The 288,358-nt window shown below is 42.5% G+C and overlaps 3 protein-coding genes, 3 long non-coding RNA genes and 1 pseudogene across 12 annotated transcripts; 4 read left to right on the forward strand and 3 right to left on the reverse strand.

Annotated features, from left to right (window-relative positions):
• Positions 1-12,289: 12,289 nt before the first annotated feature.
• LOC147828674 (uncharacterized) lies at positions 12,290-23,628 on the reverse strand. The gene is made up of 2 exons (XR_015450493.1): positions 23,408-23,628; positions 12,290-13,905 (listed from the first exon to the last, which is right to left on the reverse strand). It is a non-coding gene; the product is annotated as an uncharacterized LOC147828674 (long non-coding RNA).
• Positions 23,629-49,529: 25,901 nt separating this feature from the next.
• On the forward strand, positions 49,530-100,695 carry LOC106010372 (uncharacterized). 2 transcript variants are annotated; one of them, XR_002386633.2, is made up of 6 exons: positions 49,530-49,710; positions 67,938-68,167; positions 79,349-84,025; positions 95,665-95,775; positions 98,061-98,148; positions 100,377-100,695. It is a non-coding gene; the product is annotated as an uncharacterized LOC106010372 (long non-coding RNA). The 2 variants fall into 2 exon arrangements; XR_015450494.1 differs by lacking the exon at positions 79,349-84,025 and having other exon boundaries at positions 49,575-49,710.
• On the reverse strand, positions 76,317-77,239 carry LOC101725950 (actin-related protein 2/3 complex subunit 2 pseudogene; annotated as a pseudogene).
• An 8,569-nt stretch (positions 100,696-109,264) lies between the features above and the next one.
• Positions 109,265-205,120, forward strand: Smg1 (SMG1 nonsense mediated mRNA decay associated PI3K related kinase). Of its 5 annotated transcripts, XM_013076386.3 has the most exons (64): positions 109,265-109,404; positions 130,098-130,155; positions 133,831-133,991; positions 134,494-134,649; positions 136,820-136,956; positions 137,479-137,537; positions 138,561-138,774; positions 142,357-142,482; positions 142,948-143,020; positions 144,092-144,189; positions 145,714-145,887; positions 147,823-148,047; positions 149,607-149,708; positions 150,523-150,792; positions 152,587-152,717; positions 152,843-153,004; positions 153,325-153,443; positions 153,927-154,014; positions 154,103-154,204; positions 154,677-154,817; positions 155,430-155,629; positions 156,001-156,197; positions 156,365-156,529; positions 157,880-158,034; positions 160,358-160,500; positions 160,652-160,853; positions 162,518-162,627; positions 163,463-163,610; positions 163,860-164,019; positions 164,734-164,854; positions 167,543-167,791; positions 168,271-168,555; positions 170,029-170,173; positions 170,526-170,664; positions 171,959-172,189; positions 172,303-172,480; positions 173,021-173,182; positions 173,700-173,917; positions 174,307-174,461; positions 176,369-176,591; positions 179,224-179,470; positions 179,834-180,063; positions 182,215-182,463; positions 182,963-183,101; positions 183,184-183,293; positions 183,419-183,637; positions 184,333-184,523; positions 185,206-185,378; positions 185,557-185,836; positions 186,258-186,530; positions 186,760-186,994; positions 187,342-187,568; positions 189,993-190,143; positions 190,244-190,433; positions 190,590-191,059; positions 192,843-192,980; positions 194,614-194,766; positions 195,745-195,924; positions 196,649-196,876; positions 197,672-197,883; positions 198,036-198,142; positions 199,110-199,289; positions 199,465-199,571; positions 200,551-205,120. In XM_013076386.3, exons 2-64 carry the CDS (start codon positions 130,142-130,144, stop codon positions 200,626-200,628), a joined length of 10,905 nt encoding a protein of 3,634 aa, XP_012931840.1. In that variant the 5' UTR covers positions 109,265-109,404; positions 130,098-130,141; the 3' UTR covers positions 200,629-205,120. The 5 variants fall into 5 exon arrangements, with proteins under 5 accessions (XP_012931840.1, XP_004855854.1, XP_021092886.1 ...); XM_004855797.4 differs by lacking the exon at positions 130,098-130,155 and having other exon boundaries at positions 109,268-109,404; XM_021237227.2 differs by lacking the exon at positions 130,098-130,155 and having other exon boundaries at positions 109,268-109,404; positions 199,113-199,289.
• A 2,243-nt stretch (positions 205,121-207,363) lies between these two features.
• Arl6ip1 (ARL6 interacting reticulophagy regulator 1) lies at positions 207,364-217,794 on the forward strand. The gene is made up of 6 exons (XM_004855796.4): positions 207,364-207,621; positions 210,020-210,153; positions 210,564-210,683; positions 212,983-213,100; positions 214,030-214,114; positions 216,117-217,794. Exons 1-6 carry the CDS (start codon positions 207,586-207,588, stop codon positions 216,233-216,235), a joined length of 612 nt encoding a protein of 203 aa, XP_004855853.1. The 5' UTR covers positions 207,364-207,585; the 3' UTR covers positions 216,236-217,794.
• LOC147828675 (uncharacterized) lies at positions 217,034-222,640 on the reverse strand. The gene is made up of 2 exons (XR_015450495.1): positions 222,499-222,640; positions 217,034-222,004 (listed from the first exon to the last, which is right to left on the reverse strand). It is a non-coding gene; the product is annotated as an uncharacterized LOC147828675 (long non-coding RNA).
• Rps15a (ribosomal protein S15a) lies at positions 222,629-227,435 on the forward strand. 2 transcript variants are annotated; one of them, XM_004855795.3, is made up of 5 exons: positions 222,635-222,728; positions 223,859-223,996; positions 224,545-224,624; positions 226,390-226,475; positions 227,306-227,435. In XM_004855795.3, exons 2-5 carry the CDS (start codon positions 223,864-223,866, stop codon positions 227,397-227,399), a joined length of 393 nt encoding a protein of 130 aa, XP_004855852.1. In that variant the 5' UTR covers positions 222,635-222,728; positions 223,859-223,863; the 3' UTR covers positions 227,400-227,435. The 2 variants fall into 2 exon arrangements, with proteins under 2 accessions (XP_021092884.1, XP_004855852.1); XM_021237225.2 differs by lacking the exon at positions 226,390-226,475 and having other exon boundaries at positions 222,629-222,728.
• Positions 227,436-288,358: the final 60,923 nt, after the last annotated feature.

Genomic DNA, 288,358 nt, shown 5'->3' on the forward strand with positions numbered 1-288,358 from the left:
ACCTCCATGCCTCTTTTCATCTTGCAAAACTGAATCTTTGTGCCCATGAAATTCTTCACTTTCTCTTCCCCAACCACTGGCAACCACTATCCTACTGTAAGTGGCTCTGTAAAACAGAACTCCAGACTTCTTCCTGCTGAGCACATAGCAACATCACCACCCCCCTTCAGCCTAAAAGAAGTGACAGGATGTGGGGATGCCGGCCCCAGGAGGCCATGAGCCTGGTTTGTTTTCCTCAAGAGAAAAGAGGATGAGCTGTAGATGGCTGGAAGTGACAAAGCAAGTATAATGACCTGTATTCTCTCTCTCTGCTCCCCTCCCCTCTGGTCTTCACTACAAAAGACCCTTGCCCACCTGTACCCAGTGAGATGGTGATTTGAGGCAAATGGGCCTCTCTGTCTCCTCAGAGGCAGCTCTGAATAAATCTTGTTTTCTTTTTGCCCAAATATACAGCCTTCTTTGATTTTGGTTGGCAGTGAGGAAACAAACCTGAGCATATGAGCCTGAGTGGCCGATAAGACTACTTTCTGTCGCTATAATTTTGACTATTCTTGGTATCTCATATAAGTGGAATCATACAGTGTTTGTCTTTTTGAACCTGGCTCATTTATAGCTATCCATGGTTATCATTTGCGTGGAATATCTTTTTCCATCCTTTTAGAACAGTTCGAAACAAGGGACCTGAGAAAGTCACTCCCTTCCATGCATTTAATTCTAAACAGCACCCTAAGACCATTCCTCCTTCCATTGTCTTAAGAGAGGTAAAAAAAAAAATCACAGAACAATAACTCAGGAGATCTCTGATGCTCTAGGCAAGAGCACAAGCTTGCCAGGACTCCTAATGTGACCCTTACCCTAGTCACTTTCACCCTACTCCAATCTTAGTACAATAAACATGTACTACATGGGATGTGTGTAATTAAGATCAGGGTGAATTCTGGGAGAAGCCTGTGTGTTGAGAGCCCCTGAGATGGCCCAGCACCCTAGTAGACCATTCCTGGCAATCACACCTGCAGATCCAGAGAGAGGCACCCGGGCTGAGGTGCATCGCTTTTGCATTCTGATAGCCTGATTTATCGCAACAACTGATTTTCCTATCTGTGCCACATCTTTTATCAGCATGAACTTGCCCTGAGCACCACTTCTCATGATCTCTAATAAATGTAGCTGCTGGCCACTTACTACTGAGTGTACACTTTGCAATTCATTGCTTGTTGTACACAAGAGCCTGGATTATACTTGCCCATCTTGTGGGAATGTTACAGGGCAGCTCCTTCTAGAAACTGGCTCACCAAATAAATGCTACCAGGTTTGCGGTGCTCAGGTCTCATTCTGGAGTTGGAATCTAGATTCTTCTTGTCTCAAACAAAGAATTAAATGAAACACTCCCCCCGCAAAAAAAACCAAAACAGTAATAAAGTTAACTTGAAAAAGTAAAAGTGAAGAGAGAAACTGGATCTGCAGAGCCAGCTTGGGCTGAATCAAAGAGGAAAAAGCAAGGTAAAACTGCACCATGGAGGACATAGGTTGGGCTACCATGAGGAAAGCCACGATGGCAAGTTCTTCATGGTGTCTGTCCAAATCTAGAGGAAATGCACGAGAACTTTTACATCTGGGTCCTGAGAGGTCATGCTGGGATCCCACGCCTCAGGCTGACATCAGTTCTAGGCCATCCTATTGAAAACCTGCTTGAGTTCTCTCAAGAAGTCTACATATAGGGCTTTGGGAACTCTTTTGTATGTGTTCTGGGATCTCGTGATTAACAGGGTATGCCTGCTTTCCCAGCCAGCTTTGCCGTGCCCTAATCTCCTGCCTCAGTAACACTCTCACTTTCATCTACTTATGTATGTTTCTAGATCTAAAGTAGGTATCTTGTAGATGGCATATAGTTGGATCATGTTTTTATTTTTTATTTATTTTACTTTTTCAGTACTGGAAATCAAACTCAGGATCTTGTGCTTGCCAGACAGGCGTGGCAGCACTGAGCTACATCCCCAGTCCCAGGGGTTGTTTTTAAAATTCATTCTGCCAATCTCTTTTGATTGGAACATCTAATAAACTTATATTTAAAGCAACTACTAAAAAACTGTTGTCATTTTGTTATTTATTTTCTATATACCTTGTGACTTTTTTGTCCCTCATTTTCTGCCTTACTCTTTTCCTTTATGTTTACTTGTTTTTCTACAGTGAAATGTTTTAGTACTGGGGATTGATTCCCCCCACACACACCAAGGATCCCACTCAGGACCTTGCACTTGCAAGGCAGGCCTGAGCTAAATTCCCAGCCCTACGGTGAAATGCTTTAATTCCTGTGTGTGTGTGTGTGTGTATGTACACATTCTATACTATAAAATGTATAGATGCATTTTTTTCTTTTAGGTTACCACAGAGATTACATTTAATGTCCTAATGTTATAATACTCCAATTTGAATTTATACCAGCTTAACTTCAATAACATAAAAATCTGCTGCTATATAGCTCCATCCCCAATGTCTTCCAGTATTTGATATTATAAATCTGCATATTTATATGGTATGTGTCCAAAAACACGAGCTAATAAATTCTTATGCATTAATCTCTTCAACAATGTAGAAAACAAAATATTTTATAACTGCCATATGTTTACTTCTACTGAAGTCCTTATTTCTTCATACAACTTCAAGCTACTGTTTAGTGTCCTTTCATTGCAAATGCTGGCTTCCTGTTCATATGTCTTGGAGGACAAGTCTAGTAGTGATGAACTCCCTCAGATTTTGTATATCTGAGACTGTCTTAATTTCTCTTTCACATTTTCCCCTGTGCTGAGGATGAAACCCAGTCTCTCATGCATGCTAGGAAAGTGATCTGCCACTGAGCCACATCCTCAGCCCTCTCATTTATTTTTGAAGGACAGTTTTACCAGATATAGGATTCTTTGAGTGACAGGTCTTTTCTTTCAGTACTTGATGTCCTCTGGCATCCAGTTTCTGATAACAAAGCTGCCGACAATCTTATTGAGGATCATTTGCGTGCGATGAGTCCTCTCCCCACCTACATCTCTCTGTCTCCCTCTCCAGGACTGTCTCTTTGCCCTTGGTTTTGACAGTTTGATTATGATATATCTCGGTGTGGATCTCTTTAAGTTCATCCTATTGTTGCCAATCAGCCTAGGGTTCTTTTGCTTGATTCAGATGGAAATTGAGAATTGGCAAAGTGCAGCTCTGCTAGCAGTTCTGATGACACCAGATGACACTGGATAATGCTGGACACCAACAATTGACGGTCTGGTGCCAGGTTATGCCATAAGTTGACAGTATTGGGTGCTGGTCTCTGCACTGGTGTCATCAATGCATTGTTTCTCCATTGGCTGCTGGTCTCTAGAGCACTTCAGTGCTAACAGCCCCTAGTGTGTACTGCTTTTACTTTTGAATCAACTACTCTGTCCTCACTACTCAGGATAAGAATCCTGAGCAGATTTGAGGGATTTTTGGAGCCCACCCTACTGAAGAAATAAAAGTGAGCAGGTTTAACTGGGCCACCAAAGTAAGTCTTTAACAGGGCTTGTGCTGCGGCACAGGGGGGTCAGTACAGTGGAGGGAATTCTCCTAGACTAACCCAAGAGGAGATGGGGGTGCTGCTTATGTCGCAGTGGCAGGCTGGTGATTGCTGCAGGGCTCTGGGGCAGCCTCAGCTTGTCATGGTGGTGATCCAGTGAGGGGGCAGGGCTGAGTCCAGGGAATCTTCCGGAAGGTTAGCTGTGGGGGTTGGGGGTGTTAAGATGGGCCAAGATCCGTTCCCTCCTTGATCTTAGGGATACCGAGATGCCCCTTTGGTTCTTCTGAAAGGCAACCACAGCGTTTGAAATGGGCGGGGATTTAGCTCAGTGGTTCCACCACCTGCCTCGCAAATGCAAGGTCTGGGGTTTGATCCCCTGTACAAATATATATATATATGTATGTATATATATTTATAGCATTTGAAGTGGCGGGAGAAGAGGGGCACCATGCTAGTAATTGAGAGGTGGTGCACCATGTTGGAGTGGAGTGGAGGAGAGTGGCCGCTAGATAGCCAGGGAGGACACGTTGTCCCAGCCCACTGCAGGGCAAGGGGGAGCGAAGGGGAGGGGCCTGGGGGACAGCCCCTGGCCCAGCCACAATCCCCTCCGGCCGTTTGGGGTGGAATGGAAGAGTCAGGCACTTCCGGCCTGTCTCCTATTAGAGTTTGATGAGCTTTTTGGATGTTTTATTCATATCTGTCATCAAATTTGAATCATGTTTGTCCATTATTTCTTTTAGAAATCTCCCTTCTTTTGGGACTCCGCGACACTTATGTTAGTACCCTGGATGGTGTCCGACAAGTCCGTAGGCTCTCTTCACCTTTCTTCAGGCTTTTTCCCCCTGGTTCTCATACTCAGTAATTTCAATTGTACTATTTTGGGTTTACTGATTCTTTCTTTTGCTTGCTCAAATATGCCTTCAAACCCTTCTTGCGAGTGTTTTTATTTTAGACAGTACCCTTTTCAGTCTCAGAATCTCTTTTGAGTTCATTTTTAGGGTTCATATCTTTGTGTTGATTTTCCATTTTATTCAGGTTGTTTCCTTGACTTTCTCCCCATCTTCTTTAATTTCTTGAACGTCTTTGAGACTGTTGTTTTAAAGTCTTTGTCTAATAGATCTGGCATAAGTTCTTTCAGGATGGTTTCTGTTGCTTTTTTTTAACTTTGAATGGGCCGTATTTTCTATTTTTTATATGTCTTGTAGGGTTTTGTTGTTTTTGAAAATGGCATTTGAATTTAATGATGTAGTAACTATGAAAATTAGATTCTCCTCCTTCCCAGGGTTTGTTGGCTTTTATTTTTGTTTTTTGGTTGATGTAGGCTTTGTCTGTGCTAGTGATCAGCCTGAGATGTAAACTTAAGGTCTTCTTGTGTCTTTTAAAAGACATTGATGGGTCAGGGATTTAGCTTAGTGGTTTCGCCACCTGCTGCTCAAGCACAAGGACCCGAGTTCGATCCCTGGTACCAAAAAAAGACAATGAGTCCCCTGGTTATGATGATAACTTTCTAAATTCCCCTAGTATATGTGGTTGCTTCTTTTCTTTAATGTGGCTGCATTTGAATGTCCTAAACTTGAGTGTATAGCTCCCAAAATTGGGCGGGGGGTGAAGGAGGAGGACAAATTTTAAAGGGGTGTTGGCCCTGTACGTTCCTTGTCAGCTGCTTGAGACAAAAGAATGGTAGCTGCCTCCATGCTTACAAGCAGCCCTCATCAACCAGCACACAGATCCCCAGTGTTTTGCAAACAAGGTCCTTTTTGCCACCTTGATTCCCATGAACTGCCTGAAAGCTGCTACAGAGACAAGTACACAGTTGCCTGCCATGGGGCAGGGAGCTGAGGAGCTACTACCTTGCTACTAGTTGGAATTAACCACAATTTACCACCCAAACCTTCCCCTGAAGTTGCAGTCCTTCAGATAGATTCCAGATTTCCCCCAATGATTACCTCAGATGGATTCTGTCAGTGCAATTATTGTCTAGATTGGTAGACAGATTCCTGGTCTGTCCTACTCCACCATCTTCCCAAAATCCTCCTCTAGTTGTTTTGCAAATGGTTATAAGCCACTAAATTTATTTCCCAGCTCACTAATAAATTGCAATCCACAGTTTGAAAAAAAATCTCTGCACTAAGCTACGCTAAGTGTGCAGCGCTTAAACATACACTGAGCAACCACTCTGGGCCAGTTGCTACAAGTGACTGGAAATCTCAAGAGAAAGGAAGAATGGCCCATGGCTTCAGGAATTTCACATGCTAGGACACAGGTGTGGAAGACAGAGAGAAGGAGATGACGCATACTATTTAAGCGTGTACAGTACGCCACGCTAAGGGGTCAGGGCATGTCTCAGCGATAGAGCACATGCTTAACACGCACAAGGCTGTAGGTTCAAGTCCCAGCACCCGAAACCATACAGAACTATTTGCAGGGTATTTACATACCCGATACCACTGGCCATTGCTCCTCCAATCCTGATATGCATATGAATCATCCGGGAGGCATCTACACAGTGCAGATGCTTGTTCAATAAGTCTGGAGCAGGGCCTGAGACTCTGCATTTCTAACAAGCTCCACAATGAGCTTATTTGCTGCTATCTAAGGACCATTCTTGAGCAGCCAGGAGTTAGTTATTTTTAAAAGGTTTATTGAGTTATTCTTATTTACCAGGTACCATGCTCAGTGCTCAGAATGCAAATGTGATTGTGAAGCCACCACTTGAATGCAGAGCTCTCTGATTTCAAAATTCATGCTTCTATCCAAGGAAGCGGGAGCAACTATTCCTAAGATGCAGAGACAGAATTGGTAGTGGTGGGGCTGGGAGGGAGGGTGTGGGTCATGTCAGGGCCAGCATCCAGGAACTGGCTGGGGGACTTGTAGGTGATTTCAAGGCCTGTGAAGCTGCCATAGAGGATGCAGGTTGATGCAGACTGGCTAGTGCTCAGGGCAAGCTGATGCTGGTACCTCTGGTTCCTTACAGCTGAGACGCCTCTGACTCACACAGCAAGTCCCATGAGGCAGCACTTCCCCAGTATTCCTGGACTATTCACTCTGCAGCTTCCAAATAAGTCTTTACGGGCAGCCTTGCCAAATCGCACCGTGGGTCCAACCCACCAAAGGCCTCCATCACCTGTGATCTGTCAGTCTCAGATACTTGCCCCTCTGCAAGACACTCAGCTTAACAATCAAAGCCACTGTGGCTCTGAAATGCTCAAATATTTATTCCAGGCACTCTTTGCAATTTGTTTTGTATGATTTCTAAAGCTGGAGAGTCTCCAACCACAGGAATGAGTTGGCAAGACCATTGCTAACTGCGAAGAGACTCACCGCCCTTTAACAGACACAAATGAACACCAGCCGCCTCCCATTTCCTGTGGTAGGTGCTGGGAGCAGGGAGAGTCCAGATCATAAAATGGGCCCAAGGGTCTCATCAGGGCTGGGGGCTGCCTCTCTGCTCAAAAGGGTCTCAGAGAAAATCCAAATGGCCAGTAATGGTATGAAATATTCTCTGACTCTGTGGTAAGATAAAGAAGACCAAGCCATCAGAAATATGCCATGATTCACTCTTCAGACAGAAAGGAAGGTAAAAGAAAACAAACATTCAGTGTGGGAGATGCGAAATGGGTGCGCTCATACACTTATGGGGGAAGCTGATTTCTGTAGCTTCTTGGAAGGCGATTGGACAGTTTCTATCTGAGTGTGTTCAATGGCTCCTGACCTGGCTATTTTGTATCCAAGAGTCTACCAGTAAAGAAGATTCCGTGGAGGATTTGTGCAGTCTGTGATCTGAGGACCTGTGCTTTGAGATCCCTGGCAATTCGTGAAGGAATGGAGAGTTCAAAGCTAGCCCACCTGAGCAACTTAGCAAGACCTCATCTCAAAAAGAGGGTATGGGTTAGCAGTAGAGTGCTTGCCTAGCCATGCAAAGCATTGTGTTTGAGCCCCAGCAGGAGAAAGAAAGGGAGGGAGGGAAGCAGGAAGGGCGGACAGATGGAAGAGAGGAAGGAAGGAAAGAGGGAAGGCCGTTACCATGTAGGAATGTTGTAAAGGTGAGGGGGAACGCACGTGCAGATTCTACCATACCCCTAGCTTTCCATTAATGGTAGCTATTATTATTATTATTGACAAATTTAAGAATTCTAGGATTCTAGAAATTACAAAGCAGATGGCTTCATTGGAGAAATGACAGGCAGCCTCCTTGGGGACTGCTATGAGTCACAGCACTGCCAGAGCAGCCCTCTCACCGGCAGGGACTGAGGTGGTGCTCTCTTGGCCAGTGGGCTGGGGTGCCACCCCCCCCTTATGTCACGCCGGTAACCCCCATCGGAGGAGCTCCCCAGGGTTCGTAAGTAACTTGTGCTTAATAAATTGAGCAGAAACCCAAAATGACTGCTCTTTTTGTCTTGGGCTAAGTTGAGAAGAGGCATGGGGAGCAGGAAGGAAGATAGGACCAGGAGGAGACAATGAAAGGCAGATACTCTATTCTGTGCATACGCTGAGCTGTTATAATAAGAGAGCCTAAATAAATATGATGGCTTCAATTTTTAAAAATTTGCTTCTAGCTTTTGTGAGTTCTTAGGTGAGCTGTCCCTGATGTTGGGGTAACGGGGATCCGCACAGTCACGTAGGGGTGAAATTTCCTTCCAATTTGTTTCATATAACAGAAGATGTCCCGCCCTGCCTACCTTTTTCCTGGAGAAGACACAAAGCAACAAACCTTCTTAGTGAGAGATGCTAAAGTTCGCACATCTCACTTCTGGTCCTATTCCCTTGGCAAGAATTCAGTTACATGACTGCATTTCACTGCAAGGGGTCTGGGAAACACACTGTCACGATTGCCTCTGTGCTCAGGAAGAGTCCACTCTTACCGAGAACAGGTAGGGGAGGTGGTGAGTAGCTCTTCAGATCACCCAGTATTACCTCATGTTCCACGGTGAGTATTCGGAAACCAGGGCCCAGAGAGCTGAGAGCACTTGCTCTAGAGCACACAGCTCGATCAAGGAAGCGCTGCTTAGACCAGGTTCCCTGCCTCAGAGACCAAGATGGGGACCAAAAGGGGCGGTGGAGCCACCCACACTCAACAGCTCCTCTGTGCAGCAGCTCACACTAGCTCTGCCCTGTTCGTCTCTTCCACCTGACTGGGAGCTCCAGGAAGGAGGGGTAATTCTGTTCTTTCCCCACCCCAGTGCAATGGTTGGTGCTCCATGGACGTTGTCGATGAGTAACTGCACACACACAAGAGAAGATACCCAGGGATGAACTTGATATTGCAAATGAAGAAGCTGTGGTTGACTTGTTAGGAAAATGACTTCTGTAGCCCCCTTTCCACCAAATCAGAGTGGGACGACCTCTCCAGTGGCCCCCCCGGCACGTCGCTAGACCCCCCTCTCATCACAGTGCTCTGCCGTGGTCTCTTGATGCAGCAGCCAGCCCACCAGGGTGTGGCTTGAGCACAGGGGGGCTGCTTTATTAACCAGAGGCACTGCAAGGGTGGGGTGGCCAGACTTGGAAAACTCCCCACTTGGGGTCCAAGCCTGGCTTTGCCCTTAACCAGCTCTGTGGCCTTGAGCAAGCTACTCAGTCTCCCTGAAGAGCAGCTGTGTTAATCAGCTTTCCATTACTGTGACAAAATGCCTGAGATAATCAACTTAAAATGATGAGAAATTTGGGAGAGAGAGAGAGAGAGAGAGAGAGAGAGAGAGAGAGAGACTTGTAAGCATTCCAGACAACGGCAGCCAACACAGTCTCCTGTTGTTCTCCACCCACAAAAGCAGTGACCCATGTCATGTGCCAGGCTTCTCCAGAAGCCCCCCAATTTCCCACTGTGTATTCCAAGGTTTCCAAGGCCAGAAAGTCCAGAGGGTCTTTTCCCAAGAGCCAGGACTCACTCAGGAGTCTGGCCACGGAGCCCATGGAGCATACTGGTCCCGGCACTTCTGAACCTGGATCCTTCTGCACCTGGACCTCTGCCCCTCCCATCAGAGCCCCTGCCAACTTGGATCCCTTGCCCATCTCTGGGGCCATGGCCCTCTCTTTCCCTGAGGACTGCTCAGCTGAGCTGATGGATCTGCCCTGGGTGTCCAGGAAGAGCCCGAACCCAACCCAGGGTCCTCCCACAAAGCCTCCTCCACAGTGGGCAAGAGGGAAAAGGACGAAACGCAGCAGGAGAGCTAGATGAAGCAAGGCAAAAAGGTTCTTGGCTTCCACATCGACCTGGTCCTCCCCAGCCCAGACCCATTGACCCCAGACTTTCTAGAACACCTCCCTGTTCCAGAGGCAATGAAAGTCACACTCCCAGGGAACTCATTTTAGTCCCTCCCAACCAATAAACACCTGGCTGCGTGTCTGAGTCCTGTATCCAGGCTCTGTTGCACAGGTTGTGCATTTTACCTCATCATCTAAAGGGGCATGGTTCACATTACAAATGATGTAGATGTGTGTGTGTAGTGTGACAGTTTCCAGAAGGTGGCAGTAAAGTGACTTGAAGAAGGGGAGCCTTTTCCTAATTTAAATGACATCAAAAGAGCTGGTGGGAGTGTGAAGAGACAACCCACAATGTGGGAAAAAATCTTCACCTGCTCTTCCTCAGACAAAGGTCTACTATCTCAAATCTATAAAGAACTTAAAAAGATCAGACCTCCCAAATTTAAAGACCCAATCCAAAAGTGGGCATCTGAAATGAACAGACATTTCTCACATAAAGAAGTTGAAATGGCAAATAAATACATGAAAAAATGTTCAACATCACTGGTCATTCGAGAGATGCAAATGAAAACAACGCTGAGATTCCACTTCACTCCAGAAAGAATGGCTGCTATCATGAAATCAATCAATAACAAATGCTGGCGGGGCTGTGGGGAAAGAGGAACCCTGCTCCACTGCTGGTGGGAGTGCAGACTGGTGCAAGCACTGTGGAAATCAGTATGGAGATACCTCAAAGAACTAGGACTGGAAGTCCCATTTGACCCAGCTATTCCCCTCCTGGGGATCTTCCCCAAAGAATTAAAAGAATCATACCACAGTGATATATGTGTGCCCATGTTCATAGCAGCACAGTTTGTAATAGCTAAAGCTTGGAGGCAGCCCAAATGCCCATCAACTGGAGACTGGATAAAGAAAATGTGTTTTTAAAAATAAAATGGAGTACTGCTCAGCCATCAAAAATGAGAAATTAGAGACATTTATAGCTAAATGGATGCACATTGAGGTGATACTCTTAAGTGAAATAAATAGGACACACATGTGTAAATACCGAATGGTTTCTCTAGTGTGAGAAACTGAAAGTGTAAATAAGGACTAAATGTATAATAGGTAATGTGAAATAGGAAGAAAAGGGGCAAAGGGGAAGGGGAAGTGGGAGGGGAAGGGGAAAGGAAAGAAGGGCATGGAATTAATATGAGAAAATGAAAAAATGGAAACAAAGTCTTTGTAAATAGGGAGGGATGGAGGGGTTGAAGGGAGGCCAGGGGAATGGGGAAAAAATAAGAACCAAGATGCATCATGTAAAGGTACAAGTTCCCAATGAGAAATGTAAATGTGTTGTACATCTAAAACATACCAATAAAAGAATTTAAAAAAAAAAAGAGCTGGTAGGGGCCGGGGATTTAGCTCAGTGGTTTCACCGCCTGCTGTGCAAGCTCAAGGACCTGAGTTCGATCCCCAGTACAAAAAAAAAGTTTTTTTAATGAAAAGAGCTGAGGATGTAGCTCAGTGAGAAAGCCCTGGGTTCAATCCCCAGTACTGAAAAATAAAAGTAGCCACCTACTGCTTTATCTCCACAAAGCAACACATGGGCCCCATCCAGAAAATGTTCCTTTGTCCTACTCTAACCTTAGCGCTTAAATGGAAGCTATTCTTTCTGATCTACTGTTTGGTCCCCATTGGGTGGCCTGGGGTGTCACCTGACCTAAACTAAGCCAATCAGGAGGATCTGCTGGACTTTTCAATTGGGGATGGGAGGAGTACTCCGCAGCTGATAGATGTGGTTTGAAAGGAAGGCATAGGAACTTTGATGGGAAGTTCATCTGTTGTGAGGAAGGTGGTGGCCTGGAAAATGAAGCTGCCAGGAGAAAGAAGTTGAAAGGAGAGAGAGAGGAAGGTGGGAAAAGGGGAGAGAACTACCGGGTAACATTTGAGTCCCTAAGATCCGGGTCTCTGATACCCAGAGACACCTTGCCTTCCACCTCCTTGTGGGGCAGTGGGAACCTGTCTCTCCACACCTGAGTACTTAATCACATTATGGAAAAACCTTCAATAGCACCCCATGGCCTGCCTGATAAAAACAAGTTGTTTCAAGTGGGTGATCTCTGGAATCTGAATTCAACCGCCCCCTTTAGCTTGCTCAGTTGGTCCCCTGGCTGGCCCTTGACCATGTCACTCACTGGCCAACATTTGTGCCTTTATTCCTGCCCTTCTTTGGGCAAAATAACTCTCTCCCCATGGCTTCCTCTAGGTGTCCCCATCCTAGGAGCACTCACTCTCCCTTTGTCCAGCGCAGATCCTGGCTTCCTCTAAGGAATCTCTTTCCCTCATGGACACAGATCTTGTGTTGTCCTCTTCAGTTACACCATCCAAGTGAGACCTGCTGGACGCTTGTCCCTGGGCCCAAGTATCTTGAGTACAGGGATACACCGTGACCAAAAACAAAATGGTTTGAACTCACAGGCTCTTGATTAGTTCTGCCCAAAAACTACTTGGATTTCTCCCCATCGCTACCTTTTAAAAAGTAATTCTAAAAAATAAATAAAAAATAAAAAGTAATTATTCACCCTTCTTTTTACTTTTCCAACAAATTCCTTCTTTTCTAGAGTTAGGTGGAATGCTGCAGCTGAAGCACCATGCTAAGCATGGTCATGCATGGTTGTAAACCCAGCACTCTGGAGGCTGAGGCAGGAGGATCAATGCAAGTTCAAGGCCAGCCTGGGCTACATAATGAGTTCAAGGTTGGTCTGAACTACATAGCAAGATCCTGTCTCAAAAAACAAAAACGAAACCCTAACTGACATGACACATGTCAAAATCCTACCCAATCTCTAGGACCCAATTCAAACACCTCCTAAGTGTAATATCTCCCTTCAGAACTGAATTCAACAATAATTCTCTCTTCTTTCTCACCTTCTCTCCCTCTTTCTCATCCTCCCTGCTTAACTCCTTCCTCAGTCAGCCACAAATCCTGCCTTTGGAAGGTGAGGTGGAAACTTCCAGGTGCCTATGAAATATCTCCACATATTCCCTGCAAAAGAACTCAGAGTATGATGGGAGAGGTGCTATGCCTGGCTTCAAACTACCTTTCCCAGACTCCCTTTCAGAGATAATTCTGGCCAATGAGTCAGAAGTGGAAGTTGTTGATCAGAGATTCTAGAAAGGCTCCTATCTACCAACCTTGACGCCTGCCACCAGGCTTTCTCCATGTGAGAGACAAATTCTTTCATTTTCCATTCAGACAGTGGTCACTATCAGCTGTCATCTCATTTCATTTTATTTCATTCTATTCTATTCTGTATGGGGGATTGAACCCAGGACCTCAGCATGCTAGGCAAGCACTCTACCACTGAGCTAGTCTCATTTCAGTGTACCTAGAAACCCAAACAGTTATCTGCATGAGAAAACAGGTTTATGCACAGCAGAGGTAGAATTTGAATTCAGGTCCACTTGGCCTCCAAGTTAGTATTCATAAATACCACCCTCTTCTACTTGTGAGGAGGAGAGAAATGAATTCTTAACTAGGATCTAGTAGAGAAAGCTAATTGCCTCCCAATAGCTAATTCCCCTTTTTCTATGAGAGTACTTGTGAGTCAGGAGCAACTTTTACTTCAAAGGGACATTAGGTAGTGTCTAAAGGTGTTTTGGTTATTGCAGCTTAGAGAGTGGATGCTACTGGCATCTGATGGTAAAGGCCAGGGATGCTGTTAAACATCCTACCATGAGCGGGGACCCTCCTCCCCTACAAACAGACATACAACAAAGAATTGTCTTGCCCAAAATGCCAAGCATGCCAAGGTTAAGAAACACTCTTCCAAAGGAATCCACTTCCAGTTTTTATCTGGGCTCACTCCTGCCTAGAATAAAGCCAGATATTACTCCATTTGGCCAGATGATGAAGGTCTGGCTAGTAGAATGTGAGCCACTTCTGTATTGGGCCCTTGAAGGAGGTTTGTTCTCCTTTCCTCTTCTCCCGGTGGACACAGTTGTGTGCCATCTTGGAACTTGCTGATGGGAACAGCATTTCTGGGGTTGGCAAAGTAAGAAGCTGGAAAGCGCCTTCACCACTGATGACGGAGCTGCAAAGCTGGCAGTGTTCATACCAGAGAGAAATCAGATCTCATGTTGTTAGTGCCATTATTACTCTGAGCTTTCTTTTTGGCAATCAGACAGACCTTCAAGATAACACAGTAGAAAAAAATTTAATTAATTAATTAAATTTAAAAAAAAAAGATAACACAGTGGAATGATCTCCCTCTTTCTGCTGCATTTTTCTTCTGCCATGTTTTGAAAATATCCCCTGGAAAAGCTTTGTTTTGGCAGGAGATCCTAAAAGACAGGAAAGCATTTTCTAATTGCAATGTCATTATAGCCCCAGGGCATTTACTTTGCTAGCAGCTGCTACAAGTCCTTTCCATCAGAGTATGTTCCCTCATCGAATTTCCAGACTTTGACTCAGCTCCATTAGTCTTTGCTCACAGCACCTCGAATGGTCTCTTTATGCACAAAAACAATGTCCTGGATTCAGAACAGGTGCACAGTCTTGGAATTTTAATCTGTTATCCTGGGGAGAATAGAATGAAGGACTAGGTGCCCAGCCTCGGGTGACGGGTTTGCCATCCCGGCTGATGCTCCTTTGCTCTCTCATCAAGCAGCAGTGGGGCGCTGTGGCCGATCACCTGGATGTCATCACCATCTCCACTGAGTCATCCACACCGTTTCTGGCGCATGGCACATGGCACATGTTTGGGACATAGCTGTGTACTTTCCGAGGTACAGTGGAAAAAACATGGGCCCGGATATTAAGATATCTGGCTTCTTAGCCCCAAACCTGCCTTTAATTAGCTGTGTGAAGCCTTTAGTTTTCAAGTGACAACATTTAAACTGGCTTCTGCAGAACAGTAAGAAATGTGTTGGCTCGTGTAACTGACATCCAAACATCAAAGACTGGTTGGATTCAGGGACTGGCTTAGCCATGTTTCCACCTTCTGTGAGCCTGATGCTTTAACACCTGGCCTATGTGCATAAGCTGAGCGCTCCTTGTTCTACTCCACCTGACAATATGCCTGAGACCTGGGTCTCCTTGCCTCAGCCTTTGGCCTCCCTTGTCAGCTCCTCCCCCTCCCCTCCCCCCTCCCCCTCTCCCTCCTCCTCCTCCTCCCAGGCTGTGCTTTTCAAATATGCCTCAATCAACCCAGAGTCTAACCCTAACCACCACCCATACTGGATTCTTACCCTAGGGGTCATGACAGACAGACCTGCCACGGCCACCCCAGGGCAAGTGTCAGACCACCAGGGACAGCCCCTAGACACCAGACTCCACTGAAATATTTCAAACTAGGCAATCCTAAGCCTGCTCACCCTGACTCTTCCATTCCCTTCCTGCTGAAACTACACTAAAGGCTCCTCCCCATAGTGTTTCCCTCCTCTGCTCCCAGACAGACCCTGGTGCTCTCTGAGGGAACCCCTGGGGTGTGCTGTGTACTCTTGGGATCTGTGAGTAGAACCAGCTGTCTTTTCAATGGCAGTCACATCTCGATCCTCTGGCCTTGCCACGCCTAAATCATCATGAGACCTATAGACTCCAATCATCACATCAGGAGCAGTCTGTCTCCATCTCTGAGCCCTGCACTCTGCGATGCTGGCTTTAGTCCCAGACAAGTCTTCCCTGTGACCTGCCTGGCAGAGGTCCACTGGCAGCCTCACAGCAAATCTTCAGAGTCCACCTGTGAGAGGATGGCTTCTCTTTCTAACAGTGGCCTTCAGCTTGATTTCTATTGGCCTAGCTTGAATGACAGCCCATCCTAGAACCAATTGCTGGGGCTAGAAAAATGTAATAGGTCAGGTGTGGTGGGACATGCCTATAATCCTAGCACTCAGGAGGCTAAGGCAGGAGGACTGCTGCAAGTTCCAGGCCAGCCTGGGCTACAAAGTCAGTTCACGTTTAGCCTGAACTCTGCAGCAGGACCTTATTTTAAGAAAAAACAAAGCACTTGATGAGAGTAATACAGGCTACTTGCCAATCCCTGGAGTTTGGGAGTGGGAGCTATTAATCCAGGCCACGTGGACCAAAAGTGTGGGAAGGCTGCCTCTTGAAAGAAAAGGAGATGTTGGATAGAAGAAAACCATTGACAAGGTTGTGGTGCCAAGAGTGTGAGAGGTGATCCCAGGAAGCACTGGCGGGACATGGGGAAGTGGACAAGGAGGGAAAGTAGCTGGAGCAGGGCACATTTGTGGGGCAGCTGGGACCCAGCCAGTTGGGAACTTTGGGAGACTGTGGTGACTTGTCTGAGGGTGAGGGAGCTGTGGTATTATGATTGAGCTCCCATCTGTCAGTGCCTGAAGCTGCTTTCTAGGGTACAAAGTCTCAAGCATTCCCAGCTGCCTCGTGAGCTCATTTATCTAGCTCCTGGGGCTAGAGAAGGCCTTAGGCAGAAAATCACAGGGTCCGTGAGCTGTGATCCATTCTATACAGAACGGTGAAACCCAGGTTCTGCTGCTCACCACTTGAAAGCCAATACTCAGGAGGCTAGAGTGGGTGGGAGGGAAGTCGGACCTATTCAGGGGGCAGCCCTGAGAAGATGGAAGGTGTTAGAGTTGAGATCTGTTATCTCCCCTCAAAGCCTAATTTGTTCAGAGGTGGGGCTTTTGGAAGGGATCATGGGATGTTGTGCTGCCTGGTGGCCTCATCCACAGCCGGCTCAGAGGCTGAGGGTGCTGTTGGAAAGCAGGACCTGGTGGGAAAGGTGGGTTACAGAGGGTGTGACCTGGAAGAGGGCGTCTCCCTCCGCGGCTGCCTCTTCCTTTCTCTGCTTCCTGGCCACCATGGCGTGAGCAGCTTTCTTTTACACCAGGCCCTGTCATGGTGCCATTTCTGCATGTGACACTACTGACCATAGCCTGAAACTTCTGAAACTCGGAGCCAAAATAAATTCCCCCTTTAAGTTGTGTGGGTCAAGTATGATTATTTTGGGGGGTTTTCGGTGATGCAAGGTAACTGGGTGGCTGATAATCATATATGACACATTTGAAGTTAAAGGATCAAATAAATGACCAAGAAAGTAAAACATAGATCTTATTTATAATCTTTCATTTGAGAACACTAGATGTCCGGACAGCTTGAAAATATGGACTCTAGGACATCTGAAATTTCAAAAATACCCTCCTCCTCTTCTTGGTGAATGTACGTGCACATACCAATATTGAATTTCAGGCAAATGACATTTTAGCAGACCACTGTGAGTTTTTCAATTGTGCCAGAATCACTCAGTGCACTGTTTATCATCTTAACCATTTTTCAAATGTTCAGTGGTGTTCAGTAGTGTCCAGTTCCTCTGGACAGTAACCAGCGAGTGTGGAGCGTCCCCTTCATTTGACAGATAAACAACCCAGAGCCACACCTCCAGTCATCTCCCTTATTGAGCTTTTACAGACAGGATCACCAACCCTTTCTAATCACCCCACAGCCCGGTACTAGCCAACTGGTAGCGCTAAGGCGCAGCACCTGCTGAGAGTATTGAAACCAGCTACCCTAAGCTGCTGGCCGGTTTCTCCCATTCCTCCCAGTGGAAGCCACAGTGAAGACTTGTACTTGTGTTTCCCCTCTGCCCTCTGACCCTCGACCCACCACGTGACCCTGCGTCATCGAGTGCCCCCTCCTCTGCGGAACTGTGAGTATCAAACTGTGACACCACAGGCCTTACCGTACCAGAATGATAAAACATGTATTTTAGAACAAGGGCTGAATATTTTGTAAAATGTCCCTGAATTTGGGTTTGTCTGCAGGTTTTTCATAATTAGACGAAGGTCAAGGGTCTCAGAGAAGAATGCTCGGGAGAAGCCGTTTTCTAAGCAGAGCACACCAGATACAGCTGCTTCTGGGAATAAGTTGCAAACAGCTCATTTTGATGTTGATCTAGCTCTGCTTTTTCCCAACACCCTACTGTGGGGAGGATTCTTGCCAACGTTTATGTATTAGTTTCCTGTGCTACGTGATACATTACCATGAAGGCCAGTGACTTAAAATCAGCATAACATGATCATCTCCCAGGTTCTGTGGGTCCCAAGTCCAGACACAGCTCAGCTGAGTCACCTACTCAGCGTCTCACCTGGCTGACACGGGGGGGGGCAGCGGGGACCGTGGGCTCCTCTGAGGCTCAGCGCCCTCTTCCAAGCTTTACTGGTGATTGACAGGCCCTGTTCCCATGGCTACAGAATCGCGGCCCTCAATACCCATGGCTGCCACGGGTCCCTGACATACTCCCACCCCATGGGAATTTGCTTCCTCTAGGCTAACTGTGGAGCACGCTTGATGCATTGATTTCCTCTGCCTCTGGTGCACACCTGTAATCCCAGCACTTGGAAGGCAGAGGTAGGAGGATCATAAGCTCAAGGCCAGCCTGAACTCTATAGCAAGACCCTGGCTCGAAAATTTAAAAAAACAAACCTAAATGAAAACAATAGCAACAAAGCTGTGAGCTAAATAAACCTCTTTTCCCTAAAGCACCCAAGCCCAGGCATCTTGTTATAACAACACAAAATGGACAAAGACAGGATCTGAGCTGGTCAGGGTGAGCGCTGAGCTCCTCTCTGTCCTGGGCCTCCAGCCCCTCTGGCTTCCAACTTAACCCGCAAAGCCCTTCTGCTACTTAGTTTTATATTTTTGAATCCTTTTGGAAAATCTGCCGTTCACAAGTCGATCTTGAACTTTTCAAAGCCATTTTCCATCCTTCGTATTACTTTCTCCCACTACCAACCCCAAGAGGCCCCAAGGATAAATAGGGTCCTCAAGGCCACAAGAAACAGCAATCACCACGTACTGGGGACTTTCTGTGTCAGAATCTGTACTAAGCACTTTACATAAATAGTCTTTATCTTTTAAAAAAAGTTATTATTTTTTTTGTTTGTCTTTTGAGACAGAGTCTCACTATGTAGTCCACGCTGACCTTGAACTCACTCTGTAGCCCAGGCTATTAAACTCATGGGGATCCTCCTGCCTCAGCCTCCCAAGTGCTGGGATTACAGACATGAGCCACCACAGCCAGCTAGTCTTACCTAATTCTCACTGCAACCTAACCAGGTTGATTATATTACTATCCTCATTTTTTTAAACAATTAAGTTTCATTTTTTATTTATTTTATTTATTTTCTGGTACCAGGGATTGAACTCAGGACTTGGCACTTGCAAGACAGGCGTGGTGCCACTGAGCTAAATCCCCAACCACTATCCTCATTTTATAGGAGGATGGAGCCACAGAGAGGTTAAGTAACTTGTCTGTGGTCACACAGCTAGTGAGTGACAGACCCAGGACAGACCTCAGGTCCATCCAAAATCTCAACCCCATACTCTTTAACCTCTAACGTACACATTTCTCCCGCTTTTTTTTTAGCCATCCATGTTCTAGATGCCTTTGCTCAGTTGATTTATTTAGAGCTTAACTCACTGAATATTCCCTGAAAAGTTTCTTGCCAAGTTGTAGCAAACAGGAACAGCCTCAGATGGTGGCAACAATGGAGCGGAAGGACGGCACTGTGCTGTATGATTTCTTGCTTCCTCTCGCCCTCTGTCCTTCCCTTTGAGGCTCCCCCCCTCCCACCCTATCGTCCTGCAGCTCCGCCACGGCCCTCCACACCCACACACGGCACTCTCTCCACCCTCTACTTGGGGTTTCAATGTGCTGTCCCCAGCTCTGCACGCTGCACTTGGTCATTTAGCGACGTCCACCTGGGAATCCAATTTCCCTTATTCCCGGGATCACACATCGCTCCTTGGACCCAGGTCTCGGATTCTCTTCCTGTCACCTAGCACTGTGGTGCCGGGACCCCTGGGCAGAGATCCTACTCAGGACTGCACAGCCCTGAGGCCCCGCTTCGCATGAGACCCTCCCCCTACTGGAGATCAGGCCCATTCCTTCACTTTCTGTGCTTAAGCCGTCAGCTTGAGCTCGGCCCCTGCACAGAGCCATGAAAGATGTGGGGGGAGGCTGTGGTCTCAGGTGGGTGAGAAGCCAGATGTAGACACCACGGTCTCCTTGTTTGCGACGATCCTGGACTGGGTGCAGCTCGGTGTAGAGCACTTGCCCAGCCTGCACAGGGCCCTGGGTTCCAGGCCCAGCACTGAAAACCAGCGAACAAAAAGCTGTTGCCAGGACTGGGGATTTAGCTCAGTGGTTTCGCCGCCTGCTGCGCAAGGCAAGGGCAAGGACCTGAGTTCGATCCCCGGTACCAAAAAAAAAAAGAAAGCTGCTGCCATCTTCTCCTTCTTTCTTACTTTCCCACCCGACCCTCCTGCTAGCCAGTCACACTTCACTACCCTGAAAAGGCCAGAGTTCAGGGCCCTACTGCACCTACTCTAAAAAGAAAACACTTCCGATGCTCCGTTTCATTAAAAAGGGCAACATAGCTGGCAACATTAAACTGTTACTTCACATGTGCTGGCTTCTCTCTCTGGCACCATTGAATTTAATTTTGCTCAGAGACTGGGAAAAACCCTTAAAATCCCTCCCTCTCTGGTCCTCCAATTATATTTTAAATGAGGAGGATAAAAGGAATGCACATACCATTTAGGAATGGCTTTCAGGAACTGACATTAAAAGGAAATTGTAGGGTAAAGCTATGTCTACTTTCTATCTGTTTAGTGAAAATCTGGATAGAATAATCTTTCTACCTGGGCATGCTTGTTTGTTATGACAGATTCAACTGTGGAGATGAGGTGACATTAACATGAATAGTAGAAATATATCCTGTGCAATGCTCTCACTGTGCTCATCAACAGAAAGATGGTCCCATAGGAAGCTTAAAACAGGTGTGTGCATCAGCTTCCCACCACTGTGACAAATACCTGAGATGATCAACTCACAAAGGGAAAAGAGTTATTTGGGCTTATGGTTTTGGACGGTCCAGTCCATTGCTTGCTGGCCCCACTGCTCTTGGGCCTGTGGTGAGGCAGGATGAAGCACAGTTCTCACTGCATGGCCAGGGTGCCAAAGAGAGAAAGAGAAGGGGTCTCGATAACCCCTCCAAGGGCCCACCCCCAGTGACCTGAGGACCTCCCACCAGGCCCTACCTTGACAACCTTCCACCACCTCTTAGTAACACCACTGGCATATTTATTCACATCCAAAATCGGAAAATTCTCATCAAATTCCACATTTCTGACTTGCCTTGAAAATTGAGAAGACTGTTTGACTTGGGGACTTAATTCCCTTACAAAAAACAGTAGGCTGGCAGCCAGATGTGGTAGCACACACTTGTATCCCAGCTACTCGAGAGGTGAGACAGGAGGACCACAAAGTCAAGGTCAGCCTGGGAAACTTACACCCTGCCTCAAAATTTAAAGATAGGAATGGCTGGGGATGTAGCTCAGTGGTAGGGTGCTTGCCTAGCATGCATGAAGCCTTGAGTTCAATCCCTAGTACTGAAAGAAAGAAAACAAACAACAGTAAACCAGAGCTGGCTGACAGCCACCATCCCCCTTTAAGCAGCGAATAGTCATCCCTCCACAGCTTCCAGTTCTGTGTCTGACTACACACCTGGATGCACCAAGCACGGATTGAAAATATTCAGGAAAGAAATTGGATCTGAACCAAACCGATCATTCCTTAAATCATACAGTGCAGCAGCTATTTATACCACATTTACATTGTATTGGGTATTCCACCTAATCTAGAAATGATTTAAAGGATGCAGGAGATGTGTAGAGGCATTTTTCATAAAGGACTGAGCACCCCTGGATTTTGGTGTGGTGACAGAGGACTGGGCCCATCCCTCTCCACCATGGAGGGACAGCCACATCTTGGGGGTCCTACCTAGACTTTGAGTTTGTGTCTTCCAGTCCCTGATACCCCTGAAGTACATGTACTCATAACACACTGACACCGTAAGTGTTTTCCACACCAACAACTACTCTTCCGAGTCTGACACCACCTGGGCATCTGCCCCTAGCACCCCAGAGTGAACATCAGATCCTGTGGGTGTAGGAGCTCAGCCCTACAAGATGCCCCCACTTAAGATGCCAAGCCCCGGTATCCAGTGCTCAGGGTACCCACATTCTATGTCACTTTGCTGCAAAGCTGGAGGTTTCCACAGCTTCCCCATTTCTGGTTTGATAATTTACTAAAATGACTCACAGAAGCCAGGAACATTCTTTGCTTATTATCACCAGTTTGTTATAAAGGGTGACCCTCCTCCCTCAGCCTCCTAAATGTTGAGATTACAGGCATTTGCCACCATGCTTACCCCGCATCCTGAAGTTACCTAGGAGCCCCCGGCCACCAATCATCGGCATTCCAAAGCCAGCCTTATTCCTCCAGAGATCGCAAGACTTTTAGAAACTGTATGCCAAGAACAAAGACTAAAGATCTATTTCTTATGTCGCATGTCTGCATCCAGGGTGCCCATTAAAAGTTTTCTTTCATTAATTATGCCTTATCAGAAATAGAGCTACAACGGCCAATTAACCCGCTTTATGTCAATTTTTTCTTGAGCTCGGTCAAGTTCGGTGTCTGGATATCATGGGTACCAATAGAAACCCACTAAATGATTGAGTAACTGAATATAAAGAATGCGTGTAGCACCAGGTGGTGTTCAGCCTGGGGAAAAGGGCACCGGGTCTGTAAATAACCAAAGAGATATTAGGGCTACAGAAGAACTAGGTGTATTTTGGATTGAGCCAAAAGTCAAAACTAGACCTGTAGTGTGGAATTTATTCAAAAGCAAATTTTCATTTAGATTAAGCAGAACTGCAAACAGTGTAAGTCGTGCCTGGCTGGAAAGGGCAGGCTGCCGAGGCAGAGGAGGACGCCCTGTCGCCACAGGCAGAGTAGAGCGGACGCCGGGCAGGGCCGGGAACTCCTCCACGGAGCGTGCGCCGAACGGCCGGAACCTGGGCCCTGCGCAGGCTGGGCCTCCATCGGTCTGGGCTGGGGCCGTAAATCCTGCATTTCTAACAGCTCTTGGGGAATTCCTGTGCCGCTGGTCCACAGACCACACTGAGTAGCTGAGCGCTACCGCCCCTCTGGGCCTCACTACGAATCTACCGTCAATGTCTGTGACCTCCAAGCCGACAGGGGCCGTTACAGTAATAACTACTTTCAAAAGTAACTACATTACTTGTTAAAGTCATAACTACAGGGCCGGGGATTTTGCTCAGTGGTTCCGCCGCCTGCCTCGCAAGCACAAGGTCCCAAGTTTGATCCCTGGTACCAATAAATAAATAAATAATAACTACAGGTGCTGGCGTGCACCTGTAATCCCAGTTTATTCAGGAGGCTGAGTTGCCCGGGGATGTAGCTCAGTGGCCCCTCACCTGCTTGACAAGTGCAAGGTCCTGAGTTCGATTCCCGATACCAGTAAAAAAGAAGTTGAGGGAGAAGGACCAAAACTTCAAAGCCAGCCTGAGCAACTTAGTGAGACCCGTGTCAAAATGTAACTCTAAAAGGGGTCAGTGGTACAGTGCTTGCCTAGCACGCACAAGGGCCTGGGTTTCATCCCCAGCCAGCCCTGGGGATACACACACACACACACACACATATACAGGTCTATGAAGTCACATTATCTGAGTCACACTAACTGAATATCTACCCTGGACAAAGCACTGAGGATTTAGAGGTCATTAAGGCAAAGCCCCCACCTCCGACCCACGCCTCATTGTTAAAATCGCTCCATGAAAATACTTACGCAGGCATCACAAGGGGCAAGTGGAAGCACAGAAACAGTGCAAGCGCCGTGGTTTACATTGGAAACTACAGTGAGTCCTAATTATACCCTGCGCTTTTTGTAGGGCCTGGAAAAAAATCCAGGAATGCTGCTCGGTTCACTGCAGCTGTTGGCCCAGCCCCACTCCGCATGTCACGTGTCTGCCTCCAGACCGGCTGTGAGGCTGTCAGACTGTCCCAGGGGGAAGCCCATCTGCACAATCCAGCCTGGCTGTCAACTACAGGCGGGAGATCCAGTCTCCAGCCTGGAGAATCTTGACACGGCACTGGTGAAATTCAAACAATATGGAAATCCACAACTCTGAGGCAGCAGCTGTGGACAGTGCCTTTCTTCCTCCCCGGCTTTTTCCTAGGTATATACTAACATATGGCATAAATCCTTTTACATCAGTGTGATCATATGGAACAATGTTTCTTAACTTGCTTTTATTCCCCCACCCATCAGCACAGGCGAGATTCCGAGTCTGTAATAGAAATCGGCCTCTATTTTCCTCCAAGGGCGACCACAGTAGACATCACAGACATGTCCCATGATGGATGGACCAGGTCCTGTGGATAGACCTCTGCATTGCTTCCATGTGCACTGTTACAAGGTCTATCAGTCAGGGTGGGCGAGGTTAGGCTGCTGTAATGAATACTTCCGAACTCGGCAACTGAAAACAAGGACAGTTTATTTCTTGCTGGTGACACATTTCCACTGTTAATCATCAGGGACCTTACCAGGTGTCATCCTCCTGCAAGGAAGAGGCTGACAGAGCAGCCGTTATCTGCTGTTTGCAGGACAGGGTGGCGTGGAGGGAAAAGAGGGTGACAAGTGTCACAGTCTTGTTCTGTGTGGAAATGTGCATTGTCAGTGTAATACACAAGCTCGGCTTCCAGATACCTTGTTCCTTCAGCTGTCTGCTGAGAAAGCCAGAAGCTAGGGAAGCCCTGCAGCAATGAGACAGCCCTGCCCAGGTCCCAGTGCCTTTCTCCAGGGGGCGGCTGGCTCCAGGCGGGGTCAGGAGGCACACATGATGATCGAGAAGCTGGAAGCATCTTTAGTGCCAGAAAGTAAGAAAATGCACACACATACACACAAAACCCACAACGTGGGGCGTGTCAAAGGGTCACAGGCACCAAGCAAAAGACCCCAGTGGGCAAAATGAGAATAATTTAAGCTTTAAAAAAATAATATTGGATTATAACCCAAAGTGAAAAAGGACATGAGTCCATTGTGATACAAATAAATGATGTAATAGGTAAATAAGTGGGGCTGGGGATTTAGCTCAGTGGCATGGTGCCTGCCTTGCAACTACAAGGTCCTGAGTTTGATCCCTGGTACTGGGAAAAAAAAAAAAAAAGTAAATAAGTACACAAAGCTGAGTGTGGTGGTACATGTCTATGATCCCAGCATTCTCGGAGGCCGAGGCAGGAGGATTTCAAGTTCGAGCCCAGCTTGGTCAACTGAGCAACTTGGTGAGACCCTGTCTCAAAATTAAAAGTGCTGGGGATGCAGCTCAGTGTGAAGGCTCTGGGTTCAACTCCTAGTACTGCAAAAATAAATAAATTTTTAAAATCTCCCTGGGCTAGAGATGTACTTCAATGGTAAAGCACTTGCTTAGCATGTTCAAGGTCCTAGGATTGATCCCCAGAACCAGGATATAAATAAATAAACAAGATAAGAGCCGAGCATGACAGTGTGTGCCAGTATTCCCAACTATTCAGGAGGCTGAGCCAGGAGGATCTGAGCCCAGGGGTTCTGGGCCCAGGTCAGCCACATAATAAGACTAGGTCTCAAAATAAATTTTAAAAATAGATAAAAAGAATAAATCAATCACCTGTGCAAAGTAATCCCAAACAATTTATGTGGCTCCCTAGCCCATAATGAGGAGGAGCATGTGGCCTGCCCCATTACTTAGGTGCAGGCTGCACCCATGACTTCTGTCCAAGGAGTGTGGTCTGCAGAGGAAGGGGGCACGGGTCTACACAGCAGAAACCTGGTTACCAGGGCCACAGCCAGGCGGGCAAGGTCCACAGCAGCAGTGCTGAGTCACCTTGCCAGGTACTTGATCACGTTCATTAAAAAGTCAGTGTGGCTAACTGATTCAGCTTGCCAAACTTGTACGTACATAAATCCCAAATTTATAATAAACCCAGTGTTAGTAGCAGTATGATTTTTTTTTTTTTTTTGTAGTACTGGGGCACTGAGCTACATCTCCAGCCTTTTTTTTTTGAGACAAGGTCTCCCTAGATCACTAAATTTCTCGGGCTGGGCTCAAGCATGCGATCCTCCTTCCTCAGCCTCCCAGAGTGCTGGGGTCACAGGTGTGCATCACCACACCTAACTTTAAACTGGCTTTAATCACTCTGAGCTTCAGTTTCCTTAAATAATAACATTTATTCTTCAGGAGAATTATATAAAATAGGGCCTGTGGCGTACTTAATGTGGGTCTGGCACACAGCAACACTCAATAAACACGCGCCTTCCTGCATGTTAGAGTCAATCTTGGCACCCGTTGTTATACCATTACCTTCTCTCCTGTTGTCGTGTGGCGATAAGTAAGAATTACCAGGTGAGAGCCGGGGATTTAGCTCAGTGGTTTTGTCACTGCTGCGCAAGTGCAAGGACCCGAGTTTGATCCCCAGTACCAAAAAAAAAAAAAAAAAGAATTACCAGGTGAGAGCTGGAAAAGGCTCATGGGAGGGAGAATACTGGCCACCCCAAAAATGTCCACCTCCCCATGCCCCCAAAATCTGTGAGAATGTGTTCCTTCCTTCAAAGGAACATTGAAATCTCGATTAAGTTACAGGTCTTGATATGAGGGGATTATCCTGGGTTATTGATCTAACCACAGGAGCCCTTAACCACAGAAGAGGGAGGCTGAAAAGTGGATCAGAGCAGCCGGATACACCTGCTGCCGGGACTTGGGGTGTGCACCTGTAATCCCAGCACTCTGGGAGGCTGAGGCAGGAGAATCCCAAGTTCCAGCCCAGCCTGGGCAACTTCATAATTTAGCAAGACCTTGTGTCAAGAAAAGAAAAATCAGAAAGAGCTGGGGGTGTAGCTCAGTGCAAGAGCCCCGGGTTCAATCTCCTGTAATGCAAAACAGAAGGAAAGAACGTGCTGTTGCTGGCTTCGCCCATGCAGGCAGACACGGAGGACTGAGGTGCTGACAGCCGGCAAGAACACAGGTACTCTGGCCCAGGACTGCAAAGGCCAAGCTCTGGGAGTGGCTCTGATGGGCAGGAGCCCAGACCCCCACCAACCAACCCCAAGCCTCAGTGGGAACACAGCCCGGCCCCACCAGGCCCAGCCAGACCCCTTTTGGACTCCTGACCTACAGATCTGTCAGATAATAAATGTATGAGGTTTTTTTCTTTTTTTGTAAAAACACATAACATAAAATTGCCAACTTAACCTTTTTATTACTATTATTATTTTAAAATACAAGACAGCGTCCTGCTATGTTGCCCAGGCTGGCCTTGAACTCATGAGCTCAAGCGATCTTCCTGCCTCAGTCTCCCTCGTGCCTGCTGAGTTCTTAGATCTGAACGCACCTGTACAATGGCCACCCGGACCAAGGTGAGGATCTCTCCCCAGACCCCCTCAAGCCCTGGAGAACGTGTCAAAAGCCACCTTTTGACTCCTCGGTTTTCATAAGGAGGAACCGAGGCGGGTGTAGACAGGTGCAGGCAACACTTCCGTATTTTTATTTTGTAAGCACTCGCCCGTCCCAGGGTGTTAAAAAGCGAGTTTCAAAGAAGGGGATCGGTCCTCTTTCTAGGGAAATCAGCTTCTTCGTGTTGCCATTTCCAAGTGAGTTTTAAAAGGATCCCAAGAGGGATTTAATGGGCTGTAAACAGAGATCGTTCCATAAATGCGTGGGATTGTTCGTAAAAACAATGTTTAAAAAATGTAAGCCCACCCAAGATCTGGATGCAGCTCAGGGAGGAAACTGAATTCTCCAGGAGGCCTGGCCTCTTGCGCCACCTGCTGGGCAGTTGTGGGAACCGCATCACCTTGCAAAGCCCGGTTTAGACATTGGTTCATTTCTGCAACAAACGCATGTTAAACACATAGCGGGTAGCAGGCGTGGTGGTGCACAGCTGTGATCCCTGCACGCTGGGAGGCCGAGGCATGAGGATAACAATTCAAGCCCAACCTGGAAAACGTAGTGATTTAGCGAAATCTTGTCTCAAAATTAAAAATACGAAAAAGGGTTGGGGATGTAGCCCAGTAGAAAGGCCTTGGGTTCAATTTCCAATACCAATAAATTAAATAAATAGCATGTGCTGGACACCATTTTATTTCCATAGGTTCGGGATCTGGTAGAGGATATAGACTTTTGTCCACATGGAATCAGTGTAAAATTACAAGGGCAATACATTCAACATCAGAGCCAGGTGTGGTGGCACACACCTGTGATCCCAGCACTCAGGAGACTGGGGCAGGAGGATCGCTGCAAGTTAGAAGCCAACCTGAGCCACAAAGTGAGACTCTACCTCAAAAAAATAAAAGCAAATAAAATAAAATCAATTCAACAGTGATAGGTCGTTCCCCAACCTACCTGTTCATCAGATTCCCTGTAATAATCTTGTTAGAATAACCTTTACCAAAAACCTAATCCCAAAGATTTGTGTCCATAAGCCTGTCCCAGGATGCAGGGAATCTATTTTCTATGAACACCCAATAAGACTATCAATGCCTGGGCCAATATGAACCCAGTAGACTGGTTTTGGGAGGGGTAGATGTACAGAGAAGTTTGAAAGTTGAATTGGGTTTTAAATGCACTAAAGGGAAAAATCTGAGCAAAACCAAGAGGTCCGATCAACAAAACCAGGGAGTGGAATCATTAGGGTGGCAGGGAAGTTATAATGGAAGAAAGCTTTGGAGGGGAGAGAGAGCGAGACAGAGGTGGAGGGGTAAGTCAGAGAAACAGGATATACAGACTTGAATTATCACACTGATCCCCATATACACATACCATTATTATGTGTTGACTTAAAATATTTTTAAAATAATGAATAAGAAAATAAATGGGGCCGGGGATTTGGCTTAGTGGTTTCGACGCCTGCTGCGCAAGCACAAGGACCCGAGTTTGATCCCCAGTACCAAAACAATAATAATAATAATAATAATAATAATAATAAATAAAATAAAAAAAATAAATGAAGGGCCAGGGATTTAGCTCAGTGGCACCGTGACTGCCTTGCGAGCACGGGTCCTGAGTTTGATCCCTGGTACCAGGAAAAAAAAAAGTAAATAAATGAAAAAATGTACAAGGGAGGGAAAAAACCCCACATCTTCAAAAGTTCAGTCCCTTACACCAGGCTCCTCTACTCACCCTGTGCTACTGTAAGTCCCTGCATCGTATATATCACTAGTGTTCAAAAGATCAAAATAGTAACCATGACACCCTGAAACATATGACCATGATACTGAGTGAGCTCCAGGATACGTGTTCTGGAATTTCTCTACCAGGCTGTATATATGATGATTGCTTAATTTTTTTTAATTCATTGCAGTAAAAGATGCATTGCCCTTAATTCACCTCAGAAGACTTCCCCTCCCTTTGAACACACTTATCCCACTGTTCTTGCCATCTTCTGAAGCAGCTCTGGAAGTCCTCTTTCCCAAGTGCCTTGAGTTGCATGGTTGTGACTCCCTCGATGTCCTGAATTGATTCAAAACAGGTACCTCTCATGGGGAGGAGCAGGGGCAGATCTAGTGAAAAGGTGGGTGATTTTTTACCAGCCTGCCTTTTCATGGGATGGTGCTCAGCAGCAGCATGCACGGTATTTTTGGTCACATACAGACACTCAGGAAAGAGGACTTCCAGAGCTGCTTCAGAAAATGGCAAGAACAGTGGGATAGGGCCGGGGATTTAGCTCAGAGGTTTCGCCGCCTGCTGCGCAAGCACGAGGACCTGAGTTCGATCCCCGGTACCAAAAACAAAGTACGATGGGATGAATGTGTTGGATTCAGTGGGGAGTATTTGGGAGGGGATTAATGGCAATGTGACATTCACTATAATACAATTTTAAAATTTAAATGTTCAAGGCCAGGAGTTTAGCTCAGTGGCACCGCGCCTGCCTCACAAGCGCAAGGTCCCAAGTTCAATCCCCAGTACCAAAAAAACCAAAAATTTAAACATTCACCATGTATTTCAGTTACACCTCCTACATACCAGTCTAGAAAGTTCTCCCAAAGACTACTAGACTGGAAGTTCCACCAGGGCAGGAACCCACCTGCCATTTTCACCTCCATCTGCCACATGTTATGCTATGGACAAGGCCCAGGGAATGGCTGAGTGACCACTGAGCTTACCTAGATGTATCCCACGGTCAGTGCGCACCACTGTACTTCCTGATACAAGACTAGCACCAGAGAGGGTCTGAGTCAAACCATGGCGCTGAAATTTTCTGACCACAGTGATCGGTCCAAGGTATGATCATGTGACTCAAAATGAACCAATCACTATCCTCCCCTGGCCTTTTGGAAACTCAGGCTGGGAGACATTTGTTAAGTGCCTCTTTTGAGGGACTTACCCACTGCAGGTTTCCTTCCAGCTCCTGAAATCCACAAAGGTATAAAAGTAAATTCATTTTGAATTTCTCACTGGACAACAATTACTTGTTAAGAACGTATTATACCCTGAAGAACATGCATTAAACTTTTCACAAACTTGCAAGATAGGCAATAGTTTTTGTTTCCTTTTTTTTTTGGTACTGGGAATCGAACTCAGGGCCTCACACTTGCCAGACAGATACTGCACCGCTAAGCTACATCCCCAGCCCATTGGTTTCCATTTTTCAAAGGAGGAAAGATTTTCCAGAAGTCACAGTTGCCCAAGGTTAGACAGTCAATTTGCCCAAATTAGGAGTCATGTGTAAATTTCGTTGACTTCCGATTCTGAAGTTTAATGAATAGCTACACTGATTCTCATCTACATGATCATGCTCTGCCCACAACCTCAGTTCATCACAGCATCTTTGAAAACGCCATTTTTAATGGCTGCATGACTTTTTTCATCTGGTGGAAGCAGCACAATTTAAGTTATTCCCAACTGCAGAATGTGCAGGCTGCTCGCAGTGTTTGCCATTAGAAGTGGCACTTCGTTCTGAATCTGAGTCAGAAAACTATGGTTTGTGTGTCTCCCTACCACCTGTTTTTGTAAATAAAGTTTTATTGGAACACAGCCACTTGCTCCCCTTGCAAATTCTCTGGGACGGCTTTGAAGGCAGAGCTGAGCAGTTGTGACAGGGATTATGCATCCCACAAAGCCACAGATACTGACAACCTGGCTCCATACAGAAAAGCTTCGCCGACCTCTGTCCTGAATTCTCGTCTCCATGGCTGACTCTACCCTTAGGAGAGCACACAGAGAGAATCCAGCCAAGCTGCTTTCCAGAAGTAGCTGCCAAACAACGTTGTCACCAGCAGCCTGTTGGAAGGGTCTTTTCACCGGGGGCTTTTCCTGTGCCTGGGGATACAGCAGTGACCAGAACACATGGATCATGGTCCTCGTGGGGCATGGCACCTACCATTGGTGAGGGATTGCAACAAACGACCTGACAGGTAAATGTGAGGTGTGTATTCGAATTATATGGTGACATTGAAATTATTAAAAATTTATTACAGGGCCGGGGATTTAGCACAAGATCCTGAGTTCGATCCCCGGTACCAAAAAAAGTTATTACATTAAAAGACATCTTTTTTTTTTTGCTTTTTAAAATTTTTTAAGCAAAACATTTATTGGTGCCTTTTAGATACACATAATGATGAGGTTCACCCTGGGAATTTGTACCTGTACATGGTATAGCTTACTGCTTTGTTCCCCAGTCCCCTCCCCTCCCTTTGGCCTCTCTTCCCCTCCTTATTTACAAAAGCTTTATCTCCATTTTCCCCTTCTATTCTCTTTTTTTCTTGTCCCTTCTTTCCATTCCCCCTCCCTTGTTCGCCTTCTCATTTGAACATTTTCTTCCCGTTAGTCCTTGTTTCCACTCTCTGTTTCTCACACCACAGAAACAATGCCGTATTTACACATGTGTGTCCAATTCATTTCACTTAAGGAAATGGTCTCAAGGTTCATCCACTTAGCTAAAAATGTCTCAAGCTTAGCCTTCTTTATGGCAGAGTAGTACTCCATTGTATAACAAAAAAACCACATCTTCTTTATCCATTCATCAGTTGGTGGACATTTGGGCAGTTTCCAAGATTTAGCTATTACAAACTGTGCTGCTATAAACATGGGTGGGTATATATTGCTTTGGCATGATCCTTTTAATTCTTTCAGGAAGATAGCAGCAATGGGAATCGCTGGGTCAAATGGAACCTCTAGTTTTAGTTTTTTGAGGAATCTCCATACTGATTTCCACAGTGGTTGCACCAGTCTACACTCCCACTAGCAGTGGAGCAGGGTTCCTCTTTCCCCACAGCCCCACCAGCATCTGTTGTTGGTTGATTTCTTGATAACAGCCATTCTTTCTGGAGTGAGATCTGGAGTGGAATCTCAGCATTGTTTTAATTTGTATCTCTTGAATGACCAATGATGTTGAACATTTTTTCATACATTTATTTCCTGTTTCTATTTCTTCATCTGAGAAGTGTCTGTTCATTTCAGATGACCATTTTTGGATTGGGTCTTTAAATTGAAGTGTTCTGATTTTTTTTTTTTTAGTTCTTTATATATTCTAGATATTAGTCCTTTGTGGAGGAACAGCTGGCAAAAATCTATTCCCACTCTGTGGGTTATCTCTTCACCCTGCTGGTGGTTTCTCTTGCTGTGAAAAAGCTTTTTAATAAGATGAAATCCCAGTGTTTATTCTTTGTGTTATTTCCTGTGCAATTGGGGTTTTATTCATGAAGTCTTTGCCTATACCAATGTCTTCAAGAGTTCTACCTAACCTCTCTTCCAGCAAGTTTACTGTTTCTGTTTTAATATTTAGATCTTTGATCTATTTTGATTTTAGTTTAATGCATGGTGACAGATTTGGATCTAGTTTCAATCTTCGGCAAGTGGAAAGCCAGTTTAACCAGCACAACTTATCAAAGAAGCTGTCTTTGGTCTAGTGTTTGGCTCCTTTGTCAAAGATAAGGTGGCTGAGTATGTCTGAAGTTATTTCTGCATCTTCTAATCCATTGATCCTCAGGCCTGGTTTTTTCCCCCAATACCATGCTGTTTTTATCACAATAGCTTTGTAGTATAGTTTCAAGTCAGGGATTGTGATGCCCCCTACCTTGCCTTTGTTGCTCAGAATTGATTTTGCTATTCTAACTCTCTTCTGAGTCCAAATGAATTTTAAGATTGTTTTCTCTAATTCTGTGAGATATGTTATTGGTATTTTGATTGGAATTGCATTAAATCTGTATAACAATTTTGGAAGTATGGCCATTTTCACTATATTGGTTCTTCCTACCCAAGAACAAGGCATATCTTTCCATTGTCTGATATCCTCTTCAATCTCCTTTTTCAGAGTACTGTAGTTTTCCATGTAAAGGTCTTTTACTACCTTTGTTAGATTGATTTCTAGGTATTTCCCCTCTTTTTGGATGCTATTATGAAAGGTATTTCCCTAATTTCTCTCTCAGTGAGTTATTTGTGTACAGGAAGGCTATTGATTTTTGAATGTTGACTTTGTATCCAGCTATGCAACTGAATTAGGTTACCAAATCTAGAAGTCTTTTGGTGGAGTTTTGGGGGTATTCTATGTAGAGTAGTATCATGTCATCCACAAATAGCAATAATCTAACTTCTTCCTTTCCTATCCTTATTCCTTTTATTTCTTTCTCTTGTCTAATTGCTCTGGCTAATGTTTCCAGAACTATATTGAACAAGAGCGGTGACAGCGGACATCCTTGTCTTGTTCCTGATTTTAGAGTAAAAGCTTTCAGGTTTTGTCCATTTAGTATGATATTGGCTGTCAGTTTATCATATATGGTTTTTATCAGATTGACATACAGACCATCTATTCCAATTTTCTGAATGGGTGTTAGATTTTGTCAAATGCTTTTTCTGCATCTATTGAGAGGATTGTATGGTTTTTGTCCTTGGCTCTGTTAATATAGTGTATTACATTGATTGATTTGCATATGTTGAACCATCCCTGCATCCCTGGGATGAATCCTACTTGGTCATGGTGTATGATCTTCTTGATGATTTGCTGGGTTCTGTTTGCCTGTATCTTATTGAGGATTTTTGCATCTATGTTCATTAGGGAGACTGGCCTGTAGTTCTCTTTTTTGGCTGGATCCTTCTCTGGTTTTGGAATCAGTCTAATGCTTGCTTCCAGGAATGAATTTCAGACTATTGCTTCCCTTTCAATTTCATTAAAGAGTTTGAGGAATAGCAGGATTAGATCTTCTCTAAATTTCTTGTAGAATTCAGCAGTGAATCTGGGCCTGGGCTTTTCTTTGTTGGTAGGTTTTTAATTACCTCTTCAATTTCATTGACTGATACTGATTTATTGAGAATCTTTATATCTTCTTGATTCAGCTTTTCACCCCATCATGCTTGCCACTTTCTGAAGCAGTCCTGGTAGTCTTTGTCATGAGTGTCCTTAGAAGGTGTGATCAAAAATTCAGTGACTGCTGCCGAGTGTCATCCAATGGAAAATGAGCTCGTAAATACGGTACACCCTCATCCACTTTATTCACTGGATCTGGCACTGAGTGACTCCTAGCTCTTCCCCAAAGTCAAAGTGACCAGGAAAGATAAACGTTTTGAATCAGTTCAGGACATGGAAGCAGCCACAACAGTGCAACTAAAGACTGTATTTCAGGAAGAGCAAGAGGGCTTCCAGAACTGCTTCAGAAAGTGGTGTGAACGAGGGGATGAGTGCATTCAAAGTGAGGGAAGGATTTTGAGGAGGACTAATGGCAATGCATCTTTCACTGTCAGAATTTTTTTTAAAAATTTAAACATTCGCCATATTTTTCAATCTCACCATATGTATCACTCATCAGCTGGTGATCAGCACTGTAAAGAAAATCAGAGAGAAAGCTGGGCAGGCACCTCTTAGGAAAGTGGGTGGGTGCTCGTTTCCATAGGAGGGTCACCCCTTGTCACTGATGAGGTGGCTTTGGAGAAGACTTGAAGGAAAAACATCCTGGTGGCAGGAAAAAGCAGATGAAAGGAATAGAGCGTCTGCAGAATTCAGAGGAAAGGCATTCCTTGTGACTGTGCACGGTTGCCGCTGGGGACCCAGGACAAAGCCAGAGCTGAGTCAGAAGCACCTCTGCTGGGCCCCAGTGCCCTCTGCCTGGAGGTCGGGTTTTGCTAACGTTGGCACCAAAATTGGTTTTCCTTTCCTAGGTCCGCAGGGGGCAGTTCTCTGTGGGTGGAGAGCGGCCAGCGGGGCTGGGCAGCAAAGGGCGATCCGGTTCCCCTTTGGCTGGGGGAGCGGGCACAGCTGTCAGGAGCTGATGGAACGACAGGTCCAGGCGCACCTCTGAAACCAGACCAAGTTGGAGCCACACCGTCTTGCGAAACGCTTTCCTTTCCCCCAAGTCCCATCTCTGTCTTCACGGTCACTTCTAAACAGGGAGGGATAACGGATCTCATCCTCATCCTCCCTGGGTTTGAGCTGGCCCCATGGCTGTCCAGATAAAGACTACATTTCCCAGCCTGCTTTGTGGTTCATGCATCACGCCAATGGTTCTGATCCCGGAGGTGTGAGCTGAGGGAATGTGCGCCGTTTCTGGGTTGTACCCTTCAAGATAAGGAGGCTGCCTTTTTACTGACAACGTTCTCTTTTTCCTGGCTGGAATGTGCGCTGGCGGGAGCCAGGGCAGCCATCTAGTCATAATGAGGTTATAAAATGGAAAGATGGAAGGGACTTGAGCTCCCAGTCCTCTCCAACCCTAATCCCAGCCCTGCACCTCCAACGAAGACTGTCAGGAGAGGGCGACGTCAGCCCCAGCAAACCTGTCTCCTCTCCGCCTCGCTCTGCATCTCCTCTTCCAACCTGAACCCGGAAGCCTCCATTCCAGCCACCTCTGCCCGGCCTTCCTTACTCCCCGGGAGCTGAGACCCCCGACAGCGTCCTTGTCTGCGCTTTCCTGGTTCGCCAGATGCAGGACCCCAGATCCCCAGTTTTTAAGAATTCAGGTTGCGGGGGACACACTTGACTAGAATAGAAACTCTGTCCCTCAACTGACCTTGGAACCTGTTTTTATGCTTCTGAAAGTTTCCCTCACTAATAACTAAAAGAAACTTGACACCGGGCTGCAAAGCTTGTTTGACCGTTCGCATTTACAGTTGCCAGCAGCCGTCTTCAGACTTCAGTGAATCTGAAAATGGCCCAGGGAGCTTAATTTTAAAGAGAGAGGAAAAAAAAACACAAAAACACAAAAAACGGAGCATGGTGGTGCATACCTGCAATCCCAGCACCCAGGTTACTAGAAAAGGAGGCTGAGGCAGGAGGATTGCAAGTTTGCGCCCAGCCTGGGCAACGCAGCGTCTTAGCCTCCGTCTAAAAATAAAAGTCAAAGGTGGCTGGGGGAATGTAGCTCAGTGCAAAGGCCCTGGGTTGAATCCTCAGTACCACAAAATAAATAAATACATTTCAATGAAACACAAATTGTTTAAAAGCAGAGTCTGAGACTCCGTCTCCAGAGGAGGAGGCAGCAGTGGATCCGGGCGGGTGGTGGGAAAGGCGTCCTCCCCCGGGGAGCTCCGAGCCCACGCCCGGTGTCACCGGGTGTCACACCTCGCTGGGAGAACCCTGCGGGGAGCCGCCCACGAGGCTGCTCCACCCTCCCGAGCTCCCTTGGGGAGGCCGAGGCGGGCCCGCCCGGGGCTTCCCAGCTGAGGGCGCGCGCGGGGAAGGCCGGTGCCGCCGCGGGCCAGGCAGCGCTTCCCGCCCGGTGTCGCCGCCTCTGAGCCTGGCGGCTCCTCGGGCCTGGCCGCTTCGCCTGCTGCGGGCGCCCTCTGCCGCCCAAACCCACGGCGGGGCCGCAGCTCCCAGCCCAGCCACCAGGGGGCGCGGCGACCGTCTGCCAAGAAAGGGGAGGCGAGCCGGGTCCTCAGCGGGCTTTTCGGCTTTGTCACCTAGGCGGTGTGCTGAAATAACAACTGTACCACGCCTGTAGTCCCAGCGCTCCGAAGGCTGAGGCAGGAGGAGCAAAATTTAGAGCCCACCATGAACAAGTTAATGATTTAGAGAGAACTCTCAAAATAAAAAATTAAAAAGAGAGTGCGGGATGTAATTCAGCGCTAAGGTCCTGGCTTCAATCCCCACTACCAATGAAATAAAATAAAAATTTAAAAATTGTAGAGCTTTCTGAAATACGCAAGTAAGTTCATGTGGGTGTGAAAAAACTGGCCTGGGAAAGTGACTTTTCCGTTGATCATCTTACAACTATTTGAAATTATAGTAATCATAATTCAGGTTATAAATACAATTGGATAAGTCACTTGCCCTAGAGAGTCCTTCTTGCATTCCCAGGTGGCACATGCCGAGGCAGGACTCCCAGTTTAAAAGCGAATGACTTTGCGTGGCTGAAGTCGCCTTAGTGGTCGCCGCCTGACCCTCCCACAGGTGGCCACCAGAGGGCGCGCCGAAGCAGCCAAACTCGCTAAAAGCCTGGGGTCCCCAGCGGGCCAGGCCACACCGAGCCTCTTATTTTTGAAAGGCTGATGGGATCCCCACAGGGTGTCCACACTCCGTCTCCTCCTAAGTAAACAAACTTAATTGCAGTTTAATTTCTTCCAAATTGCACCAACAATTAATGAGAAATTACTCCCCTCGCTCTGTTGTTGTTGTTGTTGTTTTAGTTTTTTGCACTAGGCTTCTGCTAATCTCGAAGTTGAACAAAGTCCTCCACGGGAAGCAACTAGATTCCAATGGGCTCCTCTCCGGAGCTCGGCCCAGCAGGCTGGATCTACCTTCCCTCCTGGCGATGAGTTACTGCGAAGCTCCCGACCCGTCCCTTGGCCTTTGTCGTCCGATGATAAATAACTGCCATCCTTGGTGGTCGCCATGAGTCACTTTTTCAAGTAGACGGACAGACACTAGAAAGCTTTTCTCCAACTCGGCCCCCCTTCCTCAGACCCCAGCCCGTTCACCCTTGGGGCCTCGGACCTACACCCTTTAGTAGCCACTGTTGTGTAAGGTCAGGAATAGAGATAACTCCAGGTACACCCTCATTCTCTACACCAGCACCCACCCTTCTAGCCACTGGGAAAATGCTATTCGTAATCACCGAAAGGCAGAATCGACTCCAATGTCCATCAAAGAATGAATGGATAAACAAAATGTGGTCCACCCACACAAGGAAATATTATTCAGCTATGAACAAGGAATGGAGGGCCGCAATGTGAATACAACTCATAAGGGTTCCAAGAGAGTTGGGCACGGCGGTGCACACCTGTCATCCCAGCTACTTGGAAAGTGAGGCTTCAAAAACTCGCTAAGTGCGCTGGGTGCTGTGGTGCTTGCCTATAATTCCAGCTACTCAGGAAGCAGGAGGCCAGCCTGGCTCTCAAATAAAATAAAAAAGGGCTGAGGATGTAATTCAGGCATGAAGCCCCAGGTTAAATCCCTAGTACTGGGGGGGGGCACTAAATGAAAGAAAGTAACCACAAACGATTATGTTATATTACTCATTTACAGGAAATATGCAGAAGAGGCAAATCCATGGAGATAAATGAGTGGTTTTGGGGACTGAGTGGAGGGAGAGGTGCAGCTTCGTAGAGGTGGTGGGATCTCTTTGGAGGCGATAAAGATGTTCTGGAAACGCGCAGCAGTGTGGCTGTCCTTGATGCCACTGAGCTGTAGACTTTGGAATGGTTAACTGTCTATTGTATAAATTCCACGTCAATTATAAAGATAAAGGTCCAGCTCTTTGGGATTAGATCCTAATGGGGATAGATTAAAAATAAACCAATAGGCAATAGGTAATGTTTCCCAGGAGTCTGAATTGACCTGGGAGAAACAGGGGAGTGAATCGTTCCATTCTGTTGTGGAAATGTCCCTGGGAGATGCGCCCTATGGGCAGGAGAACCCCAGCCGATACTGCCCCAAGGTGCACTTGCGTCCCAGGCCTGGCTGTGTGACCTGTGCGAATCAGGTTTCTGATTTATTTTTGTGGTACTAGGGATGGAACTCGGTGTCTTCGCACTGAGCTCCATCAGCAGCCATGTTTCATTTTGAGATAGACTCTTGGTAAATTGCTAAGCTGCCCAGGCTGGCCTCGAACCTGCGATCCTCCTGCCTCATTCCACCCGCCACCCCCACCCTCAAAGTGCACTTTATTAATTTATACACACAGGATATGTTCAGTCTAAAGATATGCCCCGGGTCACTCTGATTTTTCTGAACTTATCTATCTTCTCTGTCTATTTTCAAAGTCCTAAATGTTGTCCCTATTTCCAGCCGTTTCAATTTGACAGTCGTGTTGGGTGATACTACTTGGGGCTCAGAGTGTGCTGAGGGAGGGCAGAAGCAGGAGGGCTGTAATTACCTCTGCAGGTTGTAGTCAGAGGGAACTGAAAGGAACTCACGTTGAGCTCTTGGATTCCCCAGAGAACGCCCCCACCTTCCTGGTTCTGCTCCTTTGTGGGCCTTTGGGGCACTGGGCAGAATCCAGAAGGTGAATCCAGCCCCAGCTCACACTCAGATGCTGCTGTGCTTTGGCTGTGGTCCCAGTGCCCCAATGCTTCAGTTGTTAAAACTTAATTCCCACTGAGATATTAAGCCAGTGGAAATTTAATGCAGCTACAGAGTTTAAAGGTGGGGCTATTGGGAAGTTATTAGTGTTACATTAAGGTCAATTAGGGTGGAAACCCCAGGACAGAATCATGGTGGCTTTATAAAAACAGGAAAGGTCAGGTGTGGTGGTGGTCCACACCTTAATGCCAGAACTCTGGGAGGCTGAGACAGGATGATCTCAAGTTCCAGCCCAACCTGAGCCCTTTAGTGAATTAGCAAGACCCTGTCTCAAAAAAAAAAAAAAAAAAAAAAAAAAGAGGCGTTTTTCTGCATTTTGGGTTCTATCAGTCTTTAGGGTTGATCCTAGGGTTGCTCTGCAGGATACATGGCTAACAACTGTGCTTCTATTTAGCTCATGTTAAATCTGCATGGTAATATCAATAAAATAAGTTTTCCTTTGTTAAAACAAAAAAGAAAAAGAAAAAAAAAGAGAAGGCTGGAATATGAGAATGTAGCACAATGTGAAGGCTCTGGGTTCAATCCCTAGTACAACCAGAAAAAACACTAGGATGGGCTCGGTGGCAGTGCCTGCCTAGGCTTCCATCTGCACCCCGAAGAAGTGCAACTGAAAAGTGAGCGAGGCCAGCAAACACAGGCACACACTCCTTGAGATGTCCTCTGCCACCTGCAGATTCTGCCAGCAAGAAGGGCGTCACCAAGGGAGGACCCTAGACCTTGCATCCCCAAAACTACAAGCCACAGTGAACCTCATTTTCTTTATTAGGTAGCCCAAGCCTATATTTCATGACAGGAACAAAAAACAGACAAATACAGAAGCCAAGAAAGAAGCTGGAGGGAGACCCTAACTAAGCAGGGCACGCTCCTGCCCTTTGTGGCTGAGGATGTGCCAGCCAGCCCACTTGTTACGGGTTAGATCGAAACCGTTGCCCCCAAAGCCTCACGTGTGTGGGAGGAGATTGGGTCATGGAGGTGCTACACTCATCAGGGGATTGGTCCGTTGATGCGTTCGGTAGCTGAATGTGCTGTCCGGAGGTTTGGGCCTGGTCAGAAGGGGCGGGCTACTCGGGCATGACCTGGAAGGTGTGCATACTCTTGTTCCCAGTTCCTCCCCTCTCTCTGCTTCCTGGCCACCAGGAGCTGAACAGCTTTCTTGCACGACACTGTTCTGTCTTAGAGCCAGCAAACCATGGACTGAACCCATTGAAATTGTGAGCCCAAATAAATTTCTCCTCTTTTCGGTTGTGGGTGCCTGGTATTTCATCCCAGTGATGGGAAAGGGACTAATAAAACTTCCTACCTAGGGATGCTCATCCATATAGTATTCCTGCTATAAAGGGGATCCGGGTGACATGGCATACAGTAGCCAATCCTGTGGAAAGTCTGTGACTATTGTTGGAACACAGCAGTAGTTTCCAGGAGAGAGAGAAAAATCTCAAGGCCCAGGTCAGGGTGCAACACCATTTGGGTCTATCTGTCTGTCTGTCTGTCTGTTTGTTTTGAGTCTGGCTTCAAGCTCATGATCTTCCTGCCTCGGTCTCCCAAGTAGCTGGAATTACAGGCACAGCCCACCAGACCCAGCTTTCATTGCCTTATGGGATTTCCTGAGGTTTTAAACATTGGGAACCAATGGAATTAAACAACAAAAAAACACTCTGCAGGGCCGGGGATTTAGCTCAGTGGTTTCACCACCTGCTGCGCAAGCACAAGGACTGGAGTTTGATTCCCCGGTACCAAAAAAACGCTCTTCAGGCCAAACAAAACGCACGTGCAGTTGGCCCTGGGAATAGTGAAACCCAGAGAGGGATGGATGTGCCCAAGGTCGCACTCCAAATAAGAGACAGAGGATCCTGTCAAGGATCCTGATTCCAGGGACAGGTTCTTTCCTCAACTCTTGCTCCAACGAGAGGCAGCAGTGGACCTGGGGTCCAGTGGATGGGAGGTCACCCGCGACCGGAGTCTCTGCAGCCCCCGGAAGGCACCCGTGTCCGTGGAGCGGGAGAACAGCCTCGCCTGGGGAAGCGTGTTGCGAACGACTAGGTTAAGGTTCCCGAGGTGAGGTTATCCTGGGTGCTCCGTGGGCCCCAATCCCATGGCCAGCGTCCATGGGAGAGAGAAGCGAAGAGGGAGAGAGGCCGCCACAGGCTAAGGGGCACCCGGAGCCACTAGAGGCTGGAAAGGGAGGAAGGCTCTTCCTCTAAAGCCTTTGGAGGACTCCGGGTCCTGCCGCACCTTCATCCTGGACTTGTGGCCTCCAGAGCATCCGAGGATGATTTCTGTGGTTTTAGGTGGCCAAGTTTGTGTCCTAAGCCCTAGAGCATGACTGTGGTCATGACTCTGGCAGGGATGATGCCCCCGGCCCTCGACAGGTGTTTGTTGAATGAGTGGAGTGATGCATATAAAATAGAAATGAAAAAAGATTGGCCAGGCCTGGTGGCGCCTGGCTGTCACCCCAGCACTGGGGAGTTGAAGTAGGAGGAGCTTGGGCCACTTAGTAACTTAGCAAGACCTTGTGTCAAAATGCAAAATTAAAGAGGTCTAGGGATGCAGCAAAGGCCCTGGGTTTAGTATAATATGATACTATGTGTATGACGTTCATACTAAAACATATCTGCTTGAATCAGTTTATTTCCTCTCAGCAGCAAATTCAAGTCAGGACTTCTTATTATTAGAGCAAAAATAAATCCCTACTTGGCTAAGCCACAAAGGTATCTTGAAAAGTTGGTCTTGTTTCCTCCCCGTAGCAGAAACATTCATCTACACCCAGCCTGGTGCAGGGCACACTGTGTTTTCCCTTCCGAACTCCAGTCTCGGTCATGGGACTTGCATTTGGCCATGAGACACTGACGGATGTAAGTAAAGCCTTAAAATGATGTTTGTTGGCTGGGCTTGCCCTTTTGCGCCTCCACCACTTCCGCGAGGATATGCCTGAGGAACCTGTGGGTCCTAGAAAGGAGGCGGCCGTGCGTTGATCCTCACCAAGCAGCCTCTCCCCGACAGCCTACATGGGTGTGAAGGAGGAAACAGAGGCTGGCGACCACAGGCCTCTCAGATTGGAGCATCGTTCTCACCAACAGCAGCTGCCTGATACATACATTACACTGGAGGAATCTGTCGCTTCCACCCAAAAGTACTTTCAGCAAACATCAGCAATAGCTAAACACAGTGGTACACCCTTGTAAACCTGGTGCTCTGGGAGGCCCAGGCAGGAAGCGCTCAGGCTGAGCCCAGCCTGGACAATTTGAGAACTTAGTGACACCTTGTCTCAAAATAAAAAAAAAACTAAAAAGGTCCAGGGTGAAAGTCAGTGGTAGAACACTTGTCTAGCGTGAGCAAGGCCTTGAGTTCAATCCCCAATACTGAAGAAAACCCAGCAAGGTAATGGAGAGTGTGTGGAGCGTATTAAGTATGCAGTAAGTACCTGTTGCTTTCTTTGCAGTTGGACGTAGTATCATTTCTGGAAAAGGAAGACATTCTGGGCGGGGAGTTTAGCTCAGTGGTTTCGCTGCCTGCTGCACAAGCGCAAGGACCTGAGTTTGATCCCTGGTACCAAAAAAAAAGAAAGAAAAAAGAAAAGGAAGACATTTCTTTGAGTGTTGGCCTTTGGTTTTGATCTGTGGGTCTTTTTCATGAATTTTCACCTGGGATTTAATAATTCCCATCCTGTCTGTTTTTCTAATAAAATGTTATTCCAGAATCCAAAGCCAGGTATGGCAGTGCATGCCTGTAATCCTAACTACTTGGGAGCCTGAGCCAGGAAGATCACCAGTTTGAGGCCAACCTGAGAAACTTTGTGAGACCTTGTCTCAGAGTGAAAAATAAAAAGAAAGGGGAATGTAGCTCAGTGATAAAGCATCCCTGGGTTCAATCCCTAGTACTGCCAAAATTGAAAATTTTTTAAAAACCAGAATCCAAGAAGCAAATTAGAACAAGATCTCAGCAATTTAACAACCTGGGTCATGAGGTTAAAATTCAAAGAACAGACTTCTGGCAGAAGATTAATAATTATAACTAAAAGATTTGTGGAAAACATCAAAATCTTGACTTTGTTCAGTGAACTTTCCCTTTTATTTTTTATTCTATTTCCTTTCTTGTGGGTGTCTTTTATATGTGTGCCGAGACTATCACACGAGGACTCTGCTGTGTAATGGTCCCTTGCTAAATGCTGGGCCCAAGCTACCAAGGTGGGTTTCATAGCGGGAGACCAGAGTCTGGTGACCCTGTTCGTCACAGTGAGTGCGCTGACCTCAGGGTCTGAATCCGCACCCCAGCCCTCAGGAGCTCGGGGAATGGAGCCACTGCGATCCCGCAGGTGAATGGCTCACAGCTCAGCACGGTCCAGGACTAGTGACATCAGCCTCATCTAGGAAAAGTTCGAAGGGACCCTGTGGAAAAGAGAAATCAAAGACTCAAATAGACACCACACTCCCATGTTCGTAGCCACCCCAGTCACAAGAGCCAGGTCATGGGGCCAGCGGGACAATAGGTATTCAACAGATGAATTTAGATAAACCACATGTGCTCCAACCACAAATCAGATTTTTTTCAGATTTTTTTTTTTTGGTACCAGGGATTGAAGGCAGGACCTTGCACTTGTGAGGCAGGCAGCGCCGCCAGTTTTTCAGCTTTTCAAAGGTGGAAAATTCTAGTCATTTACAGTGGTGCACGCCTGTAATCCCACCATTTTGAGAGGCTGAGCATAGCCCATGTAGCAAGTTCAAGGCTAGTCTGGACTGCACAGAGAGATTGTCTCACACAAACCACCACCACCAAAAAAATCAACAAACAAAACAGGCAAGGAAACTCTAACCCATGCTACACCAGGGACTGACTTTGAAAACATCATGCTAAATGAAATAAGCCAGACACAAAAAGGATAAATATCGTAGGCTTCCACTTATAGAAGTTACTAAAAGTAGTCAAACTCATCAAAAATTTTTTTTGTTACCGGGAATTGAACTCTGGACTTTGAGCTTGCCAGGCAGGCATGGCAGCGCTGAGCTACATCCCCAGCTCAGCAGTCAAATTCATATAGAGTAGAATGCTATTATCAGGGATTGAGAGGGAGAAGAGACAGGGAGGCATTGTTTAATGGGTATAGATTTTCTTTTGTTGTTGTTGTTGTTATTGTTTTTTGGTACTGGGGATTGAACTCGGGACCTTGCATTTGAAAGGCAGGCAGCCGAACCACTGAGCTCAATCTCCAGCCCAGTGGGTATAGATTTTCAATTTGGGGTAATGAAAAAGTTCTGGAGATGAGTGGTAGAGAAAATTGCATAATCATATAAATATACTTGTTGGAATAGAACCATACCTAAATATGATTAAGATGATTAGATTTTGTCATATATACATGCATTTTTTTCAGTGCCGGGGAGTCCCAAAGGCCTCATGCACGCTTGGCAAGTGCTCTACCACTGACTATATTTATCCTATATATGAAATATTATTAAAAATATTTTCTAACCAAGTCAAAAAGCTTAATAATGCAGAGTTAAAATGGAAGACAGAAGGAGAAGTATGGTTACCAGGAGAGGCTGTACGCAAAACTTGCAAAAGCTTTGGTGCTTCGGACATAATTTCGTTCTCTTTGGAATGGTCCTCAAAGCCTATGTCTCCCCTGGGGGAAGTCATAATTTGTCGATTTGCTAAGCAGGCCATAATCATAAATATGTTTAGCTTGGCTAAATTCTGTTATAATTAATTCTTTCTAAAAAGTGAGTTATCATTTAAAAATCGGGAGATTTTATTTTATTATCTTTGAGTTTAAAGATCTCAATTGGCTTCATTTTCTGGCGGCACCTCTTTCCATAAAACAGACTAAGGGTTCCCTAAACACTGGTAGATTTTACATACAAATTCAGATTTCTAGCATCTCTTAAAAAAAAAGAAAGGAAAGACCTGGGAGCACTAAGCCTGGCTTTCTACAGGACACCCACAAATTGGCATCCAAGAGGTGCTGCCCATTTGGGGTTTTTTTGGTTTTTTAAAATTTTTTTAATTAAAAAAAATTTTTTTTTATTACTTTTTTTTTTTTGCTGCCCCTTTGTTTTGACAATTATGCTATCTGCTCCCCAGCTGGCCACACCTCCACCTCTCCCTAGCAAATATGCTGAGAGGGCTAAGGATTTAGCTCAGTGGTTTTGTCCCCTGCTGTGCAAGCCCAAACACCTGAGTTCGATCCCCCGTACTGTGGGAAAAAAACCAAAAACCACAAATATACTGAGAGCTGGTTGCTACCCACTCTGTATGTGCTGGTTTTTTCTCTTACAGAAGCGTCAAGAATGTTAAATGCTTTTCGTTTCTGTTACAAATCAAGGGCCATGTGTTTCCTTCACTTAGCTTCACTCTTCTGCTCTTGTCCATGTAGGTGCTTGGTTGTGACTCCAGGTCCAATCACAGCTTCTCTCTGGGTACCCAGGGTCTTTTGCTTTTGCATGGGACAGAAACGTAAACCACCGGAAGCAGAAAAGGGAACATGTAAACTGACACAATGGCAAAATCCAGTGACCAACGTGGTTTCAAGTATGGCTGGGTCCAGGGCTTCAAATGTCATCAAGAACCAATCTCACTGTCTCACAGCTGTTTTATTTTGCAGATAAGTTCCCTGACACAGAGGAAAGTTGGCCTCCAGGAGTCCTAAAGGCTGTTCACTCAGCCGGGGAAGAGAGACTATTGCCACGCATGGTGGTACCTGCCTGTAATCCCAGCACTCTGGGAGACTGAAGCAGGAAGATCCTGAGTTCAAGCCTAGCCCAGGCAATTTAGTGATTTAGGAAACCCTCCCTCAAAGTAAAAATGAGCTGGAGACATAGCTCAGTGCAAAGGAGCTGGGTTTCATTCCCAGTACTGCAAAACAAACAAACAAACAAAACTTGAACCAAGCTGGGGCCTGTGTTGCCTGTAACTGGAGCTATTCAGAAGGCTGAGGCAAGAAGGTCATAATTTAAGGCCAGATTTATTGGATTAAATCTAGATGTCCCCCTTGGGCCAGGGATTTAGCTCAGTGGTTCCACCTTTCCACCTCCTGCCTCGCAAGCGGAAGGACCTGAGTTCGATCCCCAGTACCAAAAAAAAAAAAAAGTATTTCTCTGGCTAAATCTAGATGTCCCCCCAAAGCCTCATGTGCTCATGTGCACATTCTGGAATGTGATTGGATCACGGGGATGTGATACTCATCCGTGCATTAGTCCACAAATGCTTTTATGGCTAAATGGGATTTGGGAGGTGAAGCCTGGTTGGAGGAGGTGGTCACTGGGGCATGGCCTGGAAGGGCTCTCTTTCTCCCTCCTCTCATAATCTGTCTCTACTTCCTGCTGCTGTTTCTGACCAGCTGTTTCTCTGCTTCCATGCCTCTCTGCCATGCTGCACCCAGCTGATAAATCTCTCTTCCTTCACTTTTTATTTGTCTCGTATTGTGTCTCAGGAACAAGAAAGTATAGTGGACCCAAGAGTTATGATTGGCCTGATAGATGAACAATTTGGGTTATGACCAGAAGTTTAGTTTTAACTTACGACCAAAGTCTTGAGATACTATCCAAATGCTGGCCACCTGTGCTTCCAGATATCTTAGATACAGATGTAACCCTTAAAGAGTTCTGGAAGGAACATGACAACATCCCTTCCTGTGTGGGGTTAACTGAGAAATCCTGGGCCAATGTCCCTCCAAGGACACTGAGATCTGCCTGTGTACAGGAGAGAGACTTTGAAGGCTGTGTAGAGGAGCCTGAGCCTTCAGATGACCAACTTGAGTTACAACTAGCCCTCGAGAATGAATTGAGTTCGTAAGTCAAGGGTCTATGCTAACTATGACAGATTTTGTAAGAGGAGTGGGGTCATTGCTGTGATGCTATCACAGCATGTGGTTCAGAAATCTTTGGAACTGGTTTGTGTCAGGTAAAAGGGCCGAAAACCAAGACCAGACTAGGTCACAACAAGCCTTTATTAGGGGAATAGATCTACTGGGCTGTCTCTGAATGAAGGAGAGACAAAAGCAATATGGCTGGGGCAGGGAGAGTCTTTTATAGAGACTGGGGTGGAGTTTGTAGGGGCTGAGGCGGGGTTGAGTGAAGTAGTGACTCGGGAATGGAGGACCCGGGGATGTCACTAGGTGGTAGGAGGTGAGCGAGTGTTAGGTTACTCTCTAGGTGGGACCAGGGGCATGCTGGGAAGAAGGGTTTGTTCTTTGGTGGGAGCAACCATCTTGGCATGACGTCACACAGGGGAGGGGGCAAGGCACCATAGGAAGAGGGCAGCTACTGTACACAATAGCTGCTGAGGTGGTGGGAGACCTATCAGTTTGGAGGAAGAGTTTGCAAAGGTCTGAGCTAGAGAAGCAGCCCTATAATGCTGTGAGCCACACTTGACGGAAGATTCTGGTCAGAGCTCAGAAGAACAGAATGCTGGTTTTTAAAAGCAGACAGAAAAGACCAGGCTCAGGAGGTTTCAGCTGTGAATGAGGGCTCCATTAGCGCTTAGACTTCAGACCATGTGTGTTATTCTCTGGCAGAAAATTTGTCTACACTTTGCTCCTGTTCAGAGACTTTAGGGGAGACTGAGATTAAATGCTGCAGACTAATTAATCTGGCAGAGGAAATCTCAAGGCAAGCTAATACTGAGGCTGTGACGTGGGTATTGTTGGGGACTTTTAGCCAAATCTATGTTGAGAATCAAGAGGAAATGGTACATTGAATGGTTTTTAACTTTTTTTTTTTTTTTTTGGTACTGGGGATCGAACTTGGGACCTTGTGCTTTTGAGGCAGGCGCCGGAACCACTGAGCTAAATCCTTGGCTCATGATTTTTAAAGTTTTAAGTTTGGCCCAAAAGGAAACTCCAGTAAAGCTGAGGCTGGGATAGATGGAGCAGAGATGAGCTTGGTGGCTAAAAAGATTAGCATTTAAAAGAAGCTGAGAACTTTGGATCTAGACAATACAAAATATGGCCTGAGGGCATCACAGGAACCAGGACAAGCCCAAAAGGCTTTGAAGGCTCAAAATTGCTAAGTTGAAAGACTTTGCTTTGAGAAGAGAGCTCCAGGGCACCATGCTCTGAAATGGTGGCAGCCTAGGAATTGGGAATTGATTCCCCAGAATTCAGTTCACTGTGCTCTGCCATCCAGGCACTCAGAGGGCTCTGCAACCACCTGCAAGATGCCAAAGGACTCAGCTCCAGCTCCAACTCCAGCCGGAGGCAGACTAGGCATCATCCACTTGGTGCTGGTTTTATGCAAATGTAGAATGCAAGTGTTGTGGGGTCAGGATTTCAGAAGAAAGCCTGGGAAGCCAGGCATCGAGCACCTGAGCAGGCCGTGTGTGAAGCTGTAAGAGTGAAACCCAAGTGCTAGGTTGTTGGAAAATCAGGAACGCAGCCAATCTGAGGAAAGCTGCAAGGAGTGAGCAAAGCTGGCCCTATAGAGAGGCCGGGAGGACTACAACCACCGCAGGAAAGGCCTGAGGGGTGGGGCACCCAAGCCCTTTGGAATTTATATCTTGCCACACATTGCTCCAGGTGCTGGCCTTGGAACTACAGGATTTGACGTTTGCCCCACGGATCTCGGTCTTGCTTTAACCCCCTTCCTTTCGAGTCCCCTATTTCTACTTTTGGAATGGGAATGTTTATCCTGTGTCACTGTATGCTGGAAGTGTGTAATTTTCTTTTCATCTTTACTCACAGCTTAGAGTTTGCCTTAACTTTCAGGAACTTGGAATTTTCAGTAATGCTGGAACTGTTAAGACTTTGGTAATTTTTAGAGATGGACTAAACTAAATGGATTTTAGTCCATAAATAAATGGACTCCAAGCGATGGACACAGGTCTTTTGGGGGACAGGAGCAGAATGCTATGATTTAGATCTTATGCCCTCAGAGGTGGGGCTTTGGGGAGGTGATTGGATCATGGGGATGTGATACTCATCAGTCCATTAGTCCACAAATGAGTTGATAGCTAAATGGGATTTGGGAGGTGAAGCCTGGATGGAGGAGGTGGTCACTGGGGGGGTGGCCTGAGAAAGTCTCTCTATTTCTGGCTGCCATGCCATGCTGCCCTGTCTTGGAGCCAGCTGACTATTTATTGTTTTTGTTTTTTGGTACCCACGATCAAAGTCAGGACCTTGAGCTTGCAAGGCAGGCGGTGGAACCACTGAGCTAAATTCCCGGCCCTGCCTGCTAACTATTGACTCAAACGTCTGAGCCAAAATAAACCTCTTCTCCTTTACTTTTCCAGTGTTGGGCATTGTATCTCAGCAACGAGAAAGTAACCAAGCCAGCATGGGCAACTTAGCAAGATCTGCCTCAAAATAAAATAATAAAAAAGGCTGGGGGTGTAGCACAGGATGTTCTGGGTTCAGTCCTCCAACAAAAACAAAAAACCTTGTTGAACAGGAGTGGACTGGAACTGTTTCTGGATCGGTGGGCACATCAAGGTGCTGGGGGGTGGGGAACCCAGTGAAAGCCTGGAAGCCGCGCGCGCACGCGCACACACACACACACACACACGCCCAGCTCTTGCCCTGTTCATCTCCTCCATTTGGCAGTTCCGCAGTTCCGTCCTTCCCAATAGACAGGTAGGTGGGCCTTCCGGGAAGATGGCGGAGCGGTAAACAGCAATAAACAGGTAAGGCTAAGGAAAAGACTTTCCTGAGTTCCGGAAGCCACGCTAGTTCAAGCCTGAGGAGGAGGTCACAGGAACCCCAAATTCGCAGCCTCTTGGTCAGCAGTGTGGCTCGCTTGGGGCTGGTGACCATCATCCGACTTGGGGCAGCCTTGGGGATCCCAGCACTTTCACCTGTGGGCGCCAATGCTTGGACACTCCAGGGAGCGTCCAAATGGGATTGGTACCAGCCTGTGGCTTGTTAGGAACCAGGCCACACAGCAGGCAGTGAGCAGCGGCCGGGCGAGTGAGGCTTCATCTGTATTTATAGCCGCTCCCACTGCTGACCTCATCGCCTAAGCTCCCTTTCCTGTCAAAGCAGTGGCAGCATTAGATTTTCACAGGAGCGCAAACCCTACTGTGAACTGTGTATGCGAAGAATCAAGGTTGTGCTCCTTGAAATCATCCCCAAGCCATCTGTTACAGTTTATGTCTAGGGTCGGGGTTTAGCTCAGGGGTTCTGGCGCCGGCCGTGCAAGCACACGGTACCCAGCACCAAAAAAACAAAAACAAAAAAAAGAAAAGAAAAGTAGTTTATATCTGGATTCCCCTCGCCCGCCCAACCTCATGCTCTCAAAGGTGAGGACTTGAAAGGTAGTCAGATTGTGGGGGTTGATAGCTGACTCGCTGTTAGGAGTTAGGGAGTAAAACATGAGCTGAAATAAATCCTCCTTCAGGTTGTGGTTACCGGGTGTAGTGTTTCAGTAATAGAAGGTGACTAAGACAGCACCCCACTACCACCACTGCCCTGGTCTGTGGAAAAATGATCTTCCACAAAACCAGTCCCTGGTGCCAAAAAGGTTAGGGATCGCTGGTGTTTGCAAATCAGAAATTTGGCGTGAAGAAGTCTCCACACACCCAGCCGTCAATGGATAGGTTTCAGAAGGTCCCCCAAAGAGGAGATGAGGTCCTTAATTTGCTGCCCTTGCCCCATGGAGTAAGTTCTTGGACTCTTGTCGCAGAAAAGCCTTTGTGGATATATCTGTGACAAGCACAGGCAGATTCATTAGGTAGCATTAGAAAGTAAGAGATGACAAGGAAGGGGCCCAGGTTGAGGAGCTGAAGGAGGCACAGATCTGATGAGGATCAGACTTTTGTCCCATGAACAAAAGAATGAAACCAGCTGTCAGGTAAAAGGGCCAAAAACCCAGACCAGACCAGGCCACAACAACCCTTTATTAGGGGAACAGATCTGCCGGGCTGTTTCTGAACAAAGGAGAGACAAAAGCAATGTGGCCGGGGTAGGGAGAGTCTTTTACAGAGACTGGGGTGGGGTTTGTAGGGGCTGAGGCGGGGTTGAGTGAAGTAGTGACTCGGGAATGGAGGAGCCGGTGATGTCACTAGGTGGTAGAGGTGAGCGAGTATTCGGTTACTCTCTAGGTGGGACCAGGGGCATGCTGGGAAGAAGGGTTTGTTCTTTGGTGGGAGCAGCCATCTTGGCATGACGTCACACAGGGGAGGGGGCAAGGCACCCTAGGAAGAGGGCAGCTACTGTACACAATAGCTGCTGAGGTGGTGGGAGACCTATCGTTCCAGGCTTTTTGGATTAACTGAGGTGGCCAGGGTCCTCCAACCATTATCTCAGTTCTGTTTTTGCAAAATGGCTCCAGGAGCAGTCCTTATCACTTGAGGGGCCAATTCAGTTTCCCAGATCACTGTTTGTGTGTCAGGGGCAGTTTCAGTCTTGTGGAAGCTCTGCTAGAATCTAAGGTGACTGTAAATTTAGGGCAATGACTGAGAAAATTCTGGGCGTAGTTGAGGGGCCCTATAAATGTCTCTATTATGGTGTCCTCAGTCTTGAAGAGAGACAAATGGTAAGTTACATAAATTTGGAGTTAATTAACCTGGAGCTTTGCTCTGCTTTTAGTTACCTGTCGGGCATCTGTAGACACAGTGGAGGAGTCACTGCTTATTGTTGCTGTGGTCTTGTCTTATTCTGTTTTGTTTTGTTTTATTTTTTGACAAAAACCACTCTCAATTCCCTGTCTTCCTCCAAACATAAATTATGCTCATGTGTGTGCGCACGCCAGAGTGTGTGTGTGTGTGTGTGTGTGTGTGTGAGAGAGAGAGAGAGAGAGAGAAAGAGAGAGGCAGAAAGATGGACAGACACAGACTAGGGATTCACCCCAGGGCCTTTGCACTGAGCTGCATCCCCAGTGCTTTTTTCCCTGAGTTGCTAGGTTGCCCAGACTGGTATCGAACTTGCAGTCCTCCTGCTCCAGCCTCCCAGAGTACTAAGATTACAGGTATGCGCCACCATGCCCAGCTACAAATAATGCTCTTAATGAGTAACAGTTAAAATCCCAAGAGTGTGTTTGTTTTCTGTCCCTGTTGTGGTTTCTGACTGTGTCATAGCCACGCAATAAGAGTCCAGTAAATAGTAGCTATTTTTGTTTATTGGGGGGGGGGGGTTGAGGCAAGATATCACTAAATAGTTTGGGCTGGCCTTGAACTTCTGGTCACCCTCCTCCCTAAGCCTGCTGAGTGCTGGGATTATAGTCATGCACCACCGCACCAGGTTAATAGTAACCGTTTTTATAACTTATTATCAGCCCCCTACTCTAACTTTTGCAAACTTCTACAGGGATATCTTAGGTTTTTTTTTTTTTTAATTTGACTCCTTTCTGCCCAGAATTTAAGCCTATTCAGACAACTATACTGTTGATTAATGAACTAGAAATAGTGGCTTAAATTGAGACTAGATCTTAACATACCTTCTCACCTTTCCAAAATTGTCTACTTCAGCACCTTTGGAAGCAAAATGCATCAGGCTGATAAAATCAAAGCAAAGAGATTCACACCCATTTAATGATCAAAATGCAAAGGACAAAAACACATTTTGAGATTAAAGCAGTGTTCTGGATACAGGGGGAGATTTGCAGCTAATTTAATTCAGTATTTCCTTCCTATCCTTGGCTGCTAAAGAGGTATGCTGTTTCTTTTAGTTTTATTTTGTTAGCAGTGCTAGCAGTCAAAACCAGGGCCTCAGAGTGCACTGCCCTATCGATATAGGGGAGATAAATGTAACTCTCAAACTGCTAGATGTCAAATACATGGAGTTTGCGTTCCTCAAAATCGAAGAATGAATTCTAAGGAACAATGGAGGTTAAGAGTAGGACAACTTTATTGAGAGAGATAGCTCCTGAGAGAGAGAGAGACAGAAGGTGAACTGAGAGTGGACTGCTAATGAACCCACTTCTCAAAGGAAGTTTTATAGAGCAAAATCACAAGATGGGTACAACATGCGTCAGAATTATGATCAACCAGTCAGATTACAAGTGTAGCAGCTTCAGTAATACTGATCCAATGAGGGAGCAGGTCACATAGCAAGTGGACATGGAAAGAACAAAGAAGGAAGGAATGGATCGGGGGTCTTAGTCACCCACTGGGTGACTGATGTCTATCTAGGCTTTATTGGGCCACGTGATACTACTTATCCCTTGGGGAGGCACATAGGCCTGGTCATTCAGTCTTTTGGGGGGGGGTACCAGGGATCAAACTCGGTCCTTGTGCTTGTGCAGCAGGCAGCAAAACCACTGAGCTAAACCCCCAGCCCCTGGTCATTCAGTCTTTATCTTGAGGCCTGGCCTCCAGCACATGCACCTCAGGCCACATTTGTAATGTGTTCTCATCCTCTGCACTGACTCCCCCAGGGCCTAGCCCTGTTTGACTGCCTGTAACATTTTTACCCACCCTAGCTGTCTATAATACTACCATTGACCTGCACCCCCAGCTTCATGTTGGTTTTTAAGGCAGAAGACAAAGGCTGGGAGGGAAGTCAGCGGGAAGTCTGCAGGAGATGCTTACAGCGTTAGTGGAGACCTCTGCTTGGAGACTTTTTAGGATGGAACCACAGGAGAAAGGATTTCATTGAACTCAGCCCCATTGAAGACCTTCAGGGGCTTAAGCCCCCCAGTGTTGCAGCATAGAGGGCCGTGCACCACCCTAATGGGAGGCACTATGAGGAACCAAGACACTTGTGAAGAATCCTTGACCCAGAACAGTTATCCCAAGCCCAGTCCAATCTTAGAAGTAGCTGCCAGTTTCCAGGAAAGACAGGGAAGAAAGTTAACACCACCAGGGGGAGGTCATCTGACACATACAGAAAGTGGGACTTAAAAAAAAAATCAGCTGCTCTGATTCTTGTAAAAGTCAGTGTCATTTAGGAAGTAGAAAGGTGAGTGCTGGAAGCTGAGGGAGAGAAATGGGTAGTCATTGTTCGCTAGTTGTGGAGTTTCAGTTCTGCAGGACGAATATGGTGGTGACAGCTTCATAACATGAATAGCAGGTGTGGTGGCACACACGTGTAATCCAAGCACTTGAGAGGCTGAGGCAGGGGGATCACTGTGAGTTTGAGGACAGTTTGAACTACGTGGTGAGACCTTGTCTCAAGAAACAAACATAACATTGTGAATGCACCCAATGCCACTGAATTGTACCCTTAAAAAATGGCTAAAATGATCTAGGCATGGTGATACAGGGCTATAACCCCAGAACCTGGAAGGCGGAGGCAACTTTGAGCCAGCCTGGGCTACATAGTTTAAGCCCAGCCTGAACTGCATAGTAGGACCCTATTTAAAATAAACAAAAAACAAAAAAAACCAACCAAACAACAGAAAATAACAAGAAGGCTAAAATGGTAAATGCATGGTACTCATACTTTATGCAATTTTTTTTCAAGGCAGTATCTGGGCTGGCATGTAGCCCAGTGGGCAGAGTGCTTGCCTAGCATGTCAGAAGCCCTGGCTGCAATTCCCAGCAGTGTAAAAAAATTTTTTTTAATTTGTAAAACAAAGTTGAGAAAAAGAAGGAAAAGAAAATAAAAAGGAAGCTGGGTACCACCTCTACTACCTACACACCCATACCTATAAGCCCTGCTACCCAGGAGGCTGAAGCAGGAGGATCACTTGGGCCCAAGTTCCAGGCCAAGCAATAAAAAGAGACTGAAAGGGCAATAATGCCAAAAATGAATTTTGATGGCTTCCTGGCTTGCCAAAACATCAGTTCACAAAGGTATTAAGAGGCAATTGGGGAATTCGAATGGGGACTGGCTCTTACTTAAGAGTGTGGAAGTATCGTTCACTTCCTCAGGGTTAGGACATTGAGATTGTGTCAGAGAATGACATTTGTCCTGCAGCAGGCATACAGAAGTACTTAGAAATCCAGTGTGAACAGTGTCTGCAACTCACTTTCAAGTGGTTCTGAATCAATGAAATGCACAAATCAATAAATAAAACAGAGAGAGTAAAAAATGGCAAAATGTGCACATGTGGGCCTTGGCCCCTGCTGAGCACACACCCGACCGCTGAGCTACACCCCAGGTCCAGCAAGTGTTGAATTTAGGGGGAGGATGTACTGGTGACTGTTATTTCACTTTTTTCAAACTTTATGAATGTTTGAACGTTTTCAAAATAAGATAGCAGGATAAAACAGTTTGACCCTTCCTCATCTTTCTTTCTTTTTTTTTTGGTACTGGGGATCAAACTCAGGTCCTTGCGCTTGCGAGGCAGGCAGCAGAACCACTGAGGTAAATCCCCGGCCCCTCCTCATCTTTCTTCCTCGAGTAATTCAAAATGGAAATGAAGCTAAACCTCGGGGTGGGCCTGGGATGAAGTACAGCACGAGGGACTTTTTTTTTGGATTTTTGTGGTACCGGGGATCGAACTCGGGTCCTTGCGCTTGCAAGGCAGACGGTGGGACCACTTCGTTAAATCCCCAGCCCACGAGGGACTTTTTGAGGATAATAAAAGGATTCCTCATGAGAGTGCACTGGTAGATACATGGAACTGTGCATCTGTTGAGCCCCACAGGATGGATCCCACCTAGAGTGAATCCTAACCTAAATGGTGGCTTTATTTAATAATAACAATGGCTCGATAGCAATTCATCATCTGCAATGGATGGAGCACTGCAGGGCGAGGTGCTAACCATGAGGGAAACTGAGAACAGGGAGGGACAATATGGAAAGTCCTGGTACTTTCTACTCAGTGTTTTCCCGGAAACAGGAAAATTTCTATAAAATTTCTATTTTAAAAGTCTATTATTTAAACCAGACAAGATGGTACACACCCATAATTCCAGCACCCTGGGAGGCTGAGACAGGAGGATGGCAAGTTTGAGCCCAACCTGGGCAACTTAGCAAGACCCTGTCTCAAAATGAAAAATAAATAAGGGTTGGGGATGTAGCTCTGTGCAAAGGCTCTGGGTTCACTCCCTAGTATGAGGGGAGGAAAAACACACCCATAAAAACAAAGAGACAAAAGCAACCATATAGCATAGTTAAGCTCAAAAGATAAAGGTGAAGAAATCAAGGAAAAAATAAGGATTAAAAATAATCCGAGAAGTCAATAGACGTCAACGCTTGCATTAGAGTGATGCATGATTATAAAATACAGGCAACAGATTCAGCTTTGAAATTCATGAAAGGTGGCCAGAGCTGAAGCCTGAGATTAAAAGCATACATTTAAAACCGGTCGTGGTGGGGCTGGGGATTTAGCTCAGTGGTTCCATCGCCTGCCTCTCAAGCACACGGCCACAAGTTCGATCCCCAGTACCCCCAAAAAAACCAAAAAAATAACCGGGGCGTGGTGGAGCTCACCTACAGCCCTAGCTACTTGAGGACTGGGCAGGAGGATCGTGTGAAGAGAAGTTCCAGGCTAACCCAAACAACATAGTGTGAGTCCATCTCAAAACAAAACACAAGGAATGTATGTTTAACTGGCCAGGGTGTAGCTCAGTGGTAGAGCACATGCTTAGCATACATGAGGACGAGGGTTCAATCTCTAATACCACTGGAAAAATAAAGAAAAAATGTCACCCCCTCAAAAAATGTACATTTAATCAACAGAGATTAAGTTTTTTGGTGGGGAAAAAAAGGGAAGAAATATGAAAGATGTCTCCCATTAGTCCTTATTTAAGAGAAAAAAAAAGCTGCTGGGCACAGTAGTGCATGTCTATAATCCCAGCACTTGGGAGGCTGAGGCAGGAGGATCAATCCCTGCAAGTTTGAGATGAGCCTGGACTACATAGTGAGTTCAAGGCATCTGGAACCACATAGCAAGACCCTGTCCCTCCCCTCTAAAAAAAAAAGAAATAAAAAATAAGGAAATAAAATAAATAAAAGCTAATATAAATCTTTGAAGCAGCCTATATGTCCACGAACAGATGAATAGATAAAGTGTGGTATTTAAATTGGAGTACTACTCTGCCACAAAGAAGGGTAAATCTGAGTCATTTGTAGGAAAACGGATGCACCTGCAGACCATAACTTTAAGTAAAATAAATCAGACACAACAAGCTTAAATATCACATACTTTCTCTTATATGAGAAGCCCAAAATACAAATAAAGAGCAAAATAAAAGATAGATAATAGGAAATAGGGAGATGAATCTTTTATACATGGGAAGGAGATGAAAAGGTGGAAGGAGGGGAGATGGGGAAGAGGGGAGGGAATGAGAAAGGAATTGAGCTGTTTTATGTACTTGTGCCAACTCCACATGAGGAACGTAAACATCATGGACTGCAAATGGGTACTAATAAAATATAAAAATTGGGGAAAAAAAGAAAAAAAATACCTGAGGAGGGAGAAAAAGCTAATAAACAGCTCTGTAATTGTTAATGGGGATGTCATAATACAGGAAGACTGAAGTTCTCATTTCCTCAGAATGACACTTCAGTGATTTATCCAACTAACAAATTCTTCCCTAATAATTATTTTTGGGGAAAAGCCACTGCTGTCTCACTCCCAGCCCTAAACTCCATTGAGTAATCCAGCCCTGGTGCAGCTCATGTCTGTAGCAAACATTCATTTGCTCAACAAATATTTATATTTTGATATTTGCCAAGTGCCAGGCATGGTGTTTGGTTCTGAGAAGGCAAAGGTCATAAAGTAAAATCTTGTAGGAATTCACGCAAGGTGTGGGGGTGCTGACAAGGGAACCCCATCCTAGTGAGATGAGCTCAGAGCTTTCAGATCTGGGGGACTATGGCTCTGTGCGGAGCCGACCTCACCAAGGAGACAGGGACGTGCTGGGGCTCGAAGCAGCGGAACAACTGCCAAAGAGGTGAGGAGCGGAGGGCAGGTGTGCCTGGCAGAAAGATCAGCTGGGACAAACAGGGAGTGCTGACACCTTCTGGGAGCTACAAGTCACCAGGCCTGATCAACACGTAGGCTGGGTTCTCAGAAAGCTGGGAAGGTGGGCAGGGGGCGGGACCAGGTCAGTGCGCCGTCCAGTTTACACTCTATCTGAGGGGACCGAGGGGCTGTCCAGTGAGCAGGAAGGGTCTCCTGGCCAGCAGTGGGGCGCTTGCGGAAATGAAATGTCCCGGGGCTGCTTTGGAGAAGGCCAAATTGAGGGTGGTTGGACCAGTTGCAGCGCTATTGCTGCAATGAAGCCCGACCAGGACCGGGTGGGAGGAAGAGGTGGATTCGCAGGACAGTCTGGAGGGAGAACTCGCAGTATTTCTGGCTGGTCATAGGTTGAGGAGAATGAGAAGGAGGTGGCAGGAGATCTTCAGGTTCCAGCTTGGGCGCTAGGGGTGTCCAGGCCAGGAGGGCAGGCCAGGAGCTGCAGGACAAAGGGAGAAGGTGACCAGTAGGAAACGCTGAGTATCCATCCAGGTCGAGATGGGAAATCAGCCCCGAGCAGGCAGATCTGGAGTTCCAGAGAGAGAAGGGGGCTGGGACGAGAGCAGAGTGTGCTATGGGACTTGTGTCCAGGCAGGGAACACTGCCAGGATCACATCGGCCTCGCCTTAGCAATGTGAATTCACACTGCCAACAGCCGCCGTCTGGACGCTGGCCATGTGGAGGTTGTGAAACTAAGTGAGGATGAACCAAATGAGAACTAACTTAAGCCATTTGTTTCCAGTTTGCTGTAGCAGTTTTGTGTGCAAAACTTGCATTTTGGGCCAGGGATTTAGCTCAGTGGTTCCGCCACCTGCCTTGAAAGCACAAGGTCTCGAGTTTGATCCCCAGTACTAAAAAAACAAAACAAAACAAAAAACTAGTGAGAAAACTTGCATTTTGGCAGAGATGACGGGTCTTAGTCCATTTTTGTTGCTATAATAGAATATCTGAAGCTGGATAATTTATAATAAAAAGGGTTTGTTCTGAGTCACAGCTCTGGAGTCTGAGAAGTCTAAGATAGAGTGAACTCATCTGGGGAGGAAGTCATGCTGCTATATAACATGACAGAAGTCAGAAAGGGAAGGTGTTACTCAGGTTTCCATCACTACTACAAAATCCCTGCGATAATCAACTTAGAAACAGGATTGGTTTATTTTGGCTCCTGGCTTTGAAGGTTTTGGCACTGGGCAAACACCTTCTTAACCCCCTGAGAAAAACAATCCTCATTCCTAACCAGTGTTCCATTCCAGACAAGAAACCTGCCTAAGCAACCTTACAGGCACCCAGGGTCCAGCCATCACTGCAAAACAGGATATGGGATGGAACTGAGCAAAACCACTTTTGGCCACGAAGGACACCGTATTGACCGTTTTTCACCCCAGACTCATTACCATCCCATTGTAATGCATTACTTGGTAAAATTTCCACCTACCAATGGGATCTTAGTCTGGCTTGCTTCCACTCAAAACTGAAACTAGTCCATATAAGTATTGAAGGAAAGCATTTCCTGGTCTTAGCTGGGCCCACCCCTTCCTGCAGAAAAATCATAAATAATCCCTGTGATGGTTAATCATGATTATCAACTTGATTGTCTTGTGAGACACCTAGGAGATTAGTAAAACGCACTTCTGGGTAGGTCTAGGTGGATCATGGACGCCTGACCAGGGGCACTATATCCAGTCCCTGGCCTCTTTCTCTCTGGCTTTTCCCTGTCCTCTGCTTCCTGGCTATCATAAATTGAGCAGCTTTCTACCATGATGTTTCCACCTTGAAGCCAGCTAACCACAGACTGACACTTCTGAAACCGTAAGTCAAAATAAACATTTCTTCCCTGAAGTTGTATATGTCAGATATTTGGTCCCAGCAACAGAAAGCTGACCAATACAATGCTTCTACTCATTATCTAAAATTCTTCCCTTTCTCCTCCTTAAAAGAATTCTCAGCTTTTTGGGGGGGCAGGAAGGGTTATAAAGTTAAATTATGATTCTCTTATTCTTTGGCCAAGAGTATACTTTCCTTCGCTGGTCAGTTGGTGCTCAGTCTCATTGTTAGCTCTACTTTTTCAAAAGGGAAAAGGGATCCAGCTTGGGTCAATAATTAGTAATACTTTCAATGCATGACTGGTTGATCTGTTGCGTTTGGGCCTGTGGTGAGACAGTACATCATGGCAGAACTGAATGATGGAGGAGCCTGCTCACCACATGGTGGCTGGAAAGCAAAGAGAAAGGCTGAGGTATCCATATTCTTGGCAAGGGCACACCTCCAATGACGTGACTTCCTTCCACTCAGTCACACTTCTTAACTGTTCTATCCCCTCCCAGTAGTGCCATGGGCTGGGGACCAAGCCGTGAACACTTGGGGCCTTGAGGAACATTTGAGGTACAAACCATAGCAGGGAGAGCATATATTTGTGTGAGACAGGAGACAGAAGAGGGAGCTGAACTCAAGAGAGCTAACTCATTCCTGTGAGAAAGACATTAACCCACTCATGAAGGCCTTCCCCGCCATGACCCAAACACTTGCCACTAGGCCTCCACCTCCCGACGCTGCTGTGTTGAGAATCCAAGGTTCAAACACGTGGGATTTTGGGAAACACACTCAAGTCATCACCCCAAGACAGGTAAAGAAATGGAAAAGCTCTGTAGTGGAAAAAGGGGAGGTTTCAGGTGTGTCCTGTGTTAGTCAGCTTTTTGTTGCTATGAGCAAAGCCCTGAGAAAAACAATTTAAAGGAGAAAAAATTTATTTGGTTGATGGTTTCAACCCCTGACTGGCGACCCTGCGGTAAGGCTGAAACATCATGGCGGAAGGACATGGCGGAGGAAGGCTGCTCACCTCACAGCAGCCAGGAAGAAGAGACAGAAGGAAAGAGCGAGAGCCAGAGAAGAAGGGGCTGGGGACCAGATACAGTCCTCAAGGTCACCTAGGGCCCACTCCCTTCAATTAGGCCCCACCTCCTACTGGTCTGTTCTCTGTGAACTGATCATTTCATTAACCCGTGCATTCATTCACCCATGGATGAAGTTACCGCCCTCATCATCTGATCCCTTCCCCAGAGCCCCTCAGCTGGCCCCGAGGGAACACTCTACATCCAAACCCTAACATGGGGTCACTATAAGTGGGTATCCTATGCAGCTGGTTCGCCTTTTTCTGTTGGTCTTGTTAGAAGTGAGAACAAAAACATGGAGAAGCTGTTGGTTTGAGGACCAGTCCTTGGCTGAGGAGCAGTTGTCACGGGCTGGTGGCTCTAATGAGTGGGATGGTTTCCTGTGCTGGTTGCTGCAGATTGCAGGTCAGAGTCCTCAACAGTGGAACTCTATTTGGACAGCCACAGCCCTCATGAGGTTTACACTCAAAGAGGTGGGACAGGCATTAGGCAAGCAGACAGATCATTATCAAGATTCTTTCAGTGCTGAGTCCCTAAAAAAAAGAAGAAGAAAGGGCTGGGGGTTTAGCTCAGTGGTTCTGCCGCCTGCTGTGCAAGTGCAAGGACCAGAGTTCGATCCCCGGTACAAAAATAATAGAAATTAAAAAAAAAAAAAAAGGAAGAAGAAGAAGAGGAAGAAGAAGAACTAGACAGGGATGGGGACATGTCTGTAATCCGAGAACTCTGGGAAACAGAGGCAGGAGAATTGCAGACTTAGCCTAGCTTGTGCAAACTAGCAAATTGGCAAGCACCTGTCTCAAAATAAAAAATAAAAAAGGGTTGAGGATGTTAGTTCCTGCATTCCATCACCAGTACCAAAAAACAAAACAAAAAACCAGAAGCAGTTGATAGCAAGGTGTAATAACATGAAATATATATTCAGTCTTCCTCCAGCTTCATGACATCTTGCTCTTGGAATTGTAAGTGGGGAAAAATCTACATAAATCTCCAGCTTCACTTGCTTTTAGTTGACTTTTAAAATCACTGATTTTAGAAGTCACACGGCTGAGGGTTATGTTATTAGGTCCCCACTAGTTTGGGTGCACGTGACTCTTCTGACTGAAGCCGCCTACTGGGTTAAAACGGGTGTTATTGACTTTCTCCTCCTGTTTTCCAGGGAAGGATCCTTTTTGTATCATAATGATTAACTGCGAAGTTAACTATTTCTGAGAAAAAGAATTAAAAAGACACGAGTCATAAAGTTTACTAATCAGTAACTTTTCTCTAGATCCACAGAACTCAGGTATCTGGCAGTCTTCAGATAACATCAAAGTGTGGGCCAAGGATTTGCTAATATTACTCTTTAATTGAAAGTGGCAGCCAGGCATAGTGGTACATCCCTTTAATCCCAGCACTCTGGGAGGCTGAGGCAGGAGGATTACAAATTCAAGCCCAGTTTGAGCAATTTATTTCTCAGTGAGATGTCTCAAAATAAAAAAAATTAAAAAGTCAGTGCTAGGGACCAGGGTTCAATCCCCAGTGCTGAAAAAAAAAAAATCATAGGGACTGACCTAGAAAACTGTGATGGTTGATTGTGTCAATTTGAGTAAGAGACACTCAACTAAATTGGCTCAGCAATTCCACACCCAATTTCAGACCCACCCTGGGGTGGGTTATCAAAGCGGAAATAAGAAGGAAGGATCTGCTCTGTTTCTCCGGAGGGGCTCCAGGCTTCACCTTCACCCTGGCCAACATCTCCTAGCTTCCAGTGCAGACCCTTCCACTTCCGGTGCCCACCCCAGACCCATCAGCCTCCTGATTCACACTGGTACAAAACACTGCAGTGAGCTCCCGACCTTCTACTGAGTCCTTCGCTCTCCAGTGTGCAGACAGACCCTCTGCACTCTTCCTCATTGACTCTGTGGGGGCCACTGTAAGCTAGTCTTGTAAATTGTTTTTCTTTTTTCAGTACAGGGAATGGAACTCAGGACCTTGCACTTGCAAGACAGGCCTGGCACTATTGAGCTAAATCCCCGGCCCTGTAAATTCTTATATAGTTGTAATCTTATGTTATATCTGTTTCTCTAGTAAACATTGACTGATACAGAGACTAAAGTCAATTTGTTTTTTTAAAGTCAATTTTTGTCTAAACAGCATTTCAGCAGAAAAGAAAAGAAAATACAGGCCCTGGATGGTGAAGACCTCTTTCAGCACATAGCCTTCCTATCCATCCCAGCCCCACACTCCTCCTTTTCCTCCCCCTAAAAAGGCCTTTGAACCCAAGTTCCCTAAGACAATTTAAGCACAGGAGCCCCTCCATCCTCAGCACCAGCCCTTGAATAAATCTGACTTCCTTCTCCCCAAGTCTTGTCTCCCTAGTACTGGCCTTCAAGCAGCCAGCAGAAGGATTAACAGAATCTCAGAGTGACAAGTGTCTGTATTATACTAATGAGTTGATGGTTGGCAGCCCCTAGACAGCCTTGGGTGGGGCTGCTCACTAGAAGACCAAATCAAGAAAGAAGATTGAGACTCTCAGCCCCAAGCCCCAGTCTCTGAAGAAGGCAGAGGAGCCTAAGGTTAAGTTCATGGCCAGTGCCCAATGATGTGGCCAATCATGGCCATGTGGAGAAGCTTCCAGAAAAACACGGGAGAACTGAGTCTGAAGACTTTCTGGACAGTTGGCAAGAGGAAGCTCTGGAGGGGGCTCCAGGGGGGCAGGGAAGCTCCACGCCCTTCCTGTGTGCCTGGCCTTGTGCGCCCTTTCTGTCTGGCTGTCTGTTTATATCCTTTGCAAACCCTTTCTCACAAGTGGATGAATGTAAGGAAAAGTCTTCCCCCGAGTCCTAACAAATGAATTGAACGCGAGGAGGGGCTCATGCGAATCTTGATTTATTGGCACTCAGAAGCACAGGCCACAAACAGGCAGTTGGCATTGGAAATAGGGTCACTCATGAACTGAGCCCTCAACCTGTGTCAGGTCATTACGTTCAAGAACAGATGGAAGGAGCTGAGTTAAATTGTAGGGTATCAGCTGGCATCTACTGCAGAATTGGTTGCTGCTTGGGAGAGATCCCCAAGCATTTTTGGTGACCATGACTGTGTAAGACGTGAAACACGCCTTGTCTTGTTCTGTATCTGTACAGATAGAGAAAGGACTGAGGCCTGGATGATGAAAGGGCCACTTTGGAAAGACCTGGGAGGCCGGAGGATGATCTCGGGAGAGGAAATGGCTTGCCAGGGGGTCTCGAAGCGAGACTGAACGTGGCCTGTGTAGTGGACGGCAAGGAGGCTGCGGCAGACTGAGCTGCGGTGGAGGTGGATGTGCAGTGGTAGGAGGTGGTGTCAGGCCACTTCCTCCGGGCCTCACAGGCTAAGGGAGGGTTGGTTTTATTGATATTTGGCCAAAAAGTGGGAAGAATGCAAAGACTTCATGTAACAGTGGTTTGGAAATTGTCTTTTTCAGAATTTCTTTCTCTCCCCTTGGCCAGTATCTTAATTCCAAAGAGAAGCTACACCTAAATGATCAAGTTGTTTACTGCTAAATAACAGTTGCGAGCGTGTGTGTGTGTGTGTGTGTGTGTGTGTGTGTGTGTGTGTGATTACTGGTGATTGAACCTAGAACTTTCCTACTGAGCTACAACCCTTCTTAAATTTTTTTATTTTGAGACAGAATCTTGTTCAGTCACTAATTGCCCAGCACAGGCTAGTATTTGTTATTCTCCTACCTCAGTCTCCCAGAGTGCTGAGATTACAGGTGTGCACCTCCACACTCAGCTTAATCTTTCTTTAGATTTACAGAATCCAGAAAATCTGGTGATCTTCAGATAACATAAGAATGGTTAATTCTGTTCCTTATTCTTTTGTTGTTGTTGTTGTTATTGTTATTGTTTTTTTAGATAAGCCTTGCCATGTAGTCCAGGCTGGCCTTGAACTTACTAGGAGCCCAAGTTCACTTTGAACTTGTGATCCTCCTGCCTCAGCCTCCCAAGTGCTGGGATTATGGATGTTTGTCACCACACCTGGCCCCCCTCTCTTTTGTGTGTGTGTGTGTGTGTGTGTGTGTGTGTTTTTGGTACCGGGGATCGAACTTGGGTCCTTGTGCTTGCGAGGCAGGCAGCAGAACCACTGAGCTAAATCCCTGGCCCAAAATTTCCTTTTTTTTTGGTACGAGGGATCGAACTCCAGACCTTGCCCTTTCGAGGCAGCCGGCAGAACCACTGAACTAAATCCCTGGCCCTGGCCTCCGTCTCTTTATTCTTTAGTCTAATGTATTAACTGATACAAGGCATGTATGTTTCTGCAAGCTTTAGTTGCAGAAAAGTAATATGTTTATCTAAAGAATTACAGGAACCAGCCACAAGGAGGCCAAGGTCAACTGTGATATTTTCGTTAGAACAAAAAAAAAAAAAGAAAAAGACACAGGCTCTGGATGATGAAGACTTCATCTAGCACCTCCCTTCCCCTCCGTCCTTACTTGAGTTCCCTCAGATGACATTTCTTGAAGAAGGGGGAACAAGAACCCTCTTCTCAGAGCATTGGCCTTTGCATAAATCTGATTTCCTTCCCACCAACTCTCGGCTCCCCAGTATAGGTTGGCTTTTGAGCAGGGAGCTTGCTTCTGGTAACATTCATTTAACTTTCATAGCTACTCTGAAAGGTTGGAACTTTTCTCATAATCCCTACCCCATAATATAGATGAGGAAATGGAGTCCCAGAAAGGTTAAATAACCAGTCCAGAGTCACAGAGCTAGATAGTAGCAGTGCAGAACTGACTTTAAAATCTAGGCCAGGTGTCTTTAAGCTAAGGCCCCAGTTTTGTAAATAAAGCTTTATTGGAACATAGCGGTGCTTGCTTGTTTACATACTGTCTGGGGCTTCTTTCACGTAGCAGTTGGCAGAGGTGAGTAGTTGCAACAGAATCCAGGTTGGGTGCACAACTGTTTGGTCCTTTACAAAAGTTTATTGACCTTGGGCCAGGGATTTAGCTCAGTGGTTTCGCCGCCTGCTGCACAAGTGCAAGGACCTGAGTTCGATCCCCAGTACCAAAAAAAAAAAAGTTTATTGACCTCGATCTAGCAACCTGACTTCAGAGTTGGCACCCTTACCCACTACACAAGGACCTAGCTCAGGGTGATGGTAAATTCAGGTGTGTTTTGATCCTCCAATTGGACGTATCCTTTGGAGGGAAGAAGCATAACTCTATTTAGGTACAATGCTTTTTTTATAGTACTGAGAATTGAACTCCGGGGTTTTGGACTGAGCTACATCTCCAGCCTTTCTAAGACATTTTTATCTTGAGACAGTGTCTCACAAAGTTATGCTAGGGCTTGGCGCAAACCTGACAGTCCTTCTGTCTCAACCTCCGAGTGCTGGGATTACAGATGTGCACCACCACACCTGGCTCAGTTTTTTATTTTGTTTGAAACAGAGTCTCGCTGTGTTGCCCACAGTTCAAGGTGGGCCTTGAACTTGAAATCCTCCTGCCTTAGCTTCCTAAGTAGTGGTACAATTTTTTTTTTAGTGCTACAATTTTTTATACTAATGTTTATACTAATGTTTTTGGATTTTAACAATGAACATTTACTACTAAATAGTAATGTAAAAGCTAACATGTGACTCTTAGAAGATAGTGAAGGGGTAAATCTTTACCACATTGGGTCAAACAACATCTTGACAGCAAAAGCACAAATAACAGAAGAAAAAATAGATTAAACTCTTAGCATGAAGCCCTGGCTTTGATTCCCAGCATTGCAAGGAGAGAAGGAAAGGGAGAGGAAAAGGGAGAGAGAGAGAAACAAGGAGACACAGGGAGAGATAGAGAGAGACAGGGAGAGATAGGGAGAGACAGACAGACAGACAGAAGTGCCTGGGCCTTTTCCCCCAGAAATACAGATTTAAATCAAGATTTAAATCACTTGCAGTGGGGCTCAGGTATCTCTTTTTGAAGGCCCACAGCAGATTCTGAGTGCAGCCACTTTGACTTCCTTTGGGGAATTTTGCATGCTCCTTGCTGGAGCACCACATGCACATAGTGAGGGAGGAAGGCAGATTGCGAGCTGCTCTCGGCCTGAAAGTGCACTCACTTAACCAGATCCAGTGCCAAACCCTGAGCTGTTGAATATAAGCAATGCCACAGAATGTTGGAGTCTCCTCCCAGCTCAGTATTCTTACTTCCTGAATACAAATGACACTGCTTCTTGTCAGGACTATGGAGCAAAATCATAATGACCGGTTGCTGGTGAGGTAGGAGCTCACAGGAGCCCCATGTGAGGACTGGGAAGTAGTTGGTTGGTGATTTTCTTGTACAAGGCCCTGTTCTGTTTAACCCTCGAGGCCTTGAACCCCAGCTGCAGTGAAGGGAGCCCTCCTGCAGATGCAGGGGCCTTCCAGAGCCTCCCTTGGCCTTTACCTTGGTTCATGTGGCTTGCTCCATGGTATCAGTCAGGATCCAATGCAGACGGGCTATAAGCTATGGGATATGACTGGGGTTTTGTTTTTTTTGGTACTGGGGATCGAACTAGGGCAGGCGTTGGCACCACTGAGCTAAATCCTCGGCACTAGTGGGGTTTTGTTTTAGTCTTTGTTTCTTTTCTCAAATTTCCAACAGGTTTGCTTTGTTTGTGTTGTTTGTTTTTCAGTAATGGGGATTGAGGATAGGACCTTTGCACTGAATACCTCCCCAGCCCCCACTTCTTTTTTTTTGGTACCAGGGATTGAACACGGGACCTTGCCCTTGCAAAGCAGGTGGTGGCACCACTGAACTAAATCCTGGGCCCCAGCCCTTTTTTAATTTTTTTTTTTTTTGGTACTGGGGATCGAACTCAGGACCTTGCGCTTACAAGGCAGGCACAGTGCCACGGAATTAAATCCCTGGCTCCCTTTTTAAAAAATATTTTGAGAAAGAGGCTGGGCTGGAACTTGCAATCCTCCTGCCTCAGCCTCCCAGACTGCTGTAATTACAGGCATGTGCCACCACACCCAGCTCCAAAATTTTTTTTTTCTTTTTTTTTTTGGTACCAGGGATCGAACTTGGGTCCTTGCGTTTGCGCAGCAGGCGGCGAAACCACTGAGCTAAATCCCCGGCCCTCATCTTAATTCTTTTTATGTCCCCTGTCCCCTCCCCAGCTGAGTACCTTCTGAGTACCTTCTGAGTACCTGATGCCTACTTTTTCTTTCTTTCTTTCTTTCTTTCTTTCAGAACTGGGAATTAAACTCAGGATCTTTGCACTGACCCACTTCCCAGAGGGTCTCCCTAGGCTCAAATATACAATCCTCCTGGCTCAGCCTCCCAGCGTGCTCCCAGGCATTCATCACGACCCAGGATGCCCATGTTTCTAAGTACCACCTTCTTGTCATACATCACTGTCCCGACCGAAATGGTATCCTGGGGAAGATGTCGGCATGATTCAGGAAAGGGGGAGCTCAGAGGTAAGAGATATATTCTAGGAATTCGAATACAACTGTACATTCCATAATACTATTTAGCCCAGAATATATTATCTAACAATACCTTTCTTAGAACATCTACCTATTTTAAGTAATGCCTGACTGTGAACTGTAGGAGGAGCTGGGGAAGGGACAGGCCAGGAGGGAAGCTGGAGGGTCAGAGGAGGCACTGGCTAGGCCATCTGAGTAGACGATCGTGTTCAGCCACCAAAACAGGACAATCAAGGGAAGGGTCCGTGGCAAGCTGTGTTGTGTCTCTGTGTAGCTACTGAAGCAGGCTCCTGTGGGAGGCCTGGGGCTGCTGCTGGTTATCAGGGTGAGCCACTGGGGGAAGAGCTGGACGCCGAGCAGTAGACAGTGAGGACAAACTGCAACCTGCAGGGGTCTCTGCATCTATTACAGTGTCTAACTACGATGACTTTGGGTGACTGCATGTCACTTGTACCTGCCTGCTTCAGCCAAGTCTAAAGCGGAAGTAGATTCTGGGAACCATTGTTTCCAACTCTACCAGGTTGACACAGTACCAAGCACAGCAGCCCCACCGGTCTCTCTCACTTCTGGGAAGGTTAATTTGGGATCAACTTGACTGGGCCACAGGTTGCCTAGATACTTAGGCATCTTCGTGGTGTCTCTCCAAGGTGTTTCCAAAAGAAACACAGTGCACTGAGCAAAGCAATTTGTCTTCTCTGACCTGGGTGGGCAAATCCAATCCACTGAGGACCTGAATAGAATGAAAAGGGAAGAAGGATGTGTTAGCCAGTTTTTCCATCCCTGAGATCTAATACTTGACACTCACAATTTGAAGGAGGAAAGGTTTAACTTAGCTCACAGTTTGGAGGGATTCAGTCCATGGTTGCCTGGCTCCAAGGAGAAACATCACAATGGAAGGGCTTGGCAAAGCTGAATGTCATGGCAGGGAGCACATTCCGCCACCTCATAGCAGCCAGGAACAGAAAGCAAGCAAGAGCCCTTGGTCTTCTCTCAGTTCCCGGATGTTGCCAAGTTCTTTCCCATTTTAGGGACCCTTTCCTCCTAACTGAAACACTCTTCCCCTTGCCCAGCTCCTCTCCCGGCTCCCTCCTGCTCATCCCCGGCTAACTTTGTCTTATCTGGCCTTCCACTAGGACTGCCACATCTGCCATTTTCCTCTCCTCCTCTCGGGAACTTACTTGTGACATCTCTTTTTTGGTACCAGGGATTGAAGTTGGGACCTTGTGCTTTCAGGTCAGGTGGCAGAACCACTGAGCTAAATCCCGGCGTGACATCTCCTCTCTTTCTTGTGCCAATTCTGAGGCTCCACAAAAACCAGTTTTATGACTATTTTATCTGTTATTGTGAGCCAGAGCCTGGCAGGTAGTAGGGGCCTAGAAACTTATTTCTGGAAGGAATGAGCATAGTCATTTTCAAGGTCAAAATGGTCTTTTATTTACTCATTTTTGGTAGTGGGGATTAAACCTAGGGCCACTCTAAAATGACCTGAGCCCTTTTTATTTTTTATTTTGAGATAGGGTCTTGCTAAACTGTTCAAGCTGGTTTTGAATTTTCGATACTCCTGCCTCAGCCTCCCTCAGCACTGAGATTACAGACCTGCACCACCACACCCAGACAGTGATATAACATTTTGGAGAAAAAAAAAATCGCCGAATACATGGCTTTCTTTTGTTATATAATTTGTAGTCTACAAGTAACAGAACAAAACAAAAGAGTAAAATTTAGGAGTCCCTGGGCCAGCAGCCATAAATTAGACTCACCATACATCAGCGGACCTAGGTCCCCTGCAGGCCTGGAAAAACCATTTAGAAGCAACTGCTTCTAAATCATTAGAATTGTGGCATAATTAAATAACCAGCTCTCAGCAGGAGTTCTAATGGCCAGCATGAGAGGTTCTGGAAGTTTCGGTGGCTTAATGGCCCACATACTTCTCAGACCTACAGGCTAAATATCTGCATCATTTTCTCTGTGGGAATGCTTTATCTGACTAGACTGTTTGGCTTAAAAAATGTGTTTGCAGGGGCTGGGGCTAGCTCAGTGATAGAGCAGGTGCTCAGCAGGACAAGGCCCTGAGGTTTGATCCTCATTCTCCCCCTAAAAAAGTTTTGCAAACTTTCCAGGAAGTTGTCCGGACAATCATAACCCCAGGGATAACAGAGCTTTCTACTACAACAAAGAGCTAATAAAAACCACAAAGAGTTTGAGGGATCCCTGCATGTAGTACTTGCTTAGTAAATGATAGCTTCCCAGCTGCTTTTCCATGATTATAGGACCTCATTTTTTTCTCAAGATGAGCTCTTTCTACCGGAATGTAGTGCAGACTGGTCTCATGCTCGTGGCAACCCTCCTACTTCAGCCTCCCAAATGCTGGGATTACAGGTGTGTGCCAACACACCTGGCATCTAGTACTATTTTCTGCTAAGAATTAAAAGTGCCATCTAATTCAGGCTACTGGTTATGAAAATGTCCCCAAAAGAAATTAAACAGGTAAGTAAAGGAAACTTTTTGGAGAAAGATAAAAATGAATACTTTTTTTTTTTTTTTTTGGTACCGGGGATCAAACTTGGGACCTTGCACTTTCGAGGCAGGTAGCCGAACCACTAAGCTAAATCCTTGGCAATACTTTTATTTTTTATGATACAGGGGATCGAACTCAGGACCTTGCACTTGTGAGGCAGGTGTAGCACCACTGAGCTACATCCCCGGCCCCAAAATGAATATTTTTAAAAGCTGCTGGGGCTCACCTCTGTTCCATCTTGAAGCTTAGTTGTAAATCTGTAACATGGGGTTTTTTTTCCTTCTTTTTTCCCATACTAGGAAGCAAACCCAAGGTCTCTCACATGCTAGGTAAGCAGTCTACTGCTGAGTTACATCCCTAGCCCCACTGATCTTTTATTCTGAGAAAAGTTCTCGACAAGTTCCCTGGTCTGGGCTCAAACTTACAATTCTCCTGCCTTAGCCTCCAACATAGCACTACCATGCCTGACTCTGCTTTTACTTAATGCAAAAAGTTATGAAAACTATTGCACTGATTTAGCAAATACCCTTTAGAGTAACGATCTCCATGTTCTTAGGGACAATACTGACATCTCGTCCTCCAAGGGGGCGTCTCATCCCTCTGGCTGTAGCTCTGTGTCCCTCTGGATGGTTACAGCTCAATTCTTCCATTTGCTTAAGAACTAAGGTGGCTAAGCCTGGCATGGTGGCACATATATGCACCTGTCATCCTCACACTTTGGGAGACTGAGGCAGGAAGATCACGAGTTCGAATTCAGCCTTGGCAATTTGTTTATTTTAGGTTTTTTGAGACAGGATCTTGCTATGTAGTCCAGGCTTTCCTTGAACTCACTATGTAGCCTATGATGGCCTTGAATTCATGATAATTGTCCTGCCTCAGCCTCCAGAGTGCTGGTATTACAGGCATGTACTACCACGCTCAATACCAGCCTCAACAGTTTAGCAAGACCTTGTCTCAAAATTGAAAAAAAAGGGCTGGGGATTTAGCTCAGTGGTTCCGCCACCTGCCTCAAAAGCACAAGGTCCCAAGTTTGATCCCTGGTACCAAAAAAAAAAATTTTTTTTTAAAAGGGGGCAAAGGTGGAGTGGGGATATAGCTCAGTGCAAAGGTCCTGAGTTCAGACCCCAGCACCATACACACAAGAAAAGAACTGGAGTGGTAGGGGGCTAAGATGTATCTCTGGAACAGAATCACGAGATTTTACTGAGGCAAACATGGGTGCTCTACCACTGTCCTGACTTGGTGAGGGGTCCTCAGCTTGCCTGGGTACTGGAACCCATGTTTACCAACCACCAGCCCACGGCCCTCTTTCTGCTCTAGGGGGTACAGCTGTCCTGTCCAATGGCAAATATGGAATATGGAGTAGCTACATTAGAAAGCTGGCAAGTCTTGTGGCATAAACGGGGGACCACGGGTGGCTAACATTTGAGGATGGTCCTCCCTGGGCAGCAAGAAGATGGCCGAAGTAGTCTTTGGGCAATGTAGCCTTTGGCATTTATACTCAAATACTTGCTAAAGGAAGATCCCTGGCCTCCCCTTGGTGAGGCAGTGACTGCTTGGTACCGCTTTCTCTTCCTCCAGCTCATGAGAAGTAGTTTCAAAGTGGGATCCCCAGATCAGCAGATTCCACAGTACCTTGTTAGAAATGTGAATTCCCAGGTCCTACCCAGGACTACTGAATCTCAAACTCAGGACAGTGAGGCCTAGTGATCTGTTTTGCGTTGCTTTGTTTTTGCCGTTCTGAGGCCCCAGGGTCTGAGGACACTGCAAACCCAGGACCTTGCACATACTAGGCAAATGTTGTACAACTGAGCTACATTCTCAGTCCAGTGAGCTGGTTTTTTTACTTAACAAACTTTCTGGGTGACCTTGTATACTCCACAGTTAAGCTGCTGCTGCAGTTTAAGCCATGCATTTTAGGACTACTAGAATCTCTCTCTCTCTCTCTCTCTCTCTCTCTCTCTCTCTCTGGTACTGGGAATCAAACTCAAACTCAGAACCTTGTGGTTGCCAGGCAGGCATGGCGCCACTGAGTTACATCCCTGGCTCTAGAATTTCTTTGAAAGCTTTGAACAATCCAAGGCTGAGGATTTATCTGTATTGATCAAGTCAGAATCTGACAATAAAATCCAAGGTTTAGCGATTCTTTTTTCTTTTCACTTTAAAAAATTTTACTTCTGGTGATGCCTTGGGCTGAGGTCTGAAGTGATGATGAAGATCCTAGGAGTGTTAGGAGAGCTGCTTGTGCTTTTCAAGCCGAATCATGCTAAGGCAGATTTAATGTAACCTGTACCACAATGCTGGTCTTGGTCAGAAAGAATCAATTGCCTCTGGTGAATAACCTGTGACTCCGGTCCAATGAGCTTACCTTGGGCCATGGCTGCCCAGTCTCCCTGTGCAGCCTGACTCCTTTGAGTTCTTTTATTTTCTAACTTTCTGTGTCATCAGTGTTGATGAACAACAATCAGGTACTTTCATTGAAACTTCAATCACCTCTGATTTGGGGCATTTAGATTTTACTCTCCACATCTCTGTAACATGCGACATTCAAAAACAGCTTCTAACAAGGCTTGTGATGAAAAGAGAAGAGAAGACCTGCAAACACAGTCATGGAGTGGGACAGATGCACTCTTTCTCAGGTGAAATTGAATACCCAGGAATCCATCCAGGAATGTCATCTTGTGGCAGTTGTCCCTTGTTGGACCATAAAAATTTTACTTCTTCCTGTTACATGGAGGGTTGTAAACTACAAATTCTGGACCATGAAGCAACCTTACCAACCCTGGAGATCAGGGTGCTTGAAGATTTCACTGCTTTTTAGATATTGGACAAATAGGGATCATCTTTAACCATTTTGAACATGACCTTTTAAAATGAAAACCTTGGGCCGGGGATTTAGTTCAGTGGTTCTGGCGCCTGCTTCACAAGCGCAAGGACCCAAGTTTGATCCCCAGTACCAAAAAAACCACACAAACAAATAAAATGAAAACTTTGCTATTCTATCCATATTTATGAAGTCCTTGGGTGGGAAAAGACCTTCTTCAGATTTGAAATTTGTGATAAAGGCAATTTTAATGAAAGAAAGGGTTTTTTCCAGGACTTTTAATTTTATGTATTTATTTATTGTGGTACTGGGGATCGAATTCAGGACCTTGCACTTTCGAGGCAGGTGCAGTGCAACTGAGCTAAATCCCCTGGCCTAAAGAAATAAAGTTTTGAAATTCTTAAAAAAAAATTTTTATGGGCCTGCCTCGCAAACGCAAGGTCCAGAGTTCAATCCCCAGTAACAACAAAAATTTTTTTATTAGTACGTTTATAGCACATAATGATTACATTCTTTGTGGGGAGTTGGTACATGGACAGGGCATGTCTTAATTCTTTTTATGTGCCCTTCCCTTCTCCCCAAACCCATCTCTTGGTCCTCTTCCCATTTGTAAAAGGTCTATCTTCCTGTTTCTTATTATCTGTATTTTATTTTGTTCTTTAAATTATTTAGACTTTGGGTTTTTCACATAAAAACATTGTGATATCTAATCTTGTGTGTATGGTTTCTTTCACTTGGGATTATTGTCTCAAGGTGCATCCATTTTTCTACAAATGACTCATTTCTCCTTCTTTATGGCAGAATATACTTCATTGTTTAGAAATACAACATTCCCTTTATCCATTCATCTGTTGATGGACATATAGGCTGCTCCCAACATTTAGCTATTGTAAGTTGTGCTGCTGTAAACATGGCTATGCATATATCACTGAAAGATGATGTCTAACTCTTTCAGGAGCATACCTAGAAGGGGAATAGCTGGGTCAAGAGGAATTTATATTTTTAGTTTTTTGAGGAAACTCCATACTGATTTCCATAGTGGTTGTACCTTGTTTAAATTCCCACCAACAATGTAGAAGGGTTCCTCTTTCCCTGAAGCCTTGCCAGGATTTGTTATTATTTGATTTCCTAGTCTTTCTGAAACAAGATGGAATCTCATTTGGTTTAATTTGCATATCTCCAATGGCCAGACATGCTGCACATTTTTTCGTGTATTGATTGACCATTTGTACTTCTTTTTTCTGAAAAGTGTCTATTCACTTCAATTCCCCATTTTTTGGTTGGGTCTTTTATTTTGAGAGGGTCTGATTTTTCAAGTTCTTCATATATTCTAGATATTAGTCCTCTGTCCAAGGCAAACAATTTTCTCACTCTGTAGGTTATCTCTTTGCTGTCTTGGTTCTTTCCTTTTCTTTGAATACTTTTTAATTTGATAGGATCTCATTTACTGATTCTTATTATTTCTTGTGCAATTAAGGTTCTGTTCAGGAAGTCCTTACCTATACCTATGTCTTCAAGAGTTTTATCTATTTTGTCTTTCAGCAGATTAAGTATTTCTATTCTAACATTTACATCTTTGAGCCACTTTGATTTTAGTTCAGTACATGGTGAGAGACATGGGTCTGGAGTCAGTCTTCTGTATGTGGACAGCCAGTTTTCTCAGCACCACTTGTTAAAGAGACTGTCTCTGCTCCAGCACATGTTTCTGGCCCCTTTGTCAAAGATCAGATGTCTGGTGTTTTTTCTGCACCCTCTATTCTATTCCATTGACCAACATTTCTGTTTTTGTGCATGTACCATGCTGTTTCTACCACTGCTGCTTTCTAGTATAACTTGCAGTTAGTGAGTTATTGAGATGCCTCCTACTTTGCTCTTGTTGCCCAGAAATGCTTTTGCTATTCTGGTTCTCTCCTGGTTCCATATGAATTTTAGGATTGTTTTCTCTAGTCCTGTGATGAATGCTGTTGGTATTTTGATTAGGATTGCATTAAATCTACATATCAGTGTTGGAAGTATGGCTATTTTGACAATATTGATTTTGCCTAACCAGGATCTGGGATATCTTTCCATGTCCTGATATTCCACCCCTTTAATCTCCTTTTTCAGAGTACTATAATTTTTGTTATACAGCTCTTTCACTTTCTTTGTTAATTCCCAAGTAATTTTTCTTGAAGCTATTGTGAATGGTATTATTTTCCTAATTTCTTTGTCAATGGGTTCATTATTGGTGTACAGGAATGCTATTGATTTTTTTTTTAAGATAGAAAGTTTCTTTATTAATGACTCCAACCATATTTCTTTAAGAGATTTGTTTTGTTTTGTTTTTGGTACTGGGGATCGAACTCCGGTCCTTGCGCTTGTGAGGCAGGCAGTGGAACCACTGAGCTAAATCCCCAGCCCCCAACCATATTTCTTTAGATACAGGAGTTTTGAACTCAAATACTTAGGAAAAAACAAGTTAAGATTGCATTATCCTGCAACTCATTACCAGTAACATATTGCAAAGCGAAACAGCTTGGAAAAGAGGGTGGGAGGGAAGGGGAGTGAGGGAGGGAAGATAAAAGAAGAGGAATTGAGTCGATCAAGTGGAATTCTTTTTTTCTTTTAAATTCTTGGGAACTGTGAAGTCCTTGCAAGCCCAGCTCATTTCTGCAGATTATTTTCCAAACGCATACAAAATGGAACCCAAACGGAGAATCCCTTAGAACCTGGAGAGATGCAGCATGAGGGGCCACGACTATCCAGCACCAAGCTATTCCGCCTTCAGTCGCCAGCCCTTCTTCCTCTGTTCCCAAGAGTTAGCGGGACGAAAACATTTTCCCCATGATTGTTTTCATTTCTTTTTTCTCAGCATCTGGGCATGCACGGTTCAGCACCTTGAGGAAGCCAGATGTTTTTGCCCGCATACGCGTGTGAATATAGGCCTTGGAGCACTTGATGTGGTAATGCAGGTAGTCCCGGAACGTGTGGATCAGGTTGACGGTGTTGTCTCAGGAACTGGCATTGGTGTGGTGAGGGAACAGCACAAAGGTGACGTAGCCAGTGTTGTCGCCCACGGCCGCATCTGTACCGTTCAGCTCCGGAGGAGGTTCCCTGTGGCTAAAGAGAACCTGGGGGCTGTGTGGCTGGCTCTGCGTCCTTCTTTGAACTCCTGCATGAACACCTTTCCAATGACCACGTCGTCGTCATCTTTAAACACTGTGCTGAAGACTACTGTGACTCTGTCCTTTTCAGATTCAACATACATGGTTTCATCATCCCTATAGTGGATAACTGCCCTGTTCTCTCCTTCCTGCCCTCTTCTTGGAATTGGAAGTATTTCTCAAAGACAGAGGCAAAACAATTTCGCTTCAACATGCCAGCCTGATGCATAATGGAATCTTTGGATGCAGGCAGATTCTCAAGGTCATCTAGCAAAGAGACATTGTATCCTGATTCTGGATTTACCAAGAAGTTTCCATAGACTCTCTTTAATAGCTCATCAGCACCGTGTGCCTGAAGTTCCTTGTAGAATTTCAGAGAAATACTGACCATCACTTTTGTTTTGTCTCCATTAGGATTTGAAATATGATAGAGGACCCCATCAAAATCTGCAAATGTCACTTCTACTGCTCCTGGTTTATTTCCAACAGCCGCGTTCTTGAACTTGAGCACAAGCGTCTCCTCCATGATGCGGTTGTTCACCTCCAGCAGGATCACGGCAGAGGCTGGCCCCCGGAGCCCGAACCCGCCTGCCGAGCTGCCTGCCACTGCCGCCTCACGGACAAGCCCTGTCCTCGCCCAGCCCCCGGCACTAGCCGGCCACTTCCGGCCTCACAGCCACTTCCGCTCGCCCTGATTTTTTTTTTTTTTTTTTCTGTACCGGGGATCAAACTCGGGACTTTGTGCTTGCGAGGCAGGCAGCGGATGCTATTGATTTTAATGTGTTGATTTTGTATCCCTCAGTAATTCTTGGAGGTCCCTGCAGTAACTCAAATGGACAGGTAAATTTGGGAACCAGTGATCTACCTTGGGACTTGTACCCTGATGTGCAGGTTAGACCTGCAGTCAAATTTATCTAGGGCGGTGGTGGCAAACCTGTGACACCCATGGCGCAGTGTGCTGTTTGTATCAGTGAAAGCTCTAAAACGTTCACCGTCACTGATCTGAGGGCTTGGTAGAAAATGCAGAATCCCAGGCCCTATCCCAGACCTGCCCAGGCAGACTCTGCCCATTAATAAGATCCCTGAGTGAGTCCTTTGAGCACATTAAAATGTGAGAAGCCCGGGCCTGGGCTACAAAAACTCAGTCTGAGGTGTGTATCTAGAACCTTCTGACTTACAGATCAGTAATTCACTGAACAGAGGTTGTTACTTTTGTTTTTCTGAGTCTCTGGTGGCTTAGGCAGCTCCCAGCACCGTCAATGGGTGATCCTGCTGGAGCAGGAGACAGGTATGGCCATGGAGAGAGGAATTTAATTCACTGTGCACCTCAAGAGGGCCCTGCAGAGGAAGTGAGCCAGGAGGAAACACTGGACACCGTCTCTCCAGCATGTTCTTACTTACTGCCCTGCTGAGCCTTCTTCCGGGTCACCACCGCAGCTACAGTATTTCTCACTCCCTCCACGCTACTCTCTGACTTTTTTCTTTTTACTCATGTCTCAACATCTTACCAGATCGCTATCGAGTGGTTTAGAAAGTGAAACCAAGGCTGACTCAGAAAAGGAATAAATACTACTCTGAACTTAGTGCTTCCTTAAATAAGTACCCTAGAATGGAATGGGTTGATCTGTGACCGAGAACAAAAAAACCTTATTGCTTTGGGAGTTTTCAACTGACAAGATCCTTTTGTTTTACTCCAATCCATATATTTAGTCTTTTTCCTTACCGTGAAAGTGATACATTTCTGTGGAGTGTGTGTGTGTGTGTGTGTGTGTGTGTGTGTGTGAGGGGGGGTGTTCTTACACTGAGCTACATTCCCCATTTTGTTTTTGTTTTTTTTGGTACCAGGGATCGAACTTGGGTCCTTGCGCTTGTGCAGCAGGCAATGAAACCACTAAGCTAAATCCTTGGCCCAATTTCCCATTTTTATTTTGAGACAGGGTCTTGCTAAGTCACTAAATTGACCAGACTGGGTGGAATTTGAAATCCTCCTGCCTCAGCCTCCCAGAGTGCTTGGGTTGCGGCTGTGCGCACCACACCTGGCTTCTGTGGAGTGTTTAAGCCTGCATATGTGTACTTGTGACAGATGTGGAGTTTTAGGGTGTCTGTGTGTCCTAGGCAGTGGGGTGTAGAAAGTGCCTAACGCTGGGGAAGCGGACACCTGGGTCCCTCAAAGAAGACCCTTTGCTATGCTGGGTCTCAGTTCCTCAAATCTAAAATAAGGGAATATGACAGTTGGAGGGTGAAAATTCAGGCCCACAGGTGCTTTAGGTGGCAACCTCTGTGGACCAAGGGCAGCCCCTGCTCGGCTCTCTACTCTTTTTAGTTTGTGGGAATGTGGCCCCAGCGTTGGCAAATATCGAGAGAAGAAACAAAAAAACCAGGCATGGTGGCGCACACCTATAGTCCCAGCACTCGGGAAACGGGCGGGAGTATCTCCAGAAGGAACCCAAATTGAAGGCCAGACTGGACTACATAGGAAGCTCAAGGCTGGCCTGGACTGCATAGCAAGATACTGTCTCAAAAAAGAAAAAAATATCTGTATTTTTCAGGAGCATTCTTCCAATTTAAAACGGGTAGAAACTAACTTCCTTCCTTCCTTTCTTTCTCTCTTTCCTTTCTTCCTTTCCTTTCCCTTCCTCTCCTTTCTCCTCCCTCCCTTCCTCCTCCTCCCTTTCTTTCTTCTGCAGATTGTGCTACGCTTGCAGAACAGGGGATAGCTCCCTTGAGACCAGTCAGGACTGCTGGATTCAATATCCCAGGACTCTTTTAGAATACAACAGCACCCCTTTCAGGAATCCATTATGTGTTTTGTGTAGTCATATCTATGTCTCTAGTTTATTCTGACAATAAATATTTGAGTATCCATTCTCAGCTGGAAATTGTAGCTAATGGAAAAAAGAATGAGGTGGAGTTTCTAGAGTTAGGTGGGCAAGTGAGAGAATAAAGACAGATGCCACAGTACATAAAAAGGCTGAGTGGATGATTAGACTTGCAGAGAAGTCTAATGAAAGGCAGATCCAGTTCCTTTAGCAAGACGACCATTCGGAGGTCAGTATCTTCTTCTGTAAAGTGGGGTACGGTACTTACCCATCAAGGCTTCATGAAGATTAGAACTCTGTCCCTCTGGAGAAACATACTGCCTGGAACACAGTAGAGGACATACTTGATTCAGTGTGCTCGGGCTGTTATAACAAAATAGACTGCGTGGCTCATGAACAGCAGGAAATTTTTTCTCACAGTTCTGGAAGCTTGGAACTCCAAGATCAAGGTGCTGGCAGACTTGAGGTCTGGGGATCACCTACTGTGTAATTCAGCGACCTCACCTTCCTGTTGGGCCTTCCCACAGTAGAAGGGGCAAGGTCACTCCCTGGGGCCTTTTTTATAAAGGGCATTAATCCCACGCATGAGGGATCTACCTGTACAATCTAGTCACCTCCTCAAAGCCCCACCTTTGGAAACCATCACTGGGCATTAGAATTTCAACAAATGAACTTTGAGGGAGGAACAGATTGAGACCATAGCGGTGCCCAACAAATGCGATCCAGCGTTACTATTTTTATGGTTACATTACAAGCTCCTTGGAGTTAGGGGTTGAACCTGATGAAAACCATGTAGTGGCAATTTTGAACTTGTAAGTAGAGGATGTTTTCCAAAAATGGACATCTCAGAGCTTGTTTTCCCATGGAGATGGCATCCATTGGTTACTTCCCCAAGGCAAATCTGGAAATGCCTATTTAAACTATAGAGTGGCCTAGATATGGCACAATCGCAAGTTTAAAAAGAACTCAGAAAATAGCACTGATGTGATAGAAATGCAGCAGAAGCAGCAGCTCTCTTTGGGTTTTAAACAAATGATAATAAAAGGCTTTGTGCTTGTGAATAGCTCTTGAGACTCTAAGGCAGGGTTAATTAGAACACCAAGACCAGGAGTTCACAGTTGAAGATTCTAAAGGGGGCTTCTCGGGATGGTTAAGGACCTCCAAGATGATTCTAGTGTTTGAAATTTGTTTCATTGCACTTAAAATGTATAACTTTCCTTTTCCTTGAGCCAGTTATCTCTCGCATTATTTTCACACTTTCATACTTACCCTTAAAGTACCATCTTTTGGCTAATGACTCTCAAATTTGCCTCTTTTTTTTTTTCTTCAGTATTTGGGGATTGAGCCCAGGGCCTTCACACTAAGCTACATCCCCAGCCCCCCCCCCCCCTTTATTGTTTATTTTGAGACAGAGTCTTGCTGAATTGCCCAGGCTAGGCTCCAATTTGCTATCCTGCTTCAGCCTCCCAGAGTGCTGGTATTAAGGGCCTGCGCCACCATGCTTGGCTTCGAATTTGCCTCTGGAGGCCACATTGTTATACATCCGCCTTCCAGCCGGACATCTCCATTCGGACATCGCATGCACAGCTCAGGTTTAGTTTGGTCAAAATAGAGCTCGTGACCCAAATTTGCCTCTTCTCAGGCCTCTCCTGTCCCCGTAGTTGGTACTGACATACGCCAGTTGCTCACCTCAAAACCTGGGAAATTGCTTTATCTTTTCATGTTCCTAGCACACCCCAGTCCCACCCTGTGCACTTCACTTGCCCCGACCTTGTATGCAGCATGTGGTCACTTCTCACCATCTGCACCGTTTAAGGTCAAGTTCAGCTGTCATTGTCTCCACTCCAACAGCTTCCTCTCTGGGCTCTCTCCTCTCTGCATCTTCAGGAGGATCTTTTGAAAGCTACGGGAACCTTCCTTGCTCAACGCCCCCTAAGGCTCTCCACTGCAAGTGGAGTAAAACCCAGGCTTGTCATCATGCCCTGTAAAGCTCTGTGTGATCTTACCTCTGCCTGATCACCTTCCTTCAGGCTGCATTACCTCTGCACACCAAGTTCGCCTCTCTTGCTGCAGCTCAGGCCCTTACACTTGCTGAGCGCCCGGCCAGGAGTTCATCTTAGGACATCTGTCTTCTCATCATTTACATCTCGCATCTACTGTCCCCGCCCCAGAAAGACCTTCCTTGACCATCTTCTGCAGAGACTTCCTGTTGTCTCCCAATATTCTCCTCCCCTTCCCCATAGAATTGAAATCTATTTTTAGCAGAATCCTGAATCGCCCAGCCTCTTTTAACTGGTTATAGCCACATGTCTATATTCTGGTTAACATAATATAAGCAGAAATATAAGGTGGCCATTTCCAGGAATTATCCTTAAAAGACCATCGGTGTATATACTTTTTATCTGTTTCCTTTTATTTGTTCTGCTGGCTGGAATGTGGTGTGATGCCTGGAGCAGGAGCAACCACCTCAGACCATAAAGTAACCTTTGGTTACTATGGTCTTATGGAAATGGAGACTATGCACTGCAGAGCAGCAAAATAGAAAGAGCCTGGCTTGCTGAGACCTGCCTGGAGCAGTACTGTCACAGTGGCTTTTTCTTACCTCTTTTTACTTGAGAGAGAAACAAAATTTTTATCTTGTTCTTCTGGAGCAAGTTACCAACTAATTCTAACTGATAGACTGCTCTGGTGAGAGCCTCCCTCTTTCACAATTACCTGCTTCTGTGTTTTTCCTTAAAGCACTTAGCACCTGGGATTGCCCCATGTGTTTATTTCATATGTTTATGTGTATTATCATCTGCCTTCACATCTCTGCGATGTAAACTCTGTTGTGTTCACTGCTGCATCACCATAGATACACTACAAGAGTGCCTGGCACATTATAACTTAGGTGCTTAGTAAGTATTTGTGGCATGAATTGGTGAATAAACATCTACTACGTGCCAGAGAGGGGAGATTCAAAGATTATTAATATATGTTTCCCTAGTCTCTTCCCTGAAAAACCTCACTATCTCATAAAAACCACTATCTAGGTTCAAGTGGCAATCATCTTCATTAGGTCAATCCAGAACACCAGTTCTGTCTGTCTGTCTGTTTGTTTGAGACAGGGTCTCACTATTAGTTCAGGCTGGCCTTGAACTCACTATGTAGCTCAGGCTGGCCTGAGCTCACTGCAATCTTCCTGCCTCAGCCTCCCAAGTTCTGGAATTACCACACGCGCCACCATGCCCAGCAGAACTTTGGTGTTTGGTTTTTTTTTGGTACCAGGGATCGAACTTGGGACCTTGTGCTTGCCAGGCAGGTGCTGGAACCACTGAGCTAAATCCCCAGCCCATAGAACTTTGGTTTTTAATAGAAACATTTTTGTCAATATCTGGGTTTTTTTGAGGGGGTGGGTACTGGGTATCAAACTCAGGACCTTGTGCTCGCGAGACAGGCACGGCGTCACTGAGCTAAGTCCCCAGCCAAGGAAATATTTTTGATTATTACAAGTTGGGAGTGGTACTGACATCAAGTGAGAAGAGTCCAAGGGTGCTTCTAAACACCCTATAGTGCCCAGGATAGCCTCTCACGACAGAGAAGTCTCTGGCCCCAAATGCCAATATGGCCAAGGCTAAGAAAACCTAGCTAGCCAATCAGATTTTCCAAAGAGGAAGTTGTCCGGGCTACGCAAGTGGAGAAACCATGGGGCGTGGGCATACATGTTATGGGGCCTCTCGGGTTCTATGACAGAATGTGAGCTTAAGTTCCAGGCAGAGGTTGACCAAGTTGTCAAATTCTTCAAGGCTCTCTGTTGAGAGACCAACCTCAACCATCAGCATTATTTACTTGTCATAATGGCCACATGTTGAGGACAATATGAACTCAGAAGAGGCACAATCAGAGGCCGGGGTGTAGCTCAATGATAGAGTTGCTTTCCTGGCATGCATCAGGCTCTGGGTTCAAGGCCCAGCCCTGGAAGAAAAAGGGACGGAGCAAAATCACACTCAGAATTCCAGGAACTAAACCAGGGGAGGTCTTTGTTTTTTGTTTTGTTTTATTTTCTTTTGTTTTTACAGTGCTGGGGACGAAACCCAGGAGCATATATGCATGCTATGGCAAATGACTACTACTGAACTATCCCTCCAACCTCACAAGGAAATTCTTTGAATGATATCCTTCTTACTAAAAAGAACTGCAGTGTGAATTTTCACTTTGCCCATTTTCCTCTGAAAGGTTGAGAATCCCAACTGCTCAGGGCTACAATAAATCTCCTCTATTTCTGTTTAGGTGAAAAGAGTATATCTGCATTCATGGCCTTCCTGGAAAAAGTAATTTTCTCTTGCAGGTAACAAATGATAGACAAGGGAAGTCTAAGGAGCAGGAGATAATGGAGGTGACAGTTTCTGGGCCTCTATATGTTTTAACTATCTTTTCTTTTCTTTTCTTTTCACTTTTCCCATTTGTTAGATACCAATGTGCTTGGTGACCTTCTGCAGGGCACTTAATCTCCCTGAGCCTGAGTTTCCTCATCAGCAAACTTCAAGCTGTTGGAACAGGCCATAGGTTAGTTGTCTTCTGGCTCTAAGTGACTATAATGATGGCCCATCTGTCACCCACTACCATCAGATAACTGATGGGAACAAGTACCTGAGCTTGAAGGAATAAATTGGAAAATAAAGGAAAGACTATCGGATTCCTGGCATCACTCCCCTCTTTTCAAAAACAGAGCAGCAGCATTAATCTTTGAAATAGTATTTCCCATTATATGTTTCTTAGAATGTAGCACCATAAGATACAAAAATGGGACTTGATGTCAAAAGAGTTGGGAGCCATGTTAGATTCCCCCGTTGTGCAGAGTAACAGTAAATTATTTTAACTTTTTATAAACCCAGTGTTTCTCACGTATTCGATTAGAATCCACTTTTTCATTGGGTGTTTATTAAAGTCTCGCAGAGCTAGAATTCCTTGGAACTCATTTTCGGCAATTCTGCCTAGGCATATGGCAGTGTCACCCCTTGCTTTGCACCTGCATGGAGAAACAACTATGGAACCTACTAAGAAATCAGAAAGGAGACAAACAACATGTTTTACAACATTCCTTGCCTCTGATAGGGATGCAAAGATTGCCCATTTACCTGATAGGAAGCAACAATGTACTTGGAACATTACTAATAAAAATCCATCTATCAGCATTATTTTATTGTGATATACCCTGTGATGCAAAAAGAGACATCATCATCCTCCTCCTCCTCATCATCATCATCGTTATTTGGTATTAGGGATTGAACCTAGGGACTTCATTCTGAGCAAACTCTCCAGCCCTTTTATTTTTTATTTTTGAGACAGGGTCTTAGTATGTTGCCTAGTCTGGGTTCAGACTTGTGATCCTTCTGCCTCAACCTCCCAGAGTGCTGGGATTACAGGAGTGCACCACCACACCTAGTTTAAAAGGGAGAAATTTAAGCTTGCGCCTCTTTGGTGAATTTACTCTATCCTATTCACTATGTGCCTTGTTACAGGGCATAGCAAACAGGTTTTTTTCTCTCATAACAATATTGATTCATGGATCCTGGCTGCCCAGAGTACTGTGTTAAAAAAAAATTATAGGACGATCAGTAGGCTTGGAGGTAAATACATTGTGACTGATTCTTAATGCCTATTGTAGGTGTAGTGCATTGATTGATTGCTGATTGTTGTGGGTGGAGATTAATGGAAGGCATAGAATGCTTGTGTTTTTCCTCATAGAAATCAGAAAATAAACTCCCTATGCTGGTTTGGTTGGGGAATTAGGACTTAATACATTTATGAGCCAAAATAAGTGGTTAAGAAAATTCTGTAGGGTCAGAGAAAGGAGAGTGGCTTTAAGTCATGAAGTAAAGATAAACTGCAGGCAAAAGTTGGCTTGGGTCTTGAAGAGAAGATAGGAGGACTCCTTAAAGAGAATTCTCCTGAGAGTCAGGTGATGAACTGCCAGGGCCTCAGCTGGGCTCACATCTACAACTCTCTGCTTCTTACACAGTGTTTATAAAGGGTACGTTCCTATCCTTTATCTAATACAGCAGTGTCCTGTAGTGATTTGAGTCACACAGGTAACTTTAAACTTTTTCCAATAGTCACATTTATGAAAGATAGAAAGAAACTGATGTGTGGGCTGGGGATTTAGCTCAGTGGTTCCGCAACTGAGTACAGAAAAAAACAAAGAAAGAAACTGGTGTGGTGATGCATGCCTGTAATCCCATACCCGTAATCTGGGAGGTTAAGGCAAGAGGATCAAAAGTTCAAGCCTTGCCTGGGCAATTTAGCAATTTAGGGAGAGCCTGTCTCAAAATAAAAAGAAATAAACGGATGTAGCTCAGTGTGAAGGACCTGGGTTCAATCCCCAGTACTGCAGAAAAAAGAAAGAAAGAAAAGAGGCTCGGGGCACAGCTCAGTGGTAGAGCAATTGCCAAGCATGTGTGAGGTCCTGGGTTCAAAAACAGGGGAAAGTAATTTTAATAATATATTTTATGTAACACAGTAAATCCAAAATATTATCATTTCGTATAATCGATATAAAATTATTCATGAGATTCTTTTCATTGTGAGTTTTTTTGGGATTTTTTTGGTACCAGGCATCGAACTCGGAACCTTGCACTTGAGAGGCAGGTGGCAGAACCACTGAGCTAAATCTTCTGCCCTTCATTGTGTTTTTAATAGTACGTATTTGACAGGTGAAGTGTGTTTCACTTACTGCACATCTCAAAGCAAAGTAACCACATTTTAGTAGCTCTGTAGTCACAAGTGGTGGGTGGCCACCATCTAGACAGAGACAGTGTTGTTGAACCTATGCATACGTGTTACTGTGTTTTTCTTTTAAGAAAAAGGATGTTAATGTATGAGTTGTTTTTCTAAACTAAAACCTCAGTATTCAGGTTTAATTGCAGTGTTGGGACTTTGCCATAAATAAGTGCGTTTGAGGTTGCAATTTGGACAGTCGGTCTCTAAAAGTTTCGTCATCACTGACCAAAACTCTCTTTCATATCTGAAGCTCACTGAGGAATGCTCAGAGGAGGAGTATGGCTCCCTTACGCCCCTAGGCAAAGCGAGAGTTGCATTGTCTCCACAAAGGTAGGGCCAATGCCCCCATTCAGCAGGACGCAGCAGTAGAAGATGGACCTTCCACCCTAATCATCCTCGATCACCTCCAAAGATTGTGGAGGAACAGGTCTCTCAGGGGGAATAATATTGATAGTATAACTGGGAGTGATGGAAAAGTCCCCTCCATTTATTTGAACCTGGACAATGCCCCAGGCCCAACCCCCAGCCTCCCCCTTGTCCTCAGGCCTACTACCATCCTCCCGTATTACTACAGAAACCCTTCTTTACTGGGAGCTCATTGAAGGTTCATGCATATGGACTGCAACTCATATATACAATTCTAACATAGTGAATTATGGAAAGAGACATGCATCATAGATACAGTTGACACAACCCAGCACCCTGTCATTCGTATTCTGGAAGACCCAATGGGAGGAGCTCTAGACTTGGCGCAACATTTTATTATTTATTTATTTATTTAATTTTTTTGGTACCGGGGATTGAACTCGGGACCTTGTGCTTGTGAGGCAAGCGAAGGAACCACTGAACTAAATCCCCGGCCGACATAACATTTTAAATCCCTAAACCCAACACATTCAGTGTGCATGCCAGTTTCCCTTCTGCTGGCATGAGTCAGCGTATGCTGAGTGTACCATCACCTAAACTTCACTAAACCGCCACTTTTTCCTTTCTGTCGAGTGCCGTGTCCAATGCTTTGTTGATTGTGAACCTAGAAACTCATCCACGACCCCATCACCCACAGTAACAGTTGTACTACTTTACATTCCCACCGTCTAGGAGGGTTCCCCACCCCCACCCCCTCACCAGCATCCTTTATTTTTTGTGTGTTCTTGATGATATCCATTCTGACTTGGGTAAGATGGAATCTCAAAGTTGTTTTGATTTGCATTTCCCTAATAGCTAAAGATGTTAAACATTTTTTCATATACTTGTTGGCCATGTTCACTTCTTTTGAGAAGTATCTATTCAGTTCATTTGCACAGTTCATTATTAATGGGATCATTTGGTTTTGGAGGTTAATTTTTTGAGTTCTTCAGGTATCTTACATAGTAGTCCTCTGTTAGAAGAGTAGCTAGCAAAAATCTCCCATTCTACAAGCTGCCTCTTCACCTTGTTGATTGTTACACTTGCTGGGCAGAAACTTTTTAATGTGATGTAATCCTGTTTATTGGTCCTTGCTATTATTTCCTGGGCTAGTAGAGTCCTATTCAGGAAGTCTGCCTGTGCCTGTGGCTTTAAATGTTTTCCCTATGTTGTCTTGTAGCCGTTTCAAAGTTTCTATTTTTATATCTAGATCTTTGATCCATTTTGATTTGATTTCAATATAAGCTGAGAGCTAGGGATCTAGTTTCAATGTTCTACATGTGATATCTAGTTTTCCCAGTACCATTTGTCAAAAAAGCTGTCTTTTCTTTAAAATATATTTCTACCTCCTTTGTCAAAAATGGCTACAGATGGCAATAGATACATGGGTCCCTGGGGCTGTTTCTCTGTCTTCTCTTCTATTCTCATTGGTCTGCATGTCTTTTTATCTTTTGTTACAACCGCTTTGTGGTTTAACTAGAAGTCTATTATTGTGATACCTCCAGCTTTGCTCTTTTTCTTTAGGATTTCTTTGGCTATTTTTTTTCCTGATTCCATATGGCTTTTAGGATTATATTTTCTAGTTCTGTGAAGAATGTTGGTATTTTGTTTTGTTTTGTTTTTTTGGATACCAGGGATCAAACTTGAGACCTTGTGCTTGCAAAGCCGGTGGCGGAATCACTGAGCTAAATCCCCAGCCTGAATGTTGGTATTTTGGTAGGGATTGAATTAAATCTAGATTGTTTGGGTAATATTGCCATTTAATGGTATTAATTTTTCTAATCTAAGAATAAAGTATATCTTTCCCTTTTTCTAATGTCCTCTTCAATTTCTTTCTTCAGAGTTCTGTAAGTTTTATTTTAGAAATCTTTTACTTCCTTGTCTAGATTGAGTTCTAGGTATTTAATTTTTTTTGGACCTGTTGTGAATGGGATTGTTTTCCTGATTTCATTCTTGGTGGATTCATTATTGGTGTCCAGGAATGCTGTTGACTTTTGTGTGTTGATTTCATACACTGTTTGTTGTTTAAGATGTAGTCTTGCTACGGGGCCCAGCATGGTCTCACACTGCTTCCTGCTTCAGCCTCCCAGAGTGCTGGAATTACAGGTGTGCACTCTCATGCTCTGCTTCACTGTAGTTTCGATTTGCATTTTCCTAATGATTAGTTTTTCGTGTGCTTACTGGCCATTTGTTTATTATCTTTGGAAATATGTCTATTAAAGCCTTTTGCCCTATTTTAAAATCGGTTTTGTTTATTTTGTTGAGTTGCAGAAGTTTTTTATATATTTTGGATATTAACCTCTTATCAAATATACAATTTGCAAATATTTTCTATCCCATGCTTTTTCTTTTCACTCTGTTCATATGTACTCTCTTTTGATGCCGTGAAGTTCAATTTGTAGTCTAATTTGTCTATTTTTCCTTTTATTGTCTCTACTCTAATGTCATATTAAATTGACTTCGTTTGATAAGAAAATCGGTGCTGTCACAGTGAGGGAATGTCATCTAAAAATGAAGTCAGGGGGCTAGGGATTTAGCTCAGTGGCACCACTTTTGTCTTACAAGCTCAAGGTCCTAAGTTTGATGCCTGGTACCTAAATAAATAAATTTTTTTAAAAAATGAAGTCAGTTCTGGGAGTAGCTGGGTGGTAGATTATTTGCCTACAGTACATGAAGTCCTAAATTCCATCCCCCCCAGCACATTAATGGGAAAGTGATTAATAATCAGTGTTCATAACATAGTTCAGAAACACCTCATTGTGTTTTCCTTAAGAACCAGTTGGATTCTAAAAAAGATCTAAGGGCCCGGGATTTAGCTCAGCAGGTTCCGGCGCCTGCCTCACAAGCGCAAGGTCCAGAGTTTGATCCCCGGTACCAAAAAGAAAAAAAACACACAAACTAAAAAAGATCTAGGCAGATTGATTAAAATATGAAGCATGCCCCTGTTGGCTTAGCTTTTCTTCCTTCCTTCCTTCCTTCCTTCCTTCCTTCCTTCCTTTTTTTTTTTTTTTGTTGTTGTTGATGTTATAGTTTAGAGGACAAGAATACATTTTTCTCAGCTGGACATGGTGGTGTAATCTCAGCAATCCAGAGGCTGAGGCAGGAGGGTCATCAAAGTGCAAGGCTAGGGCGGGGGATTTAGCTCAGTGGTTCCACGGCTTGCCTTGAAAGCCCAAGGTCCTGAGTTCCATCCCTGGTACCAAAAAAAAAAAAAAAAAAAAAAAAAAAGTTCAAGGCTAGCCTGAACTGCAAAGCGAGAGCCTGTCTCAAAAAAACCCCTCAAAATTAAAAAAGAATACATTCTTCCCACCCATTCCCAACTCCCAGCAGCACATTCAGCTGCTGAACTCATCAATGGGTGAATGGATCCCTGATGAGTATGGCGCCCTTGTGACCCAATTACTTTCCACAATTCCTACCTCTGAACACATGAGACTTTGGGGGAACATTTGAGATCTAAACCATAAAACCTTCCAAATAGGCTTTATGAAGTTTGCTAATTTCTGAGTATAATTTTCCTTTTCTGTGTTAGTCCTGGGCCTATTCACCCTCAAAACACACTCTCTCTCTCTCTCTCTCTCTCTCTCTCTCTCTCTCTCTCTCTCTCTCTGCTGTGCTCCATAGCACAGATGTTGTCCCCTGAAGGCTACATTTTCCAGGTTCTCATGTGAGCTGGCTCCTTGCTAGGCTCAGGCAATGAAAATTAGTGCAATGAGATTGGAGAGTGAGAGTGAGCTGTCTCTATTCTCAAAATTTCTGGACCAAATGTGTGGAGGTTTTCCTCCCACCAACCGAGTCTCCAACTTTCCTGACAACTGGACATCTTACAATTCAATTCATTTCTGACACCAAGTACCCAGAGTTATGACAAACCCCATAGATTGAGGATTCAGTCCCACAAGACTGCCCTCCACTTCAGATACCAGTCACAAATCTTGGACATCCTGGGCATCTCATTCTATAAGCAAATGGAGTGAGCTTGCATCTTGGTGAGTATAAAGCCAAAAAACCCAACCAGAAGATAAAAGAGTGGAGGAAGTTTTACCACTTGAAGCCAGGGAGGACAGCAATGCTTTTCCCGGACAAGTAAAATATGGTGATTTTACTGGGGAGCTGTCATGATTATTTTCTGCTGTTAATGTAGATCTACACATTTGTTTCTTTCCACAATGTCCGAATTTATTGAATATCAATAGATTTGCAAGCTGCATCACTTTCATTGGCATTACTTCATTGAGTGTTCCTGGTTTCACTTGACAATTACAAGCTTTTTATTTCATTTCAATTTTAATTACTAATATCCATAAAACTCAAGTCATACGTCACACTTCAAGCAATTACATATAAGGGACAAAAAGGCCAGAGGATTTAAAGAATCAATGCAATGAGTCACTGCAGGCAGCCAGGTATTGAGTTAATGAACAGTTGCAGAGATGTTAAGGTTAAGGGTCTTAGCTGCATGTGGTGCTGCATGCATCCCAGCACTCGGGAGGTTGAGGCAGGAGGATTGCCACAAGTTCAGGCCCAGCCTAGAGCTACATAGTGAGATCCTATCTAAAAAAAAAATCCCCCCCCAAAAAATATCCGGAAGACTTGGACAGCTATGTTGAAGTGGGCAGTGTCAATGGCAGGGCAGAGCATGCCACGCTGAGTCTAGGGAAAGTTCAGGGGTTGTTGCCTGGCAAACCCCTTGGCAGGGGCTGTGATGAGTCCATCAAGGTGGTCCCTGATGAAGTGGCAGTGTCCTATGCTGCAGTCTGAGGTGTCTCCTTTTATGTGTCTTGGATGGGTGGTTACATCTTTCTTTAGTTTGCTGTGTCCGATAAGCTCACAGGTGGTAATTTTTTATTAGCACGAATAAGTCTGCCTTATGGTTGTGCTGGGCAGATGGTGTTTGTTTACTTGTTCAGACAAGAGGCTGAGTCATGAGTCATTCTACCTTAGAATGTGTACCCAAAATGGAGTAACTCAGGACAAGCCACACCCAGGGAGCTGTCATTTTATACAGGAGCCTACACATATTCTCACAGGAAAACACATGTAGGGGTGGGCACATTTCTGAGCGTGCTCAGAATAGGATAAGATCTATGCTCTAAAGTCACAGATGATATGTTTAAAAAGGAAATATGAGCTGGGTATGTGGCACACACCTGCAGTCGCAGCACTGGGGAGGCTCAAGCAGAAGGATAGTAGTATGAGACCAGCTTGAGCTATACAGTGACTCTAGACCAGCCTGCCGCACATAGTGAGACCCTGGCCCAAAAACAAAAACAAAAAAAAGAAGAATACAAAGAAAGATTGAAAAAAGAAGACACATTAAAAAGGTTGAGCGGGGGATTTAGCTCAGTGGTTTCACCACCTGCTGCGCAAGCGCAAGGACCCGAGTTTGATCCCCGGTACCGAAAAAAAAAAAAAAAAAGATTGGTACATTTTAGATATATGTAATGATAACACTCATCATAGGGAATTTGCACCTGTACATGATATATCCTGCCTCTTCTTTTTTCCCCTTTTCCTCAAGCGCCCCTCTGCTCCCTATATGCAAAAGCTTTGTTTCCATTTTCTCCTTCTATTGTCACTGTTTTTTCTTGTCCTTTCCTTCCTTCCTACCTCCTCCCTCCTTTGTTCCCCTTCTCATTTTCCCAATGTCTAATATACATTTTAGTCCTTATTTTCCACTTTGGGTTTCTCATACCGGAGAAACAATGTGATATTTAAACATTTGTGTCTGATTAATTTCACTTAAGACTATAGTCTCAAGATGCAGCCATTTAGCTATAAATGGCTCGAGCTCATCCTTCTTTATGGCAGAGTAGTACTCCATTGTATATAAAAATCCATATCCTCTTTATCCATTGTCAGTTGATGGACATTTGGACTGTTTCCAAGACTTAGCTATTACAAACTTTTCCACTGTAAACATGGGTGTGCATATATCACTGAGGCAAGATGCTTTTAATTCTTTCAGGAAAATACCAGAAAGGGGAATAGCTGGGTCAAATGAAACCTCTAGTTTTAGTTTTTTGAGGAATCTCCACACTGATTTCCACAATAGTTGCACTAGTCTACACTCCCACCAACAGTGGAACAGGGTTCCTTTTTCCCCATAGTCCCACCAGCATTTGTTATTGGTTGATTTCTTGATAGCAGTCATTCTTTCTGGAGTGAAATGGAATCTCAGCATTATTTTAATTTGCATCTCTTGAATGATCAGTGATACTGAACATTTTTTCATATATTTATTTGCTGTTTGCACTTCTTCATCTGAGAAGTGTCTATTAATTTCAGATACCCATTTTTAGTTTGAGTCTTTAAATTGAGGGGTTCTGTTTTGTTTTTTTTTTAGTTCTTTATATAGTCTAGATAGTAGTCCTTTGTGGAGGAACAGCTGGCAAAAATTGTGTGGGTCTTCTCATCATTCTGTTGGTGGTTTCTCTGGCTGTGCAAAAGCTTTTAATAAGATGAGATCCCAGTCGTTGATCCTTTGTGATAGTTCCTATGCAATTGGGATTTTGTTCATAAAGTCTTTGCCTATACCAATGTCTTTGAGAGTTCTACCTATTCTCTTTCAGCAGATTTAGTGTTTCTGTTTTAATATTTAGAGCTTTGATTCATTTTGATTTTAGGTTAGTGTATGGTGAAAGATATGGGTATAGTTTAAATCTTTGGCATATGGAAAGCCAGTTTTTCTAGCACCATTTATTAAAGAGGCTGTATTTCAGTGAAGGTGTCTGGCTCCTTTGTCAAAAATAAGGTGGGCTCAATATGTCTGGAGTTGTTTCTGCATCTTCTAATCTGTTCCATTGATCCTCAGATATGTTTGGGTTTTTGCCAGTACCATACTGTTTTTATTATAGTAGCTTTTTAGTATAATTTCAAGTCAGGGATTGTGATGTCCCCTACCTTGCCTTTTTTGCCCAGAATGGCTTTTGCTATTCTAAGTCTCTTCTGAGTCCAAATGAATTATAGGATTCTTTTTTCTAATTCTGTGAGATATGCTGTTGGAATTTTGATTGGAACTGGATTAAATCTGTATAACAATTTTGGAAGTATGGTCATTTTCACTATATTGGTTCTTCCTACCCAAGAACAAGAGACATTTTCTTTGGGGGGGGGTTACCGAGGATCGAACTTGGGACCTTGTGCTTGCAAGGCAGGCAGCGTAACCACTGAGCTAAATCCCTGGCCCAGTTTGCCAGTATCTTATTGAGGATTTTTGCATCTATGTTCATCAGGGAGATTGGCCTGTAGTTCTCTTTTTTGGTTGGATCTTTCTCTAGTTTTGGTGTCAGGATAATGCTTGCTTCCAGGAATGAATTTGGTAATATTGCTTCCCTTTCAACTTCATTAAACAGTTAGAGAAGCAGAGGCATTAGATCTCCTCCAAATTTCTTGTAGAATTCATCAGTGAATCTGTCCAGGACTGGGCTTTTCTTTGTCGTTAGGTTTTTGATTACATCTTCGATTTCATTGGCTGATATTTATTTAGAATTTTTGTATCTTCTTGATTCAGTTTTGGTAATTCATATGTATCTAGGAATCTGTCCATTTCTTCTGTGTTTTTCAACTTATTAGAATACAGGTTCTTGAAGTAGCTATTGATGATCTTCTGGATTTCTGCAGGATCTGTTGTGATTTCACTCTTTTCATTCCTAATTGAATGGATTTTTAATCTTTCAAAGAACCAACTCTTCAGTTCATTGATTTTTTTTTTTTTTTTTTGGTACTGGGGATCGAACTCGTGTCCTTGTGCTTGTGAAACAGGCAGTGAAGCCACTGAGCTAAATCCCTGGCCTGGTTCATTGATTTTTGGTTTGTTTTTTTTTTTTTTTAGTCTCCATTGTATTAATTTCTTCCCTTGTACGAGCTTTGGGCTTTACTTGCTAGGAAAAAGACCCATTTTTGTTCATGGTTAGTTTATTCTAGTTTTCATAAAAGAATGAGTCAGAATGATAGTGTAACCTTGACTGGTTCCTCATAACTTTCTCCACAGTGTTTTAGCTAAAACAAAAAGAAAGAACAGTGCTAAGGATGTATCAACCGTTTTTTAAAGGGGGAGCAGCTTTCTCCCCCATAAGTATGGGAGTTTGCCCTAAAAGTGCCTGGACTTTTAGCAGCTAATAGCATATCTGACCCAGCAGCGTAAATTGGAGTTTGTTACAAACCCTCCCTCCTCAGGTTGGATAATTTGTAGAACAACTCAGAGATCTCAGCAAGGCAATTTCCTTGTGATTACTGATTTATTATGAAGGATACAACTCAGGAAGAGCCCAGTAGAAGAGGAGCAGCGGCTAAGGTAGGGGGAAGGGGCTTGGAGCCTCCACGCCCTCTCTGGGAACACCACCCTCCCAGCATCTCCATTTGTATGGCTGGTAGCTCTCTAAATGCTTTCTTTCTTTCTTTCTTTTTTCTTTTTTTTGGTACCAGGGATCCAACTCGGGACCTTGTGCTTGCTGAGGCAGGCGGCAGAACCAGAGCTAAATCCCCGGCCCTTCTTTTGTACTGGGGATTGAATCGAGGGCCTTCACATTTAGTTACATCCCCAGCCCTTCTTAATTTTTTATTTCGAGATAGGATCTTGTTCAGTTGCTATGTTGCCTAGGCTGGGACCCACCTTGCCATCCTCATGCCTCAGCTGGAGATTACAAGCATGTGCCACCACACTAGGCTGGTTTAGAATCTTATGGAAGTGCTATTACCGTCAGCATGACTGCTTAAATCATTAGTAATTTGTGACTGGACACAGTCTACAGCCTTCCTCCCATCTTGGATGTCCAGGGCTGGGGCTGAAGATTCCAGCTTTCTAATCACATGGCTGATCCCTTTCCAAGAGCCTTGAAGCTACCTAGGGTTCCACCCAGAGCTACCTCATTAGCATAAACTCAGATATGATTGAAAGGGGGTTATGGATAACTAAAGGCATTTGTCTCACCCCATCACTAAGGAAATCGCACAGGTATTAGTACATGTGTCAGGAGTCGGGGAGAAAGACTAACTACATATCTTTTATTATGTCACAGTGTCACAGGAAGGAGAAGCACAGCATTTCTTTTCCTCTGGATCTCTGCTTCAAGAGGCTACTGTCTCAGTTCCAGCTCCCACTGTTAATTCCTGGACCAACTTGTGACCAGGTGCAGCACGGACTCTGGGCCCTGGGAACACCACCGTAGCCTTTTGTCCTTCCAGCCCTGCACCAGTGAATCCCTGGGTTGCTTTCCTGTACCCATTAGGCAGTTTTGGGACACACATGGTGTACTGAAGCCAGGAAATAGGGCAGAGTGTAGTGAAGGCACAGGGATGTGCTAAACTCATAAAGGATGTTGCAGTACCACAGGGCTAGTAACAGCTGAGAGATTTATGTCTCTCAGGCTCAAAGATCGCGGGGAGAGAGGGGGACTCTGGGAGAGAGCTATAGGTGTAACCACCTAGACATCCTTGTGTTCTCCCACCTGGTGGTGTCTCCCATGGGTAGAACTCAACCAGAAGATTGAGGACGGCACACCCTCCTGGTATGGTTCATTTAGGTTAGTCCTGAGCGCAGAGCTGGCTGGAGGAGGGTGGAGGGTGGCTTTGGAGGAGCCGATGGCGAACAGCAGGTGCACATACACACACACTATCCCCTGTTTGGCTTCTCCAAAGCCAAGGAACATCATTCGGCCTACATTTGAGAGATTACTATGAAATCCTTTCAAGTATAGAAAATAGACTGTGTTAGGATTATTATTGTTTATTACTTTGCAGCAATATACCTTTAAGAAAAATTGTGCTATCTGGGCATGATGGTGCAAGGTAGGAATCCCAACATTCTGGACAGCTGAGGCAGAAGGGTCACGTTTGAGCCCAGCCCGAGCAACTTAGTCACATAGCGAGATCCTGTCTCAAAACTAAAATGGGCCAGGGATTTAGCTCAGTGGATTTAGCTAAGCCTGCCTTGAAAGTGCAAGGTCCCCGGGCTGGGGATTTAGCTCAGTGGTTTCGCCGCCTGCTGTGCAAGCACAAGGACCCGAGTTCAATCCCCAGTACAAAAAAAAAAAAAAAAAGGGCTTTGGACATGGCAAAAAAAAAAGATTGTGTCAAAGGCACAGGAGAAGAAAGATTTTACTATATCACTATTTCAGGGATGGGCAAGTTATAGGTCGACCAAGTACATCTAGGTGCCTATGTTTGCAAATAAACATTCACTGAAACACTGCCCATTCACTCACTGACATCATCTGTGGCTGCATTAGCACTGCAGAGGAGTTGCAACAGATAACCCACAGAGCCTAAAATATTTTCTCTCTGGCCTTTTATGGAAAAAGTTTGCTGACCCCCATGCATACCCCATGTATCAGGCAGGATCAGCTGTATACTTTGTGGGTCATCTTGTAAAATGAAAATACAGAGCTCCTTGTTCTAAATCCAGTAAGTATTTCAAGATGGCTTTATTGGGGTTTTTGTTTTTTTTTAAGTTTTTTTGGTTGGTTTTTTTTTTTGGTTTTTTTGTTTAAGATGGCTTTAAACAAGATGGAAAGTCCTTCTAAGCAAGGGCCAAGTGCAATTGCACTGTCTGCACACTCATGAAGCAACCTTGATGCCAAAAAGCCTCCTGAGAGCATGTACAATGCATGAATATGGATGCTCTGGGTGTGGCATATGTGGGCAACAGTTAGCAATTAGTTGGTATGCCTGTATGGGTCTTCAGTCCCATGACTGCAGGCTACATTACGTGTCTTTTTTTTTTTTTTTTAACTAGAACTAGTTTTGTTTTGTTTTTTGGTACCTGGGTCGAACTCGGGACCTTGTGCAGGTGGCGCCACCACTGAGCTAAATCCCTGGCCCTTTTGTTTTTTTTAGACCGGGTCTCACTATATAGTGCAGGCTATCCTTGAACTCACTAGGTAGCCGAGGCTGGCTCACAGCAATCCTCCTGCCTTAGCCTTCTGTGTATCTTGTCTTATACTGCAGTACATATCTGTGACGTGGGTAAAATTGTGACAATTTCTTGCAACAGTAGTTCTTCCTTTTTTTTCTTTCTTTCATTGCATCAAATGAGGGCCTTGCATGTGCTAGACAATCACTGTACTTCTATCACTGAGCTACATCCCCTAGTCCCCCTTTATCTTTGCCATCTACTGTATTGCAGGTGTGCCGTAGGCCTCTTGGCTTCTCTTAGAGTTCTATTCATTTTTTTTTCTCCTTTTTGAGACAGGGTCTCACTATGTAGTTCAGGCTGGCTGTGAACTCACTGTATAGCTCAGGCTGGGTTCAAACTCTCGGTGATCCTCTTGCCTCAGCTTCCCAAGTGCTGGGTTTACAGGCATGAGCCACCACACCTGGCTACAGTTGTATTCATATAATTTTTTTTTTTTTTTTGCAATACTCTGCAGTAAGTTTGGCAAACACTGAGTTAAAGCCTTCTTTCCTCATGTTGCAGTTTGAGGTTAGATCCTGATATCATCTTGACAATACCAAGAAATACAAAAGGAAGACTCTCAGCACTCCAAAAGGCTAATTCCCCAGAGGTAAGTACAGGAATTTCTGTTGTGTGATGTTCTGTGAGTTCCCTCACAACCTATGTTCTAATAAAATCACATGTGCTAATAATCACAAGGCCCATAAGGAAATAGGATCAGGACTGACTGACCACTTCCTACCTATGTTTTCTGGCCAGAGTGTCTAAAAGAAGAATTCAGGACTGAGGGATGTAGCTTAGTGGTAGAATGTGTGCTTAGCCTGTGCAAGGCTCTGCCTTCAATTCCAGCATCTCCCAACAACAGAGCCAAAACAGGACCGAAAAAGAAACTTGTTCCTCTTTCTATGCTCTTCATGTGGTTTTCAGGTAGGACATGTTTTGGGTATCAGGTAACACAAGGTTCAACTCCAGCTGTCAACTGTCACTTACCAGCTGGATGGCCTGGAACAATTTAGTTACTAAGCTTTCTGAGTATAATTTCTTCCTATATAAAAATGGGAATTTGAGCCATGTGTGGTGGCCCATGCCTGTAATCCCAGCACTCTGGGAGGCTGAGACAGGAGGATCTGAAATTCGAGCCCAGTATGGGCAATTCAGTGACTTAATGGACCTTATCTCAAAATTTAAAAAAAAAAGTTTAAAAGAGCTCAGTGGCACCTCACCGGCCTCTCAAGGTCCTGAGTTCGATCCCTAATACCTGATAAAAGGGCTGGAAATGTAGCTCAGTGTTTCGACCCTAGATTTGATTCCCGATACAAACATAGAACAAAACAAAAACAAAGGAGAGATTTGCTAATATTTACTTTCCAGAACCTGAGGCATACGGATGGTAAAAAATAAATATAATAAAAATTTATAAGATAGAAGGAGCCGGGAGGGAAGGGAAGGTGGCAGAAAAAGAACCGAGATGTGTTATGTCCATGTACAAACTCCCCACAATGAATGCAATCATTATGTACTATAAACATGTACTAATGAAAAACTTTTTTCTAGAACTCCTTCTCTAGTGTTTGCCGGGAGCAAACACTTCCCAAATACTTGTGGATGATTGGGAGATTAGACTATTCTTTTTCTACAATTGTATTATTTCATATTCTTGCTTTCCTTACCGAGGTGATGTAATACTCAACCATCTGCTGCTCCCTCATTTAAAGCCACAGCAAGCTATGTTTATGAACCTCTTCCCAGGCCTGGCAGGGAGGATCCCCTGAGAGGTAGCATGCCTGGGGACTGGCCAAACACCGTGCCGAGCCGGGTGGCCTTCAAATCATTTTGCACAAAGACCTTATAGAACAAGCCCTCGTTTGCTTCTGTAGTGTGGGATCATTTTAGTTATAATGTATTTAGTAGCCTACTAACGAGGCCAAATGGTTCTATTTCTGCAAGAGTTCTGAAATGAAATATTTATCCTTCTCTTACTTGGTAGTTTTGTTTTTAATAAAGAGTTAAAGCTGGGCCAGGAATTTAGCTCAGTGGTTCTGACACCTGCCTGGCAAGCGCAAGATCCGGAGTTCGATCCCCGGTAATAATAATAATAATAATAATAATAATAATAATAATAAAGAGTTAAAGCTGAGCATGGTGCCACACACCTGTAATTCCAGCACTCTAGAAGGCTGAGGCAGGAGTATTGCACCTTTGAGCCCAGCTGAGTGACTTAGGGAGAACCTGTCTTAAAATAAAAAATAATTTTAAAAAGGGGCTGGGATTTAACTCAATGCAAAGGCCCAGGGTTCAATCCCCAGTTTTGAAAAACAAACAAACAAACAAACAGAGTTATGCTTGTGGCCAAACACAGTGCTGTGTGCCTGTAGTCCCTGCACGCAGGAGGCTGAGATGGGAGATCACTTGGGCCGGGGAGGTCAAGACCAGCCTGGGCAACACGAGGTGAGAGACTGCATCTCAAACAAAAAGTTAAACTCAATACCTGATTGCTCTAAGACAGGCCACTCACATAGTAGGCTTATTGTTATTTAAAATAAATTATAGGGGAAGTTCAGGGACAAGCAGCTACACGGGTGGGTGGGTTTAAGCCTCCGCTCTATTGGGTGTCCTCCATAGACCTCCACTTTGTCATATGTAAATGGGAACAAAAAAAAGCAACCAACTTTATATGGTCATCCAATAAACAATAAGCTACTTACCTGATGCCCTTGCCAGCGATGAGTAGTAAAAGCCCAATAAAAATTAACTACTGTTGTTTATGCATTGCATTATTATTATTATGTCATCATCAAGTGTAACCATCTTTAAAAGTTAGATGTTTTTCTTTTACAGATAAGCTGCTTCTCCAAACTCCCTCATGCCAAGAGTGGAATAAACCGCCACCCCCTCCTCTCTTCTGCTCAGAGGAATGGATGGAAATGTAGATGTTGCCCCAGGAGGTCAGAGTCAAGCCAGAGGAAAGAAGCCCAAAAGGACCAGGAAGGATGAAACAAGCATGGAGTCATCACTGTTTAATCGTATCCCCTCTGCCCTCTCTTCCTTACCATGAAAGGACCTTCCACAGCTGGACATGATGAGACAGTGGTGCATGGCAATGTGAGGCCCTCCATCTCCTTGGAGCCAGCTTTGAGTAAAGCCCTTTTCCTTTTCACCAGGGCTCCTGGGTTTTTTTCTGTTGTTTTTGGTTTTGGTTTTCTTTGGGGTGGGGGTAGGCGTGAGCTGAAGGCAGCACTTCCCTAACTTCCCACCCCCACCGCTAATGTCCTTTCTCGTGAACCCAGTCCTTGTGGGCCCTGACCTCAGGAGAGCTGTTTAAGGAGGCTGGAGTTAAGGAAGAACCAGGGGAAACATAACAGAAGCCATGGATTGCTTCGCCAAGTGACAAAAGCCTGTAGTCCCAGCTACCTAGGAAGCTGAGGCAGGAGGATTGTTTAAATCCAGGAGATCAAGGCCAGCCTGGGCAAAATAGCAAGATTTTGTTGCTTAAGGAAGAAGGAGGAGGAGGGGAAAGGGGAAGGGGTGGGGAAGGGGAGGGGGAGGGGAAGCGACTGCTGTGGACTAGAATGTAAGGGAAAAACCAAAGCCTACCTACAAAACTGGGAGCTCCTACTAAAAGGAAGATGCAGTATGTCTGGCCAAACAGCACTCCTCAGTTAGCAGCATTCAAAGTAAAAAGACTCACTTCCTCATAATCTAATTCTTCAGAAGTGCTTTTACTAGGTACAGGAAAGATATATATATATAGAAGACCTTAAAAAATATTAAATGATAACTGTATAAATGATAGATGGCACAGACTTGCTGCTGAGGACTTTAGTTACATAATTTGCATTTTATTTACACATCCCCTGACATTGGTTTCATCGTGGGAAGCTCAGGAGCTGGCTCCCTTAGAATCACCACGCCGATCATGGGACAGCCCAGGGCCAAACGGGGTGACTTTCAGCGTCAGGTTTCCTCCACTTTAAGGGGGCATCTTCCTATGTTTATTGTTTGGAGAGCACATGGGCCACTGGGCAGCACGTCTTGTGCCCTAATTCACAGAAACTTGGCTTCTGCCACAAGCTGAGGCAGCCCCAGTGGAGGTTTCAAATGTGTCATGAGGTTTCCCAGCCAAATTCCTCCTGTACCAGCTTGAAAACTAGCTATAAAAATAGCACTTACTGCGGGAGTCTGACCTGCGACGAAGATTTCCTAACTGGGAGCAGGGACAAGAAGGCCGCTAAGTTTTTATCTTCTTAAAAAAAAAAACCTACTTTCATGTCTCTATGATAAGAATTTGCTTCTAAGATTGTGTTTTTACAAAGCTTCTATATGTGTGGGGGGGATTGAAGGGGAATGGGGTTAAATAAAATAAGATTTATTTAAAATTTTTTTTAAAGGTTGTGTTTTTAAAATCAACTTTGGACTGGAGTCTCCCGTTTGAAAGTGAATTTCCACAATTTTTGGTGCCTAAATGGATACCAGATATAGCCAAATATGGGGTTTAAAGAAAACAAAAGGGAGGGCCTTATCTTTTATTTACTCAGGGAACAAATCTGAGTGTCTAACTAGGAAATTTGGACGTTCTCTAGGAAAATTCTGATGGCTAAAGGCTCTGGGATTGTTCTGTGTTCAATTCTGACTCCAGGGTCTTTCAGGAGTTAGGAAAGGATCAAGTAGCTCATAGTTCTGTTTTTGTTTTTGATTTTGTTTTAACACAGGGTCTTGCTATGTTCTCCAGGCTGGCTTTGAACTTGAGCTTCTGTCTCAGTCTTCCAAGTTGCTTGGATTTGCATACACGTGACGCTACATCTGACTTACTCCAGTTTTTGAGGCTCTGAGTGTCTTAAAAATGTTAAGAAATCTATTTTGCTTAAAAAGCAAAAATGACTCAGGAGGCTGAGGCAGGAGGATTGCAGTGAGTTCAAGGCCAATCTGAACTATATAGCAAGACCTTTTCTCAAAAAAACTAATTACAGTAACTAACTAAATAAATTTAAGGGACCGAGGGCTTAGCCTGGTGATAGTGTGTGCTTAGTATGTGCAAGGTCTTAGGCTGTACTGTAATTATCTACTCACCAGGCAATAGTGGAGTTTGTTATGAAGTCCTAGTGCACAGCCCATCCGGGCAGTGGCCTGGTGAGGGTGGACAACTGAAGAATCCGGGGCTCCTTCCTGGGAGTGTGATCCATGCCTCTGTGTATGGCCTCATTAGGCAATGACATCAGAGGTTTAAATCTGAGGCCATTGACCAATATGAAGTTGGAGCCAAATGTCCATTCTGTCCCTGCCTGAGGTATTCCATGCCTGGGCCTGCTGCTACCAGCACAGTTTCTCTTGGCACGCAAATCCTTATTTGTAAAATGTGTTGTCATTGGTGACTACCTCATAATGTGATTCGGGAGAATCAATCTTATTGACCATTTGTGAGGTGTTAGTAAATGCTCAATAAATATTAGCTTGAGTCAGCTACTATTACATATTAGAGCTAAGACTCAAAGCCTTGGCCCTGATCTACTTAGTTGGTTTGTGTGGGTCACTGCTCCACTGTAGGAATATTCATTCTTTGTTCATTCAACATGTTTATCAAATGATCACTGTTTTTTTTAAATTTTTATTTTACATATATGGTACTTGTTCTTTACCCTAATTAGGAAACTAGCAAGAAGCAAAGGGGAAAACATCATCCATAATCCACTTATCAGAGCCCTTAAACAGTAGGTAATTATAATGAAGTTTCTTCTTTTCTTTTTCTTGTGAACACTCCTACCTCTTCCTTCTGCCCCAGTACCGAGGACTGAATGTAGGGCTTTCACACTGAGCTATTCCCAGTCCTTTTTAGTTTTTGTTTTGAGATGAAGTCTTGCTAAATCACTACATTGCCCAGGCTGGGCTATTGCAGTCTTCCTGCCTCAGTCTTCCAGAGTGCTGGGGTTACATTGTGTGCTATCATGCCTATTTGTTTTTAAAACCATGTTGAGGCCATAGCAGATGTTCATTTTGGAATTGTATGCATTTTTGTTGTTTTTGGTTTAACATGTTAACATAACACTTTTCCAATTTCATTGCAAATGCTTCGTAAATATAATTTTAAATTACTTTTTTGAGATGGAGTCTTACTCTGTTGCCCAGGCTAGTCTTGAACTCTTAGGCTCATGATCCTTCTGTCTCAGCTTCCTGAGTAGCTGAATTTACAGGTACCCACCACCAGAGCCAGCGTATAAATATAGGTTTTAATGATCACAGAAAATATCAACTCTAAATTTACTATTTCCTAATGTTTCTATTGTTTGTCCATGGGATAATCCACCCCCCTTTTGCTATTAAAGAATCTAACAGGGCTGGGATTATAGCTCAGTGGTGAAGCATTTCTTACCATATACAGGGTCCGCAGCTTCATTCCTAGCACCACATTCAAAACTATGAAACTGAGATGAATACTTTTTCATCCATCTTATTCCATAGTTTGGATAATGTCCACTTCATCCCTCCTGTTTCTTTAGTGCTTACTGGGGGGCAGCTGCTGTGCTGTGTGTGGAGTGAAAAGGAGATAGGGCTGGGACAGGTGAGACCTTGGCTCTCACGAGGTCCTCTCCTATGGGACAAGCAGGTGACAAATGTGCAGAGAAACTCAATACTTGCAGATGGTGACGGTAGTATCAAGAAAAGAAATAGAGTCTATGTCCAGAGAATACCTGGAAGAGGAATTGCCCAGCTTATCCCTGGCCCTTTTTAAAATTTTTTATTTTAAGGGCTAGGGATGTAGCTCAGTGGTGCCTCCGCCTGCCTGGCAAGCGCAAGGTCCCAAGTTCGATCCCCAGTACCAAAAAAAAAAAGAAAGAAAAATTTTTGAGACCGGGTCTTCTAAGTTGCAAATTTCCCAAGTGGGACTTGAAGTTGTAATCCTCCCACCTCAGCCTCCAAGAGCACTGGGATTACAGGTGTGTGTCACTGTGCATGGCTTTAGGGCCCACGTTTAAGAACAAATGCACTTAGGGTTATGGATGTGCAGGGCCCTAAGTGCGAGTACCTCCTTAAACTTCACACCGTTGGCATGGGAATTATTTAACTGCCAGTCTCAATACTGGCAGAAACAAATGCAGGAATGGCACTCCAGGTGGAGGCGACAGCAAGTGCCAAAGCCCATAGGCTGCAGAAGCTTGTTATATTCTGGGGAAAGGAATTTTGGTCCCTATAACAGGGTGGCAGTGGAGAAATGTTCTAGAGGGAACAGATTCACCAAAAGAAATAAAGGAAACAGTTTGAAAGTTTTGAGAGCATTCAGATTTGACATATAGTTTTAAATATTAAAGTAGTGTGTAAAACTGGAATTCTAATCTTTTCTTCAGTGGTTTAGCATTGTCTTTATAATTCACACATACTGTATTGGGAAGTGGGCTTGAAAGGTACTAAGAACTTTTCAGTGCTTAAGGGCTTTCAAGTGTGGTTCCCAATCTTGGTTGCATGTTAGAATGCCTTGGGGAGGTAAACAAAAAAATTACTAATGCCTGGGCCTATGCCAAGGGACCCTGTCGCAGTGGGTTTGGATGAAGCCTAGGTGTGGGGAGTCTATTGTGAAGACAAAATTGAGAGCCACTGTTAGGATTCTCTTCTAGAGATGAATTTCCCTGGGATATTTACAATGTAGCAGAAGTTTATTGATTGATGATTGATTGATTGATTTTGCAATGCTGGGGACCAAACCCAGGGCCTTGCTCATTCTAGGCAAATGCTCTACTGCTGATCTATATCAACAGTCCTGAAGACCAGATTTGACAGCTTCTCGTATATTCTTTTAATGACAGGTCCGGGTTTTATTATAAGAAGAATACGACGTGGTTGATAGGCTGTAGGTAGCATGGTAGCATGGTCTGATTTTTATTTTAAAGACAATCCTTGGGCTATGTGCAGTAGGTCTCTTTAGGATAGATTAGCGAAGTACAATCACTGGGGGAAAGTGTATTAATGATTTTGGATACACACTGTTAAACTGTTTTTTAGGAAGTTTCTGCCAAATGACACTCTCTGCTCTCACGCTACCCCTTGGCCAACACAGATTGTTTTCAAGGGTTAATTATTTCTATGGGAAAAGAAAAAAATAAGAAATTGAGCAACTGGACACAACCTCTGCCAGTAACCTTTATTTTCCTCCTCCTTCATTGGTCAAAATATCCAAATAGTCCAAAGATTCAGAACACTCACAGACCTGGTTTTTAGCTAACGTTTATATATTGCTTACTATGTGACAGGCCCTGTAAAAAGTACTTTGCATGCGATAATATTACTATTTCTGTGAACTCTCTCAATATCCCTAAGAAGCTAGTACGACTATTTTATTTTTATTTTGTGGTGTTGGGCGTCAAATCTAGGGCCTCATACTAGCTGGGCATGTGCCCTACCCTGAATTACATTTCCAGGCTAGTACAATTATCATTTTCGTTTTACTACAAGAGCTGGAACCTTGCCAACACTCCCTCCTCTTATAATTGGCGAAATCAGAATTTGAATTCAGAACCATTGCTTGAATTTCTCTGGTGTTATTCTGTGATTTAGAAAGGTTAGAGGACTCATAAAATTTTTCTCAAGGATCTAAAGGTCTGGTTATTCTGCTGGTAATCATTTTTTGTCATCATAAAGCAGACTATTTTTTTCAGTTTTTCTTTTTTATTAGTACACATTTGCAGTACATAATAATTACATTCCTTGTGGGGAGTTGGCACATGTACATAACACATCTTAATTCTTTTTTCATTCCCTCCCGCTCTTTACTATTTCTCTTTCTTCCATCTTTTAGTCCTTTTCCCACTTGCAAAAGATGTCTCCCTATTTCCTATTATCTATTTTTTATTTTGCTTTTATTTATATTTTGGGTTTCTCATATAAAAGAAATTGTGCGACGTTTAAACTTGTGTGTCTGATTAATTCACTTAACATTATGGTTTTGCTGGGTGTGATGATGCATGCCTGTAATCCCAGCACTCAGGAGGCTAAGGCAGGAGGCTAACTTTGAGTTTGAGGCCAGCCTGAACTGCATAGCAAGACCCTGCCTCAAAAAACCAAAACCAAACAAACACAAAACAAAACATTGTAATCTCAAGTACATTCATTTTCCTACAAAAGAAGTTTCTCCTTCCTTATGGCAGAGTAGTGCTCCATTGTGTAGAAATAGCACATTTTCTTTATCCATTCATTTGTCGATGGACATATAGGACACCTCCAACAATCAGCATTCAAGAATTGTGTTGCTATAAACATGAATACGCATATATCCCTATAATATGTCATCTTTAAACTCTTTTGGGAAGATATGTAGAAGGGGAATTGCTGCTACCCATTTTGGAATCTCAATAATTGACATAATTTGGTCATTGCAACATTATTTTCATCAACTATTATTTTGATCAACTATTAAGGAAATCAAAATGATTAACTGGCCATGTTATCCATTTGCTCATAGGCCTGAGGGTCCCAAAGAGGAGGGAGTATCAACTGACCTGGCACATAAAAAGTAAAGAATTGGAGGAAAAGGATGGAAGGAAGGTCAGAACTTATGACTGAGAAAAGACTTTGGGAAAAGGGGCATTTCTGACCTGACTAAGACAGATTTTCAGGGTGAAGAGAGGGGATATTGAACAAGCACACACATTGTAGTCATTTCTTATAGTAGGTCTGCCTCCCCAATCCCCACTCCCAGCTCCTTGAGGGTAGGGATTAGGTCTTGACATTCCTGTCCTCAAATGTTTAGTTGGTAAGTGCTCAATGAATTTTACTGAATTTTGAATGAAATAATAAATTGCAATTAGCCTGTACTTTAAAAATACATAGTCTAGGGCCGGGGATCTAGCTCAGTGATTCCTCTCCTTGCCTCTCAAGTGCAAGGTCCTGAATTTGATTCCCAGTACCAAAAAAAAATATGTAGTCTATTCATTATTGCTCATGTAATTAAACATCAACTACGGGGCCGGGGATTTAGCTCAGTGATTCTGCAGCCTGCCTCAGAAGCACAAGGTTCCGAGTTCAATACCCAGGACCAAAAAAAAAAAAAAAAAAAAAAAAAAAATCAACTACAAACAAAACAAGAACATTTTGCGGTAAGTATCCTCCAAAGTTGGCAGGCAACACTGTGCCTGGCTAGGACAATCTTACAGGTCTTTTTTTTTAAACAGACAATAAGACCCTTCCTCATATATGCTCCTCAGCAAGAGGGAGATGGGCAATTTGAGAGTGTCCAGGGCATTTCAGAATGGAATGTGTGCATGTGGGATATATCTCTCTTCATTCAACGAATTCATTGTTTTATTGAACTTATTATCATCACTTTTTTTTTTTTTTTTTTTGCAGTGCTGGAGATCTAACCAAGGGCCTTCCACATGGTAGGCAAATGCTTCACTATGAACTACTCCAGCCCACTCCTATTTATCACAGAGGTAAGTGATCAGGGATTGGCATGACCAGTTCCTAGTGGGACTTTCTGTTGAATGCCTATAGAGATACTAACTCTTCATAATGAAGTACTTTTGGTAACCATTTTTAATTACTCAAGAGATGTAACAAATTGAGAGGTTAAGACTCCTTATGCAGACAAGGTTATGGCACTTGCTTAATATGTACCTTACCCATCTTTTTAAAAAAGTACCTGCATCCACATAATGTATCAGGTACTCAGTAAATTATTTCAGGGAAATGTGTGTGTGTGCATGTGTGTGTGCGTGGACAGTGCTCAAGTTTGCCCCGCTTTTGACAGACTCTTTAGGCTAGAGAAGGAGGACAACTGTTAGGGTAAGAAGAATTTCAAAGCACATTTTATTTGTTTTCTGGTGCTGGGGACGAAACCCAGGACCTTGCACAAATGAGGCAAATGCTCTAACCCTAGCCCTTGAAATAACGTTTTAAATTGCAGGAAACAGTTTGGTGGTTGTGGCTTTTTACACTGTGTGAAGGGTTCAGGACTCAATGAGCACATTGGGTGGGCTGGGAAGGTGGCCATGCACACCCTTGGGATTTTATTATGTATTTTCACGTTTCCCTCGGGACCGTGAGCAGGTAGGTGCACGTGAACTTGAAGGGCACGCAGCTGCAAGCAAGCGCAAGGGCACCAGCGCCCCTCACCGCAGGTCCTTGATTGGACACCGTCTACACGTGACTGCTCCGCCTTTAGGGTCAGGTGCTTTCCAGGGAGCGTCTGAGAGGGTGTGTGCTTAGAGGCCAGGGTGGAATCCCCTCTCCCATGATCCCTCGCGCCGGTGCCCAGACAGCAGCGCGGTAGGCAGGGAGTGGAAGGCAAGCCCCGGGGCTCTGAGGGCGGCCAAGCCTCACCACGCCCCGCCCACTGGACCCGGACACACTCCACCCTCCAGGCCCCGCCCCTCTCCCCAGGCCCGGCGGACCCCGGCCCCGCCCCTCGTTCCCAGCATGCCGTGCGGCAGCGGCGGCGCGGCGGGCGGAGCCGGGAGGCGGGGAAGCTGTGACCGAGAGAGCGTGAGGAGCTGCCGCCACCGCCTCCTCGCCGTCAGCGTCCTCCTGGGCCTCGGCGTCGCGGGCCGAGCTCGGCCCTGGGAGATACGTCGCCTCCCCTGCCTCACCCCCCGCTCAGTCGCTCCCGCCTCCTCGTCCTGCGCTGCGGGCTCGGGCGGAACCCGGAACGGCCGTCTGCCTCCCCCGCCCTCCGCCGCCTCCTCCTCGGCTTCCTCCTCAGCCCCGAGCCGGATCGGAGTGTCGGTGGCGGCCGGTTTGGGCGGCGACTCGCGCTTCTTCGGGCGGCGGCGCTTGGCCATGTTGTGTCGGGGAAGGTAATGAGCCGCAGAGCCCCGGGGTCTCGGCTGAGCAGCGGCGGCGGCAGCACCAAGTACCCGCGGAGCTGGAATGACTGGCAACCCAGGTGGGTGACCGGCGCCCGGCCCGCCGCTCGACCTTCCCGGCCCCGCCTCGAGCCGGGCGAGGGCCTAGGCCCTCCACCTCCCGGGGGCCGGGCGCGGCTTCCTGGGTCTCCTCCCGCCCCGGCTGGGGAAGGAAGGCCGCGGGGAGGCGAGGCCTAATACCTTCTCTCCCTGCTTTTCTGTTCCCCGCCGGGGCTCTCGTTCAGGGGTTGGGTCTGGGAAGGTGGAGAAAGAGGCCTGGGGGCGTGGGCTTTCCGCCCCCCTCCCCCCCAGTTTAGATTTGAGTTGGGGAGTCCTGAATGCTTCTTGTTACCCATTAACTTCCTTCGTCCCTCACCCTTCCAGTTCTCACGTGAGGGACCTCCTTATCTGGGTTCCCTTTATTTGACTCCCACGTGTTAATATTTTTTAAAAAGTCCCAAACTGCAATTAAGGCCTTGCTTTGACTTCAGGCATGGCATTAGTAGGGCAGGAGATGAAATTGTATCACTGTTAATGGGATGGACCCATTGTGGTCCTAAGTTTTACCCTTAAGAACGGGGGTAGTCAGTCACTCCAGTGAACAGTAAGTAGTTCATGCCTGGACACTAGAGAATGAATTTGTTGGGCACTCAGAATTCCTCTCGTAGAGAGGATTTGATCTCAGACCGCTTTGAGACTTGAATGAATTTGAATATAATTGGAGCATTAACTTTAAAAAATATTAAATTCAATTTTCTTATCTTTCTGATTAATCATGTAATAGTGGTGCCTAGTTTAGGATTGATTTAGTCTTCTCTTACTGAGTAAATGCTTGGTAATATTCAGATACTATTTGGTATTTAATCCGGCGATTGGGTGTCCCTAAATGTACATACATACATGCGTGTTTGATTAAAAATTTCATACCTTGGAAACAATTGCATTATCACCTAGAAAATGGCCCCAAAAATGTAAGCACATTTTGTTGGGATGTCTTTTTGTTTCCTATTACTTTTAATTTCAGCAGTGTTTAAAAGTGAAGAATTTGGTAAAATGTTAGAATGTAACATTTTAAGGCTTGATGGATAATGGGTGGTACATCTCTCATTCTGTTCTCATTCTGAGAACTGATGTATATAACTAGATGATTTTAAAAATTAATGCCAGATTCTAGAATTGAAATGTTAAAGTTAAAAATTGTGAGGGTTTTTTTTTTTTTTTAGATTTTGGTTTTTTGTATTGAGGATTGAGTACAGGGCTACATCCCTCTAGCAGCCGTTTTTTAATTTTTTATTTTGAGACAGGATCTCACTTAAGTTCTTAGGCTGGTCTGGAACTTGTGATCCTCCTGCCTTAGCCTTCAAGAGTGCTGAGATTACAGGTGTGCACCATCTCACCTAGCTGAAAAAGTTTTGACTTGTCCTGTACCAGTATTTGTAAGTGCTTTAAATAAAATGAGTTGCCTAACATTATTATCTGTAATCCATATGATTAGTTGTTTTCACTTTTTTGAAATGTGTGAAATTTGGTTTTAGGCATCTAATGCAGTAGGTGAGAAATGAACTTGAATTTGACATTTGAGAGCTCTTTAACTGTGTTTTTCCATTAGTTTTCAGTATTTTGATCTGTTTTCTTGAGAACTTAGTACTTTAATCCTTTAGAGGACTAAAATGCCCTTCCCAAATAGTTTTAGAACTTTTTGGAGGAAGGAAAAAAAGCTTTTAGTTGTAAATAAATGGAGTAACAGAGCTGCAGCCATGTGCTGGGATCACTTGACTTCATGGCTGAAAGTTATAAAGCAGAATGGGTTATAGTTAGGGACGATGTGCATAGGTTATTAATAAATATTACCCATGTTTTCTCAAGTGTTTTCTTGGCTGTGTGTATGGTGGCGGGCAGGGGGTTTGCTTTGGAGCTGTGCTCTGTAATAAAGTCTCAGAACTCAAAGCCTAGGTAGATGAGATGAGATGTTACCTGGAGTAATATTTAGGATGTTAATATTTTATTTTCTCCTGTTGTAGTGGGAACAAACAAGTATGGACATACTCCATAACTCAGTTCGTTTGCAAGGTGTATGTGTATATAATAAAATCTCAGATATTTGCTAGGTCCTACGTTTTCATACATTAAATTCGAGGTTATTCTGTCCCTTCTCTTCAGAAAGATGTCAGACTCCAGTTAACTGACAGAATGGAGGTTGATCTTCCCACTTGTTTAATTGGGAGTTAATTTTTTTCCAAACGTTTTCAAAGGCAGACAGACTCTTTACAGTCCATCTGAATCATTTTGATTTTTTAAAACTTCTTTTCCCTTTCTGTACCATTTCTTCCATTCCCTGTTTTTGTTTGTTTGTTTTGGTTGTTTTCTTTGATTTGGGCTTTTGAGAAAGTGGGATTTCAAAAAAGCAATTTTTATTGGTCTCTTTTAATATTAGTTTGCCAGTTGGTTGGGAAACTGACAGTTGAGTCAATGGTGGCCGCACAGGATACTTCTCACATACTGACGGGAAGTGTTCCAAGTGGCTGAATAGTGTTATATGGCAACAGATCAAGCCCACTTCCACTAAAACCATACCTTTAAGAGTGTTTATAATGGCATGGTTGATGGTCTTAAAAATTTGCTCTACTCAACATTTAGAATGGTTAGCCAAATGAGTGATACTAGGTCAGTTCTGTTAATTGAAATCTGTGGATTCCTCAACCAAAATTAAGGTTTTGGAATCCTGTGGATGCCACTTGGAGAAACGGGTTTATAGCTTTTTATTACAAAGGGATGCATGATCTGTGAAGATACGTATTTGCCTTCTAAAAGGAGACCTGTCATTGCCAATAACTAAAGTCTGTCATTTTCCCACCTTTTTTGAAAATAATTTAGTTGTACCAGTCAAGATAGAAATCAGAATGATTTTTTTTTTTTTTTTTGGAGATAGTGCATGCTGGCCTTGAACTTACTGTGTAGCCCAGGCTAATGCTGTGGTCCTCTTGGCTCAGCCTCCTAAATGCCGAGATTACAGGCATGTGCCACCACGCCCAGCCAGAATGTTGTGTCTTAAAGTTATATATGGCTAGGCGTGATGCCTATATTCCCTACACCTTGGGAGGCTGAGGCAGAAAGATTGAAAGTTGCCCAGACTTGGTAGTTTAGCAATTTAATGAGACCTTCTCAAAAACAAATAAAAGCTGGGGGTATAGCTCAGTGCACAGGTCCTGGGTTCAATCCCCAGGACTGGAAAAAAAAGTTAAATGTATAATAACTATTGTATATTTTAATATTAAAAATGATATTGAGTGATAGAGGTCGATTAATTCATCAAAGAAGATAAAAACATTTAAATAATCAGAAAACAAGTGCTTTCTACTTCTATACTTGAGAATTGTAGGATTTTACTAGTTTAATAGATACAGGCAGGTGCTGTACCACTGAGCTACAGCTCTAGTATGTCTAGACTTCTAAATGGATGAAACTGTGTATTACAGATAACTTCCATTTTTGGTACAATGTAGACAGATCAAAGTTCTCTAGTATAAATACTGGATCTTTATTCTTCATATGACCAAAAGATAGAAATGTAGTGAAATTAGAAGAGCCAGATACTAGTTTGGCTGATATTAGAAATTGGAATTTTGAAGTTTGTATTGTCTGATGTCTATAGGTACATAGTGTTGTGAAGTAAAGGGTAAATTTAAATGGAGTCACATATTTCATAGGTATAAATGGAACTTTAAATAGAATTTTTTCAGTACTTTTTTTTTTTGTAGTACCAGGGATCGAACTCAGGACTTTGGATTTGGAAGACATGCACGGCACCACTGAGCTAAATCCCTGGCCCTGGTGTACTTTTTTTTTGTGAGACAGGATCTTACTATAATTCCTGGGGCTCAAGTGATCCTCCTGCTTTCCTTCTGTGGTAGTTGGGACTACAGGCATGCGCCACCATGCACTACAGGATACCAATTCTACCAGTTCTGTACCATAGATTTCTAATTATGCTAAGGAGGCTTTTCAGCCTATGTGTGTGAGTGTTTAATTTTGGAGGGTAAAATATATATATTTTTTTCTTTTCTTTGGTACCGGGTATTGAACTCAGGACTTCGCACTTGCCAGGTAGGCCTGGCGCCGCTGAGCAAAATCTCTGGCCCTGGTAATGTTTATATTTTCATTATAAAATTTTACATTCCTTATGAAACATATGGCAGTTATTATCTTTAAATTCAGCTTTCCCCCATTCTGTTTTAGTTTCCTTTTTCTTTTTTTTTTTGGTACTAGGGATCGAACTCGGGACCTTGCGCTTGCGAGGCAGGTGGTGGAACCACTGAGCTAAACCCCTGACCTGTTTTAGTTTCTTTTAAAATCGAGATTATAACTGATTTTTTTTTTTTTTAAATAGCAGGATATTATGAAATACTTTTATTGAGTGAAAATGTTCTAATAAGTATTGATGCTGCAGGGATATTTACAAGTCATAAAACCACTGTCTTCAAAGAGGTTAGAGGTTAGTATAGGAAATAAGAAAGAGCTTTTAAAATGGCAAAGTGTATGGATATTGTGTTATTAATTCTTGGTATATTTATTTTTATATGTAACTAATAGAGTTTAAAACCTGCGGAGTCAGAGTATGTAGAGCCACAGGATTGAGGAGGTGGGTAGGAGTGGTAAAACTTTTTTTGTTTTGGCGCTACAGGGTATCGAACTCAGGACCTTGCACTTGCAAGGCAGGCATGGCGCCACTGAGCTAAATCCTTGGCCCTAAAACTGATCTTTATAATTTTGGCAATAAATTTAGGGGGAATCTCCAGAAAATAGAAGAAAGTAAGGATACGGCAAAATGCAAGTTTTCCTTTGTAAAAAATTCTGAGTTTGCTTAGAGGTCTAGGGTATATGTGAGGAGGAGTAGTACAAATAAGATGTGAAGTGAAGACTGAGTTGGAACCATATCATAGGCTTTGAGTCATAGTAAAATGTATTTGGAGTGGCTTTAGGGAATCGTTAAGTTTTGCCAGCAGGGAAGTGACATAATTTAGGGAGACTGAATCTAGTTGGTTCTTGAAGGATGTGTGTATATAACTTTAATAGTAGATAATTTGACAGTCTAGATGAGAGATTGCTAAAGACCCGACTACTGTATTCTGTTTATAATTCAAACAAAAATATTCAGCCCAATATGTGGAAATTTCCACAAGCAGAAGTCTTTCATTTGTTAGGTGTTGCTTGTGGATGATCACTGAAATGCTGTTTCTCATCTGCTCACACTTTGTTCACTTTAGAACACTTACACGAAATGTCATACATTATAATAAAATGGAGTGTGCCATGGTGTCTTTTGGGAACACTGAATTCTTACAATTTTTTTTAGACAGGTTTTTACTATGTTCTGGGCTAGCCTTCAACTCACTAGCCCAGGCAGCAATCCTCTTGCCTCAGCCTCCTGGAGTGGTGGGATTACAGGTGTGTGCTATCACTCTTGGCTAAATTCTCACAACTCTTTAATATTTTTTGCCCTCATTGCCTGACACATAATAGGCACTTGGTTACTTTCCTTTTTTTTTTTTTTTTAATGCAGTTCAGGCTCCTTTTCTTATCCTAATTACTTAAAATAAATCTGAGATTCCGTTCATTGGACTATTCTTTATGGCTTCATGTATTTATTTGTTTCATATCTTTATGTTGTTGTTATTTTGGTTACCTGTCTTTAGCTGCCGTAGTCTTCTTGGAGCCTATTTTATTTTTGGAACTGCAAAATAAAATTACCTCTTCTGTATAGGTCTAAGAGCAAAGATTGCAGAAATAGTTGTGATTTGATTCCTTTATGAAATGGTCTGGTTTGTTATCTATGTATTTTTTAAATGTACAGTTTAGCCTGTATTTAGTGTTTGCTGATGCAGAGATAATTTGGTTTTAGTTCTGCTCCATCTTGCCCATTAGTTGTATACCTAAATTGACATCTCTTTTGAACTCCATTGTGATACTTGAGATAAAATTTACATATGTATAGGTCTTATTCACTTTAGTGAATATTGACAAATATATTCACCTCTATAACTATGACCCCAGTCAAGCGACAGATTCACAGTGACTTTTCAGTTTGAACCCGCACCCCCCCCCTTCTAAAATTATGGCCGGCAGTATACAGGTAGATCTTGCCTGAATCTTTTGTAGAAAGGAGATCTTTGAATGTTGTCTTATGATTTATCACCAATATGTAGTTGATGAAGATTGATAACATCGTCTTCAATATATTTCTGTTCCTCTCCTTAAAAACATTGCTACCTTACTTGGGGTATTTGAAGATCCCTGTGAAGAGTTTCAGGTGGTGGGACCACCATTACCATTTTCAGGCATTTGAGTCCTGGAACATATAGAAGCTCCTTGATGTGATTAGGTTTATTCTTTTTTTTTTTTTTGGTACTGGGCATCGAACTCCGGTCCTTGCGCTTGCGAGGCAGGTGGGGGAGCCACTGGGCTAAATCCCCAGCCCTTAGGTTTATTCTTTTACAGTACAGGTTTATGGACTTCTATTTAGCCTTGAGATAGCCACTGTGGCTTTACTGTGCTTTTCATACTGTCCCACATCTAAATTTGTACTCCCTTTGAGCCCCACCTTGCTACTCTGCTTTCTGTGATCTTTCTCTTTTCCAGATTTTGCAATGGGTCTCCAATGAAAATAGTGTGGCCAGATCTTTTATAGATGAAAGAATATGGTAATTTGAGACTCAGGTTTTATCCATCTTGATGCACACCCTGTCTGCATATTTGAAGTTCTTACATATATTGAGTTCTTAGCCCATTTCTATTGTGTCAATATGAAAATTATTTAAACAGTCTAATCTCTGAAAAGTTTAGTTCTGGGTTGAGGTTTCTGATACTCCATTAGAATGTCTGGGAGAAACTTTGACAGGGGCACATGTGCTGATTGGCAGAATAAAACCCAAATTTTCTAGAACAAACAGATTTCTAAACATTGTGAATTACTTCTTTCATATTTATCTTAATATCCTTGCAAAAAAGGATGTTGAATTCTTGTTAGAAGTATTCCTTTAGAGGTTAATGTTGCTATTCACATCATGCACGGTATGTCTGGGACTTTCACTCTTCTAATTAGATGAGTAGAAGCATACAAATATGATCACCAGTACCATACAGAATTAATATATATTTAACTGAAAAGAAATCATCCTGTAGCTTTTTTCCTAAAAAGATTGATTGGATTTCTTGCTTGTCTTTATTCTTTGAAGAAATGTGAGGAAAAATGAAAATGTAGCATAAATGTTCCCCAGCCGCAGCTTTATGAAACCGGAGATAGTGTTTATCCATTAGGTTTAAAGAAATCAGAGTGCGTTGTTTTTGAAGGACTTAGGTTAGTATTCTACTAAAAATAGTATTGTATCATTGTTTGAACTATCAATAGCATTATATACGTATAGTCCATTTGAGAATACTGGAACTCTAACTTATGGTTAATAATAAAGGGTGTTTGTGTGAAGTAAATTCACTTTTAAAAGTTTTGTAGAAGCCCTTTTTTAAAAAGCAGCTTATCTATATATAATTCTAGTATTCTCTTAATTTTTATTATAATCTTTTTTAGGGGGAGGTGCTGGGGATCAAACTTGGGACCTTGCGCTTGTGAGGCAGGTGGCAGAACCACTGAGCTAAATCCCCACCTATTATAATCTTGTTGAGGTTGTAAAAAATTGTATCATTATTGATTTTGTCCCTGCTGTGTTTTTCTGTCTTTCTGCCCTCCCTTCCTTCCTTCCTTCCTTCCTTCCTTCCTTCCTTCCTTCCTTCCTTCCTTCCTCTCTCTCTCTCTTTCTTTCTCTCTCTCTCTCTTTCTTCTTTCTCCTTCCTTCCTTCCTTCCTTCCTTTCCTCAGTACTGGGGATTGAACCCATGACCATTGCATTGAACTAAAACTGATGTCTTTTTTTTCTTTTTGGACACTGGGTCTCATTGAGTTGCTTTGACTGGGCTCCAGCTTGAGATCCTCCTGCTCAGCCTCCCAGAGTGCTGGAAATTACAGACCTGCACTACCATACCTGGCTTTAAGTTAATCTTTTTAATTGATGTCATATTGTATACATTTATAGGGTACAATGTAATGTTTTAATATGTGTACACAATGTATATAATATGGAAAGAGTAAAGCTAATTACTATACCCAGACCTTTCTTAATTTTGTGGTGAGAGTTTTGAAGTATACTTATTTTGAAATGTACAGTGCTAGTTTGGTTTAAAAAAATTTTTTTTGGTGCATTAAAGGGGATTGAACTCAGGGCCTTTGGACTGAGCTACATCCCCACCCCTTATTTTTTGTTTTGAGACAGAGTCTCAGTTACCTAGTTGCCCAGGATAGGCTTGAACCTGCTATCCTTCTGCCTCAGCCTCCCTGAGTGCTGAGATTGCAGGCTTGCGTCATGCCCAGTATACAATACGTAATTGACTGTAGTCATCTTGCTGTGCAGTTACAATAGAGCTGGGAAGTTATTCCTTCTCTCTGTGTGAAACTTGTATGTTCTTTCATCAATAGTTTGAAATTTCTCCCTACTTGTCTACTTGCTGCCGGGTGTAGTGGCATGCACCTGTAATCTCAGCACTTGGGAGAGCTGAGGCAGGCCATCACCATGAGTTGGAAGCCAGCCTGAGCTCCGTAGAGAGTTCAAGACCGGCCTGAATTACAACATGAGACTGTCTTTAAAAAAAAAAACAAAAAAAACCCCCTACTTGCTGGCTTAGCATTGGTGAAATTAGAAACAATTAGGATATTTTTTAGTTGCTCTTTCAGGTGTATTTAGTTTATTGGAATGTGGACATGTTTTTGTATTGATCCTTCACAGATACTTAGGAGAGGTGGGAGTCATGAAAATAACAGTGGGCTAGGAATGGGAAAACAAATCTTTTATTTTTGGTACCGGGGATGGGACTGAGTGCTGGGATTACAGGTGCACACACCATACGTGGCTGTTTTTTTTTTTTCCTCAGAAAGTTTTAGAAGTTACTATGCACACATAAACATTTTTTCTCTTCTCAGGATGAGAGTGTGTAATTAAGAAAAATTTCATAAAACTTGTGTCAGATCTTAAAGGAATGGATGGCACATGACATTCCTATTGCCTATGTGCGTACTTGAAAAAAAATATGGTGTGTGGTGCCGGGGATTTAGCTCACTGGTGAGTTTAATCCCTGGTCCCCCCCCCCCCCAATGGTGTGAATAGAATTAATTGCTCTCTAACATAAAGGTTCTATCTCTACATTTCCTAATGTACTTGCATTAAGCTATTTGGCTAAAAGGGAATTTCTGCATAAATCTGCACCATTCCCCCCTCATCTCTTGTATTTTGCTTAACTTTATTTTCAGTTAGAATTTAAGAAATAGTGGCTGAATGTTGAATTTTTTTCTCCTGTAGTCGAGTGTGTCTGTATGTGTTTTAATTTAATTTTATTGTAGTAAAGGATTAAGGAGAATGCCAGAATTATGGAAAGGGGTTATACAGAGAAAAACAGACTGGACAGTGACAGTGATGTCACCTGTGCTGGGGCCAGGAGGACCGACTGACCTCTCTCTGTCCAGGGTGAGGTCCTTAGGGAGGTACTGTTAGAACAAAAGTGCTTCCATATAATAGAACTCGAATCTGATTAGAGTGTGTTTTGTATAAAATTAGTTAAAAAAAAGGATGGTATTTGTATAGACTTTGTAGCCTGCCCCCCTCTTAAACCCAAGGCCTTTGTACTGAGCTCCATCTCCAGCCCTTTTCTGGTTTTTAATTTGAGACCTGTCTTTGCACAGTGCCAGGGTCTCACTAAGTCTCTTAAGTTGCCAAGGCTGGGCTTGATTTTGGGATCCTCTTTTCTCAGGCTCTCCAGAGTGCTGGGATTACAAATGTGTATCACCACACCTAACTTTAATATTTTTAATTTATGTAGTAATTGTACACATTAGGGGTACGATGTAATATTTTGATCTATGTGTGCAATGTATAATGTGGAAGGATAAAATCAAGCTAATTAAACATCCATACCTTTCTTATTTAATATTGTGATGAGAGTTTTTGAAATGTATTGAATTATGGCTTATTTTGAAGTATCCTTTTTTTTTTGCACAGTACTGGGGATCAAAGTCAGTCTTTGCAACTGAGCTACATCCCTAAACCTTTGTTTTTTTGGGGGGGGGTACTGGGGATTGAACTCGGGTCCTTGTGCTTGCGAAGCAGGCAGCGGGGATCGAACTTGGGTCCTTGTGTTTTTGCAGCAGGCGGCGAAACCACTGAGCTAAATCCCCAGCTTTTTTTTTTTTTTTTTAATTTTGTGACAGAGTCTTGCCAAGTTGCCTCTTTGCTCAGGCTGGACTTGAATGTGCTATTTTTTTGCCTCAGCACTCCCAGAGTGCTAGGATTACAGGTATGTGCCACCATGCCCAGTTTGGACCTAATAGGTTTAAGGTGATTTATTTGATGATTTTGAAGTGTTTCAGAGCTTTCTTCACTTAATCTTAGCCAAAAGGCCAAGAAGTGATTTTCAGAGCTTTCTTAAACTTAATGCTAGATATTACGGCTACTGCTGAGCACAGTGAGAGTACCATTTCCTGGCCCTGATTGCTGCTTACTAGTATTTTTCAGTAGCTACCAAAAACTGCCTTTAGTTAATACAGTTGTAAGAGTAGTGGCTATGCTAAAAAGCCGTCTTCTGAAGCTGGTTGATTTATGGCATCATACCTTTTGCAATTTGAGATCATTTTATTTTTAAGCAGTAGAAAATGCCTATTTCAGGAACACCTCTGCAAAAGAGGTGCCAGTGCCTAAGTAGGAGGGTTTACCATATATATTTTATCTGATTGCAGGTAGCATGTTTCTTTATGAAGTTATTGTTTGACAGTGATTCTATAAATGTGTTTCCTGTCCCAGAATACCTAAGGGAATATGTTCTGCAGGAGCCACTGAGAATTTTGAAAGGAATCGAAGTCCATTTAAAAATTCACTTGTTGTCTCAGTATTATTATGTTGGCACAGTTAGAAATTGAACCAAGGTGTTTTAGGTTCTTCTTGAAGTGTATTTGTTTTTTGAGTATTGGGGTCATATGTGTAATCTGAAAATGTTCTTTAGACTATTTCTGGTAACATCTTCCTCTTTGTAGAGAGTCATTGGTGTGGAAAACAAAACTCAATAAGTGCCTTTTCATGTTTGCCATTACGTTAAAAGATGTGATGCACGTTAAGGGGTATAAAGGTATTTGCGAGGTAGAATATTGTCTCCTGGTGTTCAGCATTTATAGAGTATACTTTTCTTTATTGTGACAATAATGTCTAACTTGATTAAGTTTTTTTTAAAGGCATGGATAAGGGCCGTGGATTTAGCTCAGTGGTGACGCTGCCTGCCTCGCAAGCACAAGGTCCTGAGTTCGATCCCCGGTACCAAAAAAAATTAAAAAATAAAAAATAAATAAAAGCACAGATATCCAAATTATATAATATTTGTTTTTCTTAATGTGTTACAAATGAGTTATGACATCATTTTTATTGACTAGTCTCACCTATTTAAAATAGTGGTAATAATGTTATATGTTACAGAGCATATTTATTTTTAGGAAACCAGAGTGTATTTTAGGATTATTTTTCAAGGGAAGATTTAAAGTATGTAATTGTTAGAGAATCTTGTAAATATGTTGGTCCCTTGAGGATGTGCTTCAGTTTATTGGCTGGAGGAACTTTATCAGAATAACTGTATAGTCATTATTTGTGTATTTTCAGAACTTGTAAGATATGGTCGTACACATCTCTTATATTAATAAAACATCACCTGTCTTTTCACTAATTACAGAGGCCCAGTCTGGTTTAGAAGTTCATCTTGTAGGATTCTCTAGTGTGTGATCATTAATTTCTCTGACTGAAAGGACTGTTTGGCTTTTAACTGGAGACCCTTGAGGAGGGTGGAGGGTGCATTTCTTTGTGGACTTTGAATCTTTTTTTGTCTTTATACTGAGGTAGTCACAGAGTAAGAAATTGCCTTTCAATCTTGGCAATTTCCCAGGCCAAATGGGATTTTTCTAGAGTGCTTCTAGACTTGATGAAAAAAGAGGATAAGCATGGAAATGGGAGCTGAAACCAGGTCTTTTTTGGGGTAAAAATAAAGGCATGGAAAAAGCCAAATCAGTGTGTTCGGTTGCCTGTAAGTGAACAATTAGATAGCATAAACAAAATTATTTTTGTTAAAAGAACACTGAATTCACATTTATATTAAAGAGTAAAAACAGGTTTTATACTTGCCATTATTCTCAGTACCTAGTAAGATGAACTTAGACATTTGAGGTACAGAATCTTAGAATACTTAAATGCTTAAATTAACAGCACATTCGATGCCTCTATCTCAGCTCATGCTATTGGTAATTTTACCAGTCTAGTGCTTTGGCTCTATTTTAATTTTTTGGATTATCTCAGTGGTCAGGCAATGTGAATTTAGTCAGAATTTTAGAAGCCATCAAAATAGACAATAAAATATTAAGAACTTGAATTTTTCTTTTTAAAAAAGTAGAGTGGTGTATAGACTTTTTTTTTTAGGCATTGACAAAAAGTTGCTGTTGTGTTAAAAATTTAGAAGTTTTTACTATTAGTGTAGGTGACAGTTTATGTTTCTTTCTCTACCTTGCCTGGGTTGATCCTTTCCAAGCCTTAACATTTCTGCCTGTCTTATGCCTGATTAATTAATCCAGACGCCAGCAGTCTTTGGTTTCATTGGTAGCACAGTGATGTTAAGCCACTGGTACATTTTTGCTTTTCCATTTAGAGTGGCTAAATATGGCTGGGATGAAATGCTGGATTATCAAAAATAAATGGTCTTTTTACTTACACCTTTACTGTAAAGATAGATATTTATTTTATTTTACTTATTTTTTGTGGTACTGGGAATGATATCCAGGGCATACTGGGCAAGTGTTTACCATTAAGCTGCACTCCCACCTAAAAAAGATATTTCTTTTAAAAGTCAAGCGTATTGCGGTATGAATTACATGTTGCAGAGTTTTCAGTTTTGTTGAGTTTGTATAGTAGTGTAACCACTGCCACTACAGCGAAGCTGTAGTCATTCCCCTAAAATATCCTTGTGTCCTTTCATAGTCAGTTTGTACCCCTAGGCCTTGGTAACCACTGTTTTTTTTCTCCCAGTACCAGTGATGGCAAATCTTTTAGAGCTTTCAATGATAGAAACAGCCTGCAGCAGCACCTGTGCCATAGGTTTATCACCACTGCCCAATTCTGTGTATTTATTTATTTATTTATTTAGGTACTGGGGATAGAACTCAGGACCTTGCGCTTGTGAGGTAGGCGGCAGCACCACTGAGCTAAACCCCCGCCGCAATCCCTGCTGCTATTTTTATATTTTTTAAGACTATAAAGAAGGGTTTTTTATTGTGGTAAAATGTACCCCTTTTTTTGGTTCATACTTTTTTTTTTTTTTCTTTTGGTACTGGGGATCGAACTCAGGACCTTGCGCTTTTGAGGCAGGCGGTGGAACCACTGAGCTAAATCCCCAGCCCCAAGTACCCTTTGTTTTGGACACAGGGTCTCACTTGAACTCAGTGTATACCCCAGGCTGGCCTTGAACTTGTATCTATCCTTTTGCTTCAGCCTTCCAAGTGCTGGAATTACAGGCATGCGTCACCACGCCCAGCAAAAATTTACCATTTTACAATTCGTTGTATTAAGTATATTTGTGATGTTGTGTAATCATCATTACTATCTAATTTCAGAACTTTTCCCATCATTCCAAATGAAGCCCCATACTCGATTAAGTTATTCCTCCTGCTCTCCCTTTCTCCCAACTCCTGAGAACCACAATCTTACTTTCTCTTTGCATTTGCTTGTTCATGTAAATGGAAACATATAATACGTGGCTGTTTGGATCTGGCTTTCTTTACTGAGTCTGCTGTTTTCCGGGTTCATCCGTGTTGTAGCTTATGTCAAGACTTTATTTCTTTTTGTGGTAAAATAATACTCCCCTGTATAGATACACTACATTTGTTTATCCATTCTTTAATGGACATTTGGGTTTTTATCTGTTGACTAATGTGACTAGTGTGATGAAGATTTGTATACAAGTTTCTGTTTGAATACCTGTTTGCAGTTCTTTTGTGCACTTACTTAGGAATAGATGTGTTTTGTTGTTAAGCTCTTTGGTAATTCTGTGTTTGATAATTCTGTGAGCTTTTTGAAGGATAGCCAAACTGCTTTTTAAAGTGGCTGTATGTACCATTTTACATTCACACCAGCAGTGTATGAGGGCTTTGATTTCCTTCATATCCTTACCAAAACCTTTCCATATTTCAAAAATTTCATATTTTAAGTTATGACTTACTGTGTGTGAAGTGGATTCTCCTTGTGGTTTTGTATTTCTTTAATCATTATGTTGAAGATCTTTTCAGGTGCTTATTTGCCTTTTTTTTGAGAAATGGCAATTCACGTCTTTTGCTATTTTAAAATTTGGTTGTCTTTTTGTTGTATTCTTTATACTTTGGATATTAAACCCTTATAAGATATGATTTGCAAATATTTTCTCTGATTTTGTGAGTTGTCTTTTCGCTTTCTTGATAGTGTCCTTTGCATTGAAATAAGGTTTAAAAATGGATATTAAATAGATTTTAAAAACTCAGAATGCTTTTAAATATATTGATGAGGCTACCCCTTTGTATTTTTAGCCTCTTATTTTTGGGTTCAGAAAAGTGACTCGAGTGAGTAGATTAAATTTTAGTTAGGGAAGTTTTTAAAAGCCAAAACTTTAGTCATTTAGCAGTTGTAATGGATTTCGGGTCACCATTACCTTCTCCCTCCCCCCCCCCTTCTTTTGGTACCAGAGTATTGGGATTAAAGGTGTTTGCCACCTTTGGCCACTCAAACGACCACCATCTTCTATCTCCTCCCCTCCCTTCTCCATGTAGCAACCACTCTGTTGTCTTCTCTCCAAAAGGTGAGTGATAAAAGATAGTGCCCCTGCCTTCACTAGAAACATGTTAAGCAAGTAAGCAAATTCATGCTACTAAAGTGTGAACTAGGGTGGGACATACTTTGAGTGCCATAAGAGTCTGAAGAATCACAGATAATTTTCTACCCTTTATTGGAAATAAACAATAGGAAGTAATTTGTATGTTTCTAGATTTTAAGCCCTGTATAGGGCTGGAACCATCTTAGTTCATTCGTCTTTTGGAGTCTTTAGCTCTTAGTGTTCTTATAGTAAATGGTCAAGAAAATATTGTCCTCTCTGTCCCCCTGTGCTTGGAATTGAACCCAAGACCTCATGCATGCGAGATTCTGCCGCTGAGCCTACATCCTGCCCTAAAATATTGACAATTTTTTTTTTTTGGTACTGGGGATTGAACTTGGGTCCTTGCACTTGTGAAGCAGGCGGCGGAACCACTGAGCTAAATCCCCAGCCCAGTATTGATGATTTTAATAGAAAATTTTGGAGAGAGAGTTTTGGAGAGAGAGTATGGGTTGCAAGTTGATCTTGTAGAAAAGTTAGGGGACTGAACTCCAAAGTCAGAGAAAGTGATAACAGCCAATCATTTAGTCACCAGGTAATTACATATGCCAGCTAGGCAACAAAATATAATAAGAAGCCAGCTTATAGGGTCCAACCCTTCTGGTACTGTATTTTCAGTCTCTCAGCAGAACACAGTTTAATAAGCATTTCAAATGATTGAAGAACTAAAGGAAACTTTTAGGCTCCCTGGTTCTATATGCCTAGAGGAGACTCCTAGAAGCCTTGGAATCAGCAGCTTTGCAAATGAAAGTTGAGGCTTGAGGGGTAAAGAGAAAACTAGGGTGAGGGGCAAGGACAAGGCTATTTCAGACAGGCAGGAGCTAAGCAAGGTGATTGTTTCTAGGTACTGAAAAGTTAGAATACATGGGACATTGAGTTTAAAGGGATGATGGAGACTTAGCTGAAAAGGAAGCTAAGTGTATAGAATAAGAGCCATGGGAGCAAAGGAGCCCAGTACAGTTGCTATGTTGGAGAACATTGACATTAGAATTTTAGAACGTTCTTATTTTCATGAAGACGGGTCTACTGTCTTGTCCAGGCTGGCTCTGACTTCCTCAGCTCAAGTGATTTTTCCTGCCTCTTCTGAATAGCTCCGAGTAGCTGGGGCTGCAGGTATGTACCACTGTGCCTGGCTTGAGGTCATTGTTTAAACTGTTGGGTTTATGGATCTAGACCTCAGTGGACATCATTGATGGATAAGCATAGTAGGTAAATACTGCCATGAGAATGGATTGAAGGGGACAGGACAGATGAGGTGAATCTCTAGAGGGCCTAAGACTGGGTTTTGAGAAACTGTGTTTGCCAGCTTTGTAGAGGAACCTGTGAGAGAGGCCTGAGAAAGTTGGACCAGGAAGGGGGAAATCCAGTTACTTTTCATATTCTTAGGACCTGAGCGTGAGGGTTATTATAAAAAAGAATTTTTTTTTTCTTTACCAGGGATTGAACCCAGCACTGAGTTGCCAGGCTGGCCTCTAACTTGTGATCCTCCAGCTTCAGCCTCCCAGAGTGCTGGGATTACAGATCTGCAGCATCATGCTTGGCCTGTAATATATATATATATATATATATATATATATATATTTTAGGTAGGATCTCACTATGTAGTTCAGGCTGTCCCTGAACTCCATACATAACCCAGTTTGGCCTTGAACTTCAGGCGATCTTCCTGCCTCAGCCTCCCAAGTACTGGGATTACAGACATGCACCACCATGTGCGGCTTAGTTTGTAAATTTTTGAGAGGGTTTTTTGTTTTTCATTCAGCGTACATTGTGCCTCTGCAAATCACTTATGCAGGGCAAAACTCCACAGCCCTACTCAGCAGCCCTGTGAAAGCTGCTGAGAGGATGAGTAGATGGAAGCCTTAAATATATGTTGGGTTTAGCAACCTGGAGTAATGGTGAGATTTACCAAGAGTCATGGGGCAGAAGTTGGCTCAGTATGGGTTGAGGAGCTAGAAGAGGTGCAGAGATGAGAGTACAGAATATACAGAGCTATAGGAGTTTAACTACAAAGAGCAAAGGCAGATTGGTGAGGAGCATGTGGACTTGTAGACTTCTGTTTTGCTATGTATGTATTTCTCTATGTATGTGTGTGTGTATATATATATGTATATATATATGTATATATATATTGTATTTTTAAGTGGAAGACATTAGGCAATTTTACATGGTTAAGAGGAGGATGTAGCTATTAGAAAAGTAGACTCCACAGGTGGAAGTCTTTGAAAAGACGTGGAGTCCTAGGAAATCAAGACCAACAGTTAGGTGTGGATATGTTATTGGCAGGCTGAGTGTTGTTAGAAGGATGTTTTGAAATTTGAAGAGAACGGGAAAGGAAGGTCTAGTTAGTGAGTGTGTGTCAGGAGTGCATTAGAAGACCCGGGAATGTGGTGCTTACTAATGGGTGATTGATAATTGGTTCTGTCTGGGATTTGGGTGTTCCCACATTGGTATAGGGAAGTTCTTAAATGGAGGCTAAGGGGGTTGGCAGGATGTTATTGAAATAAGACCCCAAAGTCCATTGTGGTTAAAGAAGAAGTGAAGGAAGAAGGGACCATCTGGTTTGATAGAGTGTCATAGGAATTAAAGTTACTAAAACAAAACCAGCTTTACAGTGCTATTGAAATAGTGTAAGGTGAACTGGAAAGAAACCCAAACTCATGGTATTTTAGAGACAAGACCAAGAGTGCAGTTCCTACCTTGGCAGAAGCAGTTGGGAGCAGACCCTAAATTGCAGTTGGGGGTTGAAAAGTGAGTGAAGACAGGAAGAAGACAGATTTTTAAAGAAATTCGGCTGTGATAAGTATGGACAGTTAGGATAATTGAAGAAAAAGGGAGCTAAGTTTTTTTAATGGGAAAGATTTGAGAGTGCTTATGTGTTGATATGATGGGTAGTACTTAAGTGGGAGATTTTGCAGCATCCAGAAGAGTAAAGGCATACCTTGAGTAAAAGGTATAATTGAGTAGAGGGATCTAGGTCACTTCTGTAGGTAGGTAGTTCTATTGTGCAAGGACGTGCAGTTGTAGGTGAGTTTGGTTTATTGGAAAGAAGTTAGCAGGCAGTGGTATAGCTGGCAACCTTAGTTTAGTCATGGAACCTCAGTTACCTGTAAAATGGTAAGTAACTAAAGGGCTGGTGCTAAAGATGAAATGAGATAGTAAAGGTATGTAAACTACTTGGCTAATTTTTCTGTAAGTACTTTGTAGGAGCTAAAAAATGTTAGCTCTTGTTATTGTAGTGCTGTTGAAAAGTATTTTCATTTCCTAGGAAAATAAGATCATTCATTGATAGTGGTAGGAGAAGGAGGAGGGTGCAGAAAGTTTAACATGTATTTTGGAAAGGAAAGAACCTTGCTTGGCTGGGGAAAGGGGGCAGCATTGAAGGCCTTGTTCCAGGCAAACAAAAGGAGGATGAGTGAGGCATCTGCCTTTTCAGAAGGCAGCAAAGGTTGGAATGTAATGCAATATCCTCTTACAGTTATTGGCTTTGTTTCTCCTTCTGGTTACCTTGATTAGAGGTATGTTAATAGGAAGTATTTGAGATCCCTTGAAAGGGAAATTAATTGTGATGATGTCAGATCTTTACTATGTTTGCTGAAGCTAATATTAATAAACAAAATTTGCAACTTCTGAAATTTTAGGTTAGAGCACACACAGTGATTGATTGATTTGCAGTACTGGGAACTGAACTTGGGTTCTTTGTGCTGAGCTACATACCCAGCCCTCTTTATTTTGAGACAGGGTCTTGCTAAGTTGCTCAGACTGGGTTTGAACTTGCAAACTTCTTCCCTTGTTCTACCACTCATTGCAAGTTTGGGAGTTCCCAAGACCACTCTTAGGTTGAATAATTTGCCAGAAGAGCTCATTGAAAGTGTTCATGGTTACAATTTGTAGTCATTAAAGGATTCAGATTAAAATTAGTCAGATTTGTAAGGGCACATAGAGCAAACTTCAGGACAACGGAGCTTACAATTATCCTTTCCCCGCAGAATCATGAACAGTGTTATTATCCTGTTGGTATTGATTTGTGTGACAGTACTTATGGGATGTTGCCAGCCCAGGTGCTTGCTCCATCATTTGTGTCCCAAGATTTTATTGAGATCCCCTGGCCAACTTGCACATACAGTTAACCTTAGTGTTCGGTATCTGGAGGCCTAGTTGATCAGTATGCCACAATGCTCCCAGCATAAGTGGCATTGTTAATTTTTTGGTGTGGCCCAAGCCTCCAAGTGAACAAGGATATACACACTAGACATGACATTCCAGGGGTTTAGAGATTATTTTCCAGAAGACTCAGGTAAAAACCAGAACTCTTTCTGAGAAAAGTAAAACTCTTTATAATTTCACAATAATTAAATACATTTTTCATCAACTTACAGTGGCTATTTAGTTGTTTGATTTACAATTAAAAGTTAACAAAGAACCTATAAATTGATGAAGATTTGTACGATAGTTACTTAATATGTAGGTAGCTAAGGACGTTTCACCAGGAAATTAATATTAATTTTATATTTTAATACTGTAAAACTGATGCAGGCTCGTTTGTAATTTTGACGTGAAATCATTAAATTGTTTTATTAAATGTGATCCTAATGTGTTCTATGAGAAGAGTTTTGCATAATAAAGTCTTTGAGGCTCCCAAATGAATTTTTAGCCCTAGACTCAAAGCTGTTTCTAATGTAAAAGTGGTGCGCTCAAGGCTCAAGGCTATGCATAGTTTCATCCTTTCTGTTATCCCTCATGAAATCATGTTTGAATCCAGGTGAGTAAGAGACGTTACAGGGATAATATTGGATTTATTTATTTATTTATTACTGGTACTGGGGATCGAACTCAGGACCTTGTGCTGGTGAGGCAGGCGTGGTGCTACTGAACTAAATCCCCAGCCCCTATTGGATTTATCTTTAGAAGGTAAATCATTTTCGAGAAGTATTAACTGTTAATGTAAGAAACGTTGAGCATGTCCTACATCTACTTTGTGGCAGTGACACTGTCTTTGAGTACCATTGCTTTATAGAATAAAAATATTTCTACCTCATTGGCTTTAGTACAGATTTCATTTCCTGGATTCTATCTTTTACAAACTAGATCTCACCAAAAGTGCAAAATCCCTTAGTAAGCCTAAGTGAAAGCAACTTGAAGAGTTATGATGTTTATTTTGGTTGCACTTCGAGGTGTGGTGTTTGCATCAAGTCGTTTTTGGGTACCTTGTGAAAGTGCCTCTTGTTATGGAATCCCCTGACTTTACACTTTCCAGAGATGGCTTTTTGGAGATTGGTGATTTGCTTTCTAATGCTTATACGAACCGGACCCTAAGACCATTTAGCCAGGAGACACTGTCCCCTAACATGTGGTGCATTGTGGATGTGTGAGGTATGAGGATTTGGGTCATTCAAAACGAATGACTTCAATTTACTACTTTTTCTGTCTGTTAAGTATAGGTAACAAAAATGAGTAGTAACTATATTTGCATGTGATTTGTGTGTTATAATTAACATTCTCTTAGGCACCAAATTTTTTTCAGTTGCCACCTTAAGGTTCTTCATCCTCTAAGGCACAGAGTAACTTTTCATCTCAATTTTTGCTTCAGCATATGGACCCAAGGGGGCCCTAGTTCAGCTAAAAGCACCTAACCCATAAATGATATTTGCTTCATGTTTGAACAACAAATGTTTTAACCCACTGTCTTCACTAATATTGTAACTGCTGTCTTACAGATTGACTTGATGCAAAACATCACAAAGGCTCCATATTATACAGTATGCGATTTTTGAGGTACGAGCTTTAGAAACTTACCTCTCATATGGCATGTACATCAGACTTTAACTTCAGTTTGATCACTTTGGGGAAATTTATGCATTTCTTCTTTTTTTTCGTTCCATAATATTTTTAGAGTATTAAAGGGGCTGTGGAGGTATTTTTGGATCCTTGCTAGGATTCTTAGCCTTAACAGATAGATTTTTTTTCCCCACTAAATTGAGACACTAATTCTAGCAGATGATAGCTTTTTCAGCCCTTCTAACTAACTAGCCTAACATTTATGCCTGCCTCTTAGAGTTCAAATCTACATTTTCTATTTTGTGCCTTTGATTGCCTCATTTTAAATCCTCATTTTCATTCTTGAACAGTTTCCTACTTACTGGACTGGAATGATCTTGGTGCTAACAGCCTAACATTGATAGTATTTGAGACTTCAGCAGTTTAGATGCTAAAAAAATAAAGACTTCATATAAAAGCTGAGCCATTTTGTGCTTTTGGGTTCAGAATACTTACAGCCTTAATTCTGGTTGTAAATGTTTGGGGTTTTTTGGTACCGGGAATTGAACTAGGGACCTTGCACTTGCGAGGCAGGCAGCAGAACCACTGAGCTAAATCCCTGGCCCTTGGTTGTAAATGTTTAGATCAATTTGTGTTAAAAGAACTGGCAGCTAGGAAGTTTTATGGCAGTTCTGAGATTGTAGTGAATTTTTTGGGGGGGAGGGTTTAGTTTTTTTGAGTCAGAGTCTCCCTTTGTAGTTCAGGCTGGCCCTGAACTCACTATGTAGCCCAGGCTAGCTGGCCTCAAACTTGCAGCAATCCTGCCTCAGCCTCCCGAGTGCTGGGATTACGGGCATGCGCCACCACGCCCAGCTGGAGTGAATATTTTGAAAATCCTAATTCTTTGGGGGGAAAAAAATCTCAGTGTTTATGGTTCACAGGATTTAAAAAACCGTGTTTCTAACAAATTTGGAAGTTGCTCCTGGTTTTATAAGTTTAATTTGAAATCAAACGCATCTTAGGAATTTATTGATAGCAATAAATTGCTTAATTTCTTCAGTGAAGAATTTAAAATGAGCTGCTATATAGCGAGTATAAAAATTGATTGTACATTAATTTTCTATTACATTATAAGCCTTGAATTTATTTTGTTTTATGGCTTTACCAACTCTTAATGTGTATCCTGCAAGCTAAGTATTTCTCTTTATTTTTTTACTTTTTTAAGCTAAGTATTTCTTAAGAATTCATTATCTTATTTAAGCCTCACAACAACCATACATGTTAGATAGGAATTATCCCCATTTTATGCAAGAGCCAACCATGGCTTGGAGATTAAATAATTTGTGCAAAAGCACATGTACCTTTTCAGTGCTCAAGCTGGGATTTGAGCCCAGATCTTTTTTTAACCTGTATTCTCTGCTGCCTTATGTTACCACTGTGTCACCAGAAAATGATACAAATATTTAACTCTTAAGAGTAAGGATAGCATACTCACTAGGTAAACATAGTGAAAACAGGAAATGAAGGCATGCTTACATACTAGTAGATAGTTAGCTTTATATTTAAACATCATTTTTTTATTCCATCATTTTCTAATAGGTTATGTTTCCAGGTTGTTTTAGGTGCCATTTATATAGCTAAGTTCAAAACTTGTCAGAAAAGCTCATTAAGTCTCCTTTTCTTCAGTCCTTTTCAGAAAGTGATGTTTTATGTTTATTATAGATGCACATGTAATATGTTATTTTTAGGTATGTGAGGAATGTTTTTCCATTGGTTTTTAAAAATTCTTAAGCTTCATTGATTGCTTATGCATATTGACAGTATACGTAGAAAATAGCCTCATATATTTTTTTCTTGAAATTCCAAAGATTTTATTTTCCCAAGTGTTCAGGAGTACTTAGCTTTGTCTGTGAACAAATAAAGAAGAGCCTTAGATATTGTAGCATATTAGGTTATGGACTTTCAACAAGATTCAGATTTAGAGCCTTTAGAAATGGGCTTTAGGCTTGTGCTAATAAAGAATCCAAGTATAATTTGACCTGTTGTGTGCATTCTATATTAACAATGGTTGCAGTTGGGCGTGGTGGTGCATCCCTGTAATCCCAGCACTTGCAAGGGAGGCTGAGGCAGAAGGATTGTTGATAGTTGGAGGCCAGCCTGGGCTACATAGTGAGTTCAAGGCCAGCCAAGCCAGAACTACATAGTGAGACTCTGTCTCAAACCTCCACCCCTCCAAAATAAAAAAAACAAAACACCCCACAGTGACTGCAGTTAAGTATAGGTCAAAGTGTCCAAGTGATGGACCCTATGCAAAATTTCATGTTTAGTATTTCTGTGCATGGGGCAAATAAGAGGCAGTAAATTCTAAATTAAACATTATACAAGCAGTGCTGTCGTTTCTACACATGTAGAGGGACATAAAATTTGAGGACTAGGTTAGAGTTAAATAGGTTAGTTTTTGCCCTTGCTGGTGTCTTAAACTCAAATGATGATAGGCTCAGATGTTTTCAATACATACAGGAGTGATTTTTTTTTTATAAGGCTGTTATTAGGAGAAAATCAGGAGAGCAACTAATTTGCATTTTTCATATACTACGATAGAATATTTTGTTTTTTCTTAACAGTTTGATTGGTGGTTGGAAGAATAGTACTCATGAGAAATTTTGTAGCTTGATTCTCTGTTTTACTGATGAGAATGTATTAAGGCATGGAATAGATAAGAGCTGATATTTGGATTAGGATGCTGATTTTACCCTGGACTGTACTACTTGTTAATATCTAAGTATCAGGTATTATTCTAAACAGTACTTATATAAACTGGATCACAGGCTTGAGATTCAGTGTTCTTGGGTTTCTGATATCTCACTTTCTTAAAACTTTATTTCCTCATTTTGTAATTTTTTTTTTTGGTACCGGGGATTGAACTCGGGACCTCGAGTTTTCAAGGCAGGTGCCAGAACCACTGAGCTAAATCCCTGGCCCTCTCATTTTGTAATTTTAATTAATACTCTATCTTTAGTGAGTTCTTCAGTATTGCAGTGCATAAACAGTCTTACTTTACAGCTCCTGTAGTCTTTATATCTTATTGAGGTTGCTTTCAAATATTGTTTTCCAGTAAATAAGTAAATTAAGGATTTGGTTAAGAAGTTAGGGCACATTCCCATAGAACAGTATTAAAATACTTTGGTAACGTATTGCTCCTGCCTGACATGGTGCCAGTATTTTTAATTTTTATGACTAGGAAGGCTGATACTGTTTTTAACTCCTTAGCCCTCTGGTGGAGAGAAAGTTTAGTAGGAAGCATTACTTTTAAAAATACTGACATTGGAAGAGAATCTTGGGATTAGAGTGACCAGCTGTCCCATTTTGCCTCGATCAGGAGACTTACAGCGATAAAACCAGTAAAGTCCTGAGCAAAGTCAGATGAGTTGGTCACTCCAATCCTTGTAGTTATTTATATTTCTGAATGAATCTTTAGACTAGGAAAGACTAAGTATCTGGCAATTCATCTATTGACAATCAGTCTCTTTCTGGTTGAAAGATGACTTATTAGACAGTGGAGTGCTTATATATAATAGTAATGATTGAATATAAAAAGTAGGGAGAAGAGGCTTGTATAAAAGAAAGATTTAAGATTTTGGCTATTAAAATATTTGTTTAAAGTTCTAATCCTGTGCTTTTCTCTCTTTACAGAACTGATAGTGCATCAGCTGAACCAGATAATTTAAAATACTCTTCATCTAGAGATAGGGGTGGTTCTTCTTATGGACTGCAACCTTCAAATTCAGCTGTGGTGTCTCGGCAAAGGCATGATGATACCAGAGTCCATGCTGACATACAGAATGACGAAAAGGGTATGTGTGTGTGTTTTTCTTAATGCTGGAGGCATGCTTTTTAACCTACCTGTTTCCCGTTTCTTTTTTCTTTCCCCCAGCTCTTTATTTGTTCTAACATATTTAAAATATGGGTAACAAATGAAATTATTTCTGAATACTTCATAAGTTTACTTAACCACTTTGTTATTTTTTGATACATACAATATTTGCATGCATTGTATATTTGCTAAAAATGTGTGATATTATCACTGAGGCTGAAGTTCCTTCAGACTGCTGTCGTCTAGACTTTAAACAGTCTTAATTTTTAACCAAGTACAAAATCTAACTTAATTTAGTTTTCATGTCTCTTATATTCCAATGGAGGAATCAAAATTATTTCAAGGCAGGCAGTACAAGGAAAAGGTAAGAGAAACAAAGGCTGGTTTTGTTTTGGATGATTAATAAGATTCTGAACTGCCAGGAATTGATAGAGTGAAATAAAGAACTTCAGTAAAATAAGTGTAAATGTTGCTTTTTTTAGGTGGCTACAGTGTCAATGGAGGATCTGGGGAAAATACTTATGGTCGGAAGTCGTTGGGGCAAGAGCTGAGGGTTAACAATGTGACCAGCCCTGAGTTCACCAGTGTTCAGCATGGCAGTCGTGTGTTAGCCATCAAAGACATGAGGAAATCACAGGGTAAGGCTGGGAAAACTTGGAACCAATCACATACACTTCCAAAAAGTCTTCTGTTCCTCTTATTCGGAACGTCTCATTTCTTAACAGTGCTTTGCACAGGCTTTACATTGAGTTATAAAACATGCATGTAAAAGTTTATATTGTTTTTCTGTGAACTCTTTGCCACAAGAAAGATTTAAAAGACTATAAGATCTTAAAGAAAGGGCTTCCCCACTTATTATGGGTACTGAATGGGTAGTGTACCCAGCATGTCCTTTATATACAGTGAGACTTTTCTATACTTACATGTACCCCTACCACTGTCGACCTTATAACCCAAGAGCTGCTGTGTTAAATGCCTTGAAAATTCAAAATTAATTTTATTAGTAAAGCTGAGTATGAAATTGAGATTTTGATTTATATGCTTTGTTGGATATGTAATTTGTGACCCTCTGTCCCACATGTGTGTGTTATATGTCTTGATGAACATCTTTGTACGCACATAGCTTTTTTGGGGATATGACTTTTTTTTTTTTTTGGTACCCGGGATTGAACTCAGGACTTTGCACTTGTGAGGTAGGTGCGGCACCACTGAACTAAATTTTGGATAAATTTTGGATATGACTTTTTTTTGGTACCGAGGATTCAACTCAGGACCTTGTGCTTGTGAGGCAGGCGCCGGAACCACTGAGCTAAATCCCCGACCCCTGGATATGACTTTTAAAAAAATGACTTCTTTTTGGTAAGATTTCAGAAGTGGACTAAGTAAAAGCCTGTGCTCTTGCTTAATAGAGTGATTGTAGCTTTAGACTTCTGTATTCTAGAAGCTAGAAGGTGACTCTAAACTAATTTAGTCCAGTTCCTCTTTCTTACTGGCTCACAGTAAGGCAGTGGCAGAATTATAAATAGAGCAGAGATTCCTTAGCTGATAGCCTAATGACATTTTTGGTGTCCATTCCTACCAAAATACTCCATGAGCCAGAGATTTTAAAATTCTGTTCCTTCCCATAGATGTTGTTTCTTTTGTCATTGGGGTTGTTTTGTAGTTTCCTTTTTTTTTTTTGGTGTTGGGGATTGAACTTAGGACCTTGCGCTTGTGATGCAGGCCGTGGAACCACTGAGCTAAATACCCGGCCCTGTATTTTCCTTTTTTATAGAGGATTGAACTCAGGGCCTTTGCAATGGCTTACTTCTCCAGCCCTTTTTAAAAACATTGAGGCAGGGTCCTACTAAGGCACTGTGTAACTCAGGTTGGTCTCAAATGTTGGTCTCCTGCCTCATTCCCCTGAGTAGCTAGGATTACAGGTGTGTGTCGTTGAGCCTGGCAGTTACCAGTTTTTTTATAATGCCTTAAAAATGAAACTGTCATATACGCTTTGTTGTATTTATTGTTTACGTATTTTTGGCTAGTCATGGTAAATAGCATTGCTTAAAAAATTAAACAATTTAGTCCTTACATGCATTTTTATTAATAGTGTCTAGCACTGTTTGAACATTTGTGCTTCTTGTAATGAAAAAAATAGAAGAAAGGTTCTAGTTTGCCACTTTTCTTGTGGTAGCATACTTTGCGTGTAGTGAATGACATATTTGTGGAATTGAATGTGTGGTCACTAAAACTTAGAAAAATGGTAATTGAGCAAGAGGTTCCCACAGTGGAATACTTATGTGAGAAGTAGAAGCATATCACTTATTTATATCTGATTGGAATTTCATCTGAAAAAATAATTTACCTATACCCATTCTCTTTTTTAGTTTTTATGTTTTTGCTTTTTGAGATGAGTTTTGCTGTTGTTACCAGAGAGGACTCAAATGTGGACTCAAATGATTGTCCCACCTTACATAGTTTCCTATGTAGCTGAGACTACAAGCATGCACCATCTCACCTGACTGCCCATTCTTTTTACCTAGATGTTGAAAAAGAGCTTGGAATGGACCTGAAGAAAATTCTTTCTAAATTTTACTTTTTTCTTCTCTCAGATGGTCCTTTAGAGCTATTCAGTTTGCTTAGGATTTCATAAGTCTAGGGCCAGTCACTCTGTTATGCCTTGGTAGATAGAGATGATCAGAGAAGTGACAGGAGTTCTGTCCATTGTCCGGTGAACTAGGATTTCTATGTACTTAAAAATGTTGGGGCTTTAATCTTTCTGTGCTTATTTATACTCAACAGGCAACAAAATGTTTATATTCACAGAGCGATCGATGTCTTATTCTGATGAGTCTCGATTGTCGAATCTTCTTCGGAGGATCACCCGGGAAGATGACAGAGACCGAAGACTGGCTACTGTAAAGCAGTTGAAAGAATTTATTCAGCAACCAGAAAATAAGCTGGTGAGTACAATATGTTTAGAATTGTTGAAAATGTTTGTGTTTCCATACATAATAAACTGAAATTATCTGGAGTGGTTTAAGAAGGGAAAAATTGCTTCTAAGGAAAAATAGTAGTTATTTCACACTTATTTGGCCTGTATTACAGTGATCCATATTTGGCCTGTATTACAGTGATCCAGAACTCATTGCCCCCTGTGTATAATTTATCTACCCATTGTTAGATTCACATTGGTACCTTCTGTAATAAAGTCCTTTTAATTTTTAGCATATTTTATCTCATGGATAATCCTGCTGTCCTCAGAGTTTTTCTTTTGGTGTTACAGGACAGAGTTTCTGTCTTTAAAATTACATAAAATGGAGGGTCTAGAGTACACATTTTATTCTTTTTTTGGTACTGGGGATCGAACTCAGGACCTTGCGCTTGCGAGGCAGGCGCTGGAACCACTGAGCTAAATCCCCGGCCCCCACAGCGTTATTCTTAAAAGATGAGAATTAATATTTTTATAAATGTTTCTTTTAAAGGTACTAGTTAAACAGTTGGATAATATCTTGGCTGCTGTACATGATGTGCTTAATGAAAGGTAAGTAATAATGGATAAATGTAAATGACTTAACAGTTATACAAGTGATGTACACTTTCTTTGCTTATAAAAATATTTGATATTTTACTAAGTCTTCATGTCTCTTTAATCTGTATTATGTACACATTAATTACTGTTGAATACAAATGGAATCTACTTGATAGGAAATACTTTTTCTTTTTTCTTTCTTTTTTAATGTGTCAATCTAAGTAACTGAACATTGTCTTGTGGAGCAACACAAACTCTTGATGATGAAGGCAGGAATAAATGAATGCAGTTAAACTTAAGGAGTTTTCAGAATTGTTTAGGGAGTGGAGGTGAAAGGGAGCTTCTTTTGAGCTAGAGGGGATTTAAACTATCTCTGGGGCTCTCAGAGGTGTACAGTGATTCCTGAAGAATTCAGTGTTGGAAAGCATGTGAAGCTCTGCAGGTCATAAATCTTACTGTTGTTTGATGGTTTTATTTTATATAGTTACTTATTAATGTTATACTTAATGCTGTTAACCTCAGTTTATGTATTTATTGCCATTTTCTATTTTTTAATACTTAGATTTTGAATATTATATGGAATGTAGTTATCTACTTTGTCTTACCTAATTTCTTTTTGCCCCTTTCTGTGAATCATTTAATTTGAAATGGAATTTTAAGCCTGGATTTTAGCATTTTTGAACCTTTCCTTATTGTTTGTTAATAATTGATTTTTGGGCCGGGGATTTAGCTCAGTGACCTGCCTTGCAAGCGCAAGGTCCTGAGCTCTATCCCGGTACACCCCCCCCCCCCAAATAAATTGATTTTGTAAAAAAAAAATGTAATATCTTACGAAGGTAGTTTTGACCATTGTAGGATAGAGAATACAGTACTTAGGAGTGGGTAAAATTTCAACCTTTTATGTAATTTGAACTTTTAAAAAATCATTTGAAAAGAACATCTGAGACATTCTTTCTTTGTAAGGTGTCATTGTCATCTTTGAAAGCTTTGCCTTTTATGTGTGTGTTTGGTTTTTTTGCATTAAAATAAACACAGCAGCAAATTGCTTCAGGAGTTGAGACAGGAAGGAGCTTGCTGTCTTGGCCTTCTTTGTGCTTCTCTGAGCTATGAGGCTGAGAAGATCTTCAAATGGATTTTTAACAAATTTAGCTCATCTGCAAAAGATGAAGTTAAACTCCTCTACTTATGTGCCACCTACAAAGCACTAGAGACTGTAGGAGAAAAGAAAGCCTTTTCATCCGTAATGCAGGTAAGATGTGGGGGAAAACTGATGTTATACTTGGGAAGATTGTCCTTAACATGTCCTTGGAGGGAAGCTTGAGCAAAGAAAATTTAGGATTGGGTGACTTAGGGATTATCTACTGGTAGTAAATATGATATAAATAAAAGTCTTCTTTTTGAGTACAAGTAAAGAATACATAATAAAGATAGGTATAAGTTTAAAAAGTTTTTTGTTTTCACTTTTCAGAGTTTCCCTTTGGAATTGCTTATTATTAGAGTGATTTGTAGATTTGAAAATAGGAACTCCTCTAGGAGAGATGGGCAGGAGAGGGCTTTCACATATTTTGAGAGAGACAAAAGCTAAAACCACAACTCAGTTTCTAAGTCTTTAGGTTTGGCAGTATGTCAAAAATTTTTAATTTAAGTAATACAAAAAAAATTTATGTATAAATGAGTACCATCTGTACTTAATCTTACTTCACTGTTTGCATCTGAATGAATTGAGAAGTTCATTTCCAATTTAGTAAGATTTCAAGTGAAATCTAGTTGAGGTAATGTTTTGAAATATTAGAATGTTAGCATTTTATAAAAGCTCTAAGGAATGACTACTTTTAAAAGTACGTGTGTAGTAATTGCGGGGGGTGGTACATGTATTTAACACATCTTAATTATTTTTATGGCCCCTTCTCTTCTCCTTCTCTTTATCTCTTGGTCCCTCTCCCATTTACAAAAGATCTATCTCCCTGTGACTCTCCCACTTTGGAAAATGCATTTTCCCCTGTTTATAGAGGTACTTAGAAAATTTTAGGAGAGGTTCTTAGAAAATTTTAGGTAATGACCTAAAGTGAAACAGCATAACATCAAGTTGAGGTTTTGTTTTTTTTTGGAGATAGGCTCTTACTATATAGTTCAGGCTGTCCTTGAACTTGAAGAGATCCTCCTGCTTCAGCTTCCTGAGTGCTGGGATTAAAGGCATGTAGGGCTAATTTTGCATATAGTTTTATATTATGAACATTTCTCTTTTTTGTTTTTGTGGTATTGCAGATTGAACCCAGGGGCGCTCTACCACTGAAGTACATCTCTAGCCCCTTTTTTTTATTTTGAGGTAGGATCTTGCTAAATTGCCCAGGTGGGATTCAAACTTGTGGTTGTCCTGCCTCAGCTCCATAAATGTTGGGATTACAGGTGTCCACCAACCTCTCCTGGCATGAACAGTTCCTATTCTGACAAATTTCAAATCCACAGGAAAATGTATGGACCAGTATAATAATATTCATTTATTCTTCACCTGTATTTATCATTTATTAACTGTGTTTGAGGGAAGTAAGAGGTGCTGGACATTGAAGCCAGGGCCTTGTAAGTGCGCTACCACTGAGCCACGGCCCCAACCCTCACTGATTTAACATTTTGCTACAGTAGTTTTCCTTCTGCAGTACACTGTTTGTTGGGCCATTTGAGGATAAATTATACACATCGTGATGATTTACCCCCTAATACTGCATCTCTTAAGAATAGGCTGTTCAGGGCTGGGATGTAGCTCAGTGGTTTTGGCGCCTGCCTCGCAAGCGCAAGGTCCCGAGTTCGATCCCCAGTACCAAAAAAAAAAAAGAATAGGGTTTTCTTACGTAACAAAATATTATAATCATACCCGAGAAAATGAATTTTAATATTTAATATATATTCCACATTAAAATTTCTTTAATTGTCTATAACATGACTTTTAAATCTCTAAGGCTTCATATCGAAATTCAAACATCTTTGGTGGTGTAACATTTTAATTTCTTTAGAGTAGTTCTCCACACTTTTTTTTTTGTAGCCCTTATTTTGTGGTAAGCTCTACTTTCTGGGTCTGTCGTATTGTTTCTTACTGACTAGAGTCAGTTTAAACATTTTGGGCCCAAGTACTTTATAGGTTCGTTCCTAATATAGTCCCACACGAGCAGGTGGATAATACCAAGTTGTCCCACTCCAGCAGGCAGTATTTGATCACTTGGTTGAGGAAATTATCACTACAGCTTCCCATTTTTGAAGGCTTAGGTTTTCTGCCTTTGGAATTAGTAATGTAGATATACCTCTGGACCTTCTGAATATTGGTTTTCTTTTGTAGTACTGGAGATTGAGTTCGGAGCCTTTGCACTGAGCTACATTGGCTTCCCCATTGTTTTTTTTTTTTTGAGGCAAGGTCTTGCCAAGTTGCTCAGGCTAGGCTCAAATTGTAATCCTACTGCCTCAGCTCTCAGAGTTCAGGGATCATAGGGAATATCCTGGTTTTCACTAGTATTTCACTGAAAAATTTTAGCGTCCATTGATATTCCATGTGGGTATAGATTGCAACATTGGCTGTTACAAAATGGTGGTTTTCTAATTCTAGCATCATATATATATATATCTACCCCCACCGGGGATCCAGCTCAAGCATTTCTTACATTTATAACATTCTTATTTTAAAAAAACCTTTTCTTTGGGGAAGAGGAATGGTGTTTAACAGCTGCAAAATACTTCTCCAGTGATATACCCTGTATTTATTTAAAGAATACAGTCTCTGGGAAACTTCACTTTAAGTTGCCATACATTGTTCTCCTTGAATTTTCAATAAACTTACCATTATTCTTCAAAAAAAAGAATACAGTCTGTCAAGAAAATGTATACTTCAGGGAAAAGAACCTTGTATAAATTTTTTTTTTTGGTACCGGTACCGGGGATCGAACTCGGGACCTTGCACTTGCAAGGCAGGCACTGGAACCACTGAGCTAAATCCCCGGCCCTAAATATTTTAATACTAAATTTTTTTTTTTTTTGGTATTGGGGATTGAACTCCGGTCCTTGCGCTTGTGCAGCAGGTGGCAAAACCACTGAGCTAAATCCCTGGCCCTTTAATACTAAATTTATTGAAACATCATGAGATTAATACAAGTTACCTTTGTCCTCTACAATCACAAGAGATTTCTCAAAATGATGGCTATTAGCTTCCAGAAATTTTTAAGTGCAGCGAACTGCTGAAGTGTGTATACTTTTTTTTTTTTTTTTGCGGACTCTATATATAGTGGCAAGATGAGCTGTATGTTATTTATGTATGATTCTGTCTAATCCTAAGTCATTTTGATTTGAAGCATATAAACTTTGTTCTAAAACATTAATTCAGTAAGTTTGATCTACATTTTTAAGTAAAAATAATTGTGGTATTTTAAAGAAAATAGTGTCATAGACATCTTATTTTTTGTATTTGAAATTTAGTCACAGGACATCAAAGAGAGCACTTAATAACATAAAAGTATGTTACTTAGGGGCTGGGGATTTAACTCAGTGGTTTTGCTGCCTGCTGCGCAAGTGCAGGGACCCAAGTTCGACCCCTGGTACCAGAAAAAAAAAAAAAAAAGTATATTACTTGGACTAATCCAATATTAAAGGAATAATGATAGATGTTAGAGAATGGTATCTGTTTTCAACCTAATAGCTTAATGGAATGAAATGTTTTCAATTTTTTTGAACTAAAACAATATTTACTTTGGTATTATAATCAGTTTTAGATATAGTTTCTAGTAAACAACATGATTCACTTCTTTTTATTCTATTTTGTTAAAGTTTATGATTTGTAACTTTTGTTTTTAAGCTCGTAATGACCAGCCTGCAGTCTATTCTTGAGAATGTGGATACACCAGAATTACTTTGCAAATGTGTTAAGTGCATTCTTTTAGTGGCTCGATGTTACCCTCATATTTTCAGCACTAATTTTAGGGTGAGTTCCCTGTGCTACTTCTCCATTGATAGGGTAAGGGATGGTGTGTGTGTTTGTGTGTGTGTGTGTGTGTGTGTGTGTGTGTGTGTGTGTGTGTGCGCGTGATATCTGGGGAATCAGAAAGCAGTGCTCTGCCCCTTTGAATATCATAGCAATGATTGAGGGTCCAGTGTTGAATGGTGCAGTAATACTGTTTTTATGAAAAATATCAACTACATTTTCCTTTCTGACATTGCAGTAATACCTTAAGATACTTAAGGAAGATAAAATACTTCATCAGTGTCATAAACTCAGTACCTTTATTCTTCTGCGTTCTCCCTCCCTCTTTCTAAATTACTGCAGTGTTAAGCAGGTAAAACAGAAATGAGTTTCCTAGGATCTTTTACTGTAATATGGTCCACAGGTAGAATAGCAGTAAGTAAGACCTTAAAATGATTGGTCTCCTCTCTTTTTGTCTCCATTAAGGATACGGTTGATATATTAGTGGGATGGCACATAGATCATACTCAGAAACCGTCGCTCACACAGCAGGTATCTGGTAAGTTTTTAGCCTATACCAGTCATTTAAAGAATTTTCTGGGCCACCAAAGACCACCTGTTATAATCCAAGAAAACTAATTGCTTTAGGAAAATATACTGGTTTTTATAAATAAATATCACTTGTTAGCTAAATTGGTCTTTTCAGTGGAGAATTACATAGATTGTAGTAGGTAGGGTAAGTACAGATTGTAATGTTGCGTTTGTCAGAAATTCAGTACTGAAGTCATTTGTAGCATGTACTGGTAAGAGAAGATAACATGATGACACTCTGAAATTTAGAGTGGAAAATCCTGTGATTTTTTTTTTTTCTGGTTATTTAAAGAAGAAAAAATACTTTGGCGAGTCATCATAAATGATAAGGAAATATTTTTTAGATTTGTTCATTTTGGATTTAGGTGAATGATAGCACAACTCATAGCATGAACTGGCTGGTTGCAGGTTATTTGTGATACTGGGAATTGAACTGTGTGCCATGTGCATGTTCAGCAAGTGCTCTACTGCTCAGCTATATCCCCAGCTCTTTTTTTCCCCCCAGCTCTTTTATTTTTGAGATGTGGTCTTGTTAAGTTGCCCAGGCTGGCCTTAAACTTGTAATCCTCTTTCCTTAACCTCCTAAGTGCGTGGAAATACAGGTGCATGCCACTAAAGCCAGCCTTCTTTTACCTTATTTGGTGCCGTAATCTTCTGAAAATAGGATTTGCTAGTGAGAATGGTTCTGTCTCATTTCTACTGTGAGGTTGAATGCACATCTTTGTTGGCCTAATGTGACCCTGGGTTAATCAGCCAGGCTGATGGTAGATGGTAGTGTTTGTCTGAATTGTGTGTAGTGACAATATGGATATTAAATCTGATTAAAAAGTAAGGACATGAGATTTATATTTTAATTTTTGAAGTTTCAGTTTTTACAGCATTAAAGATTAATCATGATCAATATGTTTAATAGTAGTCCTAATTTCATAATATAGGTCATGTTTTAGGATAGGCAACTTAAAAAGCCTTTAAATCAAATTTTGGAGATTTTAAAATTTTGAATGTATTCTACTCTTTCAAAATTTCTTGTGATTCCAAGGGTGGTTGCAGAGCTTGGAGCCATTTTGGGTGGCTGACCTTGCGTTTTCTACCACTCTTCTTGGTCAGTTTCTAGAAGACATGGAGGCATATGCTGAGGTGAGTGTGTAGAAAGTCGTATTATTTCTTAAATACCAGTTAAGGAAGAACAACAATAGCAACAACAGAAAAATAAAAATATTATGCACTGTTAGACTCACTTTAATTTAATTCAGACTATGTGACATTTAAGCAGAAATTACAAGACTGTTGCAATATTTTAATGTTTTTTTTTTGGTACCGGGGATGGAACTCGGGTCCTTGCGCTTGCGCAGCAGGTGGCGAAACCACTGAGCTAAATCCCCAGCCCAATATTTTAATGTTTTAATATTTTGCCTAATTTTTTTTAATATGTTCACCTTTACAGCTGATCAGTCTTTCTTTCAGAAGTGACCCATTATAGTTTATAGAGACATTTTCCCCTTTGGTAGTCATATATCTAATTCTGTGTTGTTATTTTGAAGCTTACATGTCTGTAGATATACATGGGTTCTAAGATGATGTCTTTGGGGCTAACCTTTCCCCCTTTTTTTTGTTTTTGTTTTTTGCATTATTGGGGATTGAACACAGGAGCTTTCTATCACCGTGCCACTCCCCTTAGCCCTTTTATTTTTTATTTTGAGCCAGTCTCAAGTTGCCAAGGCTGCCTTCAACTTGGGACTGGGGTTGGGATTCTCCTGCCTAATCCTTCCTAGTGTGTGGGATTATGAGTGTGTGCCACTCTCCCTGGCTAATCTTTTCTTAGTGTGTATTTTATTTCCTCAACTAAATTATAGTATATGTGCTGCCGAAGCAAGCACATCCTCAACTAAATTATAAATCTGTAGGTTGTCTCTTAATTTTTAAGCTTCTCCCTTTTGCTTTTCATATGCATATTGGTGTAGAGTGCCTGTTTTCTTAATTTAGTGTGTCAAAGAATACCTAGAGTGAGATTTTAGGAATGGCAAAAATTTCGGTCTCCGGTTACACCTACATGTAATGAGCATGTACTAGAATTTATTTGTCCCCAGTACATTTCTGTATTGATGCAGGAGATTATTTTCCTAATACATTAGATGTCATGTGGGCTTTTAAGAAATAATGAGATAGGGCCGGGGATTTAGCTCAACAGTTCTGGCGCCCTGCCTCGCAAGCACAAGGTCCTGAGTTCGAAAAAAAAAAAAGTCAGATAAAACCCATTTTTATGTTTATTGTCACATTTTTTTCTTTCTCTTTTAGGCTATGATTCCTTTTTTTTTTTTTCTTTTTTTCTTTTTTTTCTTTTAAACAGTTTTATTGAGATATAATTAATATATCATACAAATCATTTAGATTATGCAATGAACATCGATGATTTGTGGTCTTCAGTTTGTTCAGAGTTGTACAGTCATTACCACAATCCAATTTTATGATATTTTTATCCCTCTAACCCATACCCATTAGCTATATTCCCTATTTTGCAGCATCTTTTTGTTTTGCTGTTTGCAATGATTCCTTTTAACTTGTAAAAGTCTAGTTCTAAAATTAGTTGACTTAAGGTTTGGGAGGTTTTGTAAAAGTAAACAATGTACTATTTAAGTAAAAATACTGTGAATTCACATGTAGGACCTCAGCCATGTGGCTTCTGGGGAATCAGTGGATGAGGATGTTCCTCCTCCATCCGTGTCATTACCAAAGCTGGCAGCACTGCTCCGGGTATTCAGTACTGTGGTGAGGAGTATTGGAGAACGCTTCAGCCCAATCCGGGGTCCTCCGATTACTGAGGCATATGTAACAGATGTAAGTATCTTTAGGAGTTTCAAGTGTCACTCAAAACCAGAATTGTTTTATATTGTATCCAGTGGCTTGTTACTAATCCTACATTAATTTGGGAGTCTGTGTGTGTGCGTGTGTGTCTGTGTGTCTGTGTGTCTGTGTCTGTGTCTGTCTGTTACTTCCCTAGCCAGAAACTTCCTTCCTTCCTTAGCTGGAAAATCAGGGAAGCCTACTGTATTCAGGCTTCCTCCACCCTCTAACTGACTCCCTCTTGCCAAACCCATGAGAAAAGGGCCACTCTGAAATATTCAGTGTCTGTGCGCTTTTCTCTTAGGAGATCTTTCACAGACCCATTTATTTTTTTAAAAAATATATAGCTTTAAAACTTACCCTTTATAGTTAATATTAATTATAATTTTGCTTTTTAAATTACTAATTCTCTCTAGTTTTTTGACATAAGAATAACAAGATAAAGTCAGAGAGTCAGTTTTGAACATGACGGGTTGAAACTGAAGAACCTTGTATATCTTTTTATCTTCTCTGATAGGCTGACATAAAAGAATACAGAAATACACAAGTTTAAAATATATACTGGTCTGGGGCTGGGGATTTAGCTCAGTGGCGCCATGCCTACCTCGCAAGTGCAAGGTCCTGAGTGTGATATCCGGTACTGGGGGGCGGGTAAAAATAAATAAATATATATATATTAATGAGATAGCCAAATTGCTAAACTTCAGTGACCTCACACATTAGCTGCTTGTAGCATAGTCCAGTAGTGGTTCAGGTTAGCAGAGGAGAAATGTACTGTAGGGATTATACTCAGTGTAAGTAAGAAGGGAGATGCATGAGTGGTCTAGTCATAAAATATTTAATCTAAATTACTAAAATTTTACTGCTTGGTTATAACTAGGTTTCAGAACCATTTTACTTCTGTTGAACACATTGCTAGATAAAATAGGATATTAATTAAGTATACAGTTCTTGGTAATATTTATTGTGTGTTGGAGCAGAAACATCAGATCTGTAAGATAGTTAAACCAGCATATTGGTATTTTAAACCTGATTGAAATGATTTCTTTGTTTCCTTTTAACTCTATAAAAGATGATTGGTTGAAGACTGTTGGAATTGAAATAAAAGGCAGTCAACTCAGATGTAAAAGGAAAGGAACATAATAATTTTTTTAGGATATCTGTATATTAAATATGCTATTTTATGGAGGTCTTTTAGACATTTGTGGATGATTTTAGTCAAACCTATATGTAAGTTTAAAAAAACCTATATTTTTCTAAGTTATTTTTATTGAAAATTTAGTCCATATCTATTGACTGTTAAGTTTAGTAATGTGCGTGTGTGTGTGTGTGTGTGTGTGTGTGTGTGTGTGTGTGTGTGTGTGTGTAATTACCTGCTTTCTGTAATCCTTAATAGGTATCACGTTGTAAGCATGGGAGTGCTTATCTGGGCTGAAGGTATAGTGCAATGCTAGCATACTTGCTTAGCAATGATCATCAGCATATGAACTTTAATATTAGCATAAAGTGACTTCGGTGTTCAGTTTTAAAAGACTGATTACCAAAGACAAAGAGCTAGATTTCGTGTAGTATAAGCAGCTTATTTCCATGCTGTTAATACTGTTACTAAGGCCTATTGTTTTTCATGATTATTAAGATTCTAAACTTCAGCCATTTAGTGACTTGAAGGAGAGAGAAAGTGGGTATAAGGAAAATAGATGGTGACAAATTCTATTTCCTATCATAATAGCATAGTTATTTTGGATTTTTTAGCCAAGACCATTTTTGTGTATTGTACTGAACATACCCTTATTATTTAGCTACTAAGAACCACAAGATTAAGACTATTGGCAAGGTAGGCAGTTAAAAGAATCTGTATTAAATAGAATATCTTTTTCTGTGAAAGCATGTGAATTTTTTTAAAAAGCTGCTTGTTTTCCCCATTTGCAGGTTCTGTACAGAGTAATGAGATGTGTGACGGCTGCAAACCAAGTGTTTTTTTCTGAGGCTGTGTTGACAGCTGCTAATGAGTGTGTTGGTGTTTTGCTCGGCAGCTTGGATCCTAGCATGACTATACATTGTGACATGGTCATTACATATGGATTAGACCAACTGGAGAACTGCCAAACTTGTGGTACCGATTATATCATCTCAGTCTTGAATTTACTCACATTGGTATGTGAATTACTCTTTTTTTGTTGTTGCTTTCTAGCGTGTTGGCGTGTTGGTTTATTTAGGCCCTGAAGAAATTAAGGGCCTTTTTTATTTTTATTTTTTTGGTTAAAGTGCATTGATCAACCTTAGTTTTATAAATCTAGTATGCTTTTTTCTAGTATGTTTATTTTTAGTGTTTACTAGCTGAGTGTAGCTTTACTTTTTTTTTTAATGTAACTATCCTTCACCCTCGAGTCTCTAGTATCGCTGCTAAATACTGCATGAAAGAAAGTATTTGATAGCTATTTGTAAATACCCTGTTACATTTTGTTTGCCTTATTATAAAACTTCTTTTGCAGTTTTTATTCTCTTAATTTCTTAAGTATAAGTAACTGTCCCTTTATTATGGACATTCTAAAGTACATAAAAAATAGAATAGTATAATAAATCTCTGTATACTTAGTGCTCAGCTTCTATAATTAGAAATACATGGCCCATCCGGCTTCTTCTATTCTGCCCACTTTCTGCTTCCGCTTTGCTATCTCTTCATCTCCAACTGCATTATTTTATTTATTTATTTATTTATTTATTTATTTAATTTATTTTTGGTACTGGGGATCGAACTCAGGTCCTTGCGCTTGGAACTGCATTATTTTAAAGAAAATTGTACATGACATTCTGCTGAACATTTCTGCCAGAGTTACACCTTCCTTTGCCAATGTAAAAAAAAAAAAAAGTCCATGTTTAAGTGTAAAATATATACATATGTAAATCCTATTTCAGTTTTAACTTCCCAGTGATAAAATGTAGCTAAGATAATGGAGACTTTTTGAAGAGTTTTTTCGATCTAAGAAAAATTAGGTAGAAAATATAGACTTTTTATACTTTCCACAGCAGTTTTTCCCACTTACTAACATTTTGTTAGTGTGCCACATATGTTAAATTTTTTTTTTTTTTTTTTTTTGTATCGGGGATTGAACTCAGGACCTTGCACTTGTGAGGCAGGTGCAGCGCCACTGAGCTAAATCCCCAGCTCCACATTTGTTAAAATTGAAGAAGAAATATTAATTCATTATTATCAACTGAAGTTCATAGTTTAGGGTTTACTCTGTTGTATATTTTATGGATTTTATAAAAAATATGACAAGTACTTACTATTATAGTATTATACAGGATAGTTTCACTGGTCTTAAGGAGTTTTTCCTGTTTACCTACTTATCCTTCTTGCCTTCCTCCTCTCACAGCTCTTTGAAGTTTTTTGAGACAGGGTTTCATATTTAGTGCATGCTAGCCTTGAGTTCACTATGTAACCCAGGCTGCCCTCAAACTCATGGCAGGCCTCCTCCTGCCTCAGACTCCGGAATGTATGGGGGTTACAGACGTGTACCGCCATGCCTGGCCTTTGATCTTTTTACTATCTACATACTTTTGCCTTTGTAGAATGTGATATAGTTGGAATAAATATAGTTTGTAGCCTTTAGAGATCTGCTTCTTTCACTTAGCGTTATTCATTTAATATGCGTTAACTCCTACATGTTGTTTTTTTGACTTGATAAACTCATTTTTAAATTTGCTTTTAGATTGTTGAACAGATAAATACAAAGCTGCCATCATCATTTGTAGAAAAGCTGTTTATCCCATCATCTAAACTACTATTTTTACGTTATCATAAAGAAAAAGAGGTAAGCGATAACATTGGTAATGATGTTTGCTAAGTTGTATCATTGAAAAGTTGGATTTAATGTTGCTTGCTTGGTAGGCTACATAAGTGAAACTGAATGAAAAGATATTTGACTTAGAATATATTGATTGTAATGATTGTATTAATATTTATTGATTATTGTGCTATATAACTTTATGAATGATGCACCCTATAATCTTTTTAGAATAATCATTTGTTTTTGTTAAATTTGTTTTAGTAAATTTGCATAAAGGGAAAAGAGCCATATACATTTATAAAGTTATAAATTTACAAGTACTGTCTAGGTCTGTTGAAAAATTAGCTTCTCAACCATCCCCTACTGAAACCCACTGTAGAGTTTCAAAATACATGGAGGTAAACCAGTCTTAAACTGTGGAGCCGGAGATATAGCTCAGCGGTTCCTTGCCTACCTGGCAATTGCAAGATCCTGAATTCAGTCCCTGGTACCAGGGGAAAAAAAGAAAAAGAAAAGCCCAAAATCTTGAACTGTGGTTTGCTATGTGTTTTGACATTGACCATATTTTAAACATGGCTATTGAAGAAATTTCACATGGGAGTTTTAATTTAAAGTATTATTTGTAATAAAACTTTATAACTTTAAAAAAGCTCACTAATACATAGACATTCTTGGAGGTTTGCTTTTTAAAAATTCAGATCTCAAGTGTTCTGGATTCTGAGTATTAAGGATCAATCTTAAATTTATTTCCATCTCCAGCACCATTTGTCAGCCAATATAATTTTAGAAGATTTATTTTCCATGGAATTATCATTTTCCTGAATTTTCTCTTTTTCAGGTTGTTGCTGTAGCCCATGCTGTTTATCAAGCAGTGCTCAGTTTGAAGAATATTCCTGTTTTGGAGACTGCTTATAAACTAATTTTGGGAGAAATGACCTGTGCCCTAAATAACCTGCTACGTAGTCTGCAACTTCCTGATGCTTGTTCTGAGATAAAACATGAGGCTTTTAAGAATCATGTATTCAATGTAGACAATGCAAAATTTGTAGTTATATTTGACGTTAGTGCTCTGACTACAATTGGAAATGCCAAAAACTCATTAATTGGGGTGAGTCCTTAATGACTTTGTTTTATCCAAGGTTAAGCCTTTTCTTATTGCATCTTCATCTAATTTATTTCATCTAATAAAACACCATGTTGTGTGTCTACAGAATTACTCTGTAACAAATGCCATATTAAGCACATGCATGGATAATATTGGCAGGAATATTCTCTTGCCGTTGATTTTTTTTCCCTTGATAAGTTATTTTACAGGTTTTATGTTTTAGAAGATGTCTTTTAATGAATTTCTCATTGACTCTAGCGGCTTACAGAAAAATTGTCAACATTTTTCCACAGCTCAAATATATATAGTTCTTTTAATAAGCAGGTTGTTTCTTCTGGTACTTTTTCCTTCTTTCCCCTAAAATTAGTGCTAACATACGGTCCTTGATTGCCTACTTTCCTCTAAGAGCATTCACATTTTTTTTTCCTTCAGAAGAATAAAGATTTTTTTTCCCTTATGAAACTTTAAAGTGACCCCAGTTTTGATTTTTGTTTGTTTGTTTGTTTTTGAGACAGGCTTTCACTTTGTAGTTTAGGCTGGCCTTGAACTCACTATGTAGCCTAGGCTAGCCTCAAATTTGGGGTGATCCTCCTGCCTCAGCCTCCCAAGTGCGGGGATTACAGGCTTGTGCACCACCACGCCTGGCGGATTTACAGTTATTGCTTATGGTTTATATATTTCTCCTTTGCAGAATTGAAAAACATTACTTTTAGTGGAAAGTAATAGGGTGTAATTAGGAAGAAAGTTTTCTAAAAAAGAAGAAAAAGTGAAAATTTGATGTTTATGCTTGCTTATTTTGCATGTTGTGTGATCAGATTTGCCTTGTATCATAGCTTCCCTCATTGCTAGTTTTGGCTTACATTTGAAGGCTGCAGTAAATTCTTTCTTTCATTATACATTAAAAATTTATTTTCAAGGAATTCACATTGTGTATAGATTGGAGATTTATGTGTTGGATTCTGGAAACAAGCAAAAAGATTTGGGATGGGGCTCACAGTCAAGTGGTATTGTGTCTTAGCAGTAGAAAGGGAAAAGGAAGATGGAAAAGGGGTAGAATGTTAGGGTGTGTCTTTTTGTTATTTGACAGGGCATGTTGGCATGAGCAGTATATGGAAAATTGAGAAAATGTAGGCTGCCATCCTGGAGGGTACAAAAGGCTTGCTTAAACCAGAGATCAGCCAACTGTGGCTGGTGTGCCAAATGTAGTCCAGTGCCTGTTTTTAGATTGTTTTCAAAATAGTTATATTGGGGTTAAATTACATACTATACAATTCTCATTTAAAATGTACAATTTAGTGATTTTTAATTTTTTTAGTATATTTAGACTTGTGTGACCATCACTAATCGGTTCCTATTTTTATAAAAAGGGTTGCATTGGAACACAGTTACTCTTCTATGTTTTGGGAATGTTTATTTTCTTATAGCAGTGGAAGATTTGAGGAGTTGCTGCATGACAGCAGAGATGCTGTGTGTCCTGCAAGGTCTCAAGATTCATGGTTTTATCTTCTGATAAAGTGTTTGCTGAAGACTGCAGATTATTATACTAGATTATTTGCAAATCTGAGTATCATTTTAATTTAAAAAATGTCTAGACCAGGTACACTGCCTAGACCAGCTACTCAGCAGGGTACGACAGGAAAATCACTTGAGCCCAGGGGTTTGAAACCAACCTGGGCAACACAGACCCCATTGCAAAAAAAAAAAAAAAAAGTCTACATATATTTATTTTAAAGAATAAACTCTTTGTATACTTCTGTGTATTTTGGAGGAGTCATACTTTCTTTTGTACATTGTCAGATGTGGGCACTGTCTCCAACTGTCTTTGCCCTTCTGAGTAAGAATCTGATGATTGTGCATGGTGACCTGGCTGTTCACTTCCCTGCCATTCAGTATGCAGTACTCTACACATTGTATTCTCATTGTACCAGGTACTGTACTCACAAATCCTTTATAAGAAAAAAAAGATACACTTTATTTTTTGAGCTTTCTTTCTTTTAGGCCTCTGGCCTTTTCACTTTGTCTTGAAAAAGATCATCCGTACTTTGTCTTTCAGGCATGATCACTTCATATCCAGTAGTCTTAGTTCTTCGTCCCCTTCTTTGTTTGATGGAGCTGTGATTAGTACTGTAACTACAGCTACAAAGAAACATTTCTCAATTATATTAAATCTTTTGGGAATATTGCTGAAGAAAGATAATCTTAACCAGGATACGAGGTAACTGATATTTTTATAATACTCTTCCTGATTTTAGTAATTTACTTTTAGAATTTGAGAATAAGAAATGTGGATTGCAGAGGTGAAAGACAGTGGCCCCTTCACTGTAAAGCACTTTATAATTCAGCTTCATTACTTAATCTGTATTATTTGCTATAATCTATAATACTTTGGGGAGATTTTCTTAAAAGGGTTGTTTCCATTTTGACAGTAATTTCTGTAGTTTCAACTCTTCTTATTGTTTGAAAAAACTAAGAAAAGTGGTAAGACTTTTTAGTGTTTTGCAAATGAAAAATGAACTGTTTACTGTGTTATTTCAGGAAGCTGTTAATGACTTGGGCTTTGGAAGTGGCTGTTTTAATGAAGAAGTCTGAAACATATGCACCTTTATTCTCTCTTCCATCTTTTCATAAGTTTGCCAAGGGCCTTTTAGCCAACAGTAAGAGACTGATATTTAATTTTATCAACCCTTAAAAAGGAATATTTGATAGTGGGTGAATGTAGTTACTTCAGTGCATTTCCTGACTTGAAAATATATTATCCCCATTTTAATGAACATATTTTTAGTATTTGTAGAAAGTTAAGCGACTGTCACATTTTAAAGCTTATAAATAATACTTTGCATATTTATATATACTTTTGTGTGTGTGTGGTACTGGGAATTGAACCCTTCCTACTGAGCTAAATATATATATATATATATATATATATATGTATGTGTGTGTGTGTGTGAAGACTGGTTAAATTAAATGAATTTTGTTGAATGTATTATTTTCTCAAATGTTACTGCCAAGCAAGAGCCATGTCTAGTCCATAGTAGACACTCCCTGGCTGCTGAATGAATGGGTTCAGGGAGTTATAACAACTGGCATATAATCTCTTTTGGCAAGCTAAAAGTAATTTATCTTTTAATTTTTAATAGCTCTTGTTGAAGATGTGAATATCTGTCTGCAAGCATGCAGCAGTCTACATGCTCTGTCTTCTTCCTTGCCAGATGATCTTTTACAGAGGTATGGACTAGAGACCATGTCTTTTGACTCTGGCCCTAATAACATGGGGATGTTACCACACCTGATTTTATCTGTTTCATTTTTTTAGGTGTGTTGATGTTTGCCGTGTTCAGCTAGTTCATAGTGGAACTCGCATTCGACAAGCCTTTGGAAAGCTATTGAAATCAATTCCATTAGATGTTGTCTTAAGGTATAAGAATTGTTTTGGAGCACAATGTTTTTACTGCCTTAGAACTAGTCTAGTTTAGGAAAAGATAAATTGTCATAATTAGTACATTAATACCACTTCATGGATGGCACTTCTTAGTGATTGAAGAGGTGTCAAAGGATCAAATAATGTAGGAGGTCTAGGAAATCACAAACTTTTGTACTTTAAGGACCTTAATAAGCTCATGCTAATTAATACAGACTAATTCATATAGTGCCAGAATGTATTTCTTAGTAGTTCAGATATTTATAAGCTTTTATTGTTTTTTACTAGGTTGATTTGGGAGCTTTACAAATCTAAGATTATGAAGTTTTAGTAACATCTTTATCCATTTTAAAGTCTTCGTTTTATATTTTTTATTCCTAATTTAGTGAGGAAATAACCCATTTACAGTGTGTGCTAACCTTTTAACTAAAACATTTTGCATAACCATGACTTCATTTTCTGTCTACAGCAATAACAGTCACACAGAAATTCAAGAAATCTCTTTAGCATTAAGAAGTCACATGAGTAAAGCACCGAGTAATACATTCCACCCACAAGATTTCTCTGATGTTATTAGTTTTATTTTGTATGGTAACTCTCATAGAACAGGGTAAGCCACTTCTTTGACTATTTCAACCTGGAAAAATAATTTCGAGAGTGTCTTGACCCTAAATCCAGTTTTGAAAACATGTCCAGGGTGGCAGAGTAGAAAGTAGTGTTTTCTTCAAGTGGATCATTTTAATTTTCATCAATAGGAAAATTCTGTTGAAGATAGCATAGAAATAAAAAATGTGATTTGAATTTCAGTGATGAAATGTAGTTGACAGTTAAGTGATCTGATTGTTTTCTACACTTAGGGAAGCGGGTGGTGATGGAGGGAGGATATTGTGCTGATGTTTAGTTGCAGTCAGTTTCATCTGGCAGTAAGAATGCCAAGCAAGAGCCATTTACCCTAATAATGTATCCATGCCTTACTCTGACTTAAAAAAACAACAACAACAAAAAACATAAAAGGGCTCAAAAATGTGATCATTATGTATATCAAAATATACCAATAAAATTAAAAATGGGAGATGGGATTATATTTTATCTCAGTTTCATGGGTTTTTACTTCTTTTAGTAGGAAAAAACTATAGTCTTTACTCTCGTTCCCTTTGCAATTGTTTTCGATTATTTAAATAAAGATTTCACTGTCTATTAAATATGAAACTACTTTCCCCAGGAAGGACAATTGGTTAGAAAGAATGTTCTATAGCTGCCAGAGACTGGATAAGCGTGACCAATCAACCATTCCCCGCAATCTTCTAAAGACAGATGCTGTCCTTTGGCAGTGGGCTATTTGGGAAGCAGCACAGTTCACTGTCCTTTCTAAGTTGAGAACCCCATTGGGCAGAGCTCAAGATACCTTCCAGACAATTGAAGGTAACCAGCTCTTTGTACTTCAAACTTTGTGTACTTAAGCACTATTGATGCAGAGATAATGGATTTTTCTTTATTAAAACAAAGATTTGAAAATAGATTTAAAATATATAAGTATTTTTCAGGTATGTTTGTTAGATAAGATTTCACTGAATAGTCGTGATGGCCACATGGTCTGTTCTTATTAAAAAACTTAGGGGACTTATGTGGGGAAAATATCTTTTTCTTGTAAAAGGAAAGATTATTCATGTCGGGTTCTTCTTTTCTTTCAGAATGGTATTAGACAAGATACCTGATAAATATGAATTTGTGAAATAAGGTCACATTTATTTATAGAATTTCCTCATAATTTGGAGTGTTGTATTTGCTTTCAGGTATCATTAGAAGTCTTGCCGCTCACACATTAAACCCTGATCAAGATGTTAGTCAGTGGACAACTGCAGACAATGATGAAGGCCATAGTTGCAACCAGCTTAGACTTGTTCTTCTTCTGCAGTATCTGGAAAATCTGGAGAAATTAATGTATAATGCATATGAAGGATGTGCTAATGCATTAACATCACCTCCTAAGGTTGGTTTCACTGGGGTAGTATTGCCTTGTAGCAGTTTTATTGTCAAACCTGGTAGAGTATGTGGAGAGCTGAAGTCACAGTAGACAAGGTATTTGGATAATGTGTATTTGAGATACATATACCTGTAATTTCAGCCAATCTTGAGTTCTTTCCTTTTATTGTGAAGGTCATAAGGACGTTTTTCTACACCAATCGCCAAACTTGCCAAGACTGGCTAACTCGGATCCGCCTCTCCATCATGAGGGTTGGACTGTTGGCAGGCCAGCCTGCTGTGACAGTGAGACATGGTTTTGACTTGCTTACAGAAATGAAGACAAATAATCTGTCTCAGGTAAAGTGGTATGTTTTGAATGTAAATCTGTTAGAGAAACCTGGGTTTAATTACTTTGATGTTATTTAATCTATAAATAAAATAAGTTAAAACTTCATGGGCTGGAGAGTTAGCTTAGTGGTTCCGCTGCCAGCTTGGCAAGCGCAAGGCCGAGTTCGATCGCCAGTACCAAAAAAAAAAAACCATGTGGAAGGGATTTGGCTCAGTGGCTCCACACCTGTCTGGCAAGTGCCAGGTCCTGAGTTTGATCCCCAGTAACATTAAAAAAAAAAAAAATGGGGCCAGGGATTTAGCTCAGTGGTTCCTGTGCCCGCCTTGCAAGCACAAGGTCCCGAGTTGAATCCCCGGTACCAAAAAAAAAAAAAAAAATGTTTAAGGTAATGTCACTTTTTAAAATTCATGTTTATATTTAATTTTTGCTTTCTGTTTACTCCAAGTGTTATATAAGTGACCTCATATAAAGGCCACAAATTAAATGTTTGATTAATTTTTTTGTTTTTTTTAAAAGACAGGGTCTTGCCAGGAAGTTCAGGCTAGCCTTGAACTCACTGTGTAGCCCAGGCTGGCCTCAAACTCACAGCAGTCCTTCTGCCTTGGCTTCCCAAATGCTGGGACTACAATTGTGTGCCATCCTGCCTGGCAGGATAACTTTTTGAGTGAGCAAGGTTAAGGTTAAGACCTAACACCCACCCACTGCCAAGATTCTGTCATCACCTTTTGTGATGCCTTTTTTTTTTTTTGGTACCGGGGATCAAACTCGGGACCTTTGCACTTGTGATGCAGGCGCCAGAACCACTGAGCTAGATCCCCAGCCCCTCTGGTGACTTTTAAGAATTCTAAACTAGTCAGGTACATGCCTATAATCTCAGATACTTTCGAGGCTCAGGCGAGAGTGCAAAGTTTAAAGCCAACCTGGGCAACTTAGTAAGAAAGACACTATCTCAAAAATAAACTTAAAAGGAGTGGCTGGCAGTACAGCTCAGTGCTTCCCTGGTTTAATCCCAGTAACCAAACAAAAGCTCAGCTAAATAGTGTCAAAGTAAAAAAAAAAACCCAAGTAATGTCAAAATAATTGTTAAATAAATTTGACTCCGTGCTTAGATTATGCTCAGTAGTTGTAAATTTAGTAGGGAGTTTTGGTTTGTTTAGGTTTTTTTCTTTCTTTCTTTTTTTCCAGTACCAAAGATCAAACTCAGGACCTTGCACTTGCAAGGCAGGCGCACTGCCACTGAGCTAAATCCCCAGCCCTGGTTTGTTCGTTTTGTAGTACACTGACTTGTTATATCTCTGTTTAGGATATGTGTTACTGATATTGAGGCCTTGGTAAAGTTTTCTGAATGCTGTTTTCAGGGGAATGAATTGGAAGTAACCATCATGATGGTGGTAGAAGCACTGTGTGAACTTCACTGTCCTGAAGCTATACAAGGAATTGCTGTCTGGTCGTCTTCTGTTGTTGGAAAAAATCTTCTTTGGATTAACTCAGTGGCCCAGCAGGCTGAAGGAAGGTAAGTTGGAAAGAAAGAAATATGTAATAGGATTACTTTATGTTTAAACCCTTTGTATTGCTAACAGAATAGTTAAAAGTTAACTATGGTGGCATACATCTGTAATAACAGCATATGGGAGGCTGAGGCAGGAGGATTACCTTCAAAGCCAGACTATATGGCAAGATTCTGTGTCAAAAACAGACCCAAAAGGGCTGGGGATTTAGCCCAGCAGTATAGTGCCTGCCTGGCAAAGCATGAGGTTCTGAGTTTGATCCCGCTACCAAAAAAAAAAAACACCCAGATCCCCAAAAATCCATAATAGTTAAATGTTAAAGCAGCTTTGTAGGGGCCAGGGATTTAGCTCAGTGGCGGGGGGGGCGTACTGGGAATCGAACTTGAGACCTTGCTCTTACAGGCAGGTGGCAGAACCACTGAGCCAAATCCCCGGCCCCCATAATCTGTATTTTAATTAGCAATACTTGAGTGCCTTTCTGTTTTAGAAATTAATGAGAAATCATACTGGGAAACATGGTCATTGGTTATTTATGGATGCTTTTTGTTACTGTTTTGTTTTTTGGTACTGGGGATCAAACTCTAGACCTTGTGCTTACCAGGCAGGCCTGGCTCCACTGAGCTAAATCCCCGGGCCTTATGGATGCTTTTGAACTTGCCCTTATTTGAGAACCCTCCACATCAGAATCTGGTACACTTTACCCTGTTTAGTCCTGTGAACCGTAAATTCAGATTCATGTAATTTCTTTGAGTGAAGAATGTGCCATAATAGTCTCTGTCCATTTGCATTAGCTTAGCAAAATCTTGAAAATTGGGGAAAAGAAAGAAATAACTGCCCATGATTTCATCTCCAAGTTGTAGCTATTAGTTTTGGCTTACTACTTCATTCTTTCTTTCATGTATAGTTTTTTTTTTTTTTTTTCACCCTGATACTGGGGATTGAACTCAGGACCTTGCTTTGCCAGGCAGGTGCAGTGCCACAGAGTCATGTATACTTCTTTATCACAGAAGTAGCCACATACCTAGGCCTAAGGCAGAAGGTTTTATGACTTTCTTTTTAATTTTACTATGAGTATTTTGCTATGTAAATTTTCTCTATTGTGTCACCCCCCCACCCCCCTTTGCCATACTGGGAATTGAACCCAGAGCCTTCTTGCTGAAATATTTAAAAAATTTTTTCCTGGTTTTTTTTTTCCTGGTATTTGGAATCTACCTTGCACATGCCAGGCAATTTCAGAGTACTGAAATTGCAGTCTTCTGTCCCTTTACCCAACTTCCATTGTTATATTTAATGGACATTTGTATTTATTTGTGAGTGTGTCATAATTCAGCATTCCTTATTGTTGGACATTAAAGCTGTTTCCATTATTTTTTAACTAATCTTAATTCACCATTGCACTTGAACTTTACTCCATATTCCTTTTTATTTTTGGTACCGGGGATCGAACTCAGATCCTTCCCTTCCACTTGCAAGGCAGGCGGCAGAACCACTGAGCTAAATCCCCAGCCCTCCATATTCCTGATTACTTTTTTTTATATCCATTCCTACATGATTTACTGAAAGACTATAGACCTAGAAGCTTATGAAACAGAATGTTGATAAGTTAGGGCCAGGGATTTAGCTCAGTGGTTTCACCACCTGCGCAGCAAAGACCCGAGTTCAATCCCTGGTACCAAAAAAAAAAAAAAAAGGATGTTGTTAAGTTAACACACAGAAAAGATGGTTCCAGTATATCCCCTTAATGATAGAGTAATCCCTTTTCCTCACCCTTGTGAATACTGAATGTCACTGAGAAACAAGAATTTTACCACCACCATCAGTGAAAATACCTGTTGGAATTTGCATTTCTTTATTAATGTATAATCTTTTTCCATTGACCATTTTGATTTTTCAGAGCGTGGATTATGTCTTCGTGTTCTCTCATTTTTCTTTTATTGATCTGTGAGAGTTTCATTTTACATTAAGATTGTTGATGCTATGTAATGTCTTGTTTTTACAGTTTGTTTTTAATGTGATTTTAGACACCCTATTATACGGTTAGTGCTATTATTTTGTGGATTCTTTTCTTGAATTTATTCTTCTGTATGGACATTACTTATCATTGCTTCCCACTAATAATTTTATAGTCTTGTATTTTTAACATTTAACAATCTTTATTTTCATTTGTTGTGAGGAAGACATGTAAACGCTTTCCACTTTTATCCCCCACATCCAAATAATTAACTCATTTTCTTAGCTCAATTTATCTCAGTCTATTCTATTACTATTCTTTTCTTGGGATATAAGATCTATGTACTTAAAATAAGAGTCCTTCATTTTGCATTTAAGGTTTGAAAAAGCCTCTGTGGAATACCAGGAGCACCTGTGTACCATGACAGGTGTCGATTGCTGCATTTCCAGCTTCGACAAATCTGTTCTCACATTGGCTAATGCTGGGCGTAACAGTGCTAGTCCTAAACATTCTGTGAACGGTAAGCAATTAGTATTTACATAAAACAAGGCAAAATTCATAGTCAGATGCTTTGTACTGATGATCATTTTGTATATTTTTAGTTTTCTGTGCTCTTCAAAATACTGATAATTGCTCTGAATCTCTGTATTGTCTGGTATATTTTCACTCAGGTGAATCCAGAAAAACTGTGCTGTCCAAACCAGCAGACTCTTCCCCTGAGGTTATAAATTACTTAGGAAATAAAGCATGTGAGTGCTACATTTCCATTGCTGATTGGGCTGCCGTACAGGAGTGGCAGAATGCTATCCATGACCTGAAGAAGACCACCAGTAGTACTTCACTCAACCTGAAAGCTGACTTCAACTATATAAAGTAAGGACTCACTTTCTCAGTTAGAAATTATGATACTTAACCGTGTTGAAACCAAATTTTCCACTACTACAGAGTCTTTCTCTATGGCAGAAAAATATTACAATTGGCCATATCTACTAATACAAAATGATTGTATTTTTAATGAAACCTTTTAAAAAAGTCACAATAGGAAACCAACACTGGAGGTAAGGAAAGTATTTGTGCAGTGAGAAAAACAGACTCATAAAAGTAATTTCTGACTGCTTTAGAGAGGATCACGTATGTTGGCTTTGTTTGTAAATTATGTTTAAATATATAAAAAATGTTTTAATGAGTGTATAATTTGTGAACATCTATAAATTAAACTCCCTTGTCTCTTCTCATTCCTCTTTGCAATCATTAGTTCTGTGATTTAAAATTAGGTACTCATTATGTTCTAGACGCTTGTTGGACAGATAAATTTGTTACACCTGTATGTTACACCTGCCTTCTACTGGTACATACATTAATGGGTATTACTTCATTGAGCATACACTATGTGCCAGACAGCAGAATACAACAAGATACAAAACAGACATGAATTCTAACCTTTTAAAACAGAAGTTGAAGAAACAGAAAAAGAATATTGATAGGATTAACTATACTTTTTCTGTGCCTCAAGGAAAGCAGTTAATATTGGGTACGGAGTTTGGGGAGGGGGTTATATGATGTGGATTATGCCTGTGTTGTTCTTCTGGGAAGTCAGTCATTACCTGCAAGTGTAGAACTGTGGAGCGAGATTAGGACACGGGAAACCTGCCCCTGGAGAAGACTCAAGACCCTGTAGCAGGAGAAATGATACAATGTTGGTCACCAAGTCTTGATAGTTCATCACTAAGCAGTTATCAGGCTCATCTGAGGAGCCAGTGGTTTGCATTAATGTTAGATTACAGAATAAGCCAGTTGATGAAATTTCTAGTGCTGGCTTTAGGCTAAGTGGCAAGGGAAAAGACACAGTGGGAGGGACAAGCAAAGATGGAAAAGAGAGATTGAGAAATGATGCCTTTCTCTCGGTTGGAGAACAGTTGTAGAAATGGGGGTGTGGTGAGGGATAGGAAAGTAGCAATGTGGAGCTAGAAGGGTGAGGAATCATTCTGGCATACATGCTGCAGGGCGTTAGGAAAGAGTTGCAAAAGTGTCATGTTTTTCAGAAGACAAATGGGTTCTGTGAAAAACAGTGGAAAAGGGAGATAGGGAGGGGTGCCAGTGGTGAAAGGAGGCAGGATAAGGCATGAGACTCAGATGACAGGAGTGTTACCAGGGCTTAGCTTTCAGGTGGCAGCGAGTGAGGTGTGTGGGGAGTTAAAGGGTAGCTTGGTGAGAACAAGGTGTTGAAGTCACCCTGTAGAGGCCACTGCTGGTGTGTTGACAGACCCCCAGGGTAACATATTGCACAGCACAAAAAGGAAGGAGACAGAGTGAATGAGCCCGACTGAATGCTACAGCAGAGACTTTCCTGTTTGCCACTCCAATTTTAGTGCTAATTAAGATGGGTCACATCATCAAAACAAAAATGTGGAGCTCATGAGTGACATTTCTTTAGAACAGTGCTGTGTATTGTATTTTTTTCTAGAGCATGTTCTTTTTTTGAGTTGTTCCATGGGTTGTATAGAGTATAATAAAGCTGACCAATATTTTAATTACAGGTCACTAAGCTGTTTTGAGTCTGGAGAATTTGTTGAATGTACTGAACAATTAGAATTGCTACCAGGAGAAAATATCAGTCTACTTGCTGGAGGATCAAAAGACAAAATAGGTATTTGAAAAAGTAGTTTTAAGTTAATTTTTTAATGAAAAAATTCCTCAAAATGTTTGGTTTGATATGTTTTACTAGCGAATCTAGAAGTTATTGTACCATTTAAGGTTCTGTTAATGTTTGGCTTGGCAAATGAAGAACAGTTCAGTTAAAGTTAACCAAAATAGCTGAGAATGGTGATACTTGCCTGTAATCCCAGCATTCTGGGAGGCTGGGGCAGGAGTATCACAAGTTGAGGCCCAGCCTGAGCAACTTAACTTCACAAGACCCTGCCTAAAAGTAAAAGCTGGGTATGTAGCTCAGTGCGAAGGCCCCGAGTTTAATTCCCAATACTGGGGGTGGGGGTTGGGGAACCTAAACAAAGGCTACCTTGATAAGTTGAGATTTTTAAAGATACTTCGTTTGAAAAAGTATGAAACAGTGTTTAAGGTAAATATTTTTCTTGATTTTTATGTTGATGTGCCTCATTAAGCTCTTTATTGCAAGTGAAACATTTTGTAAAATGTCCTGGTTAGTATTATGAGTGTTCTCTGTGTTTGCACTAATTTTATAGATTGAGAAAGATGTGCTGATGTAGGTGTAGACTTGTTCCTTTAAATAGTAGATCAGCTTACATATATTTCAGCCTTTAGAGTCAACTGATTTTTTTAGGGGTATGAGGTATAATTTTATGAAATAATAATGTTTACATAATTGTTAAAAATGTTTAACAGTAGTGTTCAGCTCTCTGAACTTAAAGGAGGTATTCATTGTGGGTTATTGTTTTAAGTACTGTATATTTTCACTCCTGTACATTAAAAGCAAATTAACTCAATGAAATTTATTTAACTTTTAGATATGAAAAAACTACTTCCCAACATGTTAAGTCCAGATCCAAGGGAGCTTCAGAAATCCATTGAAGTTCAGTTGTTGAGAAGTTCTGTGTGTTTGGCAACTGCTTTAAATCATATAGAACAGGATCAGAAGTGGCAGTCTATAACTGAGTAAGTTGAACCTTCAAGAGATATATGTGCCTTATGTATGCCATATACGTGTGTATGTCAGATAGTACAGGAGAAGACATTTGCTGGATCACTAGGCCTAATACATCTTGCTCATGCCCTCTTACTCTAGAGCAGCCTTCCTCCTAACTTTTGTTGCCACATGGTAGGATCTTAACAACTGCTTTATTCCTCCAGTGCTTACAAGTTGAAGAATCTCATTAATTAATTGGTGGTAACACTTTCTTTCAGGAACGTGGTAAAGTACTTGAAGCAAACCTCCCGGATAGCTGTTGGACCACTAAAGCTTTCTACACTAACTGTTTCCCAGTCCTTGCCAGTTCTGAGTACCTTACAGCTGTATTGCTCATCTGCTTTGGAGAACACAGTTTCTAATAGACTTTCAACAGAGGTATGTAGAAGCATATTTTTGTAAATATGAATATCAATAGGCATTTATTATAGAAGAAAGACCTAGCTTACTGACTTTTTAAAGTGGTATTTATAGTTGGACATGCTAGTAAGTCCAGAAATCTAAAATGCCATTTTAGGCAGATTTTCATTTGAGAACTAAATGGGGTAGATGAAACACCTAAGATGCATGATTTCAGGAATAGCTAATTGCTTTATTTTTCTCTTTTCTTTTTTGAGGTGGAATAATGTAAGTACAAATATTTTCTTTGTAGGTTATGTTAGTTTGGAATTTGACTTCAAGAAACCCCTCCTTTAAGTTAGGGTAAAGTCCAACCAAAATTAGGTCTCCCCAAAGGAATTGTAATCTTTGAGATACCTATAAAGCAGTAGTTTTAATGTTCCTCTGTAATTTAGCCTCTGCTTTATAGTAAATATACTATTTTTAATTTTAAAAGTCCCTTATTGTCGAGTATGTTGGTAAGTTGGACTTAACTTTTCTGAATTTGCTTTTTTCAAAACAAAAGATTTTCTCTGAGAATGAACTTGCTTCTTGTGATTTAAAGAGATATGATGGAAGCAGTTAGTTTAGTTGATAAAACTGGAGTGTACTGAAGGAAGCTGACCTCTATTAGAGACTTAGATTTGTTAGTGTATGTTTATAAACATATAGGATCTTGTTTTACATTAAGGAATCTTTATTTTTCTCCGGCAGGACTGTCTTATTCCACTCTTCAGTGAAGCTTTACGTTCATGCAAACAGCATGATGTGAGGCCATGGATGCAGGCATTAAGATACACCATGTACCAGAATCAGTTGTTAGAGAAAATTAAAGGTAGTTTTTCTGAAAATTAATTTTACTGAGATATAAATTGCACATTTAAAGCATGCAGTTTGATGAGGTTTAGCACATCTTGGTTGTATAAACACCAATACAAACACAATTCAGAATGTGTCTCACCCCTGGAAGTTCCCCTGGTGTCAGCTTTTCAATCATTTTAACATTCGCCCTGTCACAGGCAGTTACTGATTTGCTTTCTGTCACTTTAGACTTGTCTTTACTGACTGTTTTTGTTTTTCTAAGTGGGCAGTGAAAAGTGATTGTAATTTTATATTCTTTTGGCATATTGTGAAAGTTACAGTTCCATATCCTTGGTATTGTCAGTAGTCTTTATACTTTTAAACACTGGAATAAGTGTAGTAGTATCTACTAGTATGGTTTTCCTTCTGACTCAAGACACTGAGCATCATTTTTATTTGCAAAATGGCCATTTTATGTCTTATTTTGGACATGCCTGTTCACATCTTTTGCCCATTTTTAATGATTTAGTAAGACTTGTGTATGTTCTGAGCATAAATCCTTTAGTGGATGAAAGATACCCAAATGTTATTTTATTGATTGATTGGTGTTGGAGATCTAATTAGGGCTTTGTGTGTGCTGGGCAAGAAGAGCTCTATCATTGAGCTACATCCTCAGAGCAGGTATTAAATTTCAAATATTCTAAATGAACAGCTAGAGAATTACTATTTATATAAATGAATGAATCACGTTTTTAAGAAAGAAATACCTGCCATGTTAAAAAGGGCTGCGAGCCATGTATTTTACTGCTGTGAAATAGAACAGTGCCAGAATTCTATCTGTAGTTTGAGCTGAAAACATGGTATCTAGAGTTAGTAAGTGTATTACTATCAAGTAAACTAACTTCCAAGATGAGGACTTGCACTGTAGTGAGATTACTGGTAACACTCAGTTTGGCCTCTCATTGCCAAAGAGACCTGGGTTTGAATTGTTGATCCAACTTTTCCATGTGTAGTACCCTTAAGGTAAATTAGACTTCTGAACTGCTTTCCTTTTCAGTTATACTACTTGTGAGATTCTTATAGATTTTATGAGATGAGTCAGGATATATAAAAGCTCTACCACAGAGTGTGGCGTAAAATAGAATTTCAGACACCACCATCTCCTTCCTCATTGTCCTCATATGAAGATTTGAAATTGGAAAGAAAGTCAGTAACTCAACAGATAGCATTCAGAGATAGAACTCAATTCCTTCTCATTTTTATTTCCTTATTAAAGTCTGGATCAAGTATGTTTTGTGCCAGGTACTATGCTTAATGTTGGTATATAATGGTGAACAAGATAAGCTTGTTTTCTTCATTCTTAGAATCAAGGGAATTCTAGAATCTGGTAGGGAAAATTGACATCAAGCAAGAGCCATCAAACAGTACGATGTGTTGAGTGGAGTGCACATGCAGGATACTGAAACAACATACAGCAGAGACACCTGAGTTAATCCTGTGAGTTAGAAAAGCACTTGGGGAGGAAGTATCATTTAAGGTGAGGCTTGAGGAGGGCAGAGATGAGGAAGACGGCAGGTTGATTTCGTTAAAAACATACCTTGTGTTAAAGCCAAAGATAATTACGATGGATGGCTTTGATAGCTCAGCTTACCTGAGGGTAGAGTAGAAAGAGATGGAGCTGCTGAGATTGATGCTAGAGTAGAATGCGAAGCATTGGTGACTTTCAAGCCTGGGAGTTTGGCTTTGTCAGAAGGGTATTGGGAGGCTATCACAGGGTTTTTAAGCAAAGAAGCTAAATGTTCAGATTTGCCTTTATGTACAGTCAGCTGTAGGTTTGAAAAGGGATTAGAAGAGGGTAAAAATACAGCAAAGGGACTAGTTAAGTTATGCTGAAGTCCCTGTTAAAAAACATGATAACTAAGTATGGCAGTAGGGATCAAAAAAATCAATCAGATACAAAGATTGAAAGTAAAGTCTAAAGATGATTGCCAGGCATTTGCCAGGTGATCCTGTGCCTTTCCTTGAGAAAGAGAGAACAAGAGAAGGGACTGAAAGATTTAGAGGGTTGTGGATAATGCAATCCATTCCACACCTGTTGAAGGACCTTTGAAATGTCTGCAGTATAGGAGACCAGTTAGTTGGCAGATGAGACTCAGTTGTGAGGTCTGCGTTAAAGGTTCAAGTTACTAACATTTATGTTTTTCGTTTGGTAATTGAAGCAAAAGGAGATTTATCTTGTCCGGGGAGCATATGCAGAGTGAAGGCCTAGAACCTGCCCCAAGAACACGAATGTTAGTAGATAAGTAGTAGAAGGAAAGGAGACTGAGGATTATTCTGCAAGGGCAAAGGAAATCCAAGAGAGAATGACATGGTAGAAAGGCAGAGGGTGCCTGACTGAAGAAGGGGAGTAGTTTATTTAGCCTCACTCTCTTACCCACCTTTTGACCTAGGCTCTCATTCCTAAAGATTCAGAAATTTTAAAAGTTGATTTTTTTTGTTTTACAATGAGTGATTTTTTACTTTACATCATTGTATACATTTAATTGAACTGACACTTACTGTGTATTGTATGCCAGGCAGTGTGGTAGTGTAGCCACTGGGGATTTGAAGAGGAGTTGGTAGTGTGTGTATTCGTGTGGGTGGGTGAGTGGGGAGTGTTAGTTGGAAATGACGTCTGGGATTGGATGAATTGGGGACTAATGAAACATTTTTTTCTCTTCAGAGAAAACAGTTCCAATTAGAAGCCATCTCATGGAATTAGGTTTAACAGCAGCAAAATTTGCTAAAAAACGGGGGAATGTGTCACTTGCAACAAGACTTCTAGCACAGTGTAGTGACGTTCAGCTGGGAAAGACCACCACTGCCCAGGACTTAGTCCAGCATTTTAAAAAACTGTCAGCTCAAGGTCAAGTGGATGAAAAATGGGGACCTGAACTTGATATTGAAAAAACCAAATTGCTGTATACAGCAGGTTAGTAAAATGCATCAGAGTTAGTCTGAGTTAAAAAAAAATCTTGTGTGTGAATGTTACTGTTTGCTTTAAGGCAATAATAGAAAAGTTGATTATTTATAGATGTTGCATAGTATTTGCTTCCTCAGTAAGTCATTTGTAATTTATTTGTCTCTATAATTTAGTCCTTCTAAAAGAAGTAATTTTGTTATAATGTATGAAGATAAAAAATGACTTCAGAAATTATTGAACTTTTTTTTTAAATTTGAATTTGAATTAATTAATTTTGAGACAGGGTCTGGCTATATACAGTTCAGGCTGTCCTTGAACTCATGGCAGAACTGCTTCAGACTCTTCAAGTATTGGAGTTATAGATGTGCGCCACCACACCCTACTTAAACTTACTTGTTTTTAGAAGCAAACATTTATTTTATCCTAAAATACATTGCAGTCATTTGCTTTCAAGGGTAAATGCTGAATTTATTTTTGGTTTCCTCTAGGCCAGTCAACACATGCAATGGAAATGTTGAGTTCTTGTGCTATATCTTTCTGTAAGTCTGCGAAAGCGGAGTATGCAGTTGCTAAGTCAATTCTTACACTGGCTAAATGGATCCAGGCAGAATGGAAAGAAATATCAGGACAGCTAAAACAGGTTTATAGAGCTCAGCAACAACAGAACTTTTCAGGTCTTTCTACTTTGTCTAAAAACATACTCACTTTAGTAGAACTGCCGTCTGTTAATGCAATGGAAGAGGAGTATCCTCGGATTGAGAGTGAGTCTACAGGTAGGATTTCTTTTCTTTATTAGCTTTAAAAATATTAATTTTAGAAGTTTAAAATTTGCAATATTATGCCAGCTATAATTTGCCACACAAAGTATGTCTGAAAATGTAGTACCCATAAAAAGAAACTAGTACACTATATTGTTGACAAATAGTAAGTGAAACATTTTTTTTGGTACTGGGGATTGAACTCAGGACCTTGCACTTGCAAGTCAGGCAGCGGCACCATTGAGCTAAATCCCTGGCCCCTGAAACATTTTTTTAAAGATCTAATGCTGTACTTCCAGCCTTCAGGATTTAAGTTACTTTTATGACATAGATGTTTTTACTGGTGATAAGATCTTGGCCCTGTAGCTTAAAGTATCACCTCACGTCAGGAGAAGCAATAAAGATACAGTAGCCTGTGTTCCCTTTGATTGGAAGGTGGGAGAAACTATAGAAAGATTTCAACTTTTTTTGTTCTGTAGTGCTAATAACAAAAAGTTAGCAAACTAGTAGGTAGTTTATTCAGTCCAGTTTTACTCTTGTTTATATCAGGTTTTTGTTTTTTTTTTTTTTGCAGTACCAGGGATTGAGCTCAGGACCTTGCACTTTCAAGGCAGGCGTGGTGCCACTGAGCTAAATCCCCAGCCCTATATCAGTTCTTTTTTTTTTTTTTTTAATCAGTTCATTTTTTAACGGTGGTGGGGAACAAACTCAGGGCCTTGCACATGCTAAGCAAGTGCTGTACATCTGAGCTGCAAGCCCAGCCCCAATCAGTGTGTTGTGTACTGTATTTACAGTTTGAGAGATAATTCGTATCTTTGCTGAAACATGAAAATGTTTTTAATGTGTTTTTCTGATGCCTGTGGTTTTAATTACTGATACTGATCTTACAAAGTAATTATAATATACGTATTATTGGGCCTTGGGCTGGGGATTTAGCTCAGTGGCACTGTGCCTGTCTCACAAGCACAAGGTCCTGAGTTCAATCCCCAGTACCAAAAAAAAAATCGTAAAATTGTATTATCAGGCCTTAAATGCATAAAGGAAGGGATACAATCATTACAAATCTTGGCAAATGAACTATGGTGGTCAAAATTTCTTCCCCTCAAAAATGGGAAGAAAGACCTTTGCCTCATGAGTTTCTGATTGAATGAAATGGTATAGCCATCACCTAAGCAATAATTTTTGGCAGAATGTTTTAAAATGAATCTAATCATGAGGGAAAAGGCACTTAGATGAAGAATGTAGAACATTGTTATAGCATGTCTGATACCCAAACTATTTACAGAGTTTAATGAAAGACATTGATGTGTCTTATTGTTGCTAGTCTAAATTTACTTGGGAAGCTAAGTGATTGTGTCTTACCAAACTGTACAGTAATATGGAACTTATTGATTGCTTGGAGATAATAAAGATCTAAAATGTTATTGAGAGTGACATTAAAAATTTATGACTATGCTAAGTTCTTTTATTTTTTCTCCATTATGGCAGTACATATTGGAGTTGGAGAACCTGACTTCATTTTGGGACAGTTATATCACCTGTCTTCAGTACAAGCACCTGAAGTAGCCAAGTCTTGGGCAGCACTGGCTAGTTGGGCTTATAGGTGGGGCAGAAAGGTGGTTGACAATGCCAGGTATGTATGTTTCAATGTATAATTTATTCAGTGCATTGCACAATAGAAATTTAAAATATCTTGTCAAGTGTTGGGGATGTAGGTCAGTGGTAGAGTGCTTTCCTAGCATGCATCAGGTCCTCAGTCTAATCCTCAGTATCACAACAAAACAAAACAAAACATTGCCACCAATAATAAATTGATGAATAAGTAAAATGCCTGCTTATTTGGTAGAGTTTAGGTAGCTAAAATATCTGATAACTTGTTTAATTATTTATTTGGTACCTGTGGTTGAACTCAGGACCTTGCACTTGGGAGGCAGGTGCAATGCCACTGAGCTAAATCCCCGGGCCTAACTTGTTTATTTTTATAGTCAGGGAGAAGGTGTTCGTCTGTTGCCTAGAGAAAAATCTGAAGTTCAAAATCTGCTTCCCGACACTATAACTGAAGAAGAGAAAGAGAGAATATATGGAATTCTTGGACAGGCTGTGTGTCGGCCAGCAGGAATTCAGGCAAGGGAAATACATGATACAGTGCTTGGGGGAGGTAGTGATGAGAATGTCCTTTAACTCACTGATTCTAAGGGAATTGGGCACATATACTTCATTAAATATTAAATGGGGTTAGGTAATTGTTGCAAGTGAAAATTTGAGTTTCAAGTTGAAAATGAGTTATCTGTTTTTACATAATTTCTTGACAAAGCAAGTCATTTTCCTGAGTTAAAGTCATTTCCAGGTCCTAGTAAAAAGAGGTAAGTTTGTTTTCTATAAATTAAATTTCTCCTTTGATTTCTCTTGATCAAAAATTAGGTTCTGGGGATGGGGATATAGCTCAATGGCAGAATGCTTGCTTAGCATGTAGTGGCCCTGGGTTTATTCCCTAGTACCAGAAAGGGGAAAATACTAGGTTTTGAACCCTAGGTTGGGAACTTTTAAAAATATGCCGGTGCATGAACACACCCGCCTTGAGAGTTTGAATAGGACCTATGTGTGTTTAAACTTAGCAGATAATTCGGATAAACATCCAGAATGGAAAACAGTGGACTAGATGAGCTATAGCATTCACTCTCTCTATTAAACTCCTGTCAGTTTTGAATTCTATAACTATTGAGTATTTGGCTGCAGTCTTCAATGGCAGGGTTTTATTTGCCAGGCTCTCTGCTGACGGAGCTCTTGCTCTAAACAGTGGCATTTATAAATCTTTGCCAAAGCTTGTGTTCAGTGTATGTGCAGTATTGTAAATAGAATAAGGTCTATTTTATGGATTCTGTGTCTGTTCAGCCTCAAACTTGGGAACAGTTTTATTTTTATGCAGGCAAGTACTGTAATTTGGAAACATTTAAAGTACAACAAAAATACCTTTAATCTCTTCTTAAGCCAGGCGTGGTGGCACAACCCTGTAATCCCAGCACTCCAGAGGCTGAGGCAGGAGGATTGCTGTGAGTTCAAGGCCAACCTGGGCTACATAGTGAGACCTTGTCTCCAAAAGAAAAAAATCTCTGCCTAAATGCTTATATCTTTTTTCATAGGCTGCCTTAGTACGTATATCATAAAGAGAAGCCTATTTACATTGATTAATGTATAACACTAATAATGTGAAATAGTCTCATAAATGACAAAATGTTTTCATATGACAGTCAAATCATACACCATACTCCCTTCTCACTTTCTTTTTTTTTTTTTCTTTTGTGCCGGGAAACAAACTCAGGACCTTGCGCTTGCAAGGCAGGTGGTGGCACCACTGAGCTAAATCCCTGGCCCCTCACTTTATTTTTGAAAATAGCATTTATACCCAGTTTTTCCTTAGGATGAAGATATAACACTTCAGATAACAGAGAATGAAGATAATGAGGAAGATGATATGGTTGATGTTATCTGGCGTCAGTTAATATCGAGCTGCCCATGGCTTTCGGAACTTGATGAAAGTGCAACCGAAGGAGTTATTAAAGTATGGAGGAAGGTTGTAGATAGAATCTTCAGCCTGTACAAACTGTCATGCAGTGCATATTTTACTTTCCTTAAACTCAATGCTGGTCAAGTACGTAGCATGTTCTAGCAAAAATCTTTTGGAACTTTTTCCCTAGTAAATTAAATCAATCAGTACACTGAATTTTTTTTTTTTTTTTACTTGTCACAATCTTTCATTCTTAGATTCCTTTAGATGAGGATGACCCTAGGCTACATTTAAGTCATAGAACGGAGCAGAGCACTGATGATGTGATTGTGATGGCTACATTGCGACTGCTCAGGTTGTTGGTGAAGCATGCTGGTGAGCTCCGGCAGTATCTAGAGCATGGCTTGGAAACAACACCTACTGCTCCCTGGAGAGGTGATGGCCTACCTAAAATGTCTCAGTAAATATTATTTCTGACAGGGATACCTAAGACAGTAAAATGAACAAACAGAAAATACTTCTTTCATGTTTATGTTTTGAATGTGTAAAATAGTCATGTTTATAGGATATTGTGGACTGCTTGTTACACAACAAAGACCTTCCCTCCCACCTTTTAGATGAGAATCTGAAAAACAGGAGCTTTTTATATACAAAATGAATTTTAGAGAGGGTGGTGAAGATAAGTTCCAAAAGATTTTGTACACCTTTTGAAAAATTGTTTGCCTCCTTTGTAGGTATTCATAGGAAATATATTTCTCTAGAACACTTTGAATTGCTTTGGACTTTAATTACAGTTCTGTACCATAGCCAGACTTGCAAATCAATAGCTATTGTGTATGGTTCTTTGTTATGCCAGGGAGAACTTTGAAGCCCTTAAAACTTGTGCTGATGCTGACATACATTAAGTTTTATCCTTTTGTATCCACTGTAGTCAATTTTTAGTAACTTCAAAAAAATATCCTTCTTTCCCTAAAGGAATTATTCCGCAACTTTTCTCACGCTTAAACCACCCTGAAGTGTATGTGCGCCAAAGTATTTGTAACCTTCTGTGCCGTGTGGCTCAAGATTCCCCACATCTCATACTGTATCCTGCAATAGTGGGGACCATATCACTTAGTAGTGAATCTCAAGCTTCAGGTATGCAATATTACAGTACTGTTACTTTAAGTATAAATTATTTTACCAATAATTTTGTTTTTTGAGCTTGGTGTTTGTAAGTTGGTAGAGTTTGTAGTATTATAGTAATAATTATCATTTCTTGATGGGGGTAACTGCTGTGTATCTGGCATGAGGATATGTGTCTTTCATGTCTTCCGTCCTTAGAATAATTTAGCAAGGTAGAAAAAAATGGTGTAATTCAGGTTACAGAACTGTAAATGACAGACCGAGCTCCATTCTTTGGCTGGGAGGATATCTTATTTTAGTGATTTGCTTATTCTCTTGCCTTAATTTTCTTCTATTTATAATATTAATAAACATGAAAGTTCAACTTGTAAAAATGCAAGATACCCATCATTTTTAGTCAGCTTAAAGTACAGAAAGCAAGTTAGACGAGTACTCTAGAGTCCAATAGATTATCCATGTTTTCCCTAACTCAGTATATGTGCATGGGAAAAATATTCAGAGTATTCCCTGTTCTCCCATTTCTTTGTAGGGAATAAATTTTCCTCTGCAATTCCAACTTTACTTGGAAACATTCAAGGAGAAGAATTGATGGTTTCTGAATGTGAAGGAGGAAGTCCTCCCACTTCTCAGGATAGCAATAAGGATGAACCAAAAAGTGGATTAAATGAAGACCAAGCCATGATGCAGGATTGCTACAGCAAAATTGTAGATAAGCTGTCCTCTGCAAATCCTACTATGGTGCTGCAGGTACAGAGAAACCCAACTCAGCATTTACAACAAGCTTTACTATAGTGCTCACCATCCCTGCCCCCAGGCAAAGGCCTAAAATAATAAAAACTCGGTTGTGGAAATGTTTGAGAACCAGAGCTTTAAGAGTAATCAACATTGGGCCGGGGATTTAGCTCAGTGGTTTCACTGCCTGCTTTGCAAGCGCAAGGACCCGAGTTCGATTCCCAGTACCAAAAAAAAAAAAAAAGAAAAAAGGATAATCAACATTGGTTTAACCAATCTATATGAATGAAATTACTAGTCACTGTTCTCTATTGAGTAATGCACAATAAGCACACAGATTTAGCTTGAGATGTCCAGTGTGTGCTGGCTTGGAGACGAACTCTTTGGATGTGCCCTGTACACAGGTTCAGATGCTTGTGGCTGAGCTGCGCAGGGTCACCGTTCTCTGGGATGAACTCTGGCTGGGAGTTTTGTTGCAGCAGCACATGTATGTCCTGAGAAGAATTCAGCAGCTAGAAGATGAGGTGAAGAGAGTCCAGAACAACAACACTTTACGCAAGTGTGTTTCCGTTAATTTTACTCAAACTATGAAACTGCCTTTTTAAAAAATGTGGTAATCTACGTAACATAAAATTTATTGTTCAATTCAGTGACATTAAATACATTCACAGTGTTGTGCAGCCATCACCATTGTCCACTTCTAGAACTTACTTATCGTCCCAAATAAAAGGTCTGTACTTGTTAAATACTGATCTTTCCTTCCCCTCCCAGCTTCAGTCACTGGTTTACTTTTATTCTTTCTCTCTGAATTTGCCTATTTCAGGTACTTCATTAAGTGAAATCGTATAGCATTTGTCCTTTTGTGTCTACCTTTTTTCACTTCATGCGTTTTCAAGGTTCATTCATGTTGTGTTAGAATTTTCTTCTTCTTCTTCTTTGGTGCTGGGGATTGAACTCAGGACCTTTCCCTTGCCAGGCATACGCTGTGCTGCTGAGCTAAATCCCTGGCAGAATTTTATTCTTTTTTATGGCTGAGTATTTCATTGTAACACACTTTGTTTATCCATTCATCTGTCAGTGAGTGGTTCGGTTGTTTTGCATTTTGACTGTATGAATAATGCTACTGTCAGCAGTTATGTAGAGTGTCTAGGTTAGTGTCTGATTTGAATAATTTTGGCTATGTTGTGGTAGATTTGCTGGATCATGTGACAGTTCTGTGTTTAACTTGTTGTGAAACTGACAGGCTCTTTCCCCAGTGTCTGTACCATTTTACATTCCCAATAACAATGCATAAAGGTTCCAGTTTCTCCTTGTTAATACTGATTGATTTTGTTGTTGTTGTTAATGGTATCGCATTTTGGTTTTGATTTGTGTTTCCCTAATGAATGGTGGTATGGGGCATCTTTTTGCTTTGCTTATTGTCGGACATTTGTGTACCTTCTTTGGAAAAATTTCAGTTCAAATTCTTTTACCTTGGTTATGGTGGTGCTAGGGATCAAACCTAGGACCTCGTGTACTTGCCCACCACTCTGCCACTGAGCAACATCTCTAGCCTTTTTGCCTGTTTTGAATTGTCTTATTTTGTTGTTAAATGATTTGTATATATTTTCTACATTTATGGGTTGTCATTTCCCTCTCGGTAATATCTTTTAATGCCTGCCGATGTCTATCTATCTGTCTATATTTTTTGGTAATAATGTTGATTGAACCCAGATTCTTCACACTGACCTACATGCCCTACCCCTTTTACTCTGTTTATTTTGAGAGAGTCTCACTAAGTTGCCCAAGCTGGGTTCAAACTTGTGATCCTCCTGCCTCATTCAGCCTCCAGGAGTGCTGGGGTTATAGGTGTGTGCCACCATCTCTGCCTGATGCACAAAGGTTTTAATTTTGATGTATTCTAGTCTGTGCTTCTTATGGGTGGCATATCCAAGGAGTCTTTGCCAAACCTAGGGTCATAAAACCTTTCTGTTCTGTTTTCTTCTAAGAGTTTTATAGTTTTATCTCTTCTACAACTTTTACCTGTTTTGATTTACTTTTTGTATATGATGTAAGGTAATGGTGGAACTTGTTTTTTACATGTAGATACCCTATTTGCCTCACATTATTTCTCTTTTTGAGACAGGGTCTCGCTATATAGCTCAGGCTGGCCTTGAACTCACTGTGTAGCCCAGGCTGGCCTCAAACTCACAGTGATCCTCCTGCCTCAGCTTCCCAAGTGCTGGGATTTCAGGCGTGTGCCACCATGCCTGGCACCCTATATTATTTCTTGAAAAGCTGCTGCTTGTGTACTGAATGTTTCTTTTTACAATGTTGTTTGAGTTACTTTGCTAGTATTTTATTACTCTATACTTGTTCTTTGATTCTTTTATTTATTCATGCATTGTCCACTTAAATTGTCCCATGTTTGTGTAAAATATTAATGTACAGTAATTAATTTCTGAATGAAAATGTCTTCCTGGTCAGAGAAGAGAAAATTGCCATCATGCGGGAGAAGCACACAGCTTTAATGAAGCCAATTGTGTTCGCTCTGGAGCACGTGAGGAGTATCACAGCAGCCCCTGCAGAAACACCTCACGAGAAGTGGTTTCAGGATAACTATGGTGATGCTATTGAAAACGCCCTTGAAAAATTGAAGACTCCATCAAACCCTGCAAAACCTGGAAGCAGCTGGATTCCATTTAAAGAGGTACAATTAGCCTCAAGAACACGACTAAAATGGAAAACTTCCTTGGGAGATAACAAAATTTAAATAAGTGGACTCCCCTCACAGAGAAGCTAAGGGAACATTTTTGTAAACCCCTGGAAGGCAGCCTGTGACTAATTGCCTCTAAGAAATATTAAGTTGGTGTGGTGGCGCATGCTTGTAATCCCAGCAGTTGGGAGGCTGAGGCAGGAGGATTGCTTTGAGTTTGAGGCCAAGCTGGGCTACATAGTGAGTTCCAGGTCAGCCTGAACAACATAAGCGAGACCCTGTCTCAAATGTCCACCCCCTCAAAAAAAAAAAAACATAAAAAAGGGGTGAGTGGCAAAGACCACTGCTTGTTTATGAGTGGAGGGCCCCCATCAGGAAAGAATAAATGGTAGGTGAGTAGCCACAGTGGAGTCAGGCCTTGAGCTACATGTCGGCTGTCTGCTGTGCTCTCCTTGGAAAGATAAAGAAATTGAATCTTGTATGTTTATAGTTTTAGTATTTCTAACAAAATATTCATACACAAAAACATTTTTTAGAAGTACTTATTGAGCATCCCTAATCCAAAATCTGAAATTAAAAACTAGAAACTGAGTAGTGCTTAGACATTTGGAATAGGAATGCTCACTGGTTGAAATTAATGCAAATATGTATTCCAAAATCTGAAGAACCCTGAAATCTGAAACGTTGTGGATCCTGGGCATTTTGTATTAAGAGCTACTCCACCTGTAATTGTTTTGAAACCAATTCTGCATATGTTATTTGGGTTTTTTGGGGGGGGTACCGGGGATCAAACTTGGGTTCTTGTGCTTGCGAGGCAGGCGGCGGAACCACTGAGCTAAATCCCTGGCTCTACGTATGTTATTTGGGATGGTCAGCGTACTCAGATACTGGAGAATCCTTATCTTTTGTGTGGTCTCTTAATTTTGTATTCCTTGGACTTCACCTGTTACAACAGTAGTTCTTTTTAACTTTGTAACTTTTTTTTGCTGTTCTTTTTACCTCCTTTGTCTCTTATTGCTATTAGTTAATTTCTCTATTGAAATTTAGTAATAAAAATACTAAAAAATACATATCAAAACAAATGTAGAAATAAAAGTACATCTAGCTTTATCTAGTAAGTTCAAACTATAAGTTCAGAGGAAATAGAAGTACAAGACAAGAAAACTGACACAGGGGATGAAGTTTGTTATGTGTGTAGCCAAAACTATAGTTTTGTGTGTGTGTGCATGCCTGTGCATGCGGGAAGGATGGAACTAAGTGAGAAACCCAAGAGAGGAGACAGGAATACTTTTGAAAGTCTGTCAGGGAAAATAAATCATTCAAAATGTTTTCTTACCGTTGTGTACATTTTAAAGAACAATTTTAAAAATTAAAGAATACTCGTTCACTTTTTTGCTGTTACAACTAAAAATATAATAATAGAATAAACCACTGTTCTGATTTTTTATTAATTTTTAATTAATTATTACCTACTTTAAAAAATAATTTGTGTTTATAGATGCTTGGGGGTCAGGGTCTCCGTATGTAGTTCAAGCTGACCTTGAACTCGCTAATTAACCCAGGCTGGCCTCCAACGTGTGTCGATCCCCCTTGCCTCAGCCTCTGAAGTGCTGGGATTACAGGCATGCACCACCACGTCCAGCCTTTATGTGCATTTCTAAATGACATATTTATTCTTGCCTGTTACTGAACTTCATTATGTGTGAAAATTTGTCTTTACCACCAACAGTTTACTACTGAATTTTTAAAGAAATCAGCATTGGACTTTTAAAATGATTTATCCTTGTTATAAGTGTAACAGAACAACAATCCATTATATGAAAGAACCATTGTATCCATTCTTCTATCTGTTGATTCTTGGGGCATTTTCAGTTATTTTCTCTTTTATGAATAAAGTTTTTCTGAAGAGTTTAAATTATTTCACATGAAAGCAGAGTTTATGATTGGTTTTGGTGCAGCTTATTGAATACGTACAAGTAGGGATGTAACTCTGCTGCTAATCTTTTTTCTCAGTGGTTATTAGAAGATTATGATGCTTTCTCCATACTTCAGGTGTTCAGAGCTGTAAACTGTTAGGTCCTTGTTTAAAATGTTGTTTTTGTGCTTTCTTCAGTTATGATAAATCTCTGATCTACTTAATGTCCTTTCCTTTATGTAATAAGATTGACTCGGGTTTTTTTGTAGTTGACAGTAACTTTAGAAGTGGCTTCTGAAGGGTGTGTTCACCTGACAGCCCACTGCTGGCTATATATTCAACTTTATTGCAGGAATTGACTTGATTTGTTTTGGCATGGGTTAGGCATAGCTCAACAGTGGGAAGTAGTCTTCTAAAAGCTCTGATTGTGAGGAGTACTGCAGTGCTTTCTTTGTGTTTCCAGTGATCTCACTGCTTATTTGAACAGAGAGAATGAGAGGCCTTAACAAAGTAGGAATTCCATAGAGCACACCAGTACATTATTGTTCCTTTTTAGGGTGATATAAAGCCCTAAGGTTAAATTAAATGCAGAAACTAGATTAACAGCTATTTAAAGTTTTTAAAATTTACTTTTATACCAAATTAAGTGTGAGAGAAAATGTGTTTTTTCATAATGCAGACTTGTTCCCCCCCCCCATCTTATGCGTACAGATAATGCTGAGTTTGCAACAGAGAGCACAGAAACGCACAAGTTACATCTTGCGTCTTGAAGAAATCAGTCCATGGTTGGCTGCCATGACTAACACTGAAATTGCTCTTCCTGGAGAAGTCTCAGCCAGAGATACTGTTACAATCCACAGTGTGGGTGGAACCATTACAATCTTACCAACTAAAACCAAGCCCAAGAAACTTCTCTTTCTAGGATCAGATGGGAAGAGCTATCCTTACCTTTTCAAAGGTAGAGTTCAGAACTGAATTCCTATTTTAAAATGTGTACCAGCCTTATTAAGGGTTTATGTGTGTGTTAGAAGAGGACTGTCTGTATATCATATTATTACCTGGAGTACCCTGTGTCCTATGTGATTTTGAATGGCAGTGGTTGGTTGCTGTATAGCAAGATTGCCATCATCCCCTTGCATATGAATGTGTGCAAGCAGAACAACTGAGGTATACCTAGTAATGCTTATATTTTGTCCCTGAATAGAATTCTTTAATGCTGTCAGGTGTGCCATGTTGGATTGTTACCAGTTGAAAAAGACACAGAAAGTGTCTCAGCCACAGTTGGGCACCTACCTTGACATCTTCAATTTTGTTTTCATAGGACTAGAGGACTTACATTTGGATGAGAGAATAATGCAGTTCTTATCTATCGTGAATACTATGTTTGCTACAATTAATCGCCAGGAAACACCCCGTTTCCATGCAAGACACTATTCTGTGACACCGCTGGGAACGAGGTCAGGACTGATCCAGTGGGTGGATGGAGCCACACCCTTATTTGGTCTTTACAAAAGGTGGCAACAACGGGAGGCTGCCTTACAAGCACAAAAGGTTGAGTAAAATTAAAATATGCAGTTTTTCATTTGAAGGCTTGGTTTAAACAAGTATGTCTCAATTTTCTCCATGGGTATGTGAAATATTTTGAGACTTACTAGAACGTTTTTGCATGTATACCAGGGGTTAAAGCGGGAAAAGATGTGTTCTTAGGAAAATGTTTTTTGGACATATTTTCTAAAAATAAAGTTTTGAGGTAGAAATGATGACATTGAGCTAATGGGAGATGGTATGTGATGCTCATTTAATATTTTATTTACTAATGTTTTTATTGGGCTAAGGTCTTTTAAATTAAATTTGTAAATAATAGAAAACTTGTTCACCCCCAGCCTTCACACTGAGCCCCCTCCCTCCTCCCCTCCCCTCTCCCTTCCCCTCCCCTTCTCTTCCAGTTAAGTTTTTGCTAAGTTGCCCAGGTGGGACTTGAACTTGGAATTCTCCTGCCTCAGCCTCCCCGAGTGCTGAGATTACAGATGTGTACCACAGCTCCCAGCTTCTGAATCTGTTTAAATACATAAATAAGAAGTACTTTAAATGTAGAGTTTAATCTTCATGACATCTTATTTTATACCTGTAAATTTTATACTGTAATTTTATTTAGTTTAGTTTATAATTCATTGAGCAAAGTACTTGAGTAACTAATAGTATTTATATAAATAACGAATTTAGAATTCATTTAGCCAGTACTAAATGCTAAGGGTATTAAGATAAATTTTATACAATCTCAACTCTTGGACCCCAAATCTAGCTAATAAATAAATGCTTCTAATTATGAGTAGTTTTAGGGAGGAACAAGAGTTTGAAAGGAGTCAAGTTTTGTTTGTTTTGGTGGTGGTTCTTGGGATCTAACCCAAGGCAACTCATGTAATAAATACTCCCTCTACCCCTAAGCCAGGAGTCAGATTTTAAGCGTAGGCATAGAAGCCCACAGAATAATTATTGAAGTATAAGTTAAAGATAGGAATTAGAGGGGCGGGGATTTAGCTCAGTGGTTTCGCCGCCTGCTGCACAAGTGCAACCACCCAAGTTCGATCCCCGATACCAAAAAAAAAAAAAAAAAGGAATTAGAGAAAGGCTATCTAAAATTTGGTGTAACATGTTTCTCCAATCTGTTGTTATTTTTGTATTGGTGATTAAGTCATCAGTGAAGAATGAAATATACACTTATGTGAATTATGAATTAGAACTTTAAAATGGAATTATATGTCCCAATAAGACTATAACTTAGATGTTGAGTTTAATCAAATCTCAAGAAAAATTTAGCAGTAGACCAGTTTTTTCAATAAGGAAGTAGTACCAAATTAAAAGAAAGTAAAGTAAGTTACAAGAAAGGTACAGTCCAGAAGAATTGGCTTGCTTTTACATGAAATTTATCTGGATAAAGTAAAAGACAATAGGAAAAAAGAGGGAAAAAAGTTACTGTAATTGTAATCTAGCATGAACAGTGTATCTAAAAGTGTACCTTAATTTAGTATAGTTGTCTTCTGTGTTTTGTATGTTTTTTGGCCTATTAGTCTGGTTGCTAACCTGTATGTATGAGAATTAACTTTATAAGGATTTATAAGATAAATAAATGACTCATGCTGGCAAAAAAGGAGGGGTGGAGGGGAAAAGGGAAAAAAAATAATTGAGATGTGTTATGTATATGTACCAGTTCCCAACAGTGAATGCAATCATTACTGTAAACATACTAATAATAAAAAAACCTAAATTTAGTTGGGTAGGCAGAGAATGCTGCTGAATAATCATTTGTTTAAAATGCTACTTTATACCAGGCATGGTGATACATCTGTAATCCTAGGATCAGAAGTTTAAAGCCACCCTGGGCAACTTGACAAGGCTGTCTCAAAAAAGGGCTGGAGGAGCCGGACATGGTAGTGCATGCCTATGATCCCAGCATTGGGGAGGCTGAGTCAGGAGGATTGCCACAAGTTTGAGGCCAGCCTGGGCTACATAGCAAGACCCTGTCTCAACAAAACAAAACAAAAAACAAAAGGCTGGGGGATATAGCTTAGCTCTCTTTGGATTCAGTCCCCAGGGCCAATTAATCAGTCAGTGCCTAAATAAATAAATGAACAGATCCACCCATTCATGCCTATAACTTAGCATTTAAATTAATCTTTGTTCTTATTTAAAATTTTTTTGAAGGCCCAGGATTCCTATCAAACTCCTCAGAATCCTGGAATTGTACCTCGTCCCAGTGAACTTTATTATAGTAAAATTGGCCCTGCTCTGAAAACAGTTGGACTTAGCCTGGATGTGTCCCGCCGGGATTGGCCCCTCCATGTGATGAAGGCAGTGTTGGAGGAGTTAATGGACACCACACCCCCAAATCTCCTGGCCAAAGAGCTTTGGTCTTCGTGCACAACGCCGGATGAGTGGTGGAGAGTCACACAGGTCAGCAGGCAGTGTGGTTTGGGCTGGGATCAGAGTTAGAGTGTCGACCAGCTCCTCCTTGCCCGTCTTGTCGATGCTCCTCTTCCTCCCACATCCCTCAAGTCTTAGAAATGTGAGACCTGTGTTTAAAATCTGACTTTATAGATCTAAAGGTATAAGCATGACTGTGTCGAAGGGCAAGACAGAAGAGGTTATAGGTGAAATGGAGAAGAGAGTAAAAAATTGAGAAAGAATACTAGAAGAGGGTAGAGGAAACAGTTTAATGACTAACTCTGACCATCTAGGATCCCAGTGTTATGCTCAGAGCCTGTGTGACCACATGAAACAACCCTCAGGAGTACTTTCTGTTTATTTTATAATAAGGGAGCAGGATTTTGGAGTTTTGTAACCTTTTTTTAATTAATTTTTTTTTTTTTAAGTTTTGTAAATTTTAAAGCACCGCGTCCATGTTGGCAGGAAATTTGCTAACAGTATTTAACTTGATCCTTTACTTCTTTAGTCTTATGCAAGATCCACAGCAGTTATGTCTATGGTTGGATACATAATTGGCCTTGGAGATAGACATCTGGACAACGTTCTCATAGATATGACAACTGGAGAGGTGGTTCACATAGATTACAATGTTTGCTTTGAAAAAGGTAAAAGTGAACTTTTGCGTTTATATGAGGGTCAAAAGGTTTTTGGTGAAAGGGCCGAAATATAATGATTTGTTTTTTCAAGGTAAAAGCCTTAGAGTTCCTGAGAAAGTACCATTTCGAATGACACAAAACATTGAAACAGCACTGGGTGTAACTGGAGTAGAAGGTGTTTTTAGGCTTTCCTGTGAACAGGTAAGCAGTTTTTTCTTCTACCTCATAGTGTACATGTTAAATGAAGAAAACTTGTGAAATGAAAAAAGAACTTATTTTAAATGAGGAAACTTGTAGCAAAACATTTACAACTCTTCTGAAAACAGGTTCTGCACATTATGCGGCGTGGTAGAGAGACTCTGCTGACATTATTGGAGGCCTTCGTGTATGACCCCCTGGTGGACTGGACAGCAGGGGGCGAGGTGGGGTTTGCTGGTGCTGTCTACGGTGGAGGTGGCCAGCAGGCTGAGAGCAAGCAGAGCAAGCGAGAGATGGAACGAGAGATCACCCGCAGCCTCTTTTCTTCCAGAGTAGCTGAAATTAAGGTGAAGCCCAGTGCTGTAATAAATCGCCATCATCTTTTTGATAAATAGAGAAATGAGTAAACATGTTTATAAAAAGTTGAGTAAAACTTTTTCTTAATTTTTTTTGGCTGGGCATGGTGGTGTATGCCTGTAATCCCAGTGCTTTCAAGGCTGAGGCAGGAGGATTGCCATGAGTTCAAGGCCATCCTGAACTGTGTAGCAAGATCCTGCCTCAGAAAACCAAAAGAGAAAGAAAAAAATGTATAATGTTGAAATGGCCATTATAATAGGGGAATTTGCTATCGCCTTTTTTAGTAGGCAAGGCTCCCTCACAGAGACATGCAATTATACTCATTTATAAGAGGTAGGTTAATGATTGGAAAAAATTATAATTTCTGAGATATTTTGAAGTGTGACTAAAGTGTTTTCTAAATGAATAACCTTCCCTCAGTGTAGCCAGAGATGCCCATCTTGTTCTGTGTGGCATGGTGGCAGCTGCTTGGTATTGTGGAACTGAGTCTGTCGTTTTATGGCCATGTGAACTTGAAGGTATAGGTTATCTTTGTCTGTAACGTGGGGATGATGCCTTCAGATTTTGTTGAAATTTAGGCAAAATAATACATTCAGAATGTTCCTCCATGATTATTCTGGCAGATGTTAATGTGTCTTACAGTTGACCCTGTGAGAATCCTCCTAATCATAATACCTTTTTACAGGTGAACTGGTTTAAGAACAGGGATGAGATGCTGGTTGTGCTTCCCAAGCTGGACAGCAGCTTAGATGAATACCTAAGTTTGCAAGAGCAACTGACAGATGTCGAAAAACTACAGGGAAAACTGTTGGAGGAAATAGAGTTTTTAGAAGGAGCTGAAGGAGTGGATCATCCCTCTCGCACTCTGCAACACAGGTTTAAACACAGGACTGAGTTCTTATTTCTCGATATGTGCCATTCAAGAGAATGTATTTGTGTAAACATTGTCGCCTTGGGTTAGAATTACTATTGCATCTCCTAAAACCGATAAAAGCTTCCTCAAGGACTGTAATTTCAAAATGCTGATAACTTAAAGTTTCTGGTTTATTATATTTAACTTAAATGTGTAACCACTTAGGTGGTATAGTGAGTGGTTAGAACACTAGGATTCACCTGTGAAAACCTGAGATTTGGTTTTCCCTGTACAGTTGTATCCGAATCCTTATTCGTACAGTGGCAGTTAGTTATTTCATTTACTTTGCTGAGGTTTAAAGAAGCCTCACCTGGAGTGAGCTAAGTGAATGAGCCTTAGCACGGAAAATGCTCAGTATAGGGCAGTTAAATGCACAGTTGCCAAATATTAGGTGAGGCAAGGCCTGTCAAACACTCAGGGACCCTAAACTTGGCGTTGGGATAGTTTTATTAAAAGATTGGGAGTATAATGTACAGAATTACAGGGTCAGGAAGAACTAGAGGAGTAAGGGACATTTGAGTATAACTCTCAAAATTGAAACACAGCTAACCAGGCAGCCCAAAGTCTGAGCAAAGTTCAGATTGTCAGGTATGTAGAATAAAGTGCAGCAAGTGACCTTTGGATTTGTTTTGTTTCCCTGATTAGGTATTCTGAACACACTCAACTACAAACTCAGCAAAGAGCTGTCCAAGAAGCGATCCAGGTGAAGCTCAATGAATTTGAACAGTGGATAACACATTATCAGGCTGCATTCAATAATTTAGAAGCAACACAGCTTGCAAGCTTGCTTCAGGAGATAAGCACACAAATGGACCTTGGTATGGGTCGACTTACTTTAATGAATGGTGTTTTTTATGGGTTGACTTACTTTAGATACACATGTGTGCATGTGAGTTCTGTAGGCTTGTGTTTGTATGTGAGGTTCTGGTTTGTGCTTCCTTTGACTGCTAACTTGAAATGGCCATCACTGTGATTAATACTGTCTTCTATCAAAAGGTCCCCCAAGCTATGTGCCAGCGACAGCCTTTCTTCAGAATGCTGGCCAGGCCCACTTGATCAGCCAGTGTGAACAGCTGGAGGGGGAGGTTGGCGCCCTTCTACAGCAGAGGCGCTCGGTGCTCCGAGGCTGTCTGGAACAGCTACATCAGTATGCAACTGTTGCACTGCAGTATCCAAAAGCCATATTTCAGAAACATCGAATTGAACAGTGGAAGACCTGGATGGAGGAGCTCATTTGTAATACCACAGTAGAGCGCTGTCAGGAACTTTACAGGAGGTAAGTCGCAAGTGTTTAATTTTCTTCATTATTCATGTAGGGTAAAAGAGAAGTTGTGATTAATTTTCAGATTGTATTTTATTTTTTTTTTAAAGAAATGTTTAATAGATGAAACTGACATGGAGTTACTTTTGTCTTCATTTTAAAAGGAGCTCCTACTTTCCTTTATAAGATAGTGTTTTTCCTAATTAAAATATTCCTCATTGTGAGAGGGTCTGATTTATTTAAGGTGAGGTAGGCTCAGACATTGTTGGTACCAATGAGTGATCTTAGAAAGTCACTTAAGTTTGAGACTTTTAAGTGTGAAATTGAATTGAGTCCTACTCTTTGAGGACAGAACACAATTTTCTTCTCTAAGCACAGGCTTCACTTACAGTCAGGGAAGTTAATGTTTTAAGCAAGCACCTCTTTACTTTTGTAGATATGAAATGCAGTATGCTCCTCAGCCACCACCAACAGTATGTCAGTTCATCACTGCCACTGAAATGACCCTGCAGCGCTATGCCGCGGACATAAACAACAGACTTATTAGACAGGTGGAACGTTTGAAACAAGAAGCTGTCACTGTGCCAGTTTGTGAAGATCAATTAAAAGAAATTGAACGTTGCATTAAAGTATTCCTTCATGAAAATGGAGAAGAAGGATCTTTGAGTCTAGCAAGTGTTATTATTTCTGCCCTCTGTACCCTTACAAGGTGAGCTAGCTGACTTCATATTGAATTGCTTCAGTGTCAAAAGCATTGGTGTTTGAGATTGCATGTGTCTTATTTTTAATCCCAAACTTAAGGAACTATTTTACTTTCCTTAGTCCTGCCCTATATTAGAATTGCTTGCTGTCTTTTCAGATTTTGAAGTTTCCTCTGTTGTATGTGTGCCTGTGTCTCCATACAAGTCACCATAACAAGTATTTTTTATCTCATTTAGGCGTAACCTGATGATGGAAGGTGCAGCTTCAAGTGCTGGAGAACAGCTGGTTGATCTGACTTCTCGAGATGGAGCCTGGTTCTTAGAGGAACTTTGCAGTATGAGTGGAAATGTCACTTGCTTGGTTCAGTTACTGAAGCAGTGCCACCTGGTGCCACAGGACTTAGATATCCCAAACCCTGTGGAAGCATCTGAGGCAGTTCACTTAGCCAATGGAGTATACACCTCACTGCAGGTGAGCACATTAATGTAGCTTAAATTTTGTGAGTTCATTTTAGACATTGACTTTCTCCTATTTTTAATGCAAAAGAACAATTTGAGGGCTGGGGATTTAGCTCAGTGGCACCACGCCTGCCTCGAAAGTGCAGGGTCCTGATTTCAATTCTCAGTACGGGGAGTGGGGAGAACAACTTGATTTCCATCTTTGAATGTTACTTAAGCAGTTACTTTTCTTATGTGAGATTTGTAACCATAACTTGGTTATTGTTGTATAGGCTGTGTTTTAATTTATGGCTTTAAGTCTTCAAATGTGTAACATATCTAAAGTCAGGAAAGATTAAAATATTTCTCACATGTTTATAGGAATTGAATTCAAATTTCCGGCAAATCATATTTCCAGAAGCACTTAGATGTTTAATGAAAGGAGAATACACCTTAGAAAGTATGCTTCATGAATTGGACAATCTGATTGAGCAGACAACTGATGGTGTTCCCCTGCAAACTCTAGTTGAATCCCTTCAAGCCTATTTAAGAAATGCAGCTATGGGACTCGAAGAAGAAACACATGCCCATTATATTGATGTTGCCAGGCAAGTGAATGCTAGCTATGTTCTTTTTCCTCGTGAAAGAGGATAGCCAAGTGTAGGGATTCTGTGCTCTAACCTCAAGTTTACTTTTCATTTTAAAATCAAGTATAAATGCTTGTATACACACCTTTTCAAAATCTTTAATTAGATTCACTAGAAATTGTTTAAAAATATAGGAAAGTCTTTTGCATACTTCAGCCTGTGTCCAATATCAGCATCTGTCATGCTTATGGTGCAGTAGCAATATATGAAACAGGCCAGTAGTGCCATCAGCGAGAATACAATCAGATTTCTCCTGTCACACTTGTGTGCAGTGCATGCACACATGCAGATGGAGTTCTTTCACATACATAGGTTTTTACTGCTGCAGCTACATACACGTGTGCAACAAAGTTCAGTATAATATTTTTTGAGTCAGCCCTGGGAACCCCGCAAAGGCATGTGAGATAGTTTACTTGACTGATGGCATATACATCTTACTTCAGGTGAATGGTTTTAAATTAGCTTACAGTTTATGAATTTATTTTAGTTATTGAACACTGTATTTCTTACCTCTAATCCAGAAAAGCAGTTTGACTTTGGAACTTGTTGAGGTTGAGTAGTTCCTCTAAGCAGGCATTGTGTCCATAGCTTTGTCTCTAGAGACTTAGGGGATCCCTTTCTTTGGCCTTTCATTGTCTCATTGACTACAAAAGTAAAATTGAAGCAGTAGAAGTGAACTGTCCCACCATGTTTGGTCCCATGAGAAATTTCAACCATACAAAGTAAAAATGAGGATAATAGTATAATGAGCCTCATTTTACCACTGTTGGTTATTATTTGCACTTGGTTAGTCTTGAACTGCTTAGGTTATTTTCAAGCATTTTTTTTCAATTCTTAAATAATGCAGGAAATATGAAATAGAAACTTGTAGTTTGGTGGTAGTGATACTAAGGATTGAACCCAGGGCCTTTACACTGAGCTTCCTCCCTAGCCATTTTTAGTTTTTTGTTTTTATTTTTTAAATTTTAAAATATTTCTTTTGGTACCAGGGGATTGAACTCAGGACCTTGTGCTTGCTAGGCAGGCACAGTGCCACTGAGCTAAATCCCTGGCCCTGTTTTATTTTGAGACAGTCTTGTTAAGTCCTGGAGTTGTCCAAGTTAGGCTCATACCTGTGATCCTCCTGCCTCAGCTTCCTAGAGTGCTGGGATTATAGGTGTGTGCCACTTTGTGCAGTTTATATTTAAAAGAGTACTTCCTGAACTGCTTTAGAAAGTGGCAAGAATGATGGGATAAATGTGTTCAATGCAAGGGGGAGTATTTTGAGGGGAGATTAATGGCACCATGTCTTACAGCAATAAATACTGTAATTTAAACATTTACTGTATTTTTGATCACATCTCATACAATAAGATAAAAATGTAATAGCATAAGTAGTTACCAGCCAAAGAGTGATTTGGAGTATTTGCATAATGTCTTCATCATAATTTCTAGCAATACTTCAGAAAGTTAAATGCTAAATCAGTACACTTCTTTCACACACAGTTTCAGACTTTATCTGCTCCTAGTGTCTTCTCCAGGCTGCCATAATAGTGAATATGTGCTGTGGATGACGAGCCTCATGCCTGCTTGTGTGGCAGCCTATCTGTACCTTGTTTCAGAGAAACATTTTGTGATAATCTTAAGCAAACTTTCATACCATCTTGCAGCTCTTTTTCCAATAAAAATAGCTCTGGTAGCTTAACATTTTTAATTCTCTTAAACATTTTTGATAGTTCTAGCTATTTGGAATGATTTTTCTGTGTGTGTGCTAGAGTTGGAATTCAAGTGGACCTGAGTTTTACTGATAGTAACCTTAAGTACTGGGAATTATATTTTTGCTTTTTATATAAAGTATTGAGTTTCTGTCTGGGTACATAATGTGCATACAGAGTATTATGTTAATGATAATATAAGGAGTGAAGGTGAATTTATGAAGACCTTACATTCAGTTGTATAATTCAAAACTGAACTTGCCAAAAATGTCAGGTATCCTAGTTTGCTTCTACAGTTGGGTCTACCATTTGGCTGTAGTTGTGATAGAGCTAACAGTTTGCTAGGTCCACCAGCTTTAGAATTGTCATTCTTGACATTTATTTGTTGGTTTGGGGGTTTGTATTTTATATTTGTAGTATAAAATGAGACTAATAATTTCGTGATTTTTTTTTTTAAGAATGTCAAAGTTCAAGTGTGCCTAAAATTTAATTACATGAACAGTTACACTGAATTGGAACCATTGACTTCATATTTCGATTAACACTAAATACCATTATAGCACAATGTCTTTCCTTAATGTCAGAAGATTTTTGTAGACTTTGCACATTAGCTCTGAGCTGACAGACGTTCTATGTTTCTCCAAAACTTATTTCTCTTTAGTGGTTTTAGCTTCTTTTTCTTTTTCTCTAGAATACTGCATGCTCAATATGGCGAATTAATCCAACCAAGAAATGGTTCAGTTGATGAAACACCAAAAATGTCAGCTGGCCAGATGCTTTTGGTAGCATTTGATGGCATGTTTGCACAAGTTGAAACTGCTTTTGGCTTATTAGTTGAAAAGGTAAATATTGATTTGGTTCTATGGGTAATGTAAATACAGTACAGTAATGGTTCAGTGTGTGAACAGTGGCAAAATGAGCACTCTTCTCTTGTTTACATAGTTAAACAAGATGGAAATTCCTGTAGCTTGGCGAAAGATTGACATCATACGGGAAGCCAGGAGTACCCAAGTTAATTTTTTTGATGATGACAACCACCGACAGGTACTAGAAGAGATTTTCTTTCTAAAAAGACTACAGACAATTAAGGAGTTCTTCAGGCTCTGTGGTACCTTTTCTAAAACATTGTCAGGTAAATACTCTGTTTAAATATGTTGGGTTTAAGTATTTTGGAAGGAGATATGATAGAGTAGGCTTCATTTACTGTACATTTGTAAAATCTCAAGTGCTTTAAGCAATATTATTATCTTAGTTTTGCATGAAATACTTTGAGAATTTCCATTTTTAGGATCAAGTTCACTTGAAGATCAGAATACCGTGAACGGACCTGTACAGATTGTCAATGTGAAAACTCTTTTTAGAAACTCTTGTTTCAGTGAAGACCAAATGGCCAAGCCTATCAAGGCCTTCACAGCTGACTTTGTGAGGCAGCTCTTGATCGGACTACCCAACCAGGCCCTTGGACTCACCCTGTGCAGCTTTATTAGTGCCCTGGGTGTAGACATCATTGCTCAAGTAGAGGCAAAGGACTTCGGTGCGGAAAGCAAAGTTTCTGTGGATGATCTGTGTAAGAAAGCGGTGGAGCACAACATCCAGGTCGGGAAGTTTTCTCAGTTGGTCATGAACAGGGCAACTGTGTTAGCAAGCTCTTACGACACTGCCTGGAAGAAGCATGACCTGGTGCGCAGGCTGGAAACCAGCATTTCTTCCTGTAAGACGAGCCTGCAGCGTGTCCAGCTGCATATTGCCATGTTTCAGGTAAGTAGCTCGCTTTATGATATGTTTTTACTATTAGTATGAAGAAGAGATGCGTTTAAACTTATTCAGCTGTGCCCATCCAGAGCAAACCCACCATTAGCGTTCTGCACCTTTCTTTACAGTTATTCGTTGTATCTCTTCTATGTAGTTGAGATCATTTCGTATTTACAATTTATATCCTTTGGATTTGTTTCTATCAGGTCTGTATAAGCATTACCCATGTCATTGAGTATTGTTCATGAATGCAATATTTAATGGCTCAATTTATTCATTATGTAGACATGCTTCCTATGTTGAATATATAATTAAGATTATTTCTGAAGTAATTTTTTTCCTTATTTTTAAAATAGGGACAGTATCTCATAGTATGATTGTGAGGGTTAAATAATAATGATTTATGTAAGATGCTAATCACAATATAAATACAACTATTTTTCTTTTTCAATATAGGCTTCAATATTGTCAGTGACTTCAAACAAATAATAAGGCTTGGGATAATTGGGGAACTGCAGTTTTGGAAATCTGTATTTGCACCAACAGTGGTTACTCAGTATTGTTTATATTGAAGCTGTTCCTCAATAGTGAAATTGTAGCTTTCAGTTCAGTACATGTAACTAGTGTGCTTCTCTTCGATTTTATCTTTACCTGTTTCTGTATCTTGCGTGTTAAGAACTTTTTGAAATTACATTCATTAAATATTAATAGCCCTATTTGTAGGATATTGTTTGTGATTTAGGGGAGTATATTTTACTCCTTCTAAAAAAATTGTTTAATGCTGTCAAGCTTCACGCGTTTTGAAGTTCATTCCCTAAAAAATTGACAGTGTTCTGGAAATCATGGTAAAAAGCCTTTTTGGAAGCCAAGAATGGTGGCACATGGCAGTAAACCCAGCATTTGAGAGGGTGAGGCAGGAGGATTGCCATGAGTTTGAGGCCAGCCTGAACTACAGAGTGAGACCCTGTCAAAAAACTGAAAAGAGGGAAAAAAAGATCCATTTTGGACAGTCCCTTTCCTGTGACTGCCGCCATTATTTCCTTGAGTGTCTGTTAGACCCAGCGAGAAAGAACCAACCAGAGACCGATGTTAAATCCACACAGGAGTTTATTACTGGCCGGGACCTGAGCAGAGCATCGGACTCCAGCCCCGACTGGGGGGAGACAAACATGTTTTATACACCTTTGAGGCCAGCAGTTTCTAGGCCCCCCTATGGGATAGAACTAGTAAAGCAAGCAAAAGGTACAGAAGCTGAATGTCCTGCTGTTAGAACATTTGTAAAACAATAGTTGATTAATTGTTATTTCTTTTTTCTTTTTTTTTTTGATTAATTGTTATTTCTAAAGAGGCTTTCTAAGGGGAGGAGGTTTCTAAGCCTCCTTCTGAGTTCATCTAAAGGGCAGGCAGGTGGGTCAAGCAGCAGTATGGAGTCTGTCTTGCTAACTAGGTCCTTCAGTGTCCTACTCAGTCTATACACTGGTTAACAAGCTCCCCCACCCAGCTCACTGAAATTGTATTTTTGGGAGGCTGTACTAAGCTGTTACATAGATATAGAACACTGTCAAGAATTGCTATTTAAATGTTGCATATTGATGATCCAAGACATTGACCAGCCATTGTCTGCCTTAGGGAAACTTTTGCCTGAATGTGTGTCTTCGGTAACATTTTTCTTATTATTCCTACTTGTGTCACAGAACAGCTGAGTTTGTTTTTCTCTTCCCCTAGTCCTCATACCTCTCTATTGGTATTTTCTCTGCTGGTATTTTTATATTTCTTTGTCTTTGAACAGTGGCAACACGAAGACCTACTTATCAGTAGACCACAAGCCATGTCAGTCACACCTCCGCCTCGGTCTGCTATCCTAGCCAGCATGAAAAAGAAACTACACACTCTGAGTCAGATTGAAACTTCAATTGCATCTGTTCAGGTGTGTTTTGTCAAATTTCCTTCCAGCACATCTTACTTGGAGAGAGAACTTATACTTTGATTGTTAGTGTTGTTTGTATTATCTGTGTATTCTTAGCTTTTAAGCCAGAGGAGCACAATCATTTTTCACCTTTAAATTTATAATTTTTATTTCTTACCTTCCAAGGTAACTGAATCCTATAGTAACAGTATTTTCAGTCAGGAATGGGAACATACTAAATATTTTAAGTTTGTAATGAATCTGTTATTTTCTGTGCCTTTATACGTTAAGGGAATGTTGGTTATTGGGGGAAAAAAACCTGAATACTTGTTTACTGAAATGTATAAGCAGTTATATCTGGTTTATTGTTAATATCTAAGAAGCTTGGGAATTACTTCCTTTTGTCATGTAGATAATATCACTTTTTTAAGTAAGAGAAACTGATCTTAAAAGATTTTGTGGGGCCGGGGATTTAGCTCAGTGGTTCTGCCGCCTGCCTTGCAAGTGCAAGGACCCAAGTTCAATCTCTGGTACCAAAAAAAAAAAAAAAGATTTTATGTATATCAGATTAAATGAACTCTTGTCATTTCTGTTTTTAGAGGTGTGTGTGTGGCAGGGTGAAAGAAAATGTGAATGGCTCCTCTTGAAATATTGAATAAATAATGAAATTGCTTTGTTATATAAAACTTTTGTCATAATCTGGTTGAATTTTTACTGTAAACTTGCAAATTTATAGAGATCTCTTTTTTATCTTTTACAATCAAAAGTATAAGTGAATTTTCTTAGAGATAGCAAATATAGCTCAGTGAGAATTTGGTGTAGCAGATGTTTTGTTTTTTATCCAGGACCTTGCATTCTACCACTAAGCCACACTTACAGCCATGTTTTGGTGTTTTGTTCTGGGTACCAGAAATCGGAACTCGGGGCCCTGTGCTTGCCAGGCAGGCATGGTACCACTGAGCTAAATTCCTGGCCTGTTTTTTTTTTTGGTACCAGGGATTGAACTCGGGACCCTGTGAGGCAGGCGGTGAAACCACTGAGCTAAATCTCTAGCCTGTTTTGTTTTGTTTTTGAGATAAAGTCTTGCTATTTAGTTCAGGCTAGTTTTGAACTCTATGTAGCCTAGGCTGGCCTTGAATTTATGGTGATTCTCCTGCCTCAGTGTCCTGAGTGCTGGGATTCTAGATATGTGCTACCATGCCTGGCCTTATTTTGGTGTTTTATTTAAAGATAGAAATGACACTCCATTCCTAAAAGGATTTTTGGAAAAAGAACAAGAAACTTGCTTCTGCAAATTTAGACTGAAAACCAGTTTTTCTGTTCCAGGCCTGTTTGGCCTTGAAATATCCAAAGTGAATCAGGCATAGTGACACACATCCGGGAGGCTGAGCCAGACAGTTTGTGAGTTCCAGGTCATCTCAGGCTATGTAGTTGAGTTCAAGGCTCGCTTGGACTACGTAGTGAGAACCTATCTTTAAAAAAAAAAAAAGTCAAATCAAGCTGAATTCCAGAAAAACGTTGTTAAAGATGCTTTCTAAGTTACACATGCCTCACCCTGCTTCTTTTGAATTTCTCTTGTATTATATGAAATGCTTGCCAGCTAGGAAGTGGAGAGTGTAATAAACATTCACAGAGATTCTACTGGCTTTTATAGGAGAAGCTAGCAGCACTTGAATCAAGTATTGAGCAGCGACTCAAGTGGGCTGGTGGTGCCAACCCTGCATTGGCACCCGTACTGCAAGATTTTGAAGCAACAATAGCTGAAAGAAGAAACCTTGTCCTCAAAGAGAGTCAGAGAGCAAGTCAGGTACAGTGAACATGTGCACATGCACGATCTTTGTGTTTGGTTTCCGGGTATCTGGGTTGAGGGTGGGCACAGAGGTGAGTCCTGCCCTGACAGGCTTTCTGAGCATTCCGTAAGCTGGTGATTTCCCAGACCCTTTTGTCACCCACTTAAATATGGAGTGGTTTTGACCTTTGTTGAAAAATAAACACAATTTTAATTCCTTGTTCCTTAGTTCATGTATAACTAAAGTGATGTAAAAAAATTGAAATTATTTTCACATGGCAGTAAAATATTTCAGGACTTTGTATTATACCAGAAGTTATGGATTAACTTTGTTGTAGTGTGGGAACAAGGGGGCACATACAAAAACTGGTATGGAAATTTTCAGATACAAAATTAGACCAATGAAATAATACCTCATACCCGGCACCAAAATTTAATGATTTTCAATTTAAGTCTTGTTTCATCCATATTCCCTACTCTTCCCCACCCATATTAATATAAATTCCAAATATATTACTTTATCTGTAAATATTTCTGTATTTTCCTTTTAAGATGAATTATTTAAGAATATAGTATAATACTGTTAATCATGCCTTTGAAAATGCACTTAATATTACCAAGTATCCAGTTAGTATTTTGAAATTAGAAGTAGAAGCAAAAGAAGAAATTCTGGCAGAAATGTTTCCCAAAATTTGGATGTAAGAAAAATTGTAGCTAAATATGATAATATTTATTATGGAGTAAATTTTACTATGTGAAAACAATCATGTAGAAGATACATTTGTCTTATTTTCATAGCTGCTTTTGGCTATCTCGGGCCCAAGAATATTGATAAAAATTAAAATGTGCATTTATTTATTGCCTTTATGAAGATTTAGTCCGTTTGCCAAAAGAGTTATACGTTTCCAGGACCAGTTCTAGTTGGAATTGGAAAAATTAATAGATGGTGTTTTTTTTCATGCCATTTCATTTCATGATGGTTCCGTTTCTCTACAGGTCACTTTTCTCTGCAGTAATATTATTCATTTTGAAAGTTTACGAACGAGAACTGCAGAAGCCTTAAACCTGGATGCTGCATTATTTGAACTAATCAAGCGATGTCAGCAAATGTGTTCATTTGCATCACAGTTTAACAGTTCAGTCTCTGAGTTAGAGCTTCGTTTATTACAGAGAGTGGTGAGTCTTGGTGGGAATAAAGAGACTTGGTGATTGTCAGCCAGCATTATACTCTTAGTTTTTTAGTACATTCATGTAGTTTACATTTATCGAGCACATATTATATAAGGTGTCATTACAAGCAATACAGTGGTGATGAAATCATTCTCTAAATCTTACTCTTACCCCTTAAGAAAGTTATTGTTTATTTAATAGTAAAATGAATGAAAATGTTAAAAGGATTCTCAGAGCTATAACCAAAGCAATGTGGAAAGGTTGGAAGAGAAGAAAAAGTGGGTAGCAGTGATTGAGGTGCACTGAAAATAGAGTAGTAGAAAAAGGGCTAGTAGAAGGTGAATGCTAGAAAGGTGAGTTAAGTCAAAAATGTCAGCTTCATAACTTTGATGTTTGTATTTTGTGGGCAGCCATGAGGCTGTGAATTAGAAAGCTATGGTTTTATTTCAAAGAGGTCTTTAGAATGAATTTAGGGACCTGAATGCAGATCATCTTTGTCATTCCAAATATATTTCTCAGGTCTTGAACTTTAAACATTTGTATCCTATATGATTTATGCTGAAAGGTGAGAAATCTTCATTTATATTTAAGGAATGTTGAAACTGTTCAGCTGTTTTGTAGGTAATTCAAGACTCAGAAACTTTTTTTTTGTCATTTTGTTGTTGAGATGACAGTAGGACTTACTCTTCCATCTTATATGTAAAATCAAATAAATGCTTACTCTGTTTAGGACACCAATCTTGAACATCCTATTGGCAGCTCTGAATGGCTTCTGTCAGCACACAAACAGTTGACCCAGGATATGTCTACTCAGAGGGCAGTCCAGACTGAGAAGGAACAACAGATAGAAACAGTCTGTGAAACAATCCAGAATCTGGTTGATAATATAAAGACTGTGCTCACTGGTCATAATCGACAGCTAGGAGATGTCAAACATCTCCTGAAAGCAATGGCTAAGGTAAGACTAGTAACCATTGACAGTTTACCCTTTCTTTTACAGAAGTACAGATAGTTTTGTTTATGGAACAATAGTGACAATTTGTTTTTTATTTTATTTATTTATTTTCCGGTACCTGGGATAGAACTCAGGCGCCACTGAGCTACACCCCCAGCCCAATAGTAACAATTTGTAAAAAAAAAAAGTTTCTCAAAGTCACATCTTCGAGCTTGTTTGTAATTGAGTTAATTTGTGTTTTCATCAAACTTGGTTTTTTTTTAACAGCAGGTATTATTTTTCTAATTTTTTACACACAAACTAAGGCTTAAGTTGATTTACAAAATGTGATGTAGCTTATAATGGAACTGAGACTTGAACCCTACACTATTACATTTCACCCTCTCTTCCTCTTCCCCACTTATATCGCATTTAGTTTGCCTCCAAAATGAATGGAACTATTCTCTTTCCTCCAGTATCCCAAGAAACTGAGTTCCCAGAGAAGGCTAAATTACTTCATCATTACAAAACAATAATTTAATTTTAGGATTCTTTTTTTTTGGTACCGGGGATCGAACTCAGGACCTTGAGAGGCAGGTGTGGTGCCACTGATCTAAATCCCTGGCCCTTAGGATTAATTTTTACTTTGAGTTTTATTTATTGCTGGAAACAAAGTTGCTTTAGAAAAGAAGTTGAACTGTAATAAGCAAATTAAACCCATTAATACTTGAAAAATGTATTACCTCTTAACAGGTGACTGTCTTAAGAATAGTTACTGAGACAAATTATTTTTCTTAATCATTAATATATTGATTATAGGATGAAGAAGCTGCTCTGGCAGATGGTGAAGATGTTCCCTATGAGAACAGTGTTAGGCAGTTCTTGGGTGAATATAAATCATGGCAAGACAACATTCAGACAGTTCTGTTTACATTAGTCCAGGCTATGGGTCAAGTTCGAAGTCAAGAACATGTTGAAATGCTCCAGGAAATCACTCCTACTTTGAAAGAACTGAAAACACAAAGTCAGAGGTAAGACTATCTTAAGGCAAAAATTTATAAAACGTAAGCAAAGTATCTGGTCTAATTTTATCTCTTGATTTTAATATTTTCAGCTTTGCTTGTAGTTTTGTATGTAATCGGATAAAACATTCCATAAACATTTCATAAATTTTGTATTTCAGTATCTATAATAATTTGGTGAGTTTTGCATCACCGTTAGTCACTGATGCAACAAATGAATGTTCGAGTCCTACATCGTCTGCTACTTATCAGCCATCCTTTGCTGCAGGTAAGATGAGAGACCCGGATCTTGATCTGTTCACAGTCTATATGTAGATGTTAATATGTTTAATTATGCATGAGAGTCTAATAAATACATAGTCACATTTTAAAAAGGTTTTCTTAAACCTGGTCATATATCAAAGTCAACGTGTTTTGTCTTATCTTTAAAGGGAGAACAAAAATACCTTGTATTCACATGCTCTTTAAAGTTTTATTTTGTGAGGTAAAAATACGTGACTGTTGGAAAATTTAGAAAAATACTTGAGGAAAAGGTATAGTTCCATTGCAATTAGAGGTAAAAAACCACGGTGCACTTGTTGATTTACTTCTGTGCATGTATGTGTGTGCACATGTATGCACATACACAAACTGGGGTCATTTTGTAATGGAATTTTTGTTGTCTTTTCTCACTTAAATATGTTACTTCCCTATCATTAAATCCTACTGGCTGAATTTAATATGCCATCTATGCACCATATTAATCTTTCATTGTTGCATATCTAAAATGTTTATGGTTTTTGATGCTACAAGCTGTTCAATGGTGAATCTCATCATAGAATCCCTGGCCCCACATTTGGGGCCAGGGATTTAGCTCAGTGGTTCCACTGCCTGCCTTGCAAGCAGAAGGTCCTGAGTTCGATCCCCATTACCAAAAAAAAAATGACTTGTCTCTGAAAAACTTTGGGCCGGGGATTTAGCTCAGTGGTTTTGCCGCCTGCTGCGCAAGCGCAAGGACCCGAGTTTGATCCCCGGTACCAAAAAAAAAGAAATTCATATTTGAACACCTTACTGTTGAGGCTATATTTTTAGGAAGACAGTTGCTATGTCGAGGGATAAGGAGTTTATAAACTTGTAAATAAAATTCATTTTTTTAGTATTTCATTTGAGATATTTCCCACCAACACATCCCCTGTTTTCCTCTTTGTCCCTGTTTTCTGTTTAAATATAAATTGAGCCACCAACTCTTTCCATAGCAGTCCGGAGCAACACTGGCCAGAAGACTCAGCCTGATGTCATGTCTCAGAATGCTAAAAAGCTGATTCAGAAAAATCTTGCTACATCAGCAGATACTCCACCAAGCACCATCCCAGGAACTGCCAAGAATGTTGCTTGTAGTCCTAAAAAGGCCGTCAGAGATCCTAAAACTGGGAAAGGTAATTAGTAAAAATAAGGGTGGGCTGGGGATTTAGCTCAGTGGTGCTGTGCCTGCCTCGCAAGCGCAAGGTCCTGAGTTCGATCCCTGGTAATCACGCCCAAATAATAATAAGCATACCTTAAAATTTTATATGAAATGGTGGTTTGATTTACATGTGTTTCATTGTTTCATAGCTGTGCAAGAGAGAAACTCATATGCAGTGAGTGTGTGGAAGAGAGTGAAAGCCAAGTTGGAGGGCCGAGATCTTGATCCAAACAGGCGGATGTCAGTTGCTGAACAGGTGACTGTTTTTTTAAAATTGAGCTAAACTTAACTGGAAAATTGTAGGTTTAAAGATTCCCCTCACTCATTTCTTTGGTGGTTCATGAAGAAATAAGGAACTGCATATTTTCAAGATTCAGAAAATTTTGAGTAACACAGCTCTGGAGTTGGTGAGATATTCATTATTATAATCTGATCCTTCCCTATTAGCAGTCCTTTCCTCGTGCTGCTCTTAACTGAGATTTAAGCTGTGACCCAAGACTATCTAAAGGTTTCACATGAAACGAGGATGACATTTCCAGTGTAGGAATGGTATCTATAAAACCTCAATCAGTGTTTGTCTGAAGTCATTACTCAGAAATTTTCTCATTAGGGTTTGATATATAAATTTGAGGATTATTTCTTTAACCCCCAGCTGTTTATTTAAGAATTTTTAAAACTGTAGAAAAGCTGTAGGAATGCCCATATACTTTTTACATTGACTTACCAGTTCTAGTATTTTCCCACATTTATTTCATCATTCTTTGCATGTATATATAACGTGAATTCAACAGGTTTAACTCCAAGAACATGTATGGGCTTGTTGGGGTTCTCTTCATCTCAGAATTCAAAAGAGCCTTTCCCAAGATGCATGTATTTTGTAATCTGTGCTGTTAGAGGAGAACTTAGCTTCTCTTTCTACAATAGCAACTACTTGTCCTTTGGGTAATTAATTTGGATAATTAGAAGCTTTATGTTTGCAGTGCATAATAATTACATTCATTGTGGGGATGGATAATTAGGAACTTAAATAATTCATAAACCAGCATGGTGGCACATCCCTGTAATCTCAACTTGGAGGCTGAGGCAGGAAAATAGCTGAGTTTGAGGCCAGCCTGAACTACATACTGAGACGCTGTCTCAGAAAAAAAAATTAAATAATCCATATAATTTTGTGTATGTAGCATGTCCTTTCAAGTTTTCAATGACTTTAAATACCATTCTGCTTATTTTTACAGGTTGACTATGTCATTAAGGAAGCGACTAATCTAGATAACTTGGCTCAGCTCTATGAAGGATGGACAGCCTGGGTGTGAATGGCAAGACAGTAGATGAGTCTGGTTAAGCGAGGTCAGACATCCACCAGAATCAACTCAGCCTCAGGCATCCAAAGCCACACCACAGTCGGTGGTGATGCAACTGGGGGCTTACTCTGAGGAAACCTAGGAAATCTCGGTGCACTAGGAAGTGAGTCCTGCAGGACAGCTGCACTCAGGGATACGCCCAACACCATGGCCTGCAACCCCAGGGTCACGGGTAAAGAAAGCAAGCTCACCGCCTGAACACGGAGATTGTCTTTCTGCCACAGAACAGCTGCAAACGTGTCAGGAGGTTAGCTGAGAAAGAAATCGGGATGCCGCGGAGCACAGAGTGATTTGGAACTCCATTCCACCTGACCCTGTGTGTACAATCCAGGAAAAACAAACCCCGCTCAGAAACAGAGAAAACTGGGGCCGCGAAGAAGTCACAGCCAAGGAAGAGATGAAGCATTCAGATTCTCGTAAAATACTTGTTGCTTGGCAACAGTACTGGTTAGGTTAACCAGTGAGTACAAAAAAGCTATGTGATACGAATTTCAGAAATGGACTGAAAATGGAGAGATTTGTAACAGTTACACTACATTGCAAGAACTTCTGAAATGAAGGGAAAAAACCCACCCCATCAATCCCTGGTCCTCCCTGCCACTTCCCATTCCCTTTTTACCTAATCTAGTGGATTAGCCATCTTTCAGATTCACTTTTATTTCAATCCTTGTATTTTGTATACTTTCAACTCAATGCTGTTAACTTGTATTTGGAGAAATAAACAGGAATTTCTCCAAAACCACTGATAACGTGGAAAATTCAAGGATTGTTTAAAGGTCTCAAGGTCACATACAAAATGTAATTCTGATTATTTGAGTCATTTCTGTGATTCTATCATGTACAGTTTCCAGAATTGTCACTGTGCATTTAAAAGTAATGAATCTTACAGACATTTGATTTAATGTACACTCCTCTTTTCCCGCAAGTGCATTTTTTGAAGGTCATCAAAGTTTTCCTCTTTATGATTGCTGTAGGTTTTTTTTTTTTTTTCATAGAAAGTAGCTAATCCGATGCAGTCTTTTACCTTTTAAAAAACCAGGATAGAGACCTATTGAAGTTTTACATTGTTGACTACAGATTAACAATAAAGTGATGTTCTGGTGGAGGTAGAGTGAAATGGTTAATTCAGTTTTCTTATTTGATACTTTTAATTTACAACTGGTAAATTAAAAGTGCTTTAGTTTGCTTGGCCTTTTCAGAACATATACATGAAACATTAGCAAAAGTAAAAACCACCATCTTTTATTAAGCTCAGTTATTAGTCTGTGAAGTGCTTTATTTTTGCATAATTTTAATAGCTTGCTCTTCAGTGGTACGGTATAATGAATTCATGATCAAGGTTTCCTTACATTTAGCATCGCATTTCAGTACTGACTGAACTAAACTGTTGATCTAAAATTAAAATGCAGACTAGGATTCTTAAAATCACACATCACCCCAAAATAGAACACAATTTAAATCTTAACTGTTTGAATATTTCCTTTGCATTTTATAGATTAGGACAGTGGTCACTTTCTACTTGCCAGTCCTCACAGACAAACTGGAAAGGTACAGAGAAAAATTCCACATAGCTCTGGTCCTTTTCTGTATTCTGATTGCCACATTAATTTATAATCTTTACCCAGGAGAAGATAAATTTCAGTACCGGTACTTAAGTATTGATAGAACAGTGGTATTTTTGAATACCTGTGTGCCCAAAAACAAGTTAAGGAAACTAGTACATCAAATTTTATTTTCTTCATTGATTTTGAACCTTACTTTCACAGTCAAAACAACCTAGCTGAAATAATAATAATGCCATATTGTATTTTGCATGCTGCTTTATTCCCTAGAGGCTTTGGGAGCTCCTGCACTCGTTACCTGATCATCTTTGCTTGCTCAAGATTAGTCCTTTCAGCAACATTCTTGTCACTAGGAAAAACTTACCGTGATGATAAAACCAGTTCACACTTGTCTCTATAGATAGTATTTGAAATTGCTTCCACTTGGTAAAGAAGGTAAAAGAGATAGTTGAATTTTATTGCATTTGAGTTTCAGGCTTCAGAAGTACCTGGAACCTTATCCAAGCAGAAAAAACAAGACAGTTTTATTTCATAAAACATGTGCCTCTGATAAGTTATCCATCACTTTTATTTTAAAACGGTCCCTCAGAGAACAATATAGCATATACAGTATGTGTTAAGTTGTAGCGTACATATGAGTAACTAATAACTTCAAAGCTGACTCTTTACTGACTGTGGACAAGACCCTAGTCTGTGCAGTTTGGCTTCCTCTATGATGCCATTCTGCAAGTAGCCCTGCCAGTTTGAACTTCTGTGAGAGGCCGCATCAGTAAGATTAAGAAGACAGGGCCATATTTTGTTGATTATCTTGTAAAATAAAGTCAGAGTGCTATAGTTTTGAAGTCATTTTTTTTGACAAAATACCTGTGGAGAACCAGGGGTCCTCTCTGTCTCTGTCTCTCTCATTCAGAGGGTACAGAATAACCTACAAACAACCTCTTCTATTCAAAGCACCCTTGGAAATTAAAGTTTAAGTGTTTTGTTGTCTTTTTTGGAATTGCCTAATTTTTAGTTGGTTTTTCTACAATGCTGTGGCAGCCTAGTAGTTTTATGGAGCTTTCTCTTTTACTGTTTCTTTGGTGTGTCTTGTAATTTTTGTATTTCAGGTCATGAATTCATAGCATAGTTGTTGAGTGATTAAAATTCTTCTGTGCCTGACCTTGTAGTGAGTTGTTTGAGATATGTGTGAGATTTCTGTGTGAGAACTGATAATCGGGCTCTTGATCTGCTTCCCTGAATTGGTCTTTCAAAACTCAAATGTCAGGTTCAGGGTGAGGGTCTGTAACACAAAGAAAAACTTCCATCACTTCTGCCCTTAACACTTGCCTCTATTACTTACTAAGTTTAGTAAGTAGTTTTCTTAATTTTGTCCAATGTTTGGTGTTATCTGCATTATATTTTGTTGTTTTAACTGTGGTTGTTCTGATGTGTGAAATTTAAGGATAGAGCCATTTAAAAAATGCCAAGCAGGGCAATGCAAGTACAGCCAAATATTAGAGTTGATGTGCAATCTTAGGTCCTTTTTAATCTGGGGTATTATAGGCAGTACTTTAAATCAAAGTCTTCCTGGCCTATTTTCCTCCACATTTTTGTAATTATTCTGGGGGCTTACTTGTTTGGCAGTACTAAAATCAAAGGAGCTGGTTCTTCTTTTCTCCAAATTCTTTTCATATCAATGAAAGCACCTACAGCTAGCCTGTTCCTCCTATTCCTATACATCAAATATCAGTGAGTGCGTCACTATTAGCACATTTAAGCATCTTTGTTTTACATAAATTTATGAGTGTGAAACCAGTGTTCCATTTTATATCTTGTTGAACTTATAAAAAATGCCAGTAACTTAGAATTAGGACCACACACACACACACACAAATCACGAAGGTAGAAATATTAATGCAAGGGTTACTTAAAGGAAGTGGATTTTGTTTTTAGTTATTTGCGTAGTATTAGATTCCTCCTTTGGGGAAATACTAGCAAGCGTCACAAAATTTTCTAAATGTTGGGGAGGGAAAATTCACTGTATTATGAAACCCTAAGGGTTTGCTGCACTTTCCTGCTTTTTGGCCTGGATAACTGTCAATATTCTAATTTGCAAAAGGGCAGACTGACTCTGAGAGAAGCTTTTGAGTTCAAGGGTTAGTTACAAAGCAGTCACTTAGGGTCCCTTGCTTTCCATGGGAATTTGGCTAGGCTTACTAGGGAAACAAAACTGTTGTGCTAATGTAAAAACTGTCATACAATTAGCTTGATTTTTGAAGATGGCAAAGAATTGCATGTTATTCTGAAATGCAGACTTTAGAATGTTTTTCTTTCAAAACAGGCTGATTAAATATAGTGTTTCCTGGACCGGGGATTTAGCTCAGTGGTTCCATCGCCTGCCTTGCGAGCGCAAGGTCCCAAGTTTAATCCCCGGTACCAAAAAATAAAACAAAAAATAATAAATATAGTGTTTCCTGTTGTTTTTCCTTTTCCTGACAGTCAAAATTTCAGCTCCTGTTTAAAGTTACTATGTCACTTACTTTTCTGGCTTAAATTTCCCTTATATTTCCACCTGTAATGTCAGTGGCAATGACATCATACTTCACATGTTAATTTGGTTTTTACCCTTATTATAAGAGTTGAGTTGAGCCGAATCTTCCTTGTCCTAGTAACATTGTATAAATAGTGGCTTCTCTGTACAAAAGGTTGTAATGCCTCCTGATGGATATAATTTTGTGATTGTATTTAAAAGTTGAATAAATCACACCAGCTTCCTGAAAATGTTCATAATGCATCTTTTGGAAATCAGAAATATACATGCCTACTTTGCATATTTGCATTAACAAGGCAAAGATTGTATGGAATACCTGTTTTTCAAAAAATAAAGGTTCCGTCTTAAAAGATGTAACATCTAAGGTCTGAATTATTGGTTGAATTAGATCCCAGTGTGCCTGATTTTTGGAATACGGGTAGCCTTTTTATTTTAAGCACTAATTATCTCCAAAATTTAAAAAATTTCATTTTCAAAAGAATTATTTTACTCTCGATTTTCTGTTCACTGTTTAATGTGCAGGGGAAGTTCGCTTCAATTGGAAAGTTCCTAATATTAAGGACAAATTAAGCTTAATTTCAGCAGTGTTTAAGAAACAAAGCTCTTGCAGACCATCCTTGATAGATAGATGCGTTCCCAGGGGCTTGAAAGCTCTGAAGGAAAAACAATGTCCAGGCCTTAGTATCAAAGATTCCATTTGTTGCTGCTAGGCTGTTAGGGTGCATGTTAACTGCTTAATCATCTGGCACATTTCAAGAGATCATATCCTGTCTTTGTGGTACAAAAATAAAGCTCAAATGAAAGCTCCATTAAGAGAAGTCTTTTTAATAATCGGGCCACTTGGCAGTTTAGTGGGCTCTGTGGAAGTTCTAAATTGTACATTTGGAAATGAGTCTGGGAACAAAATCAGTGAGTAAAAGACTCCAGAGAAACTGCTGTCTGAGTTACCTTTGCTTTTTCACCTACCTTTCACAAGCTAGTGTTTAAAATTAGTCTTTCTTTTTAAGTTGTGCTACGATACTCAAAAACCAAAAGCATTCTGTAGTAGAAGCCAAGTTCCCAAAGTAGAAATCAGTTTTTAAAGCCTCCTAACTCTGGCCTCTTGAAATTGGATGTTACCATGTTCCCAGTAAGATTGGCATCTCATTGCATGATGTAGCAGCTGATTGCTTGGGTCCTTTTGTCCTTTATTTTGAAAATGGGGAGTAAAGGGGTGGCACATACCTTTAATCCTAGCTCTAACTTGGCCAACCTAACTAAACCCTGTCTCAAAATTTAAAGTTTTTGAAGGGCTGGTGATATAGTTCAGTGCGAAGGCCTTGGGTTCAATCCCCAGTACTACCAAAAAAAAAAAAAAAAAAAGTGGAGGGCTTATTCCTCAAATTCCACAGCCTAAAAATCTCCCCAGTGGCGTCATATTTGTATCAGTCTTTTCTCCCACATTGCCTACAGTGGCCCTTAATTGAGGAATCTCCTTCACTTGCAAAGGCATTATTGTTCACTCAAATATTTCTTGCAGGTCTAGGGACTTGCTAAAGATCCATGGCAGGGCTGAGTGTAGCTGAGACAGACTGCTTGGCTTACCTAGCATGGTCAATGCCGTGGGTTTGATCACAGCCTCCCCAAAATCAATAGCAAATTGTGCACACGTCCATGAAATTCTCAATGCTCTTGCTCCTGCCAAGGGCTTCCTTAGGGCCAGTCTGATCTGTAGCTGTGTTTTCTCACTTTCCCTTATTACTTCCTTCCTTGAACTTTTACCTGAATTTCATGAAGAATTAAATAATGCTTTCAAAACAAATGTAAGATCAATAGGTGCCTTATGAGTTACATAACAGATTGCCAGTTAAAAACATTATCTGGACAAACAGCTGATCAGGCCAACGTTTGGCATGTTTTTGCATTGAATAATGAAACTCAAAAGTTGTTAATGCATTTTGAAATCTTGGCTAGGTAAGATACAGAAATGCCTCGACATAGTTGATCTAGTTCCAAAATTGCTTATAAATTTCACTGTTTATGAGAAGAGTTATATCTTTCCTTAGCATGACCTTTCATCTAAGTTCCTGTCAAAACGAATCCCTGAAGCTAAATATCCTAATACATAAGCCACTTTCAAAGTCAGGTGCATTGTTCCCCTCTTCAAACTGTTTTTCCTTTCAAGTTAAGGCCTTATTCCTACTGAGCAGCAGAAAAACAAGGCAGCAAAATCCACATCAAAAGCTCTTTCCCTTGTCCTCAAAACCTCACGAGGTGAGCACGAGCCCCTGGATCACATTCTGCGTTAAACTGCTTAGAGGGCGGCGGGCTGGTGGGAAAGAGGATCCTAGCCGCCTTCCTCAGCCACGTTAGCACATTTCTTCCACTACTCAGTTTTCCAGAGAGGCTCCTTAGCTTCTTAGAACCACCGGAAGAAGGACTGCAAGCTACGTCGCCGGCCATACAGACGGAGACCGAGAGCTACGGCGACCCCAGCTCCAGCCGGTAACTAAACTGCTTCAGTTCAGGGCAAAGCACGCCCCCTGCGCGCTGATTGGTTGGTCTGTGTCTCCGCCCCTCCCCCCAGGGGCCGCTTCGGCTTCTCTCCTTTGACCTCGATTTCAAGCCCTGCGCTGGGCAGAGGTTGGGCAGGCTTCCCTTACGCTTGAGCTCAATTCGCCCAATGAGGGGTGAGCTTCGCGAGAGCTGTCGGGAAAGGCGGCTGCCTATATAAGCGGCTTACGGGGCGTTCCTCCGCGTTTCGGTAGCAGTGCGGGCGGTAGGAGGAGGTGGGCTTGGAGGGCGGCCTGCCCTAGCTGAGCCTGCATCTCGGGGACAATGGCGGAAGGCGATAATCGTAGCACCAACCTGCTGGTGAGTCTCAGCGGCCTGTCCTAAGGGAACCGAGCGGGCCTCCGGGCTTCAGTGGGCTCTGCAGGGTGGGTCCCGCACTGGGCCCGGCACTCCTCCCGCGGTTTCCCGTGCAGGCGATGAGGCCTGACCCCGGGTCTTCTGAGGTTTGGGGGTCGGTCACTAGGCCTGTCGGCCTCTGACATCCGCGTGACTCGTCACTTCAACTAGGGATTGAGGAGGAGGTGGGAGAAGGGGGCTGTGGCAGAAAGAGCCTGGGGTGCAGCTGGGGCAGAGGCCGGCGAAGGGGCGGACCAGCGTTTTCTGGCCCAGGCCCCAGCCGTTCCAGGTTCCCCTTCTTTGGTTTTCGCTTGATGTGCCGTCTTTGTTTTCTCGGGTCAAAGGACTGCTGCCGAGCAGTAGTTAGAGCTGGCACAACTTACCACGCAGGGAAGCTGCGAACTCATTGCAGGGAACTGGAAGTGGGGTTCAGCTGAAAAGACAAATGGGAGGACCGGGCTTCGGCTGGAATTTGGAAGGGAGCTGGTCACTCGAGGACTGGAGACGATTTTGGAATACTAAGCAAGAATGCAAAGGAACTGCGTGAATTTGTGTCATGGGCAGACAGATTTAATTCATCACGACTTTAACTGCACCATTCAGGCAAAACCAAGAGATATCCTTGTGTTTTCACCATCACACTTCTCCAGAAAAAGGCCGACTACACAGCGGAAATGAAAAGAGAAACAATTTTAATTTTTGGCTTTTGCACTTGCAAGAGCCCAAATGCTGACGAATGAAGCAGTTTTGATTGTGCATGATTTTCACTTTCATTGCTTTTTAGAAGTACATGGCTTGTCTCCTTGCACACATACACACGCGCACACGTACACACACCCATCCCTTTAGGGTTAGCCACCAGCATGGCACCTTTTCAGAGGATTAAGGCAGCAAGAAGTTGCCCAACTTCTGTTGAAATGACAGGTCCTGGCGCACAGCTCCTCATTCCCCACTCAACTGCTCTTTGCAGCAGAGAACTATAAGGAGATCAAGGCCTTGTCTCAGTTTCTTCGCGTATATAAAGGAATAGTGACAACATCTTTGTAGCGTTTTTGGGAGGACTAATATAAGTATGTTAAATGCGTAAGGTTTCCAGCACAGAGAAATTTATTTAACTTTCTTATTTAAATTATAAGAATAATATAATAAATTATATGTATTTTTTATTTTAAACTTATTTATTTTCTTAGCATTAAGCATGGGATATAAAGTCAGAAATACTGGGGCCATCTTAGTGATCATTGTGGCACAGGTACAATCTTTGTTAAGACTGATTTGCATTATCGTAACTTTGTATATTTCCAGTGACACTTAGATTTCTTTTTGGTTTTTGGTACCAGGGATCGAACTCAGGACCTTGAGCTTGTGAGGCAGGCACCGGAACCATTGAGCTAAATCCCCAGCCCTAACACTTAGATTTCTTGTTTAACTTTTATCTTCCTTTACCCAAAATCAGCTTTAGGGCTTTTGCTACATTAGGTCATCCTAGAGGTTGGCTTTTGAGTGTCATATTTACAGAGAAATTTGATATCTAACCAAAAGGTCTTCATGAGTGATAGAAACATGGTATTGAGATATACTAAGCTTACAATGCCACATGTAATTTAGCTAAAGTAGTTTTCCTTACTATGCAATGAATGCTAACATGTAAGTGGTTCTGTTACACAAAGAGCTACTTTAGAGATTGAATGCTGTTCAGGAAGAGGGTTTCCTAATGGATTTAGAAACAAGAGTTTAAATCAATAAAATGACAAAAGCAACAGATCAATTTTAAACCACCTGAAATGAACAAACCTAAAGGATCGAATTTTATTAATACTCTAGGCATTGTCACATGACTCCTGCATGACTTTGGGGAAATTAGTTTACTCATTTGAAATTAAAGAAAGTGAGCTTAAAATGATTTTTATCCGTACGCTGTGGATTTCTGTAAAGATTATGTCATATTATGGATGTAAAGAGTAGCCCAGGGCTTAGACTGGAAAGGTGACTTCAAAGAATGAGTTTTTTCACCTCTGTTGGTTTGTCTTTGGTACCAAGGTTGCAAGACACCCCCCCCCCCCGCAAAAAACCCAAAAAAACCCCAAAAAACTAGCCAGTTTAAGATAGCAATTTGTTGTTTTTTTATTTTTTTGAGACAGGGTCTCGATATGTAGTTCAGGCTGGCCTTGAACTTTTGGGTCTCCTCCTGCCTGAGCCTCCCAAGTGTTGGGATTACAGGTGTGCACCACCACACCCAGCAAGATGGCAATTTGATGGAGGCATTTTCTATATTTGGTGCCTTTGAAGAATTTAACTCTCTCTGAACCACAGAAGTGTTGAGACTTGTCAAATGATCACTGTAAATGTTGATCACGCATAGGCTGTGGAGACTGCGAGTCTGGAAGAGCAGCTGCAAGGATGGGGAGAAGTGATGCTGGTGGCTGATAAAGTCCTCAGATGGGAGAAAGCCTGGTTTCCACCTGCCATCGTGGGTGTGGTTTCTCTGGTGTTTCTGTAAGTGTGCTTTTACATTACTAAGGTTGTGCTTATTATTAAGAAAGGATCAGGTAGTCCATAATCTGTAAAGAATACCTTTCTTTGCAAGCAGTTCACGTACTTTCCAGAATTTGAGTACTTACGTAAACCGATCGCCTAGTGCAGTGACTCAAACGTTTTGTCCTCGCCACCCTTCCTTTACACTCCTAAATTACTGTGGAAGGGCTCGCGAAGAGCTTTTGCCTGTTGGTATTTACATTAATGAGTGCAGGTGTGATGTTAGCGTGTCCGGAGGACTGGAAAACCACTTGTGGGAAAATAGAAAACTGAATACCATGTTGGAAAACCTGTACACTGGGTGAATAAACATCTTCAGCTTCAGAACAGTGATGCCTGTTTTTCTAACCGTGATTTTTTTTTTTTAACAGGATTATCTATTATCTAGATCCATCTGTTCTGTCCGGCGTTTCCTGTTTTGTTATGTTTTTGTGCTTGGCTGATTACCTTGTTCCCATTCTAGCGCCTAGAATTTTTGGCTCCAATAAATGGTAGGTGGCATAATGATTTGGCAGTCTAATTTCTGAGAAGTTACTGATGCTGGTGGATGTGATTAGTATGCTGTATTTGCCGACAATTCTCTACCTAGCAGACACCTAGGAGTTAAGATTTATTGATTTTTATGTAAAGAGTTTCTTAGCTAATTTCAGATATGAGTCATGAAGTTCCAGTACTTATGTCTCTGTAGTAGTTTTATGGTCAACCATTTACCTTTTGTGTTCTCTTTAGAGTTTTTGTTGAATTTTTAAAAAATATTTTTATTTATTTATTTATTTACTTAGTACCAGGGATCGAACTCGGACCTTGCGCTTGCCAGGCAGGCGCGGTGCCACTGAGCTACATCCCTGGCAAAGTGAATATTTTTAATTTAATTTAATTTTATTTTTTGGTACCGGAGATCAAACTCAGGTCCTTGCACTTGCAGGGCAGGCAATGGAACCACTGAGCTAAATCCCCGGTGTGAATATTTTTTAAAGGAGCTCAAAATAAGCTTTCCAAAAAAGTTGTGCTTTGACATTTTTACACTGCTACTTTAAAGTTGCATAATATTAATTTTATAAACTATTTTAATTACAAACACCACTAGTGGTACATTTTTATCCACATTCACTTTGCAGATCTTTATTAAATGTCTGCTAGGTTAGGCACTGTTCTAGGTGCTGTGAAGTATTTTGCCTTTTAAGATTGTCTGTGCTTAAGGCTGAGGCATTAGGACACTGAGGCAGTAGGAGAGTAGGAGTTAGCCAACTGCATGCCAAGTACCTCAGAATAGATTCAAGCTATATATACAAGTGTATTGTTGATTGCATTTTTATCATTATTCAGTTGCTTCTGAATTCCAAAGGTTATAGTTAAATGACAAAGTATCATATTAAAACTATTTTTAACTTCCCTCTAGAATGTTGAATTTCCCACCTTTAATCCAAATAATGAGCTAAATCAGATGTTTGAATAGTTTTTTTTTCTTCCCAGCTGCTATTCCTCCTTAAGTTAATTTTCTCCTTATGTCTTAGTATTTATTTATTTACTTACTTATATATTCAGTAGTACTGGGGGTTGAACCGAGGGCCTCACACATGCTGGGTAAGTGCTCTACCCCTGAGCCACATCCCCAACTCCGTGACATTAGTCTTTTGTTTCCAGATGACAGCAAATAATAAGATCTGTAAAAATGAAAATTTTAAATATGTAGCTTATAAATCTTTTTTAAGGCAAATTCATATATTTTGGGAGAGTTTGCTTAAACTATGGGATAAGTAAGCATGTTTCTAGAAACATGTTTTCCTCCCAGAATGGATTAGTATTAGGAACTCTCTTCTGAATCGTTTTCACTTGCAGTAATGAATTAATAATACTGTTGTTTGGGGCAACAAGTTTGTGACCATGCAGTGGAGCCAGTTTAACAAAGGGAAGCAACCATTGACCTTGACTTTAGTAGCCAGATAACATTCTAATCTGGGAATTCATAACTCCTACAAGAAACTTTTCAGAAATAAACACTCATGCTTTCATGGTAACTGCTATCGATAGTGCAGAAAATTTTTTTTTTTTAATATTATGGGAATGATCTTGTGGGAAAGAAAGAACACTGTTGCAGAGCCACAATCTAACCTTGACCATGGTCACCATAGAAGGTCTAATTGTTTACAAGAAGTTTTGTGGCTCAGCAGAAATCCTACTTGATTGCCAGAATGAAGATGGGAAGGGAGAAGGCAGCACATTCTTTAGCACAGGTCCTGTTTCTGGTAGCCATTGTTCCTGTGCAGCAAAGATAATAAATACAGGGTTCATTTTTTTTTTTTTTGGTAATTGGGAACAAGAACAATTGGGCTTTCTTTTTGTTGAATATTTACTGCATTTTTGTTGTTGTCGTCATTTCTATTTTCCCTCAGAGGTACTAAATTTATCAATAATTGAGTTTGAGCTGTTTATTGCTGCTGTGGTGTCAGATGTATAAGCCCAGTTGGGGTTGTTAGCTTTGAATATGAGCGCCATTGACATTGCAGTGGTCAGATACAGCTGTTCAGTGAGACTAATGGACTACAGTGCAGGAATTAGGATCTGAAAAGTAATCCAGGAAAATCAAATTTATAATGATTTCTACATAGCCGATAGAAGTTATAAGTGTTTTGTTACTATCATTAACCAAATGTGACTCTGGAGTTACAGATTAGCACTAACACTCTATTAAATAACAAAGGATGTATATATACATACAACTTTAAGAGGATGATGTATTTGTTTACTATGGAGATTTCCTTATAACAAAAGGGAAAATTCTTTTTCTAGGACCACTGAACAACAGCAAAGATTCCATGAAATTTGCAGCAATGTAGTAAAGACTAGACGCAGAGCTGTGGGCTGGTGGAAACGCCTCTTTACACTAAAGGAAGAAAAGCCTAAAATGGTACTTTTTTTTGCTTTGACTTACATAACTGTAAAGCACAATCCTAAGTTTAGCTTTTTGTAACCTAATGATAGACTTTTCTTTTAATAATTATAGTTTTTGCCAGGCATGGTAGCGCATGCCTGTAATTCCAGCACTTAGGAGGCTGAGGCAGGCAGATGACTCTGAGCTCGAAGCCAGCCTGAACTACACAGCAAGACCATGTCTCAAAAAACAAACAAGATGAGGAGAAAATAAACAAAAAACTTATAGTTTGATATTTATTATTTGCTTTAGGTGTGACTCATAGCTACATTCATAAATGTTTATCTGAATTAGACTGGATCATTGAACACGAAAAATCATATTTTGCATTTCTTTTTTTGTTTTTTTGTTTTTTTGGTACCAGGGATCGAACTCAGAACCTTGTGCTTGCAAGGCAGGCACAGTGCCACTGAGCTAAATCCCCAGCTTGCATTTAATTTTCTGTTCTAGTAGAACAGAGGTTTTTTTCCTTACTAAAGTAAAATTGAAAGACATGCACTCAGAAAACATCTGTTATCTCTCAGCTTCATATGAGAATACTATATGAACTTATTAACTGGAAAAATAGTATAATTTATGTCTTAAAGCATTTACTCTATAGACTCAGTAATTCTAGGAGGAAATGTATTTAGATTCTATAAAGTAGATCAAATGGAGTTTTCTGTAGGTTTTTAGAACATACAGATTTTGAAATTAAGTATTTTTAAGGAAAAGTGGTGAGAAAAGCTAAATTTCTTTTTCCTTTCTTTGAAACAAACTTTCACCTGACAAAGTTATATGTATTTATGGTATATGTGATGTTTTGATAGACATACTAATTGTGGAATGGTGAAACAAACTCCTACAGTCACACTTCTCAGCCTTTTTCTGCGAGTTAATAAACTTCTTGTTGTTTTCCTTGTTAGTACTTCGTGACCATGATCATTTCTCTTGCCGCGGTTGCTTGGGTGGGACAGCAAGTCCATAATCTGCTTCTCACCTGTCTGATAGGTAAGTCTGTGGAAGTCCTACAGTCACATCCTAGGCAGTGAAATCTAAATACAGCGTAGGCAAATATGTGAGTACTTAGCACATTTCAGGTACTGACCAAAGAACTTTGGGAGTATAGAAATGTGACTAAGACTCAGGTCTTTGTTTTCAGGGAGTTTAGGGTCTTACAGCAAGTAAACACAAAACCCTGTAATAACCCTAAAGTAGACAGTACAGTGAAACCTTAGTTTGCGAGCATAATTTGTTCTGAAAACATGCTTGCACTTGTATTTCAAGCAAGTAATAAAGACAATAGGAAGTAAAAATAAATGAACATCACATGATCACAACTGAGCAAATGGTTCCCCCAACTCCCTGCGAGATTGTGGGTGATCATATCCTGGCAGCAAGAGGTTATGGAAGAGAAGGGGAAAAAAAAAGCAGAGGAATCCCTCACTTCAGATGCAGTCAGGGCGATGTGTAAAATGTGGGAGACAGTGCAGCATTTGAGAGCACCCCCCGGGTAAGGCTGTCGCAGTGCAAGTGGTGAATCTGTTCAGTGACAGTGCAATGTAACGTTTCTGTGAAATCCTCAAAAGGAGGCAAAAAAGCAAGTGTCATTGGGTGGGTTCCTTGTTAAAGTTGCAGGAAAAGAAAAAGATTCCCGGGCTGGGGATTTAGCCCAGTGGCTCCACTGCCTGCCTTGCAAGCTCAAGGACCCGAGTTTGATCCCCAGTACCAAAAAAAAAAAGATTCCGTTGAGCAAAAAGCAGTGATTCGTGGAGTGACAGTGAAGGTCGCCCTACACAGTAGCCCTCCTCTGCCTTGTCTCCCTCGCACCAGTCACAGAGGTTTTCAAAGGGAACTGCAGGTTAATTTGTCTATTTTTCTTTATCTTTTCTTTATTATTTTGTGTTATATTAACAGTATTGTCATCATTTTTATATGATTATTTTGGGGTTGTGGAACAAATCCTCTGAGTTTCCATTATTTTCATAGGGAAATTTGCTTGAAATACAAGTGCTTTGGATCACAAGCATGTTTACAGAATAAATGGGCTGAGGGCCGGGGATTTAGCTCAGTGGTTTTGCCGCCTGCTGCGCCAAGCAGAAGGACCCGAGTTCGATCCCTGGTACCAAAAAAAAAAAAAAAAAAAAAAAGTTCTAACCAGAATAAATGGGCTGGATAATTATAAACTTAAATACAGTGGACTCTTGACCTATGAACTCAGTTCATTCTTGAGGGCTGGTTGTAACTCAAGTTGGTCAACTGAAGGCTCAGGCTCCTCTGCACAGCCTTCAAAGTCTCTCTCCTATATACAGGCAGATCTCAGTGTCCTTGGAGAGACACAGGCCCAGGATTTCTCAACCCCACCCAGGAAAGGATGTTGTAACGGTGCTCCCAGAAGTCTTTAAGGGTTACTGTATCGGAGACCATCTGGAAGTAACTCAAGACTTTGGTCATAAGTTAAAACAAATTCTGTTCATAACTCAAGTTGTTCATCTGTCAGGCCAGTCATAACTCAAGGGTCCACTGGAATAGATTTGTATTACTTCCTCCCATTAGAGTTCTCATAGTCTAGGAAATCTACCTTCTTTAAAATGTGATAATCTTGGGCCAGGGATTTAACTCAGTGGTTTCGCTGCCTGCTGCGCAAGCGCCAGGACCCGAGTTCGATCCCCAGTACCAAATAAATAAATAAAATGTGATAATCTTTATAGGAGGTTAATTGCTTTCTCCTGAGAGACTGAAGCAGAAGGATTATAAATTTGAGTCCTGCTTGGGCATCTTAGCAATTTAGCAAAAACCTGTCTCAAAAAAGGCTAGTAGGGGCCAGGGATTTAGCTCAGTGGCACTGCACCTGCCTGCCAAGCACAAGGTCCTGAGTTAGATCCCTGGTACTACAAAAAAAAAAAAAAAAAAGGGCTTGGATGTAGCTCATGCAAAGTACTGGGTTCAATCCCTGGTACTAAAGAAAAAATAATTGCTATCTCCTTAATTTTGTTTGTTTGTTTATTTTAAGTGACTTTCTTACTGTTGCTTCCTGGACTGAACCAACATGGAATCATTTCGAAGTATATTGGAATGGCCAAAAGGGAGATAAACAAGCTTCTGAAACAAAAAGAAAAGAAAAATGAATAATACATCTGTTTTATTCAGTGTGGTTAATGAGTATGCATTGCCCTGGGAATAGTTTCTACTGTGCTGTGTGGATACTGAAATGCTACAGAAGTAGCTCTTTGCTTTCCCGCACTCTTCCCTTAGTAGAAATTCACACTTGCCAGTAATGCTTTGTGCAGTGTCTTTGTTAATTGTAGCTGGGTGCATTCTCATCAGTTGGCCTTAATTGGACAACTCACTAGGAAGTAAGGCTTGTTTTGATTTTTCTCACCCAGGGTTAACTAAATTCTTACTTTTGACAACTTCTTTTAAAATAATACAGTGGTGAACTTTACTCTTTAGTACAGTTAACAGTGACTTTGGACAGTTGTTTGGGTTGATGTTTGCTTTAGCTAGATAGAAGGTAGCAGTCTGTGGCTCTAGGAAGCTGGTTCTACTGTCTGCTTCCACAGTCTGCTTAAAAAACAGACTTCATGAATATAAAGACCAAGTTTACCACACCTGATGAAGAGACCAGTTAGAAGTCATTCCTCAGACTGTTTCTTTACCACTGGAGAAGAATCTATGGAATAAAGTGAAATTGATTCCATGCCCTAGTACGTATAGGTTTCTCCTTTTTGCAAAACAGTAATCTCTAGGAAGTATCGATCCTTTGTCTTACATGGGGAATCAGACAGGTGTAGAGCTCTTGTTCCCCTGCCCTACTTCATCAGTGAATCCTTAAAGGCTTTTTAATAGCACATTTCCAAAAGACTGTATTTTAGGATATTTAGCATACTTTTCATTTTGGGTTTTTACAGCATACACAGTAGGTTAAGATGCAAGTCTGTGACCTTTATTCCAATAACAGCCAGTAAAGGACAAAAGTCTTCCTATGGTTAGTCAAGATTCATTGCAGTAGAAAATAAAATAACTAATTTCTAAGATCAGAAAAAGCCTTCAAAGGTAGGCCCTACAATTCTTTCTCATTTTACAGTAATACTGGCTATATTTTGATTGCCATAGGTTTTGCATTGGACATAGTGACTACACTGGCATTTGACTTTTTTCCTCAGTATTTCTCAAGGGCTGTTGGTGAGAGCAGGGTTGTGATGACAGATAGGCCTCTGGCCCACATAGATTTTATAAGTCCTTGGAAAACTCCTTATAGTCATTCTTTCCCTCTTAGTAGCTGGAAACTTAGAATAGCTGGCATCTGTAAGAATGAACCTTTGAGGGCCAAAAATGTGACATATTTGGGAACAATTCTTAAACTCCTTAACTAGCTGTAATATAGTTCTGTGAATTCATTGCGCTGATGCTGTAAAACCTTGTGGTATATCTGTCCCCAAATAAGTATTGTTTTCTTCCCTTTGATATTGCTGTAAACAGTGGGATGCATTGTATGTTTAATTTTTTAAAAAAAATTTTCATACGGCTACCTTAATTTTACATGTGTTTCCTCAGTGTAAATAAGCCTGTCTTATCTGGATTTTTTTTTTGTGAATGTGTGTTCTACCAGTTAACTACCCTGGCAGTTTTAATCCTGTATTATTTCTCCTTTGTTTTGTGTGAAAGGGAAAAATAAAAGCTGGAATCTCTTTGGTGTCTCACTTTCTTTCTAACTTAGCCAATCTAATGTTTTCATGATTGAATTTATGAAGCCAATTAGTGAAGTTCCCTGTGTGAGCATTACAGATCTCTCAGTACTCTTTAAGAGCAAAATGAAATCCAAAGTTTAAATGTATTCATTCAGCAAAGACGGAGGCTCGGTGCTGGATGAAAGAAATACAGTAAGGGGCACAGATGATGTGGGTGGGCAGCTGGAAGAGGGCTCCACAGGTGTCCACCTGGGTGCTTCTGTCCCCTGGGGAGAGCTCTGGGGGTTCGTCCTGGAGAGCTGCTCAGGAAATAATGGCGGAATAACCTGTCTGCATTTGAAACACTTCAAGAGCTCCAACTGCTTTATGTCCCTGGCTATACTTTTTGGTGGGTCCTGGGAATAGATTTGGTAGTAAATTACCATAATCTGAGTTCCTCCACCCCAAAAAGTATGGATCCTTCTTTGGAGCCTCCTGGGGTTTGGGTGATGTCCACCAATAAAGTCTTAAGGTTACCAGCAGTCTGCATGATTGTCTGACGTTTCTTAGCAATACGTGTTTATTTGTTTTTTGGTACTGGGGATCGAACTCAGGACCTTGCCTGATGTTTCTAAAATGCTGGTCTTCAACTGTGCAGCTGCGATTATTGCTTACATCAACCTCACCTGGCTGGCTCCCTTCCCAGGCCAGCTTGGCTCCTTCAAAGCCAGACTCCTGGAGGGGCTGCCTGGATGCCAGCTCTGGCTGCAGCAAGTCCCTTTCAAGGTAAGCCCTGACTACCTCCAGCACAGCAGAGGTCCTGTCATCCCATAGTTCACATAGGAGGAAACCTTTTGTTTTTTTTTTTTTTTGGTACTGGGGATTGAACTTGGGTCCTTGCACTTGCGCAGCAGGTGGCGAAACCACTGAGCTAAATCCCTGCCCAGGAGGAAACCTTTTGGAATGAGTTGTGCCAAGGGAAATCAGATGGGGAGGGTATTTTATTCTCAGCTCATGGCCTAACTGATGAGTTTCCCTCAACCCTACAGGATGTGGGAGTTTTTAAGAGGTAACTCAGTGCTAGCAGTTCATATGTTAGCATTTTATTTTCATTCAATTCATGATCAGTCCTGTTTGAAGACAGCTGGTTCTGGTTTGGCTACACCAAAAACTCAATTTGTGGGGTACTTTATACAGAGCTCTCTGCTCCATTTCTCCACCCAATTATCCTATTCCAACCCAGCCATCCTGAGTTTTCTATCCATTTCTGTGTGATTCCATGCCATCCTAGCTCCTGACTGATATTAAGAGCGGGGCTGCCACAAGCCTAGACTATCTACTGTCCCATGCACCCACTTGGGGATTGAAAGATTTAGGTCCAAATCCCTACCAAGTAATTTAGTATCTTAAGTAACATTTTTTTTTTTTTGCTTTGATTTTTTAAACAAAATTTTGAAGTTTGGTCAATTTAAGATAGAACTTAGTTTTCTTATTTGTGACACGGGGACCACAGCAGAGATCTCAGCCTGCACTTGTGAGGGGCTGCTGAGTGACAGGAAGCACTTGGTGGCAGCGTTGGTAGGTAGTATCTGTGTGACAGATCAAGTAGCCCTTGCTTTGGTAAAGCTTTAGCAGCTTCCCAGGTTACCTCTGCATCCTTACAGCACTTCACACTGCCTCCCTACGTGGCACGCTGTTGTCACTAGTTTGTCTCCAGTACTGCAGTCTGAACCTCTTTAGGACAGGAATGGACAGTTCTGTCTGCTTAGCATCTGGTACAATACCCGGCACATGGCAGACATGTGATATTTATTAGATGAATTCAGAGTATAGACAGTGAATGGATTATTTTTCTATTTACTGTAAGGCTCTTTAAGGTAAGTGCTTTTTTCTGTCAACTCCCTACTTCTTTTTTTTTTTTTTTCTTTTTGGTACCGGGGATCGAACTCAGGTTCTTGTGCTTGTGCAGCAGGCGGCGAAACCACTGAGCTAAATCCCCGGCCCAACTCCCTACTTCTTGCTAAGGCCCCCAGTTAAATGATCTGCATGTTTCTAGTAACAGAATGGGTTGTAGCTGTACAGGGAGCCAGTATGTCAAGAAAATTTTCATTTAAAAAGCCAATGGTTGGCCAGGTGTGGTAGCGGATGTCTGTAATCCTAGCACTTGGGAGGCCAAGGCAGGATTGCTAGGAGTTCGAGCCCAGCCTGGGCTGCATTATGAGTTCAAGGCCAGAGTGAGCTACATAGCGAGACTGTCTCAAAAAAAAAAAAAAAAATAAAACCCGGTGGTCCTTCTGTAGTGTACATAGTGACCAGTGCATGCTATATTCCTGAGATGTACAGACTGGAAGCTCTGTTTCTGTGAAGGTAAGACTGGGACTTGGGAAGTGGTGGGGATCGATGTGATGGGCTGAGATAGTGTATTACATGAGCAGTCTCTGCCAGGGTTTGTGTTAATCTCCTGCATGGATCTTCCCGTTTATCCCCCTCACAGCAACTTCTAGGGGGTGGTGGTATCGTCCCCATTTAACAGATGGGGAAACTGATTTGTCCACTCATTTATCAAATATGTGTTGAGGGCTTACTATGTGCCAGATAACATGAGTACAGTGATAAAACAAAATCGACTAAGTCCCTGCCTTCTTGGAACTAAATGATCCAGGGCTAGGAGACACAATAGTTAGACTTCTGTTAATTCAGTGCAATGGAGCAGGGCTGGGGTAACAGGAGGGAGGTGTATGTGTGGTGGGTGTGGCTGAATGCCCTGTTGAGGTGAGCCAGGGAGCTAGCCTCCTGGCGAAGTGGGGGAGAGGTGCTCAAGTGAGAGGGAAAAGTGAGAGGGAAACGCAAAGGCTGAGGTGGAGCATGCTTGGAGTGTAAAGGAAAGCAAGCCAGGGGAAGCCAGACGTGATGGCACACATCTGTAATCCCAGTTACGTGGGAAGCTGAGGCAGGAGGATCACAAATTCTAGGGCACCCTGGGAAATTTAGTAAAACTGTCTCAAAAAGAGGGCTGAGGATTTAGCTCAATGGTAGGGCACTTTACTTGTCTAACATGCTGGAGGTCCAGAAACACACACACACACCAAACATGAAAAAATTCACTCAAGATAGCAAGCCAGGGTAGATTGGTGAGGATGAGGCCTGATGTGCTTGTGCAAGGAGGGAGGTGTGCACATCAGCTTTCCTAAGAAAGCTGGATTTTACTGGGGAAGCCCTCGGAGTGTGCATCATCTGACTTCAGTTTTACAAAGGTCCTACTGGTTGCTTTGAGGGAAAAGACAAAAGTAGGGTGAAGTGGAGGTGGAGGGTGGAAACAGTGTGGTAAGGAGGCTGTTGCAAATATTTCAGAGATGAGGTAATTTGACTCTGCAGGTCACTCAGTTCCACAGAGGGCAGAGGCAAAATTCACTGCCTCTTAGATCAGATCCTGGGCCCCAGGCTGTACCCACAACTCTATACCTTTCTCCTGGCCAAAAAAAAAAGGTGCCCATCTACTATGTATGCACCAAACCTTGTGCAAGCCCTTTGCCACTATGACCACATCTGACTGTGGCAAGAGGGCAAGGATTAGTACCCCCAGTCTACACCCGGGTAAAGTTCAGAGATGATAAATGACTAATCTACATTAGTTCTTGAACATGGGAACAAAAGTAGACAAAAGCCACAGGCTCAGAATCTCATCTGTTTATTTTTTATTTTTATTTATTTTTTGTGCCAGGGATTGAACTCAGGATCTTATGCTTTTGAGGCAGGTGCAGTGCCACTGAGCTAAATCCCTGGCCCTCCTCTGTTTATTTTGCAACGTTTGTGGTTTTCTTCCCAAAGGTGCGTCATGGAACTGGGAAAAAACCATCTGGATCCTCAATCAACACTTACAAGAATTACAGAGATTTAAAGAGGTATTACCAATTTAAAAACATTTTTAAGCACTTTGGAAAATAACAGAGTCCACCAAAAAATGTATACACACTTCAGGAAAAGAAAAACCTTTATAAATATTTTAATACTAAATGTATTGAAACATCATGAGATTACACAAGTTACCTACGGCCTCTACAAGAGGTGCTCAACGTGTGGCTATTGGGTCCCAGACATTTATTACTATGGCTAACTGCCATTGAGATTGCTGCACATGCATTATCGGTTTCTTCTTTAAGGGCCAGCAGTGTGGTGAGTTTTCTGCGATATATGACATCTTCTAGGGTCCCCCATACGAGGGTAACACCATCTGTTGAAAAATCATCATACTATTTTTCTTTTCCATAAGTGTATATACATTTTTTTTTTTTTTGGCGTACTCTTTATGTACACCCCAGAAACACCAAAAATCTCTGTCCCAGCTACTCCAGAGGCTGAGACAAGTCTCTAAAGGCTCGCAAGCTGGAGCCCAGCCTGGGATATTATGTCTCAAAATAAAATAATAAAAAGAGCTAGGGATGCAGTTCAACTCAGCGCTCCCTAGGCTCAATCCCCACTACTGGGTACTGAAAATAAAAATAAAAGGGAAGTTTCCATCCCAGTTCTAAACGCCTCCCAGAGGCATAGACAGACTATTGCGGGTCCTTCCAGAAACACTATAAATACGCAAGTATCAAAATTCATTCTAAATGGTGAATAAGTGAGTTATTGCAGTAATAATTTGCAAATATTTAAGACCTTACTGTCGATTTTGTATTTTTACGTACTAAGTGCCAAAAAGTAGTCGAAACTTTAATACCTTACCTGTATCCCCTCTAGGATTTATCTCGGGAGGTTGAGTCCTTCGGCTCTCAACCACCAATCCCTGAGAAGGCTCCGCCCCTACGTCGCGTACTTCCACTAGCCAGTCACTTTCGGTGTGTGTGTGTGTGGTGTTTTTTAAATTACTTTGAAAATCTCGCGATAACTCGCCTGTTTCCCATAACCCCGTGCGCTGGCTCCTCCCGTCCTCTTTCCGCCATCTTTCCGTGCCGGTGAGTAACTCTTTCAGAGGGCTCCAAGTTCATCCGTCGGCTATCAGCGCCATCCCACAGTCTGAGGCTAGATTTCGGGTCCCTGCGAGAATGCGGGGAACCTCCTGTGCCGAGGATCCTGGCTTTGCGGGGACCTGGGCAGGCTCAAAGGAGAACGATGTCCAGGCGCCCCACGCTCTACCCGAGGAGCTCGGCTCAGGGATGCAGGCCGCAGCGCTGGTGGGAGCTAGTGCTTCCGACAGCCCGCAGAGGCTGCAGCACCAGCAACCCCGCCTCGGTCCGTGCTGCCTGGACCTCCCTTTGGCGGCTGAGGTAGCGTTTTGATTCTGTCCTCATTTGGGACGGTGGCTGGGATGAGTCGTGCAAGCTGCCTTCTTGTTGCTGCGGTCGCGCTAGGAGTTTGGGAGTCTGAGGCCACCCAGCCCGGAAAAATCTCACCCTACCTGGGTTGGCGGTTTCCTGGGAACTCACCTAGCTCTTCTGGGTTTTCTGGTTTCCCCTCAGGTGTTCTGTTGATATTAAAGAAGTAGGTTGGCTCTTCCTGGCGCTTCTAACATGGTTTTGGCCTTGGTTTTTAGGAGCTTTTAAAACTTAGTGCTATCTTGCAGTTCATGACCCTTGGAAGAATCCAGCAGGGTGGCGCGGAGAGGGACGTTTTAGTTGTTAGGTAAAAGTAAAATGGCATCTTTAGGATATAGAACAAGGTTGAAAGTGAATTGTCTTGAAAATTAGAAGAATGTGGATGTTACTGACTTTAAACCGGGGAAACGTTGCTGGTGATTCTCAAGTTCAGTTCTCAGTAACTGGTTATAGCTGGTATTTTCATTTGGGTAGCTGCCAGTTTTGAGGTTTCTTAATGTCTAAAGGATTTTGCCTCTCTTAACTACAGCCACTCGTGTGCTGCAAGATCAGCACACGATGAATGAGTTTAGTGTCTTGACATTCTCGATTGTTTTCTACAACCATAGTAAATAGTAATCAAGAATTTCTTGTGCGCTGGCAATACTTGTTCAGAAAACCTCATTAAGGCGGGAATAGAAGGGAAGGGATACGTTAGGAATCGTAGGAATGATTGGCTATTCACTACAGTTGATGATGTCAGTAAAACCTGTTTTGTCTTCCCTGAACAGCCATAATGGTGCGCATGAACGTCCTGGCTGATGCTCTCAAGAGTATCAACAATGCCGAAAAGAGAGGCAAACGCCAGGTCCTTATTAGGCCGTGCTCCAAAGTCATCGTCCGGTTTCTAACTGTGATGATGAAGCATGGTAAGTGTGTTGCTGTGTTTTATGCCTCGGTGCCAGACTTTTTAAGTAATCAATTTTATAGAAACTAATTGGAGGAGCAAAGTGTCAGTCGTACCTGGGAAGTAGTGCTGTTGAGTTGCAGGTCTGTGGAGGAGGGCTTAATTTGTTCTGGTGAAACGGCTGATGACCGCTAAATAGAATAGGGTTGTTGAAAAAAGCAGCTTGTCTCTGGTTGCCAAATGACAAGTCATAGCAAGGCAGGGCTCCAGGGCTACTCAAGATCTCTTATTGATCTGTCTTTGACACACACTAGCCTTTTGGGGTTGGAAGTGATGACGAGGTAAGGGGGGAAGAAGCCGTTCAGAATTAGGGAGTGGATCATTTTAGGTGGTCCCAAAATTTTATATAATACAGGGTTGTGAAAATTAGTTGTGATACAGAGCAAGCATCAAACTGCTGGAGATGATGTGAGGGAGAAAAGTCTAGTAGGCAAGAGCAGGAATACTAGAGAGCATAGTGGTTCAGGTCTCCAGTGTATGTCTTTAATTTGACATAGTTCTGTTTTGTAGGTTACATTGGCGAATTTGAAATCATTGATGATCACAGGGCTGGAAAAATTGTTGTGAACCTCACAGGCAGGTTAAACAAGGTAAGGTTTGGTGGTTTTATGTGTTTGAGAGTCTTAATTCTCTTAACATTATAGTTGTCTTTGTAAGTAGTTCGTAGTGGAACACTGCTTGTTTTATTCCAGATTTCACTTCATTTATTCACCAGGGTTGTTGATTCTGGATTTTTGTCAATTTGGAGTAGGTGCTCTCTGAAAGGGAGGTGGGGGTAGGGAAACGAACACTGGTGATAGATACTTAAGTATTTGAATCTAAGATCTCACACTGTCTACTTCAATGCCTTGAGCTTGGGTGGTTCAAGGCTACTAAGCTACTCAATAACTTATTCTCTCTGTACTGGTGATGTGTTTTTGATGTTGGTAATGGGGTTAAGTGCCAGTGTTATGGCTTCTTGTGCTTTTGAGGTCTTAGACTGCCTTTCAGTTTGGTAACAAAGTCTCTTGGAGAGGTTCCTGGATTACTTGTGTGTCCTCCCAGGGCCTTTGAACGCAGTATAGCACACCAACTCAATCTGTTAGAAAGTGCAGCCCTGCTTTTCTTCTGGACAAAAATTTCACTGACTACAAAAATCGCAGTGGGCCTCTAGATAAAACTACTGGCAGAATTAAAATACTGTGTTCACTTAATGTTCTATTCAAAATGAGACAAAGAAACAGAACATCAAGCATGGTATTTTGTTGGTGCATTTTGCGGGGTTGTTGAGACAGTGGCTATGAAGTTCAGGCTGACCTCAAACCTGGGTGATCCCTCTGCCTATGCCTCCCAAGTGCTAGGTTCACAGGCATGTGCCGCCATCCCAGCCCAAATATGTTTTTGAGGTGTTTACTATTAAAAATTTTTGACCTTGAGATCTAGTCCACGGATAGGGTGAAGACAGACCAGAAAATGAGTTCCCTAAAGTCATGTTTAGTGGCAGTGGGTGGGTAGTAAGGTTATTTTAAATTTCTCTCAGCTTCTCCCTTTTATAAGAGAATAAATACCTGTCTCCTTTAAGTAAGAGATGGGCCTGCCCTTATTTTGGGAATGTGGTAACTGAGGTCAGAGGGCAGATGGTGTTACAGATTTATTAAACTCCTTGATCACACTAAGATTGCCCTGGAGCCAGGCATGGTGGTGCATGCCTGTAATCCAACATTCTGGGAGGCTGAGGCAGGAGGGTTGCAGGACTGGGGCTGTAACTCGGGGTGGGACACTCTTGAATTTAGTAATAATCCCCAATAACACAAATAAAAAGAGAACACCCAAACAGGCTAAGGGGCAGTGAGGCGCACCTCCCTCCCCCAGGATCGAGTCTCGGGCTATCACACTGAGCTATATTACACCTCCAGCCCCATTTTTATGTGTGCCAGTGCTAAGCAGAGCACATCTACAAGTTGGTCTGATATTGGTGGACGTTGGAACATTCATTGCTTTAGTATTTCTGTGTAACTGAGTGACGGAAGTGGTGCTCTTGGAGCACTCGCTTTGGTGGGGGTTGAAAGTTTGGCTGTTGTCTTGCTTGGCTTGGTCCCAGCTCCTTTGTCTGGTCATTGGCCCTGGACGCCCAGCTCTCCAGCTAGGGTAGTGATCTCTAGTACTGCCGTATATTTGCCGTGACACCTCTTCTTTCACTTTTTCATGGCTTTACATTTTCTTGTTGACAGACATAGTTGTATTTTTATTAGATGGTATGCAGAATAGGTTATGGGTGGTTGGCCTGACTGGTCAATAGTTACGAATGCTGTCTTGTGTTGCTTAGTTTTTCTGTTAACTGATAAGTGAAATTGTAAATTTTTTGTTTTTTTAAAGTGTGGAGTGATCAGTCCCAGGTTTGATGTGCAACTGAAAGACCTGGAAAAGTGGCAGAATAATCTGCTTCCGTCCCGTCAGTTTGGGTGAGTTGGCTTTCCTCAATTAAAAAATATTACTGCTAAGAATTGCTGGTGGTGAGTTTTAACCTCGGTGAGGTTTCATTTTCCTGTTATTACAGTGGCACCTCAGTTCATGAACACTCTTGTGTGCAAACAACTGTTCTCACACAAAAGTTCAACAGTTCTGCCTCTGTTCACAAACTCTGCATTGGGTGACAAACTCGCCATCTTCCCTTTAATCATAAAACAAATTATGTTCGTGAACAGAGGTACCACTGTATTTTTTTTTTTTTCAAAGCGGTCGTCTGGTCTCAACCAGGTTGACTTAAAAATTAGCTCAAGTGTTTGCCACATTTCCTGCGTCTTCAGGTCTGAGAGACATGTGAGAGTTTTGACTGGGGTTGGCAGAGTTGTGTCTGCTTTCGTATCTGATCACTGCAGGTAGTGCAAGTGTGTGCTTGGTGTGGCCCAAATCACTTCTGAGCTGCAGGCTTTGGGGAAACTTGATTGAAAGTCCCTCTTGTGTTCACATTGTTGTTTGCCCACTTTGAAGCGAAAGGCCTTCCCCGCCTTTGTCTTCAGTTAAGCATAATATTCGGGATCTCAGAGTCAGCAGAGGTCGGGGCTGTGTGAATATGTGTGGCTGGGGGCTTTGGAACTGGGTCTTTTGGTTTGAAAAGCTGTGTCTACACAGCCAACCCAGGTGATTGCCAGCTTGGATAGGGCAGCGCCATTGCCCGTGTCCCTCATAGGAAGGCATAGTTAACCATAGTGAGGGTAGTTTTTTCCTAAAGCAGAAGGCAACTTATGTTGAACTGTGAAACTCACCAGCATGTTTTTTTTCTACTCCATAGTTTCATTGTATTGACAACCTCAGCTGGCATCATGGATCACGAAGAAGCAAGACGAAAACACACAGGAGGGAAAATCCTGGGATTCTTTTTCTAGGGATGTAATCCATACAAATAAAATGCCTCAATGGACTCTGGTGCTTCCACTTGATCGTTTGAGCCTTGATAGCAGTGTAGGAGGAGCGTCTGGCCAAGTACAGCTGTTGTGTTCGATGGTGAATGCTATTGCTCTGCTGTGAACAAGTCCGTCACCCTTGTTGAGGTGTGGCAGAAGACAATGTTGTCTGGCCCTGGGCGGTTGTGCCTGGCTTTGGGTTCCTGTTCTGGAGTCCTAGTTACATTCCGGAAGGCTAGTCCTTTGCTGTGTAGCTTGGCAGCACATTTCATGCACTACTGTAAATACTGCTAAAAACACGGTTATGGTCCTTACCCTGTAAGCGCTCATAATGAAATGGCATTTAGCTAGAACCTGCAGCTTAACAGATGCCTCACGCAGTAAACAGGTGGCCTGTCAGTGCGTTCATAAAATGGTCACTTTTAAACACTTTTAGTCACAAGATGGGGCCGTGTGAGTCCACACTGTGTCATCGTCCTTAGGCCACAGGAACTTGGTTCAAACTTGGAGCTCCAGGGGGGTTGCAAGGGTAAAAGGTGTGAAAGACATTCCTGAGACTGGGGGCAATTTTGTTTGCCCCCCAATGTCACCTGGGAAGTTCTTGTAAAGAGCTCAGTCACCAAAGCGCATGGTAGCCTCGAGGTAGGCCAGGGCTGCATTCTCAGCCCGTTCTCAGTAATAGGCCGTGTTAATAGAAGCATTGGGGTTGATAGTAATACTTTGTTTACTTGTCAGAAATGTTCACATTTCACCATGGAATTGGTATAAAGGGGATTTTCTGTTCTTTGTAGTAAGTTTGAGATTTTTAATTTAACCCTTACTGCATATCTTGGAACAGGACAGTAGACTTAATGCGAAGGGGTGTGTGGTCTGGCCAATGAGAAATCTCTGGCCCCCTGTACAGTAAGTCCCCGACTTAGGGATGAATCCCATTCTAGAATTGTTTGTGAGCCGACCAAGTGAGTCTTACACAGTACACCTGTGAAGGTGTGTAACTCACACGTCAGCAGGCTGGGGTCTTAATTAGGCAAGGGTGGGAAGTAGTGGGGAGTTCATAGCCTTACCGTGGCAGCATCTGCTCAGCTGTACACCAAAGGCTTGGACGTTGGTTACGAGGTTGCAGATGAGTTTTAAGGTGCTAGTGTACATGCAGTTGTGTCAGCGAGCTTTCTGAAGGTAGCTAGGTTTGAGCTTCCAAGAAAGGGCAACTTCTGTGAGGATTCTTTGACAACTCATTTAAAAGCTACTTCAGTGACAGGTCAAATGGTTCTTCAAGCACAAATTGCTATCACCTCAGTCGGGATGGAGGCGAGTCAGTACTGTTGTGCCATGTGTGTGGAAAATGGCAAGGAATACCTATTTGCTAAGAAAATGGTGTGAACCCAGCTGCGTGGATGTGAGGAGAAGGTTTAGGGACATTTTGTGCAAAATGATTTTACTAGTGCTTCAGTTTCCACTACCAACAAGCTTTGCTCCCAAAGGTCTTTCTGGTTTTCAACCAGTATACTTGGAATCGAAGGTAAAATTTGTGGAGCTTTCCTGCTCAACGGATGTGGACAGGAGCCATTTGCAAGTATGTTAATGAGGCCTGGGACCTCAGCCTGGGTCAGTGGTGGTGAACCTATGGCAAGTGTGCCGCAGTGGACCGTTTGTGTCATTGGACCTTTTAAAGATTTGCTATCGCTGGTCTGGAACAAAAAATGCCAGCTGGAGTCCCTAAAAGTAGGGAGCTGCAAATCCCCAAGGAGTCGGGAATGGGCTGTCCTGCAGTGATGATAGGGCAGAGCCAGCCAGGGGATGGGTGAGGGGAGCCCTCCCTAAACAGCTGGACCTAGCTGCCCTTCACTAACTTCCTTCGGAGGCTTTGGGGAAGCTGGGAATGCTGAAGACTGACCTCAGGTCTGGCAAGTAAAGGCTCCATTAATTAGAAGAAAAGGAGACATGTCGGTTTGGGGCCTCATGTTTAGAAGGCCAAGATGAACATGGGTTTTGAGGGGTCTGACAGGCCAGAGTTGAGATATTCTATTTAATTGCCTCAGTTTCCTTATCTGTGTTTTGGGAATACTGAGAAACCTCCCTTGGAGCTGCCAGGGGTGAAGGAGATTATGCAGAATACGCTTAGCAGTTGACAGTCATTTTTCATCTTAAAACTCATTGTCAGGTCAGGCGTGGGTGAAATGGGGTCAGAAAAGTCTTCAAAGAGCTGATTCTTGTATCTGGCCCCTAGCCTGGTGCCTGGACAGGGCTGCCTGGTGGATATATGCATGTAGACTTAATCATGACCCATTTCTGGCACCGACTTCAGATACCAACATGGGACGTGAAAATAGTCCATTTGCCATCAACAGTTTGTGGAGATTCTGTCAGGAGTGGAAAAAAGTCTTGAGTAGGAGAATGGGTGACCAGTTGATATTCTTTTCCTTCCTTTCAGTACTGGGGATTGAAGTGGCTTTCCCACTGAGCCGTATCCCCAGCCCATTCTCTTATTTTTGGGGACAGGTCTTGCTAAGTCACTGCATTGCCCAGGTTGGGCTCAAACTTGTTATCTTCCTGCTTCACCCTTTCAAGGTGCTAGGATTCCAGGTACCACCCCCTGGTTAAATGGATGGATTTAATAGCATAAGTTTTAAGTTAGCAAGATGTCTTTGGTTCAGATTGTAATCTCTTCTCCCAGCCTTTCACTGCTTCGGAAGGGCAGAGCTCTAGGGGTGGGTGATAGCATCAGAATCATCCAGACCCCCTAGGGTACTTTGAGTATGAAGAGGGGTCCTAGTACCTGTCCAGTCCCCAGGTTCCCAGGTAGGATCCATAGGTGTCAGCAATGCCATGCTGTCCCTGAGAATGCATGCAAAACTTAACATTTCTGTGCATTTGGCTAGAGAAGGTCCTTAGAGCCTTTGCGTAGAAGCTGAAAGAAATTTATACTTTTGGAGATAAAGAACCACTGCCAAGGACCTCCTCCACACTTCAGCAGCTCCTCCATACCAGTGAGTGCTCAGTGAGCTCAGGGATCTCATTTAGAAGCAGGTTAGCCCAGCCTCAGGGTGAGGAGTACCAGACTGAAGAGCCTTGGGTGCTGATGGCCTTCTCTTCCTCACCCTAAGCTGGGAAGTTGGCTTTCTGCTCTGGTGGGAGAACTGTTTCACCTCGGTTCTCCACTTAATCCACTGGTTTCCAACACATTGCCTGGCATCCTCTGTCCTAACTCCATTCATACGCACTCCACCTCTGAGGCCCCCATGCCTGTTCCTCTGCCCTTGAGGTGTTCCTGAGGGCCCTTACATGTCACTTCCTGCCCAAACCTCCAAAGGAACATGTTTTTATACTTTATATCTCACCTCTCCTAAAAATAAGATGCCTTGAGAAGACTAATAATAGTTTCTAGTGTCCACTGTGTGACAGATGTAATCTTGTGCCTCTGAAACAGAATACCACAGTCTGGATAATTGGAAGAACAGACATTGATTTCTCAGGGTGCTGGAGGCTGGGAGGTGCAGATGGAAGACCACTTGCAGGCTTGGTGTCTGATGGGGGCTCAGTGTTCAGTCCTAGAACTCTCTGTCCTCGCTAGGAGAGGCAGGTCCTTCATCAAGGCAGAAGAGTCAGAGCCACAGCACAAAAGGGGACCACAGGAGCCCTTTTGTAAGGGAACCCTCTTAAAGGTGGACAACTTGATGGCCTAATCACCTCTTAAAGGTCCCACCTCTTAACATTGACAATTAAGTTTCCACCTGAGTGTGGGAGCGGGAAGAGCATTCAAACTATAGCCCCAGACCTGGAGCTAAGTGCCTTGGATATGTTCTCATCGGACCTTAACGATTCTACATGGTGGCATTATTTTCTGCTCCCATACAGTGTTTCTGGTGAGAAAAGGGAAGCACAGAGCTGGGAGGCTGTCCAGCTGGACTTGTGGCCTTTATCACGGTGTGTCCTGCATTCTCGTCTCTCCCAGTGTTTCTTAGCTGTTCGTGTGGCCAGGCACTATGCACGTCATCTGTGCCCCCGTTGGAGCCGTTGACCTCTAAGCCTGAGCTCTTCGCACTGGGCATCCCCAGCTGTCACCCTGCTGTAAGAAAATCGCCTGTGACCCTCCTGGTCGTAGGGGAACAGCCCCACTCTGTCTTTTCTCTTCTGAGAGCAAGTGTTGCCCTATCTACTGCAGTGGTGGGTCCCTAGAATCTGTGGGTCCACACACTGATCTCAGCAGGGAATAGAATGAGATGTGGGCAGGATTTTAGGTCAAGGTCACTGATTTATCACCCTTTTATGTTTCCCCCTTTTATGTTTTTAGTGATCCAATGGGCAACAGAAATGCTGAGGTTCACACAGAAAATAAGCCAAGGGAGCACTGACAATTACAGGTCAGAGAATGAGCTTTGGAGTCAAGGACCCTCATTCATTTCTCAGTATGATCTTGGGGCAGTTGCTTTGATTGATTGATGGGCTTGGGATAGAACCCAGGGCCTTGTGCGTGCCAAGCACACACTCTACCACTGAGCTATGTCCCTGGCCCCCCTTTCTGCGCGTTGATGCCTTCCTCTCTAATGTGGCAGTGATCCTTCGCAAGGTGGTTGTGAAATGCACATTAGTAAGGTACTGGGTGGTGATCAGGGTTGTTCACTGATTACTCGAGTTCCCCCTTTGCCCAGTACATGGAAGAATGTACCTGGCTGTGACTGATTCTGGCTAGCGTGAGCAGAAGTGTGCGGCATGTAGTGGCTGTTGAGAGACCTCCAGTGCCCTTCTTTTCTTCATGGTGATGGGCATTTATGCTGAGGACGGCTGCTCTCGGCCTGGTCCAGGACTGAGGATGACAGTGAAGGGCAAGAAATGGGTCTTCTACAAACTAAGCTGCAGAGGTCTGGGTTTAGGGCTGCACTCAGTGCAACCTCTGAAATTTAGCAGCATGTTTTTGGTTTGTTTTGGAGACAGGATCTACTATGGAGTTCAGGCTGGCCTTGAACTTGTGATCCTCCTGTCTCGCCTCACAAATGCTGGGACCTACAGGCCTGCGCCACCACGGCTGGCCAACCTCTGAAATTTAGTAAGGGCTGAAGTTACAAGAAGAAAAAGAATGGGTTACAGAATCAGAAAAGGGATTGGTCTCTGAGTGGATGCCAGGAGACTCTGGGTAGCTCCCTGTGCTCGCGGCATGGCTTGGAGGCCTCTGCCCGCTCTGTACACGTGGTTCTTACATACCTGCCCCAGTGGCAGCCCACTGGATCCAATGTTCGGTCCCACGAGGGGCACAGACTCAAATCGGGTTGAAGATACTTTTGGATATTTTGAGCTTGGGGGTGTGTGGGGCTTTTCTCTTCAAGATGGTGCAAATGGTGTGATAAAAAGCCTGGGTGTTACTGATTGCCCTAATTCCTGCTAGGTGGAAAAAGCCATTTTTGCAAGGAGCCACAAGAGGACCTTCTGTGAACAGCACAAATGAACAAATCTGGCTTTGTATGACAGCAAGTTGACAAAACAGCAGCAAAGCTGAGTTCATGTAAGTTGATAGGCCAACAATATTTGGATGAGAAATAAAGACAATAATTTATAGATTATTATATATTCCATAAAATTTATCTCTTGCTTTCATTTCTGTAAAATCGCCAAGCATGTTGTTATAGTAAAAGATTTTGCATCATTCATATTCTATTGGTAGTAACAATCTAAAGGGTAAAAAGTTAATGTAATTAATTCAAAACAAAATGAATATGTTTTCATACAACTATGAATTAAAGCTCAGACAATCCCTGATTTATGATGGTTTGAATTAAAATTGTTTCATTGTTTGGATGGTGCAAAGCGATACGTGTTTAGCAAACCTTGCGTTTTGGGTTTCAGGTTCTGGCTCTGTCTTGGACCAGAGAAGGTGCTGTGACCACCTGTCATGCCGGGCACTGGCAGCAGCCTTGGTTCCTGTTCACCCCATGGTTGGGAGGGGAAGCAACCCGTAGCTTACCTGTGCTGCACTGCTAAGTGGGGATGGTCAGTAGGCCAGGTGGATTAAATCCACTTCCAGTTTACAGTATTTCCAGTTTATGATGCTTTTATTGGAAGGTAACCACACTGTAGTAGAAGAGCAACTATAAATGTAAAAATGAAACAAACCCTTACAGTAATTACAGTAATTAAGCATTATTTTTGGTACTAGAGATCGAACCCAGGGCTTTCACACTGAGCTACATCTTTACTTTTTTTAAAAAAAAATTTGAGGGCTGGGGATTTAGCTCAGTGGTTTTGCCACCTGCTGCACAAGCGCAAGGACCTGAGTTTGATCCCCAGGACCAAAAAAGTAAAAAAAATAAATTAAAAAATTTGAGACATGTTTTCATTAAATTGCTAAATTGCCCAGGCGGGGCTGGAACTTAGCTCCTCCAGCCTCAGGCTCCCAGAGTTCTGAGATTACAGTCATGCACCACCACAGTTGGCTGAAAAAAACCCCCAAATGTTACAAAAAGCAACTCCCAATAAAGTTGTCTTTTAACCCAAAAGTATAAAATTTACAGGGTAAAATACACATTATGTAAATGATGTAGGTCCATGTATTTTTGACGAAAACACTTTTTTCTTCCTTTTGAGACAGTCTCACTAATTCAGGCTGGCCTTGAACCCACTATGTCACCCAGGCTGGCCTCAAATTCATGGTGATTCTCCTGCCTCAGCATCCCCAAATCTAGGATTGCAGACTTGTCCCACCATGCCCAGCTAAACGTATACAGAGTCTGCCAAAAAAATAAAAAATATATACACACTTCAGCAGTTCAGAGTATGTGACAGTTAATGGATTGTGTCAACTTGAGTAAGAAACAACCAACTAAATTGACTCAGTGTAGTTCTGGACATGAAGACCCAGTCTAGGGGGGTTGTTGTCAGGTACAGAAGGGAAATGGAGCTCACCTGTGTTTCTCTGGAGGCACTCCAGTCCTGGTGTTCACCTTGGATGTTGCCTCAGCCTCCTGATTCGGACTCACGTGGAACACTACAGTGAGCGCCAGGTAGGGCCATGATGGACCCTTCCAACCAGGGCACAGGCAGACATTTGCACCCTTCCACACTGACTGTGGGCAGCCACTGTAAGCCAATCTTGCAGAATCTTATATTTGTTTCCTTTGTGGTTTTTTTGTTGTTGTTGGTACTGGGGATCGAACAAGCGCTTGCAAGGCAGGCGTGGTGCCACTGAGCTACATCCCCCGCCGGATTCTGACATTTGAATGTCTTCCTGTAAATCTGCTTCTCTAGTAAGCACTGATACACCATATTGATAAATGTCTGGAAGCTCATGGCCACCACTTTGAGCACCTCTTGCAATTGTAGAGACCAAAGGTAACTTGTATTAACCTCACAATGCCTCCATAAATTCAGTATTAAAATATTTATGCAAGGGCCAGGGATTTAGTTCCACCACCTGCCTCGCAAGTGCAAGGTCCCAAGTTCGATCCCCGGTACTAAAATATATATATATATATATTTATACAAGTTTTTCTTTTTCAGATGTATACATTTTTATTTTTTGCAAGCTCTGTATTTCTAAAAGTTTAAAAAGGCCTACTGATGAATTTGGAGCTTTTCAATTGTGAAAATTTAAGTGTGGATATTTCATAATTTTTCTTGATTTTTTTATTTTTTGCTTTTTTTTTTTTTTTTAGGTACCGGGGATCTAACACAGGTCCTTGTGCTTGCGCAGCAGGCGGTGAAACCACTTAGCTAAATCCCTGGCCCTTCATAACTTTTCTTAATAAATATACTGAAAAATAAAATTACATAAAGCTGGATTTTTAAATATAATATTTGAAAAATATAAAATTTTTTTTTTTTGGTACTGGAGATTGAACTTCAGACTTTGTGCTTGTGAGGCAGGCAGCAGCACCTGGAGCTAAATCCCTGGCCCTCAAAAATGTAAATCTTATTAAATATTTTTATTACAGAACTTTCTCCAGTTCTAGGGTTCAGTGTCAGTCTAATAGCTTCACATACCTTGTGTCTGGAGCTCATATGTATAAATAAGAAAATGAATTGTTTGAAGTACAAACCATTCCGCAGCTGCAGAGAACAGCCATGTTACTCTAACTCATATGTGCTTCAGAACCACAATGTGCAACATGAAGAGAAACCAGAAAATGGATTCTCAGCTGGCCAGGGGGGCACGCACCTGTAATTCCAGCTACTCAGAAGGCTGAGGCAGGAGGATTGAGAGTTTGAGGCCAGCCTGGGCAGCTTAACAAGACCCTGTCTTGAAATAAAAAGGGTTGGAGGGCCCGGGATTTAGCTCAGTGGTTCCACTGCCTGCCTTGGAAGCACAAGGTCCCTAGTTTGGTACCTGGAACCAAAAAAAAAAAAGGTTGGAGATGTAGTTCAGTAACAACAAGAGAACCAGAACAAAAAAATAAAGTAAGTCCAGTATTCAGTAAAAGGCATGTGAAGGACCCTAGTTAGTGAGACAGACTCCATGTTGCTGCTGGACGACCCACCTGCCTGCCCTTTAGATGAACTCACAAGGAGGAGGCTTAGAAACCTCCTCCCCTTAGAGTCTCTTAGAAACAACAATCAACTATTGTTTTACAAATGTTCTAACAGCAGGATGTTCAGCTTCTGTACCTTTCGCTTGCTTTAGTAGTTCTATCCCGTAGGGGGGCCTAGAAACTGCTGGCCTCAAAGGTGTATAAAATAGGTTAATCTCCCCCCAGTTGGGGCTCGAGTGCAATGCTGGAGTCCGATGCTCGGCTCGGGTCCGGCCAGTAATAAACTCCTGTGTGGATTTAATATCAGTCTCTGGTTGGTTCTCTCTCACTGGGTATAACAGCATGCAAAGAAATGTGGAAGTATAGCTCATTTACAGGAAACAAACAAACAAAAACCATCTATGAGGCAGCCCAGGTTTTGGATTTACTAGATAATGACTTTAAATCAACTGTCTTACAATGAGCTCCAGGAACGAGGGGAACCTGTGAGCAAAGAACAAAAGGAACACTTCACAGGAGATGCAGACTCCTGGGAACCAGCAGGGGACTGGGCCAGTGAAATGTTATTACTGTCAGTATTAATTCAAACAACACAGCAAACTCTCAGATACCAAGAAGGCTTTGCTGGAAGTATTAAAGGCTTCTTTAATTTTTTAGTTCATTTATTTTTTGCAGTACTAGGGATCAAACTCAGGGTCTCACACATGCTAGGCAAATACTCTACCACCGAGCTACATCTCCAGCTCTTTTTATTTTATTTTTGGACAGGGTCTTGCTGAGTTGCCAAGGGTGGCTTCAAACTTGCAGTCCTCCTGCCTCAGTGTCCTGAGTAGCTGGGATTACAAGTGTTGGTCACCAAGCCCAGCTTTATCAACCCCTTCCCCCTTTGTGGTGCTGGGGATTGAACACGGGGCCTTGCTCATGCTGGGCAGAAGCCCTTGGTCAGTCACCTTTAAGGGAACATGGAGCGTCATGTTTTACAACTATACTTTCAACTGTTGAGAATTTACTTGGACCCAATACAAATACCATACTTCTGTGCTGTGGGAAAGGTAAAATGTGCCCCAGCCTTCCCTCCTTCTTCCACATGTTCTGCCCCATTCAGCTGGGTTAGGCAACCCCACACCGACTCTCCGTTCGTTTATGTCATCACCTCTCCTGAGCCATTTTCTCCCTCCCACCTTCAAAGGATCCCACAAGAGAACACTTGGGCTGTGGTTCTGTGAGCCCTGGTGTAGAAAGAGGAGGAGGAGACTGGAAGACAGGGGCTGCCTCCTCCTCAACCCGGTCTGGCAGTTTGCTGCTTAGAGGAAAATCCCAATGCCAGAGAATTTTATTTTCTTTGTTTCTCTCCCTTGAAGTAGAATTTGGGTCTGGTGTACAGGGAAGAATCTAGTGATTCATATTTTCTGCTTATTTGCCTCCTGGCTAAATGGGAATTTGCATTACTTAACATCTGGTTTTTTCCTTGGGAATTAAAATAAGTTTCCTATTCAATTATTAAGCAAATTTCACAGCAAATAATCCTCTTATCTTTACAAGTGGGATTTTCCTTGGCAGAGGGTGTCTGCGTTCTCTGAGTAGTTGATCCCTCTCATGTCTTCCATTTCCCCTCTCCTTGTCTGCAGAGGATGTTAAACTTTCTCATTCATGGATTAGGAGCTTCGAATGGCAGCTGGGGAGCCTTTGACCCTGGAATCCACGGTGAATTCTTAATGCCTACCAGCCTGGGGGTGGAGTTCGTTCCCCTCCCTGCTCTCCAATCCATGGGCTTTGGCCAGAACCACACAACCAGGGCTTGGGCTTGGGGTCAGGGGAGACAAAATGGCAATGGTACAGAACAGTGAATAGGGCCCTGTGTGTGCTGTGCTGCCTGGGCTGATCAGACGCAAAACAGAAAAGCAACAACAAAAAATTCTTCCCTTGAGATAGACTTTACATCAAGCTTGTTAACCTTTTCAGGAAGGCCAAAGATTTGCTTCACTTAATTTTCTTTCTAATTGGTCTCAATTGTCGCATTAGAGTGTAGACTTTTTGTGTGCAGGTCAATCAATATCCTTTCTTTTCCCCTATGCTTGGCATTTTCCATCCATCCATCTATCCATCCATCCATCTTTCCATCCATCCATCCAATCCTTGTGTTAATGGAGCAAGGCGGCAGGTAAGACCTTGAGCTACCTTGTGTCATGCAGAGTTTATGCCCTCACTCTTGATGTGGGATGTGCCAGGAACTGTTTTGAGAAACATCTCAAAAGTGTCTATGAGGGAGGAAATTATAAAGATCAGAGCAGAAATTAATGCAATTGAGACTAAGAAAACAACACAAAGAATCAAAATCAAAAAGTTGGTTCTTTGAAAGATTAAATAAAAGACAAACCTTTAGCCAGCCTTATCAAAAAAAGGAAAGAAAAGACCCAAAGCCATGCAATTAAGAATGAAAAGGGTAAAATCACAACAGGCTCTGAAGTGCAGAAGATCATCAATACCTACCTCAAAAACCTGTACTTTAATAAGATGGAAAGCACAGTAGAAATGGCCAGATTCCTGGATACATGTGAATTACCAAAGCTGAATCGAGAAAATATAAAAATTCTAAATAACCCAGTATGAGTCAATGAAATTGAAGAAGTAATTAAAAACCTACTGAGGGCGGGGATTTAGCTCAGTGGTTCTGCCATCTGCCTCGTTAAGTACAAGGTCCCGAGTTTGATCTCTGGTACCAAAAAACTTTATCCACTACTCCTCAAACTCTTTAATGAAATTGAAAGGGAAGCAACACTCCCAAACTCATTCCTGGAAGCAAGCATTACCCTGATAACAAAACCAGAGAAGGATCCAACCAAAAATGAGAACTACAGGCAATTCAGATACTGGCAAACTGAATGCAGCAAATCATCAAGAAGATTATACACCATGACCAAGTTAGGATTCATCCCAGGGATGTGGGGATGACTCAACATACGCAACTCAATAAGTCTAATATACCACATTAAGAGAACCAAGGTCAAAAACTGCATAATCATCTTATAGAAAAAATGCATAAAAAGCACTGGACAAAGTCCAACACCCATTCATGGTAAAAACCCTACAGAAAATTGGAATAGATGGTCTTTATCTCAACCTCATAAAAGTCATCTATAACAAACCAACACCCAACATCATACTAAATAGTCAAAAACTGAGAGTTTTGACTCTAAAATCAGGAATAAGACAAGGATGCCCACTATTCTGTTCAATATAGTCCTGGAAACATTAGCCAGAGCAATTAGACAAGAGAAATAAATGAAAGGAAGAAAGATAGGAAAGGAAGAATTAAATTATCGTTATTTGGGAATGACATGCACTCTACATAGAAGGTCCCAAAACTCCACCAAAAGACTTCTAGGTTTAATAACCAAATTCAGTAGTGTAGTAGGATACAAAGTCAACACTCAAAATCAATAGCATTCCTCCACATGAATAACAAACTCACTGAGAGAATTAGGGAAACAACACCTTTCACAATAGCTTCAAGAAAAATGAAATACTTAGGAATCAATCTAATGAAGGAAAAAAAAGACCTCTACATTGAAAACTATAGTACTCTGAAAAAGGAAAGCAAAGCAGGTATCAGAAAATGGAAAGATCCCCTGTTCTTGGGTAGGCAGAACCAATATAGTGAAATGGCCATACTTCCAAAACTTACTGTTTGGATTTAAGGCAATCCTGACAAAAATACCAATAGCATACCTCACAGAATTAGAGAAAGCAATCCTAAAATTCACTTGGAACCAGAAGAGACCTAGAATAGCAAAAGCAATTCTAGGCAGAAAGGCAAGGCTGGAGGCATCACAATGCCTGACTTGAAATTATACTACAAAGCTACTGTAGCAAAAACAGCATGGTACTGGCAAAAACAAACCAACAATAACAAAAAACACTAAAAAACAAAAAACAAAAAAATGGACCCAAGGATCAATAGAACAGAATAAAAGATGTAGAAACAATCCTAAATAAACTCAGCCACCTTATCTTTGACAAGGAGCCAAACACCTTCACTGGAAGAAAGATAGCCTCCTTAATAAATGATGCTGAGAAAAATGGCTTTCCACACACCAAAGATTAAACCTAAACCCATATCTCTTAGCTAAACTAAAATCAAAATGGATCGAAGATCTAAATATTAACACAAACATTTAATCTGCTGGAAGATAAAATAGGTAAAACTCTTGAGGACATAGGTGTAGGCAAAGACTTTATGAATAAAATCCTGATTGCACAGGTAATACTATAAAGAACCAATAAGTGGGATCTCATCTTATTAAAAAGCTTTTGCGGGCTGGGGATTTAGCTCAGTGGTTCCATCCCCTGCCTCTCAGGTGCAAGGTCTGGAGTTCAATCCCTGGTACCAAAAAAAAAAAAAAAAAAAAAAAAGCTTTTCCCTAGGAAAAGAAAACACCACCAGAGTGAAGAAACAGCCCACAGAGTGGGAAAATTTTTTTACCAGCTATTCCTCAAAGGACTAATATCTAGAATATATAAATATATATATATAAAAAATCAGAACCCTCAATTTAAAGACCCAAACTAAATCAGGGATTTAGCTCAGTGGTTTCACCACCTGCTGTACAAGCGCAAGGACCCAAGTTTGATCCCTGGTACCAAAAAAGCCCAAAAATCAATCTAAAAATGGGGTTAATGAATAGACACTTCTCAGATTAAGAAGTACAAGTAGCAAATAAATATGTGAAAAAATATTCAACACCATTGATCATTTAAGAGATGCAAATTAAAACAACACTGAGATTTCATCTCGCTCCAGAAAGAATGGCTATCATCAAGAAATTAATAACAAATGCTGGGAGGGCTGTAGGGAAAAAAGATCCTTTCTCCGTTGTTGGTGGGAGTGTAAATTGGTGCAGCCAATATGGAAATCGCATGGAGATTCATCAAAAAATGAAAACTAAAGGTTCCATTTGACCCAGCTATTCCCCTTGGTACTTTCCCAAAAGAGTTTAAAGCATCACACCACGGTGATATATGCACACCCATGTTTATGGCAGCACAATTTGTAATAGCTAAATCCTGGAAACAGCCCAGATGCCCATCATTGGATGAATGAATAAAGAAAATGTGGTTTTTATATACAATGGGGTACTACTCTGTCATAAAGAAGGGTAAACTTGAAGCATTTATAGGTAAATGGATGCACTTTGCGACCATACTTTTAAGTGAAATAAATCAGACACACGTTTAAATACCATGTTGTTTCTCTTGTGTGAAAAACACAAATAAGGACCAAAATGGATGATATTGGGAAGCAGGAAGAAAATGTTCAAATGGGAAAGGGAAAAAGGGAGGGGGAGGGGAAAAGGAAGAGAGAATAGAAGGAAAAAGATGGACAATGGTTTTGTAAAGAAGGAGAAGAAAGGTTGAAGGAGGGAAGGGGAATAGGGAAAAGAGAAAGATATATCATGTACAGGTACAAATTCCTTATGATGAATGCAATCTATGTATATTAAAAGTATACCAATAAAATCAATTAAAAATAAAATACAAATTAAAAATTTCCTATAGATAGCACATAGTGGGGTATTTTTTTTCAGCCCATTCAGCCACTCTGTATCTCTTGATTGGAGAGTTTCAGCCATTTATGTTTAATATAATTATTAATAGGTAAGGACTTACTATGAACAGTTCCCAATTTATGATAGCTCCATTTACGATGGCAGACTTTTTGGGGGGTCGGGTACCAGGGATTGAACTCAGGATCTTGGGAGGCAGGTGTCAGCACCACTGAGCTAAATCCCTGGCCTGCCAGACCTTTTTTTTTTTGGTAACAGAGTCTTACTATGTTGTTCAGACTGGTCTTGAACTTGTGATCCTCCTGAGTGCTGAGTGTGTCCTCATACTTGGCTATGGTGGTATGAAAATGTACACATACAACTGTCCTGTTTTTCACTATCAGTGCAATATTCAGTAAATTACATGAGGTACTCAACACTTTATTGTAAAATACACTCTGTGTTAGATAATTTTGCCCAACTGTAGGCCCATCTAAGTGTTCTGAGCACTTTTAGGGTAAGTTAGGCTCAGCTATGATGTTGGGTGAAGTGTACCCAATGCAATTTTGACTCACAATATTTTCAATTTATGATGAGTTATTGGGAAGGAACCCCATCATGAGTCAAAGAGCATCAGTATTCAGATTTTGTCCTGTCACTTGGTAGGAATTTAACTTCAAGTATGTTTTGTTTTGGCTCACTTTGTAGTTCAGGGTGGCCTTGAACTCATGGCAATCTTCCTGCCTCAGCCTCCCAAGTGCTAGGATTATGGGGATGCACCACCACGCTTGCTTCAAATATGTTATTGATGCTTTCTAAATGAATTTTTACTGCTGGGAAGTGGGCACAACTAAAGAGGCCACATCCAGGAATATGGTCAGGTAGAGATCATCTGTGTAAAGCTAAATGGGGACTTGACATGCAGTGTTCAGCAGTTTTAGCTATTTTTTGATCCATGGGACAGGGCAGCTGGATACTCAAGAGGGAAAGACTTGGAGCCTGAGAACCTGGACTCAAGTCTCAGCCCGGTGGTGTATCAGCCCATTCCATCCACATGGCTGCCATGTCGTGGCCCTTGGAGGGGTCTTCACTTGAGTTACCCCTCTGTGCCTTATGATACAGGACTCAGCTGACTGACAGGAGTGGGTGTCCCGCCTAGGGACAGTGAGGCAGCGTGTGAGAAATCCAACTAATAGGGCTGTTGGGGACAATGGAACCATTCAGGTCCTTTCTTCTGGAGAATTTACATAGAGACACAGAGAAAGGATTAGCAGTCGGTAGGTACTGGGATCAGAAGCAGATGAAAATTTATAAGCAGAAGCTGTTACCAGGGTCCTAAGCCAGAGTCCCGTATTTGGGGTCCTAATGGACCAGGCTTACCCAGCAGGAGACAGGCAGGGTGAACACAGGAGGGATTTTATTTGGAGAGTGGCCACGCTGGGCAGGAATTTTTTAAAAATTAATTTTATTGGTACATTTTAGGTATACAATATAATGACATTCATCATTGGGAATTTGCACCTTTACATAATCTCTCTTGGTTCTTATTTTCTCCCCATTCCCCTGCCCTCCCTTCAACCCCTCCATCCCTCCCTATCTACAAAGACTTTGTTTCCATTTGTTCATTTTCTCATATTAATTCCTTTCCCTTCTTTCCTGTCCCCTACCCCTGCCACTGTCCCTTCCCCTTTGCCCCTTTTCTTCCCATTTCACATTATTATACCTTTTAGTCCTTATTTACACTTTCAGTTTCTTACACTAGAGAAACTATTTGGTATTTACACATGTGTCCTATTTATTTCACTTAAGAGTATGGCCTCAATGAGCATCCATTTAGCTATAAATGTCTCTAATTTCTCATTTTTGATGGCTGAGTAGTACTCCATTTTATAAAACCCCCCCACATTTTCTTGATCCAGTCTCCAGTTGATGGGCATTTGGGCTGTTTCCAAGCTTTAGCTATTACAAACTGTGCTGCTATGAACATGGGTGCACATATATCACTGTGGTATGATTCTTTTAATTCTTTGGGGAAGATACCCAGTAGGGGAATAGCTGGGTCAACGGGACTTCCAGTCCTAGTTCTTTGAGGTATCTCTACACTGATTTCCACAGTGTTTGCACCAGTTTACACTCCCACCAGCTGTGGAGCAGGGTTCCTCTTTCCCAATAGCCCTGCAAGCATTTGTTAAGTTTTTTTTTGGTACTGGGGATCGAACTCGAGTCCTTGTGCCTGCACAGCAGGCAGTGAAACCAGTGAGCTAAATCCCCAGCCAGCATTTGTTATTGGTTGATTTCTTGATAGCAGCCATTCTTCTGGGGGTGAGGTGGAATCTCAGTGTTGTTTTCATTGCATCTCTCGAATGACCAGTGATGTTGAACATGTTTTTCATATGTTTATTTGCTATTTCTACTTCTTTGTGTGAGAAATGTCTGTTCATTTCAGATGCCCATTTTTGGATGGGTCTTTAAGTTTGGGAGGTTTGATCTTTTTAAGTTCTTTATAGATTTGAGATAGTAGACCATTGTGTGAGGAAGAGCAGGTGAAGATTTTTTCCCACACTGTGGGTTGACTCTTCACACTGTTGGTGGTTTCTCTTGCTGTGCAGAAGCTTTTCAATAAGAAGAGATCCCACTTGTTGATGGTTTGTGCTAGTTCACGTGTGAGGTTTTGTTCATAAAATCTTTTCCTACACTAGTGTCTTCAAGAGTTCTACCTAACCTCTGTTCCCGCCGGTTCAACATTTCTGATTTAATATTTAGATCTTTAATCCATTTTGATTTTAGTTTAGTGCATGGTGAGAGATACAGGTCTAGTTTTAATCTTTGGCAAATTGAAACCCAATTTCTCCAGCACCATTTATTAAAGAGGCTGTCTTTCCTCCAGTGAGGGTGTTTGGCTCCTTTGTCGAAGATGAGTTGTTTCTGCATCTTCTAATCTGTTCCACTGGTCCTCGGGTCTGTTTCTTTGCCGGTGCCATGTTGTTTTTATCACAGGAATTTCTATGCCCTGTCCTTCAGGGTACTAAGAAGAGCTTTGAGGTTCAGAGAGAAGGCACAAAGTCCAGGGTCAGGGTTTGGTGCTTGGCGAGCCTGGTCAGGCGTGGTCTGGCTGATTATTACCTCGGGGTTCGTCTTGGTCAGGCAGTGCCTTGTCTGGGGTGAGGTGGTGCTGCTGCTTAGGGTGCTTTCCACTGTGTGTGTGGTCCTGGGATGGAACCCAATTTACCTTGCGCATGCTAGGCAAATACTCTTTAAATCTGCAGCCCTTTTTAAAATATTGAGACAGGTTCTTGTTAAGTTGTCCAGGCTGAGCTTAACCTTGTGATCCTTTTGTCCTAGCCTCCCCAGTAGCCGGGATTGCAGGTGTGCACCACATCAGGCTAAGTTTTGACTGTTATCACAAGAAGTTTCTTGGGCACAGCTGATGTTCCTGAAATGCAAGTTGACTACAGGAAAGAATGACTCAGAGAAAGAAGTCAGAAAGGCATGGTGGAGTTAGGTCAGCAATGAGGCTTCCTTCAGGGTTAGGGCAGACAGGAGACTGCTGGGCACTGCCCCGTGGTCTGGGACAGGATATTGTAAAGGCTGGTGCTTGACAATCAATTATGATGTCTCTGCAAATCTTTGTGTTTTTAGTTTATGAGACAGGGTCTCACTCTGTAGCCCAGGCTGGCCCCAAACTTGTGGTGGTCCTCCTGCCTCAGCCTTCCAAGTGCTGATACAAATCTTGACAATATCTTCTTTACTCTCATCTTGGTGCCTTCAGCCTTTAAGGGAGAGGATGATCTGATTTCGACGGACACTCCTTAGATGATTAACCTGTCAAACGTGCAGAGTTGAGCAAGCATTGGGCCCGCAGTTGAAGGTAGCAAAGGAGGCAGATGTAACATGAAGGCAGAGATGCAGGCTTCTGTCCGGTTTGCAGTTACCCAGGGGGCGTCTGCAGGTGTCAGAATTTTCACAGAAGCAGCCTCTAAATCTGGCACCCTGCCTGTAGTCTGCAGAGGCTCTGGGAGTGGAGCCCGGATTGACAGGAAGCATGAGTCAGCAGGAGCCGTGAGTCAGCGGAGCGGCAGCGGGGCTCGGGGAGGGCGGGTGCAGAGTCACCGTCACGCGCAGCCCCGCGCACAGCTGGGATGGTCCTGGGAGGCCAGGCCGGTGACAGTGACCGTGACCCTCGCACGACCACAGCGGCCGGGGGCTGTTCCAGCCTGGAGAGCCCTGGCTGGGCTGACGCCTTCGTCTCCCCGGGGCCCCGAAGGAGCTGGGAAGTTTCCGCTTCCTCGCCTGGGACGCGGGCGCCTGCTGCTTAGGGCTGCTTGGCGGAGACCCCGCTCTGAGGCCAAGCGGCTCCTCTTGTTCTGCAGGCTTCCCAGGGGCCCTCCTCCAGATCTTTTTCTGCTTAAGTAAGAACTCTAGCCAGATCCACCCCTCTCCGGGCTGTTGGAAGTGAACTAATCCGGCACGTTTGTGAGAGGCTGGGTGTGGGACTGAAAGGGTCCTCCTGGCCCTAAGAGGGGAGAGAAGGGAGGCGTCCAGGTCCGGGAGGGACCCAGAGGGACCCGGAGGGAGGCTCTTTCCCGCCCCCTGGCGGCTCGCTGCTCCGGCGCTCCCGGCTGCACCTGGTGCAGATCCTTGCCCTGAGCAACATCTCCGGACTCTGTACCCCGGAATTAGCCCGACGTTTTCAAACTTTGCTATTTCAAGCCAGGCCTGGCGGTGCACGCACGTAGTCCCAGCCCTCAGGAGGCTGAGGCGGGAGGATTGTGAGTTTGAGGCCCTCCTGGGATACATAGTAAGACCCCTTCTCAAACCAGCCCTGACTTCACCGTGCGCTTTGCGAAGTCTTTCCTGCCAGACGCCTCTGAGCGCTGTAGCTTTATCTTTTTAATCGTGACCGCGCCCTGGGAATTCCAATCAAACGGGGCTCCTCTGTGCAGTACTACAGAACTCCCGCGAGGGGGCAGCACAGGACAGCAAATATGCTACACATTGCTCGCCCAGGTCTGGGCTGCGAGAGGCAAGAAACGCTGGGTTAGGAAGAATTTTTACCAGGCCCGAGGGAGGGGAGGATGCGCCAGGAGGAAGAAAAATGGGGGTGCCGCTGGCCCTGAGGGAAAAGAGAATTGTTTTGAGGGCTGGAGGACCAGTAATACTGTACTTGTGAACTGAATCTGTCCATTCATCCAACAAATGTTTCTGAGCCCCTGTGCTGATACACGCATGTACACACAGGGGCAGCTGACGTCTATCATACACACCACACACAATAACTGAGGCCGCCTGTTATTGCCATTCGCTTTTATTGTCCGTACGGGGGATTGAACCCAGGGTCCTCACGTATGCTGAGCAAGTGCTCCAGCACTGAGCAGCCCTTTTCATTTTATTTGAATTTTTAAAAAGTGAAACAGAACGTTATTAACATTTATAACTCATGTACACACGGGTGCTATCTAGAGACGAGTAAAATCTCACCAAGATAGTTTTGAATTCAGGCTTGAATATTGCTGATACATGCATGCCTGTAACTCGAGCGCTCCGGAGGCTGAGGCAAGAGGATCACGCTCAGTTTGAGGCCAGCCTGGACTACATAGCAAGACCCTGTCTCAAAAAACAGCCAAAAAGCCTGCTGCTACACTGTGGAGAAGGCTTATGGGGAGGCGAAGAAGGGAAAGCAAGAGAAACGCTTCTTTTGCAGATTTGCCTGCGCCTTTCACGTCCGTAAGGGTCTTTCTGGGGACTTTTCTAGAGATTCTTTCTAGGTTCTTGTCCTGAACAAAGAACTGGACAAAACAAGTGCAGAAGGTAGCGAGGTTTAACATTTATTAAAGGTAGGAAGAGACACATGCTCCGCCAGTGAGTGCGTGCCAGTTACAGGTGGGAAAAGAAGTCCATTGTGCTGGGTGAGGGCAGACGGTGGCAGGGACAGCAAACTGGCCAAGCGCCCGATGGCTTTCCTGTCCATCACTCCCCAGGCGGACTTCAAGCCGGGCCGTTCTCGCGAGATCGAGAAGCACTTCCGGATCTGTTCCGCGCGGGGTTCGCGCGTGTCTCCTCGGACACTCCCCTGCCCGCGCTTTGTCACCCCAGTTGCCAGCCTCAGATCCCGGTGACTGCCAGCCTCCTCTCCCTGCCAAGTGAGCCGCCCTTACAGGTGCAGTTGCTTTCAAAGGTGTGAGCGTCCTCTCAGAGGGTCACTTCTGCTCTGTTTTCAGTTTCTCCTGTTCCTGTAGTTTCTCAAAATAGTCTTTTTGCTAAAGAGGCATCATTTTTGGGGGGTGGTGGTGGCATATTCTGCTCTCATCCTTTTATTTTATTAAGTCAGGGTCTTGCTAAGTCGCCCAGGGTGGCCTCAAACTTGGCATCCTCCTGCCTCAGCTTCGCATGTAGCTTGGTTTGCAGGAGTGCATCACTGCGCCCGGCTCAAGGTTGCTTTTCCCTCCTAACTGCCCATGGAGACTGTTGGAACTGTTTGTGGTGCCCGTTACTAGCACCCATTGCTGTATAACTGTTCTCTGCTTCTTCACTTTTTTTGTTTTTGTTTTTGTTTTTTTTGGTACTGGGGATCGAACTTGGGTCCTTGTGCTTTCGAGGCAGGTAGCGGAACCACTGAGTTAAATCCTCAGCCCTGCTTCTTCACTTTTTAATGCAAACCAGTCATTCTGGAGGCCTTTTGCCCCTTGTGATCTCAATAAAATTTCTCTGAATTGTTCTTCCTCACCCACTTCTATGCCATTCCCGAGGGAGTGCAAGTCCTTTCTGGGATTTCTGCTATCATATCAGTCTTTGGTTTTTTACATAAAAATTGTTTTGCGCCTGCCTGGCAAGCACAAGGTCCTGAATTTGATCCCTGGTACCAAAAAAATAAAAAAGAAAAAAAGAAAAAATTGGGTTTTTTTGTGCTGTTGGAGTAAATGGATTTTTCAGCAGTCTTAGCAACCACACACACACAAATATCCAGTGTTCGCTCCAGGCCTGTGTGAGGTTAGCAGCCTCTTGGGGGTTGGGGACCGTGTCTTGCAGGGATCCCATTTGCCACAGGCCCTGGGGGTCTTTCCCCAGCAGTGCCCACCCTGTCCCTGGGGGCCTGGCCGTTCTTCGAAGTGGGGGCCAGCTGCCCGGGAGCCCCCTGGACTCTTCCCCTGGGTGACTCAGCCCTGCAGTCAGGTGTTTGAACTGAGAAGGAGGAAACTGGGGAGAAACCACAGCCCAGGGAGTGAAAAGCGCCAAGTGCTGGCCTTGGCCATGTTGATTTTGTCACGCTGAGTTACACATGGCTGGACCTAGGCGAGGCCTTTGAGGGCAAGGCCGGGCAGGGGACAGAAGCTTAGGCATCTGGCTGTACAACAGTGGGGCCCTGTGGGCGTGGGCTGACCCATCTCAGGGCTCCACAGTTGCAGGCACACTCCTGCCTGCAGCCAGGGCTCCCTCCGTAGGCAGCTCTGGCCTGGGGCTGACACAGGGAAGTCCAAGACCTCAGGCAAGGTGCTCGGTTTTCTTGGCAGGCTGGCCGCACCACTGGGCACCGTAATGACCGGATCTCTTTGTTCCTCTCCTTCTCAGCTCCTCTGCCTGTATCACCTGTTAAAAGACCGGCCTGCAAGCACAGAGCCTGTTGGGGACCCTTCAGCACGGCAGTGGGGACAGGTAAGGACTTTTTACCCTTTTCGTCCGCTGCGTGAAATCCAGATAGTTTAGGAACTTTGTGGTCTGACTTGGGGCCGTGAGGGCCTTTCATGCCTATAGGACAATGAACTTGAGACCCAGCCCTGAATGGATCTGAAAGCAGTTCAGAGAGCAACGGGACTTGCCTGACACCACACAGCTTATTGGGTCACAGCCGAGATTTGGACTCAGGTGGGTCTGAGCTGGGGTGGGGCTCTTCTTGGCGCAGGATTCATCTTGCCTCATGCCCCTCCCTGTTCCAGAGGAAGGGGCCTGGGCCCCAGGAGAGGAGCTTGCCCGTGGGGTTACAGCCAAGGTCCCAGCATGCCTTGCAGTGAGGATGTGGCGGATGTCATGGCCCCGCAGAGCCCAGGCTGGGGTCTTCTTGGAGGCTTCCAGCAGCCAGGCAGGGCCGGGTGGGAAGCTGAATGTGGTTTTCAGGGACACAGGAAGTCCTGGATTTTGGGTGAAGTTGGAAAGCAGCAAACGTATACAAATAAAGAAGGAAACAGCCCAGGAAGACCTTGCTCTCAGCTCTCCAGATGCCAGAACTGTTGTTTCTGTTATTTGTTAAAAAAAAAAAGTTGGAAAGTACTACTGATTGATTTCTCTTTGAGCCAGAAACCAGAAGATACAGTGTTTCTTTTTAGGAATAGAGACAAATGCAGGTTTTCCAAAGGGCCCAGTGCACTGGTGGGCACAGTGAGGCACAGAACAAATGTGAGCATTCCTCGTGGAAAGGTCTTCAGCTCCTTTTAACAATTGTTTTTAAAAATAAATTTTATTTTATTTTATCCTCCCCGCCCCGCAAGCCAGTCTTCAATTCTTTTGGAGGCAATCAGAGCACTTTGATTTTTATTTATTTTTTCACGACTGGAGATTGAACCCAGGGCCTTTGCACTGAGCCACATCAGTCCTCTGCCCCTTTTTAAATTTTGAGACAGGGTCTTGCTAAGCTGCTGAGGTGAGTCTGGGCTCCCAATGTCGATCCTCTTGCCTCAGCCTCCCAAGTGCTGGTTTGCACCAACGTTACAGGTGTGCACCAACACCTCTGGCTATAAGTAAGTTAAAGAGCAAAATAATGATAGATGAAAGGAAACAGAGGAGTAGACCTTATGCAGACAGGGAGGGGATCCGGAGATAGAGGGAAGGGATGGGAGGAGGGGAAAGAAAAGTAGAAAGGATTGACATTCAGAACGTCGGTGTGCCAGCTCCCATGCTGAAGGTGTGCGTGTTCACTGTGTGTCGCAGTGCACTCACGGACAGGTAAAGCGAGGTCTCCCGAGTCCCTGCCCACAGGCTGTAGGCCAGGGGGAGAGGGCCTGCCGGGGAGGGCCAGGCTGGGACAGTGCGGGTTTCTCCCTCGGTTCCCTCTTGGAATGGAGGGGTTCACCTTTCACCGTGTGGGGAGGTGCAGGGTCACTCAAGTGCGAGGCCCAGAACAGGTGCACAGTGAGCTGAATTCCATGCAGCTCTGGCCCGTGGGACCCTGCGCTCCTGGAGCGGTGTCTGGGAGCAACGCTGGAGGGTTGGGGTCCTCACTGCACCCGGCCCCGTCTCTGTGGGCACCGGCAGTGTGGCTCCCCACGGACGGAGGAGCGGTGCTGCTGCTGGACTTGCTCCTGCAAACAGCCGGGTCCCTGACGCAGTTCACTCGTGCGAGGCGCCTCCCTGGGGTGGGGTGTGGAGTGAGGCTGGGATCACAAGGTGACGCCGAGAAACTGAGCCGTGGGGCGAGGGTCCGGGACCTTACCTCGGGGCAGGAGCTGTCTGCACCCCTTCCTGCTCCGTGGCCCTGGGAGCCAAGCAGATAATGAATGTCGGCGCCCAGGGCCGAGGGCCTGATGAGCATGGCCTCGTTCTGATTGTTCCGATCGATCGCCAGGCCCAGGTGTCTGCCTCTTAGGAGGGTCCTCCTTCCCTCCCGGAAGGCCGCTTCTCCAGCCGGAAGTTGATTTATCTGGAGCTTTCTGGGCCACGGAGAGCCTGGGGGGCAGCAGGGTCTGGACTGTGAGGGCTGGAGGTGCGGGGGAGAGGGGCGTCTCTCGGACTCCTTGGGCATCACTCAGAGTCTGTCACCGCGTCCACCAGCTTCGCCGGCCCAGCGTCTCAGCTCTGTCCACATCTCTCCGTGCCCACTGCTTCCTCAGCTGTCTCCTGCTGACCACGGTGACTGCTCCTTCAGCCCCAGACCCCCGTGGCCCCCACTTGACACTCATCAGTGGCTCTTCTTGTTTCTGGACTTGAGACCCAAATCCTTCACGTGCCTGAGATCCCACAGCCTTCTGTTCCCTGGCTGCTTGTCAGCCTTGCTCCGCCATCTGCAGCTGCCCTACAGCCCCCAGTCTTGCCTCCGGACCTGGCGTTCATTTCTCACTTGCCAACTTTGACCTTGGTTAGTCTTGATTGTCGCCTTGATTGACTCAAGAGATGTACAGGTGATTAGCAAAGCTCACTTCTACGTGGGTCGTGGGGTGTGACTTTGCGGACTCTATCTGGTCCCTGGCTCCTTCCTCTTGGGCTCTCTCTCTGCTTCCTGGTTGCCATGAGGTGAGCAGCTCCCCTCTCCCATGATGTTTCTGCCGTGGACTGAACCCTCTGGACTGTGAGCCAACATAACCTTCTGTAAGTCCTGGGCATCAGATATTTTTTCTCAGGCATGGAAAGCTGACTAATACACTTGGAATGATTCCGGGTTAACTCCTAGTCATCCCTTAAATCTCAGCTGGAACAGCTCTTTTCCCAGGAAAGCAACACTGCCCTTCATTTTTTGGAGACAGAGTCTTGTTCTGTAGCCCAGGCTGGCCTCAAACCTTGAATCCTCCTGCCTCAGCCTCCTGAGTGCTGGATTACCAATGTGTGCCATCATGTCTAGCCCAAGGGACCTCTTGTGACCTCCCTCTTCCTTTGCCTGTGAGGGACAGGTTAATGCACCGAGTGGCATTTTCCAAAGGTGGTGGCGATCTTTCCCGCCTCACTGCTCTTTTTACAAGGTGACCTTGACCCGCTTCCCATCCAAGGGCAAGACCTCTGTGCTGCCCCCTCAAATGTGGGTGCAGCTTTGTCTCCTCCTCACGGAAGTGATGCTGCATGGCCCAGGGCTAGAGCTGTATTCCCTCTCTCGCTCTCTGGGAATGCTCACTGCTGGGGCGAGTGCCAGGCCCGAGAGGAGCCCGAGCCAGCCCCCGTGGAGAGCCGCACAGACCGCCCTGCAGGGGCCGCCCAAGGCTGGCAGCCGGCACCGGATGGGCTGGGCCCACTCTTCGTGGGCGTACACCGAGGGCGCTGGTGGGAAACACCCCCAGTTCACCAGGCCCCTCCCGGTCACCCGTGCGGGTGGCTGCCTGCTCTGCTTGTGTGGGGCCCTGACGGTGAGCCCCAGGCTGGGAACAGAGCGGCACTGTGTTTACACTCTCCCACCGCCTCACTCAGGGACAGCCCAAGACGTGAAATGCCGTGTCCTTAGGTGGCAGCTAAACATGTGTCCACTGCCCGGATCCCAGTTCAGACCCAGATTTTGCCTTGTCACGCACGTGTCCCGCCAGATCACGCTCCTGTGCTGGGCCCTGAGGTCCCTGCCCTGGAAGGGAGGAGAGCTGAGCTCCTGCCCATTGGCGGCTGGGCAGTTAGAGCTTGGGCCTGCATCTTTTCTGCACGGTGGAGCTCTTGGATATCTGGGGAGTTGCTTCTAGGTGTGAAATCCATAGAATTAGAAAGGCAACCAGTTATATGGAAATACAGTTCGCCAAATATTACAAAGCCCAACTGCAACAGAGCAACACTGTGCCTTTTATTAACACCCTAAATAATAAGCTCCGGTGGTGGTGGTGGTGCGGGTGGCAACATTATTGCCACAGTGATTTCGAAGCGGGGGTGAGGTCTCTGTGACAAGTGGAATGAGACATGGAAGTGGCCGTGCCTGCCACTGTGACAGAGTCCTGGGTTCCGTTACTGCTCTGCAGCTTGTTGTCTGCCCTGGAGATGGAAGGAAATGCTGTGTTCTAGTTGGACACTAGTAACATTAAGAGAGGATTTTTTTTTCATACTTGGGATCGAACTCAGGACCTTGAGCTTGTGAGGCAGGCGCAGTGCCACTGAGCTAAATCCCCAGCCCTGATTTTGTTTTTCTAAGGGGAGGGACCCTGGTGCATGGCCAGGAGGTTGAGGCAGAAGGGTCACAAATTCAAGCCCAGCTTGGGCAATTTAGTGAGACCCAGTCTCAAAATTAAAAAAAGTAAAAAGTGAAATAGGGCTAGTGTGGTGGCACACGCCTGTCATCTCAGCTATTTGGGAGACTGAGGCGGGAGGATCACAAGTTCAAGGCCAGCTTGGGCAACTTAGGGAGATCCTGTCTCAGAATAAAAAATGAAAAGAACTGGGTAGCTGAGTGATAGAGCACTGGCTCAGCATGTGTGAGGCCCTGGGTTTGATCCCCTGGACCACAAAAACAAAAAAGAAAACAGTGGTATTAAAGAAAACCACTGGCCAGGGATTTAGCTCAGTGGTTTTGCTGCCTGCTGTGCAAGCACAAGGACCCGAGTTCAATCCTCGGTACAAAAAAAAAAAAAAAAAAGAGAACCACTGTTTGCTGTCCGTAACCTGAGGTGGAACAATCAGGGCGTAGCAACACAAAAGGGAGTTCCTGACATTAATGTGTAAGCAGAGAGAATGTGCAGGGTCTGCGGTGCTCGGTCCGGTGCCCGGCATGTGTTGTTTGTTACTGAGCTTGACTCTGGTGGTGAAGATGACGCCTACCTTCCCCTTAGGACGGGGACTCTTGGGGGGACACAGGGCCCTGCTGGCTGGGTCTGCGCTGGCACAGTGCAGCAAAGAACTCGCAGCCCTGTTAGAGCTGGATCCGAGGGAAGCAGGTCTGATTCGAGGAAGATGAAGTCTTCTCTCCGCTGTCTTTTGGGGAAAGCGAGCAATCAATAGGCCTCACAGATCAGTGGAGGGTGCTGCGAATCGGGCAGCGAGGGGCTTTTTAATTAAACCTATAACTGCGAGAACAGGCAGCCGCTTTATTTCTGCGGCGTGTGTGTCTGCCTGCCTGCCAGGAGCTGAGCAAGTCCATGCGTTTCCAGACATTCCCCAAATCTTAGCAAATGGCCTCGCTGTGGGGCTGGGCAGGCTGAACCAGGGTGGACCCTGGATGGCCAGGCGTCGGGTGCGGGGCTGGAGGCTCAGGTGCCCTCGGCAGCGATGACAGCGATGCTCTTGCAGGAGCTGGGCTTGTCGCCTGCCTGGCCTCCTTGGGAAGGTGAGACCCTTCCTAGCTGGCAGTGGTTCGGCTCCAGGATTTTTATGCCAGGCTGAATCCACAGAAGATGTCAACGTTCGTTATTTAAACACAAGTATTTTCTTTTATTCTGAAAGAGAGCTTTGCTACTCTGCACAGGCCACAACAGCTTCACTTGATGAAGATTTAGGCTCCACGGGCACGCTCAGCGAGAATCTATCTGCATTTTAACAGGGTCCCCAGGGGGCACCTCAACGTGTGGGCACCAAGGAGGCAGAATGCAGGAGACTGCCAGTGCACAAGCCTTATTTAAATCCTGGAAAAAAAAGGATATTTCAGAGACAATTAGAAACGTGAACATTTATAGAATATTTGCTGACATTTAAGGAATGATTCATTTTTTAGGGGGAATTAGAAAAGAGCCCTGGTCTTTTAGATGTACACACAGTAAGACAGACAGAACGTTTCGAGGCTGACATTTGTTTCCTAATCGTGGGGGAGGGAAAACCTGGGCGGACAGGGCAGGACTGGCCAGCGGTGGTGGTCTGGGAACTGGGTCATCATGGCACGTGGAGAACATCAGACTGATTTTTTTGGGTGGGGAATGTACTGAGGATTGAAGCCAAGGCCTCTGCACTGAGTTACATCTCCATTTTTTTTTTTTTTTTTAACTTTAGAGACAGATTCTCACTAAATTGCCAAATTGCCCAGGCTGAGCTGGAATTGCAATCCATTTGCCTCTCAGAGTCCTGGGAAATACAGGTGTGCACCACCACACCCGGCTGACGCTGATTTTTTCTTAAACTTAGTGTATGCTTTAAATATTTCACAATAAAAACTGAAACTATGAAGTGTAATATTCCTATAGGAAATGCACAGAACGTGAGGGTATTGTGGATAATTTTTTGTGCTGTTCTGGGGGTTGAACCCAGGGCCTTCACACTGAGCTCCATCCTCAGTCCTTTTTTTAGTGTTGATTTTGAGACAGGGCCTTGCTAATTTGCTAAGTTGCCAAGGCTGGGCTCAAGCTTTGGATCATCCTGCCTCAGCCTGCGAAGTACTGGGATTACAGGTTTGCGGCACGATGCCCAGCTGAATGAATGATGTTCAGTACGGCTACTAGGACATTACCAGTCCCATTCTCTGTGAGAACCCCTTCCCCAAAGGAGCCCCATTCCCTGGGCCCGCTCACCACTGGCTGCCCACGAGAGGACCTGGGAACACCGATAACCTTGCTGCACCTCCTCCAGCAGGCGACAACCCGAGCTGGCACAAGTGATTCTGAGCGGCCTCTGCTCAGAACCAATGGGTGCTCCAGACTTTTCAGGCAGTGATGTCTGTGCACTTGGATTTCTAGGGGAATTTACCGCCCATTGCATCCAACAGGTCATTTCCCTGCTTGTTCCTCATGGAGGGACCAAGTCAGTGGCTTGTTTTGTAAGACTTGTTTCTGTACGGCACATCTGGCAGGAGGCATTGCAACCCATTAAAAAACAAACAAACAGTAGCTGCCATGCTCTGTGTGTTTTCCGTATCTTTGGCACTGTGCTGAGCAGTTGATATCTTTCCTTTCCCTCCCTGTCTTCCTTCTGTTCGCCTTTTTCTTTCAGTTCTCTCCTTCCCTCTCTCACTTTCTTCCCCCCGCCCCAGGCTGAGGGTATAACCCAGGCCCTTCCACATACCAGGCCAGTGCTGCACCCTTAGTCCTATGCATGGCTTGTTTAATCCCCACAATAATTGAGGGGCTGGCATCCCTATCCCAATTTTATGGGTGAAGAAACAGGCTCAGAGAGATCGTGTGGCTGCCCAGGTGACCCAGTTTAGAAGGGGCAGGGTGGGATGTGGGCCCAAAGCTGTGGGACTCAGCACTTTAACGCCAAATTACGCTGCTCCTTCAGGACCTGGGCAGAGGTCAGGCCATCAGGTCATGCTCGATGAACCGGAAGTGAACGCCAAGAGACCATCCCACTGGGTCCCCACTGACTGTCTGCCTCTGGTAAACCTCACTGTCACCGAGTTTCTGTGGTGACAACTGGAACAGTGCTGTTTTTTCTCTTCCAGCTGCTGACCTTTCTTATCTCTTGAAGCCATCGCAGGATGGGAGGTAGGGCGATTCCTCTGTGTTTGCAGTGACCTGGCTCAAGCCAGTTGGCCATGCCCTCCTGCCCCTTGCAGAGCAGTTGCGGGCTCTCCAAGAACCCAGGGCATCTTCGTGCATGCTAGGCAAGAGCTCTACAACTGAGCTACACTCCCAGCCCTACTTACGACTTTGACATTTTGTTCATTATGCATGTTTTTGCATTATGTTTGAGTCGAGTTTTGATTTTTAGCAATTGCAACAAAATATATTATTTTTGATGACTATTTTTGGTATCCTCTTAAAATTTTGCTCTCAAGGAGAATACTTCATTCACCTCATGCTCATCCTGGCCTTGGCACCTAGGAAAGAACTCACCAGCTTTCACTGGTCTCTTGCGGCACTCAGCAGTAGTATACACTTCTTTACCAAGCTGGATATATGTGTGTATAGTCCAGTATTTGCGCAGAATATACTAAGCTCTGGGTACTGGGCATAGAGCTGGGAATGAGACATTCATAGCCTTGTTCCTCGTCTCAAGGAGTTGACTGATTAATGGTCATTACTGCCACCCATTAAGCACTGACTATGCCTGGCATGGAGTCGGCGATTCTTGTCATGACGTCGCTTATATGAATTTTACAGATGAAGACATGGGGCCCAGAGCCATGGAACAACTGCCCCAGGTCATGAAATTAAGAGGTAGGACAGGATTTCAAACTCTGGTATCTAAACCCTGCAGCACGGACTTTGGGTGAGGGTGGCCTCCCGTCCCCAGCTTCTGCAAGAATGGCCTGGACAAGTGGCACTGAGAAGGCTGAGACACGAGGGTTGAAAGTTCAAGGCCAGCCTGGACTATATAGCGAGACCCTGTCTCAAAAAGCAAAAAACAAAACAAAAAACAAAAAGAAGGTCCTGGAAGCTGAAGACGTGTGCTGCATCGTCCTGAGAGGTGCGTGGCTGCGTTTCTCTCATCTGTCTCCGGAAGCTCCAGTCCAGCTGTGGAGGGGCTTGTGGGAGGTGCCTCCCTTTCAGAGTGGGGTTTGCAGCCATCTGCCAGCCTCCATTCCCTGCGAGGAGAAAACATCCAATTGAAAAATCTCCCTGACACAACTTTGGTGGAAGAAGCTGCAAAGCAGACCCTAGGATTTTCTGGAAGAAGATGGGGATGAGAGAGAAGAGGCCAAGGGAGAGAGGGAAGCCAGGGAGAGTAGGAAGAAGGAAGGAAGGAGGGCTGAAGAAGAAGGAGAGAGGAGGAGTCAGTGGCAGCTTCCCAGGCGGTAAGGAGCACACAGGTGTGTTTCCCAAAGGCTTCCGTAGAGGCCACTGTCTTCCTTCTCCTGCGTCTTCCCCAGCTGGGGAGGGGCAGCTGGGTGGGCCAAGTCAGGGAGCAGACAAGGACCTTGAACCTGTGAGTTCCAGTGAGAGCCCGGGCACACGGTAGAATTTCAAGAAACGTGGATATACGTCTCTCTCTTCTCTTGCACAGTGCAGAAATCTCCTGGAGGGTAATAATAGCTACAATTTAGGAAGCGTTCACTGCGTAGCAGCTACTTTTCACCCATGACTTCACCTACTCCCCCCAGACAGCTCCGATGATCCCCACCTGATTTGCAGATGGTGGCAGGAGGTCAGACACCTGAAGCGACCACCCTCAGGTCAGCCTGCGAGTGTTTGTGCTGGGGAGCAGCACTGTCAGGTGGGGTGGCTCCAGCCACCCTGGCCCCGGAGCCCTGGATATGCGCCTGGTGCAGAAGGGAGTGCATTCTAAATTTTGTTGAACTTTAACTAATTTACATTTAATTTAAAAAACTGAAGCCATGTATCCTACTGTGAAAACAACATGATTAGGGCCGGGGATTTAGCTCAGTGGTTCCGCTGCCTGCCTTGCAAGCGCAAGGACCTGAGTTCGATCCCCGGTACCAAAAAAAAAAAAACCAACATGATTGTTTTAGTGGGACTACGTTTCATTTTAACTGTTGAAAATTTAATGTCTAAATTGAAACTTTAAAATACACGTGGGAGTTTGAAGACTCAGTGCGTTAAAAGGAAAAGAATGTAAATATATGATTAGCAATCTTTTTTGGTAGTGGGGATCAGACCTGGGGGTACTCTTCTGCTGAACTACGTCCCCAGCTCTTTTTGTTTGTTTGTTTGTTTTGAGACAGGGTTTCACTATGCAGTTCAGGCTGGCCTTGAACTCACTATGTAGCCCAGGTTGTCCTCAAACCTGAGCTGATCCTCCTGCCTCAGCCTTCTGAGTGCTGGGATTATAGGCGAATGCACTCATGCCTGGGCTTATTTTTTATTTTGAGACAAAATCTGCCTAAGTTTTGTAGACTGGCCTCGACCTTCTGCCTTAACCTTCTGTGCCCAGCAGTAGTTTCTCATATTATTTACATGTTGAAATGATTGTGTCTAAGATGTCTCAGGTCATGTAAAATATGTGGCTGCTGGAAAACTCTAAGTGATGTAACTAGTTTGCAATATTCTTGGGTTGGACAGCAGTGAGCTAGAAGCTGTTACAGGACATCTGAGCCTGACCACTACATCTGGCCATCGGTCTCTCGTGTACAGAGCTGGGTTACAGGCCCCATCTGGGGGGTGGGAGATGGAGCCAACCCTGGAGTTCTCTGGGCCCCAGACTTGGTGCTTCTCCACGATCCCTACCTGGAGCGGCCCTGTGTACCCACTACATGAGGGGCCATCAGAGTTGCAGCTTGGCACATGAACAAAGCATTCTTCACACCTGCCTTTCCGGCTCCTTCAGTTCCTGACAGGCACTGTTCTAGATCCTGGGGGTACAACAGTGAGCAAAACAGGCCAAAGCCCCTGGCCATGGAGGAGGCAAAGGGCAAAAAGAAATATATAAAGTGATAGGAATTTCGAATGTCGTGAATGGCAAGGAGAAACAAAGAAGCCAGAGAAGGTGGGTGGGAGGTATTAGGGATGCTATTATTTTACTGTTGCTGCTGTAACAAGTTACAGCACAAATGTAGCAGCTTAGAATAAGCAGTATTTATTACCTTACAGTTCTGGAGGTCAGAAGTCTAAAGTTTGTCCACAGAGAGAAATACCTCCAGGGCTCCAGGGCACCCTCCTGCATACCTTGGCTCATGGCCCTGTGTCATTTGGTTTGTGCTCCATCTCCTCCTTCTCTGGTGACTTTTTCTTTTTTTTTTGGTACTGGAGATCAAACTCGGGACTTTGTGCTTGCGAGGCAGGCGGTGGAACCACTGAGCTAAATCCCTGGCCCTCTCCTTCTCTGACTCTAAAGCTCCCTCTATCTTTTTTCTTTTTCTCTTTAATTAATTTTATTGATACGATTTAGATATACGTAATGATCGCACTCATCATACGGGGTTGGCACCTGTGCGTGATGTGCCCTAACTCCCACTGTCCTCTTATGAGGACCCTTGTGATTAGGCTGAGCCACGCAGCTAACCTAGGCTCATCCTCTCATCTCAAAATCCTTAATTTAATCGCACATTTAAAAGCTGTGACTTCTTTATTTTTTAAAACCAGGTAGGGCAACATAGTCACAGGTTCTGAGGGTTAAGATGTGGACATTTTTGGGAGAGGTGAATTATTCTAACATAGGAACTGATGTTTTATTTTATTTTATTTTATTTTTGTGGTGCTGATGATTGAACTTCATGAGTGCTAGACAAGTGCTCTATCATTGAACACATCCCCAGCCTGGGACTGAGATCTTAAATAAAGTGGCCAGGGAGGGATATTTAAGCAAAGACTTGAGAGAAGCAAGGGAGGGAGTCGTGAAGATAACTGGAGAAGGGTCTTCCAGGCAGAGGCAACAGTAGCATGTGCAAAGGCCCCATGGCAAGATGCAGCTGATATGTTTGAGGATCAGCAGAGAAGCCAGAAGGGCTAGCACAAAGGGATCCAGGGGCAGAGTGGCAGGAACTGAGGTCAGAGAGGTCCTGTGGGTGGTGGTGGTTGTAACAGGTCACGGATGATTTTAAGAGAAGTGTGAGTGAAATGGGAAACCACTGGAGGGTTTTTGTAGACATATGTTCGATAATTGACCATGAGAAAAATTCTGAAACTGAAAAATTAAAAGACAAATGCAAACCGAGGTGTGAACATATACAAAGGGAAGTTTAAAAAAAAACATGGAGGAAGTATAATTTAATGGAGGGATTGGAACATGCAGAGAATTAAGTCTTCCTTTAATGTCTGAGGGAAAGGGCTAATATCTTTATTTTTCAAAGAACTCAAGTGAATCAATCAGACAAGTCTTGAATCTGGGTAGAAAAACAAGCAAAGGTGTGAACAGACAGCTCACAGAGGAGGAAATGCTGTTACCTAAGCACATGGACCGGTCAGCCTAAACAGTAATCAAAGACATGACAATGAAGGCAACTGAACAGCTACATTTTCACCTAGTAAAGATTTAAAAATGAGAACCCCAGCTTGGGCAGGCAGAGCCAGGTGAGCACAGGAGCCCTGGCAGTGGGAACAGGAGGTCCGGCTTGTTGGAGAGCCACTTGGCAGGGGGTTTCCAAACCTCCACCAGGGGCATTCACATTGGCCCAAGAAGTCCATCTTTGGCGTGCCAACCCGAGGAAGTGATTCTAAATCTGGAGAAAGCCTCACACACTGCGGCCAAACAGGAGAAATGACTTAACGGGGAGGGATAGGTTAAGCAGGCCACGGAGATCATTCTTCTGATATTTTTGTCAATAACATGAATCAAGTGCTGGGTGTGTGCCAGGCACCATTCTAGGTGCCCAGAATACAGCTGTGGACAAAGCATCCCAAACTCCCTGCCCTCCTGGGCTTGTGTGCTTGTGAGGCAAGAAGAAAATCAATGAGCCAGGATTTGAGATGAGATGAAGACCAGAGCAGGATTACGAGTGGGGGGCTGCAGGGTGAACGACCATCTCAGTTTGCTGGGGTCTCTTGGATTTCTAACCAGGCCAGTCCTGGCTGAAGAGCGGAAGTTGGTCACTGTGGGAGAGGCAGCCTTTGGGGGACAGCCAGGCACGGCCTCCCCGGGGAGATGGCATTTGATTAGGGACTGAATGAAATAGGGCAGTGAGGTACAGGAGTGTTGGCAGAGTAGGCCCTGGGGCAACGGTGTTCTTGGGGCCATTTGAGAGACCCCAGGAAGGCCAGATCGTCAGCACAGAGGGGGAAAGAAAGAAGGCAGAGGTTTCAGAGGAGGGAAGGGCCAGCTGCTGATTCTTTCAGAAAATGGAAGTTTGGATTTTATTCTAACGCAGTGTGAGCCGGAGGAGGGGTTAAGCAGGGAAATAAAGTGATGACATTTTTGCTTTTATCAAGACTTGTGGGGCTGGTGGTGCAGCTGTTCGGTAGAGGATTCCCTAGCAGAGGCCCTGGGCTCCCTTCCCAGGGAGAGGGGTAGGAGGAGGTGTCTCGCCAGGGAGCGTTTTGCTCCCCCTTTGCTCTGATTGCATGGGAGGGAGAGTACCTCAGTCCGGTGCCAGTGCCCCTCTGACTCTTTTTGCCTCCACCTCCCTCTATCTTCGCCAATTATTCCTGAAGATGCAGAACATTCAGCAGAGAATTTCAGGTAAAACTTAATTTTTTAGCAGGTTTCCATTCCATTTTTTTTATGGTTGCCTACAGTTTACAGCATGATATTGGTTTTCCAGTTATAGAAGTGTTACAAAGCTCCTGGTGTCAATAAATGCGTTTAATTTCTTAGAAATGAGTTTCTTTTAAACAAAGCTACAAGGTCAATAATAGTTCAGGTGAAGCTCAGACATGTACAGCTAGAGATGGTGGCTCCTGAGTGACTGTCATCTGGGAAATGGTGTCCTAAGCCCTGATTCCTTTGGGCCCTGTGAGACTGGATGTGACAGTGCTTACCACAGCAGCTGGGGAGTGGGCTGCAGGGAAAGAGACTGGAAGGGTGATTAGGAGGTGTTTTGGGTCAAGCCGTAAAAGCCCAAGGACCCTTTCTGGTACAAGGGTGTAAATAATGTCTTTGTTTTGTAGCATACAGAATTTGTAAGACAGAGTGAAGCCGGGTCACAGGACACAGCCGATGGCTTGTCACCAGCTGCAGAGGGTGTGTCTGAACCTGCCTTGCGGACCCTTTGGCAGCAGGGCAGGGTGGGCTGGCTCTGGGAGGGGTGGGAGAGGATGCTGTGACTCAGACAGAGATTGCTGTGGGCAGAGAAGCCAAAGAGGGGCACTCTGACCCCACCACAAAAGTCACAAGGGCACCCCACCGGTGACTGCCAGGAGCTGCTTCTCACCAGGGTAGCTGTGCGTCCCATGCTGGGGGAGTCTTGATGCATAAAGTGACTCCTGCCTGCATCAGGGTGACCTTAAACATGCAAATGCTTTTACATAGTGCAGAGCCCTTCTACCAATAAGGATTACATCTAAGGAGCACATGGGGTGACAGTGGGTGTGGAGATGCTGCGTGGGCTATATTAGTCTGTTTGATGTTACTGTAATGAAACACCTGAGGCTGGGTACTTTATACACTAAGAGGTTGATTTAGTTCACAGTTCTGGAGGTTCAAGAGCATGGTGCCAGGGTTAACTCAACTCTGGTGAGGACTTTGTGATAGATGGCATCACAGTGGAGAGAGAGAGAGAGAGAGAGAGAGAGAGGGAGAGGGAGAGGGAGAGAGGGAGATTGAGAATATAAATGAAACAGGAAGCCAAAATATAATTCATTCTCTCCTGCCGAGCCCCAACTATCCCCACATTGGGGACCAAGGTTTTTTTTTGTTTTTGTTTTGTTTTGTTTTTGTCCTGAGGAATTGAGGTCAATAGCTACATCCCCAGCCCATTTAAAAATATTGACACAGGGTCTCCATAAATTTCCCAGGCTGGGCTCAAACTTGCGATCTTCCTCCTTCAGCTGCCCAGAGTGCTGGGATTAGAGACCAAGCTTTTCACACATGAGCCCTCGGGGCTGAGCTACATCCAAGCTCTAATACTGCCCTTGCTGGTCACCTGCATCGTGCCTGGCTGTGGGGGCCCCAGATCTCTTTCTCTTGCCCTTGGTTCCCTCTTGGGACCAGATGACAACTTCCACTCTGGACCGGGAGGGCTGAGACACTAGGAGCCCATGTGAGCTGAGGCTCTGACTCGCATCCTGGCAGGGTCTCTTGCTGGGTGAACTTTCGAAAGCCCTGTGCCTGTGTCCATCCTCCCAGAGGCACGAACTGCTTGGGAGCTTCTTGTGCATGGGTTTTATTAGCGGAACCCGTGTGTGGGAGGATTCAGACTGACGCAAGCCTGGCCTGAGGAAGCAGAGGACGGAAGTTCAGGCGGAAATGCCTGGGCTGAGCTGGGGATTGAACCCAGGGCTTTCACTTGCTACACAAGCACTCCATTACTGAGCTACACCTGCAGCCCTTTTGAAAATTAAAAAAAAAGTTTTTGAGAGCATCGTCATGCTGAGTTGCCCAGGCTGGCCTCAAACTGGCAGCCCTCCTGCTTCAGCCTCTCAAGTAGCTGGGATTATAGGCTTGAACCATTGCTCCCGGGACTCTGCACATTTTAACTATTGTTGTTATACAAATACTTTTGAAGACAACAAGACAGTTTCCTTCTTTTGTTCCCAGGTGTTCTTTGTATTAGTGCTGACTTAGATTTCCCATAAATGTGCCAGGTGGGCCAGATGTAATGTCAGGGAGTGGAGGGGATCATGGTAAGTGAGAGAGCACATGTTGATTCTAAAATGTGCTGAGGAAGAGAAGCTGGGTCCAGCCAATGCACACACATGTGTCAAGTGAATTGGGTCTCTGCCCCTCCACTTTGAACCATCTGCCTAAGCGCAGTGCTGTAATGTATAGTCACTCTGGATGTTCAGGGTTTTAGGAAGTCTGAAAGTTGATTTAATTAAAAACAAAACACAACAAAAATTGTTGGGTTGACTTTTCCCCTTCACCAAATAATGTAGGGTATATATGATTGGGTGGAGGGATACGACTGGTGGATTTTGGGCTATAGATAGCTTTGGTGTTGGCTTCTTTTAGGGGTTCAGAATACAGATGGGGGAACACAACAGTGGGGCTTGCAATCTTGGCTCCTCCACCTGCCAGCTACAGGACCTTGGGCAAGGATGAAATCTCTAGCCCTCAGCCTCCCAGTCTGTAAGATGGGAATAATACTGGGGTTGGTGTGAGCATTTAATGCATGGAAGGAGATTTGGCCAGTTCCTGGAACATGGCAGGGCTGAAGAAGTGGTGCAATTGTTCAGGGAGAGGGAGGGAGAACACATTTGGGCTGACTTTTCTTCGTCATTTTATTTCATGCAAGCTCGAAATTTAATGATTGGTATAACACCCAAACAAGAATGAGTTCCTCTTACCCCGGTGATATAATCATATATAATAATGTCACTTACATAAGCTTTCCCTTCCTCCTTGCTAAATCCACCCACACTCTGCTCCACTTCATGCTGTTAAAGAACTTTTCTCCCAGAAGGAAAAAAGACACCCAACTTTATGTTAATTATCACTTGAAAGCAAAGGCCAATGAGGGTGCCAGAAAAGGTGGGTTCAGCACAGCTGTTGATTTGCAGGGCAAAGGCTTTGGCCTGGAAGCAGCAAGGGTGGCCTGGGGACCTCAGAGGAACCAGAGGACTCACAGACCCGGAGACAAACCGTGGCCTCCCCCAGATGAGGCAGGCTCAGCCCAACCCTGGAGGAAAGGGATCCTGGAACCAGCCCTCTGCAGACGAATGCAGACCAGCTGCTTCCTTTACCTACCCACCCCACCCTTAAATCTGAGCCATATTCTACATACTCATTGTGGAAATTGTAGAAAATAAAGGGGAACAAAATGGAAGTGTAAAAATCAGCTGAAAGTGTCAGAAATCAGTTACAAACTGGTTGAGGTGATTCATGAGAGTGTATTGGCCCATCTAATATGGATGTTCCAGAGGTGGGTCAGGTATGGCTGTATCCTGGGCTCGAACATTATTGCTAGGGTGCTATCTCACTTCCTCACTCAATCCATTTCTCTAGTTGGGGGAAAACTTTGACACTATCAAGCCTAGATGAACCCCTACCCACTGGACAACCCTGCTAGAAAAGAAAGCCGTTTCTCAGTGCTGAGATGCCAAAGTCTCAGGGAGGAACTTGATTGGTTGGATCCATATCACATGTACTTCCTTGGGCCAATCCCTGTGGCTGGAAATGAGGCACTCTGATTGGTCATTTGCCGGCCATTGGCCTAGGGAGGGAGAATCACAGGAAGTCCCAGTTGCAATAGGTTTCTGCAGAAAGGAAGAGAAGGAAGAGATGAAAGAAGGAACAAATTGATGAAAACAACAGGTGTCACTATGTAAGAAGCAAATACAAATTTCCAGTACTTCTATCACCCAGAAATGATGACTGTGGAGGTCTTATAAAAATCCCCCAGAAAGGTCCTGAGTTCGATTCCTGGTTACCCCCCTCCCCCAAAAAAAGATCCTCCAGAAGCACCTCCCTCTTATGTGTCTATCTGTATAAGCATATATCGGACAAATAGAAAATTGAGAAATCATTGAAAACTTATAAGCTGATTTTGACCGCCTCATTTGTAAGAGTCAGATATTTTGAAATACAAGTGATATATTGGTAGAAAAATGAAGGGATATAGACAAACAACATTTATGGCTGACTAGGATTAGCAGAGTTTTAAAATTGTAGGTTTAAGGCTGGGTGTAGTGGTGCACACTTGTGATCCCAGCACTTGGGAGGCTGAGGCAGGAGGATCACCATGATTAAAGGCCAGCTGGACTACTTAGCAAGACCCCATCTCAAAGAAAAAAAAAGTTAGATTTGCGGGGGAGTTGTGAGATAAAGGAGCAATAATTCACTAGATCTCTTTTTATGATACCCTGTAGTCCTTTTTAGCAGTGATTTGCATAATTATTTTCCATTACTTGAAATGTCTTATTTAAAATAATTTTATCATGAACTATTTCAGACATGTGAAAAATTATAAAAACTCATATAGGGAATAACCATTTACCCACCCCTCAGCTTAAGAAATGTAATATAACAAATACAGTCTAATTCCCCTGGGACCTCTCTCTAGCTCCGTCTCTCTGTCTCTCTCTGTCTCTGTCTCTGTCTCTGTCTCTCTCTCTGTCTCTCTCTCTCCAGTGCTGAGGATTAAACCTGGGCTTTGCACGTGCTAGGCAAGCCTCTACATCCCAACCCTTTTAAAAATTTTTATCTAGAGATAAGATCTCATTAAGTTGCCTAGGTTGGCATGGAACTCATGATCCCCCTGCCTCAGCCTCCTGAGTAACTGGTGCTCTATGATTCAGTTACATCCCCAGTCCTTTTATTTTATTATTTTATTTTATTTTGAAGACAGGCTCTTGATAAGTTCTCCAATATGGCCTTGGACTTGCAGACCTCCTGTTTCAGCCTCCCAAGTAGCTGAGATTACAGTTGTGCATCACCACATCTAGCTTCACTTTTTTTCTATTACCATCAGTGTTAATTTGTTACTGTTAGTGTTCACCGTACAACTCTATGATGATTTATTTATCCATTCCCCCGTAAATGGACAGTTTGATTATTTCTGTTTTTCTACCATTACAATAAATAGTCTTGTAGCTGTCCCCTTGTGTGAACAGATGGTGTTTCCTCAGGTGCAGAGTGTCCTTGGGAGTGGACTTGCTGGGCTATTGGGTCTACATAGCTTCAGCTTTACTCAGTTTTACCAAATTGTTCTGCAGGGCAGTTGTATCAGCTTACTCTCCTACCAGCAGTATGTGAGAATTTTTGTTTCTCTAACACTTTTTTTCTAAGGGAGAGGGTCTAGTGAAGTTGCCTTGGGTTGGCTTCAACTTGTGATCCTCCTGCCTCAGCCTTCCCAAATAGCTGGACTCACATGCATGCACATCTTTAAAGGGGCTAAATGCAAAGCTTGCAAAGCCATTCCCAAAGTGGGCATTGGAAGGGAAAAGAGTCACAGTCTAACTCCACTTCACTGGAGTGGGGGGAAAGGAGATGTCTGAATTCAGTCCCAAGAATGTTCAAGACACACTGTGACCCCTATAGTGATTGATCTCATTCAGTAAGAATATTTTAGGCCTAACTAGGCATAGTGACGCATGCCTGTAACCTCAGCATTCTGGGAGGCTGAGGCAAGAGGATCACAAGTTCCAGCCCAGAGTGGATAGTTTAGGGCAAATCTGTCTTAGAATAAAAAAAATTAAAAGTCCTGGGGATGTAACTCAGTGTGAAAGCCCTGGGTTCTAGCCCCAGTATGGCAAAACACACCTCTGGGATACCTTGTCCATCTACAAATTTTTCACAAAGTTTCAAGCCAGGCCTTTTTTTTTTTTTTTTTTTTTTTCCATTGACACTGTCTCCTGAGATCATCCTGATGCCCTCTTCCTCCTCCTCCTCCTCCTCCTCCTCCTCCTCCTCCTCCTCCTCCTCCATCATCAGCATCACACTGATCTGCTGGACTCTATCCTGCCACCCATACTAAAGACAGCTCACATTTATTGAAGGCTGGGTTGGCGGGTTTTTGTGCAGTTACATCATTCAGGCCTCCTCCAGGCTCAGGAGCAAAGGACCATTGCTCCAGCAAAGCTGGGGCTTAAGCCCAGGTCTCTCTAGGGCGAACGTCCAGTTCTTTACTAGTGCTCTATGCCATAGTTCTGTGACTCTTAGTTTCCTTACTCATTTGTCTCCCAAAGATTCCTGAGTGCCTCCTAGGTGCTGTGCCCTCTGCTGCAGACAGACGCGGGCTAGAGAGAGAGATGCTTGCCGTCTCCTGTTGTTCTCATCTGTACGAGGGGATGGTGTCATCCCTATTTCTGGGCTGCTGAGGAGCAGGGCAGTGCATGCCTGGCACATAGTAGGTACTCAGTAAATATTGGCACCTGGTCGTTTCTGTCCCCAAGAGCTGGTACTGTCTATTCTCAAAGTCGGTAGGCAGAAGTTGGAGCTAATTCTAAGAGACTGACTATGTTCTCCCGCTAGACAGAGGGAGCGCCCCCATCCCTAAAATTCCTGCCTCCACCTGTCACTCCCCCATCAGATCCGAAGCTCAGGGACTCAGGCTGGCGCTCTCTTCCCCCTCCTCACTCCAGTAATATCTCGGAGGGTACAAGAACTCAATCAACCAAGCACGTTGGGCAGGGCCTTAGGAAGCCCTGTGTGCAGTGGAAAAGTGCAGAAATATGGGCTCCAGGCAGCTTATGTGAGTGATGGAGAATAGAAGAAGATAAAGAAATGTGTGGCTTGGAGGGCTAGGTTTGCAGAGGGAACGAAGGAAAAACAAACAGCTAATGTCGACTTAGGGGTATTTTCTTTAAGCATCTGGAAATTTTGAGGAGAAATCTACATTTTAGGACTCTAGGCTGCTATTTAAGGAATTTCCATCTTTGAAGGCTTTAACTCCGTCTGCACTGGCTGTTTGCGAGTCATTTCTTTTTCAGGCTCGATTTTAATGATTTCTTCCCCCGCTCCCCAGGAAGAGGGTTTAACTCTGCAACACGATCAATGCACAGAAACCCAAATTGGAAAGCTCTTTCGCTAGATAGGAGGTTTGGAAGGAAATGGCACAGGAAAACGGAATTTCTTTCCACAGACTTAGCAGAAGCAACATCTGGATTGCAGGACAGAGCTGGTGTAACTGGTGGTGACCGCTCTGCCTAGGGACCCCTGGTCCCCTTGTCAGTGGGCAGGGTCGCTTGCCCTGTCAGCCTCAGCTTCCTGGTCTGTGGATGGTGACCATGAAAAGCCTTATGCTGTGGGGTGGTGTTGGAGGGGTTAAGTGAGACACCAAGTACAATTTCTTAGTGTGGACTCTGGAGCATAATTACAACCTTCCTTAGGGAGCAGTCTGCAGCTGTAGGGGAAATGGGTTGCTACCAGCCAGCCCCAGCTCCTTGTCCTGCTACCCCTGGGGCGTTGAGAAAGGAACTCCCTCTTGGAGATGCTCTTTCCTCTTGACTTGACATAGGAGAGAAGCTGGGCGACAGGTTGGGAAATTTTTAAGCCCCAAAGAAATAGTAGAAAAATCCTGCACGTGTTATATACTATAGCACATATATATATTTTACTCTTTAATATATATTTATATATAAATATGCTTTATATATTATATATTTATATATAAATATATATTTATATTATATCTATTTTTATATGCATTATATAATATATACTAACATCAAACAATATACTATACTACAGGTAGCATATTGGCTACTATTTAATAGTACATGCACTACTTAGTATATGTGACATTATATATTGGACACTTGATATATAGTATTTATATGATATACAGTAGCATACTAGGTACTATATATTTTACAGTGTATATAATATGCAGTATAGCACATAAACACTATATAGTACATATGACATATACTACTCAATGATTATGAATAGGACATATATGTTCTATATAGTGTTCATATTTTATAATAAATGTGATATAAACTGCATATAGTATATATGCTATATGCCGTGTCATATTGTAATATTAATACTACATAGTATACTATATGTAACATATCATACTGTGTAATATATACTAATATGTAAGCAATTTTCACCTATAGTATATATCATGTATTACATATGCACTTTCTTTTTCTTTTTTCCTTTTGGTGCTGGGGATTGAACTCAGCACTTGCACTTGCTAGGCAGGCGTGGTGCCGCTGAGCTACATCCCTGGCCCTGCACATGCACTTTCTGTGCAGTGCAGTATATGCTATATAATATGCTGTCTTAGTCAGTTTTCTCCTCACTGTACAAAATACCTGACACTTGCAACTTTAAGGTGGAGAGGTTTACTGGGGCCCACATGCCAGAAGTTTCAGTCCTTGCCTGGTCAGCAGCGTGGTGGCAGGCAGGGCCTGGGCGGAGGAAAGCCGCTGGCCTCACGGTAGCCGGAAGCAGAGACAGAAGAAGCAGGGAGGGAGACACAGCTTCCACATGATGCCCTGGGGAGCTGGCCCCTTCTGACCTGACCCCGCTTCCTAACCACAGCCCCGTAATCCGATCACCTTCCCGGAGCCCCTTCCTTCTCTGAGTGCATGAGGCTCTCGAGAGACCTCTAGATAGAAACCCTAACGTATGCTCTGTAATGTAACAGAGATGAAAGTAAACGGAAAATCTTCATTGACAGAAGTTGCTCTTAATCATGTACAGATGCGATGAGTGGTGAGGATTTTAAAAAAATTGTTTAATTTTTTGAGACAGGGTCTCACCATGTAGTTGAGGCTCATCCTGAACCCACTATGTAGCGCAGGCTGGCCTTGAACTCGTGGCAGTCTTCTTGACTCAGCCTCCTGAGTGCTGGGATTACAGGCGTGTGCCACCACCACACCCGGGAGTGGTAGGTTTGCAGTGCCCTGACTCCTACTATTGTCCATTTCCCCACCGACGTTTCTCCTCATCTTTGCTGCTCAGTCACTGGGGCATTTTCCTCTCCATGCCCGCTGCTGCTCTTCCCCCACCCCACCTCACGTTCTGGCCATGTCCAGCCCTTTGGTCACCTCTGTTCGTCCCGCCTGCAAAGCACAGCTGGATCCACCCCCTCTGGTGACTCCGGCACTGCCCTAGCCCGGGCCCCTCCACTGCCTGCGCGGGTGCCCTTGGTAGCCTCCTCCTGCTCCCTCTGCTGCCTTCCCTCTCTTTGTAATCTACTCTCCACACGGTAGTGATCTTTCCAGGAGCAAACCAGACCATGTCACCTAGCTGAAACCCTTTCCCTGGCTTCTCCAGCCCATTTAGATAAAATCCAAATTCCCTACCGTGGCCCTGGAGGAGCCAGCTCCTCACATTTGCAGCATTACTTTCCCAGCCTGCTTGGCTCACTCTGTTCCCACACACAGGGCACTGTTCAGTCTCTCTCTCTCTCTTTTTTTTTTGTGATACTGGGGATGGAACTCAGGACCTTGCACTTGAGAGGCAGGCTCGGTGCCATGGAGCTAAATCCCTGCCCCTAGTCTCAACTGTACTATGCTTGAGCCTGCCCCAGGGTCTTTGCATTTGCTTTCCCTGTACTGAACATTTTCCTCAGACACACGGCCCACTTCTTCACTCTATTCATGACTCAAGTGTCACTTTATTAGGGTGGATTTTCCCAACCACTCTTATCAAAAACACGAGTTGCGATCTCCTCTGTCCCTCACGATACCCGTCTGGCTCTGTATTTGAAAACTATACGTCCTTCTTTAAGTGAAAACCCCCGGAGCCCCACAACAGAATGTGACAGAAAACAGGGTAATAGCTGTGATTAATCAAGGTAACAGTGGTTATGATTCATTTTATTATTAGAAACACTGCTGTGGATTTGAAATCTTTCTGGGAGAAAGGGTTTTGATACCAGGAATTATATAAGTAAGGTTTCTGGAGAAAACTGTGTGCCCAGCATATACTAAAGATTTCTTTTGAAGCTCTGTCTCACTTAACTTCCATCGCGAATGGGGTGATGTACTCTTTTAGGAGAGGCGGTGAACTCAGAATCAGCTCTTTTCCTATTGGTAAGGTAGTGGTAGTCGTTATCCAATGACTGAACATGTAACATGCAGCCCATTCCAAAGCGACTGCGTACTGCATTGGCAGACCAAGAGAGCAGTCCTTGGAGTGGATGCAGAGGTCAGGAGCCAGAGAGTGGAGGGTGAGGCGTCCTCCTGCCTCCTGCTAGGAGACCTGATCCTGGGCCGGCCCTGGACGTATCGACTGTGTGGGGGAGGCGGTCTCACCCGCGCTGCCGTGAATCCCAGCCCCCAGAGCGGAGCAGGTGCCGTCCTTTCCACAGGACACCAGGCAGCCTGGCCCCGGGGATCTGTACCTGTCACCGTGCTGTGATAAAGCTCAGGCCTCGGGTTCTGTCCTCTGGGCCTTCCGGACCCAGTAGACTGTGCTCACGCCCACGTGCCCTTTTATTTATGACTTTTATTGTATCTTTTGTGGAGCCTTAACTTGGCCACCCTCCAGCTGGTGGGAGCCCTCACCAGGAAGCGGCCATCACAGTGGATCACCTCCTCGGCCACCACTCGTCCCTGCAGGGGCCATTGGGAAGGCTGGGATGTTTCCTGCGACTTGCTCAGAGTGACTGAGCTCTCAGCAGCCCCGGCACGCTGAGCCAGGGGTCAGTTCCCATTGAAAGAGTAAAATGTAAAGTGGACAGGCGATGTGTGTGTTTGGTCAGGTCTTCTGTCTCAGCATCGTGATGGCCCAGTTTCTGAAACCGACACTCAGATTCTGGGCTGGAAATTCTGACCAGTTCTTGCACCGGGGATCCGAGGACAAGGCAGAGAACAACGTATTTGCAAGGGTATATGGGAAACAGCAATGTCAAAACAAAACAAAACAAAACAAGGTGAAACAGGGAGTAGACCTTGTGCTAGGAAAGACTTGGGTGGAAGCAGTTTCTCTACAAGCAAGAGGTGCTGGAGGGTGTAGACAGTGCCTCAGTCGTCTGTCAGGCCCTGTGCTGGGGGCACTGCATGCATCTTCTCCACTCCCCAAGAGTTCTGTTTCCCCCCCATTTTACAGATGGGGAAATCAAGGCCCACAGAGGTTACGTCATTATATCGCTTACTGTAGGTACAGTTGGATAGTAAGTCAGGGTTTGAGTTTGGATCTATTTGAAATCTTACTAAATCCCACCATTTTAATGATTTTTAGTAAATGTTTAAAAGTTCAGCCAGGTGCAGTGGCACGTGCCTATCGTTCAAGCGTTTGGGAGCTTGAGGTGGGAGGGTCATTTGAGCCCAGGAATTTGAGGCTAGTTTGTGCTACATAGTGACACCCTACTAAAGAAGCAAAAACAACCAAAATGAACCGTAACACAAAACAAAAGTGCAGCCCTCCCTACAGTCCAGGTTGAGCAGTTCCTAGGACCTCCAGATAATCACTGGAGCTCATTGGCTGTGACCGCCCATTCCCACCCTAGCCCCAGGGGACCACGCTTCTACTGCAGGTTCCCATAAACTCACCTGCTCAGGGCTTTCTGCACAGACTGAATCATGCAAAGTTGGTCTCTTCATCTGGTTTCTTTACTTGTGGACAGGTAACTCTGTTGTCACAGTTCATTTCTTCATATTCTGAAATGGTATAACATGGTGTGGGTATAACACATTTTATTTGTTCACGTGTCAGGTAATAGACATTTATTTTATTTCCACTGCTTGATTGTTATGAATAATTCTGTGATGAACATCCATGTAGACATATGTTTTAATTTCTTTTGGGTAAATTTTTTTTTTTTTGGTTTTTTGAGACACGATCTCACTATGTAGTTCAGGCTGGCCTTGAACTGTGTAGCCCAGGCTGGCCTCAACTCCCAGCAATCCTCCTGCCTCAGCCTCCCAAGTGCTGGGATTACAGGCATGTGCCTGGCCCTGGGTGAATTCTTAAAAGTGGAATTTCTGATTTTTCTGGTAAGTTTATCTTTATTCTTTTTCTTGTATACAGAAACTGTCAAACAGTTTTCAAAGTGGCTGCTCAGGCCTGGGAATGCAGCTTAGTGGTAAAGAATCTGTCTGGCATGTATGAGGTTCAAAACAAATGTAAGTGGGAAAACATGAATCCAACCCTTAGCCTGTTTCTCTGAATGGGAAGCAGAAGTGCCTGTTCAACGCCAGCATACACCAGGTGAATGGAGTCAGCCCATAGACCTGCGAGAGTCTGCATAAATGTTTGTTACTGTTAACAACTGAAATATTGAGACTGTTTGATATGCAGCACTATCTGACTAATGCACTTTTTAAGAGGATATACACACACAAATCTATAATATACAGTATAGTGAATGTCTGAAGAGAGGTACAAAGTGTGTGCTAGGGGAATATTTCAGATGGTGAGGGTGAAGTTCAGTTTCATGAACAAAGTGGTCTAGAAGGATAAGTGGAATTTTGGTGGATAGAAATGAGGGGGATGGGAAGCCATGTGAGTAGAGAAAATGGCAAAAACAAAGCCATGGAGGCCATATGCAGAGGTCCGCTTGTAGCTCAAACTCTGTGACCCAAGTTCCTGAGAATACAGGAATGAATCCACTCTCAGGGCCAGACCCTTGGACTGTCATTTTTGGTGGCCTCTGCAGAATGAGCCACATGCCATCTTTATCTTAGATCTAAAATCTGCGGAAGATTGATGGCAGAAATTGATGGCTATTATTTGTCTCTAAACCTGGTCAAGGAAGTGTTTCATTACTTCCAAATTCGCCACCACCATCACCACCACATTAAATTTAAAAATCAGTTTCTTAAATACTTGGCTGTCTTGTCCTTCCAACTCCCACAAACATATTTTTCTTTTTCTGCAGTGACAACCAGGCACCGATTACACAGCGATTTCTTTTAACCTTTCCTTTGCATCTGTTTCTTTTTGATAGCATTTGCATTACATACATTCTGACACGTTGTTTTCAGTGTGTCTGTATTGGCCTATTTTTTTGTATTGCCCTTTTTTATTTACTTATTATTGATTGCTTATTATTTATTGCTTGCATTTTTTTGTTAGTTTGGTTAAGTTTTCTTTGTTGCATACTTTTTTTGGCTTCCTTTAATGGTTTGGAAGTAATATATGCTAGTTCTATTCCTTTAGTAGTTATCTCGAAAATTTTAACTACATTATTAAAACATATTATTCTTTCAAAGTATAGAGTTAGGCAGAATTTTCACACAGGGTGAGAGTCATGTTTTCACTTCCCTTATTTGCTGCTGCCTCTAGGCTGAGATGATCAGAAACTTTAGTTTCAGAATATTAATGGAAACAATTTTAAACTCCCACCCTCCACAGTACACCCTTTTGGAAAATGTCTGAAAGTGGAAATTCCCTGTATTGCCCACTACCATCCAAAATTACCAATGAAAAATATAATACCAATATGACAGCCAGCCCTTAGTGGGTAGCTTTTTTCTCTTGGGAACTTTAAAAAAATACTCCCCTTGCTGTCGCTCTTCTAAAATTTCTCCATATTGCACTAGATATGGACATTTTCTGTGCCTGATTATTTTATTTATAGATTGTGGTATCTTCTCTTAGCTCTTTGAAGCTAACCGCTATACTTACATATGAAGTCTTCTTCTTTGCCTGTCCTAGTGGCTCAGCTGTGAGTTCTGGAGTCAGAACGCCAGGTGAGTCCCAGCTGTGACTCTTTCTGGCTGCTTGACCTAGGGCAGGCCAAACACATAGCATCTGTGTCTGCATTTTCTTATCTACAAAATGGGGACCAACAGTACTCTGTAGCTCATTGGTTGTTTGATAATAGTAGTGAACTAATACCCATGCAACCCTCAGGTCTTCAGCTGTATTTAGTTCCTCTTTTTCGTGGCAAGAGTGGGAACAGAGTGGAAAAGCAAGAAAGTGAAAAATGAGAATATAAATGTGCGCGCTTAGTATCAAGTAATATAAAGACCTGCTGTATGAGTGAAAAAACAGAAAAAGCAGAAATAAAACAAATGTGTGATTCTCCTCTGTTGGGTACCAGGCACTGTGCCAGGTGGAACTCACAGTTCTATGGGGGTAAGGTCATGACAGCTAATGATGAAAAGAAAACATACTGTCTATGCTGGTTACCATCTGTTGGATGTCTGCTGCCTATAAGGCACAGGGATGTATACTTTATCTACATCATTTTATGTAACCTTCATAATATTCCTCGGGAGCAGGACTATCATTACCCTTATCTTACAGACCAGGAAACAGGTTCAGAATGGCTAAATAACTCATCTAAAGGTGAGGAAGTTAGTCAGTGACAAGGACAGAGTTAAAAATACTTAGAAAATGGCGGAGGACATGGAATGAATAGCTGTCTCTCACCAGAAGAGAGACAAAAGGTGGTGCTGCATCATGTTTTTCCAGTGCTGGCCACCAGGTGGCACTGCCAACCTGGGACAGCTTGGTTGCTGTGCTCCAGGTAGTCAGCTCTGCAGTGCTGGGGCTGGCCATTTGCAAACCATACTGTCTGTGCTGCTTTGCCAGCTGGCTTGCTCTTGGGGTGGACTACATGCAGGTCAGAATGTGAAGAAGGGCAGAGACTTCTGTAGTTGTTAAGGAGCAGAGTGAGGCAACTTTAGATTCTAGTATCCCAAGGGAGGCATAATTTTTATACGAGTGTACCCCTGGTGGCAATGGCCCCTCTTTGACCAATCCCGAGATGACAGCAATAGCATCTCCAACAGCTCAGCAATAGGGGGAGGCTCACAGGTTCCAGCCTAGGGGCATTAGCTGCTTTTGTTATTAGACCTTTTTGTTCCCCACATCTCTTTTCCCAGTTGCTCTTCCACTCATCTCCAAACCCTTATAACCAATGCCTCTGTTTGATGTACCTAAAGTGTGCTCTGCAGATGCCATTGCTTCTGAGACACTGGCACACTGGTAGAACACCACTGGTCTTGGGGTGGGAGGGAGGAGGGAATGATGACAAACTCCCCACTTCTGTGTGGGAGAAAGACATTAGCCAACCTTACTTTAACAGGCCCAGGACAGCTCTCAAATTATGTTTATTAATTATCATTATTTGTAGCCTAATGCATTGAGCATAGCTGGTCAATGCTTGGGTGCCTGGTAATCTGTGTTAAGACTTCCCTCGGGACTTTTGTTTTTTAATTTGTCCTGAAGTTGGACTGTAGTGAACCAGTGATATATGGAGTTAACTTCACTGGGCATCAATTCAGGAATTCTGATTTGTTCTGTCCTTCCCTGGTCTTCGCCATGAAGCAAGTCTCCCCAGGGAGCAGGAGCAGGCAAGGGAGGTGCTAAGTGACACTGCCCACCAAATGGCGACCTTCTACACAGTCCCCCAGCCCTCCTGCTGGGGCCCAGTTTACAGAGCCCATGTGGATCCTTCTACGGAAGCCCATTGGACACCAGGGTTTTACGGATGATGTCAGGTCGGGGTGACCAGAGCTGGAGGGAAGAGGCACCCAGGCACAGCTGCCCTGCCGTCTCCTGAGGTCTGTGACCACTCCCATCCCTGCTGATTACTTTAAGCAAAGCTCTTCAGGCTCTCGGCGGGAACTTCTCTCTAAGTGACCACGATCAGGTTCGAAGGTGGCTGAGGAAACAAGGGTGAACAGCGGGTTTTCTGTTCAGGTTTGCTCGTATCAGCAAGAAGCTCTGCATCTGGCTTTTTCCAGCCTCGCTCGGAGATGAAGAGAAGAGTCGAGTCACCTCCTGAGGAGAAAAATAGGCCATTATCGCCCAGAGGAGGCACCTGTCCCAGATTTGAAGGCCACGTCATTTTTCTCAGACAGTTGTGAGGGCTCAGTAGGATGGCCCTGTTGGCATCATCTCACCTGCAGGCACCTGGCAAGGCACTGACTGTGATGACGGATTCTTCATGCTGCAGACACCTAGGAGCTGATGCCCCAAGTTTCCTCCTTTGTGTACTGTATCCACTTTCCCCAGTTCCTCACTAGAGAATTCTGCTTCCTTAATATCACAGGCCACCCCCGCTTCATTTGTCCCAACCAGACTGGTCCTCATCGTGCTGGTCTGGAATCAGCTGCAGAATACCTGCTATTGAATATGGTTTACCCCCAAAATATTCCTGGGCTGGGAGAATGCTCCCCAGTGTGGTGGCTTTGAGGTGGTGAAACATTTAGGAAGTGGAGCCTACCGGGAAGTAACTAGGTCCCGGGGCTCCATCTTCATGAATGGGCTCATGCTGTCTCAGGGTGGGGCTGGTCTCCAGCTAGATTACTTCTTGTGTGAACAGGTCGTGATAAAGCAAGGCTGTCCTACTCCTTGGCCCCTTCTCTATGTGGCTGGTTTCCTGTTTGGCTCTTTGCCTTGCTGTGACATAGCCAGGGGTTCCTCACTGAGAGGCTGGCGCCATGCCAACGGGGTCCTCCAGTCACCAGAACGTGAGTTAAACAAACCTCTTCGCCTATAAACTGCACAGCCTCAGGCATTTGGTCATAGCCACACAGAACAGACTAAGACAACCCCTTTCCTAGAGCCAAGCAGTTAGCGTTCAAGTCCTCATGGGACCTCATGAGAGCCCTGTGACATTGGGTGATTCATTCCACCTCTGGGAACCCCACTTTCTGCCCCTGTAAAGCTGGGATGGCAGATTCCCAGACCCTACACAGAAGCAGCACTTTTTGTACAATTTGTCCTGGTGGAGAAACTGAGGTTTGCAGAGGTGAGGATCAGAGGGTGTGACATGATGCAAAGACAGCACTTAGCTTTCAGGGTCTGTGCCTGTCTGTCCTCCACACATTAGGAACTGGCAGAGCACCCAAAGATCTGGCATTTTATCTACAAGTGTGAGCTTCTATCTACTAATCATTGGTCAACCCTTGGGTGTACTTGCCTTGTTGCACTTCCTGAGGGGTCTCATACATTCATGCATAGAGATTTTCTGTATTCCAAGCAATGCCTCTTGAGCACATGAATCCCAGGGCTGGGGAGTCTGCATTGCCCACACATGCCCAGGTCATGCCCATACCACTGGTGGGAAGCTCCCACTTTGAGTAGCAAGAATCTGGGGATTGTGCCATCTTTCCTTAAAGCCCCACTTCTCCCTTTCTCAGATTGGACTCTACCTTCTGCAGACTCAGTGACCCTCTAGGGCAACAGAAGCGATACAGAGCTCACTGCAGTCAGCTGTGGGAGCACCATTGCCTTTGCACAAGCCTGACATCGGCAGTGCATCCCATGAGAGGGTGTGGCACCCAATTGGTGGTAAACATTGCACACACAAGTGTAATCTATGGCACTGGCGAGGGCACACATGGCTATTTTCCTTGCTCATCTGTGAGCAAAAACTTGAGACCTGGTTCACTTTTGTCTTCCCAAATAGCACTGACCTCGAGTAAATGTTTGAATAGTGAAAAGTGCCTTTGGTGAATAGGAACTTAAGCAACCCCTTGGTCAGGTGCCTGTCTATCACTCCAGACTTCAGAAAAATGGATCGTAACTTCTGCAGAAACTCTTTCCCACTGTGCTTTGATTTCTTTCCACATAGAGCTGAACTCGCTACCCAAGACTGAATGAGCCTCCACCTGTCTTGTTGCAGAAGTTCAGATTTATGAGGGGAGCGTGGAACAGAACCGAAGCTCCCAGACTTCGGGTTGGCATTCTGTAAACCTGAAAGGACCGTGCTCACCCCTTTTATTCCTAAGCCTCATGGTGAGTCCAAATCTCCTGTTGTTTGTTTAGAGAGGACAAGTGGTGCCCATGAGCTCAACACCCTTGTATCTCTGCTTGCCCTGTGGCCCTGAGAAGTGGCACCACAGGGTAACCAAGTCCTCTGGACATGCACAAGTCCAGTGTCAGCCCTGAGTGACTCAAAAAACCCATGCACAGAAAGATATAAAATATTTTACTGTTTTTGCATTATAAAGCATTTATAAGAATCATTCTTCCTGTGAATCTCTCTCCCTCCCTCCTTCCCTTTTTTCCTTCCTTCCTTCTTTTCACCTGTATCTGCCATTTGGTCTAATACCCATATGGTGGCGACTAGAGGAAAAACAAAGACTCTAAGAGGGAAGGGCATCCAAAGGACGGAAAAGGAAATAGGTTTTTATAACCTTTGAAGGTGTGAGTACCAGGATCTCGGGCTTTCCTTTCACTCTTCACAACACAAGGAAGCAGGCAGATAAAGAAACCCTGCAGAGCTTGATACAAGATGAGCAAAATTTTAGAAAATTTTCTTTGGAGGCAGGGAGAGGGGGGACTCATGCTGATTTACAAGCAGGGTTTGTCTTGTGAGAATTTTGAAGGAGATCAAAATGTATCACTAGCCATCTAGACATTTGTCAGAACAACCGAACTCTATGAAGTGGAAAGGATGAAAGAAAAAACTGATCCCAGGGAAAGAAGTTCAAAATGGGCTCTATTATGTCAGAATTCTCCCACCAAGACAGGGCAGCTTTTAGCTGTGTCAGAGAAAGTCTTTTGCTAAATGAGAAACCGACAGACCTTGGAAAGGGGTGTTTGATGTCACCTCGAAGGGCAGGTGGCTTTGTCCACTCTGGATGTGTGGTCAAGCCGCTTATTTTCATACCGGTGTCAGTATTCTTCTTGAGCATCCTTCCTGGGTCCAGGGGCATCTGTCTGACTTATGGATTCAATGCCCACCTTGTGGCTATGAAGGGGTGGGATCAGGACGGCTTGGCTGATTGCCTGGCCTTGATGCTTCACAGAGGGGAGAGAGAATTTCCCGAAAGGGAATGGGTGCTGTTCTGGAAAAGTGATGAGTGGGCCTTGGGCCGTGAATCCAAAAGTGCCTTCTACCCTTGGAGCAAGAAACTTGAACCCCATACTGGACTCAGCCTCTGTTGCTGTCACAGCTGCCCAGGTGGCTGAGGACTTGACTTTCCATGCCCCGTTTGTTACAAGTGCATTTGTTCTCCTAAAACATGACATCCACATCCCACGACAGTGGAAAGGATGGCAAATTTAGAAGCTCACATTTTGCAGCTGCCATGAAAACGCTCAGTGAGTGCAAGAATCATAACGCAGGCTGGAACCATTAAACAAAACAGTGCTGGCAGGAATGTGGAGCAGTTTCAAAACCTTTCCGCATAAATCAATGATTAATCCACAGTAAGGTACCGTCGGAATGGAGGGAAGTGCAGACACCACCCTAACTCAGCGGTCACACTGAGCGTCCAGAGCTTCCTCCCAGGGGCACTGAGAAGGTCATAGCAGTACCGATGAAGTACTGTGGCCAACATGCAGCCATGGGAAACAACCCAGTCAGTCCAGACTGAGAGGCAGTGTGCAAACAACTTGTCTGCTTTTCTCCAAAATATGTTATAAAAACAAGCTAGATGTGGTGGAACACCCCTGTAATCCCAGCACTCTAGGGGGCTGAGGCAGGAGGGTCCTAAATTTAAGCCCAGCCTGAGTAATTTAGCCACTTAGAGGGACTCTGTGTCAAATAAATGTAATAATTGAAAAAAGGGGTAAGGATGTATCTCAATGAGAAGTCCTTGCGTTCAATCTCTAGTACCCAAACAAACAAACAAACAAACAAACATTTGGGAAATATTCTAGATAAAAGGAGAACGAAGGACAAGATAATGAATTGTGATACATGATTTCTGATTGGGTCCTGGACCAAAGAAAGACAAATTAGCTCTAAAGATATTAGTAGGGACAACTGGCAAAATTGGACTACTGATTAATAATGGTGTTATAAAGGGGCCGAGGATTTAGCTCAGTGGTTTCGCCGCCTGCTGTGCCAGTGCAAGGATCTGAGTTCGATCCCCGGTTCCAAAAAAAAAAAAAAAAAAAAAAAAAGTGGTGTTATACTGCTATTAACTCTCCAGAGTGTGCGAGTTGTGCCATGGTTTTGGGGGGTTTTTGGGTACCAGGGTTCGAACTCAAGACTTCATGCTTGCCAGGCAGGCGCTGTGCCGCTGAGCTACATCCCTGGCCCTGTCCTGTGGTTTATAGGACAATGTCTTTGTTGTTAACATGCTGAACTCTTTAGGATTGAAATAGCTCAATCTACTGTCAAATGTTTTAGCAAAATGTAGCTAGAGATGTATTTATTTGTAAGTGCGTATAGAGAGTGATTAGAAAAAAGTGACAACATGTAAATAGTCAAATCTAAATGAAGGATGTAAGCTGTTTATGTCAGATATTTTTGTTCCAGTGACAGAAAGATGACCAATATGGATGATATGTTGAAATAATTTTTGGATATGTGACCTAAATAAAAATATTATTAAAATTAATTTCATGCATATTGTTTAGCTTTTTAAAATTGCAGCTTGATCCGGGTGTGATGGAGCACGTCTGTAATCCCAGCACTTGGGAGGCTGAGGCAGGAGGATTGGCATAAGTTTGAGGCTAGCCTGGACTACTCAGTGAGTTTAAGGCCAGCCTAAATTACACAGCAAAATCCTCCCTCAGTTGTACAACGAATAATACCAAGAATCAACAAATAGGATTGCATCAAATTAAAAAACTTCTGCACAGCAAAAGAAACCACCAAGAGAGTGAAGAGACAATCTACAGAATGGGAAAAAATTTTGTCAGCTATTCCTTGGACAGAAGACTAATATCTAGAATATACAAAAAAAAAAAAAACCCTCAAAAGAATTAGACTCCTCAAATAAAAGACCCAATCCAAAAATGGGTAACTAAAATGAAGACACTTCTCAGAAGAGAAATACAAATGGCCAATGAATACATGAAACAATTTTCAACATTTCTGGATATTAGAGAAATGGAAATTAAAATAATACTGAGATTTTATCTTACTCCAGAAAGAATGCTTTTCATCAAGAAATTAAATAATTATAAATGCTGAAGGGGATGCTGGGGAAAAAAGAACACTTGTGCATTGTTGGTGGAAATATAGACTAGCATAACCACTGTGGAAATTAGTGTGGAGATTCCTCAAAAAACTAAAAATAGAAATTCCATTTGACCCAGCTATTCCTCTTCTAGGAATTTTCCCCGAAGAGTTAAAGACATCATATTACAGTGATGCATGGGTACCCATGTTTATAGCAGCACAATTCATACTAACTAAATCTTGGAAGCAGTCTACGTGTTCACCAACAGATGAATAGAAAAAGAAAATGTGGTATTTACAAACAATGGAGTACTACTCTGCCATAAAGAATGGTAAATGAGTCATTTGTAGGAAAATGGATGCACCATGAGACAATAATATTAAGTAAAATAAATCAGACACACAAGCTTACATATCACATAGTTTCTCTTATATGAGAAATGGAAAATATAAATAAAGAGCAAAATAAACAATAATAGAAAATAGGGAGATAGGTTGTTTTTTTGTTGTTTTTGTTTTTTTTTTGCCAATGGGAAGGGGACCAAGAGGAACAGGGAAAGGGAAGGAAAGGAGAGGGAATGGGTGAAAACAGGAACTAAGATGCACTATGTACACATACCAACTCCACACAAGGAATGTAAACACCATGCATTGAAAACATGTACTAATAAAAAGAAGGAAGAAGCTGGGCCTGGTGGCACACACCTGTAATCCCAGCACTTGGGAGGCTAAGGCAGGAGGATTGCCATAAGTTTGTGGCCAGCTTGGGGTACAGAGTGAGTTCAAGGGCAGCCTGAACTACATTGAGACCTTGTCTCAAAACAAACAAACAAACAAACAAACAAAGAAAAAGAAAGAAATGAAACAAAAAGAAAAGAAATATTCACCAGAGGGGTGAGGGGCAAGTCTTGTTAATCCATTCTCTATTATTATAACAAAACACTTGAGGCTGGGTACTTTGTGAAGAAAAAAGTTATTCACCTCACAGTTTGGGAGGCTTAAAGTTCAAAACTGAGGGGTCTTGTCAGTTTGGCCTCTGTGGAGTGCCCCATGGCATGTAGCATTGCAGTGGTGGCAGTTTGTGTGGAAGAGACAGCACAAGGAGACAGGAAGGCACAGGGAGTCAGGGTCCAGCCCCCGCCCCACTCCATGTGGGGAATGGAATTCAGGGTCTCACACTTAGGCATTTGCTCTACCACCTGCCGAGCTATATCCCTAGCCCAGGGCTCTTTTTACAATAACCCATTCTAAAGGGAAGTAACTCATTAGTGAGGATGGCATTAATTCCTCCCCCTGGGTTCCCTTGCTTAGGGGTCCGGCCACCTCTCAATGCTGCTGCTGTGGGAACTCTAAGCTTCCAGCACATGGGCTCTAGAAGTCCACACACAAACTGTATCCGAACCACAGCACTTGCATGGATTATTCTCCAACACCATCTACTGGTTACCTCCCCTTGTCCGCTATCCCAAAGGAAGAGTCACAAAATTGCACTGAATTTGCCAAGACTATCAGAGACTTTGCTTTAAAAACCAAATTCTCTGCTGGACGTCATGAAGTTGTATACATCTGTGCACACATAGTAAGCACATGCTCAGAACGGGCACATTTTATCCCATATGAATTGTGTCCTGGTAAAGTTGATCTAAGGAAAAAACAAGTTTGATGTAGATGCATTGTTCTGGGAGATATTTATAGTAGTACATAAAGATATATTTTTGCACCAAAGAAGCAAGTTGTGTTAAGCAGGGAATTAAGATAACATTTTTGCAGTTCAAATAGGAGAAAAGAAAAGCTCTGCATATATTTTCCATTTCTTATATGACACAGGAGAGGTTGTAGAAAACATCACAAACTGCTTACTCAGAGGGGGTTGGTTGGAGTCTGATGGGGGAAAAGGTCTGGGTTCTTCTTTGTATTTCTCTATATTGTTTGATTAGTCCTAATGAGCACATAGAACAAAGGTCATTTTTAAAAATTAAAAACACAATAAAGAGAAAATAATGATGATGATAATAAAAGAAACCAGTTAACCTGGATAATGGTTGTCTGCCTATAGAGCCAGATATCTCTGGATTTTAAATTAAAAAATCATATCCAGATTTTTATTCTGCCTTGAAATCTTTGTGTTTATATCAGTTGCTCCTTAAAAATAAAAGTAAAAAATTAGTTCCTCTTGGTATATGCTTTCATGGCATCTTGTAATTTAATTTAAAAAGTGATTTTTGGTGTTGGAGATTGAATCCAGGGCCTTGTGCATGCTAAGCAAGCACTGTACCACTGAACTATACTCCCAGACCTTCTATGATTTTAAAATGAAACTCCAGACCTGAATTGGATTTCTGTGGTTGTTCCACTGGTATCCTTTTTCTGTTCCAGGATACCATATTTCATTCAGTTCTCCTGTATCTTTAGTCCCTGTCGTTTCTTGTTTTTTGTGAACTTGACAATTTGAGGAACATTTCTTGGGTGTTTTGTTAAATGTCCTTCAGCTTGGGTGGCAGGAAGTTGGTGTGCATATTTAGCCAGGTTGGTGGTGCTCTGGAAGGAATAGCACAGAGTTGCATGCTACCAACCTATCATGGTGATGCTGACCTTGATTAGTGCTAAGACAGAGTCGGAGGTGTCCCTGCTCTAAGGGGACCATTTCCCGCTCCTGTCAAGACTCCTGCAGAAGTGTTAGAAAGCAGTTGCTCATTCCATCCCACCCTCAGAGGGAGTGGAGTGGAAGTGGGGGTATCTATAGATATTATTTGGAATTCTTCTGTAAGGAAGATTTGTTCTTTCCCATGTATTTATTTATCTGATCAATCATTTGTACTTTGGCTTACAATCCATAGTGGGCTGTATTCACAATGAACAATACTGGATTGTACCATTTATTTTGTTGCTACAGTTGTCCTGGCTTTGGCTGTTGGGAGATTTCTCAGATTTTGACATGTCCCCCCTTGGGGGTACTGATGTCCAGGCTCATCTTGTATGTCCCTTCCCTGCCCCTAGCCCCAGTCACTTCTGCAAAGAGCCCTGATTCTTGGAGAATAGTGATGAGAAACGAGAGACTGGAATGTAGTTGGCAAACTTTATCTTTTTGCTCTTTAAACTTTCCCACGTTCCCCATTAGGCTACCCCATGATTGGCATACTGTCTCTTCCGCCGCATTATCACGTATAACAATCTATTATTCATTGAATGAATGAAATTTATTGGAAGTTGGTTTAGTTTCTTCCTTGCTGCTTTTAATATTGCCACTAAATTTACTTTCATGTAATACTGTCATACAGTTAGATTACGAAAATGATTCTTGTCTTTATTTTCACTTCTTGTCATTATGAATTAACTGATAGCTCCTATGATGAAGACATTTGTAGTGCATTCATTGAAAAGGTACTACATGCATGTATTTCAACATCAGTCATCCATAATCAGTGACTATTTGCAACTCTGAGTTCTTGTTTTTATTATTGTCTAGGGATTTGAAAAGGAAAATGTGTAATAGGAAAAAAAATCCCCACCTGAACAAGTGTTCTCAACACACGAGACTATGACCAGATATGTGAAGTTTTCCCCACCTATCAATCAATTTCCTGGAGACACCAACTGGATAGCCTAGGATTTACTTCAGTTCTGAAACTACCTAGCGTTAGAGACAGATCCCCAAAATTAAAGGATCAGTTCCAAAAGACCATCCCTAATTTGGATGCCAAAATTCTGGAACTTCTGACCCACGGGCTATACATCGGGGTTTCCCGTGACTCATTCCTTGACTTGATCATCTGCTGGAGCGGCTGCCAGAACTCAGGACAGCATGTTCTAGTGATCACCCGTTTATTACAAAGGATATCGCAAAAGATGCCGCCAGACGGCTGGACAGAGAAGCGAGAGGCACGGTGTGGGGAAACCACGGAGCTCCTGCACTCCCTCCGTCATCCATGTGTCCAGCATCCCAGCAGCTCCCGCTGATTCTGTGGCTTGGGGATTTTCACGGAGGGCCCATCATACAGACGTGACCAACCATGACACCCCGCTTCGGCCTCTCTCCTTTACCTGGAAGCTGGGAGGCGAGGTTCACTGTTCCAAGCCTCTAATCATGGCTTGGACCTTCTGGTGACTGCCACCCATCTAGGAGCCCACCACAAATTGCCTCGTTAGAAGAAAAGATGCCTCTGTCATCCAAATTCTGACAGGAGCTCTGTAGGTTCAAAGATCAAATATCTGAACAAAAGATTCTCTTAGCACCTCTGTTGCTCAGGAAGTGATAAGGGTTTTAGGAGCTCTTGGCTAGGAACTGAAGATGAAGTCCAAAATATGTATTTCTTACAATAAATCACAGTGTCATAGAAAGATACATTGGTGCTTCCTTCTCCTCTAATTCTTTCCTTCTCCTCTAATTCTTTCCTTCCACTCATTTCCATATGTCAGAATTGGAGCAGTGCCTTGAAGCTTTGCTCCACAGCCAGATTCTTCAAGTTGCCTTGCTGACTTCCTATCTAAAAATGAGACCTCCAAGTCCCAGGAGCACTATGTGTATTTTTACACTGTGGTATTTCCACGGTACTAATCGCACTTATTTGTATATATCATTGTGCTCTGATGACACTGTGTGTGTTAACCGCAGGCAGCGTCCATATCACATCCAGCATCTCCTCTGTAAATAACAACAGGAAGTCAGTAGTTCAAAGGCAGCTGGTGAGAGAGGTTGAGGAGGGGAAAGGAATGGACAAAGAATTAACTTCCCCCCACACATGTAATTGTTATATACTGCAAACAAGTACTGAGAAAGAAGAAAATTAAAAAAAGGGAATTGGAAATTTAAAAAATTAAATTCTGACTTTGTAGCAGTAGCAAAATTCCAGAAGGGAAAAAAGGACAAGTGCATGGGTTGATCAGAAAGAGTAGAAGACTATAAAAATTGTAGTTATAAAATTATGGAGATTCTTTTTTGTTTTTTGGTATGGGGGATCGAACTCGGGTCCTTGTGCTTGCAAGGCCGGTGGTGAAACCAGTGAGCTAAATCCCCGGCTCCTATAGTTATAAAATTATAAGTGATCACTATGTCAAGGTAGCTAAAGAATCTAGTACTAAGTGGAATTTCTTTTTAATTCTTAACCTTTTAGGTTTTGTCCACACCACACACCCAACCAATCATCAAAAACCAAAAACAAAGCCAGTCAATAACACCTGGTCTTAAAGAGGGTATGGTGAAAAGGTTAAATATACATAGTTGGAAGAGGGAACAATCTGACCTAGAATATAAGAAAATACATACAAGAACATTTATTACAGTCCTCTGTAATAATGCAAAACAAAACAAATGGGAAGCAACCTAAATGCCTGTCAGCAGCAAATGACTGGATAGAATCTGATATATCTCTCTAATGCAAAGTTAGGTGGCTATTTAAAAAAAATAAGATCTTCAGCGATTTTTCTGGATGATGTCTATGGTGAGAAAAGGAAAGGACCAAGTGACAGTCCCAGTGTTGTGAAAAGACCAGCCTGTAAGTCAGTGTGGATGAAGGGAAGACACGCAAGGGGCCCAGCCAGGCTGCTGGGCAGGCCCCCACTGCCCACAGACGGCCAGGCAGTGCCTCCTTGAGGACAGGACACGCTCACCCTGTGGGCCATGGTCTGTTTGGCCCATCACCTCCCACAGGAAGAACCATTTGTGCCTAGTGTTTCAGGGGATGGGGTCCTATACGGGGATTTTCTTGAAGGCCACTCGTGTTATGTGACATCTTGAGCTTCAGGTGAAATAGAAACCTTTCG

The sequence above is a fragment of the Heterocephalus glaber genome, unplaced genomic scaffold (assembly GCF_053883595.1).
Source record: "Heterocephalus glaber isolate CG9 unplaced genomic scaffold, H.glaber_assembly_v1.0 deba00000943, whole genome shotgun sequence".
Taxonomy (NCBI): Eukaryota; Metazoa; Chordata; class Mammalia; order Rodentia; family Bathyergidae; genus Heterocephalus; species Heterocephalus glaber.

What these genes read in the sequence shown, in the direction of transcription:
- Smg1 (XM_004855797.4), top strand. Translation starts at nt 109,319, where the DNA reads ATGAGCCGCAGAGCCCCGGGGTCTCGGCTGAGCAGCGGCGGCGGCAGC. An exon ending in GTTATCATAAAGAAAAAGAG is followed by an intron (nt 149,709 to 150,522) that starts GTAAGCGATAAC and finishes TCTCTTTTTCAG; the next exon opens with GTTGTTGCTGTAGCCCATGC. An exon ending in GTCGGCCAGCAGGAATTCAG is followed by an intron (nt 170,665 to 171,958) that starts GCAAGGGAAATA and finishes GTTTTTCCTTAG; the next exon opens with GATGAAGATATAACACTTCA.
- Arl6ip1 (XM_004855796.4), top strand. Translation starts at nt 207,586, where the DNA reads ATGGCGGAAGGCGATAATCGTAGCACCAACCTGCTG. An exon ending in GTGGTTTCTCTGGTGTTTCT is followed by an intron (nt 210,154 to 210,563) that starts GTAAGTGTGCTT and finishes TTTTTTTAACAG; the next exon opens with GATTATCTATTATCTAGATC. An exon ending in AGGAAGAAAAGCCTAAAATG is followed by an intron (nt 213,101 to 214,029) that starts GTACTTTTTTTT and finishes TTTCCTTGTTAG; the next exon opens with TACTTCGTGACCATGATCAT.
- Rps15a (XM_004855795.3), top strand. Translation starts at nt 223,864, where the DNA reads ATGGTGCGCATGAACGTCCTGGCTGATGCTCTCAAGAGTATCAACAAT. An exon ending in TCACAGGCAGGTTAAACAAG is followed by an intron (nt 224,625 to 226,389) that starts GTAAGGTTTGGT and finishes GTTTTTTTAAAG; the next exon opens with TGTGGAGTGATCAGTCCCAG. An exon ending in CTTCCGTCCCGTCAGTTTGG is followed by an intron (nt 226,476 to 227,305) that starts GTGAGTTGGCTT and finishes TCTACTCCATAG; the next exon opens with TTTCATTGTATTGACAACCT.